Below are 248654 nucleotides of genomic sequence, written 5' to 3'. Positions count from 1 at the left end.
TTAGGTACCAGGTTACAGTTTAAACAGTTAGCTGACAGGCTTTAACCAGACTGACTTTAGTTCACATGATCAGGTAAAGGTTCAGCGTCCTCACTCAAGGACACAAACACGTGGCTCTAAAGAGGACAGAGTGTATTTGTTTTTGAGAGTTTCAAACCTTTCTCTATTCTAAAACCTGAAACAGCAGAGTTAAAGGCTGACGGGCGACACAGACCTGAGCGTGCACGTTAAAAAGGGAGCAGCGAGGTGTTTCGTCACACTTCAAATTCTGCCTCAATTACAGACCAGCTCCACTTTAAAACCTGCTGATGAGATGCCCTGTGATATCATGGAGCCTATTAAGCTGGGTGGTAAAAGCCAAACAGTAGTTTAATCTGTCCTAAGAAGGGGATGTCCCGACTGCACAACATCATCTACACCTTCGAAAGCAGAAGCACAGCCTGAGAGGTACGGATGGGTAAACAAGTCAGAGGTACAAAAACACCTGAGATGTCACCCTGAAGTAGAAAATAATAAAATCCTGCACCTATTCTAGTGCTTCTTTTAGTGAATAAATGTTTTTCTGGCATCCTCACATATAACCACAGAAATTAACAAGTTTCATCGTTTCAGTCAAAGGACACTTCATTGGGTGAATCTCGAACACTACAGGAGTGCGTTATTTTGTTTCTGGACCAGAGAGGGACTCAACAAACACTTTCACCACCCTCTGAGGAGAGCCAGGACATCCTGAAGTTCAAAATTTCTTTGATTCAATCTGCAATTGAACACCGAATGTTTGCTCTGTTGCGATCTCAGTGCCAAGTCGAGAGGCTGAGGTCAGAGTCTGAGGCAAAACTGCTGAAAAGTTTGCAGCCAAAAGCACGACTGAGAAAGAAATTAATGGCGTGAGGAGGAACAGTGGCACATCTACAAAGAGCAGCTGCTGGAGGCCTTGCCAAAAATCATGTGTTTAATGTGTTCTGTGTTTCTTCTAAAAGAAGTGATTTTGGGATCTTTTGCAACTTGATTTAAGTATGTAACGAAGAAAAACAGGATTAACTATTGTAATTTATAATCAGTACAACTAAACCTTATGTGAAGTCATAATATACTATAACACCTGACATGCATACACAAAAACACCAGACTTTTCTCTTGCTTTAGGCAGTGTGTTCACGTTATACAGAACAAATACGTGCTGGTTTTTTGCTCCAACAACACAAAGATGCAAAATAAATATTTAGAGGATCACCTCAGATGACCCAAACGGATTAAAATATAAGAGAAGTAAAAGAAAAACTCTGTATGAAACGTAAAAATGGTTCTCATTCTGTCATTTTCTACTCAACTATGAAGCAGTTTACAGTGTATTGCCTTGAGCCCTCACCCTGATGTAATGATCGTCTACTCTCCAACAAAGCAAGCCGACACTTTGCATTAAAGTCTGTCAAAATGCTGAAGTGCTGAGTAAAAAGAAATAATGTAAGCCAGAGGACTTTTTTCTTTGGGCGTGGTGGTGTAAAGTCTCAGTCTGCCTCAGTGACCAGATCCATCACTGTTGACACTCGAGCCTCCAGGAGGTGAGTCCGTCTCTGTGGGTTAAAATGAGACCTCACCCCTGCCCGTTCTTTTGCTCTTGTCCTGGACGTTCATGCAAAAACATGAAAACAAATTGGTTGTATGACAGCTGGAGTCGGGAGGTGTGAGAAATGTGAGCCACTGCAGAAAGTACTGTATGTAAGAAAGAAGACTAAATTCTAATAAATCTTAAGGTTTCATATAAAACAGGATTTTGCGCAGATTGAAAATAGCTTGTGAGTGATGTTTCACTTCTTTAAAAAGGGAGCTCCCTAAATAAACATCTCACCTGAGGGCAGTGTCTTACACCCTGCATCACAGTGTTATGTGTCTGATGCACGTTTTTCGTCGGCTCGCTTGGCTCGAATCTCGTCACTTTTTGGATAAGACTGCGAAACGTGATCTAAAAAGTTGGTTCCTAATCCTTACTTTAAACCAAAAGGCCTGATTTAAACTTTAAAAAAAGGTATAATTTGGAATTATGAGTTTGGAATTTGTATGCGATTCATTTATTTATTCTAAGATTTTTGTTCCTTGTAGAGTTTCCGCTGGCACGGCTGCTACCGCGACAAGACTTCCTGCAGATTTTCAGAAGACTTTTACCTGACTGTTGATCAGTTTATCAAATTGAGGATGAAAGCGTTATACTTGAAAATATGTTCAACTAAACAGTGCTGTAATATATTGATCTTTAGAGACTAAACTATGTCTATTAACAGAAATCTACTCAGTTGTGGAGAGTTGTTTTCTGATATCAATTTAGTGGGCTTATAGATTATTTCAGCCCAAACCATGATCTTTTTCTAACCCTTACCTTACACTTTCAGTGCCTACATCAAACCAGAAAGCGTCGTAGTATGGTTAGGTCACCATAAATACTTAAGATCATGTTTTCGGCTAATATCTCACAGTTTTATTTTAGCTTTACAGCTCTTTGGCTGAAAAAGAAACAACTCGTCTGTGATGGCTACAGATCTTGCCGAAGCGTGCACTGCTAAGTCCTGCAAAACCCTGCACATCTGGATAAAATACAGCCTTTTAAAGGAAGTCCCCCTATTAAAAAAAATACCCCAACTTGGTCTTACAGTGACAAAATCCCTCTCTGATGGCCGACTGATTGCAACCAGATTTTGTAAGGCAAGAGTTTCAATTTATATTCTAATAATTCTAATGTACAAGCTCTTTTATTCCAACCATATGCAGTAAAAGGGTGTGAGAAGAGGGGTTTAATTATAAGGGCGTGTTAGCTAGTCTAAATGTGTGAGCTCAGGGGAAAGGTGAAAAGCTGCCAACTCCGGTCTGCGTGATGCTACGCTAGCAAGACCTCAGCTTGCAATGCATGATCACTGCTAGTGCCTCCTTTTGTTCTCCTCACCATCAGAGAGGAAGTCAGGAAGAGATCAAAGTGACAACATATGACCTCTTCCTCTCCTTCAGCTGCACACTCATCATCTGTAGTGTTGAAACATTTCAGGTAAGTGTCTTTGTGACACGTGTTGCTGTCCTGACTGTCAAGAAGCACAAATATAAAAGGTTATTCTGTAATCCACACAAAGCACGACATTTGGTAGAGAAGCAGGGTTATGTAAATCTAATCAAAGCTGGGTGTTTATTGTTATAATGAAATGATATTTGCAGGATGAACGAGCCCAGCTTATTTCCAAACAAAGAGCATTTCGTGTTTCTTTCTCTGATCATCACTTCCAGCTATTGACAGATGGAGAGAAAACGCTGGTTCACTGTGTCCTGGCTCTTGTGCTCAGATTACAAATGCAGCTCATCACTTCCTCACGGTGCGAAGCTGATGAGAAGACAGTCACAGAGAGCTAATTTTCTGTGTCAAATGATGCCTGTTCAGCCCTGATAAGGCAGACGCAGTGATGTGAACCCAGACCTGTGCTTCTAAGATTCCTCATATAGCACCGGAACATTCAGGCCTAATCACATATTTAAATCTAGCCTCAATATTGGCAGTGCATCCGGGGTTATCCAACAGCTTCTTACCTCCAATTGGAAAAATACAGCCTCTTTGTCGGTGGCCCTACTCTTAAAAATATAATGCTCTAGGTACCCCTCTAATTTGCAGGTGCAGGGCTCAGTCAACTATGCAATAATAAATAAAGAACGTCTAGTTAGACTTCAAAATGAAGCAGTGAAGTGAGCGATAATAAAAAGGCGAAGGCTGAACGGACTCTGAAAACAAAGCTGTCGAGTAAGCAATTACACGTACCAGTATGAATCATCAGGTTGGACTTTAAAATACATACTCAATGCACTTTTAGATTACAAAAATAAAGCAATCCAGTGAGCAAAAATAAACATGCAAGGTCTAGTTAGACCATCGAAATACAGCAATTCATTAGCAATTACAATAAGCAACGCCTGGACAGACCTTCAACATGGAGCAATCAATTAGAAATATTAAATATGCAAAGCTCAATTAGACTTTCAAAATAAAGCACCGGAATAACAACTACAAAAAACTAGCAAAAATACTATTCGATATTCACGAGGAACTATTCGACCATTATTATTATAGCTGGACGGGTTTTCAGCTGTGGAATAAAAGGTCCAAATAAGAGTGGCCACATCTGCAGGAGCATCCTGAGCCAGGGACCACAGTCAACGTTCAGCTTCCTGTCCAACACGCAGAGCGGCCTCATAAATGTTCCTGCATTACAACATGCTGGAGTAACACCCAGAGGACAGGATGTGGGACACATGCTCACTTCTCTGCATGGGAATTGAACACATTGCAAAACACAGAAAATTCAATGTGGGCTAGAGCAAGTGGAACTCAGCGGGTTTGTACGGCTACGTTACACAAAAACAGACCTTTTAACAACATCGTCATGTGGGAACAGAATAGCTGAGACACAAGAGAAAATAAGCAAAAATAGATGTGGGACAAACTAACACATTCCTTTGACACCTTCAGGTTTCCTCGCGCCGCACTCGGCCATAAAAAGCCTGCATGTGAGCACGTGTGTGGGAAAGGCTGACGGGATGACAGACTGTCTTATGAAGAGGTGAGACACCGATGAAGCTTTTTATGTGCGTGTGCGAGCAGAAGGTCATGGGGTCACATTCTTGTACCAACACGGGTTAACGAAAGGCAGAAACTGACGTGGTCAACTTGTGAGGTTTTGTCGACCGCAGGACAAGCACAGACAACTATTAAGCCAAACTCCAAGACTAATTCAAAGCACGTGCAGTCCATAAAAAATAACATCATGCATAATAAAAGGAGGGGTGGAATAATACAGGGTGTTGGCCCTTACAGCAGCTATCTAATTTCTTGCAAATGCCTGCTGCTTTATTGACCCAGAGGGATTTTGCATGGAACTGCATGAAGGTTTTATTTCATGTAACACACAGAAAGGACAGTAAACTCCTTATTTATGTGAAAAACAAACTGTAACAAGAAAGATGTTGACCTGATTTATCACGGTCCTTTGGAGAGTTGGAGAGCGTTCTGGTGTCACTCCTGGGTTAGACCACAGAGCCACATGACGGGCCAAAGAATGATACTCATCCTCGCCACGCTGTCAGGCGGCTAAAAATACAAAGCAACCACAGCAGCAGTACTGGGGCACACGTTACATAAGGATTACATATATATATTCTGTATGTGTGGGACTGCATTTGTTGTCTTCGGCCTGCTCTTTCTGGCTGCCCTACATTTTCAAGAATAGAAGAAATCGACGAAGGAGACACAGGCCACAGAAGAAGAATGATTGTAGATGTCATCATTCTACTTTCACTAAGGCCAGCTTCACACAACAACTATTAAAGACTGTTGAACAGAACATGCACAATTGCAAAAGACTGCCGAAAATGCAGTATAAAAACTAAAAATATTCTATATACACTTCCATGCATTCACACACAGTGGAAAACTTGATGTCTCATAAGGAGCCCTGGATTAATGGGCCATGCATTCACACAATTTGTTCCAGTTAGATAAAGTTCAAGCTAACCTCTGACTAGCTGTTCAATTCAGTCAATTTTGTTGTGAAGGTTAGCTAGCAAGGTAGCTGAGGATGAGCAAGGAAAATGTGATCGACGAAGGCCTTGTGGTGAAAAGAAAAGCACTTGGAAGCATTTCGGATTCAAGAGAACAGACGTGTAACAAACACAGGTATTGTCTAAAGCCATGGTTCTCAACTGGTGGATGGGGACCCAAAAGTGGGTCGCGTAGCTGTTTTGGGTCGCAGATGTGTGTTTTGGAAAAAAAAAAAAAAAAGTTGATGCTACGCTTTTATTTTGAAGGACATGGGTTGCCTATGACTTGCGTGCAGTAGTAGTGTAGGTTAGCCACCCTCCATGTTTTCACTGAGGGTAATCCCAGCTACAGTTAGCTTCCTGAAGCCTGATGAGCCCTACAGAAGTTGCATTCATGTTGCAGTTTTGAGCATATTTCTGTAGAGGGAATATCTTCCCCTTAGGCACTGCCACCAATTTGGTTGACTATCATACTGATGTATTTTGTGATGTTGACACACAGTGATGTTTTGCTCCGTCTCAGGTCCAAACTGCCATTTTTCAATAAATGAATTTGAGTGGTTGAAAAGAAATCAGAAATTTGCGTCGCAGTTTGTCATTAAGGAGGTGGTGGTGGGTCCTGAGGGTGGATCAGAGAACCTCTGGTCTAAAGCAAGAAAGACACAGGCACTGCAAGTCATAGCTAATATGCATGCCTGAATAAATGTGTATTTATAGAGCGCCATATTGTCACACATTGCAGATTGTTCCTCATATCCTGCAGGCTTAGTTTGCACATTACACGAGGGATCATCAACACATTACAAGACATTCCAACAGGAGTAATCCCTGACAAGTCTGACTGGTGAAAAATGAAATGGAAAAAGTTGCAAAACCACATGCAGACAGGAGTTCTTTCAGACTAAAAACGTCTGCAAGAAGCGAGCTATCAAGGCAACCGAATCCAAGGAAGACGCTGTTGCAGAAGCTACAACCTTCCCCCTGATGTTTCCTTATATCTTGCTCAGATTTGCTTTAGGCCATTGCTGTTGTCGTTGCGGGGGGTCACAGCAGATTTCCCACTGCAGGGTTAAGACTCGCAGACAGATCCAGATATTCAACCTGATAAATATCTGCAACACTCAGTGCGCCTTTCAGCTCCTCTTTCAAAATGTACACAAAGCAACAAATCTGTTACATGGACAAGCACTGCTTCTGATCTGGGACTCCAGATAAATAAAAACTGTTGGCGGGTGTCAAATCACAATAAACTTCAAGAGCCACTTCAACACTATGCACCCTTAAAACCCAGAAAACAAAACTTTCTGTTACCAAATAGTTTTCAAGTTGTTAGAGATGTTCGGTCTGCACAGCTAACTAACACATTTATACATTTATCCAGGAGAATCAAAGTGCTGAGAAGGCAGAACAGTGTAAAAAACCCAACCATTGCATGTTAAGTCCTTCCTGCGCAGATCATCACTGGATTCCCTCCCAGGAGCTGCATCCAAAAGATGCAGAGCTGTGACTCACACTGTGCCTGACACATACGCATAAAAATCAGCTTCAAGGCTTAAGTGGTCTAATCCAAACATCTTAATTTGCTGGCTGCCCTACTTCTCCCCTGGCAGTCCGACCTGGAAGAGAAAACTGGACTTGGTCAGGAGGAAAACGCCCAGAAAGTAATCACAACCGATTCCTCCCCGCAGAAAAAAGAAAGCTGTGAACATTTAAGACAGGATGTGCTCAGGCTGCAAGCATCTTTAAGAGGTCACTGGAGTCCTTCACAGTGGTCCTGAAGCACTATGGATAATATGTACGCGTTTCTGAATGATTTATGACCTGGGTGGATTCAGCAGAAATGCTTTAAGACACAGTTTTCCCCAAGACTTTGCAGACTATTTGTCTTTGTAAAGCTAAGGTCAGCATTTGACTGCAGAGTACCTTAAATGATGTAGTTAACTTGCTTTAAAAGGTACTTTATGACATGACACAGCTGGGTGCCCAGATTATCTGGGCTCTGTGTAATGATCTTCTGATATCCCACAGTGTAAAGAGAAGTGTGGGAGCCAGAGAAGCAAAAGAAACAGAGAAACTTTAAACTTGGCCACATGAAGAGCCAAAGACAAAGCTTCCCAGCCTAAACTCGCTGACTTATAACCACAGTGGGACGTCAGGGAGGAGTTCGATAAGATGTCCAGACCCAACAGGACTTCAGTCTCCTCCACAAGGGTTTCATTTAAGCAAACGTGACAAGGGAAAGATTTCCAGCTGTGTGGAGTTCACAAGAACCGGAGCCAATGAAACTCACCAAAGGGACTCTCGTTTGAGGCGCTAACGGCCCCAGTCGCTGCTCTGGGCTCCAGCTGTAAAGACATCCAGCACTGAGACAGCCACAGCAGGGCAGACACGTGGAGGAGGTGAAAAGGAATGTGCTCGAGAACATAAACACAAGCCAGTAGGAAGCTTCACTAGCCAAGCATCTGCTTCCAGTTAGCCCAGAGCGGTGGGCGTTTGGCTCTGGTGCCTTCTAGCAGCATCAGGTCATGTTTTATTTTGGAGGGAAGATGACCTCTGTGAGAATTAAGTTTGTTTTTCATGCAAAACTGCAATGTCAACATATAACAAACGTTTCTGCAGCCAAACATCTTTGAAACACCTGATGATATGATGGAGCTACTGCAGCTCCTGACTTAGCAGCACAATAATGTAATCATACAAATTAAAAACTGGGAGTGGGCAACATATAGACTTTGCCAGCTTTGTGTTAAGAAACTTTTGCATATTTAATGTTGTGGAATAAGAAATCTACTACCAGCTCCTTCGGCAGATTAACCACACTCTTCTTGATATCATTGCTGATTTAATTGCACAACAATTAGCACTAAACATGCACTTTAATTGCTCAAAGATGGAAGTAATGCATGCATGGGAGAGTGCACATAAGAGATCATTAGGATGCATTAACCTTAGTCAACAAACAGTTGTGTTTTTAATTTGGTCTGTGCGTATTTGTAGCTGTCAGTTAGTTTATGTGTTTGTTTTCCTAAGCAGCAGCGCTTTTTTATAGTCTGAAACAAATCATCCCCCAGGAACTATTAAAATCTAATTTACCTTCCTTTACCCACCCATCATGTAGACAGAGTTCTGCAAGATGTAATGTAACAATAAACACGGCGTTCCCAACAAATTATGCATTCATCCTCTGAGCCAGTAACAAATATGCACCATGTTTTAACCCGTAACTGTGGCACTGTGTCAGCAATGGAAAGACGCAAAGTGAAATATGACAGAACACAGAACTGAGTGCTGAGTTTTTTGTCCAAATTTAGTTAGATGGCTAAAATAAATTGACAAAACTAAATAAATTCCTTTCCCAAACAGTGGAGATGTATGATTATGAACAGCTTAAGGAAACATTGTCAAACTGTAACAAACACCACATTTACTACACTAACATGTTAGATGTCGTGTTATCTTAAAACCCCAATAATTATACACAAATGATCGTGTATTTAAAATAAATGACTTTGCTATGCAGTAGATACAAATCTGTGCCAAAGGTCAAAATACACCTATGGGTTCTCCTAGTTGAGTGCAATGGCCCCAGACCATTGACTGTACAGTCTATGGTCGAGACTACAGGCCAGAGTTTATTATGAAGACAAGAAATAGGTTATGCAAGTAGTTTTTTAGTTAGATATTAATATTTTTGTACCATAAACAACACCAAACTAAAGCTGTGAATTAAACAACAGACACACTAAATGTACAATGGTCATGTTGGCTCTAGATCTAGATACACAGCCTTTGATTAACTGTAGAAAATAACAGCAAAACACTTGACAAAGAGGTAAATTATGCTATCAGTGCAATAATTTCATACATCCTGCAACACAGAGTAAACTATAAGATGTATTCTGTAATCAATATAATGGACAAAGGACATTTTAAAAATCTATGGGCCAACTTGTTCTGCAAGATAAAGGTCTTACTTCACGATCTGGAAATCCTTTTAATTATCAGCAACACCTCAATGCGTGTTGACACCGACATTTACAGATAACGTCAAGTGCAGTCTGTGCGGTCTGCAGTCTATATGCAGTGGTCTGCTGGGGAGGAGGGAGCACAGAGAGGGACAGAAGGAGACTGAACAAACTGGTCAGGAGGGCCGGTTCTGTCCTGGACTGTCCTCAGGACTCCATAGAGGACATATATCATGGACAACCCCTCTCACCCCTTGCATGAGACTGTGGGGGCCTTACGCAGCTCCTTCAGCAGCAGACTGGGACACCCAACTTACAAGAAGGAGCGCTACCGCAGGTCCTTCATACCCACTGATGTCAGACTCTATAACATCAGCATCACTGTCTGATCACAATACTCTGTAACGCATCCACCAGTCACTGCATGGCAGCTACTTTACACTGTTGTTCTACATATCTACTGTAACATATTATTATAATATAATATCACACTTTGGTATATATACTTCTGCATTTTTATTACCTCATCCATATTGTGCAATTAAGTCTGTGCAATTACTTCTCATGTGCAATAGTTATTTATTCTGCAATACTGTACGTCACTTTACTTATCATCAACCACATCACCATGATACACACCGTGTGTGTTTTTGACTTGGTGCCATTTTTTGGGTACCAAAACGTTACAATAAGTGAAAGGTGTACATGGTGATTATATGTATTATTATTAATATCATTATATTTTATTGTCTTTTTGTCTTGCCTTTTTTTATCCATCACTTGTTTGACCCTGTCCTTTACTTTGATCTGTTGTAACAAGGGAATTTCCCCCAATGGGCGATCAATAAAGTCTCTCTTATCCTATCTTAAGAAAAAGCCTTTGGGGAACAAATACATGAAGTCACAGAAGCTTTAAATTTGTATTTCTCTCGATTCTTTTTCTACTAACAGAAAACATGTTCCTGAATAACCGAGGAGATGGACTTTCTTCCTGTTATTAAAAGCTCTCTGAAATGTCTCAGCTTTGTAAAAACAAACAACAACAGCTACGTTCAAACAAACATCAAGGTTACAGGATGAGAAAACGAGCTGCTTTGTTAAATGAAGGCAGCAAAGGTTTAGCTGCAGCTGGGGCTCTTAGTTCTGCCTGCAGATAAACTCTCCTTGACTTCATATTGAAGCTTCAAAGTTAAGCACCTTTCAGAGAAGGAGGAGGATGCTCGGGGTCAGGTCACTGATGTTTTATCCATTCACTATGCTTGCCTTTTAATGAGCAACGTGAGGAATATAACAGATGATCACGAGGTTATTAACTATGTAAAGAGGATGACGATGGAAATAACAATGTCAGGGTGTGCAATTTGTGCCCTTCTGCTACTAACCTAAACCAAACATGCTCATAGTACGTGGAGGTGCTTCAGTGCAAAAGCATGGGCGAGCATGCAAAGTGTCTTAAAAACTTCCTGCAAGGTCTTGACCTAATTTTCAGAAGCTGTTTTGAAATTCGACTCAGGTTTAGGGCAATCTGTCTCTCTTGGTGGGAGTTAATGACTGATGTGTTTGTTATGGATAATTAAACACAAACTGTGATAGATGACGATGCAGCAGCAGGAGACGCAGCAGTGACTGACTTTATCCGGCAGCTACTGATCCCATTAATGTCCCCATCTGATTGCAACAGTAATAAAATCAATAAACTTATAAATTCACTCCTACATTTGTGCTACCTTCATTATTTGACTTGTTTCTTGTCTTTTACATGAGAAAGAAATGCTTTTATTTGTACAATAAATTCCAATCAACATGATCTAGGAAGAACAACATGTCACATGTCAGTACAATAGCTGGAGAAGTAATAACAGTTGCATTACTGCTGTAATTAAAGTGCTCTGTTTTCCTTTCTTGGCTCTGTGGTGGTCAAAGTAAGAAGGTGATAAATCGGATATTCATGTAGGAAAAATGTACAAATCCAGCATTTGCAGGAACCCACATTGCAAAGCAACCCAAAAATGGAAGCAAAAAGGTCTTGTGAAAAAGAGAGTCTGAAAATAAGGGCAATAAAACTGAATACATCACACTCAGGAGTTGCTGTTGTTCTCCAGGGCGTGTAAGATGCTAACTGATTTTTCCTGTTAAATCAAAATGTGTTGTAGAGGCTGGTTAGGTAATGCAGGGAGATTTAGCATTAATGCAGTGTGTGAATTTGTGCATAGTGTGCGTAGTTGTGTGTATGAAGAACATGCATGCTCGTGTGCTCGTCTTGTGTGATGTACTCACTGAGAGGGGAGAGCTGCAGGAGGAGGGGCTGTATCCTTTCAATTCTGACTTTTTCTTAAAGTGCATTTCATGGTCAAAATTCCCAGGCTTCAACCCTGTACAAGAATTCACCATCCTGGCTCCCTGTACAGTATTAGCACATAGAGGTGCTAAGCCCTGTGGAAATGAATACCATGTCTCCAGGGAACCCGATCTCAGCCTGCGTCCTCTTCCAGCCTGATCTTTTAATTCTCTAAACTGCTCCTCAGGCTGGGGTCGGATCAACAGACACATTTGTTTCCCAGACGTCTTTTGATTTGCAGCACGTAAACTTTTGAGGCACGCAGTTCTGATTTAGTGACGTCTTTCGTCTCTCCTGATAAATGCCCACTTCTGTCTGAATGATGACAAGAAAGGGAAGACAGTGGGGGAGTAATCCTTCACCCCTGTGAACCCGGGAGACCACACGCAGCAGCAGAATAATGTGAGAATCAGACAGTTACATCCTTCACCGGTGGAGCTGTGACTGTGTCACGCCCACAGCCCAAGAAAGTTTGAGTCAAATCTATCAAACTCAAAAAGTTTCCCAAAAGGTGAACAGACCAGAAAATCTGAATTTAATGTCATTTAGACGAGAAGAAATGCGTCTAAACTTCAGTGTATATGAAGTGATCAATGTGGGTTTCTTTATATTTTAAATTGACAAATATCCATATATATTTCTCATAATTTAAATCTATTTCACTTCCAACTAAAAGGTGGTGTCCTCTAACTGAACTTTATGTATGCAGTTTTACACAAACCGCATACTGCTTTATCATTTCCCACAGAGAAACTCAAAGATGTGAATGTTTCTGTTCTGACAGCTGACTTTGCTGCTAGCTGTGAATCTCACTTTAGATGATGAGATCAGTGCAGAACGCCCAAACTCATCTCGCCTAGCACCAGATGCCACCCACCAACAGAGGACACATCCTGCCTTTCTCCCCGCAGACAATACTCCGAGCTTACAGCTAATTAGTGTTTGTGGATGGTATTCCCTGGGAACATGTAATCCTGTTGTCACTCTTTCTCTGTGCAAATCTATGGCAGCTTTCTTTGCCAGAACAGAGACTTCTTTTGGCTACATTGCAGAAAAATGGCGACCACACTGTGCTGTGACCTTCAGACTGACACAATGACCTACTTTTATAAAAGATACTTTCCATCACTGAAACGTAAGTTCAGATTCCAGCAAGTCTTAGTCCTATAAAATTAGGTTTGTGGCATCATCTGCAGTGACAAAGAAGCCTCAATGCTTTTGTGTACACGAACAATCATGTCTGTAGCAGCACGCAATCAAAAACCTCAAAACACGGCACCAAATTCTTGATTATTATTTTTTGATCAGTTATTTCCTACCTTCATAAGTTTCCTGTGAGGCCGACATTAAACAGGAGCATTTGAGAAGTTTGTTTTGTTTTCCAAAGGAAAAGTGTTTAAAGTTAATTTATAATAGCAGAGGTCGACTATGATCTTAATCCTGTGTGAATCTAAAATGTCCAAACTTTGTAAAGTTAACAATTTGCTGCAAATAATCTACCATATTTTGCTAAACAAAGAGATCCAGGGTTTTTTTGGTTTGTTTTGCAGTTCTCTTGTTTTCTGTGTATTTTTCTGCCTCTTTCTCTGTAGAGAATTACAGAGGCTGAAGAAACTTTTGACAGCTTTTTCCAGTAAAAATTGGGGCTCATCTCGCTACACAGCATGGAGACAGGTAAACAGAACAAGCAAGATGGAACCCATCATGCAAGGAAGGTTTCCATCTTCAATGGGCTCCACAGTTATTTTCTGGTAGCTCATTAATAGAAAGAAAGTGTTTGTGAACCTTTGACATAATTTCTGTTATCAGTAAATTCAATTAAATTGCAGCACATCCCGTGTGAATGAGCTGCTCAAGAACACAAACATGGGATATCAATTTCTAAATCACATGAGGCCCCTCAGTAATACTAGTGCTGGGTAAACAAGACTTATGGGAACAAATCTCAACTAAAGATTGAAAGGAAGCAGACTTGTTGTAAAAACAAAAAACAAGTGATGCATTGGGCATGTTTTGTTGCACGTCGGCCACATGTAAACACTGTCAGATTAGTTTGAATTATCCTTCAGAACCAAAGAGCTTCTTTCCAGACTCCTCATGCTGCATCAGTCAAAATTCAAAGGTAAATCATCAGAGACACGTAGAGCAATTTTGACACTCACACAAGCAGGAAATACACCAGAATACAAAAAGCATGACTATCACTCATTTTCGGCTGTTATATCTCTCATTCTGTATTTTTCTATGCTGCCACCATCGCTACTAAAACCTGCTTCTAAAACTACAGCTGAACAAAACAACTTGGCATTGAATGGAATCTCTGGAAACCGGAATCATTATTTACCCTTTTACTCTGACGCAACTGACAAAAAGTAAAGCACCAGTGTGAAATTGTTGGGGGAAAAAAAGACGTCCATCAGAAACTATTTCAGATTGGGTGAAAACATCCATTTGCGTTTTTAACAGTGTGACCTTATCATTATGACAGCTCAAATAGGCTAAAAGCTCCTGTAGCCCTCAGCTTCAGATCAAAACACATCAACCACCTGTGTGCATCACTGCTGGAAACCATTCATAGTGTCTTTACATCTCTGCTACAGCTTCACCACACAATAACTCAAAAAAGAAATGAGCTTATTCGTATTCTTAATTTACAATGTGTGGATAAAGATGGGCTAGTTTTACTGTGAGAGAGCCCACAGAGGATTTCTCCAGGCGCCTTAGTGTAGTGGCTGTTTTACTATGTTCCTAGTTCATCTGACACTCAGCTGCTGCCTTCTGGGAGATTTTTTTATGCACAAATCACACTAATAATGTGGCTTGCTGTTTGATTTATGGAATTATATGGCCAACCAAGATGTCTGTGCTCCAGCTTTTTTGGTGAGTTAAATTCTAATATTATTGTATTGATATATTTGCACTTAGCACTTAGTAGCATGTGTACCACGCAGGCCATACCTGGCTTGTTAGCTCAGTGTTTATCATACATTTATTCATTCATTGTCCAGTGCATGAGTCAGGATTGTTGTTGGCTTTTCCTTAGAGAGATTACAGCAGAACGTAGTGATGAGAAGAACGCTTATTTTAAATTTCCCAATACGTGTCGTTCTCCCGCTGCTCTCTCACCAGGCGACAAGCAGTGAGTCCGCTACTTCTTTAGACTGACAAATTAACAACTGCAGATCGTCACCAACATAAAGAACCTCGTCTCTGGGAAACGTGAGGATAAACTAGCTCATTCGCCAGCTAATGAATCAGCCACAGGTGTAGACTGTTCAGGTTTGATAACTTGGCATTTGCCAACCCCTCGCTCCTCTCCAGCACCACCCTCTCATCCAAACATGGTCACTTCCGGCTCCAGATAACAAACATGGCAGCGACCAAATCCCGAACTCGAGGCATCATTTACACAGCCGAGAAACCAGTGGGTGACATCACTAACCCTTTGCATTAACTATATGTTGTTACACATTCTCATACAGCATTACACATTAAAAATATGATTTATTCCCAATTTGTGCTGGCTTCTCCACCTTTACTAGCACCACAGTGTTCCTAAAATCTTACCCATACGAAGTAAAAAGCTGCCATCATCCATCGTAAATAAAGGAATAAATATCAATCTACTGTGTATTCTTACACTTACATTTCGGGTATGCAACATTGGGAAACCAGCGAGACAAAGCTAGATTTGCAATATTGTGCTGGTAGGTTTCACACTACATAAAGCAGCTCATGGTACAACGTATTAAAAACAAATATTATTTTGAGTTAATGACCTTTAAAGGAATGTAAACAGAAGGGTTTTCTGGGTTAAACAAACACATTATAATAATTTCACTAAACAACAAGTCCTTATGTCAACGCTATGTCCTATTTGGTAATTAGACAATCCAAACTTCCAAACTACACACACACAGTCTTGGTATTATCTCCTGTTCTGCATTTAGCATGTGCTGTTGTACAGGAAAAGTTAAAGTGAATGCTAAGGAGAATTACATGAATATTCCTGACGCATGACAGAGGTGAGCATCCACATTCTGTAGCTAACACCTCTATGAAGTGGAATTGCTGCTGACTTTGTTCGTACTCACTGGATTACGCAAGAAGGGAATAACATACAGCCTTTCTTTGCCTGAGGTATTAAACTGCCTCTGCCACAGGAGGTGACATGTGGTGTCAATTACAGGTGGACAGCAGGCATTAACCCTGAGGCGGGTGTCAGGGTGAGAGGAACCACGGTTACTGAGTGTACATGAGGTCTTCAATCAGACGAGCAGACACGTCTAACTGTCTGTCCTTTGATCTTTTACTCACTGCCGTAAATCCTCCTCTTGGATCTGCACGAGACTACACAGCCAAGTCAACCTATGAAGCCTGTCCTTGCCATTTGGCTCTCGTTTGCCAAATGACAGTGGCTTCCTTCATTCAAAGTATTTCTCTTTTTCCTCTCTGGCATTCCATTAAGGCGCCCTTCTGCCCTCTGAACATGAACAGACAAGGCAAAAAGACAGAAGACAAACACCCTGTCCATCATGAGCACAACAACACAACCTAGTCATGAGATTCAATGATATGAGAAGAGGCAAACACTTGAATGAAATGCCAAAAAGTGGGAAAAGCCACGCAGGCAGAGGATTTATGGGATCAGTGTGGGTTACCTTTCTGGAATGTGGAGCTGAGGTTTTTAAATCACAGTCTTTCAGAGTATTTCTGTCACATGTGATTTGACCAGGCTTGCCTGTCCCGTGCGACACCACTAAACGATGCGGAGGGGAATTTTTGGGGAAGTAAACCCTCAGGATGTCAACCCCGATGGCAGCCGCCACCACTTTTCGTGTCTGAGGTCTGATGTCAGAAAGGAGCAGTGACTCCCAATGTGTTTTCCTTCTGCAGCTCTGTTGCCTGAAATTTCTCAGACAGAAATATTTGCAGTGATGTGCCACGATATCAGTAAGCACATTCCCCAAGACAGATTCTAGATTTTTGCGGCCAATTTAGGGATTTTCTTTTTAATAAAAGAGATGTCTTGAATGTGAATTGTGCACCATTTTTTGCACCAATGTGACTAGGCAAGGGTAGTCAGACGGCTGCTTCCTTTAATAAGTTGAAAACATCATCTGTTTCACTGTGACGCTTTGCTACATGTTCTGCAGACAGTGCTTAGAGTATCATAAACTATGGAGTTAGAGTGCAACCTGCTGGACAACTACATGTTGACACCATTTCTTTAACACAACTGGAATTATTTTCTGCATTATAAAACTGTTTTAATATCTGTACATATATATGAAATAAATATATTATAGCGCTACAGCCGTGACAAAACCAGATCAGCCCAATGGGGAGTTTATTAAGATGGAATAAGAATATAGAGCTTTTGCACGTGGATTGTGCTAGATATCAATACATTTTTTAGATGACACTGATAGAAGAATGAACTGCTTTTCATGGCCAATACCAAAAAGATAAACAATACTCTTAATAACCTGTAGTTCATGCACACTTGGGGATAAGAAAATCTCACATGTAGAGCAGATAAGAGCACGGTAGCAAGATAGATGATACAATATTCCATAGCTCTCATCAAGTAAGACAAGTTGTCAAAGTTATATAGGTGCATGTCGAAAAAAAAATATGAGCAGAAACAAATATGGAGAGGTATCATTTTGATCCCTGAATTTCTCAGCCTCCTAACCCTAATAGTCTACTAGCTGTGCTGCAGACAGTGCTGACAGCACAGAGCATACACCCTGCCCGCAGTGATAAACTCTCTGCTTTTTGCATTGACACACTACCAGTGACTGCCTTTTAATCTGGACTTTAAATGCTTTACAACACAAGAATCACGATCACAAAATGACTCTACTTGCACATTTTGTACCACTGCCAATAACAAGGTGAGGAGAGAGGCATTTTGTGAGACAAAAGTAAAAACTGAACAACCTAAAATACCCTTGGGCAAAAGGGGTGCGCAGGGAGGTTAGTGTTTGGGGTTATTTTTAGTCTTTAACGACCTCACGCTAGTGGCTAAAACAGTCATATATCACCTGATGAAAAGGGGTTTAATGTGGTGTGACCGGTGCTTCGTTTACATCACGCTCACAGCACAGGTGATTACACGATTTAAGCGTTGATTACAACAACCTGTGGCACAGCAGTACACTTAGCTACGGGAATGTACCAGCGAGGAAAAGCATGGAAGATATCGGGTCAAATACAATGACGGAAGATTTGTCATTGGCGACAGTTGGAAACGGTTAAAACACAAAACAAATAGACAACAGAAGTGAGGTGACAGTGCTGGCAAACGGGATTTCTAGCTTGTTAATTTAGCACGTTAGTAGCAGCTGTTGGGTAAATCCCCCTGTCACTGTAACGGTTCATCATTTACTTACCCCGTTTGTGGACGTCAAATTAGTCCTCGCGCACAACTTCAGCCGTTGACGTCTAACGGTTTTGGTTCATTTCAGCACAGTCGGTACCGGAAAGGTGAAATGAACTGTTCGGGTGATTGTATTGCTTTTTTTTCTGTGAGAGTGTACCCGTTAGCTGTCCAACCCGAGCGAGGCTTCTTCTGTCTGTCAGTCACTGTGCGGAGCCGGCTGTCCGCTCCGCCGCCATCTTGGTTGTGATGGGAATCCGCCGTTCAACCGGCCGCGCGCGCACACAAACGCACACACACCCTCGTGTCTCCTGGGTGGCAGTTTTACATCACAGCCAGCCTCTCCCAGCAGGAAGGATCACATAATCTACTTGATGCTGACAGAGCTCGCAATTATGTTACTAAATGTTATCAACTAATTAATACGTGATAATTTATTTATGAAACTGACCTAATTCTGATCTTGATTAAACCAAAGTCATTTCATAGTAGCCTACTGTATTTTTATAATATAGACTTCTGACTGCTGCTGTTTCACACAAATGTATATATTTTAAGTTTGTCCCATAATCCTATAAAGATGAACTGGCTCCTTGGTTGTCTTGTACGGAGTTCCAACAGTGTCAAAACCACGTAATTTTTTAAAAGGGAAGGAAAAATATTAATGCCATCTCTTCCACGTTCCACTGAAACATCACAACATACATTATATTTCTGAGGGTACATGTTTATTGGACAAACATGGGTTGTGAAATGGTTGCTGTTTGTTTAGGAAATCAAGGCCTTACTTTAAGCCTAAATTACTAGCTCAACTTCAGTTACGTTAAGTAGGGTAAATGATGTGAGTTAAGTAAGTTGTGCATCATATGTAACGTTACTTATGTAGGCTATATTAATAAGGCTAAATAAGTTTAAGTTACAAATGAGTAGCCCAGTAGTAAAATGACTTAAGTAATGGGTTGTATGAGTGACACAAGTTATGTAGGTAACGTAGCATATTTAAGGTTACTTAAACATTGTGTAGGCTAAATAACCCAAAGATGACAGTGTTTGTTAGGACAGTCTGACAAATGCACTTGTATTCTACCACTCAAGGGTGTAAACAATGCCAAAAAGTGTCCTCTTGGTTGACACAATAGCTGTGTCTCAATTCAGTGGCTGCATCCTTCGAAGGACTACAAAGGATGAGTCATCCATAGCCTGCGTAGACCACGATGACCGAACTGAAATGAGGCAGTCTGGTCTACAGAGGATTTCCTGCTTGCATCACCAGCTTGTCCCTCCCTTAACCTTGTGTCACATTGCGCCAGTCCTGTCGCCTAGCAACAGGTAGCAGCTAGCTGGCTAACTTGCTATTATAACTAATGTCACGTAACCCAACCTATAATTTTAAAGATAATTTGAAGTTTCAACGCACCATTCGTTTATAAGCATCTGTATTGCTAGCTATTCGATTGCATTGTAAGTGTACTCCTCAACCACTTGAGAGTCCGCCATCCCATTTGAATTGGCGCGTGATGAATCTAGGGATACGTCCACCCGATGGCTCCTTTGTGGCCCAGGAAAAGGAGAAATAATTTTGATGGAGGAGGAATCTGAAGGAGCTGTTGAAATGGGAAGCGCAGCTGTGACGCAGTCGGCCTTGAAATACAGCCTCGAAGGATGCAACCCTTGAATTAGGACGCAGCTTATAAGGTGGCTAAAACGTGACGAAGTGGCTTCTACAGTGGCCTTGTGTGCAAGACAATGTGATTAGATTTTGTCTGACAGCATCCCTGTGCAGTGCCAAACAGTTTGCCCCAGGAAAGTCGTTTATGTGTTTCTAGATCAGTTAGTAGTTCATATTGTCTTGGGTTAAAATCTATCTTGAAGTGTTCTGTTTTTCATAAGTGAAATTGATATTTACATATTTCAAACTGTCCAATTTCATTGTAACACTGGGTGTGCTCCAAAATCTGACCAGCACAGTGCCACGGCCTGTTTGAATTCCATTTCTATTCAGCACACAAAGCAGCACATGCAGCCCGTGCCAGCTCTGACAGCTCGGACTGACGAGTAAACAAAATACCATGTGTACCAACAGCATCGCAACACAATACGGAACAAACCAACACATATTTCACATGGCGTGTAGATGATGTATTTTCTCTGCCAACACTTTAAAGCTGTGAAAAGATTATATTAGGGTTTGACTCAGTATCTCCACCACCTGCTCCATCAGATATTCAACAATATACATATCTGCCGCCTGTACTCGATTAGAGCAGGTGTCCCCGCCCGGCCTGCTATGTAACACGCAGCACCCCGGCATAGCAGAATGGAGCACAGACTGTGCCTCTGAAGATGTGTTCTGTTTGCATGCAAAACACATTTTACCTTGTGTTATTTATGTGAATGGGACCACTGGGGTTTTGCACTTCATCCACAGCCAATGTGGCACCTTGGTCAGCAACATGTGCACCGAACGTGTGTTTACAGTGTTGTGACGACAAACCTCTTTACTTTTTTTTCCTTTTGTTATTGTTGCTCTGGCCAGAACATTTTTATAAGGTGATAATGTGTCAGATGTTGTGGATTTTTCTGCCCCCATGTGACCAAACTCTGCAGCCTTAAGATGCTAAACTTCCATTCTGACTTTAAAAATGAAACATACTTTTAACACAATTGTTAACAGACGCAGCACAGTGAAAATGTGCATCCACTCAGGTCTTTGCGTTAACATCAAATGCATTTGCACCTCATCTTTAATTCAATTGCTGTTCAGTCCTTTTTACACTCAACACACCTTTAGACACCTTGGGCATCTGCTACCAAATCCAGGCTAAGCTTCTGTTCAGGATCAGCACATTATTATTCGTTGTATTTCTTTGAATGTGAAGTGTTAGCAGTTATTTTTATGCATCAGCCTGGACTCCTGACATGGGGCTGACAAGGTCTGCATTTAGATTTCTTAAATGCAAATTTTCATAAAGAATTTGTGTGCAAAGCTTCTATTTATTTTCGGAATTATTTGTTACTGATTAAAAAATGCATTTGAAGTATTCAGGCTTGTGTGTAATGTCTTTAAAGATGAATCTTAAAGGGTAAGTACATGTAAACTTGATTACCAAACATGCAGACATATTAGATGTGTATTCACAGTAATGTATTTATTTGTTGTTATTTTGTTTTAAGAAGCTATGTGATCAGGTTTGGTAGAAGAAGACTTTATTCTTCACCGAGGGGAAATACAATGTTTTCACTGTTATTATTACAAACATGCACATAGGCCCGAAATACACACATGCAGCACCCAATGGACATGGAGAGATGTCGGAGTGAGGGAGCTGCACAGGGGTTTCGGTGCCTTGCTCAAGGGCACCTCAACAGTGCCCAGGACATGACACGGCTCCTCTTCAGCTACCAGTCCCAATCTTCATGTTTGGTCCGTAGAGAACTTGAACCAGCCACCCTCCGGTCTGAGTCTTTATTTATGCTTTTATCTTGAAAGTACTGGGTGACGTATAAAAATGGGTAGGTTGAGATGGTGGCCACCATGATGGTGAATGTTGTTTTACCAGGGTAAGGAAAGAGGATGATGCCACACATCTTTGGACCCTGGGAGCATTTTAACCTCAAACTGAGACAGTTTTTGGAGAGGGCTCGGTCTTGTAGTCATGTATGATTTTGTGCTTCTTGTTTTACAGTAGGCTTTATTGTGGGACATTTTGTATCCTGTATTGTTATGGTTGAGTCTGTTTTGTCTTTTGTGCATTTGTTATTGATTTTATGTATTTTTAAAGGCCCATCTCGGGACGGGCATTGCAAATTTGCCATGGCTATAAATGCTTTTGTGTTTGGCATCAGTTTACTTGCTTTATACTTGTCCCTATACAAATAAACATTAAATAAATACATAAATGTTTGTTAAACGCCAGAAAACTGAATAATTGATTGGACATTGACATTTTTTGATCATGCGTACGATCCACTTCCTGTCAGTAATAACTTCTAATTCCAAGTAAGAACAACTGTATAAAGGTGTCTGCAAAGTGTTTGCCCCCTCGGAGAAATCAAAATTAATGGAGGCCAAAAAGTAGAAATTAGCATGAAATATTTTTCAACCTGACAATCAATGTCAAAGAGTTTGTTTCTGAAGAGCTCCAGTGAGCAAAAGTATGGTTTTGGATCGCACCCAAAATCTCCCACTCCAAAAAATAGGAGCCGTAGGACTTTTGAGGCTGTGCCACGGTGGAAACATATTTGTGCACCAATTCTTGTTCGCCCCTTTCAGCTACACTGCAGAATGAGATCAGTGTTACAACATCGTAACGAGCTGCCTGCTCTGGTTTACATCAATAAAGGGAGTACAGGAAAGGAACATGTTCAAAACATGATGCATACACGCTCGAAGTGCTCAGTTCACATGTGTTTCAAATAAAGGTTTGATCAGTTTTAACAAGAAGGAAAATACAAAAATAGTCTCTCTAATTAGTGATGTCATGAGAGGCTTTTTCATGTCTAAATATTAATGCTTTAATTTAAACACAATCCTATCCGATAGAAACAACAACAAAACTTTTTGAAGGACATAAAATAAGAGGGATTATTTTTCCTCAAATCATTTCACAAAGGACAAAACAAAGAAACATCGGGAACCACAAAAGAGAAGCTGTGAAATCCCATCTCTGCTTGAGAACCCCACGGGGCTTAATAAAATACTCTTGCTATCATTTTGATGTTTTCACTTCTATCGTCTGGCAGGATTGAAGTAAAACCATCAAAATGACAGTATAACAAAGACGGAGCCAGAAAAACAGAAGTATGAGTCACAAAACAGGCAGAGTGCAGAAATGACGATAATCATGGTGGTGATGATGGTGACATCGGAGGCAAAGTGAAGGTGTGGCTGCAAGTGTTTGTGTGCTGAGAGGGAAACAAAGAGGAAGCTCGAAGGTTTTAATTTTCTCTGCAGATTTAATTTCATTTTTGAGCATGCAGATAATCATTCTATATTATTGCTGTTCATCACCAACTCCAGAGAAACCTACCGATCTTTATGGTGTTAAATGCTCTCTGTGTTCACCAGCAAGTCTCTTACTCTGCCTCTCTGTGGGGCCGGGCAGCCGCAAGAGCACTCAGTGGGTTAATGAGAGCTCAGTTGTTGCTTTTAATGTTCAAAAGGCTGAGGAGTCTTTGTTAATTCTCATTTAGTTCGGAATATTTTTAATGCAACCTGTATAGAAGACCGAGTGTAAACAAGGTGGCTAAATATTTTGGAGCATTGTAGTAAGCCAAATGATTGGTGTATATATATGACGCGTCTCCATCTCCTCTTTTTGTATGAAAGAGAAGCCAGAATATCCCCGGAGCGGGCGCTGCCAGCTTGCATGTTTGTATCCAGAGTCAATTGAGCCGTGGTATTAACGTCCCGCCCCTTCCTCTACCTAAAACACACCTTTACCTTGTGGCCTTGCCGTGTTGGAGCCCTCAGGTGGGCTCAGCCTGCAGCAGAACAGCTTCTTGTGTCGGTCTGAAGCAGATATTCACGCTTATGTAAAGTTCAATGACTGTAGTGTTAGTGTTAGTTATGTCTCCTCTCGCCGTTCCTCCTCTACTCTGCTACTCGGGAACAGAACACTGCAGGAGCCCCATTTGTCAACAGAGCTGTCAATCATGAGGCCACATCCCCTTTTTATAGCATCAAATAACTAATTTAAAGTAAAACGTGTCAGAAAAATGAACACTTGGATGTAAATCAGCATGATTTACAAGAACTAACTATAATAACTATAATATAATGACAGAGACGTGTATTTTGATTTTATAGTTTGACTCATGTCCCATCTGTTAACATGGAGGAGGCGGGCTTTATGAGCTATACTGCAGCCAGTCAGCACGGGGCGATAGAGAGGGTTTGGCTTCACTTTTATTATTAAATATATTTCTATATATTAAATCATCCAGGCAAAGAAGTAAGAAGTTGATAGTTGAATGGTAAATGAATAAATAATAATAAATAAGTTGATATATTCGCCAAAGGATTATTATTTTTCCATCCTTCAGACGAATGACTGACCTGACCGGTTGATAAACTGTAGTGGTCATGAATAAAGAGGCCCTCTGTGAGGCTGATTTGAAGTAAGTGCCTGGTGCCCTCTGCTTGCTGTTTGTGGACGTGAGCTGAAAGGAAATAACAGAAGTAATCTCAAACAGCACCCGGACTGCCCACAGAAGAATGTGTTTATAAATGTCAAAGAGAGACGTCGCCAACAATACCTGAAGACCAGTTCACCTGCAGACTCACAAAGTATTCTTCAATGCGACTTCTGCTGCAGAGGAAACACTTTCAACACTAACTGTCGCATCAGGTCGGATAAATTACATAAAATACAGGAATTTAAAGTCTGCTGGAGCCAGAATTCAAAACATGCTTCATCAGAATGTCTCTTTAAAAATCGAAACACGTCTTGAAGCTGTCTGTCGAGTTTTCAGACAAATATCTTGACTCGAGACCATAAAGATGTTGGTGTGAAATGCATTCGCCCTCTGTTGACCTGGTCAGCGAGTGTTTCCTGCCTCACCTCTCCTGGTGCATGCTGGGATTGGCTTTTCCTTCTGGACAACAAAATGAATGAACGATGCAAACTGACACATTTCTCCAAACACCATCCATCCTCATCCGAAGTGAATTATTTCCCTGATTAAAAGTGACACATCACTTATGGCTTGTTTGCTCACTTTTCAGGATGAATAAATCTGTCTCACTTTGCGTTAACGTGCAGAAGATATGATGAAACCGGCTGAAACAGCTCGGTGGCTGTGTGGAGGTGTGAGGTGCGAGGGCGGAGAGTCTGCAGAGCATTCCCACACAGTCATGCAGAGACTCCACTAAAAATGTATGTTTTCTCTTTTGTTCTCTGAAGTTAGATGCACCAAAAACAGACAAACAGCTCTCATTAGGTCCTTAAAATGTGCATACGTTACTTGTTTTCCTGTTGTAAACGTATAAATAAGAGTAACCGGCCTCAGTGTGAATAGTTTGAGGTTGTTTTTTGGAGGCAGGTTTCCTACACAACATCTGATGCCTCCTTCCAGACTCTCACTCTCTGAACTACATTTTTAAAGTTGTTTTGTACAGACAGAATAAACTTGCAGCTGCTTCCTGGAGCTGCATGATGATCATTTCAGTGTTTACAGACGGGCTTTTCCTTCCTGCAGGTTGCTTTAATGGGCTTTAAATTTGATATTTTAGACTAAAACAATAATGTAAGAGAATAAACGACTTTTAGGGTTTCACATTGACCATTTAAGGATTAAATAGAGTTGTTTAATATCTTTAAAAAGATAATACTATCCGCTTCTAACCTTGTTTACATTAATATAATAATAGTTGCACTACATTTGAACCATAAAGCTCTTTTTAGGAGACTTTACAAGGTTGGAAAGCGCTGAACGGTCAAGGGCCAAATTACATTTGTGATCTACTGACACAGTGCAAACCATCCAGACCCCTCAGGTCGTCAGGGACAGGTCTGCTTTCTGTCCCCAGAGTCAGAAACAAACATGGAGAAGCAGCGTTCAGTTTTTATGCTCCGTATATCTGGAACAAACTCCCAGAAACATGCAGGTCTGCTGAAACACTTCTTAAAGCCTGAAGACTCACCTGTTCACAGCTGCTTTTTATTAAACTTTTTAATACTTTTATTTTAATAACTGTTCTAATTATTTATATCTGCACTGTAGCTTTAACTCTTATCTTTTTATATTTTGGCTTCTGTTTTAGCTGTTTTTAGTTTATCTTCACTTTGCTTTTTAATGTCCTGTTTTATGATGTGTTTCTTTGCTTTGTTGTTCTGTGTAAAGCACTTTGAATTGTCTTGTTGCTGAAAATGTGCTATATAAATAAACTTGCCTTGCCTTAAAAAGGTCATAGAAACAACACACTACATACTAAACACACAACAATTAATCATTAAATACAAAAGCCCCAGTGTGAATGCAAAGAAACATTTTATTGTGTGATTATTAATATCACACATGACATTATGAGATTATTTCTAATGTTGTTCATAATGTTAAACTGGGAGCGAGATGTCGTCTATGTGAGAGTCTATGTGAGAGATTTTAAGCTTCTCCGCTGTCTCACTTGTCCTGCAGTTGCAATGAAACAAAACATTTTCAACAGGAAATATTTAAATAAATGATACATATGCACACCTCTCCTCACACATGTAACTGTCAGCAGGTAAAACATTTGGCATCATCGTTTTCCAGTCAGTGTAAAAACCTGAGTCATGTCTCACTGCTGCCCTCTGCTGGTTTCTGCAGGTAAACACAGCTTCTGCAAATCCGGCTCGCTGCAGTCAACGGTCCCTGTGGGAAAACAGCTGAAATATATTCAGTAATAATAACTAGTTCATTATAAAGTAGATTCGGAGCTTACATAAAACATAATTGAAAAGCTAACATTATGTAGCCCCTCAGTATAACTTTATAGACTCCAGCCTGCTGATTACAGAGAGCCTTCAGATAACAGATGGGAGATAATAAACACCTGCTGCTTCAACACAACACAGCTAATAGTTTTAGTGGAGATTAACAGCCTGAGATCTCAGTGCATATAAACAATGATGACTGCTGTGTGTTCCACCTGCACGGCAGAGCTTCAGGTGCCAGCCTGCGTCCCCTCGAGAGGGTTTCATTACACCAAATACCATAACATCATCAAGAAATCGGTACCCATCTGTAGGAGAATATATTAAATGATATGTTCTTTATTTAGAGAAAGAAAATGTGAAATCCAAAGTTAACAACTGAAATTGATTCAGACATCAGTTCAAGTCATGTTGCTGGTGTAGTTCACGTCTCTGTGTGTAAATTAAGGCTCCATAAATCATTCATTCATACAGATTATCATGAAGCCCTTTAAAAGAACCTCTTCTTGGTTTTGGTCTTTCAAGCTCTTTATCAGTCGATCACTAACATGTAGAACTGCTGAGTTTACTTGGCTATAATATCACTACTATTAGGGTCTGTGGTGCAGTGGTTAAGGCTTTGCCTCACAGCAAGAAGGTTCCGGGTTTCAATCAGACGAAACCTTTCTGTATGGAGTTTGCATGTTCTCCCCGTGCATGCGTGGGTTCCCTCCAGGTACTCCGGCTTCCTCCCTCAGTCCATAGACATGCTCATTAGGTTCATTGCTGACTCTAAATTGCCCGTAGGTGTGAATGTGAGCGTGAAAGGTTGTCTGTCTCTGTGTGTCAGCCCTGTGATTGACTGGCGATCAGTCCAGGGTGTGCCCAATGACAGCTGGGATATGGTCCAGCCCCCCCCCCCCCCCCCCCCCAGCGACCCTGAACAGGATAAGCGATTGGATGGATGGATATCTACCTAGCTACCTTGCAATAGCAATCTAAACACTATGTAGATCTTTAAACTGAACAATAAATGGTAAATGGAATGCATTTATGAGGCGCCTTTCTAGTCTTGCAACCACCCAAAGCTGCTTTTACACTACATGTCACATTCACCCATTCACACACTGCTGACAGAGGCTGCTACGTAAAGTGCCCAACTGTCAATCAGTCATCACATTCATACCTGTTGGCTGTGCCGCCAGGAGCAGTTTGGGGTTCAGTGTCTGTATGTAGCCTGAGGGAGCTGGGGATTGAACCTTTCTGATTGAAAGGCGACCGACTCTACCACTGAGCGACAGCTTCCCAAATAAACTATTCATCCATAATTTTCAAAGCCTAATCAGAATAATAACTGATATTACTCTCCTTTTTACCCGTTTTGTCCTCAACAGTTCCCTAGTAATATAGCTGGCCCTTCTGCTGCTCAATTCTCCACTTTCATCTTCATCAGGGGCGACCCTGGTTTGTTATTTTTCATTGGCAGGTAGTGTACGGTCAATCTACGAGGGTCGTTCGATTAAAACTGCTGCCTTGTGCTGCTGAAAACCAGGTTTACAGGCGCACCGGAGCCTAAACCAAGCAACCAAAACAGAGAGCTGATAGAGGCTAAAAGGCTCTGTAGAAACGGCTGAATCACTACTTGCCATAACATTTATGTAGGGATTCAATAAATGATGAATAACATGTCAGAGATTCTTTATCCTCCAGGCCATCACTTGAGTATCAGACAGACGCCTTAAACTAATTTGTTTTACACCGTACCTTTAACACAAGTGAAATATATTTTTGTCCCGTTCAATTAATCACAGAAAACTTTAAGAACTTCCCGTTCAAAGTTTCTTTATCTTCTTTCTGAATGTATAATACCTGTCCTGTCCTTTCTGTGATGCTGTAAAGCTGCAGACAAGGTGAAACAGCTATATTAAGGCCCACATAAGACTATTGGTCAAACCCTTGACTTCATCCAGATCCTGCGTGTTTCACGTCTCTGTATGTTACCTTGTGTGTTACCGTGTGTGTCACCGCGGCCCACGCTTCCTCTGTAAGACAAGCCGCCTGCACAGACACACAGTTACTGGAATTTCTCCTCTCTGATATTGATTTTTCGGTGGGGGTATGCAAATGTTTACATGACGAGCAAGAGACATACAAGCTTTTTCAAATGATCCCTCTCTCTCTCCTGCGTGCATTAGAGGCGAGCAGACAGGCAGGAAGTGAGCCGGCCGATAAGCTGCAGAGAGACAGAGAGGCTGCCGGAGACTCTGTGATGCTGCGTCTGTCACTGTCTAATAACCTGCACACACACACACACACACACACACACACACACACACACACACACACGCACAGAAAAAAGCTTCTGTTTCATGCTGTTTCACACAGTTTGAGATGATGTGAAAACTGTTGCAGCTGAAATCTCTCTTCTTTCATGACAGGATATGATGTCATGCTTCAAGTAAGAGCTCCCAACTGAACTCAATTAAATCCTCAGTTAATCAATACGCAGCCTGCGGTTTTCATCGCAGCACAACAAACCAGCAGCTGCTCTTTGGTTTGAACTTCTAATGGCAGCCGGATAAAGTATAATTAACAAAGAACTGCAGGGTCAGACCACCTCACCACCTCCCCTCGATGTGCTGTCGGGTGCTTTTATTGGTGACTAATGAGCTGCTCCGTGCGGTGGCTGCTGACACTGAGAGAGATTACATCCTGTATCAGGTTACTGGTGTGTTTATTGGGGCCATTTGTTGTGGTTCACACTGCTTTGGGGAACTGTGCACTTGTTTGGCAATGCAGAAAACCAGATACTGCAGGATTCTCTTTCTTTTTTTTCCCATTATTAGAGAGGACACTGGAGAGTGGCAGGAAGTGGGCTTTTGGGAAGAGAGAGTCGGGACGACGTGCACCAGAGGGCAGAGGGTCGGAGTCGAACCAGTGGCTGATACGACTTTACTACTGTTCCTGGGGCGCCTGCTCTACCGACTGAGCTCAACCTGCACCCCAGGATGTCTTTCTCAACCGTCTTCATGTTGTCCAGCCATGTTAGGAGAATGACCCATCACGCCAGTTGTTGAAGGAACATTATTTTGTTTAAGTTTACAATAATTAAAGAAACAGTGACATTACAGAACAAAGTTTTAGAAATTGTATAAAACACTCTCATTTGCACAGACACAGACAGAATGTTGTTACTGAGGAAAGTGGTATATTCTATGGCTGCACAGTGCTGCAAGTGGTTAGCGTTATCGCCTCACAGCTAGAAGGTTCCTAGTTTGAATCTCAGTTCGGATGTAGTGGGCCCTTTTGTGTGGAGTTTGCATGTTCTCCCCGTGCAGGCGTGGGTTCCCTCCGGGTAGACATGCTCATTGGTGACTCTAAAATTGACCGTAGGTGTGAATGTGAGCGTGAAAGGTTGTCTGTCTCTGTGTGTCAGCCCTGTGATCGACTGGAGATCAGTCCAGGGTGTACCTAATGACAGCTGGGACCGGCTTCAGCCTCCCAGACCCTGAACAGGATAAGTGTTAGGCTACTATAGATAATGGATGGATGGATGGATGGTAAAGTCTGCTGTTACTAAAAGTCAAAACAAGCTTGCAGCTTATGAAGAAGGAGGATTATTTTCATCCTTATGTGATAAAAGTGACACAATACAAATAGCAGAATGGGACAAATTCAAACACAGAGAATGAAAGAAATTAGTTAAGACTTATTTTTCACAAGAACATGAAGCAATAATACTTAATTAACTATCAATACATACAGTACACAGGGCTATAGGTGGTTCCTCCTCCACCCCCTACAACAGAACAACTGTAAGCCTTCCATCCTCGGGTAATTTCCCCCCTTTTTTGGTGAAAATGTAAAAAAAAGGCTGATTCTTTGTGCTTTTCCCAACAAAATGTGATTTATGTTAGCTATAGCCGCTTTCCCACTGGTCAAAAAACCCGCTAACACCCGGCTTCTTTGCTCAATGGGAAAGGTTACAATCGGCATTCAGACCCGGGTCAAATGACTCTGCAGTAGACCGGGTAATTATCGCCTCAGCTACGATCGGCATTGATGGGAACACAAAACCTGCGCTGACATGCTGGTCACCATGCTGCTACGCTCCGTTGGTAACTTCTGCGACTCCTCGTCATCTCAGCTACAAATTCCGCCCGTCTCCGTCCGAGCAGCGCTCCAACATCGTTTCAAATTTGTCTGTGCCGAGTTTGATAAACAGACTGAATGAGTAATAGATACAATAAAGACCTAACCACCGTAACATCTTCTCTGTTTACTAACCCTGTCTCCGGCGTGTTTGTGACGTCAGACGGTGACGCAGCAGAAAAGAGGCCAAAAGGAGGATACTTCACTGGCAATGGGAAAAGAGACAATTGACATCTATAAACAGGTCTTCCCGGGTCTGAAAAACCAGCGTCAACACGTTAAATTTAGGTTAGAAAGATGTTTAAGTAGATGTTTCAAACACAATTTCACTCATTGCATTCAAACTGCAATCACCTGCTTCACGTTAAGTTATTAAGCAGGCAACACAGGGATGAGGTCGTCTTCTTCATTTCTGCTATACTTCAGTCTTTCATGGCCGTCACTGGCAGCAAAGTTTAGTGAGGCTTTAGCTGTACTCCCCCCCTTACAGGACTTCACAATGGTTACACCTGTACGTCTGCAAGCCAATACAGAGTATGTTTCTATCCTTCCTCTAAGTGTCAGTGCAAATGGAGCGTGACAATTCAGCACTGAAACTCCCCCGACATGCTAAAATAACCTTCCTCTGATTTGCCAAGGCACCCACCTCATGCACGTACATTAATAATTTGTTGGAGCCATTTCTGTAGCAAATTAGCGTTAGAGAATGATAGAGAATATTTTCACAGTGCATATTGCAAAAGGATAACTTTTATTGAACATTAAACCCACAAAAAACATTGCTGGAGACATAAAACTCTTTAATTGTCTCCTTTATGTGTCATATAAAGTGAATATCAGGTCAGGGAACGAACACACTCCTACTTTAAGAGCCAGCTTTCTATCCTAGAAATCCCAAACATTAACAGTGAATCCTTACCGGATACAATCTGTTTTTTAGCTGACCTCGACCTCTGACCTCTGACACCCTTGAGGGTTGACAGGAAAAGGAACTTCCTTTTTTGAATCAATACAGTCTCACATAATTAAGCTGTCACTCAGAATTAAAGGATTTATGTGGAAGATGGTGGAAGGCCTCACAAGGAAACAGATCAGGACTCAGCTGAAATGTTGCGGAAAAGTTGCAGCAACTGGTTGAATTAGTTTGAATTCGTCGGAACGCAACATTGCAACCTCCTGGAGGGATTGATAAGGCTATAAAAGACACATTTACAGGTAAAATAAGTAGAATTTTCCTAGAAATATAAAATACAGACTTTTATAAATGTAAATAATCACTTATGGGCCACACGTGTGTTGGTGAGTGTGTGAGCAGACGCTCATGAGACCCTTCCCTCTGCATCGGTTCTGTTGTTTTGCTTTGCACGGGACGTTTTCAGGAGAGCGCTATTGTGGTTCCCTGAGCCAATCACAGCGTACAGGTGAGTGTGGGAGTGGTTCAAATTAACAACTGGGCCCCATTCAGACCGACGGACATGGGGAGAGAGCGACGCAGAGTTGGCCTTCTTTCTGTTGGACAGGTAGGTGCCTCAAACCGGGTGGGAAGAGCTAACCGGTGGTTAGCATGCTAGCAAAAAAGGTAACTGGTGGTTAGCATGCTAGCGCAAAGGTAACCAGTGGTAACTAGTGGTTTGCATGCTAGCACAAAGGTAACTGGTGGTTAGCATGCTAGAGCAATGGTAACCGGCGGTTAGCATGCTAGCGCAAAGGTAACTGTGATGCTGTCGGTGTTAGCTCGGCGGGGTGGGCGTGTTCTCGCACTAGAGAGTGAGAGTGAGCTTCTGGCGAGGGAGGAGGGGCCCAGTTTGAATGTGTTGTTGACAAAAGGCAAGGAAAAAAACCTTATTATATATACCTATTATACCGATACAGGAGGTTAAAGGTCAAGAAAACATTACCTCAAACATCAGTCTAAAATAAAGTCTAAAATAAAATGTCTAAACTGAAGGCGAGGCTGCTTATTTAATATGAAGGGAGTGTGACGCTAAAAGGGTGTAACATGATTTCTTCTTGTGTATTTGTGAGTCAGTGACACGCGGCGGTAATAAGAGGTAATCATGTTATCTGTTAGGAGTTTCATCCTCTATGTATTGATTCAGATGAACTGCTGTGACCTCCTGTCAGGACGTCTTTACGTGATGAGCTGAAGGAGGATAAAACAGCTGACTCACATCCTGCTCTTCTGAGGAAACAAACACACGATGATAAAAAGGGGAAAAGATTCAGCTGCAGCGGTTCAGTCTCAGTTTATGATTTCACAGTGACAAACAGCACAAGGACATCACAGCTCTGTGCATGTGTTCCTCCATCTGCTGCTGTAGAAACTGTTTCCAGAAAGACGAGCTCGCAGGGAAATTCAGTGTAAACAATTTCTTCATTATTAAATTTTCACAGCATTGTGGACCGTGTTGTCTGTAAACAGAAGTGACGTTCATTAAAGTAATTGCATCTTAAGTGATGGTTTTTGATACTTTTTTTTGATTAACTAATCCCCATCTCGTTTGTGTCTTGCACATAAATTCATGTCGCTGCAGACATTTCTGCACGTTTCCACTGACTTCTGACCACTGACAGGTGAAGTAAAACACAGAGAGTATCTCTCTACAATGGCTCCTGTCAGTGGGTGGGACATGTTAGGCAGCAAGTGAACATTTTGTCCTCAAAGTTGATGTCTTGGAAGCAGGAAAAATTGGCAAGCGTAAGGATGTGAGCTGGGTCAGAGCATCTCCAAACCTGCAGCTCTTGTGGGGTGTTCCCGGTCTGCAGAGGTCAGTACCGACCAAAAGTGGTCCAAGGAAGGAAAACCAGTGAACCTGCGACATGGTCATGGGCGGCCAAGGCTCATTGATGCACATGGGGAGTGAAGGCTGGCCTGTGTGGTCTGATCCAACAGACGAGCTACTGTAGCTCAAACTGCTTAAAAAGTTCTAGCTGGATCTGATAGAAAAGTGTCAGAACACACAGAGCACCACAGTTCGTTGTGTATCTGGCTGCCCATGCTGACCCGTCTACCCCTGAAAGCGCCTACAATCGGCACGTGAGCATCAGAACTGGACCACGGAGCGATGGAAGAAGGCTCCCTGATACGCTGACGCACTTTTTCTTTTACATCATGTTGATGGCCGGGTGTGTCCCTTAGCCTGGGGAAGTCATGGCACCAGGATGCACTGTGGGAAGAAGGCGAGCCCGCGGAGGCAGTGTGAAGCTTTGGGCGATGTTCTGCTGGGAAACGTTGGGACCTGCCGTTCATGTGGATGCTACTTTGACACGTACCACCTACCTGAACATTGCTGCAGACCAAGTAAACTCCTTCATGGAAACAGTATTCCCTAATGGCAGTGGCCTCTTTCAGCAGGATAATGCGCCCTGCCACACTGCAAACATGGTTCAGGAATGGTTTGAGGAACACGACGACGAGTTCAAGGTGTTGACTCGGCCTCCACATTCCCCAGATCTCAATCTAATCGAGTGTCTGTGGGATGTGCTGGGCAAACAAGTCCGATCCATGGAGGCCCCACCTCGCAACTTACAGGACTTAAAGGATCTGCTGCTAATGTCTTGGTGCCAGATACCTCGTCACACCTTCAGAGGTCTAGTCCATGCCTCGAGGTGTCAGGGCTGTTCGATCGGTGTATATCTCAGGCAGCATGTTTTGTTTGTTCATGTGTATACATTTATCCCAAAAGGAGAATCAAATATTTGGCACATTTTCTAAAAGGTAACTCTGGTTTTAAACTGAGCTTTTACACAACATATGAGTTTGTGCTAATGGACCTTTTCAGTGTGACATGTCCAACAGCACAAAACACAGAAAACATTACAAACACGTACAAACATACTGTACATGAAGGGGATGAACTTGTGCATGTATATCCATATACCAATATGTGTGTGTGTTTGTGTGTGTGTGTGTGTGTGTGTGTGTGTGTGTGTGTGTTGAGTCCAGTGACCGGCCCGGCTCTGGTTACTCTCTCTCTCACATGACGGACAGGAGAAACCGCTCTGGGTGCACCTTGCTTGCGGGAAGCAGAGCGGCTGCAGGCAGAAATAAATCTCCCCTGAGGAAAGTCGATACAGCGGCTCACATGTCCGCAGAAAATGAATACTCGAGCCCGCCTGTGTCTTAATGGATACAAAACAATGTGCATATGATACACACAAATATGCTGCCTCAGTATTAAGAGAGGGTACTTGAAAACCTCAAGTTCAGCTGAAGTGGCAGAACCACAGGGAAAAGGTCGCACTGCAACTTTGTTCCATGATCTCAAAAGGAGCTCATAATATCTAAATTATCAACCAACTATAAAAGTACATTTCTTAAAGTAGTAATAAGAACATTATTTTATAAAAAAACCCAACAAATTTCACAAGAAAGACTAAATGTCCTCTTCACTTTGAGACAGCTGTTTGACAGCTCAGGCTCACGCACAAAAAAGGTGTACTGTCTCTTTAAGAGAGATGAAACGAGACCCTGTGGTGTCTAAAGTGAGAGGAGCAGCACGGCTGCTGGTCAGAGAGTCTTCTGATACAGATCAATGGAAACAACTGAGACCAGCGGAGCCAGAGACTCCCTGCTGATTCAATTTACCATCTCTGTAATTCACATGATCATACACACACACACACACACACACACGCACACACACTCACGCAAACACGCACACACACAAAGCCACGGTTGGATGTTTCAAGGACAAAAAGATTTTAAAATCGATCAAATTTCTGTCCTGATAACACGACTTAACACGACATGACATATATAACTTAACCAGAATATGATTATTTATTAATAAGTGACTTCCTGCACAAAGTGCTTTTTAAACAGAAAAAAAACAGTACGAATAAAACAGGAAGACAAACAGAATAAAAGAGGAACAAATTGGTGACTAAAAAACAATAACTAAATAAAACACCATGGATAAAATAAGCAAACTACAAGAAAACTTTTCAAATAAAATATTCCTTCAATCCATTATCTATACCACTCAGGGTCTTGGGGGGGGCTGGAGTCTATCCCAGCTGTCATTGGGCAAGAGGCGGGGTTACACCCTGGACTGATCGTCAGTCAATCACAGGGCTGACACACAGAGGAAGCTGGAGTACCTGGAGGTAACCCACATGTGCACAGGAGAACATGCAAACTCCACACAGAAAGGCCCACTTCCAAACCAAGCCGGGATTCTAACTAGGAACCTTCCAGCTGTGAGGCGACAGCGCTAACCACAGCACCACCGAGCAGCCTCTTCAAATTCGATTTTAAAAAAGATGTGTGTTTCTGCATGGATTTAGTTGACCCTGTCTAAGTCCTGGACATCCCTGACCTTGAGGAAGGCGTTTCATGTTAAAACCCCCCAAAACAGAAACTCAGCATCGCTGGATTCCTTAAGCAAAATGCAGCATGGTGATTTAGTTAGCTTTTAAGAGGCCAAAGATACCCGCCTCTTTAGTTACTAAATGCTAGTTGCTAACTTTGTGTACTGTTTGGCACTGGGTGGGCAGGGCGCAGTAGATTTTAGAGCTTCCTGCCGACGCTTAAAACTACATGAAGTGAGCGATGACAGTGAACAGTTTGACACTAAAAGTGTGTGTTGAGCAGAGGGGAGCTGAAAGTTCAATGCTAATTCACTACGATTGATGCACAGTCATATTGTACATTTAATCCACTTTAACATAAAAATATTGATTAAAGGAACTTAAAGTTTCATCTGTAAAAGATGCAGATGTGTGTTTCTATGACCCCGGTCCAGTTAACTGTGTCTGTGAGACATTATGCACCCAAAGTGTGCAGATTAAGATAATATTAACCAACCAAATCTAAATGATCTGATTGCCCCATCGATGTGAGTGCTTTTGTGAAACAAATGCAGAGTGCAAACAATCTGAACCTGCAACACATGCAGTTTGTAGTTTCACGTCTCCTGGCTGCATAAATGTCAATAAAAGGCTGTAATAGACTTCATATAAAAATACAAGCAGAGCAGAGTCTCCATTCAATCAGAGCAGCATCAATTATTCATGAACGCTCCTGCTGGCCGCGCTGCTCCGGGGATCGATGCCTCTGTAATGTGGACTGATACGAGCCCCCGGTCGAGTCCTGGCTGCAGCAGGTTAATGGGCCGACTGGATTTCACCCACTGCAGGAGGAGTTCCTGCACAAAACTCTGCACCACACCCCACCGACACACTTTAAGATCACTGTTAGTTGTGCGAATGTTGGTACAGCAGACTTGGGCAGCCCTCATATGTGTCAGTACAGAAAAGGGACTCTATCTCACACCCACACAGCACTGCCAAAGTCTTTGATAGTTTAGTCTTTGACCTACGCTGTTGTCATTTCACTATTAGGCGTCCATATTGAGCTGGAAGCAAACATTTCTGCACACGTCTGTTCACCACATTATGTGTTGGTTTTAAATTATTTGATGTCAGGTTTATTCATGATGAAATTGTTATCTTAAGGCACCAGAACACGGTGGAGGACAAGGGCAATTGCTGCAAAAAATGTGCTGCAAATGAAACGAAACAAATACATTAACATCAAACACCCAGAAAACACATGCACAAGAAAAACGCTGAAGTGTCTGTCCATTCCTGTCTGTGTTTGTCTGTGTGGCAGGCGTGGCTCATCACTCTCCACCTCCTCCTCCTTGCCGCACACCTGCTTCCCATCTACAATCAAGCCTGCAGCTTCAAAACCCTTTCTTCCGCTCTTCTCCAGATCGTCTGCTCACCTACAGTGGTGGTTAGAGTCGACCACTTGGATAGTGAATTCAAGTTTTGCTTATTCTGTGAAATGTCTAATTTGAAAGTCTGACACTTTTTTACTCTAGTGTTTTTCCCCTGCGCGCCTGCCACCACCTTTTCAGCTGGATTATCCACCTCTGCTATTGTGTTTGGTGTGTTGCACTTGGGTCCAGCCTTCAGTTAATTGTAACAGCTGATACAGATTTGCGTAAGGGCCTTGAAACTCAAGTAGAACAAGTTAGTAACAACCCCACGAGCTCAGCGTGGTTCCTGTCAATCAAGTTAACATCACAACATGTACACAGTCGTTTTAAAGGTTTGATTTCTTACTAATCGACCAATATTAACAACAAACAATGGCACGAAATCAGGCAGTTTTAGCCGCAACAATCACGGGAAAAGCCTGGGAAATCCTGGAGGGACTGAACACAACACAAAGTTAAAATCTTCTAAAAAATTGATGATTGTCTTTGGTAATTCTACAATCTTTTTTTAACCCAGTGGTTTGATATCTTGTCACCTTTTGCTACCAAATTCAAGAGATCGGATTATTTAAGACAATAAAATGACAGAAAGAGGTGTTTTATTACTCAAATTTTTCAATTTACATTCCGACACTTTGAAGGAGCCAAAGGGAGGAGAGAGGGGTCAAGAAACACGTTAAAGTCGAGATGAAACGGCATTTGGAGAGTATCTAGCTTCCGTATCGTGACGTATTTCCGAGTGCAACAGGACGTGCAGGCGGGACATATCATTAGAGGGGTTTGATTTGATCGTTGAGAAGTGGGCGTAGACAGACGTTCTCCACAGCGCAGTAGCTAGCTAACTGACCGAGCGTTCTTGGTGCTCTGCGGCTAAATGTTGCAGATTGATTGGTTGAAATTGTTTGGTGCTAGCTTACGTAAGCACGCGTGAAATTTAGTTTTACCGGAAGAAAAAATTATCTGATTTTGATATAAGAATACAAAGAAATTTATTTTCTGTATTTTTTTTAGCCTATATTGTCCAATAGATGCACAATATTACCGGGGATGTGATCTAAAAGGATTAAATGAAATTTTTCCTTGACTTTAACATTATTTTACTCATCTTAAATTCGTTTCGTTTGTTCTTCAGCCAAAGTTCAGCAGGTTTAGTTTCTTTACGACTTCATTTGAACTCAGATAAATTGATCTGGTTGTTTGCCAGAACATGTGGCGTTATCATCCTGCCGGGCGGCGTGATGATGCGAAGGGCATTAAATATTCAGTTAAGAGGAAGCTGAGTGTCACTACATTATCTGAGATGTCAGGCATTTATTGATGACTTTCCTTTATCCGTTAGAGCTGAAAGGACACACACACACACACACACACACGTAGACACACACACACTAAACCACTGGGAGTAATATTATTTGTCTGATAGATGTAGTCTATTTGTTTCATGAATTATAGATCATCTCCCAAAATGTCATCCAGAGTGAGTATCCCGCTCCGACTGGACACTGTGTGCATGACATCACCTTGACAGATGAGTCCTTTTAGAAGCACTTGCTGGAAGTTTTAACTGGGAAACTTAAAGGTTATTTAATCAATACGTAAAGCTTTTTAGGACGCGTGGTTGTTTCCTCTACTGAGCTATATTGTTAATTAGACAGAGTCTGACATGTCAAAGCCAGAAGAGTCCACACAGGCTGCTTGTAAACCTGAGGAACAATCTGTTTGTAGTTTAGCATCCTCCGCAGACGGACTTAAAGAGATTTAAAGCTTCCTATGAAATGTGCTTTGATGCTTGAAGTTAAGCTTTGGGCCTCTGATGAAATTAAATCAAATCAGCTTGCAGAAATGGAATTACCATCAGAAATAATTCACTTTGTGAATGACAAAGCACTCTGCTGCTGCTCTGGGTATCGGGATCCATCAATGAATGTGTAAAGGAGATGTAAGAGAGAGAAGAGGAAGTCTCACTGCCATTAACCTGAGACTACCCTCCCCTTATGCACCACCCGTCCCTCCCTCTACCGACTCGACCCCGCTCCACCTCCCTTCATTCATTCAGACTGAAGGTGGAGAGGAAGCTGCTGCCCCCTCTGGGATTTGGCATCATAATTATATAGGAAGCAGAACAGTCTGCCGTCTGTTAGAGCTGGAGAGGCTGCAGGCTGGTCACAGCTGTCCGCTAATGTGCAGAGAACTACTGGTCGTAACATGGAAATGGAGCGGTCGTTCTGACACTGGAAGGTAAGATGATCTCTAGTATAAATCTGCAAAGAGTTGATAACAACAGAGAGTAATGGTGCCTTTGTTGTTAAACCTGCTGGTGCTCACATTCTGTTAAGACTCTGCAAACAGACTATAAGCGTAAAACTAAGTGTTTGAACAACAACTTTGGAAGTAGTTTAGCAACACTTCTCTGTTTTTGAACGAAGCATGAAAAGTCTGTTTCATTGATACATGTAAACCTGATTTCTTCTATTATACGGACATTGATTCGTCTTTATCTGCAGGCTGCATCTGAATCTGATTTCTTGCCCCTGAGAATGATCGGAAGAAATTAGTAGGACTGCACGTCAGCCTATTAGTCTCTTAACAAATGATTAGACAGCAGTTGTGTAAACATAGATTGAAGAAGTTCTCGAGTATCCAGTGTGGCTCTTAGAAACTTTTAGATAGGCTTGATTTGAAGAGCTTTAGAAGTCCCAAGCAGTCGTTTGTGGCTTTATTAAAGTTCCAATAAAAAAGATGTATCCATCTGGAACAACTTTTCAATGATGCAAGTCCTGAATTATATTTTCTGCTACTACAAAGCTCTTTGTTTAAAGGTAAAAAGGTAAAAGGTGTCCGTTTTAAGTTTTCTCTTACCTTCCCTTTGCCTTATGCACATGTCACAGATTCAGAAGAGGAAGCAGCCATGTCAGAGAAGAAACCACGAGGCTCGGACACTCGTCCCAAGTGTGGACTCCGCAGTTGGAGTGCAGACAGCTACGTTTGGCGGGGGAAGAAACGCTCCCGAAGCTCTCGTAACGGGTCAAGCCCTGGAGGTTTGGAGGCAGAGGGGACGGAGGATCTTGGTGTGCGATCAGGATCGTGTCCGAGGCGGCGCAGGGAGAGAAAGTGCAGCTGTAGCGCTCTCGGGGATGCACTGACGTCCGGAGACATTGATGTAGTGTGTCGCAAGGCTTTGTCTCGACGTTCTCTGAGGCAGAAGTTTCAGGATGCTGTGGGCCAGTGTTTGCCTCTGCGCTCTCACCATCACCACCATCATCATCATCACCACCATCCATCAGGCTCCTCACGACCCTTCTCAGTGCTCTTCTGGTCCAAACGCAAGATCCATGTCTCAGAGCTCATGCAGGACAAGTGTCCCTTCTCTCCGAAATCTGAACTGGCACGATGTTGGCACCTTATTAAAAACAATGCAACCCATTCAAATGCCCTCAAGGATATGGAGGCTCCCCTCAAACCCCATGTCTCATCTTCCTCTACGTCCCCACCACAGACCCCCCTCTCATGGGACGACATCTGCTGCTCTCCTGGGCCTGGAAGCACCAGCCTGGAGGACTGGAACCCTTCTTGTCCACACGGGGGTGCTGAAGGCAGCTGTAGCCACACCGACTACATCCTGGTCCCAGATCTCTTGCAAATCAACAACAGCTCTTGTTACTGGGGTGTGCTGAATCGCTTCGAGGCCGAGGAACTACTGGAAGGCAAACCGGAGGGAACGTTTTTGCTCCGAGACTCTGCACAGGACGAGTTCCTCTTCTCTGTCAGCTTTCGTCGATACAGCCGCTCCCTGCATGCACGCATTGAGCAGAACGACAAACGCTTCAGCTTTGATGTCCGGGACCCGTGCATGTACCGGGATCCCAGTGTGACAGGACTACTGAGACACTACAGCGACCCCGCCACCTGCCTGTTCTTTGAGCCACTCCTTTCCCGGCCGCTACCAAGGACATTCCCTTTCACCCTCCAGCACCTGTCCAGGGCTGTGATCTGTAGCTGCACCACCTACCAGGGCATAGACTGCCTACCGTTGCCCCCTCAGCTCAGGGACTACCTGCGACAGTACCACATTAAGTGTGATGGGGCCTGTGCTATATGACAGTCCAAAACAGCCGCCATAGAGTCTAAGGCAAAGACAGGACAAGTAAAGGAAGTTTTTCTTGGCAAAGAGGCAAGGATGTTGCCAATGAATTCCAAGTAGCTTCACTTTTGCAGATCTTTGAGGTTTGAAAGGTGCAAATATGAGCGATCTTTATGAGGTTTATTTGTCTCTATGCATCAAGAGTTAGAACAACCAAACTTACAGAGGATCATCAGCCTTCTGTAAAGGTCTGAATCCAAATACTTTAGGAACACATGACACAAAGTAATGTCTCTTGAGTCATGCGTCTATCCTAAAGGATCCTCTGTAGCCTGGATTAAGGCTTTCTGTTTCGAGCAAACTTGATCGTTGTCGGAGTCAGGATCAAGCTCATGGGACAAGGAAGCAACCTTGAAGCTGACACCTACACTTAAGCAAACAATCCTCAAAACATTTACCTCACTATCTACAAAATCACCAAGACCTTGAACTTTTAACCACATTTTTTGTGGAATACTGGCTCCAGAGAGTCTTGAAACTGGAGACTTTTACCCTTAACTTCAGTGCATCAGTGTTCATTGAGCAAGGACACACAAGAGGAACTGCACCTTTTACAGGACCTGCTGGGACCAAACCTTTCATGTACTTTTACATAATAAAGATGTAGCCTAATGCTTCGCCACAGCCTTGGTCAAAGGTTAGACGTATAGAGACTCTCATTGCATCTACAAATATCAAAACTATTCATTCTTCGTTCACTTTCCAACTTAACTCTTTAGGCCTGTTCCCTTGTTTTGGGCAGAGTGGTCCTACATATCGCTGAAATACAACACACTTTTGTAGTCTTAACTAATCACCAAATTCAAACTCTCCAGAAAGACTTTCTGTAAAGAGTGTGGTTGTGAACCAAGCCTGGAGGATCACTCAACACATTCGCCTCCTCGTGGGAGAGCTAAAGTGTCGGCACTGAAGATGAGAGGACTGTTTTCCAGCTTGAATTTTTGGCGCAAAAGCTCCTCTGTTGGCGCTGATTGATATGGGTGACATATGGTGATAGAAAATGAGACTGTGTTGATAACTTTTCCAAACCTTTAAAAGTGACCACTGGTTGCCTTTCAGTCGCTCATCTTACAGACACAAAGATCAAGCACTTGAACTATGGGATGCATTCTTCTCTGCAGCCACAAGATGGAGGCACAACTGCACTGAGTGGTGCTTCAGTAAAGACTTCATCTTCTCTTGACTGTCTTTACACCACTCAGCTGCTATTTTACCACCCAATCTTGACTCAAAGGTCCTCTCTAAACTGGTACCCTAGCATCAATTGTGCCTCTTCAGCTTTCACGAGAATTGTTGAAAAACTCTTGACATGATGGAGAGGTAAACAGCACACTCGTTGTTATTTCCTATCAAGGAATATATTGTATACAAAGCATTGATACACAAACCAATAAATGCCGTTAACACCGACTTTGTTTCTCAGGTTTTTATATCAGATCTTTTGGCTTATTTTAATGTTGCATCTGAAGTCATGTTTATCCACGCCTGTTCATGCTGCAGCTCATAGTTAGACAGGCTAATGGTATGGAAAATGCTGCTTTTGAAGTATCGCTCTGAAAACAATTCACCCCGCTCTCTGCAAAGGACACCTCTAAATGCCAGCGCTCCAGTAGAGCAAATGGGACGATAAGGACATGAAACAGACGATTTCCCACCCGTAGCTTGGGTGAAATTCAGATTTTTTCAATTGATTCATGTGTCATTCAGTCTCCGTGTTAGGAATATGCCCGGGGCGGCTTCTTTGAATACAAAACAGTGCATGAAATATTCATCAAACGGCCATTAGGTTTGCCACACAGGCACTTGTTACACAGATATCAGAATTGTATGTCAATGTTTGAGTAAATTGGTTGTCCTGTTGTTAGACGGTTTTCTTTTTTCCATTTTGTGATGTCCTAAAATGTCCTTATGATTTTTCCAGTCACAGGGAATATGAGCTGTTCAGGTCTATAGAGATAGGCTGTTAGCTCCTCTCTTTACAATGTTACAGTGTTACAATTTCATTTAGCAGTAGCTTTTGTCCAAAGCGAAGTACATCTGAGAGTTTATACAACACAAGCAACGATCAAGATGGGCGGGAACGAAGTCAGTAAGTGCCAAAAAAAACAGCTTCAAGTGCGATTGGACACTGGTGCCAACAGGGAGTGTATAGGGCGTTTTTGTTTGTTTTTTTAGATAATAACCATCATCATCGGCAACATCAACAAGATCAGTATCGTCACCATCATCATGAAAATCCTAGTCAGCATAAACTACATCCTCGATGTCATCATCATCAATAGCATCAGTCTCATTAAGGTCTGAGGTGTTCACAAAGAGCTGGGTCTTTAGCTTCTTCTTAAAGGTGAAAGGGACTCTGCGGACCGAGTGGAGTTTGGTAGCTCGTTCCACCACCTGGGGACGACTCTTTAAGACTAATGTAATGGTCAGAAAAAAAGGAGACTTACCTAATAGGGATGGGATTTGCAGGGTAACTCACGATACAATACGTGTTATAAGAACCACGATAACGATAATATAACGATTCTGTGATAATATTTATTTATGTATTTATTGACTGCAATTTGGTGTTTCACTGAATTTGACTCAAACTGAGATGAAACATTGTTTCAGTCTGAACTTTGGATTTGAAAGTGGCTGGCCATCTCTGAACTTCTATTCACCGCTGACTGACATTATCCCGCTGTCTTCTTCTTTTATCCTACTGTCAACTCTTCTTCGGCTCATTAATCTCCGTTCACGTTACCCTCATTCATGTCATGAGCGCCACTGCGAAGAGTCGTGAAGTAGTGACGCGATGAGTCAAATTCAGAGGGAACTCTGTTTTGAGCGCTTATTATTTGTAAATTAAAATTTCGATATGTAGCGCCAGCCTATTAATAATTGTATTGCACGTGTCAGGGCTACAATATATTGCTAATCTTAATCTAGTAGAAAATTCGTCACAAATACCCTGAAACTATGTCACAGCTGGGCTTCCATTGACCATATTCACACAGTGGCGATTTTCTTCCAATGTTACGCTCAGAATGAGAAGCTCAAATACTGTTAAAAATGTTAAACTGCTCCTGGTTTCTGACCAGATAGCTGACAAATCAGAATCATATGACTGCTTCCAGATTGATCAGCAACTTAGAGGACTATGGAGGGTGATAATCTTGAGGAACATCGATCCATATTTGGGATAAAATCAACAAACATGGTAACTCATTAGCTACCGTTAGCCGTTAGCTAAAACATTCTGACTCGTGTGGACACACATTTGCATGCATTTTGTTGCCCAGTGTGAATTTTAATTTGCTTAAGATTTTGCATTGACTTTGTATTGACTTCAAGTTTAACCTGAACACTATAATTGCCAACAGTTGCATTAATGGAAATGTAGGATTCAGCAGTTTTAAAAATGTCCTGTGAGTCCCCCAACTATATATTGAAAAGGCTATAATACATGACTGGAAGTTAGGCCAAAGACCAAGTCTGTCTTTCTCTTTAATCTCTGTGATGGTCTGTATGTCAACGTTCAGTCAATGGACAGAGTCAGGAGCCACATCTATCGATTGTCTTGAACCACATACATGAAATATTAATGTTGTCTTGTATGATCCAGTTATTGAGAATCATTTTTCAGCAGCTTAAAGCCAATATCTGGTGTTACATCTTCATGATACATTTGATATCTAAATCACTAGACACTGAACATTACATGCTTAGGTTTTAGAGTTCATCCAGGTGCATGTAGCCTAAAACACACATGTACATGTTATACTCAGTGTTCTATTATACATGTTCAATATATTCAGTGATGTCATATTTAGACACTCAGCAGTCTGCCAACAGAGCACTTCCTGTTGCACTAATCAAATTCTCCCCTGAGATGCGGCTCTACCAGGCGAGTGGTGGGTTGTCTTTTGCAGCCTTGGAACTAAAAAGCCTGTATACTGACTAGCTACTTGAATCCATGAGTAATCAATTAATCTTAAGCATTAGGATAAACATTTGTTTCTGGGCCCGGGTTCGACCTTTAAACCTCACTTCGGTCTCTTTTTCAAGCAGTATAAGTAAAAGTCAGAGGTTGATAACCTCCAATGCAAATTTAAATATGAATGAAATCTAATTATTCCAATATAAATAAGTGCATAAAAAAATAGATGCTTAAGAGTCTAATTTTTATTACTATATTTGTATTACTTGTTTAGAGGTAAAGATAATTGTACACAATAAGACAATTTACTTGTGAAGTTAAAATAGACTCAATAGAACGATCTTAAAGTGGTGCATCTTGCATGGGGACTAGTGACTAAGGATATGTTCTTACTCTGTATGATGTATCTATATTAAAAATCTCGAAATATGTCACAGATTATTTTTCATAAAAACCAGGGCAAACACAGTAGTTCCAGGTGTATAAGGAATGATGGTATGTTGATGTTTGGTTCCTGATCTATTAATACATTGTCCAATAAAGAGCACCTGTAGTGTTATGTAAGGAATATAAACATTTGGGAAGTGGTCTTCCACGAAATTTGGGGAAAATTATTTTTTACTGGTCAGGAATGTAGCCGATAGGTTTAGGCCTATCTGAAAACTAGCAAACCTGTCAAACAAATGTAGTGCAGTAAAATATGTAGTAGAAAAGAAGTATAGTTAAAGTTCTGTACTTGAAAAAATGTATTTAGTTACCTCCTAAATCCTCAAATGTTCCTAAATCGGCCCAGAATCGTGCAGAAACCTCAGATACATGAAGTAAATCATAATTCTGACTAGGCGGGGTTTCGACGTCTACGTCATGACGTAGCTGGCGGGAGTAGTGACGCTGCGTTTCCTTGTTTTCAACGCAGCGCGGGAGATTCAGGAGAAGAAGAGGACCGAGTTTGTGGAGAAAACCGGGGAAGTTGTAAGTTGTCATAGTTTGTTCTTTTTAACGATCGGTAAAAGTAGTTAGATAACATCTTCGTTAGTGTAATGTAACGTGTCGGGTGGTTAACATCGTTTATTTATCCTACCATTAAGTTTAACAGCATAACCAGCTAACTATATTGACTGTATTGTTAGCACAACTATTCAGCTAGCTAGAGCCAGAGTCACTGAAAGGACTGAGGATAACTGTGCTGTGTCAAAACTGTGTAATATTCACCTGTGAGCCCGCAGCTTCACGTGCTTCTTACTGTTTTTCTGCTCGTCAGTTTGCTGGTTTGTAAAAATGCCGTGTGAGAGGAAGCAGCTTCGCTACGGCCACTCAGAGGGACACACCGAGGTCTGCTTCGATGACACTGGGAAGTATGTCAAATATAATAATAGTTTTTAATTGTCACGTTTCCTCTTGTTACACATTCTTCACTCTATCTGTGGATGCTGACAGTGATTTATTTTTGTTAAACAGTATTACTTACATCATGTAAAATCATATATTCACAATATGTGTAAATTAAAACGATAGAAGATACAAACTTTATTTGTTAATTATGGTTAGAATCAATACATAGGAAATGCATTAATGCTGGCCTTCACAGGAAGTGATTGAGTGACACAGCCTATTTGGTAAAAGTATTGTTTTGTTGTGTCTTTAAAAAATACTGAAGAATGCTGAATAAAAACAACTCTTTATGTTGCACAGAAGATAACAGACTAAAACTCCTAAACATTTACTTTATTAGAAGGCAAATAATCAGTTGGAGACTTTTCCTCCTGCTGCACAGTTTTTCTCAATTCTGACCATAACAAAACTTCCTCAGGTACATTGTCACCTGTGGAAATGATGGAGATGTTCGCATATGGGAGGGTATGGATGATGATGATCCAAAGTTTATCACTGTTGGGGAAAAGGCTTATTCCCTCGCACTCAAGGTTGGTCACCAGCTCCTTTCTGGCAGATTTTGGTTTATTTTGAAATCTGTGACACATGAACTCATGATGTGTTTTTAAATCAGCTATCAGTGGTGGATTAAGAGGTCAACTTTCCTCCACAGAAAGGGAAGCTGGTGACAGCGAGCTCCAACAACACGGTGCAAATCCACACGTTTCCTGATGGCGATCCAGACGGCATCCTGACCCGGTTCACCACCAACGCCACACATGTCACCTTCAACAGCAGCGGCTCAAGAGTTGCTGCAGGATCCAGGTACTGGAGATAGTAGAATGACCTGAAAAACCACTATAGCTATTGATATCATTTCAAGATAGTCTTACTCAAGTGGATGGCGGGTCTACACCACAGCTACAATGATGACTAATATTCTTGGGATTCATTTCATTTTGACGAACAATCAAAACACTGACAGCCAATCGAAATCAGCAAACCTCTTCTGTGTAAGCTAAATGATGGCGTTAAAAAGAGCATCACTATAATCACTCAGTCGTGGCTATTGCACAACTTATTAAATCCATAAATAATATAATATTAGTGTGATAATTACACATAAGAGAGCCTGAATTTTCACCTGAAGGCATACTCTTAATGCTCTTTGCTCTGATAGGGTCTCTGAAGTTTGTTTTGTCTAAGATGGTTTCCTCAAAACAAACATGTCTTTTAATAACCCGATTCACACCTGATTTTTGTTAGATAAATTTAGTGCACTTTTTTAAAAGACTAACAGGGACGCCAGTTTCACTCAGCTGTTAAATCGTGCGTCCCATGTGCAGAGGCTCAGCCCTTGACGCGGCAGCCCTGGGTTTAACTCCCACTCTTGGCCACCTGCCGTGTGCCATCCCCCACTCTCTCCTCCCCTGTTCCTGACACTTTCCACTGTCCTCTCTCTTTAATTAAAGTCCAAAAAAATAATCTTTAAAAAAGAGTTTTAACGAATGCAACTTTTGCTATGCTTTAGTTTAAGGGCCTGTGTCCACTTTTGTGCTGGCAGCTCCTATTTTCTATATGAAACCAGTACAGTTCAGCGTTTTCAGTGCTCAGTGTCCTACGTGCAAAAACGCCCTCGGCTTCAACTGTTTTTTGTCGCTGCGCTCTCAGTTGAAAATTCTTCAACTTTTAGAACACTGCTGCACTCGTCAATGTCACTTCTCCCTCATTGACCAATCAAAATCAAGGAGGTGCGGGACTTACAATATTAATTTTGTCAACAAAAATGGTGGAGGAGAAACTAATCCTTTCCTTTTTTGGAGGGTGCAATTTACAGGTGTAGTGCTGCTGCTAACGGCAGGACACGATTCCTTTCATTGTTTCTGTTTTCTTTGTAACATTTCCGTGAATAAAAGCAAATATTAAGCATACAGAGTGATTTAAAACAGACTTAACCGTCAATAATGGAAGCGGTAGTGCTGCCAGACAACTTTTGTAACCTAGCAACAGTAAGCCCCGGTGAGAAGCGCTCTGAAATTGAGGTGATGGGTGCTGCCAGTGCAAAGAACGCCGTTAGTGGACACAGGCCCTAAATGTGATCACTGGCAGACTGTATCTGTCAATGGAAGGTGCAGAAAGGGACTGAAAATGTTTAAATACACACCAACAAATTCACAGCCTGGTTGTTTGCAGAAAATAGGACAAGATCCCCATGTGGACCATGAATATTGCAGCACACAAACGATATATTTACGAATATGTTCAGCTATGAGGATGTCCAGCTGATCAGCAGTTAAAAACTGAGGCTTTTCTCACTCGTGACGTGTTCCAGGAGAAGAACCGGAGCTGAGAGACGAGGAAATGTCACTTTTACTCTGTCAAGCCGTGTGCACTCGCTCAGCTCGACTTGTCCTGTGGCTGCTGGCGAAGAAGCCGTCGTGCGTAACGTTTCTGTTGTGTTCAGTGTCGTGTAAACTCTGACTAAACCTCACTAGGATCTCATTAGGTCCGCTGATGTTGTTGTAGTTAGGAATCAGCTGCACCTGAATGATGTTTCCCCCCCTCGCAGACAGAGCAGCTCTCTGCATCGGTTTACGATCAGTCTTCACTGAAGGTAAACGTCTGTTTCCGGCCAGGATTGATTTGCTCTAAACAGGTTTATCACAGCAATAAAAGCACGGAGCATGGCGCCGTATTGATGCTTCTATTTTTACACCGATAATAACTGTTGTGATATTGATTGTAAAAATTCAGGCGTCTGAGGGTGTTAGGGCAGATTTGGCATCAGGATTATTTGCTCCTCTCTTTCATTGATTTGACAATTTGCACTCGTGTTCCTTCACAGCTGATGTACCCTTCTTCTCCACACCGTCACATGTGAACACAAACATCTTGAAGATGCCAGTTTGCACTTATTTATTCTTGTTTTTTCTCAGCGACTTCATGGTGAAGGTGGTGGAGGTGTCGGACAGCAGCAAACAGAAAACACTCAGAGGCCATGAAGCGCCTGTCCTCAGTGTCACCTTTGACCCCAAAGATGAATTCCTGGTGCGTAAGACGAAAGATGAGATGAAAGATATTTAATTGTTCCAGTATATGTTAAAATATCAGCAGTTGTTTCCTACAGATGTGAAAGGAAATGATGAGCTAGAATATTTATAATCATCATGAATATCTGCCCTGCTCCTTTCTAAAGTTACAGCGGTAAATCTGTCAATAATTTACCATTAAAAAAAACTCTGCATCCTCTGTCAGGCGTCTGCAAGCTGTGACGGCTCCGTCGTGGTGTGGAATATCGAGGAGCAGGTACGTCACAACACAAATCTTTCCATTCCTTTGTTTTAACGTGCACTCCATCCAGGCAGTTTGTCTGACGTCGATCTGCTTTGTGTCCATCCAGACTCAGCTGATCAGCTGGCCTCTGCTGCAGAAAACCAACGACGTCAGTAATGCAAAGTCTCTGTGTCGGCTGGCCTGGCAGCCCAGGACGGGAAAGGTTGGTAACACGACTAATGAGCGACTCGAGCCTCGTTTTCGACCTTTAAAATATCATCTGTGTGTATTCTCAGTTTATAGCCGTTCCTGTGGAGACGAAGGTGCAGCTGTACGAGCGAGGGACGTGGGACCATGTGAGCACCCTGTCCGATGATCTGCTGACGCAGGTGAGAGGACGGGGGGTCCAAGTGTTCATGTGCAGTGATGTGTGTGTGGTCAACTTATCTTCAGTGTGTGGCGCCAGTTTAGCTCACACGTCCCATGTACAGAGGCTCAGTCCTCAATGTGGCGGCCCCGGGCTCGAGTCCCATCTTCGGCCCCTTTCCGCATGTCGTCCCCACTCTCCTTTCCCCTGATTCCAACACTATTCACTGTCCTCTCTCTCAATAAAGGCATAAAAGGCCAAAAATAATCTTTAGAACAAAGTTATCTTCAGTTAAAAATTGTAAAAACCAAAGACAGGCTGCCTGAAAAATGTAATGTAGCGTGCCACTGACCGTGTGGGACGTGAACGTTGGTCAGGGCTTCCCCCGTACATTACCGATGCAGAGAGCTAGCTAACATTAACAGCTCTACTGATTAGCCAGGACCGACACTGGAACTGTACACAACAGAGGCTGCCAAACAATTCATGCAGCGGGTTTGTTGTGCGCAAACTGGCTGATGTTGAACATTTAGTACAGGGGTGGCCAACCCTGCTCCTGGAGAGCTACCTTCCTGCATGGTTTAGGTTTCTCCGCACTCTAACACACCTGATTCGTTATCAACCAACTGAAGCTTCTCAGGGGATTGGTAACGAGAGAAACATTCGAATCAGGTGTGTTACAGTGCGGAGGAACTTAAAACATGCAGGGAGGTAGCTCTCCAGGAGCGGGTTGGAGACCCCTGACTTAGGACAAATGTTCCTAGGTCCTTGTTGGACTTGAATGGAGGGATGAAAGTGCATAATGTGAAATTAATTTTGTTATTTTGATAATCTTGTTTTTTCATAGTTTTTGGAAGTCAAAATCCTGACATAAAATAACATGTTATTAGTCCCTCAGTCCTCACTTTGTGCACTTTCAATCAGAATTTCGTTAACGCTCTCTATTTTATGATGCACAGAGGTGATATTACAGTGGGCCAGAGCGTTTATTATTTAATACATTTTGAAACATAAAAGAGATTTACAGAGAAGGGCACAGATTTACAAACCCAACTGTTTCATAAAGATCTGTTTATAGCCTTTATCTGTGATGTTTGGATATGATTTAAAAACACAATTAACTGCACAAGTTACTTCAACCCAAGTCTAGAATCAATCTAGTGATACTGTGGCAACAGTACAGGAACAAGTCACAGGAAGTTGTTTACGTGAACATTTTGACAGCCTCTCTGCACTGCTGTTAGCTCGTCTTACTCTAAGCACTGAGGTGTTTATCCGCTGATCCAAAACTTACTGTAGCTGCCGTATTAAAAGAATTAAGCGCATTAAGTGTTGAGCCTGCTCAGTGCGGAGCAGCACTTCCCACCTAAATCATTGTGTTATTGTTACCTCCTGTGTTTCTCTTCGTCCCCTCTTCTACCTTTACTTAATGCGCAAACCTGAGACACATGAATTTCTCTGCACGTTTGTCAGCTGAAACTTTAATTTTCAGACCAAATATCTGACCCTGATTCAGCCTCGAGCTCTGTGAAGGACTGTTGAATCCATTGCTTTGTTAATGTGATTGTGTTTTTTTTTTTCTTCTCTGCAGCCCATCAACGTGGTGGCCTGGTCTCCATGTGGGCAGTTCCTGGCAGCGGGCAGCGTGGGGGGTTCACTGACCGTGTGGGACGTGAACAGCAAGCTGTGTGTGGAAAGGTACGCAACAAGGAAGTGTGTGTGTGTGTGTGTGTGTGTGTGTGTGTGTGTGTGTGTGTGTGTGTGTGTGTGTGTGTGTGTGTGTGTGTGTGTGTGTGTGTGTGTGTGTGTGTGTGTGTGTGTGTGTGTGTGTGTGTGTGTGTGTGTGTGTGTGTGTGTGTGTGTGTGTGTGTGTGTGTGTGTGTGTGTTCGGCTGTAGGAATGGGAGGTGCTTAAAAGGTTTAAAGTCAAAGTGAAATGAAAAATGTCATTTTAATCCTTTCAGATCACATCCCCGGTAATATTGTGATATATGTAATATCTATTTGACAATATAGGCCAAAAAAATACAGAAAATCAATTTCTTCGTATTCTTATATCAAAATCTGATCATTTTTTTCTTCCTGTTAAACAAAATATCACGTGTGCTTACGTAAGCAAGTACCAACCAATTTCAACCAATAATATCAGGACATCCACCTGTCAATCAATCTGCAACATTTAGCCGTAGAGCAGCAAGAACGCTCGGTCAGTTAGCTAGCTGCTGCGCTGTGGAGAACGTCTGTCTACGCCCACTTCTCAGCGATCAAATCAAATCCCTCTAATGATATGTCCCGCCTGCACGTCCTGTTTCACTCGGAAATACGTCAAGCTAGTTACTCTTGAAATGCCGTTTCATCTCAACTTTAAGTTTGAATTGAATTGTTATATTTTCTTGACACGTCTTCATCATGTCTTTCTGAAGCTTTGATGATTTTGCCTCCATTTTCACAGTTCTCTGTAACACAAAATATCAGCAGGTTTTTACCTTTTAAAGTTGGGAGCTGCTGCTTCGCTGATAAGATTTAAATAAAAATCAGTTTGAACTTATCCTCTCAGTAAATGACTGACGGTGTGTCTGCATCCGTCACTGGAGAGGAAACTTCTTCCTTATCTCATTCCGTGATGACAACATATTAGTGATTTGTTCTTGCAGGGATCAATAATGACTTTTGAAGTGGTTGCAATAAGTCAACATGGTTGTCAGATTTCCTTCCTTTTTATTTTGAGTGAATTAAATACTCTGCAGTTTTATGTCAGCTTAATGATATTTAAAAGCTTAATTGCAGCAACTGAACGAAATTCGACGGGTTAGAAAAACATTTTACCCCGACTGTTAAACAACTGACTGCAAAATCTGGTAGTTGCACCGGGATATGCTGTCCGTGATGCAGTCTGTTTTTCTTGCTATTTATTAATAAAAACGTATATGAACGTTATTTCAACACTATTTCAATTAATTTTCATTTGCAACACATATAAAATACACAGATTACAGCCTACTGTCTGTTTCCACTGTGTCGAGTTTGCACCCTGCTAGCAACCGGTGCGGTAGTTCAGCTTGTTGTGAGGGCGACGGCTGCACTGGCGATCATGACGACACACGTAATGAAGCTTTAGCTAGATTAAAGCACCATCGTCTGGGTAACAGTAAAATACCTCTCTGCATTTTATATACAGGTATATTGGTCGCACCGATAAAGGACGCAGCCCACTTTTTAGATGAAGAAAAATGTATTTAGTAGCGCTGTTTAGCTCAGTCGGTAGAGCAGGCGCCCCGTGTACAGAGGCTACAGTCCTCGTCGCACTGTTCGCAGGTTCGACTCCCGGTCTGCCGATCATTTGGTGCTTGTCATCCCCCACTCTCTACTCCCAACATTTCCTGTCTCTCTTCAGCTGTCCTATAAATAAAGCCAAAGGCCAAAAAAAAAAATTTATTTAAAGTGCGTCTTGTACACTAAATTTGATGGTAATTTGCTTCGCCATTGTCTCTGAGAGGATGTGCATGTGAGTAAATTCCTCAACGCAGGTGCGGTGTTGTTTCAACAGTGTGGTTTCGACTGTCAGTAATATTTAAAGCCATCCATAAGTTTCTGGAATTCAGGCGTCGCAGATCAAATATTTTTTATTTAAAAAAGTTTGATAACTTCCTGGTTCGGCACTCGGCAACAGCCCATGTGAGATCAGTTTAATGCAGCTCTGTATGTTTGAGCCGTCTCAGCCTCGTGCGTTGTTGCAGTTGCACTCACCCAGTTAAGTTCCTGTCGAGCTGTTTGTATTCAGACGTCTGAAAATGAAGCTCTTTTACGTCTTTTCTTTTGTAACAAAGGATTTTGTTGAAAAGTTATGGGGTGGAGAAAAGTATTGTTTGATATTAGTGTCCACAACAAAAGGGCAGACATAAAGGCAGCCATTAGGAGGAGCAGAAGATATTCAAGATCGCTACAGTCGTCTTTTCTTGCTGCAGGCAGAAGCATGAGAAAGGCTTCACAGTGTGCGGTTTGGCCTGGCATCCGTCAGGCAGCCAGATCGTCTTCACAGACACAGAGGGCTGCCTGAGCCTGCTGGATGGACTCAACACGTCTTCATCCAACGCCGAACCCACCAAGGTACCGCTCAGATTACACAGGAAATACATGTTGTACGAGTTATACGATAGAAACTAAGCAACGCTTGTGTCGACTCTGTCTCAGCAGGCAGCAGCGAAAAAGCCAGCCAGAGAATACGACGACCTGTTCGACGATGATGACGACAGACTCATGGATGAAGGCCTGAGCGACACAAACTCGCCTGTTAAGAAACCTGTCGCTGGTGATGACGACGACGACGACGACTTCCTCATGCCTTCGACGGGGCGGGTGAGGAACAGAGGGGCGATCCTGGATGACGAGAACTCGCTGGGTGAGTTAGAGAAGAGTGAGAGTGGGAGACGGGCGGGAGTGTGAACAGTTTGCGTACATGAATGAAGAGCTTCATTCATTATTCATTCTTAACTTGCTGGCTGCCACTCTTGAGCCAAGAACAGTGTTGGGTAATATAACTTGTAAAATACGTTACCGCGTTACCTCCTGAGAAAAGTAACGCGTTAGATTACTTTTACCAAAAATGAAACCTCCTCGTTACACATGGATTTTATTGTGAGGACGGCGTGTCGCCTGCTGTACGTCTACCTTTGAATGTATCGACTCTACCGTCGTTGCATCGCCTCGTTTACGGCCCATAATCTGTAACTCTGCAGCCTAAATACAGAAATGACAGACGCAGTATAACCTTTACAGCTCTTTATGATGCTAACAGTCTGAGTGAAGTGGGCAGAGACACACAGGATTAGGCACAGCTGTTTCCATGACAACAATACAACACAGGCCCTTAGTCCCACCAGTGTCTGTGTTTAGCTGCAGATGCTTCTTCACATTTGAAGTCGAGCTCTTCACAGCTGACGAGCGCTTATCCTCCAGACACAGCTTACATTTCACCGTCATGTTGTTCTCGTCCCGTTCACCCAAACATTCAGAATAATGTGAATATTTCCACAAAGTAAACGCTGTCCTCTCTGACATCTCGCTAGCTGAATTAGCGAGCTGCGCATGCGCACTGACACAGCTGTGTTTACCTTCTGCTGGTTCGCAGCTACCTGCCAAGAAGGAGGAGAGAAACAGAGACGGAGCTTTGAGGATAAAAGGAAAAGAGAAACGCAGAAATGTATTTTCCACCAAGAGATTACTTTATATGAAAAAGTAACCAAATAACAGATTACTTGATTTGTAGAACTAACACGTTACGTTACTCATAAGAGCAAAAGTAAGTCAGTAATCTGAGTACTTTAAAGGATTACTTTGTAACACGTTACACCCGACACTGGCTGAGAGTATTACTAGCTATCAGCACCATATTCAGCTGATTTGGACGTCTTTGAAATAAATCTTAAGCAGCCTTTTCTCACATTTAATTGGCTGGTACTTTGTTTTACTTTGCTTTATAAACAACTTTAATCATTAACAGATTCTCAGAAGTTAATTTTCTGTTGCTCTTTTAACTGTTTCAGGTTCAGTTTTTCTCATAAATCTCATGAGGAATAATTAAATCCGACTCCCAGGTGCCCAATCAGCTGCGCAGGAAACAAACATGAACTCCTGCTGACTTGTGGAGTGTGTTACAGGTGTATTACACAGTTCAGGTGAAGAATAAGACGTCCTAACATCTTTCTATGTCTCTTCATTCAGACACCGGGTCCCTGAGGCTCGGTCAGGACAAATTCGGGGACGACGACGACACAGGCAGCGCTGTGATGCCTCCGGCCGCCCCGCTCGTGCCCCTTCGTCCCGTCTACGAGGGACCCATGCCGACGCCTCCTCAGAAGGCCTTTCAGCCAGGCTCCACTCCTGCACACCTCACACACCGCTTCATGGTAGGACAAATGTTTTAAAGGGTGCTGTTAGAATCATTACATCCTTTTCTGACCTCTGATGTATTAATGGCCAAATGCTCTCTCAGATGTGGAACTCGGTGGGGATCGTGCGAGGCTACAATGACGAGCAGGACAACGCCATCGACGTGGAGTTTCACGACACAGCCGTTCACCACGCCATGCACCTCACCAACTCTCTGGGTCACACCATATCCGATCTGTCCCAGGAGGCCGTGCTGCTGGCCTGCCCCAGCACGGACGAGCTCGCCAGGTAAACCTACTGTACTTGAAGCCCATTTGTTTTTTATTTTTCCGTTAGATCTTTCTGTGAGTCTTTCAACCTCCTTATCTTCTTTCAGTAAGCTTCAGTGCCTCCACTTCTCGTCCTGGGACACCAACAAGGAGTGGATGGTGGACCTGCCGCAGGGCGAGGACGTGCGGGCGCTGTGTCTGGGTCAGGGCTGGGCGGCTGTCGCCACCAACGCGTTGATGCTCAGACTCTTCTCCATCGGAGGAGTCCAGAGAGAAATCTTCAGCCTACTGGGACCTGTCGTCTGCATGGTCGGGCACGGAGAGCAGCTGCTCATCGTCTACCATCGGGGTAAGACACACACACACACACGAAGACACTGAAATGTTCTTTTGTACTAAAGGCAGATACTTCAACTTCAACGATGCAGTTTCAACTAAAGCTGATGCATGTGTCTCATTTTACGTCATCAGCTACTGGATTTGATGGTGAGCAGGCTCTGGGTGTTCAGCTGCTGCAGTTTGGTCGGAGGAAGAGGCAGCTCATCAGCGGTGAACCCCTCCCCCTGTCTCACAGATCCTACCTGTCCTGGCTCGGATTCACTGCTGAGGGTCAGTCTGTCAGAATATAGTGTTTAATTCTTCAGGAGACATTTCTCTGATCTTGCTGATGCATAATAATTAATTTTGTGACGACAACATTGCTTTTGCATCTCCAAGTTGACACCTTGGTCACGTTGTGGTTTTTCAGGTACCCCCTGTTATGTGGATTCAGAGGGGGTGGTCCGGATGTTGAACCGCTCCCTGGGAAACACGTGGACGCCAGTGTGTAACACCAGAGAGACGTGCAAGAGCAAATCGGATCACTTCTGGGTGGTGGGAGTTCACGAGAACCCGCAGCAGCTCAGGTGAACTTTCTCGTCTCCACCAACCTGTTTCTGTCGTCTGAGACGTTTCTAAACTTGTCTTTATATTTGGGCGCTGTAGGAGAGATGTTTTAAGTTTTGTTGTTCTCTCTTTAATCCAGTCTGTTCTTATCCTGTCAGGTGTATTCCATGTAAAGGCTCCAGGTACCCCCCCACCTTGCCCAGACCTGCTGTAGGCATCCTGCCCTTCAAGCTGCCGCTGTGTCAGACCGGCACAGAGAAAGGACAGATGGAGGTAAACGCACTAAACACACCGAGCACTGAATTTGTGTTATTCCTCACCTGTGTTGGTGTTCTCCGTAATCGATAGAAGCAATAATATTTGAAATTGGCGCCATAGCTGTGGAGAAAGTTGTACAAACAGCTCGTGGTTTCCCCATTCTACATTCCTACAACACCCAGCATGCATTGCGCCCCTCCCTCTGAAAGGAACGGCCCAGCGAGAGACGCTGGAGTGAAATACTACCGTTTCACTGCAGGCAATGAGAGCGGTACAGAATCTGAAATATGACGAGAATATACTGGTGGATCGTCTAAAAACTATTCAGGTCTGCAGTCTACATTTTAAACCTGACGATTCTGAACGAGACATGACATAAGAGGCGGCGTCCTAGATTGAGGAAGTGTAGTTTAGCGAGCTCCCTGACCTCCACCAGATGACGCAATTTAAGTAGCTGGCGGAGGTTTTCCAGGGCCCGTTGGAGAAGAGGATAGCATCCTCCAAAGACACAGAGGGACCATACTGGCATTACCCCGTGATAGCATGATAGGACTGAGGTTGAAAATTGGCGAACTGGTCCTTTAAGTTTGCTGAAATAACAACATCATGATGCAGATTAGTAACAAGTCAACGTGAAGCTTTGTCAGGTCTGTCCTCAAGAGGAGAAGAAAACTACTTTAACATGAGACGTTTGTTGAACCGAGGGCGGAGCAATCGTTTCTGATGCATTCAAGGAAGTCGGGAAATCTGAACACTGAACGGCTTTTGTGACAAAGCGTCAAGTGAATTAATCTCAAGTTGAATTTTAGATCTAGAACAGATTGTTTGCTGAACTTGCTGCAGATGTTTGTTTATAGAGATTAATAAGAAGCTAAGTTATCGTCGGATAGCCGCTGATGGGAGCCGGGATGTCATAACGGCGCGTTACCTTCCGCCTGCTTTTGCTCTCCACACCTGTTTTTCCTGCATACGCCGCAGCCTGCTGATACGTGATTGATCAATACTACTCGGACATCAAGCGTACTGAAACGAAAATGAAAACACTTCCCGTACTAAAATACAGTCGTGCACCTTCGGATTCTACGTTTTTACGTCATATATACCAACATCTGTGAAATTCTAGTAATTGAAAGACTCCCTGTTTACATTAGCCATTGTTTTTGAGACCAGCATGCCTGGAAGGGCAGATGAACACAAACACTTGTAATATAAAGTGGATGTACTCATCGTTCTCTGTCCGTCTCCAGGAGCAGTTCCTGCGTTCAGTCCTCTTCCACAACCACTACAGCTTCCTGTCGTCCAGCGGCTACGAGATCGACGAGGACGGACAGACTCAGTCGCAGAAGGAGCAGCAGGAGCTTCTCATGAAGATGTTTGCAGTGAGTATGACAACTCTACACCTCAGCGGCTGAATCACATGTAGTTTAAGATGTTTTCAGACTCCGCTGGTGAACAAACTAACGCGGAGTCCATGTCTCCCTCCAGTTGTCCTGTAAGCTGGACAGAGAGTTTCGCTGTGTGGAGCTGGCGGAGATGATGACTCAGAACGTGGTGACTCTGGCCATCAGATACGCGTCCCGGTCCAGACGCATGGCTCTCGCCCAGCGGCTCAGTGAGATCGCGCTGGAGAAAGCCAACCAGATCCAGGAGGAGGAGCAGGAGGAGCAGGAAGAGGAGCCGCAATACTCCAGACGGACCTCCGGGTAACACTAACATCCATCTGCCCCTTTAACAGTCGCAGTAAATGATTCTACAGCAGACCCACATTAACTTTAGTTCACTCTGTTCTTCAGTGAGCAGTTCAGGTTACATTTTATGGGTTAGCAGGGATAATAAATTACTTTTTATTTGGCCATGACGCAAATAAACCAATAAAAAACATTTTAGACAAATGTGTCAGCATCGACTAAAAGCTGATTTAAATTCAGTTTTGATTCTGCCGTCGACTCGAAGTCGTGCTGGTCATTCTACACTTCCTCAATCTAGAACGCCCGCCTTCGATGTCACGTCTCGTTTGAAATGTAGACTGCAGACCTGAAGATTTTTTAGACGATCCACCGGTATATTCTCGTTGTATTTCTTTATCGCTCTGAGCTGTTGCCTTGATGCGAGTTGCTACTGTAACAATACGAGGAGACTAAACAGGCTGCCCTCGGGGTGTCAAATCCTGAGACTTCCGCCTGTGACACTCATAGATCGACGGGACTATGCCAGCGGGCCCTTAGCCCTCGAGGAATGATTGACTTAAGATTCCAATTTTGGTCAATAATAAATATTAAATAACATAAATTTAAATCTTAAAAGATTAAATTTTAACTTATGGCAATCAAAAGATTCATAAGATTTTTACTTTAAATCTTAAGTTTAATCTCTAACTTTAAAGACTCATTTTAACTTTACCTCTATCAGATAATCAATAACAATATATTACTTTAATATATAATGCGAGGCGCACAGAGCGGATAAGCAGCGCGCAAAAGTCTCCCACTGGCTTCCGTAGGTCTCCTGACTCCCTGACAAACTTTTTACTCCTGACTTAGTTTTTGTTGTCTAGTCCTTACCCCCTGTAGGAGTCTCTCTTTCTACCTCCCCAGCTAAAGAGGGTCACTGAAGAGAACTCTGAAACCTACGGCTATCTCTTCTCTCCGTCTGAAGAACCTATAACGGTCCCTAACCTCAACAAGCCTAACAGTTATAAGCCCTTAACCAGGCCTAAGACGTGGGGAGGGGCCCCGACCGATTCTCTACCTGATGTGACCGTATGTGTGTGTATATGTGCCCTAAGGTCATCAGTCTTGTAGCCGTAGTGTGGATGCGCTTAAGCTTACCTTCGGGGGTGCCACGAAGATCTTTGAAGATCTTTGAAGAAAACTCTTCTATGTCTGCTTGTGTGAGCAACTCTCAGAAACAGATAACCAGAAACTCCCTTAAAAGTTTTAAAGGGTTTTTATTAAGTCAAATGTGTCCTGCCAATTTAGACTCAAAGATAAAAAAGATTAAACTAAAGGGGCACCAAAGCTGAACAGCCCGTTCTTGCGCATACGCACGTAACAAGCATGCGTCAAGACCTTGTTACCTGCACTCTAGCTGGAAAGTCCCTGGGGTATACACCTGCTATGTCTGGGTCACACAAGTTTAACACTTTAACACGCTGGCATGTTTTTTTGTAACTTCCTGTGCACCTACTGCTGCTTTCACTTTCTTACAGCAGTTACAGAGGCCTTTAAAGCTGCAGTAGGTAACATTATTAAAACTCACTTTTTGTCATGTTTGCTCAAACTGTCACTTTAAACATGCAGCAGTACATGAGAGAGATCCAACGCTCCCGAACCACAACAACCAATCAGAGCCGAGCAGTCTCTCAGGCTGCTGTCAATCGCACGCTGCGCAGCATCACTCCTCCGCACATGCTCACACGGTCAAGCTCAGTTTCTTCAGTGTGCGCAGCGTCAGCCGGTTTCTGTCCACAAAGGCTTAAAGACAACCACCAGGAATGAACACTGCCCATCCCTCTTTTGCCAACTACGCTTACACTACAAAGACCGTTAAACCAAAGAAGAGAAATGAGGAAAAGCAAGCTAAAAAGAAAGAGTTGGACCGAGACAGAAACAAAACGAGAGTAAACATTGGAGCGGCATGTCCGAGGCGGAGAGAGCTACGGGACCTGAGAGGATTAAAAAGCGATGCTGAGTTAGTCTGCGGTTACTGTGACGTTGTTACGTTTGTGTTGCGGTCAGGCTAACGTTAGCTTGTTTCGGCTGCTGCTTGTTCAGCGTTGTTTCATGGCGGAGCGGCTGAAAATATCTCTGTGAAGTGTCCAGGCAGTGTGACCGTTTCTGACTTTCTCCTGATAGTTCAGTGTGCCTGTAATTGATCACATCAGTGTGTTACTGCTTAGTTGGCGCTGTTTTTTCCACAGTCTCTGTTGGCAAACTAAGTGCTGGTGGTTTTGCACTGGTTTGATGTGCAACCTCCCTCTGGGCCGTTCCTTTCAGAGGGAGGGGCGCAATGCATGCTGGGTGTTGTAGGAATGTAGAATGAAGCTGTTTGTACATCTCTCTCCACAGCTTTGGCGCCAGTTTCAAATATCATTGCTTCTGTCGATCACAGAGAACACCAGCTTTGACTGATAGAGGCTTTTTCCAGTGGTGAACTGCTACTACGAGTAACTTAATAACAGAGTAAAGTTAAACTAGTCTGTTGTCTGGTTTCTGGTGTACTGGAGAGTGTACAAAGTGTCTCTGTAGTCTCGTTCTTCGGCGTCATGAACCAGGACCTTCAGTGTTTAGATCCAGCTGCTTTTGAAAATCACGTGTTTCATCTCCATTTATGTAAAAACAAAAAACAAATCAGTCTCCAGATATTTAAGAGGCAGGACTGAGATATTGATTGGAGACAAATAACTCGACCTGGACAGCCCTGATTGTAGAACGTGTATGTCTCAGATTTCATCATTTTTGAGAGGCACTGCTCTGTTGAAGAGGTTGTGCTCCAGGAGAGAATGTGTAATTCATGATCATATTTTGCGGACAGGTACGGACAGAGTGAATCCGCAGGAGGACGGTACAGCAGCAGGTGTAATCAGGAGGAGGAAGAGGAGCAAGGAGAGGAGCTCAGGGAGGAAGAGGAAGCACAGGAGATGGAGACAGAAGAGGCGGAAACCAGAAGACGTCAGTTCCAGCTCTTTGTTCCGCACGTTTCTGTTCTCAGTGTAAGAATGAAAGTAGCTAACATGTCTGACGTCTCTCTTGCTGAAGGTGTGAATCCGTTTGCTAAAGAAGCTGGCTCGCTGGTGGAACCTTCTCTGACACCAAGTGAGTAAACACTCAGTCAACAATCCATGTATTTAAATCTAGTTTTCTTCACTCTATCATCCTGTTCACATGCTGGTTATTGTATCACAGTTAACAGCTAAAGATGAAGAATCCTTGCTGACGCACCATCAGGCTAATAACGCTTTGCAGCATAAGTTTGGTCTCCAGAGGATTTTTTTAACACTCAGACCCTCAAATTTTCTCCCAGCTCAGTTTTGGCCTTTTTTAAAAGTTGATACAAGTAACCCTTCGATTCCACAGGATCCGTCTCCGGCACGTTCCGTGTGCGCCGCGACCCCCGGAGTCGATCGCGCCAATTCAAGTCGATGCTCTTGATTCCACTGCACACGCCGCGGTCCGTCTCCGGCGCGTCCCAGAAACGTCTCTCCGCTCTGCTTCACTAAAGATACACGCCGGGTCTATTTTTGACGGAGGCCGCTTCAAGCACGCGTCAAGCTCAACAGAGCAGATCGTTCCAAACAGGAAGTCACACACGAAAGCAGCATACAGCATCCGGTCATTTCAAAATAAAACACCATGTTCAGACCGGGACAGACTCACGTTTTTTTCTGTTTATTTTAAGATCAACACTGAAGTCTCAAAAAAAGAACACTTTTGATTAAGTAGTGTACTCCTCCATGGTAGAAGCACAAAAATCTCGGAATGATTTCCATATGAGCAGATAAACAACCTCGGATGTACAAACTGAACTGTAGTTTGTGTGTTGCTCTGCTAACATTGATGTTACCGCGTGATTTCTCAATTCTCGCGCGATTATGTAGTTCTCCCGCGATGTTGTGATCTCGCAAATCCAGCTGCTTGGGCCAGCGCTCTGTTGCGCTGCGGACCAGACGCCTCCTGTGGGCGAGGGCTCGCGCCGCTGACAGACCAGAAACGCGGCACAGACGGATCCTGTGGGATGGAGGGGTCACAGCTGAGAGCCAAAGCGTCCACCAAACATTGATCTTTCAGGGACAAACTGACACAATCACACACGCTGTCAGAATGTTGTCACTGTTTGGTAAAGTAGATGTAGCTGAAATACCTCAGTGAAGTAATGGTTGACTCTACTCCCTTATTCCCCTTGAAGAGCAGCGTCCTCGGCTGGTTGATGACCTTACGATTAATGTTCAGACGGCTGCACGACTATGGCCAAAATGATAATCACTATTATTCTCATCAATATTGAGATCACGATTATTTAGTTATTTAAGGGACCCTTTTTTTTATCGTAGTTTCACATTAAAATAAACAGAGCAGAGTGTTTTTTCAGTGTGTCTTTGGGAGTTGGGTGGACAGGGTGCTGCGCTGTACAGTGTCTCTGTTACGGACGTCTGACCTGATGCTGGACGAGGAGTAGCGTTGTTATCCCTCTTGGCCTTCACACACTCATCATGATGCACTTTGTTGTGTTGCTTTGCGGTGCAGACGCAGGTTTCATGATGTCTTCGCATATTATATTTCCTTTGTTTAACATCACTTCCCCTAAACCTGAGAATCCCCCAAACAACAACACGTCAAAGACGTCACAGATTTGAGGTCGTAATGCAAAACAACAGAGGTGTTCACAAGGACGGCTACGTATACTTCCCTTTTTCAACAGCTGCTGTAACCGCGACAACCACAGGCTTTTTGAAGCGAAAGACTGGCAGGCGCTCATGAAATGCCAGTCAGCTCCCTCAAAAGAGAAACCAAAACCTCCCCATCGCTTCCTGGGGGAGTGGCTGTTAGTCTAAGGAGCGCTTGATTTGATATGCAGCTGAGGTTTCTGCGGGCGGAGCATTTTAAACGTCAATATCGCCATCAATCAAATATTTAATTGTGAGCAGCAAAAATGGTTATCGAGATTAATATTCGATGAATTGTGCAGCCCTCGTTTAGACACCAGCCTGCACCATTTATACTTATGTCATTGTAGATTTCTCATATGACTTTACATAAGGATATTTTACATTTGAAAAGGAATCTGATATTATTTGTTTATTCTTTTATTTTACAGTTGGTAAAGTAGGACGCGCAAATCCTTTCAAGGTAAGAATTATAAATATTTTAACTGTTTCTGTAATTATTTAGAAGTAAGTTCATGAGAGAGAGACATGTTAAGTGTATGAATGACAAATGTTTGGGTGGGACACACGCAGGTGAGCACAGGGAAACCCTCGGCTCCGTCCGGTCAGCCTCGAGCGACAAACATCCTCGACAGCATGACGTCCAGCAGGAAGTCTGCTCCGCTCAGTGGGTCTACAGGGAAACCAAGCAAAGGGCCCGTCCTCAAACCGCTGGCCCCCAGACCCAAGACAAAGGTACTGTCATCTCTCACCTGTCTGTCAACTTTAATGTCTCGTAACTACAGACAACAGATCTCAAAGGCATCTGTGTTTAAAGTGATAAAACCAGCAGACAATATCAAACATATCCTGCGGCCATATTTACTCATCAAGATTCCTAGTTTATAATTCCCCTCTTGATCTCCAGACTCAGTCCACTCTGCTGCAGATGACAAACACAAAGTCGGCCAATAAGAAGGCTCAGGAGAACACGGAGCCGGCTGCAGAGAAACAGAAACAACCTGAAGCCCCGCCTCCAGCCTCACCTGCAGAAAACACTGAAAATAAAAGGTAACAATTCTTTAACCCCTTCCCTTTGAGATGACTCGACTGGGAGCTACAAGGTAGACTGACCTGGTGTGTGTTGTGATCCGTTCAGGCCGAAGACGGGCTTCCAGCTCTGGTTGGAGGAGAACAGGAAGACCATCGTAGCGGACCAGCCCGACCTGGAGGAGACCGACGTCATCAAAGAGGCGATGGGACGATTCAGGACGCTGTCAGCGGAGGAGAGACTGGTACGAAACGCAGAGGAGGGAGGGGGTGATGTTAAGAGACTGCCTCCTGTTAAACACTGAATGATAGAATTAAGCAATATCACATGAGAGCGTGTGATGTTTTCCTGAACGTCATCACGGCTGTGGTTCGGTTGTAGGCATGAGGCGGCAGCTGTGACGATCTTCAGTAAAACAACACGACCTCTCATGTGATGTCGCTTTTATACAACGGTTATACAAGAAGCAAATAGAAGCAAACAGAAGCAAACAATAACAACAACAGATTACTTTTTGCTCCACCGACTCAACCAGTTCTACAACTTAACTGAAACTGGACTGTTGTTGCCGAGCAACCCAAACATTCTCCTGCACTCTGTCGACAGGTCACCACAGATCAGCTGTTTTCTATCATGTACATTCATCTGTTTGTTTTAATGCATCATCAACCAGTGAAATTCAGAGGCACCAGCCTGATTAATGTAGACATACACGGTCTGCTGTGGTGTTTATTAACACCTGGCTGAGGCGGAGTGATACGCAGAGTGAAAAGTCCCCTTAATGTTGTTCTCCATATCATGGAATGCCTCTCGTCCAATCAGATGTCTTGGTTGGAACTAACTGTTAAAGTGACATTTACAAACACCACAAATTGACAAAAAAACAACTTACTAAAATATGATATTGTAGCGTCCTGTATCTTCTCCTTCTGCAGGCACACTGTGGGTGTTCACAGTGAGCTGCTTTCAGTTCATCCTGCCCGCGTCTAGTTTGCCCTGAAGAGCAAATTGACCAGTGAAACCATCAATTAGAGTCTGTAGACGGCAGTGATTATCAGCTGCAGATCCATTAGCCCCTTCTCCTCCGTGCAGCCGGAGGACGCTCCGCACTCGTCTCTGCAGCCAAATATCGGAGTGAAATCTTATTATATCTTGATTTAAAAAAAGTCACTATGACTTAAACTGAATACTGAATAACCCTAACAAAAAATAGCCGATTAAGGGGCAGAGTGCTCTCACATTTTCAGACCCTAATAAAGCCCTTTTCATGAACTGTGACCATCATTGTTTAACTCACTAACGAGCACAAGCCTTAAGAACGCCCACACAATAGGCAAGAATGTAAAAAACCTCTAATTAACCCGGTTTGGTTTTTGTTTTTGGCAATCCTTTAATGCAGGCAAACTGGCCACAGTTTTGGTGCGATTTGTTCCTTGCAACAATCGCAGGGGTTGTTCCTGAATCAAGGTTGATCTGAACAGATTATTAGCCCAAATTATCCTAAAAACTGACGGTTTAGGGACCTAATTTCAGTGTTAGCGACTTTATCTGAGTCTACTTTATTTAAAATCCTAAATATCCGATACGTTTTTTAGATACAACATCAAGTCTAGAGGATGTTAACCTGTTGAGTGAAAGAAACAAAAACGTTTTATACTTTATTAAATCATCTCCACTTTTGCTGCCAGGTTTATAAGCAATGCTGGTTCCGTGTTAGTTAAAACGTCATCTGCTTTTTTCTCTTTGTCGATGCAAAAAATAGCGCTCACAAGTGCAAACAGCTGACGGTGACATCCCACCATATTTCTGGAGTCACATTTGATCAAGTTTTTGTGCGACTTAGAGTCTCTAAAGTTTGAGTGCTGAGAGTGCAGTTAGTCCTGTGCGCACTGAATCGCCTGGTGTCTGCGTTTTTTAATATGAAAGTAAAACACATCTGATAAACAGTTTGTTAAAGGAGGTTAACGGTTTGTTCAGTTTTGTACTGAGCTACTGAAGCGCCTTGACCCGGATTGACGCGCCTGTATTTGCAGTTAACCAGATGATTTGTTGTTTTTAGAATCGGTAGCCAGACTTAATTGCAGAAGAAAAATCCAGCGTGCGTTCAAATGAACAGGCCGTGCATTTCAACCCAAACCACACCACGTTGACGGACAGACTTGCGTTTCGGCGGTCAAAAACCGCGTGCCCTTCCGAGATCAAACACCTGAACGAGACAGTGAACTTACTACCTTTTAAACCTGAGCTGCAGTAGGACAGCGACACGACGGTTCAAACCAAAATTCACAATTAAATGTATCCCACTTTTGGCTCCTACACCATTGTTTCCAGGAAAGTCCTCTTGTGTGCGCCCGGCATAACCAGCACACTGTTAATACCTACACCTGGACAAGGGACCAAATGTAACAAGTCTTTTACAGGTTAAGGAATTGCTTTGACTCTATTTTAGTTTAGTTGTTTCAAACGTTTGTGGGTGTGGTAGAAACCTGTTAATGGCTCATATGAGAAACCACACCCAAAAGACAAACAAAAGGTAACACAGACCAAATTCACCCAAACAATCTAAAGTGTAAAAGGAAGAATAAGGAGGAGTTTTCCTGCATTCTGTCAACAACACATTCAAACTGGGCCCCTCCTCCTGGGCTCATCGACGCCAGAAGCTCACTCTCTCGTGCAAGAACACGGCCACCCTGCCGAGCTAACACCGACAGCACCGTGGTTACGTTTGAGCTAGCATGCTAACCGCTGATTACTGCTGTGCTAGAATACTAGAAAGAAGGCCAACTCTGCATCGCTCCTTCTCCATGTCCACCGGTGTGAATGGGGCCCAGCTGCTAATCTGAACCACTCCCACGCTCTCATATACGCTGTGATTGGCTCAGGGAACCACAACCGCGCCCCTCCTGGAAACGTCCTGTGCAAAGCAAAACAACAGCACACACACTCACCGACACACATGCACAGAGACCCATAAGTGATGATTTATATTAAAGTCTACATTTGATTTTTCTAGGAAAATCCTACTTATTACATCTTTTAAACAAAACCAACATGTGAAAAAGTGCTGAGTTTAGTTAAAAGAAAAACACTCCTTCAAACAAGTGTACTAAGCTTTAGCTAATGTTACTTTTCATTTACAGAATAAAGGCTGCCTGTCTGCTGTGGCTGCAGCGTCTGCTGCAGGTCTGATGGATGAACACCCTCCTGTAGTGTTTGTCTGCCTAAAAAAACTGATGCTCAACACTGAAATGCTTCTTTGTGATGAGAAATCAAATTAAATGTTCAAATATTTGTCCAAGAAATGCTGATTTTAGGAGGAGGAGGGTTAGAAGAAGCCACAGCCTCCAGTTCTTTCTCTACATTTTGAGGGTTTTACCAGTTTTCAGTGATATGTGACGTCCTCAGCTGTGTTCAGTCAATGGGTGGATAAAAGAAGGTGGCTGGTTATAACAGACCTCATCCTTTCATCCACCTGACGGCTAATAGACATCAATCCGAGCGCCTGTATAGTAACCAGGTCCTGACCCTGCATTCATCAAGACTCTCAGCAGAGCACCGGATGACACTCGACTGAAACAAAGGAGAAAGTGGATGTGAGGCGGGGGAGGGAGGGGAAGAGGGAGGGACGCCTGTTGCCTGGGAACCCTGTCGAGTGTGTTATAGCAGCGAGGGCACAAAAGCATTGATCTTATGATAATACTGTGAGCGACAGGGAGCTGGTCAATCTGCAGGGGGAGAAGTGTTATGATAGCGTTGTTTTTAAAGGACAACTCGAGCTTGATTTTTCACCACTTTAATTTGAAATCAGATTTTGTATCAAAGCACTTTTAAAAGTTGCTTAAGTCCTCAGCGGACTGACCACAAAGGAGTTGGTAATTTGGGGAAATACGAAGCTCAGAATCAAACTGAAGGACATTTCATGTGGCCAGTTCTCTGAATTTTTAAAGCTGCTGTGAGGAACTTTTATTTTGTGTCCATCCTCGCGACCCCTTGGACAAAGCAGTATGTCTCACTTACTGTGAAAGACAGCGGTACCAGGCCTTTCGGCCCTTTGCCACGTGTCATCCCCACTCTCCATCCCCCTATTTCCGACACTGTCCTCTCTCGCTCTCAACGAAGGCGTAGAAAGCCAAAAAAATAAATTGAAAACAAACAAACAAAAACTCCTCACAGGAGCTTAAAGACGTTTGGTTTTCTTATTGGCTAGAATTGTTTATTTTTCTTGATTAATATCTGATACTTAAAACTAAACCTCATTTAAAATGTCATCTTCTAATTGTTACTTGTAGCAACACTAACAGAAAACATATAGTTCATTAATGGGCTGCACGGTGCTGCAGTGGTTAGAGCTAGAAGGTTCCTGTTTTGGATCTTGGTTCGGACAAAGGGGGCCTTTCTGTGTCGATGTTCTCCCTGTGCATACATGGGTACTCCGGCTTCCTCCCACAGTCTAAAGACATGCTCGATAGGTGACTCAAAATTGCCCGTAGGTGCGAGTGTGACTGGGAATCTACACCGACACTGTAGCGTCAGACAAAGTGCACGACATGTAAGCATCACGGCGGCATCTATTCTGCAATCTACACCGGCTGCGACTACAGATGAGTCTCAAAGTTAGCCAATGGTAGTTGCGATTCAAGTGTGAGTGTGTATTTATTAATTGTGCATAAACGCTGTATTTATGTAGGATGTAGAAGTCAAATGCGAATGAATTAATAGGATTGGTTTCCCCACGTGTTGAGGAGATGTAAATATTTATTGCTGACGTGCAGCAACGGGTAAAACAAATCGGAGCAGTAGGAAATGACTCGCGCACTATTCCCCCCCGTCTCGCGCAGCATACGCGGCTGGTGGAGATCGCAGCATTCGATAACTTTGGGGCGGTTCTGTCCTGGCACACGCGTGTCAGAATTACGCTTCAAATACGTTGCCTGTGTAGATTCCCCTTGAGGGTGTAAGGTCGTCTGTCTCTATGTGTCAGCCCTGTGATTGACTGGCGATCAGTCCAGGTGTTACCCCGCCTCTTGCCCAATGACAGCTGGAATAGCCCCCCCCCCCCCAGCGACCCTGAACAGGATAAGGGATATAGATAATGGATGAATGGATAGGTAATTAATTGCGTTAGAGCTCCCATGTTTGTCAGACAAAAAGCCTCAAACTACTTGGTGTCTTATCAACAAGTTCTGTGCGACAGTTACAAACTGAAAGTGTCTCGTCTGTTCGGCAGCAGGAATCACATTTCATCTAACGAGAGAGATAACCGACTTCCTTTTCTGCGTGCTGCATTGTTACAGAAAGAGAAACCGTTTTCTTGTGGTTTACTTGTTTTTAACGGGCCCAACATTTGCCGACATTTCAACATCATGATGCAGACTGGTAAGAAGTAAACATTCAAGCTTTGTCAGGTCTGTCCTCAAGAGGAGAAGGAAACTTTTTAAATGCTCATTTGTTGAACGGAGGTCGGATCGATCTGACGCATTCGAGGAAGTTGGCATCTGAGCGCTGATGGGTTTGGTGACACAGCGTCAAGGGGATTCATCTCAAGTTAAATTTTAGATCTAGAGTGGATTGTTAGCTGTTAGCATGCACATGTCTGTTTATAGAGATTAATAAGAAGCTAAAGCATCGTCAGATCACGCTGATGGGAGCCGGGATGGCATTAAGGTGGGTTACGTTCCGCCAGCTTTTGCTCTCCTCACAGACGGTTTCCCTCCTGCTGATACCTGATGAGTCAGTATTACTCGGACTACAAGCATAGTTCAAACAGAACACTTGCTTTCCCGGAAATCCACGCCCCTGCCTACAGATTCTACATTTCTATGTAGATGTAAATAGAGATCAAGAGTTTATTAACCTGTGGAAATATTTCCCCACTGTGGCATCCCTCTCCCAAGAAAGAGAGGCCTCCTGCAAATCTTTTTATAACTGAAATGAGACAAAGTATATTTTTAAAAAGCTAGTTTTAAAAACCTGGAAAAAACCTTGTTAAAGTCTGACCCTAGAAGACGCCTTCTGTGACATGCTCCTAATGACATTACTCTGTCCAGAAACGATCAAATCACAATTGAATTCAATTGTAAAATCACAATTGAATTGTGAGACGTCACAGCTCGTAATGTCTACCAGCTCTTCACTGGTGGGTGGTGTGTGTGTCTGAATATTAATGGGGTCAATGGCAGTGCTTATACAGGTGCTGGAGGTGAAGAGTGTGTGTGTTTGTGTGTGTGTATCCTGTGATACTGCCAGTCCACTCTCGCACCAGGCCTGATGATTCATCCATCCATCCAGCACCATTACGTCCAGGAAAGCGCTTCCTTTTGTCTCGACTGGGAGGGAAAAAAACAAAAGCGCGAGGAGGAAAAAGAGGCCAAAGAGATGCAGCCTGTCAATAGTGATTATACACGACAGGATGCAATTTCAAACTGCACGCCTGAGTGTCCGTGTTTGTGTGTTTTGTCATCATCATGTAGGTGTCTAACGCCTGGACGGAAACAGAAGAACAATACAATTTAATTTGTCCTTTTCAGTAATTAACATGTGCGTTTCATGTCCTTTTTATTTTATCTTTTTCAGTCATGGACGGAAAGAGCAAAAGGCCAAAGTGGAGAAGCAGCAGATCTGAAGAAGAGGAAGAGAGCCGAAGGAGGAGGAGGAGGAGGAGGAGGGGTGGAAAACGAAAATGAAAATGGACAGGCAGAAGCAGATGAAACTAGTGCCAAGAGGAAAAAATCATTGGATCCCTCCTCCAAGCTTTCGGCATTTGCTTTCAACAAAAACTAAATGTTTGAATAGTTTTTTGTTTTGGTGCTGAAATGTGAGAACTGTTGATCCTGTTAAATCTGTCGTGTGTTGATAAATATGTCAGTTAAGGCACTTAATCAGAACATTTAAAGCCCTTTATCCTTTAAGCTTCCTGTTTTTACATGCGTCACATTTCTATGAACCTTTAACTGTATTTTACAATTCAATAAATGTAAATGTAAGCCAACATTTTCGTCTTTTGATTTCCTTCTTCTGGCGTCAACTTTATTCACACAAAGCTGGGAAAAGGGAGAGTTGTGAGAAGATTAGACGGGTGTTTTGTTATACTTTTATTGTCCGCAAATCCCACAAAAAGACCAAAATTCACAAATCTGTTAGTCCGTCTCTCAATTCTTCCCATCTGTGGCTTTCAGCAGGTCACAAATGTAAAGTTTAATTTATACAAAGGCGCCAACATTTCCTGAAACTTCTGGTTGCTGTTGTGTTTTCAAACAATTCTCAAACAGGAGGAAATGGGGCATTTATTTGGGACTATTTTAAGTGGCGGATAATCCTTTGAAAGTATTTGGGGCAGCAGGACGGTGTAAGTGTGACAATCAAAATAAACTACTGTGTAAAGAAATACTCAGGTAGGCTATAGGCCTGAGTGAGTACCTGAAGTAAATCGTAATTTTGGTGCCTTGTAGCTTCTGAAATCCCCCGCCCCCTGGCCCCGCCCAGCCAATAGAAGCCGTCCTCGGATTATCTGCTGTTATAAATGCTGCAGCTAGCGAACAAAAAGTAAAACCATCCGTTAAAGGGAATCTGTGAGGAGGAGAAACTGATCAACAAGTGCCCAGCAGACAGGAAAGAGAAGGAAAGGGTAGCAAAAGAAGTGATGGAGCACTCCAAACAGCCACAGTACACTTCAAACGAGATAAAAGACACCGGGGACAGCAGCTCCGTACCTAACGGACACTTTGACGGGCTGGTGAAGAGGCCGGCCGGCACCGTGCGCACACCCGTCCCCCAGCCTCCGGCCGCGGAGTGCGTCTCGCACCGACCGGTCAACGCGGTGATGGAGAGCTGGAGAGAGGAGCGCACCAGGAGCGTGGAAGACAACGAGATGAGCCTGCCGTCCCTGGCTGCTGCTTATACCACCATCCTGCGGGGGCTCGGGGAGGACCCGCAGCGGCAGGGACTCCTCAAGACCCCCTGGCGAGCAGCCACCGCCATGCAGTTCTTCACCAAGGGCTACCAGGAGAAAATCATCGGTGAGTTTCTAAATCCACAAAGCCGCTCAGAGGCGCTAGGGAATTGTGCTGCGGTTCAACAGGTGTCAGGACCGCAAGCAAACGCATCACCTTTTAGTCAGATTTTAGGGTGGATTATATGAAATTAAGACTTAAACTGATCAGAGATAAGTGTTAATAATCTAAAAAGTACATTTAAACATTTGCTGACGCAGTCTCACGGAGTATTTCCCTTGTTTTTCCTTTAAGGGAGAAATAAGGTGCTTTTTTTCTCCGCTATTCATTTGGTACTATCAGTTTCTTTATGACTGCTGAGGGGCACGTCTTTATTCTTGAACAAAAGCAAAAATGAAAGCAAATTAAAGTTCTACATTTCAGATTTTAGATAAGTAAAATGAAACCAAGAAGATGTAAAAATAGGGAGATAAACATTTATGTATATATATATATATATATATATATATATTGTATTACTTGTACAAAAGCAGTTGATGTTAATTTTGAACCGTTTTGAGGCAGCTGATTATTTTCTCCATCACTCGATTGATTGATTGATTGTAACAATACTGAAAATGAGATGTTGCTGTCAGAGGGTTAATTCAAACTGTTTTATACATGAAAATGACCCATTCCTTGTTGCTAACTTTCAATCATGACATGTCTCATGATTAGATGAGATGCTGTTAATGATTCAGTCAGAGGTTGAAATATAATCCTGTTTAACATTTAAACACAAGTCATAAACCTTAATATAGAGATGAACAGATAAGGTCAGAGGATGTCATGGTTTGAGGTATTTGTTCTTAAAGCTCCTGTGAGGAGGAATTTTTTGGTGGTTATAAAACAGACTGAAATTAATTCTGATGACTCTATAAGACCTGCAAAAGCAAACCAGACCATCAGCGACAAGATTGATTGTTTCTATATAGTTCTTTTTAATGCCTGAAACTGCTGGCGGGGGGGTAGGTGTCACGAAGCGGTTGACTGCATGCTGGCTTTGTTTATATTTTCCAGAAATGTAAAGTGAGTGATACATATGACAAGTGAATTTGAACTCTGTGATCTTTTTTTCTCCTTAACTTTTATTATCATTAAAACACGAAGAGAAGTCTGGTAGTTTGTTTATTTTTCTGTTTTGTTTGTGAACTTTACAAAATTGGTGTTTTAATTTTTAACTGTTTTTCGTTTAAAACAAGCTATTTGTAGACATCACCCTCAGATCTAGACATTTGAGACACTTTCAGACGTTTAAAAGGCTAATATAATTAGAATCTGATGAATAAATAGTGCTAGGTAATGAAAATAATCTAAATAATTAAGAACCTCCTTCAAGAGATAATCATTAGTTGCAGCCCTAAACTTGTGCATCATTTTATCAGCGACTTCAGATGTTATCAGACCATAAAACGTCCTGTTATCAGTTGTTATCACGACCAATACTATGCTTCAGACGGGGCCAAATGAAGCTTTACAACTTGTGTGTTTGACCCATTGATCCACTGCAATCCACCTGCTACGTTCTCGCTCTTGTCTTGCTCCTGTCACAATGACCAGGTGTCATGAGCGTAAAACACTCGAATTGACAGATTATATTCACATTTCTCCAGTGTCCTGCCGGACTTGGGTTAATGCTTTAGCTGCTTCAGCTCTCTTATTTGAAGAAAAACTCGAAACATTCAAAGTATGTGTCTGATGGTTTGTTTTTTTACTGGTGATTGTGTAGAAGAAGTGGACGTTGCCCATTGGTGTCCTTCTCAAGGCCTGGTGTTTGGCATTGTGGATGTGGCCATATTGTCTTTTGAGAGCTAGAGGGAACTTTATTAGGGCCAGATGCTGGAGGACTGAGGGGTTAGCAAAAATTAGCGCTAGCCTGGTTAGCAAGATGTATCCATTATTGAAGATAAGTGTGATTAATTTGGTTGTTACTTTTGGCACTTACACCTAAATGCTGAACAAGACATTTTTCTGCTGCTCTGGTCGCGATTTTTCAGTCTCAGGTAGCTACACACCCCTCTCGATCTTGTATATATCTATTTTTTTAAGATTATATTTAGCCCTTTTTGCCTTTATTGACGGTAGATAAAGTCTGAAATGTGGGGAGAGAGAGTGGGAATGAATTGCATCGAGGGGCCGAGGGTCGGAGTCCAACCCAGCGCTGCTGCATTGAGGACTGTGCTGAGCTAAACCTGCACCCCACTTTACCGTCTATTTGACTCTAAATGGGACCATAGCTTACAAAATGGTCATCATGTTGAACTGAAGAAGACTTGAAACTAAAGATTGAGACCATAAAAAGTTTACTGAGGTAATGAATCCGGTCAGAAGACAAATTGAACCAGTGGAGTCGCCCGCTGCTGGCCGTTAGAAAGGAGGCAGGTTCATGCCTTCACGTCTTACAGACAGTCTTTGGTTTTCATGTGTTTAGACTATTTCAGTTTTGATGATTTGATCTTGCAAGGCTTGTATCTGTGAAACACATTTTAATAGAATCTTTTCTTTAGTAAACTAAGCTCATTGAGACGTGGATTCTCATTATTAATAGAGATCTAGTCAAGACACAATGAGGCCGGAGAAACTGATATTAAACCAAGAGAGAAAACCTGTCCTTGATTTGCATATCATATTTATAGTCTGTCCTCTTTGCAATAGTCGATCCGGTGAAACCAGTCCGGCCTGCTGCTCCGGAATCGTTTCAGAAGCCGGTTTGCTGAGTCATGATCCGGTCGGGGTTAGGGGGGTTAAAGCACCAGGAAAGGGGGATGATATGCGGCGTTGGGTCCACATTGGCCAGCTTCTCCACGCTACGGCACGTTGGAGTGGCTGGAATCGGGGATCTGCCCCCTCGTTTCCATCCCAGCCTCCATCTGGAGCCAGTTTGTCTGTTTGTGGGGGTCGTTATGTGACGCTGTAATTGTGAAGGAAAGAATGCAGAGCGAGAGAAAACGTGAGGGCGCCATGTGAAAGAGGTGAAGAGGATTCATGCCTGGTCCTGAGACAACACAGGTACGATCACATAACCTCCTCTTACATCTGAGCAAGAGGAGGGTGGTGCTGTGAGATAGTGATGACACACATGTGTGTTGTTGTTCAGGCGCCGTGGTCCGTCTGTGTGCTGATTGGCTGTTTCCGGAGACTCCCCTTTGAACACATAAACACGTGTTTTAGTTTTCAGACTGCTGCATGTTTGTGGAGAGTTACAACATCTTTTTACTGAGTTTCACACTGTTTGATCACTGTGATTGAACGTGTGTGTGTGTGTGTGTGTGCGGGTCATGGGTTCAGCTTTCATCACAACATGAGCTAGAAATCCTCTTGTTGTCGAGCACATGACCAACACAACTGTAATGAGGAAGAGTTATGTCGAGATTAAGCAGGAATTTTGAGCTTGTGATGTCACAGGAGCCAGATTACAGAAATTTACTGCACATGGTTTCGGTGTTAATTAACAAACTAATAATCTGAATTAGGCTTACAATTTCTTTTAATGTATTTCTTGATTAATCATTCAGTCCATAATTATCGGAAAATAGTGAATAATGCTGATAATAATTCCCCAGAGTACAAGACACAGATACAAACAAAGAAAAGCTGCAAATCTTTGTAGTTTAGAAGCTTGAAAGTCTAAATATTTTATAATTTCTGTCACATTCACATTTACAGAGATTCATTGTCAGTTAATGGACTGATGGGTTAAGTGACAAATTGTCACATTTTCACATTTAACTTTTTTTCCTGTCCTGAAAAAATGGTCCTGATTTGTGTTTTATGACTTCAACATATATATGTATTAAATCCTTATTATTTACTGTTGCTGTGATTATTATTGCACACTAGTCTTTTCCTTTAGATTAGGGATGCACGATATTATCGGCACGTTGTCGGTATCGGCGGATATTGGCGCAGCTTGATGACCTCACGTGTGTCTACCTGCAGCATGAGAGAGTTAGAAGCCAAAATGTCCGTGGTGTGGAAGTTTTTCAAAGTGTCTGAAATAGATAGCAAAGCTGCTCTTTGCAATGACTGCTCAGCTTCAGTGATGCGAGGAGGAGCCAAGGCAAAGTCTTTCAACACTACAAACCTGATTAACCATCTCAAGACCTGTCACCCCGACCGCTGTAACACATGTGATAAGAGTATCACCATTATACTGTACGCTAATTCCAATACAGAAGAGAGTTGATGATCTCTGCAATTAGGTGTGCGGGAAAAAAATATCGGTATAGGTAATCGGCTAAATGAGTTGTAAAATATCGGCATATCAGATATCGGCAAAAAATCCAATAACGTGCATCCCTACTTTAGATGCCCCTCTTGCATTTCACTGCACATAAACATAAACACTGTGAGTGTGTCACAAATAAATCCTTCAATCTTTAAATTAAAACACAGGTGTAAATCTTTACATTTATTACACCTGAAACCCTTTTTTAGGGTCAATTTTGCTTAAAAGTTTAACTGATAAAGAGCAGCAATAATGAGTCAATAATTAGATTGTAATGAACTGATTTTGGCTATAAAGCTTACATTTATTTGGCTACACGGACACTCAAAATCTTAACACGACATTCACACATTCATTCTCAAAGGAATGGAGTGCCATGCACGGCCTCGTGAAACTGTACATTTAAACCCAGTCACACAGCCTTCATCGCCGCCTCTCCGTGCATACATTGCTCATGTGCTCAAATCTGTCTGATCTACACTCAGTCTGCAGTCAGTGGAGCTTTGAAGGATTATTAGGGTTTATCACCACTTAGATATTATTTTCATTAGCTCGAGCGCGGCTCTGAGGACACAACCTTAGTGTGCATGTTGGGTTTTGATCCACAGCTCTGCAAAATGTAGAGATGAATCAACATTAGAACTCATTCACAAGATGTAAGCATGCTAACATGCTAAACTAAGATGGCAACAGTATTAAAAAAATGTGTACAAGCATGCTAACGTAAAAATGTACATTTCTCTTCTTCAGTTTAACGGTCTTTGTAGTGTAAGCTGTAGTTGGTAGTGGAGGGATGGGCAGTTTGTTCATTCCTGGTGGTTGTCTTTAAGCCTTCGTGGACACGAACCGGCTGACGCTGCGCACACTGAAGAAATTGAGCTCGACCGTGTGAGCATGCGCGGAGGAGTGATGCTGCGCAGCATGCGATTGACAGCAGCCTGAGAGCCTGCTCGACTCTGATTGGCTGTTGTGGTTCGGGAGCGTTGGATTCTTGCAAATGCCAATCGGAGCAGGAGCCAGAGGAACAGATTATCTCTCATGTACAACTGCATGTTTAAAGTGACAGTTTGAGCAAGTATGACAAAAAGTCAGTTTTAATAAAGCTACCTACTAAAGCTTTAATTAAATGAAGCTAAAATATGATGTATATTTCTTAGACATGATTTGCAGCATGATTCATAAATATATGCCCAGGGTTATTACAATGCACAGGAAATGTGTGTGTGTGTGTACTGTCACACAAACACACACATCTGGCTGTCGGAACATTACATAAAGACCTCGTTTACTAAGGCTTATGAGAGGCTGATGATAAGTGACACATGTAATTACCTGATGCGCGCCTCCTGTTTCTGTCACCCGGAGCGTCTGAACCGGCAGTCCTCACCAGCTGCCCTTTATTTACTTCAGGTTGACTTGACGTATTTTTCCTGTAACTGAAGCTGTGGGGGGGAGGGGCTCACTGTTACACTCACTGGGTCTCATTCATGAAACGTTAGTAAATGTGTGCGTAGATTTGCACATAAAAGCCTACGCTACTAAAAACCTACTCCGGATATAGAACACCGCGGGAAACTCAGATCTGATCGTAAACACGTGCGTATGATTATGAATGCCAATCCATCGTGACAAGTGACAGCGCGCTCCCGGTAATCAGCTATTAGCATAAATCCACGCCCATGAATTGCCAATGACCACCATATAAGGAGGTGTAGATGCATCCAGTTGACCTGTCAGTCATGGCGCAAACAAAGAAAGAGAGAGAAAGAAAAAAGAATTTTTACAAAGCGGAGATAGAGATCATTTTGGGTGAAGTGGAGTTAAGAAAACACATTTTATTTTCATCTGTTAGCAGTGGTGTGACAGGGACAGGCAGAGCGAAGGCCTGGAGGGAGGTGACAGATGCCGTTAATGTTGTCTCTGTAGTCCAAAGAACCGTGTCCGAGGTGAAGCGTAAATGGTTTGACATGAAACTGGAGGCAAAGAAACGCATAAGCGCCCACAAAAAAAATACATCAGCCACAGGAGGAGGAGGCTCACAGTCACATCGCTGGCATAATTTGGGAGACCTCTCTGTCAGGAATTATACCTGACGGAGACAGCGACATGCCTCCGCTGGAGTCAACATCAAACCCAGATGGTAAGGTGATAAGTGTTGTATCATAATACATTAAACCATCACTGATAGCTTAGTGGTCAGTGTAGTTTAACCTAGGTCGTACAGTCCCACCAAACAAACAGAAGATTCATTTGTGGGGTTTTCTCTCCGGATTGAATGAAGTGGAAACGGGAAACCAGAAATGTTATATTGTGCATAATGGATCAAATCTAAATCAGTGATGGCTGTCGAGTGTGGAGCTATTTAACATTTATTTTAACAAAGGATACGGATAACATATAGCTCACAGCAGTTTTTTATGCATCGTCTTCAAATGATTTGAATCTTAATAGCCTAAAGCTCTGTTTTATACAGCTCCAAATAAGTCCGTCTGCAGCCAACGTAAATTAAACATTTTTCAAATCAGATTTATTAAAGGTTTCTTTCAAATTATCAAAGAGCCACAAAAAAAAAAAAAAAAAATCAAACGTGTTGTCTCAAATAATTTTCTAAATGTGTTATATTTTAATCGTTTCTCATGTTTAGGCTATATTACGTGTTTCAAAGGCATCTGCGTATTGTGTACATAACAGAGCGCAATATGAATTAAAATTGTAATTTCCAATAGTGACCGGCATTATTTATGTGCATTCTTAAATTTACACAAGCACTACGTGTGGTAAGCAGCATGTGTGGATTTTGTTAGAAGCTACGAAAAGATCGGAGCTACTAAAATATTGATGAATGCGGAGATGCACGTAAATTTCCGTCTGCTCACGTTTCATGAATGAGACCCACTGTCCTTAAAGTGTTTTACATCATCTTGGTTCTTATTTATGTTTCTGACGTTTCTGGTGAGAGAACAAGCGGCAACCCCCTTTGTTGACAAATGAAGCCAATGCAGAAGAGCAAAAACCTGCAGTTCCTCGAGTGTCCACTTGAGGCTGGCTCCAAAAGTGAGTCAATCCCCATAGAGCCCCATGTTAAAATGTCCAACTTGACAGCAGAAGTAAACAGGTTTACAGCCCGGTACAACAAACAGTTTAGGTCTGTGTAGCTCGTTTCTCTCTTCATGACACCTGTACGGGCGTTAATGCTTATATACCTCACCGGTTTGAATTATATTAAGCCTTAAATAAGGGCTGCGGGGTCACTTGAGTGACAGGTGGACACAGTCACTCAACTTTACTTCACCGTGTTTGTGTTGTCGGGTTGTCAAATTTCAGACAAATTTGCTGTGTGATTTATCTGGCTATGCAAGAAGCCTGTGCTCCAGTCTTTCACTGACTTAGATTCTAGTATTATTGTATTTTTAGCACTAAGTAGCAGGTATTAAACTCTGGCCATACCTGGCTTGTTACCTCGTCCATTGTTAATCATACATTTATTTGTCGGCCAGCGCGGGAGTCAGGAGTTGTTGACTTTTCCCTGGAGAGATTACAGCGATGAGAAGACCGGTTATGTTAAGTTTCCCGGTACATGTTGTTTACCTGCTGCTCTCTGACCGAACGAGCGAACGTCGAGTCTGCTACTTCTTTAGTCTAATAAGTGAACAGCTGTGCTCAGTCACCACAAAGAGAATCTCCTCTGTGGGAAACAGGAGGTTTAACTAGTTCATTCACCAGCTCATGGATCGGACACAGACACACACTGTTTAGCTTTGATAGACTTTAGAATTGAACAACCCCTCGCTCTTCTCCAGCAACAAATCCCAAACTCGAGGCTTCATTTACGCACGTCTAGAAACCAATGGGTGACGTCACGGTGGCTACGTCCATTATTGATACCGTCTCTGGGAAGAATATCAGGTTACAGATGTTATTTCTCCTGGTGCGATCTCTTTCTCTTTTTCTAGCTCTCGATTGTTTTTGCGCTTGTAAATGAAGTTTCCTTTTCTAATGCAAATAAGATTGTTTTCTGATTAGTCCAACCTCCGAAACCTGCATAACAAACACCTGAAACCCTGGATATGCCAAACATCCAGGTAACGAGAATGTGATTAAATATGTTTAATTTTTCATTTTCATTTTTATTTTATTATCTTTTCTATATATAATGAACCTAAATGACATTTATAAAGCCAAGGCTTTTAAGTGAAGCTGATGTGTGAATGCGGCAGGAAAAGTCCGGATCATTCACCGTGGATGGGGTGATGACATCGTTCATGTGGAGCTTTGTTTCTCGTCTTTAACCCAGAAACAGCCATTAGTGAAGACTCCTCCGCCTCCTCCTCCTGCACGCTCTTCCCAGGTGCATGAAGCGTGTGACCATGACGTGATAGTTCAAAGGCTAATGTTAGCTGTTCACTTCCTGGTTTTATTTAAAAATGGTCTTCATTTGTGAAGATTATGTTCCTGAACAAAACAAGGACGCTTCACAAACTTTGACGTTAGCATTTAGCTCAAAGTGCCACCGTGTCTGCAGCGTCATGAAACTGTTAGCATGGCTGCTATTTCACAACAAAATCAGACATTTGATGTCACGTACGCAGTGCATTGCTACTGACGAGCTTAAATTGAGGCATGAGTGAGTGTGCTGCAACGAGGACATAGCTTACAATTATTGTTTGAAGGGTAAACAACAGGTGTTTTTCCTGTGATTAGCAACACGACAGACAAGAACAACAGTACATTTAAAAGTAAAGTTAAATGAATACTGAAAAGTCTCTTTAACCTGAGGCATCAGCTGTCATGACTAAGGTTGCTGCAGCATGGTTTCTCCACCTGTGTCATGATCGCACAAACAAAAAATAATGTTGTGTTGATCTTCCCAACCTGCTGCAAGCAAACCTACCTGCCACCTGGTTTAAACACACACAGAAAGAAGCAACAAGTCTGTTTCCCGTAGATTCAGTGACCCCCGCCCGTCCTCGTCCCTTCTCCCTTTAACAGATAGCCAGTCAGGAAATTAAAAAGTGCAGCGGTGAGCGAGAGGCGTCTGCGTCGTCGCAAACAGATAAAGCGGTTTATTGAACCCCCGGCAACTGAAAAATGCAATAAAGCAACAACAGGAAGCGGAGTATGGAAGCAGAGCTATAATTAGACGGTGATGTTTGCCTGAAAGAAACACAGAAAGTCAACGATAAAGAGGGACAGACAGCTGAGCGATGGAGGTGAGCAGGTGCTTTCCATCTGTCTGTCTGCAGAGGGACAGGAAGTGATGTAGGAAGGTTTTTATACACTTTAAAAATCCTGATCAGTAAATCCTGATTAGGATAAACTCAATATTTATTTAAGTGGCTTTATTGTAAATAAACAACATTTAAAATTTGAACTGGATTACAAACCCTGGATAATCTGGATAATCTGTAAACCTGGATAATGTTGTGGTGCACTACAGCCATTATTGTGACTGCAATTCGACATAATAAGATAGAAATCTACAATAAAATACGTCGTTTTAAAGATGCTGCACAGTGTTTAAACTAAAGACGATGGATGGCCAAGTTTATAAATCTGTTAATGTAAAGAGAATCATGTTTAAAAAGCGAACTTTCCAACATTTCTTTCTTGCAGACGTTATGAACGACGCCATCTTTGACGAGGACCACGACGAGATGGTGATCGTCAAAGACATCGACATGTTCTCCATGTGTGAGCATCACCTGGTGCCCATCTTCGGCAGGGTGAGGAAACACACACACACACACACACACACACACACATATAAAGATAGCAGGATAAAACAGAAGACGGTCTCAGTCAAAGGGAAAAGAGGGAAAACGGGGAGAACACATGTTTCTTGAAGGCTGAGTTACTGGAACATGAAGATAGAATCAGCAGACGTGTTCAGTGCAGTGGTTCCAGTCAAAGGCTAACAGGGCGAGGTTGTTAAATGGCAGCAGAGAGTCTAGAAACATATGTGGAGAGTAACTCTGTCAGCACAGACACAGCTCCTCCTCTTTGGTACAAATATCTGTTTTTTTTTCCTCGACGAGGGCAGAGTGAGGGGATGAGGTCGGAGTAAAACCAGCGGTCGAATCTTAAAGGGAATTTTTGGCATATTAAATGTGGATGCTAAAAGCAGTCTAATACCTTTAAGTCCATGGTGCGTGCTGTACTGACTGTTGAGCCATGCTAGCTGTGCCTACATATACCAGGATGCCTCTCCCTCGCTCTGCCGCTTTCTTCTGCAGAATACATGTGATTACAGCTTAATATCCAAGTCAGCCAAAATGCTGTAAAATATATCTTAAATAAAATCTCATATTCACTCATATTTTGGGATGCAACTTTTGCTGTTCTTAGTGTAGTTTTGTATCAGGTTTGTGTTTAAAAAAAACGAGGAGGTAGAGACAAGAGATCGGTGCTAGACGAGCTAGGGCTGGTGCCAGAAGAACAGATTTGGCACACTGTTTACCTAACCTGTATGGATGAAATGAAGCTTAAAGAGCAGCTCGAGTCGCGTTTAAAGACGTATAAAATGCTCTGCTTGAAATAAAAAATTGTGAATGATATGTCTCTGCCTGTAAATAGAGATTTCTCCTTTCATAAACTTGCAGCCGAAAACAAAACACGTCTCTTGTTGAAACTTAGTTAGCTTGAAATGTAGTAGTTAGTAGTAGTAACGTTAACATTAACGTTAAAATTACGATAATGGTTACAGCTGCTCGCGCGTCGCTGAAGTGGTTGCCATAGGTTACACATAATGATACGCATAGCATCACCCCGTCCATTAACGGGATTGGCTCCTTAGGTTTGTGACGTCTCAAACCTGCCAATCTGAAAACGTGTTGTTCAGCCTGTCCTTGGTACACTGCAGTGTAAAAGCAGACAGGCCCAGCCATGGAGATGACTGCTTACGTTGTCCCTGATATGTCTTGTAGCACGTGAAGAACACCACATGGAGATGTTTACAAGGTTAAACACTTGATGTTCACTGAAGGGGGTCTTTAAAAATAGGCAACATTTCCCCTTTAAAAGCAGGACAATGTTGCAGAAGAATTTACACAAAGTGAGTTTTAAGAGGAGATTTAAAAGATGTCACTGATGTTGCGAGCCTTATCTCTTCAGGCAAGTTCTTCCAAAGCCGAGGGGCCCTGATGGCAAAGGCACGATCACCTTTGGTTTTAACCCTCGACTTTGGAACGACCAGAAGGCCCCCACCTGAGGATCTTAGGCTGCGGGCTGGCTCATATAACAGCTCTGTAATGTAGCTTGGAGCCAGACCCAAGCGTGCTTTCAAAGTGATCAGTAAAATCCTAAAGTCAATTCAAAAAGTAACTGGAAGCCAATGTAGAGAAGCCAGGACGGGGGTGATGTGATGTTGTCTCTTTAAACCAGTAAGAAGCCGAGCTGCTGCGTTCTAGGCTCCTATGGTCCCCAGGTGTCAGTGGAAGGTGTATCTGTGTGTCGTCTGCATAGCAATGAAAGGAGACATTGTGGCGCTGGATTTTTTGGCCAAGTTAAAGCATATAGATTGAAAATAAATTGGACCTAAAACTGAACCTTGGGGTACACCACAGATAATTTTAGTGGTAGAGGAGGAGTGGTAACCTATGGTGACCGCAAAGGTTCGTTCTAAAAGGTAAGAATAAAACCACCTAAGTGCAGTGTCCCTGATTCCAACCCAATTTTTAAGGCGATCAAGTAAAATGGCACGATCCACTGGGGTGATGTGATGTCGTCTGTTTAAACCAGTAAGAAGTCTAGCTGCTGCTGGATGGATTATTTTTTAAAGGTCCGGTTGGGTAATTATTTTAATCTTTAGTTTTTGAGATGGTGCGTAACTGGTGGAAGCAGGATTGTACAATTATCTTTGTGTGTTTGTCGAAGGTAAGGTCACAGTCGAATATTACACCAAGGTTTCTGCCAGTAGGTTTTACACTAGAAGACACGACACCAAGGCCGCCATCGATATGGAGGGTGGAGTTATGTGGATTGATTGATGAGTGTGTTTTTGGAAATGAATGTTGACATGTTTTATATGTCAGGTAATGAGTTGGAATAAAGTTGACTAAATCTGTCAACACACCTGATGTTAACTATAGTCAGAATTTATTGATGATTTTATTTATTTTTTACTAAAAGACAAGTTAAAAGTTTCTGTAAATGAGGTGTTATTGGCCTTAAATTCCAAATGGAATAAAGAAATGGTGTTAATGTGTTTGAATGAAGTTGTTATTAAAGATGTTACACAGATTTGGGTGACGTATCCACTTTATATTCTTTAAATAACAGTCAAACCAGACGGGGTCCATTTTGACACCAGAAGACAGCAGGTGTGATTATGTGCTGGCATTAAAAAAATTCAAATGATTTAAAAACAGCATCCTCACTAAACTTTGACGTATACCACTCTGTGATGAGTCAAATTGTCAAAATAATTCATTGTTTCATTTTATTTTAACTCAAAAACAGGGTATACTTTTTTATAAAAAGGTATATTGGCCCTAAATCCCAAAACAAAGGGAACATTTTGTGGTAATGGGTCGGACTGAAGTAAGACTAAAGGTGTAACACAGAATTGATTGACAATTTATTTACTATATGCTTTAAATAAAACCAGGCGGGGTCATTTTTGACCCCAGAGGACAAAAGGTGTGTGGCAATCGGGAGCACATTACGAGGGTTAAATGAACTTTACTCGAAGCTACGCTACCGGTCTAAAGTTTCAGATTTACACGTCAAATTTTGACTGGTAGTGTACATAAGAGCACAAAGTAAATATACACTCTTTAGTTGCAGCAGAGTCACTGTTTTTTAAGTATTCTTTGAAGAAGCTGCAAATATTGACTGTTCAATCCATAAACATGTTAACAGATGAGTATCTGAGAAACCATTCCTCTCTGTGACGTCTCCGTGGAGGCCGCTGGTCTGAGCAGCAGAGACAGAGAACATAAGAAACAATCAGATTAGCTGAGATCTGTTTATCCTGCCTTTCTCCTCTTTTTTTTAAGCCCTCTTCCTGCTCCTTTGACATCATTACTCTCCTCCGAAACCTGATTGGCCTCTTCCCTCATTCGGAGTTGTCCTCCTCTGCTTCCTCTTATCCCTCCATCTTCGCCTGCAGGTGCACGTCGTTTAAGACAATAGAGGCTGGCAGCTGATGCTTTTCCACCGCTGTAAATGGGCTCTGATGACAGCAGTGAATCACACCAACACTTAGCACACCTCCTGTGTTTGTGTGTGTGTGTGTGTGTGTGTGTGTGCGGTGTCCATCAGGTGGCTGTTTGTGTCCCTAAACCTCCTCCCTCCCCCCATCAGCAGTGTCGCCTCTTATCCAGCGTCTCTCATCTGTCTGTCTGTCTGTCTGCTGTGTGTCAGTGACTCACCACACAAAGAGAGAACGCCTCCTCCTCCTCCTCCTCCTCCTCTCTTGTTGGTCAGATAGCGTAAAGAGCTGTTTGTTGCAGGCTGTAACAACTGTTAGAGGTTACATTTTGTCTTTATTTTTGTAGGAGAGGAGGTGGAGACACATCGACCGTGTCGCCGCTGGTCTCCACCAGTCCCTGAGAAAAACTTCTCTTTAGCTGCTGAATGTTTCACCTTCTTCCCAGCTTGTCACGGTCTTGTCTCCTGCAGGGCATTCAGCATACAGTTGGTCTTTCGCAGCTTGTTTGCTGAAAACAGGTTGATGAAAGCTCGGAGACTGAACTAAACATTGAACGTGCTGTAAAGCCAGCGCTCTGCAGGATATAGATAAGATACACCTTTATTGATCCGACATCGGGGACATTTTGGGTGTTCAACAGCAGCAAAGAAGCAGCAAAAAAACCCCCACAAATAATCAGATGGTTAAAAGACAGTTACAAAGATTGATTGCAGCTGTTGCATATGTAGTGTTGCACATATCAGGCTTGATTGAAGAGTCTAACTGCGGCAGGAAGGAAGGAGATGCCATGCACTCTCCATAAGAGATGATAGCTTTGCCTTCATCCTCCTGCCTCCCATCACCTCCACAGGGTCCCAGAACAGAGCTGGCCTTCTTCACCAGTTTAAGTCTCTTCCTGTCTGCAGCCGTGATGCTGCTGCTCCAGCAGACCACTCCATGAAGGATGGCCGATGCCACCACAGAGTCATTAAAGAGATGGAATCTGCTCTGGCCTTTCTTGTGTCGTGCGCTGATTTTATCTGCACAGTCCAGTTTATCATACAAAAGCTGCTTTAACCTTCATGACTCTATGTTCTTCATAGTACGTCGCTCCATCGTCACTCCCTGCGTGTGCCTGTAAATACGAATCTTGCGAGCAGATAGGAGTCGGAGCAGCGTCACGGTCGGCCTGTTTGATGTCGATATGTCAGCCTGCTGCAGCTCAGAGGGAGGGACGGGCAGAAAAAGGAGGAAAATAGATCTTTGCACGCTTGTTGCCGCTGCCCTTTCTCTCGTCTTGTCAACAAATTGCGTCTGACATTTGAGTGGTGTGCACGAGTGCGTGTGTGTGTGTGTGTTTGTGGGGTGTGTAAAAGCCTCCAGGCAGTGATTCTCCAGCTGATGGTCTCCGTCTCTTCCTCCTCATCCACCTGCTCTGCTCTCGTTTCAGCTCCTTCTTGGTTTGTTTCCGCCCGATGGTCGGATTGAAACTGATGTGTGTGGTCGTTAATGCACCGCAGAGATTATTTAACACATCAAGAGCTAATAAATTAATTTTTTTTCAGTAAAAACATTTGCACCTTCAGAAAACCACTAGATGAATTCTAGTGGATTTGCCCTAAAATGAAAAAAACTGGTTCTGTTGAGACATAAGCTGCTTCACAAATGTTTATAATTATTAAAAACAAGTGTCCATATTTCTCTCATAGTTTCAAGAATAAGTCAAATATAGCTACCTAAAAAAGGTGACCATATCCATACATATACTGTATACCATGGGTTAGTTAGTGTCCTTTTTAATAGCTGTCCATTGTCAGGAATTAATGGACACCCTGCAGCCAATCAGAATGGAGTATTCCCCCTGATCATGATATAAATTAGACAGTTCTGGCCTTCACGTCGTGTTTATAAACACCACCTCGCTGGATATAACCCCGTACATAATTGTGTTCTTTTGGAGTGTTTGTTTTGCACCTGGACTTTTGTTAATTATCATAAATATAAAAGAGGAAAACGGGCCTTATTTCATGTTCTGCTTTTCTGCAAGGATTCATTTAATGTTGGTACATTTAACACATTTTTAAACTCAGGACAGGCAGTTTTATTTCAAGCCAGGTCATCCTTGCTAGCTTGTTTTTTAACACTAGCCATGTCCCTTATTCGTGAACATATTTCGCAGCATTTATCGTCACTTTCCTGCAGGGCTCTCTCTTTTCTTATTCACTGCTCGGGCACGTGCACTACGCACACTCGGTGAACATCGTGCATCGTGTTTGATGACAGGTCGAACTCATATCAGGTGGGCAGCAGGAAGGGGAGGTTCACATTTTACAGTTTGGATTGATGGTTGCTGTCCCACTGTTTTTGTTTTGCACTTTGTAAAACTTGTCAAACACTCTGAGCCAATATGCTTTGCAGGCGTCAATAAACTGATCCGGTCAGGGCCTTCAGGTGTTACTCTCTTGTTTTAACATCAGGCAGAGATAGATTCAGACTCGGGGCGTGGTTGTTGTACGTCAAAAGTAGATGTAAGATTTGTCGGTTGGACATGAAATACTGGGACAAAAAGTGCAAAAACAACAACAACAAAAAGACGATAATCATTCGACCACTGAAGTTTGGTATTGCTTAAAGAAAAATTGAAAACAGGCAAAATATCAGAGGAAGTGTCTGACCTGCAGTGGTCCAAATATGTGCTATTTTAAAGGTGTAGCTCCTCAGGCGTTTTAATAGTTCCTTCCTTGTTGCTATATTATTATATCTGGACTCCCTTGATGTCTTTTTGATTGAACCTTTAGAAATGTGCACTTTTATTTGCATGTTTTACAAATATCCCGTAACAACAAACAATAATGATGTAACCTGGGCAACAAAGTAGTAGATACAACGTCATCGGCTCTCTGAAACTTCTGCATCGATGGTCTGAAGATGATTTTAAATTCTTAATTATCCACCGCAGTGAAAACAGGCTGACGTAGATAAATATCTTTCCTTTCGTGCAGGTTCACATCGGTTACCTCCCCAACAAGAGAGTTCTGGGCCTCAGCAAGCTGGCAAGGTGGGTACAGTCACTCTAATTATGTTTGTGTGTGTGTTTTGTTTCAGGGTGTGTTTTTAATTAGACAACTTAAAGCGGGTGTGTTCGTGTGTGTGTTTTGTTTCAGGGTGTGTTTTTAATTAGACAACTTAAAGCGGATGTGTTTGTGTGTGTGTGTGAGAGCTGGTGTGTATTTAAGCTGATTATTAAAAGGTGTCTGATCCCGCTGACCCCAATACCTTCAGGCTTATCGCTCTAACACCTCGTACTAACCCCGGACTGGACACACACTCTCACACAGATAACAAACAGAAAATCCATTCACACCTTAAAGACAATAACAAAACTCTGTGGCTGCAAACTGTAAGGCACTAATTAAAAACCTTTAATAATCGGTTTCTGTCCTGCTCAATCAGAGAAAAAGCAAAGAAATACTTAGGACGGTAAGAGTCTCTGAGTGGAAGTGCTGCTAATCAAGCAACTCTCCTCGTTTCTGCTGAGATCTCGCAGTGTCTCTTTCTGTCATCGTAAAATGTTCTGCATGTGAATCGATCTTAATGTAGCTGTAACATGAATCAACTTCTCTTCTTTCTTTGCACGAAAGTTATTCAGAAAATCTTTTGAAATGCACTCAAAAAACTTTTACCGGAGAAGGCACTTTTTCTGTCGACACCTCACACCTCACACCTCACTCCACACACATCACACCTCACTCCTCACTCCTCACTCCAACCTTTCCTCTAAACTATTTGATCTGTCCAGTTAAACTGTTTACCTGTGTCATCGTCTCACTGCTCATCTGAGAATCTGTTTCTGGTTCTTTCACACCTGAAGTCCGTTTGTCTGATCCGAATGTGACAAAGTTGCTCTTTGCCTCGAGTTTGTGTTCAGACGGCAGCTTTTACCAGCGGACCAAAAGTGTTGATGCGCGGGGAAGCTGCTCTCTGATTGTTTAGAAATTCCACGTGGTAAAACTAAACCGAGAGAGGGAACAAGAAGAGAGAGAATCACAGACTTTAATGTTTCTTTTTTACTTTTAACCGACATTGTGTCAGAGTTTGATCTGTTCCATTCTCCTTCAGTTTTTTACTAAACCTCCGTCTGTCTCTGCAGTTGTTAACACCCATTAACAACCCGCAGTGCAGTTTTTGGTTTACTTCCTATATTAAGTCCTACTACAAGTTTGTTTATGTTGTCACCTGAATCGAACCGGACCTCAAGTCCGAGACCATGGTCCGGTGGTTTGGTCCGCACCGGACTTCAGATGCGTGTTCCCAGCTGTCCAAACAAAGTAGGTCCGGACCAAAGCTGTGAGGTCTGGATGGTAAATGGACTGTACTTATATAGTGCTTTTCTAGTCTTTGCGACCACTCAAAGCTGCTACGTAAAGTTCCCAACTTTCAATCAGTTAGGACATTCATTTGGGGCAATTTGGGGCTCAGTGTCTTGCCCAAGGACACTTCAACATGTAGCCTGAGGGAGCTGGGGATCGAACCGCCAACCTTCCGATTGAAAGACGCCTGACTCTACCACTGAGCCACAGCCGCCCCGCACCCTTAGTATCTCCACGTCATGAAGGACATCATGATCTCTTTTACATCCACCTCATTTCTTAGCAATTATTACAAAAATGACAGAAATAAAATGACAGAAAAAGCTAGAAGGACATTTCTTATGCACCTGCAGGATTTGCTGCTACAGAGACGTTGCTGTTGTGTTTTGTTTGAAGTCGCTTGCTCATGAGTTGGGTCTGGATCCGGTCCAAACTTCTTCCTTGGCTTCACCTTTTCACCAAGTTTCATTCAAATCTTTTTCCTTAATCCTGTTCACAAACAGACAAACAGAAGACACTGAAAACAAAACGCCTCCAGCTCTCTAACCGATCCGACTCTAAGCTGATATTTATATCACACCAACATAAAGCCAGTGGGTTCATTTTGTAGTCGTGGGTTTTGGGTTTGGCGGTTCGTTCAACGTAACTCAGCTGCTTTTTTATTTGTAAACGGGGAGCCAGTGAGGCATCAAATCTTTGTGCAGGGGTGCATTCAAGAGATTTTTTGTTCCACAGACGCGGTGACTTTCCTCTTAAGCCTTTGTGATTTTGATCTTGGAAACAAATCCATAACGCATGTCCAGGTTTTCTTTGTTTTAACGATGGAAAGACTTTTGTAAGGATTCATCAATCGGGGATCTTTGAAGCAGCTTTTGCTCTTTACGGCTTCCTGTCCGTCCTTTATGTGCATATAGTCCTGCCTCTACTTGCCCTGCTTGATCTTTTGACTTTTTCACGGAGGTTTGTGGGGTCAAATTTGTCGAAAGTGGTTTTGCTCACCGTGAAGAGCAACAGGTCGAAGGTGAAGACCAGGTCGATTCTACAGATGTGTTTGTTTTCCTTCTGTCCGCTCGCCACACCAGGAAAGAGTTTTAAAATGAGGTTGTTGTTTGTTGAGGTTTCTCCTCTTTTCTCTCCTCCTCAGGATCGTTGAGATCTACAGCCGTCGGCTACAAGGTACCAAGAACAATTCTGCTGTTCCGTAAACACTGATTCTCAGAGTTTTTATTTCTCTCCGGTCAGCTCGGAGATCAGAGGCGGTGTTTGCTCTGTGGTTGATGTTTGTCCATCCGTCCGTCTGTCCACAGTTCAGGAGAGGTTGACCAAACAGATCGCTGTGGCGATCACCGAGGCGCTGCAGCCCACCGGGGTCGGAGTCGTCATCGAGGCAACGTATGAACGTCCACTGAAATATCTGCTTCCTTTCCTTTACTCCTCTCCTTCACCTCCCGTCCTTTCCTTTAGTTTGACTTCCTTCATCTTCCTTCTCTCTGGAGTTTCCCTCCCTCGCCATCTTTTTTCTCAACCCTCCACCTTGTTTATCTTTTTAGTTGTCTTTCATATTAATCCCTCTCTCTCTCTTCTCCTCTCTCTCTCTTCTTCCCGTCCACAGTCACATGTGCATGGTGATGCGAGGCGTTCAGAAGATGAACAGTAAAACCGTCACCAGCACCATGTTGGGAGTTTTCAGGGAAGATCCAAAAACCCGCGACGAGTTTCTGACGCTGATCCGGAGCTGAGGAGGACCGAGCTCCTCCTCTTCCTCCTCCTGTTGCCTGACGTTACCTCCACCTGCACGGACCAGTTTGAGTGTGTGTGTCTGTGTGTTTGAGGCGTTATCTCAGTGATGTCTGGGTTAGTTTATCAGAGGACGTTTAGAGTTTATTTTTCAGAGAACGGGACTTTAACCCTTTTTTTTTTTCCTGGCGTGTTTTGTGATCATTAATCTAACATCGATCTTTGGCCTCGAAGTTCAACAGAAGGAATCGGGCCTAATAGAAACAACATCTATAAATCCTTTCATTGATAGTTGACATGATTTTTTGACAGCTTACACTTTGTGTGTGTATTTACCGGCGCAGAGCAGTCTGACTTTTTAAATAGTATTGTAAATCCAGGACTCTGAGAAAGGAGCTCATCCACGTCAAAGTTAAGAGAAAGGTCAAATAAAGTTTAAAGTAGGCGACTGCAGGACGACAAATTTGCAACATGATAAGGATGAAACGAGCTCCACATTCTGTGAGAGGTTCGAGGTGTTTTCTGAAAGTTAATGAGCTCAATCTAAATACTCCAAATAACTCCGGATGTGATGGTTTACACATAACTGATTACATGAGCACCAACTAGAACAAATAAATGAATAAATAAAGCTGATTTCGCGGCTCGATTAACAGAACATTTGTTTCTGTATGTGGAGTTATCCGATTAAAGGATAAACATTTGTTTGGTTGGCAGAAACAAAACTCACAGAGCAGCCGACCATCGACCAATCACAGAGGACATAGTGAGTTCATTCACAAAAACATGGTGTCTTCATTCGTAGTGTTTGGTGATTGGAGCAGACATATTGCAGACTGGGAGGTGATTGTTTTATTTTGCTAATTTAATGCTTATTTGAGAATTCAACTCGAACTTAAACTGTAAAATTTAATTTAAATCGAGCGCCGACAGAAACCGACACAGTTGGTCCATATTTGTTCTTGTTGCGGTGATTTTAGACGAGTATTTTTCACCACACAGAGCCGTGACTAAATCACAAGTAAATCTAAATGTTATCAGAGCCTTTTCTCATGTTGTTTGGGACAGCGGTTCAGCCTTTAGCTCCTGCAGCTACATCCAGTTTTACACTGAAAGGGTCCCAAACAGTAAATGTTAGATTCTTTGCACAGTGACATCTTGTGATTGCTGAAACTTGTATTTTAGGAATTTGCCCCCCACGCACGCACATCTGCATGATTACAGACTGTAGGTCATCTCTGTCTGTCGGATGCTGGTGGTTTGACCGACTGTAGTCTGATCTGACAGTGTCAGTAAAAGTTCCCCTCAGCAGCTCTGTGAGAAGCTCTAACAGGTAAACTAACTTTGCAAGATAATATGAGTAATGCAGAAGACTTTAGCTAGTTAACTGGCAAGTTGATTGACTTTATATTATTTATTTATTATAAACATTTATTACACAAATATTTTTGAGTTTTTGCAGACAAAACAACTTAAAAGCCGTCAGTTTAAATCTGCTTACACATCTGATCATGTTTTGTGTCTCTGTCACACCTCGGACACCTTTACTGTCACTTCCTTAAAACAGCTATTTAAATATCAATTATGATGGAGATTTTTGCCTAAAACAACCGGGGCGAAATGAGCAGAACACACCTGTAGTGACACCTGCGTTCTCATTTTAACATGTTTTATCATGGTCCTGTGTAAGGATGCGTTTGTGTGCCAAATCACCTCTCAGTTAAACCCCCGAAAAACACAAAGAAAACTGAGAAATTACTTTTTCCATGAGAGGCAAATGAGCTGTGTGTGTGTGGGTGTTGTTTAGTGACTTTATAGTATACTATAATATATAGTATATTTTAGTGTATTTCCTAGTGTAGCTTATTTTTGCATTCCAACGCATCATAAAGTCCCCAGACTGACGTTTTTAATCGTGTAAAGTGGTGACTGGGTTTGTTTGTGTGTGTGTCGGAGGGAAGTTGTTTTTGTGGCCTTGTTGAGGACGGCCTGTTCTTTGGCCCGTCAATCATTGTAACTTTATGTACTGTGTTCATTTAAGGCACTTTTTAATCAAAATAATAAATATCTATGTGACAACGATGACTCTGTGTTCACGTGTGTTTCCTTTAATAACTCCATGTATGTATGTTCATGTGAGGTCAGCATTAAAAACAGGAAGATGACCTGTTATCATCCTCACAGTCTCTCTATATTATCAGCCTTAGTGAGGTGGTTTTGTTTTAATACACATTTTACAAACTTGCAGTTTTTCTTCTTGTTCTTGCTGATTAACAAGAACCTGATACAGGTAATAATGCAGCACATTTTTAGTCTCCTGACTGAACCAGAGTTAAAATAAGATTTTTTACTTCCATCGTGGCAAAACTATCTCTGCCCGAGGTGGATACCGCACTCAGGTGTTTTCTTTAGGTAAAAGTTTTGAGCCTCTGCCACACTGATTCAAAAATTCAATTTCCACAGAGAGTCATCAATGAGTACGGATCAAAATCTCCCTGCATGATACCACCACTCAAAGCACGTTAACGTGTAATGTTCCAGCATCAATTTCATATAGCTTCTAGCTCAACGTGATACACAGACGTGTGACATGACTTGATTTAGTAGCATGTAACATGTGCGTGGAAACAAAATGCTCCACCATCTTGGTCAATAACACAAACATCTTAATGTCTCTTTACTGTTGCATCTGGTAAATGTGGAGCCAATTGTAACTACTTTATATACTGCTGGGTGTATTTGACCTTAAATAATACATCATGATTTTATATTTTGTTTTAATATTGTGAATCTGAAAAGCTGTTGTGACCAAGTCGTCTTAGCTCGAGTCCCAAGTAAGTCTCAAGTCATTTGGAAGACAGTGAATTGTATCTGTGTTATCTCGGCACAGACGCAGCCATGATGATGGTCTGCTCTGAGACCGTGTTGAGTAGTAACGAGTACGACTGATGAGGATTCTCTTTGGGGGCTTTGATGTTGCGTGTTGCCATAGCGACGAATTTGACTGACAGCCGGTCCTCCAATCACATACAGGGAGCTTTTTGAGTCGTCCGATCATGATTCCCAGACTTGACAACACTGAATTTTATCATTTTATATTTAACAGCTAACATTCAAATTTATGAACACACGTAAGTCATCCGAGTCATCATGCCTCAAGTCCAAGTCGAGTCTCAAGTCATTTATTTTTTGCCAAGTCAAGTCGCAAGTCATCAAAACAGTGAGATGAGTCCAAGTCACCAAGTGTCAAGTCCACATCTCTGTTGTACATTTTTACTCCGCTACATTTGTCTGACAGGTGAAGTTACTTTTCAGCAAACAGGTCACGAGTTAGTGTAATTATCTACTTTGTAATAACACTTTGAATTATACGACATGAACAAGGTATAAGCTAACATTCAGTAAGTGATAGTTCATAAATGCAGGGTCTTTATAAATCAGGATGTTTTGCGACAGGTGACGATGTGTCCTTTACCTGAGAAGGGGACGATGCTACCTTTGTACCTGCTGACCGAAGGCCGATACATGACCCTCCACAGCTGTGTGTAATAGGCTCATCACTCTCCTCCCTCTCTGAAAGGCTCTCTGCAAAATGTGCACAATGATGAACTTAAGTGGAAGCAGACTAAGACGAAGGGGCCCACGGCTCGTTTTAGCCCTGAGGCCAATCAGAGGGCTGATCTGGCCCTGAGCCCAGGACATGATCTGGATTTCTGACAGAGACGTGACTCAGCAGATTCGGCATGAGTTTTATAACATCACATTCATGCATTTTATTTACCGTCAACCCCACAACGTTGAAGGGGCCGGACTGCATGTTGAACTCAGTAAACTAATGTTCAAACACAACCTTGAAAATGTGTTTGTGTCTGCAGTTTGTCCCTGATGTTTGCCAGCAGTCTAACTCCAACACTTCAGATAAACATTTGTACTTATGTTACCTAAGTGGATGATATAAAGTGATGTAACCGAAACGCCTCAGGTCACGCTGTGTCGTCTTTACTGAAGTTTGAACCTGTGTAAAAGTTACAAATGATCAGCTTTAAAAGGTAAAAGCTGTCACAAGAATGAAGGGAGACACTACAAAGCAACGTTAGCACATAATGTAATGTTTTTTTTGTTTGATTTTGACAGAACCGGTTATTTTTCATCATCAAAGAAAGTGTCTATCACTTTGGCGCCCTCTAGTGGTCACTACAATTAAGACTGGCTGAAAATGGTGCTTCCTCATCATCAACACTTTCTTCTCTAATCTTTGGTTTATGGGTGAAGATGTGCCACAAAGCAGATTTTAGAGATGATTGCTGTTTTGGTTTCACAGCCATTTTCACGTTCTGCTAAAACTGTACGGGGTAACATTAGGGTCAAAAAGGTAATTAGCCAGCTAAATGATGATCAGAGATCTTTTCTAAGCTTCTGCTGGTATATTCTTCTTTTTAAACATGTGAAAATATTTTTAAGTGAAGAGAAAAAGGGGACCAATATATATGTTTGTGCACAAACTGAATCAGTGGTGAGGCCCCGCATAGACTCAGGCAGAAAACTAAATGTTACTGTGAACAGTCAAGGTGGGAAATTTCATAAGATGACACATGTAAGTATGCTTTAACATCAGAGCGCATGTGCAACTTTTCTAACACTTTCTCCACAACTATAGATATTTTCTTTAAATTCTTTACATTAACAATATTGAAGAGTTTGATGCACAGGCTTTAAGCTGCACAACAGTTGCTGCTCCTTGGCTCCATCAAGTGGTACACGTCACACTTTTCCACAAAGTTCCTGTATCTACAGAACAACCTGCACTTTTTACTCCGATCAACCAATAATAATGGAAATCCTGTGAGTAAGTGTAGCACTCATTTCATCAATTCGTCAATTTTTTTTATATAGCGACAAATCATGACCGTACTCTTTTTTATATTATTTAGAGAGAGAGCCAACATGAATCACCATGAGCAGCACTTGGCAACAGAAGCAGAAAAACGTCCTTTTAACACCTCGAGCAGAACCAGACTCATGTCGAACAGCCGTCTGCCTCGACTGGATGGGCCGAAAAAGGAGATAGAGGGAGATGCAGGATAGAGACAAACAAACAGAGCAACAGCAACAACATATGTTCTTGTTACATCAACAACAGCAGCAGATGTTAATATTTAAAGACACAAACAGTATTTATAAAGAGAAAGAGAAAAGTAACTAGAGCAGCAAAACCTGAGAGATTTGAGGAAAAAGCCCCAAGACAGTCTGCAGGATAATACTGATTCAGTTGGTGCAGGTCTAAAGGAGGGAATATTTTCCTTGAAGATTCAATCTCGAAGATCTGAGTTTCATTTTCTTCGGCGGCACCTCATGGCAATATACGGCAATTGTGGAAGTACACTTCCCGATTTAACCAGACGTCCACGGTTGGCTCCGGTTGTAACTCTTGATTTTCCTGGCTGACGGTCTCTTTCCTTTTCAGACTGTTTGCTTCATCTGAGCGTCGAGTTTGTTTATTTTTCTTTGGATTTTCACTTCTTGTTGAAGTTGTATCTGTAGTCATCCATCTTTTCTTTGTTTGTTCAGCCATAGTAGATTACTGTTTACTCGCAACACTTGCAGAGACCGGAAAAGCAGCCGCTTAGCTCCGCCTACCCTCTCTGGCAGACCAACCACTGCTGGGTGATGGAAAACACGTCACTAACTGGAGCGCTGCTTGTGATTTTTTTCTGCGAATGTTGCCACAGACACCCAGTCCATAAAAATACTATATACTGCAAATGCAAAGGCTTTCATCAGTGGGCCATAGGCTCAATTGCGACTGTGTTAACTCATTCAGCCATAGATAATCTGCTGTCATTTTCTTGATGAAATGATTGTTTGGTAAATTAGAAATGTGAAAATATGGAGAATATTACAGTCACAAAGAGCCCAAAGTGACATCTTTGCAATTCTTGTTTTGTCGACCAAACCGTCCAAACCTCTAAATTGTAACAAAAACCTTTCAGTAATTAAATAGTTAAATTTCAAACCTTCACGTTTGAGAAGCTTAAACACGAAAATATTCTTGCAGGAAAAATTAAAAAGTATAAAAAGATTATTGATGATCCACTTATTGTTTCAGCTGTACCTGAATAAAAGTAAGTTAATGGAATATTTACCTTTAACCCTGATATCTTACACAATTCTGCACCGAGTGTTGGAAGCTGTTCAAGGACGAATCAATGACTTGCACAGTTTTAGTTTACATTTTTTGTCGTTTGGTAAAAAATACCGAGCTTTAAATTGTGTTCTGAGACGCACAATATTACACGCTGATTTTTTTTACCCCCCAAGGTGCAAAACCATGACATTAACATACCTATTTTACCTATAATAACAGCTTGGAAATAACTTTGCATAGTGCACTGACTTGTAACAGGGTGAGTGGCGCATCTGGGGTCGAGCGGGTTCAATCTCCAGGCTGAATTACAGCACGGCTGTCTGGCAGAAATCCCTGCAGGCAAACATCTCCCTTTACTCAGTCTCAGCTCAGTGTTCTCAGTATGGTCATCGTGGCAGAGGTGAAGAGACGGAAGATGACCTGAGCTGAGAAGAGAGAAAGAGAGTGACCCAGCAAGTGGACAGACGAGAGTTCATCTCGGAAACATAAATCTAAACCTAAAGATCTCCACAAGCCCAGTTTAGGTTCAGGATTAAATAAGATCCACATGCCCTTTGACAAACAAACAAAAGATTTCAGACACACAGGAGGAGTTACAACTTTTTTTATGTATAACGGGGGCATGCCAAGTCACAGCATTCTGGTACGTCGCGACAAAATTACAGCAAGACACTTTGAAAAACACTTTGATGTATTCAAACACACACGCCTTCACTGTCACACACTCATTCACACGTTTGTTTTATACAGACCAGAACGATTCATAACTTCATATCAGCAATAAGAAGTACCTACAGAGCACACACACACACACAACAGACCGAGATCACCTACGATGGCCACGTTCACACTGCTGCAGCGCTGACCAATCCAGATTTCAGTTTGTGAGACAGAAAACTTTTAAACAAAGGTTTGTTTTAGAAATGACTTGGCTGTAAGGTTGCAGATCTTTGGATCACTCGCATCTTGTTGGAATCTGATCCTGACATATTTATCCCGAGAAACGCACTGATCAGACCACAGATGCTTGAAAATGTGCGACACTAGATCTCAGAGATGAATGATCTTCCTGTCAGAATTTGGAGAATTTTGAAGCATCCTACTGCTGCGCAATTTAAATAATAGCAAATATCAAGCAGGAAATGTGCAAAAAAATGTGTCGTTCGAAAATCAATTAATCATTTAAGTTATTTTTCTGGCAAAATTACAAAAGGTTTCATGGTTTAAGCTTCTCAGATGTGAGGATTTGCTTGTAAGAATATTGTAACTTCGTGTTTAATAGGCTGAAGGATTAATCAATTCATCAAGAAAAGAAGCATCAGTGTTTTAGCCATGAAACTAATTGTAACGTGCAGCCTTTTATGTGTCAGGACAAGGATTAATTATCACTGCAGGGAATTTAAGGAGTCCTCAAATAAAAAGTCTATTGTCTTTAATTCTCCTCACAGTGACCATCTCTGTTACATAAACCCAGAATCACTGATATGAACACATGACCAAGGATCTGAATCACATCTATGATCTATAAAACAGATTAATACTTTGTACGTGGATCGCTCCGGGACGGGGAACACTCGGGACACTTTCAGCTGCAGTGTGAACGTGAGCCGACACAGCTGTCGCTAGTTTCATCCTGTGACAGTTTTTTAAAGTCCATATAAAACATTTTACATTTTGGGTGAAATGTCTCGAGTACAAAAAAAGGCACTGCCATTTGTTATTCTAAATATGACTCTCCCAGCCTTGTGCATGCAGGTTTAAAATATAAATTACACTTTTTTTTCTCCGATGTTCTCCTTCTGCTTTTTTCTGCATTTTCCTCAATTTTTTGTCTTTTTTGTGTTTTTTTATTATTAAACATACAATATTCTTTTGTCAAATATATACGTAAGCCTGCAGTCAATACAGGACATCGGCTCTTTGATAAAATAAAACTAAATGAAAGAAAGGAGCACAGTCAAGCGGTAACACTTTGTTACAGAATGGATGCTGCTGAATTTACAAAAACACAAACAAAAAGAGAAGTCTTGGCATCCCATAATGACATGAACGGACTAAACTGCAGAATCTATGACAAAATAAAAGATACAAAACAGCATATATGTCTCAACTTAAAGTACATTAAATGTTTTTTGGAATATCAAGGCGTTATCTAACTGTTAATACTGCAGTGTGCACAGCGTTAGGACTCCCACACAGCTGATATGCATTCAGAAACAATACAAATAAAGCATTTGGTTTGAAGAGATGTGTAATGATCCAGTCCTCAGAGCTGAATGTCCCGTCACAGGCGTGTGCTGTGTTCACACTGTCGTCTCTTTGACCCAGAGCGCTGCAGGAGAACGGGGCTGAGTAGAAACTGGAGGCCTGTGCTGTCGATTTCAACTCTAAGTACAAAAGCATGTCACTTCTGCTCTGTTGTGTCGTCTAGAAAAATCACATGAACTCAGTTTACTGAAACTCTGTCAGTATTTGTATAAAATGTGGCACAGACACATCTCCTGAACACCTTTAGAACTCCAACATGGCAACGTGATATGAAAGTAAATAAAAAATACTGTGAAGATACTACAGTAATCCCTTTGATTACATGACTGACTGCAGGTTTAACACGTGATGTTTAACATGTTTCAGGGAGGAGACTGGAGACATTCTTTAGTTTTCTTAATATCAACAAATCCCATGAAAAATACTGAATGCATCCTAACCCGGCGACATGTTCCTTCATTACCATGAACACAGACACCATGTAGGTCTTCCTGCTGCACCTGATACTTACTAGAGCACTAAATGAGGATTAAATCACCTCTGAAAAATGCAGCATTTCCTCCTGTTAGAATTATGTTTGCTTAAAACTACACTTCCCAAGGTAAGGTGAGGTAAGGTAAGGAAATACCTTACAATATGAATCAAAAAGTGTGTCTTGGTAGCCAAATGGCTACGCCACATTTCATAATGCTGCATGGCCTCCTAAACACCGACGGTTGGAGACACGACCTTTTTAAAAGATTGACCCTTCTCTCTCGCCTGCCTCCTGCTTGCTTCTATCTAATGTCAGTGTGCTCGGGGCTCAGAGCTTCACACGGGGTAAAAGTCAGGACAGTATTGACACCAAAACATCAGATTAATTTTGTAGTTTCATGGGATTTGTTTACAGTAAGAAAAATATAGAACAATACCAGCCGTATCCTTAGAAACAACAAACCTAGAAACCTACAGAATCAGCCTCTCCCACTCAGGACCACAGAGCAAGGTGGTAACACGCCCACAGCACCAAGTTCAGACTCCAGATCAGAATGGACCAGTCTACTTCCTGGCCTGCCGAATGCCACGACACAAACACACTGCTGTTTCCTATGAACCGATGTATCTGTGATGGATCGGCTGCCGCTCTCAGCTGCGCTCCGACCGCGAAGCTTCATATGAAAAATCTCAACATGACGCTGATACAAACAAAGATAATAATTCAACAACAGCAACGAAAAAATAAAAGGAAAAATAGTCAAAGTCAACAATAACTATGTTAATATTTGAGATGTACGTATGGTCACCAGCCATAACATGTTAATACATATGGTACTTTAAATAATAATACACCTAAATGAGTAAAAGTCACCTCTGCAAAAATGATGAAAAAAAAAGAATAAATAATTGTTTCTACTTTAAGTACTGATTCATATGGCAGTGACACTGAAACAGTCTGATAGCGATGATGAGATCCTGAAGCTGCTTCTCAGCGAGGAGTTCAGAAAAAAAAAAGACGTCTAAGGTGTAACATCTAAACCCTCGTTCAGGATTTAAACAGGTTCATGTCACATTCATGCTTTGGTGGAGTCTTCAGCTTTGTTCACAGACGTTCACATGACGTCTGATTGGCTCTCTGAGTACGAGAGCAGAAAACAAACACACTCGACACAATGAAACAAACATTTAAAGAGTGTGCGGAGATAATACGACTCTAAAAACTAACAACATACACACTCTTAACCGTGGTGGTGTGTGTGTGTGTGGACTGCTTGTCTGAGTGTGCACACACCCAGGTACAGTTTCAAGCCACCATCACAGCTTCTGAAGAAACATTATCCGATCAAGAACCAGAAAAGAGTTTCTGCATGTTTCAGTCCCTTAAAAACAGGTCAACACTAAATGCATCACTGCTGGTCGTGTTTTGAGTTTACTTCAGCGTTAAAGGTCGCATTGTGTTTTTAAACGTGTACACAAACATTGGTTTCTTTTACTGTATATACGTACTGTACTTCTTTGTCAATTATTTAGCTTGTGCACATATTTTAAGTCTGCTATGCCCTTTTAAAAAAGAACTTTTTGTGCATCGTATGGAAGTGTGTATATGACTATGTGAGATAATTCTAAAGCTAGAATAAACAGAACTTTGTTTGCATATTAGGTTGGAAAAACCTAAAAACTGTAGTAATGTGACATGTATTTAAATCCGAGTTAAAGGACTAAAATATGCACAAACACGAGTGTGGTCCTTCTACTGTATAAGATGAGTTAGGAGAGTTTTTATCAACTCATCCACCACCAGACAAACAGAAATCCTTTAGTGTCATTGAAAGGCTTCAGGAGCTTTTCGTCTCTGCTGCAGGAGTCAACATCGCCACCTGTTGACGATCTACCATCGACCTTTGTCTGTTCACAGAGAGCTCGGCTCTACAGTCAGCCTGCTCTGTTTGTTCCAAACTGTTGCTTTGAGCCTTGAACATTTGGATTTTAGTGTATCACGTTATATTAAGTGCAGAATACAAAAGAAGTACTACTGAATTGCAACAAACTATAATGAAGAAACTAAACAACAATAATCATTAACCCTCACTGTTGACCGTTCACGGTCAGGACTCTCAGCACGTTTCCTGACCTGTTTTTTAATAGAAATCTTTCCTTATAAAGTCTAGACACGATAAACTGAGGATAAATATTAAGACACAGAATAACCATGAGATTCAGAATTTTAAAAAGAAAATAAATCCCATGTAGGCCTGAAGCCACAGGACAGACAGAAGACCATGTAACTCAGGCAATCTTTTTCCCAAAATGTTGCTCATATTTTTTGAATCATCTGCAGAGTGCCTGTGTGTTCATGGATTTCTCCTGTCATGACTGTGTTTGGCCAGCAGGTGGAGGTACACACTAATGAGACAATCTCTGGGAAAACTACCCTTCATGGATTGATAGTGTAGTGTGTTTCTCCAATGTTGCAATTCTCTCAGCAACACAGTCTAAGCGGAAACCAAACAGCCCACCTGTTTAGTCTGCTGCTCACCATTTCACAATCTTCCTTTTCCACAAGAAAGATATTTTAGTTGTAACATGCAGCTTAAGCACATCACCCTGCTTTAGAAAAATAACTACACTCAACATCTGAACATGCAGACAAATCCCACTGACGATACAGCTGTATGTATCTCCCGTTTACACATATAAAACCTACATTGTGCCTACAAAGGCTCTGAATACAAAGAGTTCATACAGTACATGCTATGGATAAACAATATGTAACTGACCGGTGCCAAATTCCCTTCCTCCTACACTTACTCACATGAACAGACTTACGATATGATTAAACATGACATCATCTTCCTCTGTCCTCTTCAGCCGATCAAAGGTCCTGCCTCTGATCTCTTTCTCCTTTAAACATCCTCTTCCCTTTCCAGAATCACTTCAGCTTCTCTCTTTCGTCTACTACTTCCTGTGTCCCTCTCCTACATCAACTTCTTCCTCCTGTCCCTCCTCATTCTTCTGCTCTTCCTTCTTCTCTCTCCCCCTGCTCTCTCTTTCTCTCTCGTGGTAAATGTTAGAGCAGACACGTCTTTGTTGACCTCTGCTGCTAAAATAAAGAATAAGCACGTTGGTTGTAAACTAGCGTGATGGCTACTCATGGGACGTAAAGCTGGTACATAGCCGAGGCTTTACAGAATATTACACAATTCATACCTGAAATTCATACATGTTTCTGTACCCTTTGAAAGTAGCATCATTATGTAAACAATAAATACATACAATACAAATCAATGTTTTTTTTTGCCACCCAATTCTGAGCAAGAGGCCTTCCTTTGCGCTCTGGACGCTCAGTCCTCACTGAAAAGGAAATAGCAAGCCTCCCTCTGCGTCCGTCTAACTCTTTTCTCGTCTTGTTTCTGGGTCTGAGGTACTGTTACAGATTTTAAAGATGCCACGGGCTGTGGTCGATGTGCGGGGACCAGAAGGTGTCATAGAGGGAAAGGGCCTCAGCCTCGCTGGGCCCTGATCCTCGAGCCAGCATCTCCTTTCTGACTGGAGTGCAGTGCTGCTTCTGGCCTCCCTGGGAGGGGGGCGCTGTTCCACACACTGTCCAGACCGTGATCAATGCTTTTTTTTCTCTCCTCACACAAACGCAGGTGACTGTGTGCATGCTGGCGGAGCAGGAAGTGTGTTTTTCCGCACCGATGTGGTAGCTTTTGTTCGCCGTGTGATGATCGGCTCCCTTGTGGTTCTTGGATCCCGCCCCGGTCCTTTGGTTGAGCTCTGCCATTGGCTACAGGGAGAGGGAACAGGAGGAGCTGGTGACCTCGAGGTGACTTATCGTGAGAGAGCCTCGTGAACCTGCGCTGTCCTACCGCTCTCACTCAGCTCCTCGTTTCATATTGTTGAAGTGCGATCAGCACCGTCTGAAGAGGAAGAGCAGAGAGAAGACAAGGTGTCAAGAGTTTAGGTGAAAACTTCTTCAGCTTCCACAGTTGAAGCACTGTTATCCAAAACATGCTAAAAGTTCTCTTGTTTCTAAGAAACCGTTTCACAGTTCTCCTTCATTTTCCTACTTTGTACATAATGAAATGAAATCTTCCTCACTACTATTGTTGCCTCACTTGGTTGGAGTGGCCTTGTTTCTCTCTTTTTGAGATGACTACATGATTTCTAATCCTCTAGAGTGTTTATTATAAGCATTCTATGAATCAAATGGAATCTGATTTGATATGTAGAAGTGAACTGTGCCATGAACCGTCTGTAAAGAAGGCCTGAAGCTCTTCTGACTTGGTGAACAGTGAGGGGCCAGGGCCCACACTGTCATGGCGAGAGAATAACACATCTGTCAAAATACTGATAGAGGCGTTCAGAGGAAAACAACAGTCTGACAGCTGTTGCCTCTGGTGTGGCTGCAGAGGAAAATGTTATCAGGCTACACACTGGTGGACATTTTTATTCCACACAAATAAAGCCTTCATCATGATACTGGAAGGGCAGACTAATGTTATTTCTGGATTGAATAAAAAAAGTACACAGATCTATCAACGTTGTTGTGCTGTTGGACGTGTCGATATCCTGAGAGTTTTGTGACATTAGCATCAACCTGAAGTTCACTCTCATACATGTGCTATGCAAGATCCACGTTTTCATCAGAGCTTGCACATATCAGCCTGCAGGTGACAAACTCAGAGGTTGTCTTATTGACAGAGATATTCAAAACGTAAACAGATAGCAGAAGGGAGGAGAATTCTGTCTGAAATAAGCGGCCTCAGGAAGGCTAATAAGCACAACCTACGATCTGCAAGTCAGACTAAATCTGATCCAACTCTCAGGATATCTGCCAATACCAAGAACGGATCAGTCATCAGCTCTTTTCAGACATTTTTAATCTGTAATCATATTTATGTAAGGCAACATGAGGCCTGGGTCAATGACAATGATGAAGCGACTGTATTCAGTAATGATCACTCACATCATGTGGAATAGTGGATCCACCTAATGTGTCAATACTGGCACAGATATCAATATTGAAATATAGATGTACATCATATTTTGTTTAGGTTCACCGCTAAATTATAACTACACCACAGCTCGTAAACTAGGACACATGGACTCACATGTAGCTTGTTGGATTCAGTTACCAAGTTATGTTTCTGAAGCTCACCGCAGACAGCTGGATGTTGGGTGTGAGAGACGAAGAAAAGGCAAAGTTTTTTCAGTTGTACGCACTCCTTCCTTCGGCTCTCCATCTAACACACAACCTACTCCTAACGCACACACACAGACACACACAAAGCAGCACTTGTCCACCGTTCTGTGCTGAGCACTGAGGCCCACTGTCCTCACCTCAGTCGAGTTTTGGGAAAAGGGGGGAGTTGGCACTGCCTTTAACCCAGACTAAAATCCACTGTACATTAAAATATTCTGCTTAGGTCACCGACTGACTGACTAGACTGAGGCCACGTCAACAACTGTACAATGCTGACAGATTCAAAAGTGCTTTTTGTTTGCTCAAGGTTTTTTATTCACGTTTGCATTTTCAAGTCATCTTTAGAGAGTTTGCCATTTATAGTAAATGCAGAAACAGGCAAATGTTTGTATCTCTCCAAAGGAACTATTATAAGAGCAAGACAAAGGCCAACTCAGATTTTAGAACAACTATAGATCCCTCAACAAATACACTTAACAAAAGCTACATTTGAGAGCAGTGTTTTATATTTTAAATAAGTTTCAAAAGTCACATTTTTAAAGGTATAAAATGTCTGCTTAGTATTGATGCTACACCAAGAACTAACAGATGCTACTGATAAGGAATCTGACTCAATCTATAAGAATCATGTTCCAGTTGTAATCCCCCAGAAAGGTTTGTATACCAGGTCATATCTGATGGTGTGAAGTAAAATTGTGACTGAGAGTTTTTGCTAAAAACAACATGTCCTCACAGTTTATTTCCCTCTTGATCTGAACACGCCTGGGCTGATGCCAGAATCATTGTCAGATTTCAAACTTGGCGAGTTTTGGACAAACCAAATATAACAGATGTGAGAAAAAACATTTGAAAGGCTCCAACAAGTCTGTTGGACTAGTTATCGAAGGACCAAAATCTCCAGACTTTAAGCTGTTCACACAACAGGATCATTTACTGTGAGTGTTGGATTGGGCCTCTCAGCCTTAAGATCAGTGTTAAGATGAACTAAAATGACCTAGTCTGACCGAGTCACTGACTGCCTGGCTGATAACATTTGGGGCAGTTTTCTTTGAGCTTTGAACACATCACAAAAGTAACTGCCAAGTCAGATCAAACTACTGGCCTTCACAGGATCTTTGATAACTTAGACTGAGGGAATAGTGTCCCCCTCGTATGTTTATATACGGGAGTGTAAATGTTATACTCCTGTTACAGAAATCCAGATAAGCCTGTGAAACAAGCCTGTGCAAGCCACATTAAAACATGATACTGAGGCATATAAATACTGTGCAGGTTTTACTACAGAAAGAGTATGTGAATTAATCTGTATCTTCATTGGCAGTCACCAATATGGGTCGGGAAATATCAGAATACAGGTAAATCCAATGTTGTGCATCCCTACTTTAGTTTGGAAAAAGAAAAAAAGAAAAAACTACAGCAATGTTCCTGAATGTGAATTGTACCTGTTTAATAAACTAATAGATAAATAAGACAGTAGTGAGATGTCAAGGTGTACTTTCTTGTGCACACAAGATTTTGGTGCCGAGTCAAAGATGGCAACTGTTAATGTAAACAGAGCTCAAAGAAATACTGATTCATATCAGCTCAGAACACAGTCTGAGACGACTGAAAGAGCCAACATCAGATTGGACTCTGAAAGCTTTGTGGCCCACAGCTTTTCATGGATGGGAGAAACTTTCAAATTCAGCTAATGTGCCAAAAGATTTCAGGAGACATCTTGAGACAAAACATACAAACAGTATTAAAATCAAACAGTCCCACGGCAGCCAGGGACCACAGTGTCAGAGATAACTCAGTTGGTACAACAAGAATAGAGACTGCTCCCTGTGGCACTGTGTCTAGGACTTTTGTCATCTGAAACCAGGACAATGTGACTATCATGCACACATTACTGTGTGATTCAATTAAACATCGTCCTCAATATGAACAAAGAGAGGATAAGGCTTTATAAATCTTCAACATTTGATCCGTAGATAACATGTATTTTATGTGTCATAATAACATAAAAAAAGGTGTGTTACCTCCCAAGGCGTGCTCTGTCATACTCAGACACAGAGACTCAAGGCGATTGTTGATGTCCGGCTCCGTCACAGGTAACTGAAGATCTGTACGGTCACAAAAACAAGATTTGAAGTAACAGCAGTATCAGTGATCAAATGATATTCATATAAAACAAATGAATTGAACATAACGTCCTGCTGATGGTCACAGCAGTTTCAGCCAATAAATAAAACCTGATTTAATCCCATTACTTTCTAAAGGCCGTGCTCTTTGTGGTGGAAATCATGCACAATATCTGCTCCTCATTAGGTGTTGAAAAGCTGCATTAAACAATGACTTCACACACTCCCGATCCGCCTTTGATCCTAATTAAACGCAAGCATGAAAATCCGAACACTGTTTTCTCCCCCTTTTCAAGAAATCACCATCAGAGGTGTTGGCAAAGGACAAAAGAAATACATTCAGATCAGTGTACTGGAACAATGTGGTCCAGTCAACCAGAGTGTAGCCGCAGTGATCAGATTATAGCACACTGTTAACTCCAGCACTGAGGCACGCGCAACATCAGAACAAAGACTGCACTGCTGAAACAAGGGCACGGTGTCTTTTGTCACAGTGACTGTGTGTGTCTGCGCGTGTGTGAAGCTGTTGACACTATATTTTGGACAAAGTTTACTCAATTAATTTACTCAAATATGGTTATAAAAAGTAAAAATAAGAAGTATCTCAAGTTTACTTTATATTGATTATCTACAGAATAGTTATAAGCCAGAATCATTTTATCATCAACACAGGTGAGCAATTCCAACTAAGTTGCTCTTCCCCAATCCAAAGTAAACATATAGTAACACTCTTGTGCTGCCTTCAGTTCCTCCTGATAGACTCCTTGAAAATTATGAATATTAAAAACACTGAATGATTGTTTCCCTGTAGCACCTTTAAGAAAGAAAACACTGTTCTTCCATTTTATAATACATTTAGTAAAAACCTAATTTCCATACAGAGAATGCACATCTATGTATGGATCTGGTTAGTATATTTGTGAGAAAATGTATTGGCAACTAATTTGATTAGTAATGATTATTCATTTAAAGGAGCAATTTGCTCCTGGAAAAAGCCTCTATCAGTCAAAGCTGGTGTTCTCTGTAATCGATAGAAGCAATAATATTTGAAATTGGCGCCATAGCTGTGAAGAAAGTTGTACAATCAGCTTGTGGTTTCACCCATTCTACATTCCTACAACACCCAGCGTGCATTGCGCTCCTCCCTCTGAAAGGAACGGCCCAGCGAGAGACGCTGGAGTGAAATGCTACCGTTTTCGCAGCAGGCAATGGCTCAGAGCGGGACAGAATCTGAAATACGATGAAAGTATACCGGTGGATCGTCTAAAAAAACTTCAGGACTTCAGTCTAAATTTCAAACCTGATGATTTTGAACGAGACATGACTCAGTTAAAAATATGGAATGTCTGAGGGGGGAAAACCCGAGAGCTGGCAGCGTTTCAAGACACCTCACGGAACAAACGATTACATTTTACGGTTTGTGGTTTTACTAAACTAAACACTGCAGAAATCGGAGGCGGGCGTCCTAGATTGAGAAGGTGTAGTTTAGCGAGCTCCCTGGCCTCCGCCAAATGACGCGTTTTACATAGTCTGGCGGAGGTTTTCCAGGGCCCATTGGAGAAGCGGATAACGTCCTCCTACCATAATGGCTTTAGCTCCCCATAATAGCATGATAGGGCTGAGGTTGAAAATCAGCGAACTGGCCCTTTAAGTATTCAGGATTTAATGTACTATTTAAGTAAAATTCACTTCCATTTTCTCTCATGTGAGGGTTTTATGCTGTTTTCTGTTATATCATAATTACATGATTTCATGTCCTTTAATTTCTATACCATGGTATATCATGAAACGGAAATTCTACTTTATATGTTGCTGTTTGTGTCACCATAGTCTTTGTATGCGGGTGAAACTGTGAGCAGGGTGAAGACTGTTTTGTAGAGGGCTGTGTTGAGGTTGAATGGGGGTGAGTGTGTGTGTGTGTGTGTTGGGGGGTGAAGCCTAGCAACCCTTTCCAGCCGTTTAGTCCTTAGCTGAGTCTTCACACAGGCAGGGCCGTGAAAATCCCTTGCGGCATGAGAGAAAAGCTGAGTTAGGCCCAGTAGTCCACACTGAGCTATTTATAGGCTCCAAATCCGCCCCACACACACCCCTCCACCCCCTGCATACACAGACTATGGCGACACAAACACACACTGAAGAAACTTAACACATAGATGCACACTTGTTCCTTCACCCCGTTTTTCTTTGCTGCGTCTGCCCTCATATTTTTATTTATCCCTCTGTTGAGACAGAGGAGGGCAGGGGGGAGGTCGAGCCTTTCAAATCAGTCACTCTGGCCGAAACCCAGCTATAGCCACCCTCAGGAGTGACTGCTCGGAGTGCATGACTCTGCACAGTTGTCTGAGACGGAAAGATGGAGGCATGAGAAAAAAGTTAAGAAAGAGAGAAACTCAGAGAGAGAAGGAAGGGGAGGAAAGTGGGCCAGGGAGCCCTGTACCCGCTGCACAAAGAGCCTCATTGTGAGACTCTGACTCTTTCCTCCCTCCCTGCCTCTATCTCTTCCTCTCTCACACACAGTCTCCACTCTCCCTCCAACTTCCCTCCTGCTTTTTTTAAATCTGTTTTTCCTCTTCATTCTAAAAAGAGAACATTTCTGGTGTGTTTGTGTGTGTCACAGAGCAGAGGAAGTCCCAGCTTGTCTGATTACCGTCCACTGTTCCTGTGGGATGAAGTCCAGTCAGCAGAGGTTACTACAGGTCACTCTGCCTGGTGCTGCTGGTTACCATGACCCGAGCCTGTGTGGGCACTGAGTGGGGGGCTTTCAGGGTGACTCAAGGTTGGGGGGGGGGGGTTCAGGAGTTTTGATACCTCAACTCAGATCAAAAATTATCCTCAAAGATTAAAACATGTCTGTTAAATAGTTGTTTTATTGTTGAGTTGTCATCTTCTCTTGAATAAAGACCAATATTGTCAGTTTATAAGAGCCATTATTCCAGCAGTCTCTCAGAAACAATATACCATTCTTGTGCTATAACAGCATATGTTCCTCAACTCAAGGGGGAACAAGATGATACGCTTGTCTCAACAGCATGATACAAGCATTAAACATGACAGTTAGACACTGGGTGTTAAAGGAGCACAAAATGTCACTTTGTTCCTTTTCAGACGCTTAAGCTGTAACTTTCTGATTTTCAATACAGAATAAAAAACATCATATTGTCATGTATGGGTTATTTGGTGTATTTCTCAGAGTTTCTTACCGGCTTGTTGAAACATGACCATTGTTTGTGGCGTGGTGTGGACCGGCAGGGAGCGAGTCCTCTGCACCGAGCTGTGGGTCCGGCTGGGCATGCTGTTGCTTCCTCCAGGGTTGGCAAACCACAGACCCTGAGGAGGAGGACAATATAATAGTGAAATAAAGATCATCTATGTATGTGTATTAAGTAAGTACAGTGAAATGTAAAGTTTGTCAGGGATACATGCCAGTTGAATGTTCTTTAAGCTGTAGAAATATATACATATGCACTCCAAGTTACTAGCTACTGTTAAATAATTTGTATTTAATGTGATTATTTGATCCTGACTCTATCCTTTCCCAGCACACATACAAATGGGTATTGGCATTTGCTTGTCTTTTTAATTTGTCTGAATGTTATGAATGAAAGTTCAACTATAGTTGTATCTTTCAAACATCACATTTTATACACTTTTATTAGAAGCTTACAAAACTAGTCCACCAACTTCAGTCTTAAACTGACCTGTGGATAACCTGGTTAAGATTACATTTGGACATTTCTTTGATATAATTTGAGGCGCACATTTCAGGCTCATAGATCCTCTTCCTATTTTAGCTCACTCCTTACGTCACTGCTTTTCCCACATTGCTCAAACTCAAACTTCACTGGTCAAAGAAGTTTATGAAACATGCAAGCTTAAGAGAAATCTTGTGTAAGATCATAACTTCTTGAACCCCCCCCACCCACACACACACACACACACACACACACTCCTGTCTGGATGTCTGGCCCACACCTAATGACAGTCTCAGACACTCGCCACATGAATTCCACACTGTAACCTGCCTATTATATCCCCCAACACCACCACCACATACCCCTCCCCTCACCTCTCCCCCTCTGCCCCCCACCCCACGGGCCTCCAATGCCACGGGCCAGAGAAAAACAGGAAATGCCTGTGCACTGTTCTCACTGCCTCTGACTGGCTCTCTCACTCTTTCTCTCTCATACAAACTCTTCCTCTCTCTCCCACTGCCCCTCCTCCTCCAACACCACAGCTACCTCTCCCAAACTATGACTCACATATTTCCCTCCCACCCTCCTTCTCCCTCTCTCTACACATCCACACTACAGTCCCACACAAGACGGTTCAGGGTGAGGAGGAGGAACGTAGGTATTTCCTCCAATTGTAAGGGATGAGCGAGAGAGAGAGAGAAGGAGAGAGAGTAAGAGAGAGAGGGGTTCCAATGAACTGGGTCAGCCCAGACCAAAGTGTGCCAGGATGGGCCTGAAACAGCTCCACAGCTCCTCCTGTTTCAGTGTTCGGCACTGACGCAGGGCCTCTGGTATGTGGGGTGACCTGCCTACGAGTTCCATCCACCTCGCTTCATTGGCCAAACACCAGCGCTGCTCCTCTTCCTCACCCCGCATTTTTTGGTCATGGAATAAAAAAGTCTATTTCAAGCAGAATACGTGCTGAAGAAGGAATTCTGCTGCCCAGGTTATTGTAAACATCCTGGAATGTATTATTACACATTTCCAAATGTTCCTTTGTACAGTCACGAACACCACTTCTACTCAGCATTCCAGTCACACACGATAATACCATGAATTTAGCTCTAGGTTTCCTGTCTGAGAGAACTTTCATTCGCAGGGCTTTTAAGAACAAATCTGAACTATCCATCCTCAGCTGACCTCTTTGACGAACTAAACTGAAGAAGTAAAAACAGACTAAATATAAAAAAATATCGAGCACTTAAACCAAATCTGCTGAACATGTCCCCAAGATGTTCTGAGCAGAGGAGAGCCAAACCAAACATTTTCAAACTGTTTAGGGCTGAAGCCATTCATCAACTAATTCATTAATTATGTCTTCATCAATTACAAATGCCAATAATACATGATAATAGATTCTGAAGAAACTGCTACTCTTTAATCAAATTGCATGTTTCAGCATCATATAAAATAAAATATCTATAGTGTAAATAGTAACACACTACGGGAACTGAAAGCTCATCATACTCAGGATTTATGGGGAAACTTTGGGTGACCCTTGCTGGTATAACTTCAGCATCTCTCCTTGTTTTTAACCTTGTTGTTGGTTACACTTTTTTTCTGCTCTGACTAACCTGTCTCCCCTGCTTGGGACCAGTGGGTGTGCTGCTGGAGCTACGAGGTGTGGGTCCAAGCAGCCCTCCGCTGCCCAGCAGGCCCAGCCTGGCACCAGGTAAGCTCCTGGAGGGCATCTGGAACTGGCGAAGGCTCCTCCTGGCCGACACGCTGCCCCCGACACAGCTAGCGGTGGGGAGAGAGTTGGACTGGCCAAAACGGCTGAAGTGGGATGAAACAATAAGGGAGATACAGATAAGCACTGACTGTTCCTCATCGCAAGTGTAGGAACTGTACTGTTGAAACTTCTGCTGTACAAACTTTACTACAAATAATGAGCAGAACAGTTAAGAAGGGGCAAGTCAAGATAAGTTAAATGGATGATGGAATCAAAATGAAACAAATAAAAATAAAAACTTCAGACATTTAAATCAGATAATTTCAATTATGTTATGTACCTGTTTGTCTAAAAAATAATAAATAAATCCTTCTCTAAGGCACTGCTTTGTTTGTCTACACTTTGTCTACACTCTTTGGAAGTATATATTTCAAAACAAAAAAGTAAGGGATACCCATCCAGACAATTTCTAATATTTCCCATTTATTTCACCATTTGTAGCCAGAAATCAGAAGTATTTTCTTACAACCTGTTTTTTTCTGGTTCTTTTATTGATTTAAAGTTGACTTGATTTTAAAAGTTTTTAATTACAGATTATAAAAGACAAGACATCAAGGCTACTGTGCGTTTCTGTTTTCACCTCCTCTGCGTTCGGTACCCTGCTATGTCGAGAAGGGTTTTCCGTGGAATGGACCGGAACAGCCTCTGGACCTGTTGTTTCCATGACAACAGCCTCTTCTTCTGCGTCTCAGTGAAGGACTGACAGGGAGGGGGGAGGGGAGAACAGGCGGCATGAATCAGGCATGAAATGAAGCATGACTGGTGAAGAGCACAGCTGAGGATTATTAGATACATCATGACTTCTTTACCCAAAACTCTCCTTTGTGTTAGATTTAATCTAAAGCATGATTCAGCAAAATGAAAGAGAACTTTATTTTGATTATAGACTTAATATTGGCAGACAAGTCGGTTACAGAAAATTGAAATGTTCATCGACTGATATCAATTTTTAAAGCATCAATTCTAGCTTATTCTATTTATACTGTATATGTGTGTGTTCTTAGTGGGTATATATTGTATAGGTACCTCATGGATTAGGCACTTGTCGATGAGCTGTAGGTAGGAGCTGATGTTGTCCTCATCTGACCTCGACACCAGGAGCTGGGTACAAACTGAGGAGGAGAATAAGATAAGAATAAGACCTTTCAGTCAATGAAACAATCCCAGCTGAGCCCTGAGCAGACAGCTCACCTTTGCCCATGACGCGTGTGAACTGGCCGGGTAGATCTCCCTCAGCTATGACGCTTGTGCCTGACTCAGCCTCCCCTCCACTACCCCCACTAAGATGGGCACCAGGCGCAGCACTCTTGCCCTCGGCGCTCAGCAGGGGGCGCTGCAGGGAGGTGTCCTCGCCACCAGTGAAAGCCTTGATAGGCGTCATGATCATCTGGTGCAGCTCCTGCAGCGGGGAGCGCAGATTACTGCCTTCCAACACATCCTGGTGGAGGTAAATGATATGATAGGAGGGAAGAAGAGGGAGGAAGGTGTGGAGAGTAAAGAGATCAGAAAGATTCAAATGAATAAAGAGGTCATAATCATACAAGAAAAATCTGATATTTTTACCTGCATGCTAGATGCTATGAGAAAGCGACTTGTGACGGAACAGAGAGTAAAGCAATCCCAAAATATAAACATGCAGAGTTCCTTCACTACTTTGACGCATCATGTTAGTCTCCCACCCACTCTCCTAAGAGCAGCTCTATACATGAGCCTGTGTAAACCCAAAATACTAAGCCACAGGTGTCTTGTTTCCCCGGCCCTACCAATGCAGTAGGAACAAATTTTAAAATTAAGTGTTGGTGAAAAGGTTAAGTCTGAATTTAGCTGGCCCAAGAAGTCCCTCCTGCGGTGTGCCCTTGAGTGCCATTGTATTACTTTGAAGGCTGAATGGAGGGGCGTGGGGTGGGGGTGGCTGATGGGTTTAAATTCGGAGCCCAAAACTCTCCTTTCTAGATTAGGTCCTCCCTTAGCTGCCTTCTTAGACACATAACACCGTCTGAGAATGGTCACCCTTATCACTTTCTCTCACAAACACAGAAAATGAGAGGTGAGGTCCTGCGTAAGGTTCACTCATCACAAAAACTTAAAAAAACAAGAGAAGAAAACAAAACTTCCGAATTTAAATAATTTCATGTAGAAGATGCATGAGAAGAATACTTTTTTGTTGTGCTATGCAGTGACTCTGACCTTTTCCAGACTGCGAAGTAGATTCTGCCTCTCTTTGAGCTTCAGAATGCTGATAACGATTTTGTGTCTTGCTCCTTTGGTGACTTTCTGTTGGTGGGAAAAGTTTTGTGTTAAACATCACTTTGGCAAAACATTGTTCTAATAGATTGACAACATTTATCTGAGAGACACAGATGTGCAGTGTACAAACTGAGGGTGTGAAGGGCAAAAGGGCTAAAACTCTTTCTCGCAAATTCATTTCAGTTAATGCTAATACAGCCTCCAACATGTCTCAGGAAGAACTGATACTGACAATCCAGATATTTCCAGATCAGGCCAGTATATTATATTGCAGCATATTGCATCCATTGTCTCACAGGACATCTCTTTGTCCTGTTGTAGGAGTTCAGCACGTCTTACTGTAGCTGTGCATTATGTTGGGTCAGACAGAGAAAGGGTTAGCAACACCTGGAGGAAGTGTTCAGCTTCCCGGTGAGCAGTGTTAATTTTAGCTGCATCCTCTCTTTCAGAATAGACTCCTCAACGTCTTTAATTACAAGCACAACACTCGCTAAATTGGTCTTGCACCAATTTATTCCGACTTGAAATCTTTTTAATTTGAGCTGGGAAAAGCTTTTAGTTACATAATTACATTTACTCTCAAACTAAGACTGATTAAAACTGTTGTTAAATACTATTCACAGATATACAGTATATATTTTTTATTTGATACTACTACAAAGTACTGTTTCTGTTCTTACTGATCTCCTGCCCTTTACGTATGTGTGTGTGCATGTATGTATCTATGTACGTATAAGAACTATCTGACCTGTCATCATCACCTAAGTATTATCAAGCATAAAATAAGATATATGCTGTGTGTGTTTAATAATGTTGACTTAATCAGTTTAGTCACTTTTCATCAGTGGATACAATAGAAAGTAACTGTAACAACACTTCCATGTGAAGTTCTTCTACTGTATTAAATCAAAAGTAACTGTCTATAAATGTGTGTGTGTGTTTGTGTATAAACCTGTGCCTCTAGCTGCTCTTCAGTGAGAGACATCATCTCATCGTAGGTCATTGTGGAGAAGAGAGCAGCGTACTTATGGAGGCGGAGACTCTTCAGCCACGCAGGAACATCTGTGGGGCAAGCAACAGGCATATTCAGGATATTTGTTTCAGAACTAAGCAAATTCTTAGTGATCACATGTTTCGTTAGACATAGCTTACTGGAAATACTTCAGTGCTTACTAATGCTCAGCTCATCTGTTCTCCTCATTCAAACTGCTGAGAGTGTTTACTAGTTGCTGAGTCGTCTTTGTTTCAATTTGCATGTAAGAGGAAAGCCTGGTGCTTGCTTAGTTGCTGCCTTGCTTACAAGTTTAAAACTGCAGGAGTCTACATTGTGCAACTCAGGAAGGAGCAAATTAACACAATTAATTTGTTTCTTCTATTTAAATGCTGTTTTACAGACATTTCAAGCATTTATTAATTTGCTGTTCTATATTCATCTGCATATTTTGTGAGGCTTTACTTTGAAACACTTGCAGAAGTTCTGAGAATTAACAGACTTGACTGTGCAACAAGGAAGTAGTTGGAGCACGAAGATCTTCTCTCTCTCTTCCTATTTTTCCTAATTTTTCCTCATTTCAGCTGAGGGCTAGGGATGGTTTCACAAAGATAGACTTTGACTATGGCTTACACATAACAAATAGTCAGACTTCATCCGTTTCACAAAGCAGTTTAGTTCTTGACTATCTTAAGAAGGACTATGATGCATTGAATTGTGGGTAAATTAAGATGTTTTTCAAAACAACAAAAATGGCTGACTGTGTACCCGCATGTAACCGCTCAGGTCCGTTGACCCCAGCAGAAAATGTTTGCCGATTGGGCATTTTACATGGAAAATTCAGCGAAGAGTTTAACAACAAAAAAAACTGATATGGAAAAAAAATGCAGTAATAGTAAACAGTGTTAATCCAACCGTTGGAAGGACCATCAAAGATGTTAAAAAATGTGCTGCTACTAGTCAGCAGGTGTCACTGATTGTTACCATGGTAACATGGGTCTTAGAGCCGAGTTAGCCTGGGGGTAAGGTGTCTAATTCTTTTGGCTTAAAATGAGTCAGTCTTTAATTTAGTGAAACGGTCAAACTTGCACGAGACTAATCTATGAGCAAAATTAGACCCTTGGTCTACAATAAGACCAGAAGTTTTGGTCAGATAATGGACAGCGTTATAAACCTACTACCTACCCTATTCCACCACCTGACACTTAAGAGAAAAATGTTTCCACATTTTTTGTTAAGTTAAGTTCAAAGAATGTTGTCTTCAGGCTGTCCATGAGGAATGTTTGCTTTGCTTTCCTCTTATCTGGATGACAACATGAAAATTCTTTTTAAAAGAGAAGAAAGATGGATTCTACATGAGAGGTTTAACTTCAGTGCAGTCAGTGATAGCCTTAGAGTTAGGTCACTCAGGTCAGTAGTGGCTTCCCCAAACTGCTCTGACTGGATCAACAACTTATAAAAGCCTCTAGCTGAATACGTGTAAGGCACATACAGCAGACACAGCAGGTCACATAAGTCACTCCACTGAAGCGGTCATGTCTCTCTCCCCACTAACAATCAGGTCTCATAGAGATTCCTTTACACACGTGACAGAACATCACCACACAATGTACAATAATAAAACCCTGCAATTCCACTTTACTGCCTATTCAATAGTGTTAACACAATATGTGATACTAAATCTTAAAATATTAACATGAAATAATGTGAACACTGGTCACCTGTAACCTGTCTGCCTTTGTATTGTAATAACTTGGTACAATTACCACTAGATAATGGTTAAGTAGACGACTCGTAGCCTCTACTTTGTAAAAGTTGTAAAGTAGTAAAGGGTAGTCTCTTAAAGCAAAGGGAGCTACACAGTGTCTGGTAAAAAGGCTTGTTAAAAAGGCTTGTTAAAGAGATTTTTAAAAAGTCACCAAATCCAGCGCTCTCTGTTGTGAACACCAGTTTGATTGAACCTGCTGCACTTGCTCATTTCACCAGCAAGTGTCTGTGTCAGTAGAGCTGCACAACTAATTGAATATTAATCCCAATCAAGATTTTGGGTTAGGGTTAGGGTAATCTCTATTTACAGATTCTACATAGAAATGTAGAAATGTAGAATCATAGAACATAGAAATGTAGAATCTGTAGGCAGGGACGTGGATAACCGTGAAGGCAAGTGTTCTGTTAGAACTACGCTTGTAGTCCGAGTAATATTGACCAATCACGTATCAGCAGGCTGCGACGACGATTTAGCTTCTTATGTGTCTGCGCCGCAAAGCAACACAACTAACTTGTTCAAGCAGCTGAAAAAACAGCACAAAGGGCAGCATGATGAGTGTAAGTGTCAAGTCAGACATCCATAACAGTAACGTTGTACAGGAAGAGTAAACCACAGAGACGGTCGTGAAAAACTAAAGTCAAATGTGAACAGAAGACAAAGAGCGGGTCCCCCGAAAAGGATCGTCATCGATTATTTGGAGGTTTGTCGGGTTCAGGCCAAGTAACATTAAAAAAGAAAAAATAATATGCTAAGAGTGAATGAAACCTGTGTCTGCGCCGCAAAGCAACACAAGTAACTTGTTCAAGCAGCTGAAAAAACAGGACAAAGTGCAGCATGATGAGTGTATGAAGGCCAAGAGGGATAACGTCGCTATTCCACATCCAAGTCAGACATCCATAACAGCAACGCTGCACAGGGCGACACCCTATCCATCTAACTCCCAAAGACACACTGACATTTCCAATGCAATCCGTTTTTTGGTACAATTTTATTGATATTTTGCCTCTAGAAGATGCAGCAAATTCAGGCAAAGAACCTAATCTTAAGTCTTAGTTTGATGCAAAATCTGTACATGAGCTGGAATGTAGCACAAAATGGAACTGAAATCGTTGCTCTGTGTATTTAAATGTGAAGTGCAATAAAAAAAAAGTTTACCTTAAAATGAATAAATAATCGTGATCTCAATATTGATTAGAATAATCGTGATTATCAGTGACTTTCACTTTCATAGGGAGAATCACCTACACGAGTGTGAACGTCAACATCTGAATACAAACAGTCCTTGACAATAAGATATTAGGAAGATGTGTTAATACGCAACACTTAACTTGCTTACAAAGCACACACTGTCTTTTTTTTTTACTAACCCCTCATGCCACTGCCGTCCTCATGGAAGGAGCTCCGATGCAGGCCTGAACCTCCTCCTAAAACAGCCTCTTCCAGGTGCTCACTGCCTCCACTACCCGAGGAGGCGATGCTACTCTGGGGCGAGAGAGGTGCGTGGTCTGGGGCTGGGCCTCTAGCGGTCCGTAGGTCCTCCTGGGACAGCCAGACGTGGCCTAAAGGCTGGTTGCTGGGGCCGCTCATGGGAGGCGTGAGGGACACTGAACGCTTGAGGGGACTGTGCTGCTGGCTGCCACCACTCGTCAGGACTGCAAGACAACAGCGAGGCAAAACAAGGAGGTGCAGGTTATTAGATGGGGCATGACCTGGGAGTTTTTAAATGTAATTTTGCCAGTCTGTGTTTAAAAAGAAACAACACAAGTTTATTTTACTGTTTCTTAACACATCATATCAACTGCTTATAGTAACACTAGAACTTTTTACACCGGATTATAACACCTATGTTACATTCCATCTTCTATGTAGAATGCACGGAGGCGTAGTGGTGGGGCGAAGTTGTTCCGCCTCTGAGCGGGCATCGGAGGTTGTAACAGAGACGCAAAACAGAGGCGAAACGGCGTCAGTATAAACTGCAAAGTTGGCAGGGTGGAATAGCGTCGTGTGTGTGTATTTGAAGTACGTGCTGTTTGTTCACACATCGTGCACGTTCTGCTTCCGCAACGCTGAACGCTGTTTAAAAACACACACCGCCCCGGCTTCACGCTTTGTCCATGACGTACATTAGATCTTTGCAGCGATTCTTGTCAAATGTGAAATTGTAACCAAGATTTTGTTTTGCAAGTGAACCAGAAACAGCTGAAAGGAGGAGGCTGAATCTGCAACTGTAGACATCAAACATTTAATAAACTAAACCCCCCTAACGGACAGTGTTTTGATATTCTTAGATATATGGTTACAAAAAAAGCTCAGCAGTCAATTTATTCAGTTTTACCTGCGCAGCCAAGCAAGAAAACAATGAAACTTACATGTTAAATCTTCAGAACTAAGATTTTTACTTTACATACATTTTTATTGTATTTTTCTATTTAGATTCTCTCCTTCCCTTGCTTGGTGGTTAGAGGCTCAACCTTGAAGCTATGTGCCAATAGAAGCCCCCCAAATGAGGTAGAACTGTCATTGATCAAAAAAATGTTTTTACCCTGTAAATATATCAAAGACAGAAGTCCAGTGCCACGCAATCTTTATGATCTTTCATCTTTCTGTCTCCATCCTCTTTTCTCTCCTTATTTCTCTTTAATGTTTAAAAATCTCTGCTTCTCTGGATGAATAAATGATGGAGAACTAGGGGGTCAAACAGAGGTAACTGTTACAACTGAAAATCTACTATGTTGAACCGAATGGAAGCGGTTTTAACAACACAGATTTCTCCTGCTGAAGGAGGTAAACAGAATGAAAAGGTGGAGCGCCAAAGAGCTTTTTGAGTCGCCGCTCTGACGGGGAAAGCTGCCACCAATACTCCAGTCTCTCTCCTCCTCCTCCTATATGCGGTCCTCTTACTGTTGGCGCTATGTATAGGACTTCATGGGCCCCGTTTAAAATAGGTGCCCAGCTAACATTACAAGTTCCAGTCCCTAAATATTAGCCATTTTCCCTAAATACAGTCTCCCACAAAGGCTGCCTTACAAGGGAAAGGACGGGTGGTATGTGCTGCTGCGGCTTGGACCAAGGCTGGGAGTATGGGTGGGGGGGTCAACAGGATGTGGTATCAGTAGCACACAGGTTGATGTGGTCGGACAATTATACTCTTGTTATCATCATCATGACCAGATAAACATAGTGTGTAGGGAGGAGGGGGGGGTGGTGGAAACTAAGCAGTGAGTTATTATTTTAGTAAGTGTTGCATATTCTCTGATCAAAATGTTTACTATACTATATGAATAAAATAAATACCAAGATTTGATGCTAAAGGCAATGGCAAAACATATGTTATCACCTGCCCCTGATTTGCATAGGCCTACTTATAACTGTAAACACCTTTGTTGTTGTGTATGCAACACTTCTACTGAGTTTCACTAGTTAAGAAAAGCATCTGTGCGTGTGTCCACAACCCTGTGCCGGTGTCTGGGGTAACTGTAGTTTATCAGTTGTGAAATCCTGCGGTCTTTTGTGTGGGACTGAAGCTGCTGGAGTCAAAAATACAAGAGGATCTTTCTTGGAGCAGTGAGCAGGGCTTTAAATGTGTCCTTATTTATAAACCCTCAGCTGTTTCTTTCATCTCCTTGAAAAAACACAGGGCCTTTGCATTCTTGTCTGGAAATATCCTGCTCTGACCATAGTTATGTTCAATTTCAACAGCCCTGCCCTCTCTGTGTGTTGTCTTCCACCTCAAACAGCCTCTGTAGCTGCTGTGTGGGTTGTTCAGAGTGCTGTCGGTCTGACCAACGAGTGTTTACTGTGTTGAGTCCATTAAGTTTCTTCTGAGTGTATTTAGTGTGTTTGGTTGGTTGGAGTGTACTTAGAGTGTCTTTAATGAATTACAGATTACCTTTCGTGTGCTGCCAAATGCTATACATGTTTCTGTGCTATGTTTCATTATACAAAAATTATAAGCACAACTTTAACCAAAATAAATTGATCAAGTTTTATCAATAGGGCAAAAAAAGATGTTTATACAGATCTGTATTGTATTTGTTCTGATGACTGAAGCTGTCTGTTTGAGTCGTTTGCCACGTGAGTGAGACCCCTGAGTACCATCTCATCATCTGGCCAGCCCACAGTAAGTGGCTGTAATAACTGAGGTGTTTTCAGGTGCTGGAGAGGTTTTGAACTTTAGTTAAGAATACACGAGCCAGAGTGGGTAAAAATGTTGCACCCACCTCATATCTACATAACAAAGGTAATCAAAGAAATTATTTAAGTAAAATACAAAAATAGTTAAAGGGTTTGTACTATTGGATTCAGGCTTTTGAAAAGACAGACAAAATAATCAGCACTATTTCACGGGAAAAAAAATGTCTGCATACCAATGAAAAATGAAAACAAATAAATAAATGGTGACGATGAAATGTAAAATAATAAAATCACTTTGGCAATAATATGCATGTTGATATTAATGATTGGCTTAAACCTGTAACAAAAGAATCTTAAAGGTGGGAAGATCTAGGGATGCACGATATTATCAGCACGTTATCGGCATCAGCAGATATGTCATTTTTCTGCCAATATTTTCTGCCGATAAAACAATGAATGTGTACATTTTAAAAAGCTCTGTATTATGTTATTTCTGCATCTGTCAGTGGGCTACTACAATAAGAGTAGGCATGATATCAATTCCACTACAGGGGAGGCTTGATGTTCTCTGCAATTAGGTAGAAAAAAAACATGTGCCTAATATATCGGTATCAAAATTAGCACTCCAAAAAGGGTGGGAAAATATCGGCGTATCGGCAAAAAATCTGATATCGTGCATCCCTAGGAAGATCTTATAACACAGCCATAAATCTTCACTAGTTTGAGTTTGAAATTGGAATACTTTCATGTCTCTTGTCATAAACTGATGCAGAGGATCCTCCTCTCTCTGTGTTTATTCTACTGAACTGCAGTATTAAAGAAGATGCCTTCACTTACTAGTGTTTCCAGTTCCAACAGTGTTGATAGTTGCTGGCACAGAGGATGACGGGTAGAGAAGGAGGTGCCCGTTCTCACAGCCCTGCTGCTGCTGATGCCAGCCTCCGCCCAGCCCCGAATCCCTGGAGCTCTGCCACCCGTTTAGGCGGTCATCTGAGCCGTAGCGCTGGTGGTGTAGTGAGTAGAGATTGCCTGATGAAGATGTGTTAGTGGAGGAGGAAGATCCTGATGAGCTGAGGGTGGATGGAGGAGTGGTCTGGTGGTGATGATGGTGGTGCTGCCCGGATGGAGGAGGCCTTTCCAGTGAGTCTCCTCGGGCAGCAGCCCTCTCCTCCAGGTGGTTGAGCCAAAGTGCCAGCGCAGCGCGGTCCTCCAGGGAGGTTGCAGGATGGATGAGGGCATAGGAAAGGAGCTGGCGAGACTCCTCCAGGTGATGACCATGCTCGATGGTGTGGGCCAGGATGCGTGGCAGCAAGCGCATGTACTCGCCCTTGGCTTCAACATTGCCGGGTTTAAGCAGGGGGAGATGGGTAAGGACAAGAGAGATGACCCGCTCCTTGGACTCACCCTGCCACTGGCTGATGACCCCTGTAGGTAGAGACAAAACACCATAGCATTACAAACCAATAACAATGGCTGCCCCCTAAAAATCAGTGTTTCAAAACATCAGTCCATCATCAGTGACATCAGTTTCATTTTACACAGAGCAATGCAGAAGAAACAGCATGGCAGGCTGAAAATGACCCTTTATCATTCACAAGCAGAGGTGTTTATCACCAGATGTCTCCACCTCTTTTAAACAAACAGAACCGGTGATTAAAACCCATAAAAACACAGATAATTGCAGTTTCATGTTAAAAATCAGTGTCTCTTTGATGCTTTTCTACAGGGCTTGGGGGCTGCGAGCCGAGGTGTCTTGAAACTTCAAACCTGACAGCATTCAGTTCCTACTGTTCTCTCCGTGCTGCCACATCGACTTATAAATGTGATATGTGGCGTGTGAGTGAAGGGAAAAACACGGTGCTTCACTGGTAATATTGGACCTTTATTTTATGACGTTTAAACATTTTATTTGAGTTTCAGTGAATTTATCAAACCTGGAATTTTAGGGAGGCAAGCTATAGGTGATGTCACTAGGTCCATCCCGCGGTTGGCATCACATAACCATGGTATTTTGGTCATGCGATTACTGTCACAGCCCTATCGCTTACGTCAGCTCATAAGCTGACTAAAATCCTTCATCCGGTTAAATGGTTTATTTGTTAAAAGATGGTGACATGACTAGACATATTTAAGAAGTATTGGGCTGGAAATTTTTAATGAACAGCTGACAGCAGACACTTATGGAAAACTCTCATAATGTTCACCTTAAAAGGTAAAACAAGAGGCTAATGTAGGCTGATACAGGAGTGGAAAAAAGTAACAAATAGTTGAATAAATGTAAAGACTAGAAAAACAGTTTTGACCGCCAAAATTCTGAGTCAGGTTCAGCCCACCAATAACGTACCATTAAACTCAAGAGTGTATGACTGTATGAATTCAAATGTAAGTGTCTCATTAGGTAAGACAAACAACCTAAAATTTCAGCTCGTGTGAGGATGCTGCTGCGTAATAGTAAGGCTGAAAGCTAAGGAGAGTGTAATTGATAGATGAACAGATGGATTAGTGAACACATGTACAGTTAAAAATAGACGACACAGGGATGATGTCAGGCCTGCTGCCCTGTCATCCTTCTATTTAGCTCTTTGCTCTGATCAGTTCTGCTCTGCTGGCGCTGGCTGTACAGCTCTATACATAACCTGGAGGTCACAGAGCTTTATTGTTGTCAGAGTCAGTAGGCCTTTAGGAGCCCATTCCTATCATCTTGGACTAGCGCTATAGATACCAATGGGTCAGGCCCACAGCATTGGACAGCCACACAAATAGAGACAGGACACAGGCCAGATTCACTTCCTGCTTGCTAGATGGGTCATACTTAACCCTAAAGATCTTGTCTCTAAATCTGACATGAGGTGAAACTAGAAAATACATCTGCTAGCCCTTCTGTCCAAAGATATCCCAATGTCACAGTCTACTTTGTGTTGATGTACAGCTCTTTCTGCCCTGTCGAGTGGGCAGCTGCAGCTCTGAGTGGCCAGATGGAAGACCACAGACCCCTGAAGCCTTCCACACAAGGTTCACATTCATTGCATCCTGTGAAAGATGACAAGGGCTGAAGGATTAAATAATTCAGGCTTGAGCCGACTCACGGCATGAACTGAGAGTATTGCAGACCCATTTATACATACAATCCTGTGCCTTTCTGGTCACAGAATAGTCAGCAGCATGTGCGTATCCTGGTAAGGAAACTTTTTCATATCAATCATATCCCACAAAAACCTATAGTTTCAGGCTTCATACCGGCAACTGAAAACTTTATCAACTCATTTTAAGTTCAGAAGTTTGTAATGAAAATACAAGGGGATTGTTTTTAAAATTAAAGAACTTATCCATGTCAGCTAATGTCAATGGGTGACATGATGGAACAGGACAGAGTGAACAAAAGTTCAGCTGACTGCTTAAACTGACAGACATGCAGCATAAAGACAGAGGAGGGGGGAAACTGAGGTAGAAACAAGTTTAAGGGAGAAGAGGAGAAAATAAATGGAAGGGTGGGAGGGGGTGAGGGATGGGGTGAGGCGTGTGAGTGGAGCCAGAGAGTTACTCCACTCTGCTCCAGAAATGATGTAATCCTTCATTCCTCTGAATGAGGCAAGCCTTGGTCCATCCGAGGACAGGAATTGTTCCGTGATTAACACTTTATGTATTTGTGAATGACTGGAAGATGAGAAAATGTAACACAGAAATCCTTTGAAATAATTTTCAGCAGTCTATGAAAAAGGTTGTTTACAACCACAAGTTGCAGGGAGATCATACGAAGGCCAGACTCATCATTACTGTTGCAACAGATATAATAACCAACTAGAACTACAATATCTTAAGCAATATATGGCAAAACTTTACAGTACTACTTGTTTATAGAAAATGTGTGTGAAGTATTTCTTCATCACAGAACCATTACAAATATTTTAAGTATTAACACATTATTAATCCTGTCTACAACTGATGTAAAGCTTTTTATGTATTAAAAGACATTACATTAAACCAATATGTATTTTGTGTTTTTAATGAATATTCAAAAAATCAACTGTAATGAGATTTTGTCCATTTAAAAATGATTTCTTCTTCTTCTTTTTTTTTTTTTTTAAAGATACCACACTTTAGCCTCTAATTATTACCTCTTATTATTGTAGTTAATTGTATAAGCTGAAGGAAACTTTTCAAGCACAAGGTTAATTTTGGTATATTTAATTTGTAGTTTGCTCACAGCCACCTTTAGCTTGCAAACCAGCGTTGTGACCAAAATATACTTTTAAGAAATGTCTAGAAACAGGACCACTCCTCTCAGCTAATACAGTCAGTGGTGATTTACCTTAAAAATAACATGACACTGGACAAATGAGCCTTTTCGGGACAGCCTCTGTCCTGCAATAAAACTGGTGGTAAGGTTCAATCTCACAGGAGAGCACTGTAACGGTTGGACAGAAACAGCAGAAATACAGTAGTTATTGTGATCAATGGTATTCTGTGTAAGCCAAACGTTAGTACTTTCTTCCCTGATAAATACTTTTAAACTAAATCAGAAGAGAAAGGCTGAAAAAAAGGCCTGAAAACGTAACACCTCGCAGTCAGGAAGCTTCTTCAGGCTTGTTGACCTCTCGCACTAAGCTTAAAAGGTCAAGCCTTGGAGCAGTTCCTCTCTCACTGAACAAACTTGAAACATCTCTCCCAGATCAAAGAGGGGTCACTGTAGAGGCATCCATCATAGGTCAAAGGTCAACTTCTAGGAGAAACACTGGACTTCCTATAACACAAATGTACCACATTCTACCCAGCAAGGCACAGACAGATAGAACTTTGCTATTAAGAAACCGACTAATTCTGGATGAATAAATGGCAAGAAATGTACAATAACAAAACAACACACCAAGTCACAAATGGAGAAGCTATTAAACTCTTCATTGATGATCATATTCACACATTAGAAAAAGCCAGAGAGCGTTTTCCCAGCCTGTGGCTCCCAACCCGGGCCTCAAGGGAAAGTGCTTACCTCATCCAACTGGAGTAAAAGGGAGGGGAGGAGAAATGAGGAAAGGAGAAGTCACTAAAGTAACATATGAGAGAAACACTAGAAACACTGTTTATATTTCTCCGACACTTTCTTTCACTCATTGTTTCATCAGCGTGAGCTTTACAGGAACTAGGTGTTGCTCTGTTGAATTCAGCCACCTCTGCTTCCCATCTGACAGAAAGGATGTGGAGATGGGCCTGGTACTTTAGTCAGCTCCATGATACATCTGAACCTGCCATATTTTAAAAATGTGAATAAAAAAAGAGCTAATACACATGCTAAGTAAAAAAAATGGATGCAAGTGTCTCGTACGCCAGGCAATAAACCATAGAGAGAGAAAGCCATGCGAGGTATTCAATGAGACAGAGCATGTTAGGACGTTCTTTTCTTTCATGCCAGACAGGGGGAAAGGGGCATGCTGGGAAGTGATGAATCACATCAGCATCATTGAGAAGAAATGGTGAAACAGAAAGTCAGACATTTGCAAACGCTAAAACCTCAGACAGAAAGTCATTTGTTTGGGGGCTGACACAGCATTTTGCTGATGCGAACAATGTCTGCTGCTGAACTCTGTGCCACCCTGGCCTGGCTCTGCCCTCTGACACCCGCTCTGGCACCAAGACAAGGGTGCTGCTGTAAATACGGCCCGGCCTCTCAGAGAATAATTCTCCCTCTGTCACTCTTACGTCACACTGCCCACGTTTGCTCCACAACCTGGCTGCTTTGTCTACGTTTTGTTTCTGTTGTACTTTCTTTAACGCAGACAGACGGATGGAGAGGTCAGCAGGTCACTGTGCATTTACACTACAATACACTCTATTGATCTCACCCTGTAATCTAACTGACAGTAGAGGCTACAATGTTATCTATTTAGTCATCTGCAGTTACTCATATCTGGCATTATGTTATTTATTTGGGAAGAACTTCAAAAGAAACTAAATCTAAGCAAAAACAGAGGACGCTCTGACATTTTAAAGTGCTTTGCAGATGACATACAAACTTTCCGGACCTGAAAAGTTTTCTTTGTCTTCCTTTCTTATCCGTCACCATTTTCTGGCTATGAAACACAAATATAACGTCCCCCCAGTCATAAGGTCTTAAGCACAGTTTGACACGTGTGCTCTAGACCTTTGTGACTGAGTTTGATACCACTGGTCTAGAGCCAGGGCACAAGACAAGGCACCATTTGATTATTGAGTCAGGGGTGTGACTCATTCTATTTTTATGTAAAACCTCTTGCTCAGTGATACCTCTTGATACAACACTGTCCACCTACGTGTACAAAACACAGCTGAATGCAACAAGTTCACCCTTGTTCTCTGAGGGTTGGTCAGCCCCATTCTGGGAAGCAGGGTTTTTAATAAGTTCCAGGTAATATGTGTATTAATAGAAGAAAATAAGCCCTCTTGACAAACCAAGATACTACACATTGCATGAACATGTTAACAAAACAGATGTCAGGAATATTGACTAAACAAATGAATTAATTAATACAGAAATAAAACAGGATTCAAATCAATGGCAAACAGTTTCTCCTCATCATCTGCCTAAAAAAGCCAGAAACTGCAACAAAAACTTACTTACTTACTTAATCTTCTTTGTTCCCTGTGGAACATAAGGCTGCCTAACTACTGAAACTCCATAATTTATATAATAATATATTTGTCACATATCCCAATAACATGACCCAGATGCCTCAGAGCAGCAGATGCACTTTAGGTTTAACTTTGACCCTGTGCTGGATACAGCGTGACCTCCTAACATCAGACTGTGATCACAAGACAGGAGGGACAGCGGAGGAAACAATGTGACTGTTGTAGCTCATTTGTTACACATTGGATATGTACAAACACAAGTAGACACAGACACTCCTACAACCCCCCACACACACACACACGTACAGGCTGTTTGTTAGATACTTGATTCCTTTCGTTCTAAATATAGACGGGTCAACAGCACACAAAGCCACAACAAGGCAGCAACACAACACATTAGACCATAGTGTTGGTAAGCAAAAACACACACTAACGCCCAATCACACTGACAATGCCTCACTAGTTCTGTGTGTTTGGGAGAATGAGACAGAAAGAGAGTGAATGTAGGTGTGTGGAGCAACAGTGTGTGGAAAAGTGTGCATCTACACTTGACCCTAACTCACCCCTAAAATAAGTTGCAACCATAAATGTGTGTGAGCGGATTGGATATTCACAAAATAAAGTTTGGAAGTTTGATGATTCGAAGCATGACTTACTGGTTAAAATATCTTGAGACTTTAATTTTGTCTGAATTTTGGCTCCCTGTGGACAGAAACAGTACGCCTGGTGTCATAAAGATCTTGATCTCGTTAGTGTGTGGTTTTAACAAGGTAGTTAACAACTTTGTTTTAACATGATATTTCTTTTTTTTAATACAGCTGTTTGCAGGATGCATAGCGATGAGGTAATGTATCTGTAAGTTGCTATGTAAAGCCGCTTTCCCACTGGTCAAAAAACCCACTAACACCCGCTAACACCCAGCTTTTTTGCTTAATGGGAAAGGTTACAATCGGCATTCGGACTCGGGTCAAATGACTCTGCAGTAGACCCGGGGTTATTGCCTCGGCTCTGTTCAGCAATGATGGGAACACAAAACACAGGTCAACACACTAATCTCCGCCCCCTTTCTGGTGTGATGCTATGCTCCGTCGGTAACTTCTGCAACTCCTCGTCATATCAGCTACAAATTACGCCCGTCTCTGTCCGAGCATCGCTCGAACATGATTTCAAATTTGTCAGCGCCGAGTTTGATAAGAAGAGAAGAAGAGATATTTTTTAATCCCCAAGGGGAAATTCAATTTTTTCACTCTGTACAAACATGGTACACACACAAGGAAGACACACACACACACACACACACCAATAGACTGAATGAGTAATCCCTGTTTACTAACCCTGTTTCGGGCGCGTTTCTGACGTCAGACAGTAATGCAGCAGAAAAGAGACCGAAAGCAGTATACTAGCGGGGCTTCCCAGGTCTGAAAAACCTGCGTCAACATGATAATTTTGGTGGGAAAGTGGTATAAGTAGTATCTGCTACAGTATACCAACACTCTATCATTCATATCAGCTTTTATTCCTTAAACTGGCTGATGTACTGCTCACTGAGAAACTTTGTCTCCAGGAGAGCCTTTGTTTACTTTACCCCACCAGAGAATAAGAATAACTACATAGAAATAGTCAGTCAATCTTCTCACTGATGGTCGCATTTGCTTGTCTAAGTCATATAAATGCATCAGTATTCAGTTTAGAATGTTTCACAACGTTTCAGAAACTCCACATAGTAGGTTTCAGGTTAAAATTAAGCTTTAGCTGAGGTGTAACCCTGGAGGGCTAATCTAGTCCATGGTATGTGTGTGTGTGTGTGTGTGTGTGTGTGTGTGTGTGTGTGTGTGTGTGTGTGTGTGTGTGTGAAAGAGAGAGTCCTCTAAACCTCTGTCCCGTGCTTCTCCTGTTAGCAAAACAAACATGAAGCTGGCTCACTTTGTCTCACTGCCGGCAACTTGCTATAGCTTTTGTTGTTTCAACACCACATCCGACACAGCGTGTTCCCTTTACCAACCTGAGAGCGAAAGAGAGCTGACTAACAATACACAGTGAAGAGGGCTTCATTTAGGAAAGGACCTGACAAGAAGGCTAATATGAGCTAGTTGAAACACAACGGAAGAGAGAAGGAGACATACTGGCAGGGGGGAAATGTCTGGAGGTGAATTAAAGGTCTGTGTGAAAGGTCCTGGGATTGATTTTTAAACCAGGGATATACAGTACTTTAACACATAACACTGAGTCAATGGGAAGACATTTGGATTAATTGTTCAGACAACTTAAAAAAAGTTGTGGAAGGAGAAAAAGAAGACTGGTGAGGAGAAGAGAGTTAAGACAGACGGAGTAGAAATGGGTGGAGTAAGGGGTGGGAGGGCGTAGAAAGGAAAAGTTCCCGCTCCTGCTTTCCGAGTGGATTCTCCAGCTCAGCAGTGGGGAATGTGCTGGCATACCACAGAGCCTGCTGCTGAAGAATGCAGTGATTCCTAACGGATACATAACCGCAGCTCACACACACACACACACACACACACACAAAGACCAAATCCCGGTCCTATCCCTACGCTACTCAATCTCTATTCAACGCTTAGTAAGACTGGTCTTTTTCACACAACACGTAATGAGCCACAACATCATGACCAGTGGTTTACACAAAACACTGGCATGAAATGCTGGTCTAGCAATATGTCATACGGTTGACGACGACATTACATCAGTGACATTTGGACCATTAGTGGCTTTTCCACAGGCATATTTTTTATCCTGTGTAACTATAAATGGGAAGAAGGACTAAGGACAAGGAAAACGGATTAAGATAAACTGCCTTTATTATTATAATATAACAATACAAAAACTAGGGAGTAATCATGGTAGAGACGTCTCTGAGAAAGTTACAAAACTTTCAAGCAATTCTCACCAACTTAGTTATACACAGAAAAAACTACTTACGCAGGACTTTGTGAAAGTTCATTTCAAAAGAAAACAAAAGCCTTACTCTTTGATTTCTTCTACAATTTCTTGAAAAAGTGTGATAAACCCTTCATAGCAGCTGCTGGGATTAATCCCAGCCCTGCAGCTCTCAGTTTTAACCTCTTTTTCACTCAACACAGAGTCCCACCCAAACACATCATCTTTAGGCATCAGTGGTTGGGCTCAGAATGGGACGACTGGACTACACTTAAGAGTTAACACTAAAACAAGAAAAGAGGAAGTTACACTCTTCATGTGGTCAGGTTTAATTACTTTTTGCTGGTATACACTGCACGCCAAAAATAAAGTAGCCACACTTCTGGGAGCATCATCGCTTAATCTAAAGGTGATTAAATATCTGTATATCTGTCCTACAGCAGTGAGAGGTGGTAAGAGGACGAGATGAAAAGAGTGAGATAAAGAAAAAGTGAGAAAACATTAGAATAAAGGTTGACCAAAAAAAATTCAACGAATAAAATACATCAGTCAAATTAATTTAAAGAGAAATAAGTTACAAGACAAAACCCATTAAAGCGAAACAGTAAAGGACACCAAGAACAAGTCTGCATTGAGATTGAGAAAGAGTCAATACTAAGAAACAAGACAATAAAATGTGTAGAGAAGCGACCACAAAAACAAAAGAAAAACAAGCAACAAATTATGGCTAAAAAGAAATGCAAAAATAAAGAAAGCAGAAAGAAACAAAAAACAGGAGACAGGATAAAAAAATCTTAAAGAGTGATGTAAGAAAAGAAGAAAAGTGAGGAGCTGGTCGGACAGTGTATATACAGTGAAAGAGGTGTGGTACTCTAAATATATGATCTAATGCTACACAACTTCACCCCACCCTGAGAGAGAGAGGGAGAGAGAGAAGGGGATAAACTGAGTCCATGTCCTGACAAGAAGTGCAGGCAGGCTCCCACAGGCCTAAACATAAGCTCTGCGGCCCTGTGCGTACTCACACACACATTCACACATATATGTGTATGTGGGAAGAGTGGGGCAGGAAAGGAAGGGGGAGGATACGAGATACAAAGAGGCAGACTGGAAAGTTCACCCATGTCAACAGGTTTCGACATAAAGGGGGAGAAAAGAGAGAGATGGCAAAGATTGCAAAATAAACAAGACATGTGGATCAAACATGCAATAAACAAAAGAGGAGGAAATAAACCAAAGAACCAAGAGAGGAGAAGAGGATGAAGACGAAAGAGAAACAGAAAGAAGGACAAGAAAGACGGCTTGAGAGAGAGAGAGAGTGATGTGGGATCAGTCTGACCTTGGCCTCATCCTGACCTACTGACACATAACTGACTGAGGGGCGAGAAGAAGGTGCAGGAGGAGGAGCAGTATAGTTTACTCCTGTCTAGTCTAGTTTGTTTTTTAATCCTTAAGTAAAGTTTAGCTCTTTCCCAGAGTGTCCCTCAACAATACAAAGGGAAGTCACTTTTCCATATTCACGTCCTATCAGACAAGTAGGAAAAAAAACACTGATGTTTGCCTTGCAGCTGTTAAATCATGAATGAGATATGGCACATTTTTCTACTGGAGATTGTCATGCCAGCCGGTTAACACAGTCAATAAAGAATTTCATATTACTGTTCCCCTAACTTTGTCAAATGTATAAATCGTTGTAGTGTGGATTATTCTCTTAAGGTCAGCTTCAGCTTCTGAAGTGCATATAAGATTAAGTTAAACTGTGGTGTGTCTGCTAACAGCAGAGGGGAGCAAAGTTATCCCTGTCCATCTAAATAATCAATAGTCAGTCATCATATCAGACAGGTGGAGTTGAGTGAGAAGAGACAGAAGGTCAAACTGGCTAAGTCAGCAGATATTTTACACTGGCTAATTCTCTCTTGCACACATGCTGCTGCTCCAGATATATGGACAATAGACAGTTTCACATAAAAATGACTGACATACATCCATTCTGTGTTAAGATGCACGGCATACACTTACTGACAGACAGAATCTGCTTTCAGTTTAGAGCATGGTCAGACAAATGTGCATGCAGGACCTGAAACAACCTTGTATCACACCTCACACCTCATCTGTGATGTAAAAACATCACATTAACAAACAGTCAACAAATGTAAAGTGTGCATCCAGCACTGGAGAAGCCACCTGTTACAGGGGACAAACACTATACTGTGCATCAGTCTGTCCCGTTTCCATCAACAGCTTCTCTTTCCATTACAGTCAGGTGGTGACTGTGGCAGAGGATACTCCTGTAACGGTTCAAAGCCTAACATGTCCTGTGTGTGGTTCATATCCTGTGTACGTTTGAGTAGAATAACAGAAAAAACAAAAACCTTATGGTTCGACTGACACATGAGTTATGAACTGGGGGCGCCTAAACTTAAATTTCAATTGGGGAATTGATTGAGGATCAATAAAGATTATAAAGATAAAGATAAACTTATCATTCAAATCATGGAGTGTGTATCTGGGGCACTTTAACAGAGAGGGATTCCTGTGACCAGTAATAGAACAGGAAATCAAAAGTCAAAGTGATACTAGACTGCTCAATTTATAGAACATTTTATAAAGCACAGCTCTCATCTCGTTTTCACATTGTGTGCAAGTCTTCTGTGTGTGTGTGTGTGTGTGTGTGTGTGTGTGTGTGTGTGCAGCAGTGCTGCTGTACAGTAGGTGTAAAGAAGGTCTTTTCCTCTTGCATGCTTATTTATTTATACTGTGTAATGTTTTAAACAGTGGCAAAGATGAGTGTGTGTATTCTTCTAAAGAGGGAAGCACCTGCCTGTGTGCGTGTCTCCCTTCCACAGGAAAAGGAAAAGCATCATCACAGCTACTGTACACGCCAGCAGGCAGCTCTTTTGGCTTCATCAGGGTAGAGTCCTCTTCAACATGTCTGACATCATCCCACATCCACTCTGAGCCTCATTCAAACCTGGTCTGCCAAGTCCAGAAACCCAGGTGGAGCCATTACTATAAAACTTGCTGCTCGTTCAGAAAAGAAAAAACCATTACAGGTTTTCTCCAGCACCTAGAAAGTGTTCATCCACATTTAACCTGCCATTAATCTAAACATGTCTATTAACTATATTTTTCAAAATCATCGACTGATATAAACAATTGTTTCAGCCCGTGTGCTACATTTCAAACACTTTGTCATAATGGATGCAAACCCTTCACCTAGACATCCCCCAAACATTAGTAGCAGTAAATAATGTACAAGTACAAAAACAAACTTCTTGTCTTTTGTAAAAAATCTGATTATCAATAAGATTTCCTGTTGAACAGAAAGAGAAGCAGACGGTCACACTTATTCATGGGTAGAATTCCTCTCCGTTCTAAGAATGAATACGGGGGAACATTTTTTATCTATGATATTAAAAGGTGAGATAAGATTAATAAGAGTGGTTTTTAGTTTAACCCAAATAATTTGGTCTCCTGTGGTAAATCCACAGCACAAATATTAATGTCCTTCTGTCCTGCGAGTCTACTTGTAGTAGGTTATTAGACATATCTTGTTTCTGTGTTTTTGTGAATGAAGAGGCTACATGGTTTTTTATTGTCTGGTATTTTTCCCAGGAGTGGGGGAGGTTTCCTAGTAAAGGACACGACTGCTGTTTGAATGGAGAACAATTCTTTGCTATCCTTTACTCCAACCCCCCTCCGTTCCCACTTCCTCTTGAGTCTTTCAGCAACATCCCCTCTTCTCCCTTGCTGCAGTAGTAACTGGTGGTTGGAGGTCTGGAGGAAGCGAGTGGGGGCTGAAAGCAGGGCAAATGATTTGCAGTCTACCTGTGGAAGCGTACGTAGCGCTCCAGTGTTCAGAAAGCTTTGAATGTGGCAGTCACAGCTATGCTGGGAATGTGAACCTCCACTCTGCCAGGGCTGGACCAGAGAAGCCCACAACTCTATTTAAGGAAATGGCAGTCAGGAGCCCATCAGCCACTCTCTCTGCTGCTCCATTTCTCTGTCTGTCTCTCACTCTGCTCAAAGCCCCTCTGCTTCCTTTCTTGTACAAGAATGATAATTATTTTCCTTTGTGCAGGAAAGGTTTATTTCTGTACCTGCTGGGAAGAAAGACAACACACAACCAAAGTGAAAAGGTTGGGCACTGACACACACACACACACATACATACACACATACACAGCAGTGGTTTGGGTAATTGTTTCCTGTACATTTGTGAGCTTAATAGGGATGTGTTATTGTAAACCGCTTTAGTCCTGTGGTCTGCCACATAACAACAAAAACAAAAACAAGCTAGTCAAAGAGAGAAGTTTGAAAGAAGGGGAAAGTTTGAGTCTACTTAAAGAAGGTTTCCTTTACTGCTTAATTTCAATGGTTGCTTTTAAGTATGCAGCACTGACATTCATAGCAAAAATGACATAATAAAGATTGTAACAATAGAGTTAGACATCTGGCTTGCACTAAATATCTGCTATCCATATTGTCCACTTCTCAAATTAAAATAACGTTTGTCACTATCACAACAAGTATTTCATTCATTCATTCATACCAGATGTTAACCCTGTGTTTAAAAGACCGTTAAATGCTATAGATATATTTCACTGAACAAGCTGAATATTGGTGCTGAATGTGTCTGTAATATCAGCATACCTGATACAAACAACAATTAACTAACATGGTGACCACGCCAGAACTCCTGCACTATTGCTCAAGTGTGTGTTTGTGTGTAGGGGTCACTGATGCAATAAAGCAAATGCTTGTGATGTACATTCGACTGTCAGGTGGAATGTGGAGTCTGGGTCTGTGAGTGAGAGACCGACTGGTTTACCCAGCATCCTCAGCTGTCCACAGCCTGGGAGATACGGCCTCAGCATCTGGCTGTAACACCATGTGAGTAGATACAGCACAAATACACACACAGAAGCCCATTCAGAAAAATACAGCCAGAGTCGACGAGAGCCCTATTCTATGTGGTATATCAAGAGCCAGTTTCATGGAGAACAATGCTAACTGGCTCACTATGAAGCAAAAAGCAATTCTGTTTACTATCGAGACATTTAAAAAGTAATTGTTGCTGCTCCAACCTGTCATGAACAATCTTCATCTGGGGCACCTTGAATCTGAAAACCGTTTGCACTGATCTGCTCTGTTTTCCCACTTGAACGACACAGTTTCCCAGAACTGCGTGAAACGGTGTGTAATATGCTTAAGGTGTCTTTTCTCTTGTTTGGGGGCAGTGTCAGAGGTTTAATCCAATCCACATGTATATAAACCCCACCATATTCAAAAAGGCAGTGTGCTTGCTTAGCACAAAATACACAACCAATACTAACATAAAAATGTTGCTAGGTTTTGTATTGGCTGGTTTTTGCCTTGAAGTAAGCGACTTGGTTAGTCATGAAGCAGGCAATAAACACAGCTTCCTGAAGGACTCTGCTTTTGATGAGGTCATTTCCACCCGCCAGTGGATTCAAAGACCACTGTTGTATGGTTGTCTCTGCAACCGTTACCATGGGGCTCTCTCACTGGCTGGTTCTGCTGATGTCACTCTGTGTGTCGTGGCCAACACTGTGTCAACCGATCAGAAGTAGTGAGAGTGTGGTCGGCGGCGCCATGCTGTGTCTCCACTGTCAGGGTCCATTGATGTGAGGACAGAGAGGACAGTCAGAGACACAGCTGAGGCTGCAGCGGAGCTCCACATTAAGGTTTTGGCTCAGCTGCCGAGGGCTGGCAAACTAAAAACGCCTCTGCCTAATTGTTGTGTCAGCAACCCTTCCTGTATTTAGACGTCTTTTGCCTTTTTTCAAAAATATTTTATTAATAAGAAGAGTTCCTGTGAGAGCAGTGAGGGCTGCACGATATTGGAAAAAATTTACATCGCCAAAACTTTTTGTTCTGTAATATTTATTGCGAAACTATACCAGATAAACGCAGTGTGTTTTTATGTACATACATTTATCGATCATACTTTTTATTATTGGGGCTTTAAAGTCTATTTTCTTCTAACAAAACAAAACCCCCCTCCTACTTTTACCACTCTTGGTTCAGTGACTCTGACAGCCTTATGAAAAAGTAGAGAGTTCAGGTGGAGCGACACGTTTCTTAATAAAGTAAATTCACACAGACTTGCCGGATGCAGTGGTGTGACTTATACATGATGTCATCCACCATCTCTAACGGTGTTCAAATGTACAGTATGTGCTGAAGGTGTAGTCGGTAAAAGTAAACACTCCACGGCACGTCCTCTCCGTGAACGGTCTGTTTATGTAGCCACAGAATTAACCAGCACAGGGATGAGGTGCTGCTGATAACAGGAATACACTCACTTATAAGCCACCTTGCGTAACGGAGCGCCTGCCTCGATCGTCCCGCCAACATTATCTGTGACAGTGGCAGCATCGTGTGCCCTGTTTACAGTTTACAGGCAGGTGGCACACAGACTGCAGCTCACTCTACTTTTGTTGTAGATCAGTCATGGAAAACAAGAAAACGGCAGGTTTTCCTTTTGCACCAAGCAACAACAAAGTAGTAGCTTGACATGTTTCACTTAATTTGCTTCACTATTGAACGTCCTGCAATGTGACTATTGCACATGCGCACATCGCAATTGTTAAACGATAAATCATGCAGCCCTAGTAGACACGTCTTAGGAGCGATATCATGTGCTCATATTCGATCATCAAAGATGTATCTGCATCTTTTTAAAATAGGCTACAAAATATACTCATTATGCACCATTATGCACATCTGTAAAATCTAATGGTATCTTATTTAATTAATATGATACAACAACTCTGCTGTTGATTCTACCTTTACAAAGAATACACTGAGGTTAGAGTTCAGTTGGACCCCTCGATCAGTGATCAGAGATTATGATCTGTTGAGCTGCAACAATGGAAAATTAATGCCCACTATTTTATCATTTCAGTCCATGTAAAACATTTGCTGGTTGCTTCTTAAACTATAACTGGGTGACAGTGTGCAGACCAAGGACCATCGTTTTCCTTGGTCCAAGTCAAACTTATGTTATTTTGTGTGCAGCCTTGTTGTTTGTACAGACCTTCTTGTCTGTGAAGCTAAGACTGGATGGCTCCTGAGCTTAAACAGCCTCTTACACAAGAAGTGCACTGTATAGCACAGCCAGCTGCCTGGGTGTGGGGTGGGGATGGGGAAGGGCTAGGCTGAGGGTCTGGATGGCTATGTGGGGAAACATTATACGCCTGTATGTCTGGTCTGGTCAGGACGAGACTGACTGGTCATCTTTGAGACATACTGGTATCCCTCACCTGTTCTCACCCTCTCTCGTTCTCTCTTGCACACTCTCACTCTCCTTTACACACACACACACACACACACACACACACACACGGTTCCAATTTCCTTGTTTCTAATAGGGGACGCAAATTAAGACAACGTTTTCAATGACACATTATATTTGTGGTTTGGTTTACACTGAATTATGCTACTATCCATAATAGATTCTATCTAGATTTAGGCACTTGTCTTCTGATTAAATTCACTAAGGTTGTCAGTCACTGTACATAATATAAGACATTTCGCTTATATGCACCTTGATATGTTTTGATGCATCCCAAGAACTAAATAATACCACTATTCCATTATTAACTTAATAGTCTAATTTCAGTGAGTGTCTCTAAACATGCAGAGTTCCAAGTGGAAAGCATTAAAAGTGTGTTGATATCTGTTAGCTAAACTGTGGTGGTCAGATTAACCCAGCCTGTATGGGACTATTAAAAGCTACACTTTCTAAGGTAAATATAGGTAAGAAGTCAAATTTAAAAACCCTAACAAATAATTTAGATCCTTTGAGAACAATAAACAATAAACAATATAGCTTCCCTGTAAAATGTAGAATAGTAGATAAAGAAAGAGCAACAATGTTCTCCCCACAACGTCCAACTAAACTTTCATTTGACATTCAGACTGAGCCAAACCAGCAGCCTACTCTGTAGGAGTGTTTATTGCTGCAGATATGCTTCTTTACTCGGATTAGATTGGCTGAGACCTACTATAATGTCCCTTCATGTGTGCATAGCAATGAAGGTCAAGGCATCAGTAACACACAACTTTTGTTTTCTATTTTACTTACTGACCATTTGCGAATGTTTGAGTGACTAAGCGAGAACTGTGGCCTCTGAGCAACCGTTCAAATGTTTGTCTTCATTTTCCTGCTGTACCAAAAACATACAAAACCCTTTTCACACCCAAAAGCCACAATGTGCGACAAACTGTTCATTTTGTGTACCCTAAAACCCTATCATTGTGTATTCACTGTGTATTCTTCCTTAACGCCAGTCGTCTGACTTCTCAATCATGACTGATGATAGTGTATCTGTTAGGTTGAGGTTTGGTGTAAACATACACAGAGCATGGTGCAGTAATCCAACATGCTGGTGGAAAGTAAAGCTGGGATCAAAGTTATAAAGAAACACAGACGGGTTTCAGTGACAAACTAAACCTCACAGATTTATGAAGCGCTTGATTGCATAATCCACACTATCAGTGGAATCTTGTACGTCTCTCTCACAGATAAATATTAAGAGCCTGACATGTCTGAGGCGTCCAGTAGCTTCCAACAGCAACAAAGTCCTATTGGCAGCTCTTCATTAGTCCAAGTTTGTGTCTATCCTCTTGTTTTTAAACACACACACACACGCACGCACGCACACGCACACACACCTGGAATGGAGAACTGAAAAGAAAAAGCCTTTGCTGTAGAGGCTGAAGGGAAAAGACGAGCGTTATTTCTTTTTCCCCTCTGCTCGTTTTGGCAGGTCGTCTGTCCCCATTCCTGAGGTTCAGTACGAGTTCACAGAACACGCCGTCAACTTCCAGAAATAAACTGTTTGCTCATGCGTGGGTGCGATGAAATAGTTTGGACAGAGACAAGAGTTTTCTCTCTCTCTTTGACAGAACTGCCAATGACACGTTTAGGAAGGATGTTGACAAATACAGCTTGAATGGGTGTTAGTCTAATGTAGTCCTAGTGAGCTTGAGAGACTAAAGTTAAAGGGTTATACCTGTGTTTATCTAATCACAAGTTATTATTCATTATTTGGTTTGTATGACTCTGTTTTATCATTTAATGGTTGTTGTGGCTGCTTTCTGCCAATCATCCCTGGGAAGGAAACAAAAACTAAAGCAATTGACAAATTTAATTTTCTTTTAATGGCTGTTTTTCAGTGAAACTGCTGTTTGACACTATGAAATCTCGGGGAAAGTCAGTCCAGGCGGAGAAAGTGTTGAATTAATTTCAGCTGTAAAAGGTTCCACTATTCTCTGAGTCTCCATTTTTTCCCTTCTACTCCCCACCCATCCCTCCTCCTCCCCGCCTCACCCTCCCCTCTTCCATACCGCGGTGTACTCAGGAGACCTTAGCTCCACTGAAGGTGGAATCAGTTTTCCTTTTCCACCGTGTCTTTTTCCCCCACACTGGAAAAGCCCTCGTCCAACCTCGCTGAGTGCCTTATTCAAGTGTGCTACGACGTGCCCACATTCCTAGACAGTATCCCCAACACCGGAACCGTTTACCGCCTCAGCCGGGAATGCTGATTTCCAGCCCAGGTTTTCATCAGACCTAGTTTAGGCAGAGAACAACTCAACAGGAATTCACTGAGTAATACTAGCCATTATACAACGCAGACTTTCCCTCCATGTCAGTCATCTTACACACAGACAAATGCAGAGGTGTGCTTTCTCTCTTTCTCTCTCTCTCTCTCTCTCTACAATATTAGAAGCAAAGCTAGTGCCTGCAGCTCAAATGAAAAGTAATAATTTAGCTGGAAGTCATATTTTGACCTAGATTCAAAATGCATTTCAAATTTAGATTCACTACTGAACTTTTTTGGTTTAAACTACGTTAGCTAACTATGCTCAGATGACTAGCGACTAACTCAAGAGAATTTCATCGTAATAACACTGAAATGGATAAATTCTCCATTGAACACACAATGACAGCAACTGCTGCCACATCTCTGCCCTTCAGCTCTTAACACAGCTGCTCGTACATATTGAATCTCTGCCTGCCTCCTTCCAGCTCAAACAGGCGTGCAGGCCAGGTCAGCAGTATACCACACCACTAGAAAATGAAGTTAGTCATTCAGAACACCAGGCCCACTGTCCTATCCTAACCCCACCCCTTACACTAACTCTACTACACTCTGTGTCAGTCTTGTGTTAGGTGTATATGTGTGTGTGTGTGTGTGTGTGTGTGTGTGTGTGTGTGTGCGTGTGTGTCATCCTTCAGACGGCACTCTTCTGCCTATTCATGTCCTCTCAAGTTGATCGGATATTGTCCCTCTTGGGATTGTCTCAAAAGAAGTTTTGTTCTGCTCAGAGGGAGAAAAAACAGGAAGCTACATTCCTTAATAACCACGACTGAAATGCTGCAGGCTATCAGTCAAAAATCACTGAACAAAACCAGGATTTAAACCCTCTCTCTGTGGTTTCTCACATGAAAAACAGTCAAACCTGTGAGGTGATTTTGTTGGGATGATTATGGCTGAGCTGTTCATTCTGATATGCTGAGGCTTTAAAGCACACACTTAAAAGCAACCAAACAACTCACAGGATTGAGTTAAAAATAACATAAAAAACAACAATAAAAGTAAATCCTGTGTGATGAAACTCTGCCTGTCTTTCAGTCAGATAGTGACCCCACATTGATTGCAATTGCTTCTCAAGTCCCAAATAAAGTCGCATCACTCGCTGGGTCCTAAAACAAGGCAGCCTCTCAGCCGCTCGGAGAAGTAGGTCACTGAGGATTCCATTCATTTGTACAGCGCTTTCCAAATAGTTGCGCTTTTCCACTCAGCCCAAGACTTCCAGCTGCATGTTAACCCTTTAACAGCCTGCAGCTCTCATTTCTGCAACAGCACCAACACCATACTGCAGTTATTACAGACCAGTTAATAAAATAACAACAGTGTATAAAGGGCACATGGTCTTAGAAAGACAGTTTAAACCATGAATGATTAGTGGTTTTGTTTCTAAACTGACCCAGCCAGTAGCGATTACCAACTACAAGCAGATACTAAAAGGCTCTACTCCCATGTGTTTTTAATGGGCTATTTTTAGATTTTCATGATCAATGTTGTAAAATTGATCAAAATGCAGGTATTCACTGTTTTATTTATATTGTCACAAATAAGGCAATAAAAATAACTTACATGATACGTTTCCTACCAAGCTTGTAAGAATTATTCAAGGAAGTCTAACAAAACATTTCAAGTACCGAGCTTTACATGCTCCTTGTATAGCTGTGGAAACTGGAAAATCATAACCAAAGCAAGATCTTTACTGGCCCAGTAAAACAGCAAACTGGTGAATCTGCCTTACTCTGGCACATACGCTCTCAAACAAGCTAATGCAACATACCACAGGGATCATGTAACCAGACAACCTTGTCAATCTCACTCTTTTCAGCAGCATGTGTCCTGACAGTAAGTCTTTACTAAACTGAATCAGGGGGCGGGAAGTGACCACACACTGACAGAGGTGGGAGAAAGCACAGGTGTACAGCCCAAAAACTTTTTTAACTGTGAACACCAAATTAGCAATATTTGAAAGTTTATGAAAGACTGATGTCCATGTCTGGAGAATTAGCAAAAAGCAAACCAGCGCATGGTGAAAGTGAAACCACTGTACTATATGGAACGGCTACATTTACATGAACATAATAATGGCAACTAATGAAAGAACTGAGAAACAGTAAATAAAACTTTTTAATTTACAAACTCACTGCACTGTTTTGTTTGCTTGGTGACTTCGTCTTGACCTTTGACATCTGTACATTGGAATAATTATAACAAACAAATGGAAAGATTGAAGTGAAATCCTGGAGTGTTGACATGAGTGTGCTTACTGTGACATTATCTGCATGGGTCTGATCATGGCATACATTTAGAAAAGGGAATTTTCTTAGACTTTACAATGTGATTTCAAACCACATGGTTACCACACATTGTAAATCCCTGACCTGATGACACAGAGCAGGCAGTCATCAGTCTGCTCAGAGGCAAAAACCTCAACAGGGAATTTCTCAAGGATCCAAACTTTCTCACTATGTTAGGTGGAATCCTTCTGCCTCCGTTTTTGACTGTACAAAGTAAAAAATAGCATAAGCCCTGTAGCTCATCCAGAATGACCTATGAAACTAAATCTTTTTTTGATTCAGTTTGTTTGTGTTGGAATAATCTGTTTTCAGTAAACAAGAGTTGTAATAAAGCGAGCTAGGTATAAACAGTTAGAAACATGAAATTATGAAAGAGAATTTGGTTCATCATTTGAAATACAATTAGGTCACAGAATGTGCTGAGTGAGCAAAAACCAAAAGCACTAGCATGTTTCAGATGTAACATCATTTCCAAATTTTTGCTAATTGATATATTTTTCTTGTACTGTCTGCAATATATTTAACTTTCAGACAGCCACGATGTCAGCTTTAAATGAAGTATTTGTAGGTTTGTCAGGTTTAATTAAAATTGAATGACAATCATAATCAAGGCACATGTGACAAAATACTGGGATGTGGGGTTCAGGTCACAGCCCCTAACTGCACATGATTTTAGTATACAGTGACTATTCGAATCACAAACCAATCACAGCAACAAATGAAATTATACTTTAACTCACAGACCTTTTCATTGTGTCATTTATACAGACACTGACCAAAAACTGGACTCTTTCCATAAACAGTCACCTTTTTTCATGTAGTTTTTCCACCAAAACTATAAATCAGAGTCTTCCTAGTTAAATATAAATTCAAAAAGAGTTTGAGATTGAAATATAACTGTGACCCCATCATCACCATAAAGATCAGAAGACAGGGTCTATTTGACTCACACATGATGCACTGTACTCTGAAACTCTAACAAAAGAGAAAAAAAACTGTTGTTGAGTTGTAAGAAGACGTCATCCCTCCCTCCACCACCTCCCAGTGTCATCAATCTGCTTTGATCTCTGACAGTATGAACCACCCTGACGTTGGGAGGGGTCGGCTGAGGAAACTTCATATAGTGTGCTTTGATGTCTCCTGCTTTATATTAAACAATAACAAGGAGCAGCCAGCATTAACTGCAGCCACTACCCATTGTAAACCCTGATGGAAACTCCATGTAATGGGTGTGAGTGTCACTGCAGGGCAGGGCCATTATGTCAGCCCGGTGTAAGCCATCAGATGTGTTTTTGCGTGCAGATGTTGCCATAGGTACACACAGACGCCTGCTCTTCAGCAGCAGCAGCAGTGCTCCTTTCTATTTTTCATGAGCCCAGTTGGTTGCCAGGGTTTTTGTTTCCATGGCCACGCTGCAGTCTGATGCAACAAAACCCAGCCAGAACCCCCCTTGGGTGCCTTGGCGCGATACCAACCCAGGGAGCGATACAGCACTATAGGCTGGCACACAGATTAACTGACTGACTGACTGATGTCTCCAGCCAGCCCCAGTGCCAGCTGAGCTAACACTATACACAATCTCAGCATCCTTCCACATTCACTTACTGACTGGCTACAGTTCAGCGCAACACTTTGCACAGTTTCATAACAGCAGTGATTCAGCTATTTATTACTCTTGATGGATCTGCAGGAATGTTTGGGACAGGAAATGTATTCTAATGCTAGCGAGGAGCCTACATGTGTGTGCTTTCCTGTGTGTTTGTTCCAGGGAAAGAGCTACAGTTCCTTTGGGAAAACATGCCCTTGAAAGCTAAAAATCGACAACTTTGAATTATAAAATGAGGGGTAAAATGAGGCAACTGCCTCTCTCTTTCTGATCAGAAAACAAACGAGTGTTCAACCAGAGGAACACCTAGTGACACTGCCTACTGCATGAACAATGACTATCACAAAAACTCAAATATTAAAGTGTAGAGCATGTAACAACTAGAGCCTGACAGAAATATCTCTCAGAGGATATCATGCAGCTGATATTGGCCTAGCGTTATTCTATATGCTCCTTTATGAACACATTTTGACATAACATATAATTAAAATGCTTGATCATTTTGTAGTTTGATGCTTGAGCAAATTTGTTCCTGAAATATTCATGCCAATAAAGCCTTTAAATGTGAATTGGATTATTGTTAAAAACAATGTTTGGGGTGATTTAGGAATTGTGTCATCCCATAGTTGGTCCAGCAGAGCACACTACAACTTGAAAGTTTAATACCTTTAGTACTGTCTGCCTTTCTTCTAGAAGAGCCTCACAGATAAGCAGACAATGATCCATTCTAGAACTGGTTGGCAATGTTTAGTAAAGTTTTTTTTCCATATCATATCAATGCACAATCTGAGTGAAAAATGTCTTTTCATTCCAGCTCAAAACTACTATATTTGCTGCCACATAGATAGGTAAGGGGGGGTTGTCCTTATTAAAATGGAATCAGTATCAGACAAAAATATCTGTAACAGTCTGGCAACAACTGCTGCTGAATGACTCCTGTTAGTGCCTGTAAATGCATCTTTATCATACCTAAGAGTTTGTAGTAGCAGTCGACAGTGTCTGAGAAGCTTGCCATCTTACCTGGGTTGTTGGCCTCTCCCTCCAGGACCTGCAGTTCGGTGCACTCGGCGAGGGAGTGCTCCAGACAGAGCTGCAGGAACCGTGCCTGGGTCCGGCTCACCCTCTTCAGCAGGGACAGCAGAGCCACCGTCTGCTCGCACTCGTTCCATCCCTTGAACCAGCTGGCTAGCACGCCCACCTGATCGCGAAACATCATGGTCTGTGAGCCGGGACTGTAGGCGGGCTGATTGTTGTGTGCCGGGCTTGGCTTAGAGGTGTGGGGAGTGACTCCAAGAGACTTGACACAGATGGTTTGGATAAAACTAATGGGAGGATAGCGGTGTTCTTATCTGCTTATTGTTGACGTTACAATGCACAGGGCAAGGGGGGTTGGGGGGTCACGCAATTGTTGAAGTTTCAGCTGATGCACTGTGATGCCATTCTTAGCTTTCTTTGCGACAGCAGGTCAGCAGTCTCAAAATGTGATTCGCCCACAGCTGGTACTGGATATATTCCTGCTGCCGAGGTTTCTGCACCGTCTTCTTCTTCTGTCTGATAATCTCCGTTGTTGAGGGTATAGGGGGTTTGCTACTCTTCTAGCTCGGCATTAGTTGATATGAGCTGCTCTTGGCTGCTTAGTCCCAAAGGGGATTGATATTTGATGAGTCAGCCTTCTTCCAGCACACTCTGTGTCACATCAGCTTCAGCCTCACTGGCATTTTTCTTCAGGGAATCCCTCTTAAGCCTGCAGGAGGATGTTAGAAGTTAGGGGAGGGAGGAAAAACACATACTTAACAGACAATGCTCTCAGTGCTTATATTTTTACACGTCTCTTCCTCTCTTTCAGACTTTCACAGTGCAGTGGATAAGACAGCCTCAGTGGAAATGCGACAGTCTCCCTGTTGCTTCAGCTCTGCAGACTTTTTGCTGCTGCAATGGAGGGGAAAACAGCCTTCAAAAACTCATACATGCATTTATAGCTCGACTCCTCGCTGCTGCCTATGCGCATAGGCTTGTGGCATTCACCACCGGGACAAAAATAAATAAATTTCGTTTTTGGTATCCACCCATTACTAAAAATATAGCTGTCGGTACTACTGGCGCTGCATCCCGGAATTTTCCAAAGAAAGGACGCCGGGTTATCGACGGCGGCGGCCGTTGGCAGGGCTGTGTGCCATAGAGACTTCAGTCCGTTAATTTAATGACAGGTTATTCTCATAAAGCTATATTTTAAACCGAGGATAGGCTGTAGCAGTGAGTTTTAGCCGAAGAAGAGTAAGCTAGGAGCAGACTCCAGGTTTCAGGGCTGAGCGTTAGCCGCTGTCTAAAACTGTCACTTTGCTTCATCAGCACACAGGGAATGACCGTTGGCGGATGTGTGAGGGTATGTGTGTATGTGTATGTGTGTGTGTGTGAGAGAGAGAGAGCAGTTAGTAAAAATAAAAACGAATTTGTTTAATCGTGTCTGTCCATATTTCTACCTACAACCGTGTAAGAGTTCAACTTTAACGTAGTAAGTAGACGTTAGCAAAGTTGCCATTCCCAACAAACGTTAGCACCACAACTAACTGACATTAACGGCTGTGAATTCCCAGTAACCGTTACCATTAACTCAATTGAAAAAGCGTTAGCTAGCAGTGAAATTGAAACAGTAAGGCATTTTTTGGATTAAAAACTGAAACCGAAAACGAGAGTGGACAAAATAACGACAAATACACATTTAGAAACTTTAGTTTAACATTTTTTAACTGTCAGAGAAATATGTGGGTGGACGAACTTAGTGGTTCTTACCTCCTGGCGCACTTTGCATCGTTGGGTTTGTCTCAGGACGGGCGAGAGGCTCAGCTTTTTCGGGGAGCGGTGCCCCTTCACTCCGGGTCTGTGTGATTTGCCATCTTGACTAACTTTTCCTCTGTCTCTCTCCAGCAGACGGGTTGCTCGGCTGCTCTGGTCTAAAGCAACGCGGTCAAGCTGGATTGCATATAGAGCGTAACTTCCTGTTTCAAATATTTCAAAATAAAGCCGTGCATTCAGTGCGGCGTGGCCAGACAATTGCGTTTAGTGGGCCTCGCTTGAAAAGTGCTTTACAAATAAAAATATATATACAATTATTCTTTATTAATTTATATAAATATTTGTGTAAATAAATGTATATTTAAAATATATAGATATATATATTTCAAAACAACAAATCAAAGGCTTTATGAAACATACTGCGAATGACACAGATAATAATAACAATGATAACTTTATTTATATAGCACCTTTGAAAACAAGAGTTTACAAAGTGCTATGAGATATTCTATCTCCGTACAAATAAGTTTATTTTTCACAGTGTACCAAGCATTCAAAGTTATATCTAAAATAAAATAAATATACACACTTGTTAATGTTTATATTTTGCTGTTTATAGTTGTATAAAACCGCTGAAAACTGTTGATCGATAATGTGCATGCTTTTAATTTGAAGATAGGACCAGTCAAGTTCCGTCAGCGTTTCGGCCGATTTGACATAGGGAGGCTCGCGCTGCCCGTTTCCACATGCTAATCATTAACAGCGGAGCATTACGTCAGGGGCTTGGCAGCGCGAGGAAGCACCAAAATAGAGAGAGAGAGAGAGGAGGGGGCGACAAGCGACGAAACTGCAAGGAAATTTAAGAAAATAAGACGTTTCCACAGATAACTAAGTCCACATCCATGCAGGGGTGAAGCTGGATGGTTAAATAGCAAATACAAGCAGACTTGAAAAAAATATATAGCTACACTTCGAAAGTTTAGTTTTACTGTATTATTTCCATTTTCTGACATTTTATACTTCCACTTTGCCACATTTCAAAGAAACTTTTACTTCTTACTCCAGTTCAGTTATTTCCGGACATAGTTTTTAGATTTTTGTAGATTATGATGAACATGTTCTCGTATTTATTTATTATTATTATTATTTCAGTTTAGGTTTAAATTGTTTAGAGTGGAAATATTTAGTTTTACATTTTTATACACTATTTCAAACAAAAGTGCAGATATACAATAAAGAAAAGAAATTCGTTAATAAGAATGAGAATTTCTTCACTCTTAGGTTTTGACAGTTGCAGATAATATTACTGTTTTAGTGATATACTATACATTCGCATTTCCTCCCCATTTCTTTTAGCGAATTCCCCTTTAAGAGGAAAAGGGAAATAAATAAGTGTCCTTTAGCGCCCCCGTGTGGCTGACCTGTGGTGTTACAATATAAAGACTTTAATACAACCTTTAACACGGAAACATTTTAATGTCGTAAAAAAGGAGAAAACTTATATTAGGTTTGGTGAGAAACACGTTTATAGACTTCAAAGCTTTGTGAAAATATCTAACGCTAATCTGCCTCGAAGTCCGGTTTGGAAATATTTGTATGTTTCAAGATATGAGAAAATAAAATATTACATTTAAAATACACTTGTGGATAGTGTATGTTTTTGTTTTTTTTAAATAAAGGCTATTAAAGTCTATCATAGTCTACTTAAAGGTGAAATAAGGCTATAATTTTTACATACTTAATGTTTCAGTCAGATTAGACATTTAAGTTTAAACGAGAACTGGAGGAATACGCTCATACTGTTAATAATGATTAAAAAATAAATAAATTATAGATTACTGGGCACTACCAGTTTCAGTCCAAATTATTGTCTCGATTTAAGTAGGCTATGTTTGACAGCATGTCATCAAAGCTTCAGATCAACAAGTCACGTATTCCACGTAGCGGACTGCAGCTGAGGAAATACCAGGAAGCAAAACGTCACCTATGATCAACGCTTCCTCTGAACTCCGCCTGATTCTAAAGAAGTGAAGCGTCTCCTAAATACACTGGATATACAGAGGGTGGTAATCAAACGGAGGTCAGTGGAAAGAGGATAGGTCGTTATGAAGCCGGTGGTCACCCTGCTCCTCCTCCTCCTCGTATCCGGATCTGCAAAAGGCAGGTGCTTCTGTCAGGTGAGCGACTGTCACTCATTGTAAACAACAATTTTATTCAGCATCAAATGCTCTGCAGCGGTGGAAGAAGTGCTTACTAATACCAAACTGTGAAAATATTAAACAACAAATGAATTACTAACCGTAAAAGTGGAAGTATTATCAGCAACGTTTTCTTAAAGTAACTTGAAGTATTGTCCTCGCTGAACAGTGAAAATGTTTCCTGTCAGTGTTTTACAATAATACATGATAGTTACGGATATAAAACATCTGCTTCTTAAATGTATATGTTGCATTTTACTGCTGTACATGTTTTAAGTGGTGCTACTTTATTCTACCTCAAGTACTGTTGCGTATTTTAGTCTGTATCACATTCTATATGATCACCATACTGTGTATTCTAGTGTTCTTGTCCCGTGAGAACTACGTATCTCTCAAAAGGCACGGAAGCTTTATTTATATAACACAATTCAAACACAGCAGCAACTCAAACTGCTTTAGACATCAGGCAAATAAAAGCAGTAGACATTAAAAAACAATTAAACAGCAAGCCAAAAGATACACAGAAGAATTAATTATGATGTTACCAAAATAAATACTAAAAAACTAAACATTGAATTAGATAAGTATTTTAAAAATGTGTTACAAAGGTGTTAGGTGTAACTATTAAACCAGCCACCATTAAAACTGTCCAGCTACAGAAGACTGACTCGTGGGAGCCAAGAACAGTCCTGCTTTTTTTCATTGCATTTTTTTTATTGCTGTTATCTCGTGATCACAAGTTAATTATTTCATTGTCTCAAGAAAACAACCCCGCTCTCTATGACAACATGTTATCATCGGAAACAGGCTTTGTTATCTCATGGAAACCTTTATATAGTGCTTTATTTGAGACCTGGAGTTATTAGTTCCCTCAAATCATAGATATGAAACATCAGGAGAAATGTAATTAAAAACTGTTGGACTTACATATATAGTAGGTAATGAGAGGCAAACATTAGAGGTGACATGAAACATGTAATATACCAGAAATAAATGAGAAATAATTACTATAATTTGTCACTTCACCTTTCAAAAATCCATCCATTATCATCATAGTTATCATTCGAGCTATAAGTCTCTCTACACAGAAAGAAATTTTACTTTAATTCTTCTCTGATTCACCTTCTAGCAGTTTTGCAATAGACAGCAGTCAAGTCAACAGTTCTTCTGAAAAAATGCTCAGAAGATGAACCAGCTGTTTGTGTTTTCACCTGTCACAGGTCACAGGTGACCTGGACGACTGTACCTGTGATGTGGAGACCATCGATGGCTTCAACAACAAGCAGCTTTTCCCCGAACTTCAAACTCTGCTGGAGTCTGACTATTTCAGGTTCTACAAGGTAAAGTGTACTGGTGGACACACACACACACACACACACACACACTAACAGTCCTGTTACTGAGGTCTTTACGTTGGATTTGACTCTCTGCAGGTGAACCTGGACAAGCCGTGTCCGTTCTGGACGGTCAGCAGTCACTGTGGTCTGAGGGACTGTGCTGTGAAGCCTTGCAAGCCTGTGAGTCATCCTCATTACATCATGTTTACAAAGTAGCAGAAAAATGGAAGTAGTCGCGTAAAACACCTCAGTTACTTAAATAAATATACGTAATAAATATAAGTTACTTTCCAGCACTGCCACTCACCTTCATTCACATCAGACTGATTTAATCTGTCTGTTCACAGAACGAGGTGCCAGAGGGGATCCGATCGGCCTCCCACAACAAGGTCAGTCGTTCAGGATCAGCTGTTTCAAACTCGCTTTGATTAGGCAAATGTATTTGAAGGAAGTTTTTTTGTGAGGCTCAATTTGTTAGCTATAAATTAAAGCATTGATTGACTGACACATTTTTGAGGGTGCTTTAACAAAGGATGGATTATAAAAGCTAATATTGTGTTTACTATGTAAACTTTAGAAAATTATAGAAAAAGGTACTAAAAAACCAATTCTTGCTATTATTAAATTGGCATATGATTTAGTGCACTATAGCTCATTATAGTATAGTAAAAAAAATGTCAAACTTAACTAATGCAGCGAGACTTCTAGGATTGCAAACGTGCCCGAGCCTGTATTGTTGACTGTTTACAGGCCCGTGTAGCTTCTGGTTTGATGGTTTTGCTTAAATTATAGTTAACAAGGGTAAATAATGACTTTACTCTTTCAGTAATTAATGTAGGAATTAATTTAAGAATGTGTGTTTGTGTGTGTTCAGTATTCAGCAGAAGCAAACGAGCAGCAGGTTGAGTGTGAGCAGGCGGGCCGTCTCGGAGCTGTAGATGTCTCTTTAAGGTGAGTCTGTCAATCAAGATCATATAAGATCATTTAAGATAATACAAAGCTGGTGGAAGACGAACTCCAATCTTGTTCTTAATAATAGCAATGCCTAAAGGTTTGAATATTCTTACAACTTAAAGTTTAGCAGTATAAAAAAAGTAAAAATATAGACGTGTGGAAAATGTTCTATTATATTGTATGTGTACGTCACAGATAGAGAAACAGAAACCTGATAGTTTAAAGTTTAAATCTCCAGTGTGACCTTTGACCTATGGATATATAAAGTGAGGATGAGCTGTTAACTATGTTTTCATTTCCAGTGACGAGACCAGAAAGGCTCTGCTCAACTGGAGCAGACACGATGACGAGGCTGAGCGCTTCTGCGTGCTGGAAGGTAAAATAAATCCATCAGTTTAGGAAACGATTGAACAACAAAACAAACTTTAATGCAGTTTGATATGACCACTTCAGTACACTTTCACCTAATGAAGATATAAAATACAGGTGAGAACAAATGGATTGACACCTGGCATCCTCCTCTTAAATCTTTTAAAGCCACCTGTCAGTCCCCGATCTTAGTGAAGTATCACAAAGCTACAATGACAGATATGCCGGCCACATTTTCATCCGCCTTTTACTGTTTATTGTTTCTGGTTCAGATCACACTCTGCTGACAAAAAGGTTTATAGTGATTTACAACTGACTTTAGTGTTGCTTGCTTTCAGACGAGGAGTCGCCGGACTCACAGTATGTCGACCTGCTGCTGAACCCGGAGCGCTTCACCGGGTACAAAGGACCAGAGGCCTGGAGGATCTGGAACAGCATCTATGAGGAGAACTGCTTCAAGTAAAAACCTACAATAGATCACTCTTATACCTCTAATCAGTGGGTAACACTGTATTTAGTTGACTTTTTGTAATATACATGAAGTACACAAATACTCAAAGATCTGTGGTGCTGTAGGAGCAGCTGTTCTGTTGGGTCCTTAAGACGAGCATTGTGTAAGATTAAGCAGCGGATGCATTAAGCAGCGGATGCATGCAGTGCATTTAAATGTTATTTATTTCATAGTCATTGCCTGTTTTAAAACTCACCATGACTCACCATGAGAAAAAGTCTAATGCAACTGCATTTCTGCAGAACATAAAATAATATTTGGCAAACATAAAATAAAATATGAAGTGAATACCCCTGTTATGGTCAAATCTTGATAATTCTGTCAGGAGGCAGAGAGATAGCAGCTTAAGTGAAGAGGTAAAGCTGTCTCTCTCTTTCATTTGATTTCTGCATGGACAACATTATACTACCAGTAGTACCAGACATTATATTATTTGTTTTTATTTACAAATAAAGACACCTCCATCACAAACTGGGGCATAAAATAAACCAAAAGTACAGGAAATAAAGGTTTTGACACTCAAAATTTCCTGGGGGAGACCCCCCAGACCCCAGAATTATTTAAGTGATAATCCCAGAGATCTCAGTTTCGTTCTCTTTGGCGGCACCTATGGTGATAAACGGTAACTGCGGGAGCACACTTCCCAGACAGTGTAGCATGTGTGACGTCCACGGTTGGCTCCGGTTGTAACTCTTGCTTTTCCTGGCTGACGTTTGCTTTCCTTTCTAGAATTTTAGACTTTTCCTGGATTTTCACTTCTTGTTGAAGTTGTATCTGTAGTCATCGATCTTTACTTTGTTTGTTCAGCCAGAGTAGATTACTGTTTACTCGCAACACTTGCAGAGAGCGGAAAAGCAGCCGCTTAGCTCCGCCTACCCTCTCTGGCAGACCAACCACTGCTGGCTGATGGAAAACGCGTCACTAACTGGGCGCCGCTTGGGATTTTTTCCATGAATTTTGCCACAGACAACCAGTCCATACTACTGCAGATGCAAAGGCTTTCATCAGTGGGCCATAAGCTCAATCACCATTGTGTTGCCTCACTCTGCGATAGATAGTAACTCAGCAGACATTTATTTAAATGAAAATCTTTGAGATTATTACTTGAGTAAATATACGTCTTTATTTTGTGCTTGTGTGAGTCCATCACTCCAATAAAGCTCTTTCAAAAATTCCCCTCACAGACCTTTTACTGTCAGGAGACCACTAGTTCCCAACTTGTACCACAGCAGCTCAGGAGGTGAAGGTAAGAGGTCTTTACTGAAGCACCATATCATAACTCACTTCATTTGTACTAGTTTTTTACTATCAACAAAAACACTGCTTTATTTTTTACAGCAAAGACCTTCTACAGCTGGCTGCAAGGTAAGCTGACATTTCACCTGCAGATGATTGACAGAGAGAAATACACTGTTCTGACTCTCCCTGTTTGTGTCCGTCAGGTCAGTGTGTGGAGAAGAGGGCTTTCTACCGGCTCATCTCCGGCCTCCACGCCAGCATCAACATACACCTGAGCGCCAGATACCTCTTGGATGGTAAAACAAACACTTTCACAAACTGTTTCAGTTATATAAACATCACCCCCTGCTGGCCGTTAGAAGGACTGCAGGTTTATGGTTAGTTGTTTTACACAGCCTATGTTGGACCCCAGCAACTTCCTGCTGTTTGCTCTGCTTGTTTCTTGGGGAAAAAAACTCATAAAATGGCAATTTTTTAACTTTATTTTTGTACATTTTGAACAATTAACACATACAGTAACCCAGGAATTGGTGAGCTCTTGAGATGGCAGAATGTATTGCCTTTGGGAAGAGCCAGGCTAGCTGTTTCAGACTGTTTCCAGTCCAAGCTAAGCTAGCAGGTGTAGCTCAAAAAGGTGTGAGAGACCCCTTATCTAACTCTTAGCAAAAATACAAAACTTTTCTTTTTAGTAGGTGTCTTGATTAAGCACAAACAAAGTCATCAGCTTGGTTATAATTTATTCCTTACCTCCTCTTCTCTTTTGCCTCTTTCGTTCCCTCAGACAGCTGGTTTAATAAGAAGTGGGGCCACAACGTTACAGAGTTCGGGCGACGTTTTGATTCGGAGCTGACGGCCGGCGAGGGGCCAAAGAGGCTCCGTAACCTGTACTTCCTGTACCTGATAGAGCTGCGAGCGCTGGCCAAAGCTCTGCCGTTCTTCCAGCAGCCGTCCTTCCAGCTGTACACGGGCAGAGCTGAGGAGGACCAGAGACACAAAGAGCTGCTGCTGAACATCCTGCAGCAGGCCAAGTCAGTCTGATACTAACACCAGAACAGGATACATATCAGCTTCTCACAAGATCTGGATTTAAAGAACTCACTATACTCAGTTTAAGTTGACTTTAGTCATTGTTCTTCATTTAGTATCATTTTTATGCCTGCACGTCTCAGAGAACAGTAGCCTCAGGCATTGTATTTCCTGGTTGTCTTCATTTTTGTGAACACAATATCTTAGGAATGCCTTAAAGAAACATCTTCAATATGTGGCACAAAGTTCCACTTTAACGATGAACTGACTAGATTTTGGTCATCAAAGGTCAAGGGTCAATGTCACTGTGACCTCTCAAAGACTGCTGTGTGATTATCTTTAAATTGAACATCCAGTTGACTTTAATCTTAACTCATTTCAAACTTCTTCATGTCTCGTGTGTGTCGTTTCTTGTGCTGGTGTTGCATCTTCATCATCATGCATCTCCACACTCTCTCTTCAGATCTTTCCCGCTGCACTTTGATGAGGCGTCTCTGTTTGCTGGAAATGAAAAGGAAGCAGCCAAACTGAAGGTCAGAAACCATGAAAAACTAAAACTGTAACGGGGTGTGTTTGGACCACGTTGGTAATAATCTTTACTTGTGGCTATAGTAACAAACAGGCAGGAATAAACACAGTACAGATAATATAAAGGCTAAGAGCCGTAAGAGTCCTTATATTTCATGACTTGAACAGCTAGGCAAGAATTCTGACTCAACAAAATAAGACTCCTCTTGTACGTGACAACTTTTTAAACTGAAACCTAAACAGTTAAAGTTCCATGCTTATCCAAGTAACACAGTTTAAACTCCTCCTGTTTAAATTTAATCTACATGAGACCACTTATAGTTGCTTCTCAAGTGACTTTGATTCCTTTTTTGATTGTTTCAATAAATATTAATGAGTTTTTCAAGGCCCTTGTTGCAGAAATTAGTCTTGGTTGTGTAAATGATTTTGAACTGAAACCTTTTTAAATGAGTTCACAGGTCACAAGATTTCAATTTTTAACACAGGGAGATGAATTTGTTTCTTTGTCCTCTAAAGTGACATATTTGTGTTTTCTGTGTCGTGTTTTCGTCAGGAGGACATCAGACTGGCCTTCCTCAACATCTCCAGGATCATGGACTGTGTGGGCTGCTTCAAGTGTCGACTGTGGGGGAAACTGCAGGCAAGAACATCTTCACACACAACAGTTACAGTCATTACATTCAGAATAGGAAAAGTGAGAGGTAATTAAGATAATTTACATAATTTGAATATTTACATGATAATTTGTTCCTTTTTTAAGGTAACTATTTGACAGGGTGCACGATGCCTTTAATGATATAATAATTAAGATTGGCTGAGTGTGTTTTACGACAGTGAAGGGATGTATCACAGCGGTCAGTGTTCAGTTGTCCTACAGTTCAGACGGACATTAAAGGTGTACCAAGACACACAGAAGAGGTTTTCCCTGTGCTCTTGATTTACCCACACCCTGAAGGTATATTTAGTTAAGTACATCAAGTTTATAGTTAACGCTAAGACAACCCAGTTATATTATCTACCAGTGTAACACTTAGATGCCTAATATGCTTAGCTTTTACCCGTAACAGGGCCTACTTCTCCCAGAAATCTTGCAGATATTAAAAATGGCGACCAAACAAAAGCTGTGGTTTCAGCAGGTTTATGGATTTGTTATAATTTAAAGGTTTTGACTGTTGGTCGAACAAAAGAAGCGCTGTGAAGGAGTCACTTCTTTGTTCCTCTCTATTTTCAGACTTTCAACAAACCAAACAATCATATCGATTAATAGAGAAAATAGATTTATTATCCATAATCAAAATAATCTTAAACTGCAGTCCAAACAAAAAAGTATAAAATGAGCTCATCCAACTACAACACCACTGATGATAGAAATTATTAAATGATGCAAGCAAACCATCATATGTGTTGTATAGTACAACAGCATTGTTATTTGCTGCTGTGTTTTCATCTCTCTCTCTCTCTCTCTGTCTCTCTCTCTCTCTCCCTCTGTCTGTCTGTCTCTCGCCCTCAGACTCAGGGATTAGGAACAGCGCTGAAGATTTTGTTTTCAGAGCGACAGATTGAAGCTCTGCCCTCGTCCAGCGCACAGCGACCCAGTTTCCAGCTCAGCCGACAGGAGATCGTCTCTCTGCTCAACGCCTTCGGACGGTAAGAGAGTCTGTCAGCAGATTGTGATCGTATCTGTAAAACACGCATCTGTTAAATAACATTTTTCATTTCAAAGATGGGCTCAGAGTTCTCTCTTACAACGGAGAAAACATAGAAAGCTTTGCATTTGTTTCACTAGCAAAGGATTAAATCAGGGAGGAGTTTTATATAAAATTGTTTATTTAAGTAAAAACAGTGATTCAGTTTAAATACACTGTTTTTACAGGTAGTACAGGTACAGGTCCTGCATTTACACTTTTGTCTCCAAAAGTACTGGCATGAAACAAACTTAAGGAACTTAAAGTAAAATAATTCATTATAAAGACTGGCACTTTTTAGAGTAATGCATATTATATTTATGAATTATAACAACTGATGCCCTAATATGTTCATTAATATAATGTTGCAGCTGGTAAAGGTGGAGTTAAATTTAAATTAATAAGAAAACTGCAGGTTTAGGTAACCCATAAATGTAATGTCCCCATATGAGGACACAGGATTGTTGGGGGATTAAATGAAAACTGCAGTTCTTTCTGTGATATCCTCAGAGAAAGTGGAGTTAATGAAACATTTCTGTGTCTGTTATATTTGTACAAAACATGTGCTTACTCCTCCAGAGATAACTGCCTCTTAATGAAATGTCTCACAGGATTTCAACGAGCATCAGAGAGCTGAAAAACTTCAGGTCGCTGCTGGCAGAGGAGCGATGACAGTGTCGACGAGGGTCTGACTTCACACATCGACTCTCCTACCGTCATCCGGCTGAAGTTCCACATCACAGACTATCAAAGAGTTTAACATGAAGAAAGACAAGGCCCTGTTCTTTGAATGTCAATGCTTATTTTCATAGCAATTTGTTATCAGTTCCTGCTTTGTCATTGGTGTTTTTTGTTAGTTTTACTTTTTCTGCATGATTGATGAATAAGATCAAGTCTAGTGGTGAAGGTTGAAATGATTAAGTCACACATATAATTTAACTTTCTTTTTCACAACAGTGCCTCTTGTTGCTAATGGTGCTCTTAAGGATTTCCTTAAGTGAAACTATAATCAACCCAAATAATAGAGGAAACTTAAGAGTGTAAAGTGTGCAATATTTAATTGACATAAAACGTTTAATTTTAAATTGCTTATAATGTGGCTGTTATATGTGCTGTAATATGGCTGTAACCAGACTTGTTACAGTACAGTGCTCAGTGTCAAGGTGTTTGTGATTTTGTCCTGAAGATGGCGCTGTTTGCAAAGTTTACTGACATTTACTGAGAATTGCTTTGGAGCATTTTCTTTTACTGTTAAAATGAAACGTGCAATCTGTTGATATGAAAAATTATTTGCTAATTAAATTAATATGTTCTATTTTATTTTCATGCTGACTTTCTTTCCTTTTCCATAACCTATGTGTGCAGTGGGTCTGGGTTAATGATGCCTTCAGGTAAACTACAATAATTTCCATTAAAGTAAAAAACAAAAACAAAAAAACAACAACTCAATAATACACTTTCAACACATTGCAAAAAAAAAAAAGTTTGCTTTTGAATAAATAATGTCCACTCATAACAACAACTGAATACTTGTTTGGGGGAAGGGAAAGACGACCATGCTGTTTGTATTCTCCCTTACAAGCCTGTCTAAAAGAAATAATATATTGATCTCAATGAATGTTTATTTTTATATATCAAATATCACCAAACTTTTAGCTATACTACTTTTTGTAAGAAGGTAAAAGAACATATTAAGTAAGTTTTGCAGTTTGCAAGCCAATGGATTTTGAATAACCATAGTTATTTATTTATTTAATTTGACTAGTCTGTTCTATGATTAATTGTAAAGGGTATTAATGACAAACATTTCCGTTTGTTTGTTTTTTATATCAAGAAGGCCTCATAATACTACGGTTAATTACAGACTACTATTTCTATTAAAAGGTAAAGGAACAAAAGTTACATTTTACAATAATTCTAAATCCAATTTATCCTTTCAAGATGACTGTAGTTTATATATTCACCATATAAACATGACTATTTGCCACCTAACACATTATTCTTTTCTATTGGCTTTGTAAACAAACTTATTTAAAGTATCCACTAAATGTTTTTTGTTGTTTATTTTTTCAATTTGCGAGCCATTTTTCCTCACAATAGTAGCCTATTCTCTTGACTAATTCACAATAATGCTCATGATGTTTATCTGTAGTAGTCTGGGTTTGTCCGACAGTCCTGGAAGGCATCATAAAGCCGTGCCGCAGACAGTGAAGGGTTAACTCTGTAATAGGATGAATGGATATTGTGGTGAGCAGCATCTGATTACACGCAGACGCCAGTAGGCATCGGAGGGGGGACAACACACATTATCTGCCAGCCAAAACTGCTTTTTATTCCCCTTTGAAGAAGTCAAACACTTTATTTTTTATTTTCTATCTTACTCTGGAAATACAACTCAACTTTTTAACCGGGGAGAACCGGAAAAATACAGAAGCGACGGTTATCTTGTGGGGAATTTGTTGCCTTCAGGTCGGATGTTCTCATCGTATAAATGGCTGAGGGGGACCGACAGATGACTGCGGAGTAAACTTGCAAGATGTCGCAGTTTGTGGAGGCTTAAACGACGGATTTACCGCTTTATTTTACTTGAAACGAAGATAAACATCTGAGTTTTTACCTGTTAGAGAGGAGAGGCGGTCAGAAAGGAGCTCCTGGAGGAGTTTGGGTTTGGTTTGTTCCTCCAGGTCGGAGCGAAACAGGTAAGACACCTCACCTGTCTGCAGCCAGCACATGCTGTCTCTCTGAAAGCTTGTAATCCCTATTTAGACCTATTTTTATGTACGTCTTCTTTTGCAACATAACTGAAGTATTTCTTCGGCAACGGCTATCAAAAACTGTCAAAGACCGACAGTTGGTAGCTAAGCTAATTCACAGCTAGCTTAAACGTAATAATGCTATTCCAGGTACTTTTTAAATCAATTTATATCACCATGTTGATAACACCTTTTGGTACTTTTATAAAGAAAATAGTTAAAAAATAATAAGAAGAAGAAAAGTAGCCCTCAATACAATAACATCTTTAAGTATAGAGTGGGAAGTTTGAATTGATGCGCTAGACTAACGGTTAAACCCACCAGCACCTAAAGTTAGCTAGCTAGCTTTAAATAGCTGCTGCTAACTTGTTTTATTTCACCTGAGTGTAAATTACCTGGTCATTTATTATCAAGATGCGTTACAGGTGTCATTTGATTTTACCAAACAGTTTAATCTCATATTTTAAAGCTGCATTTAGCAATTTTTGACCACTAGGGGACCAGCAAATAAGCACAGACCCCACATACCACACATACTTGAACGAACAGCTAACCTTTTCTGGCTTCAGGTATGCTATCGCTAACTAAGGTTGCTATTGCAAACAGTGCAAAATATTTCTATTATCAAAATATTTATAATCTCGACACCTCAATACAAGCATTAAATGTACAAAATAAAATAAATTAACATATTTTAAAGCTGTCATAAGTGATTTTTCACCAATAGGGGGCAGAAAATCCCCAAAACAATCTCACAGAAGCACAGTTCCTTGATATTGTTAGCTTATCCAGTTCATATGGCTAATATTTTAGCGAACGATAGGTTGATGATAATGGGTAGCAGAACCCTGGTCATCAACTCTCTTTATGAAGACAGGTTTTCTTTAGCCAGGCTTATAGCGCGTTCTAATAAAAGTTGATTTTTGAGGTGGAGTACTCATTTCTTGGTAGCATAAAACTCTCACTTCTTGGATGAATAGAGAATATATTATAACAGTTTAAAACCAAATAAAGGCATTATACACTAAGAGATGTTGTGGCATATCTTAGAAACAAAGAAAATAAGCACATGGGCCCCTTTTGAGAGATGCACAGAAAATTTCTCATTTACTTTCATGCAATTTTCTGTGACAGTTTCTAAAAATGAAGGTCAAAGCTGATGACTCTTGATGTTTATGTAGGTAAAAATGATAAAAAATAGGTGGACACAATTCCACTGAATCATTTCTAACCACTAAAGGTTTCATGAGAAGATGGGAAATGGTCTGTTGGATAATAGAAAAACTATGTGTGGGAGTCTGGGAGTTCCTGACAAGCAGCCGTATTACAGTAGAATTCATGGAGGGGCGGGGCAGACAGGCAGAAACTTTCCCCCAGCTCCAGGCTTCAAATCCTCCCAGGCAGGTGGAATGTCTGACACTTGAAATGTGTCAACGCTGAACGTTTATTTCCACCCTAAATGCAGCTGTCCTCTGGTTGCCTACCTGTCTGCTCCTGCTTTTTTAAATCAAAACGAAAGAAAGTCACACCAGATGTCAAAAACTGAAGTGTGGAGGTCATCTTGGGAGAGTAAGAGAATTCTTTAACAACGCTGCGTTTTATTGATCTCCTATTCAAACAGTTCTAAAAACCCAGGCCATGTCAGTTTTGTTACTTTATTTAGTGACTTTTTACTTGTAGTTTCCCATTAGATAGGTAGGATTGAATAAGGAATAAGGACTAGTTTATCTTCAATCCCAGATGATATTTTCAAATAGCTCTGTTTAGCTATTGCTAGCTGATAGTCCAATAGACTTTAATTGTAGTACAACATGAAGGAAAACAACAAATTAGAGAAGCTGTAACCATCAGTTGTTGGTCACTTTGACTCGAAAGTTGACTATAAAAAATGTAAATAGTTGTAGATGAATCTGAAGATCATATATGTAATGGTTTCAGACCTTTTCCTAATAAACCTTCAGTCAGGAACATTTGTCAAAGCTGTATTTTGTCAGTGAACATAAGTCCTGGTTGTCCTATGTTGCATTTCTAGACAGCGAGGCTTATTTCAGTCGTTATGGAGGCAAATACAGACAGCAGGCAAAGCAGGTTCTGGGTTAATCTCCGCCAGCGTTGCTCTTCAGTGTACAACAGATTGTGCCAAGCTGGTCCATGCCAGAGCCCTGCTCGCAGGCTGCAGAGTTAAAGGAGCTGGCATCGAGGCTAAACATGGACTCACTGATGTGGTTTCGGTCAGAGATGAACTCTGAGAGCAGCTGTGTGTATGTGTGTGGGAACAAGGCTGAGTTGTCCTTTTCTTTCAGTCTCTGGTCTTCTGCTGTACTCCGCCCCGCTGTGATCTACTTTCGTTTTGCTTTCTGTCCTCGCCCGGGCTTTTTCCAGAGGTTATCTGTTAGACACAGAGCCCCGAGATGTCAGACTGTACAGGAGAAAGATCGTCACATAAAAGTATAACATGTGGCCGTAATGCTTATAAGACCAGAAATTATTCATGCTTTTGTTCGAACAGTCTTTGTACCACTCTTCATCTGCCCTCTCACTCACATGTAATGTCATGTCATGAAGCAGCTTGTGTTGGTTTGCATGGTTTGTTAACAGATTCTCTAACAAATAACATCCACTGTGTTTGTCCTGAGGCTACAAAATATTTCACTGATATGTCTTTGAACATGGTCAGACGTAATGTTAAAGGGATTTACAGTAAGTCGCATTGTACAAAGTCACTTGTGTGGTCTTTTAAACCCCTCAAAAACTCCCTCGGGCGGTTTATGTTTTTTTTTCAATATCCCGCTTAAATTAATCTCAAATAAAAACGATAAAAGCTACAGCATTAAGTCTCTGCAGAAGAAACCGTCCACGTGAACACTTTTAAAGTTTGTTGTTGACATCAAAATGTTATGTATGTGTTAAACATGGTGATAACGTGCGAGTGGCTGAGGGAGATCCTTTTTGCATTGTATAATTAGGGTTCATCTAAAACCAAAATTATGATCGCGACAGTGGTCATACTTTTTGCACCAGAAAGCTCAGACATCATGTCATCATTTTGTTATGCTATATTATAATCTTTTCTGTTTTATTCTATATTATTCATCTCTTACATGGCCTTAAGGTTACACAGATTTAAATGATATGAAGTATTTGAAGACAAATAAATAAAGTCCATAAAATGATTGTATTGTAAGCACGGAAACTTCTGCTGCAGAGCTGTAAGGGTTAACACCTGCCACTCCCTTCCCACCTCGTTGCCCAGGCAGGTAATTTTAGAGGTGTGAGCTAACTGCTCTGACCTTCTCTAATAGAGGCCGCTGGTCTCTGGCTGTTTCATTAGCCGTCCACTCCAGGCTCCATGTGTGGCATTTCACCACGACTCCCAGAATGTGCCACCTTCCAGCCTGCACAGAGCCTTATAACGGACAGCTCGTCCTGCCCTGCCTGAACACTGCAGGTCTGCACAGGGAATCTAACCGCATGCTGCCCTGCTGTCTAACAAACCTCTCTGTGTTTCTGTTTGCTGTCGCTTCTGCTGCTGAGGGATCTTCCTCTCCCTCCGTCTGTCCATCTGTGTCTCTCAGGCCCGCGGAGACAAAGGCTGTCTTCTGTTTGGACATCTGTCCATCTCTGTTTTCGTCTCTGATAAGGTAAGTGCTGCTGTCACTGTGGTGTGCAACATGTGGTTTTGTGTGCTCTCCCTGTGGTATATTTACTTGTCGTAACCATGCTTGATTTGCTCCTGTCATCTTACATCCTTACTGTAACATTTAAAACGCTGCCTTTGTGATTCATGGACTGGCTTTTTGTGTTTTGCACCAAACATTTTGGCTCACAGCAGGGCAGGGTGATGAAACGATCTCGTTTAGGGATCAGGATTTATGTGCGTAACTAAAATAATGTTTGGACACTTTTTTTCTCTGTACACATCGATCTTACACAGAAGAAACAAAGACAACAGCCTGTCAGCCTGCACTTTCAGCTTGCATCAAACTGACTACTTTCTGACTGTTTCAGTCCATAACTTCCACACTTCAGATGTGTGGAAGTTATGGGGAAAACAAGCTGATTTAAAGTTAGCAGCAGCTTTGCTCACAGACCACAAAGCCTCTCCAAAGAGCTTTTTGTTACATGTTAAGTGTTTGTCTGTTTGTTTTGAAGAGGAGAAGATATTTGCTGATAATTGAGCTCCCTCTAGAAACCTCAAAAACAATGAATAATGAACCTAAGCTAACGCTGTTAGCAGCAGCTCAGCTGGCAGCCCTTCCCGATGTCCTCTCCGCAGAAGGTTATCTAAGAAACCCTTGTTTTGACATGAAACTTATTTATTTGCTGTTTTTTCCCAGTTTTAGTTATAGTAATTTAAAAAGTGCATCGCCTTACAAATATTTAAATATGCTGACTTTAAAACAAGTACTTCTCCCTGCTACATACAGTATAATCCTCTCAGTATCTTGATTTCTTGAGTTAGTTGATGGTATCTCTTTTTAAGCCTTCCTAGGCCAGATAATATCTTTTAAAGTCTAACAACATTCTTTGAAATGTGATGAAGCCTGACCAGATACGTATCAAACCAATCCATGAAGTAAGAGGATTTATTATACGACCTGCCAGCTATCCAAACATCTCAAAAACAATTTAGCATTAAAGAACAGCTGCAGTGTTTATCGAGTTTGGAAATCAGAAATGAAAGCAATGACACTTTGGGGAGTTGTTCAAGCAGATGTAGGGTGGGTTCTTGCTGTCAGAGTGAAGACGAGTCAGTCCTCTATTCTCCAATGTGAAAACACCTGCAGTTGTTGCTTATGTTCTCTGTGTCTCATAGCTGTTGGCCCAGAGGAGCTACAGGCTCCTCAGCTTCGGTTTCTAGTCTCCACCTTCACTTGCATTGCAAACTATGTTACAAAGAGCACAAATGGCATTCCAGTGTATGAGTGGAGAGGAGAGTATGAATGAGGATACCATTTATAGTGGTTTAAGCTAAGCGAACTTGCTGCTTTGATAGCATCATATTTACTGTTCAGACATGAGCTGGTATTTTATCTGCATGTGCAACCAAAAGTATTTCTACACCCAAGTCTCTGCAGGATTTCTGCTTTCAGATCGCAAGTTTGTAAACATTTCCATGCAGCAGTTTGGACCTCTGAAACCTTAAAGTAAATCCCACCATCAGGCACAATGAGCCTTTATGGTAACATACCAATCAGGTTAAGTTGTAATCCGTTTTCAGCTCCTTAAATGATACACTTACATTGTAATATTACTTAAACCTTACTCGATATAGTGTTACCACCCCTGAGTGAGTAGTTTCCTATTGTTTGGTTGCATTGGTATATTCAACATTAGCCTCCTTTCATTACATAATGTCAGTTTAGTCTGGAGTATTTTAATGACCTATGATTTGAAGTTGCTGGCAGTGACGCTGAGGAGAGGCTTTTTCCTTCTTACAATATCATTGTCTTTATTCACCATGCGTGTGCTCACAAGTCTGGGAGTTGTGATGACACTGGGGCGGAGGAGCACTGAGAATTAAGTCCTCCTGTTGGCTTTTTAGTGAAGCTACAGCTAAAGCTAAGCCACACACTGCAGCGGGTTTGTAAAATGGAAAGAAGGTTATTAAAACAGCTTGTGGTCGAGCTCATCCAAGACGTGATTCACTCCAAAACCCTACAGTCTCTAAGATAACTTTTGCTCCAGCCTCACCTCAGTTGCCTATTCAAGCTACAGATATGGAGACAAAGAATGATGGCTTTCAAAGTAAACCATAACGTGGTTTATTTTTGTCAATAGCAATCATGTTTTTGAGCATGGTTATCATTTTCTGTCTTTAAACTTGGAGTCTCTCATTTCAGAAGACTCACAGCAGCGCTCTGCCTCGCTGCTGTTTCTCAGTGCTCGGACACACAGGCAGCTGTTGGCAGAATAACAGAAGCTGGAGCCAGAAAAGTATCTCTGAACGCTTCTGTTTATAGATGTTTGCAGCCTCCAGGCCCTGTTGTGTACATTCTCCCTGAACTTCTGCTGGCATGCAGACGTACTGTAGCAGAGGAGCTTATAGACTAATACCCCTGTGGGTCTCCACGTGTTTCATATGTAGAAGCATGTAGACGGAGCCTGGCGGCAGGGAAACTGTTGCTGTACATTAATCAGATTAATGGCCGTGAGTTTTCCAGTGGAGCTTATGAGGTCTGGACCTGCTTCTCTATCTGTCACTCCCTCAGCTGGTCTCTCCCCTCCTCCTCCTTCTCCTCCTCCTCCTCCTCCTCTTCACTGGCCTGACCCATTTTCTCGAAACCAACAACCAGGATCTCTTCTGTCTCTCTCTCTGTACCATCACTCACCTCTTTAGCAGGCCTGTATTACAAGCACATATCTCAGTATTGTGTATTAAATTGTATTATACTTCTGAACTAAGATGTTTGGTTGTTAAAAAAACACAGTAAAGTAAATCAAAATGTGCTATAATTGGGAAATGCCTGATTTGGCTCATGTTTTCTACATGTATTTTGACAGGATGCACTTTTTGTTTAGCTATTGTTAGCTATTACATGAAACTAAGCTGGTAACAATGAGAAACATTACAGCTATTTAGTATTAGCATGTTAACTTTGTTAATTTAAGCATGTTAGCCGACGTTAGCATTTCGCTCAAAGCAACATTTTGCCTAAGTAAAGCCTCACAGAGCAGCTAGCATGGCTGTAGACTCTTAAGCCCTTTTCACCAATGCACTCCTGACAATTTCCAGAAAATTTCAAGACTGTCGGCCCCTGAAGTTTTCCAGAGTGTCTCATGATGCAGGACATGACGTAAAAAGTACGCTCTCGGCCCTCACAGCCGAAATGAATGAATCTCTTCATCTTTCAAGTCTACAGGCATCTTTGCTGTCGTCGTCTTTTAAATGATCCTTCTTCTTCAACCTCAGATGTTTTTATTCATCCTGTTATGTGTCGCTCTTCTGGTTTTGCACTGGTCCCATGATGTAAACGCCATCACCTCGCCCACTCGTTCATGGTGAATGTTCCTGACTAATACCTGCTGCGTTCACACATCAGCTCACCCGGGCTTCTTGCAGACATTTTACTAAAGCCCCTTTCCCACCGGTCAAAAAGCCCGCTAACACCCGGCTTTTTTAGGGAAAGGTTACGATCGCCATTCAGACCCGGGTCAAATGACTCTAGAGTAGACCCGGATAATTATCAGAAAAGAGGCCGAAAGGAGCATACTTCACTTGCAATGGGAAAAGAGACAATCAGCATTTATTAGCGGGTCTTCCCGGGTCTGAAAAACCTGTGTCAACGTGCTAATTTAGGTGGGTAAGGGGTATAAGAGACTGGCAGGAGTGCAGTGCATGTGTGAAAGGGGCTTTAGTCTTGAAGGACTACCTTTTTAAATGTGTATCTAGAGTGATAATGTCAGACAGCATTGTTTATTCTTTAAATCTCCTTATATAACTGCTTGGCCATTGTGATAGCACTAAAGATTATGTTCCCAATTTTAATCCTGCCTACAAGCGCTGATTGGCTCAGTTTTTTAGGACCCATGAGGGAAGCAGCATGCAAATCACATGATCTATTTGATTCACTGGAAATATTGCAGATGGGAGCAGCAACAAGAGGTCTGGAACATAGGCTGTGTTTGATCCTTTAAACTACAGGAGCACAAGATAAATAGGTGGGGTTTAACTCTTTGTGGTGAGACAGCAACACCTCAGTGCACAAGCAAAAAGAGAAGTAGAGACGTGTAATTCTTTCATCGATGTAATATGATATCAGATTTATTTCTATGGCTGCATATTTTGTGCACTAACACACTTCTTAGTTTATTGAAACCTGAAAAACCAGCTCCTTGTTCCCTTTAGGTGGTGTTCAGTTGCTGTGTTACCGAAACCGCTTCAGACCTCCTTCTCACCTTTCTCACTTTCCTTCTGTGTCTATTTATTTGAAACACTTCTGTCTCTAGTTTATTTTCCACACAGAGGTGGAGAGCAGCACCTCCTCTCATGGCGTATCCGTCACAAGCTTCACTTTCTCGTTCCTCTTGTCTTTCAGTCCTTCATGGCTTCATTCCTTCCATCACTTCTCCCCTCTTTCAACGCTCCTTCTGTTTTTTCTCGGTCAAGCCTGACAGTCTCCTGCCCAGTTTTGGATCAAGGACAGACCTGTAGCTTTTTGGATGCCTCAGGATGCTTAACAGACGAAGCGAAAATGAAACCAGCCACATATTGACGAAGTTCTTAAGACAAAACTGAACTGTGATGGAAGACATTTCTGTAACAGTTTTTAATGATTCTTGAGTATTTTCTTTTGTAAGGAGCGTCTTTGAAATGAAAACAGAGCTCGTAGTCGTTCCCTGATCTCCAGGCTTGTTTGACGTCCTCGGTGGTGTGTGTTTGTTGAGGGTGTGTGTGTGGTTAAACTAAGGGGACTGAACCCAAGTTCATGATCAGTGATCAAGGAATGTAAACATCCTCAAAGCACTCAGACACAGAGCCATGAGAGGGATGATGGGAGTCTCATGGACTGACACAAAACAAAAAACAGCACTTAAACCGACTCTCTTATGGTGAAACTCCTCAAGCTAGTGATCCGAGCCCCAGCTAAGGTCTCATGGAGGGATTAGGTACCAAGATATGGAATTTGGATTGCATAATAGTGTTTCACCAGCATCTTAAGAAGATGTATTCAAATTTAAAGATGTAGTTTACTCTGTGAATACATCGAAATCATGTTAATCACAGTAAACAGAACGAAGACATGGCTAGAAATTCAGCATAGCATATATACAGCATATTCTGTATGCATATCTTGAATAAAGCCTGATAAATGTAGCAAGATATAGGAGCATTGTTTGGACATGTATACATGCATTCAACATATGTGTCTTAGTTGGGTTTTTAAGGCAGTTTGTGACGGCCTCTTCCCTTTTTACAGCCATCCCTGCTGGTTGTTAGCTAACCAACTAGCCAACAGTTGGCTAATCTGTGTTTAATCGCTGTCTGTACAACTGCATTTTAGCTGGATGTTAGTGGAATATTCATTTCCATTCCCATGTAAACAACTGCTTGGTAAAATGATCTTATCTTTTTTGGACTGATGGCCAGAACACTTTGATCATGGAAAGTCTTTATAACATTACTGTTGATCTATCGAGTCACATGGGGAGGACAAAGTGTTACCACATCAATGACTTCAGGGAACAGGAGAATTTTCAGTTTTGTTGAACTGGTTTCTTATGTTTCTCTTACATCTCTGATTCCATTCGTGGCTTCGGCAGCGTGCAGCTGCAGGCTACCAGTTAGCTGCGCTGTGACATCTATCAAGTGTTTTTACATAAACAAAACACAGATCAGTGTGCTGTTGTTTTGTTACTGTTTCGTGCCAGTCCAGTAAAATGTGGTGGCTAAACAAACTATAACTCTACATATGACAGTATTTTGGACTGCCGTGACTAAGGACAATTTTATCTACATTTCGTTATTGTTTGAAAATAATTTTCCAGTGTACAATGTTTTTACTCAATTTAAATAATGTTCACATTCTACTTTTTAACAGGCTAAAACAAGACCAGACCTAGCCCCTCTATACACTTGATTTTTGTACCAGGTAAATATGTGGGTCAGTACCAGGATAGTTTGAGCTTAATACTGTATGACTGCAGTGATCTTAAGCTATCAGTCTACTCTATCCTAATGAGGTCTGTCTCAGACAGCACAGAGTCTAATCCCTTTACTGCTGGCTGTAGTTACCGTGTGACCGCTGATTACAAACACGCAAACACACTCCTTGGGCAATCTTAGTGTGACGTTTAGCAAAAAGAACCACAACCTGGCAACTACAATGCAAACAAACATAGAAGTATCAACACAAAGGTCTTTTAACCTCTGTGTTGATAGGTGAAATATTAGTTATTGTTCTTCAGTGACCTTTGACGAGAATACAGCACCATCAGCACTATCATAATAAGATCTCTGTCTTGTTTTGGAAACCACTTGATACTTTAAAATACTTGGAGGTGACAATTTACTGCATCTGCATTTCAAAAGACAGCTATTTATTTTTGCTTGTATAGAAATATAGTCATGTATCATCTGCATATCATTTGACCTAAATACCATTTTTTGCAGATGATTTGCAAAAAGGAAAATTGAGTGGGCCGGGAGGTGAACCTTGGGGCACACCCTAAAAAAAAACAACCTTCTTTTGTAAAATAAGTTGTTTAAGTGCATTAAGTGCTTTGTTTGTTAAAAGTTTCTCAATGGGTTAGTTTAATTGCCTTTATTTATTAGTTGTTGAACTTTATAAATGAAAAAAGCAGTAAGGTTTTTTTCTAAAGGACAAAAATGAAAGCAATATATTATATGTTATTAGCAATACAATATATTTATTTATCATAGAATATATAAAATAAATACGTTCATTCAACAGAAATTAGATCAATTGCCATGAAATGTTATGTAGACATTTTTTTTCCATTTAGGATGACATTTTCTCTAGCGCCATCATCAGGTCAAAATTGTAATTTGTTACGCCCTCCGCACTTCCTGTCAGCACCAGTGTCCGGTCGCACTTGAAGCTGTTTGTTGCCACTTACTGACTTTGTTCCTTCCTGTCTTGATCCTTGCTTGTGTTGAATTAACTCTCAGATGTACGTCGCTTTGGACAAAAGCATCTGCTAAATGAAATTGTAACAGTGTTTATAACTTTACAATAAAATCCCTGCAAAACTGATGGCATGCCATCTGCCTTGACTGTACTGTGTGTTTAATGCTAAGTGCCAAATGTTATGCATACAAATTAACATTATTCCTACTAAACATCAGCGAGTTAGCATTCATATTTTAGCACTTAGCTCAAAGCCTTACGTCCCACAGAGTGGAAGACAGCCAATTGCAGAACCCTTTGGCTACTATTAGACGACTGTAAGCCTTTGAGAGCTACAGCCAGAATTTCTTCCACTAATAACTCATCTAGTTATCTAGTTATCTAGTCCAAGACTTCTTTTTTTCATGGGCTGGTCATTATACATTGTCTGAGCTTCGTTCCACCTCTTCCACGCTCTCCGCAAACATGATTAATCAATACAACCAGCACTACAAATGAAAACAGAGTGTCCTTTTGTCAAGACTGCATGCACACGCTATCTTGCGTAGTTTTTGTTTTATTTACAGAAAGTTTTGAGGATCAGGCTTTGTATTTGACTGCCGCGGACCATGACAGTGGTTTGTTGTAAAATCGTGGTTCAGTGGCTGATCACTATGAGGGAACATGTTACATGTAGCACTTTGTGCTTGAACTGTAGCTCTATGTTGACTTAAATTGTCAGCGCTTGCGCACCACCAGCAGGTAGAGAAGATTATACACAGCCAAACCTATGTGCTGTCAATGAGCCGCACCCAGAAACTCACACACACACGCTAACACAATGCTGTCCTGTAGGATTTAGGAGCAGTAATTAGCGATCCATGGAGAAGTCAGTTTTCTCATTCTCACTCATGTTCCAGCATGCCGGTGGCAGATACCACCGCTGCCAACATACTTTCCATCCACCTGTGACACACATACACACTCTGTGATCCTTATCTTGCCCTCCTCTGTGCTGCACTGTCCATGCAGTAAGGGAAAATTATAGCGCAGCTGTTTGAATGAGTTTAGTGTCTGAGACAGACACACCTACAGTTACGTATTTAATCTGATCTGTGTTATTCAAGGCTCAGGCTAGAGTTAGCATGTAGCACAAGTAGGTGCAAGTACTCGCAATCTCGTAGTCTGGGTTTACTGAAGTGTTTATTTAGAATCACTCCCACATTGTTCCTTGCAGGGCTCACCAAACCTACTGTTGTACTCTGCGTCTAATGTGGCACCAGCATGCTCACATTGCAGAGATATATAGCTATTATTTTGGGAGTCACCTTGTTATTTACAGTGAGAGAACATTGTGTAACTTTGGGAGGAGGTAGAAACTTTTCAGTCGTGTCAAGTCGAGCCTTGTTAGATCTCCAACAGAAGCAAATCCATAAAAATAGGTTAAGAAATAGGAAAAATCTAATCTACAACATTTATTTTGTCTCTTAACTGGTTTGACATTAATAACTTCATTTCTCTTGTGCAGAAGTGTTTAGATGCAGACAAATTACAACATTGACAGTAAAGCCTGTGAAGCTGAGGCTGCATGTAGCTAGTTTGACAGAGACAGCGTGCAGCCACTGCAGACAGAGAGGATCACTGCACACAGCCACGACTGGAGCGGTTGCATGTTTTCCTCTCAGGTTGTTGTGTCTGCTACAGGAAGTTGTCCGGCCTTGAAACAGGGTTTTATCCAATGGGAGGGCAGCGCGGAGGAAGTCGATGTATAGAGAAGGCAGGTCACAGTGAACTGTTCACAGGGTTCATCAGCAGATTCCCTGCAGAGCTGAGGAGGTCCCTTCAGGTCGTGTTGAAGTGTAATTGAATTTAAATGTTTAAATGACCGCCTGTGTTTTTTTTAGAGAAAATATCCGCACATACAAAAAGGAATAGTTTATTTTGCAGGTATAAATGTTTTAGTTTAATGGCTGTGTCCTTTTGCTGTCAGTCAGTATGCTGATGTTGGCTAGTGTCTGTATACATAGAGAATAGTTTATGTAAGGGATAATGTATAGTGGGCAGGTTGTTATAGCAGAATGGAACGGGTCTATTGACATTTTCTTTTCCATTCACCATCTATAAACACCGGCGTATCCCGTACTGTGTTCTGTTTAATGTTTACTTCATGAGTTTTGTAGATCTCTCAGTCGCAGTCTACAGTTTGTGTCTTTTAACCTTTATAGCTTTTTCTCCACTGTTTTGTCTCTTTTCTTTTTTCCCTCTGTAAAGACTGACGTCAAATTTACTGGACTTCTTTTGACAGACTGATATGATTTCAGTTATTCCTCCGGATTATGTGATTAGAGTTGCATCCCTAGCAACGGTCTATTCTTCATAGCAAGGGTCTGCTATTGAGAAATAACAGACCTCAGAATGCCATAATTAACCAATCACAATCAAGTATTTAACACAGCTATCTAAGAAAAAAATCTCATAAATGGTTTATAACATGTAATTATTCTGAGCTAGACTCGTTGACAGAATCTATTACACAAGAAAAAAAGTAAAAGTGTGGGATGTTGCAGCTGGTCAATATAATTTCTTTGTTATTTTTATCCCTTTAATCCACATTTGATCCCTCAGATTTATCTTGGGTTTATAGCCCCTGCTTTAGCCAATATCAAACTGTAAATCTGAAAATCAATTGTTGCCTTCAGTTATTGCTACGAAAAGGATTTAATAGTAGTTTCACTTTGACTTGAAACTTAAAGGGTTTTTTTGTCTTATGTGTTTGCTCTACACCTTTTGTTGAATGGTTTTAAAGTTTTCCACTCATCTAAAGGATCCAGTACCGCGCCAAGATCACTGGCTGGTGATGGACAAGGCATCTCCATGTACTCTCATTGTACAAAAGTGAAGCCAAAATACCCCCGTGACAGGCGCTGCCATCTTGTGCTGGTGACGTTTTTTGGAGCCAGAGCTGTGCAGTAGAGATCAGCGGGTGGAGCCGCTGTAGCCACTTCCGCTAACCAAAACACACACTTAACTTACTGAAAAAATACAGCAAGAATCCCGCACTTCGTCGTCTGAAGCAGATATTCACGTTTATGGAAAGTTCAATGACTGTAGTGTTAGTGTTAGTTACGTCTCCTCTCGCCGTTCCTCCTCTACTCTGCTACTCGGGAACAGAACGCTGCAGGAGCCGTATTTATCAACAGAGCTGTCGATCATGAGGCCACACCCCCTTTTTTAGCATCAAATAACTAATTAAAAATAAACTAGTCAGAAAAATGAACACTTGGACATAAATCAGCATAATAAGAACTAACTATCGTGACATAAACCATGTTTGAGAAAAATTTATTTGACGTGTATTTTGATTTTATCGTTTGACTCATGTCCCATCTGTTAACATGGAGGAGGCGGGCTTTATGAGCTATACTGCCACCAGTCAGCAGGGGGCGATAGAGAGGGTTTGGCTTCACTTTTAGGGAGCTAGATACAGATATAAGATAGATACAGTCTATGGCCAAGATACACAACAGTGCCCCAACAAAGTCAGGGAGGAAGACTGTAAGCTGGTAGACATGGATATAAACAATACAGGACTTGATACTGTCAAGGTTCTCGGAGGTTGCACTTGCACTCTGCACATTTACTCAAGCTCAAGAATTTACTAGATGAGTTCCGGTGAGAAACACTGGCTATAGATATAAGATAGAAATGATATAATAAGTATGGAAAAACTCCACAGGGCACCTTTAAAGGTGAAGTACAAGTGTTGTGTTCAGGCTTTATTTTTCCTGTAGTCTCAGTTTTGGTTGGTCATGAAGAGGCAGAGACATTACACAGTTAATAATTCCTTGTGTCTGTGAGTTATTGTCGGGGATGATTGTCTACAAATGTTTGCACATCTCTCCTCCCCGATGAATGAGATCCATTGTGGAAGAGCAGGCCGCGCTGACACAGATTCCTGCCTCAGTAATGGAGCGGATGCGTGAGACAAGGATCAGTGTTTGTGGGACACACACAGTCCAGTTGTGTTCAGAAGGAAAATTGGGCAGCGATGTGGAGAAAACAGTCCTGTGGGCAGAGAGCGGTAAAGTCTCTGTGTGGACTGACGTGGAGCTGCAGTTTGCCAGAGGCTGAAACTGTAGAGCTGCGTACAGTTGAGCATTGAGACTGGAAGGTCACGAGTTTGTGCACATTTTCTTTCACAAATGTCTTTAGTGTGATCCCCTGATCTCTCTTCATACGATGCATGTATTTATATGTTATTAATAGGATTTATTTCCTTCTTAGTAATTGAATTATTATTTTTGGATTGCTCTCTGTGCGCCGATCAACTTCTAGAAAGTAACTGATCCCATAGAAAGATGTTGTAAGGTTTCTATGACATCCATGGCTTTCATCAGCAGACAGAGTTTGCCCTACTTTTCCTATGACTGTTTTTTTTTTTAGCTTCTCTTTCATTTTGGAGTTTCAGAAGTTTATTCTTGATCTCTGAGATGACAACTCTTTGTGAACTGCTTATACCCAACTCTACTTCTGTTTTAGCTGAAAGATTTGAGTGTGTAACAGTTATGAAGAGGCATATATCCTTGAATCTGTGTGTGCATTAGATTGTGTTATTTCACTGTTCTTATTTATGCTGGTATTTTGTTAATCAGTCTGACATACTGTGGCATAGTTTGGGATAAATCTAGGACTGTGTCAATACAAAATGTAATGATTGTAATCTAGTAATGATGCTGATTCTGTAGCTTGTGAAAAGCTGATGTGTTAAATGATTTATAATTGAAGGTATTTCTCTCCCTCTTTCTCTCTCTGCAGTCTTTTTTCTAGCCGCCATCATTCTGTGCTGCAAGTCCGACCCCAAAATGTCTTCCAATGGGGACCTCAGCGAGCTGGGCAGCTCTGACAGCTTCTGGGAGGTACAGTAGCCACACAAACCACACTTATATCCCTTTCCCACCAAAATGAGTGTGTTGACGCAGATATTCAGACCCGGGAAGACCCGCTAATAACTGCTGATTGTCTGTTTTCCCATTGCCAGTGGAGTATACTCTCTATATTTTGGTTTCTCTGCTGCGACACCGACTGATGTCACAAACGCGGTGGAAACCTGTCGCCTTATTTCTTCTTCCCCTCGGATCAGAATAAGCTCTCTCACTTCGCTCTCTTGTCAGTGTTGCTGCGTCTTGCACGAAACAAAGAACAAATTCGCCGCTGTATGTTGGTCATCTGTATTAATGCGACAGCGGCCGGAACTTCAATGTGCATCATAGCATCACAGAAAGGAGGCGGAGATTAGCGTGTCGACCCAGTTTTTGTGTTCCCAGCAATGCCGATCAGAACCAAGGAGATAATTACCCGGGTCTACTGCAGTCATTTGACCCGGGTCTGAATGCCGATTGTAACCTTTCCCACTACGCAAAAAAGCCGGATGTTTTTTGACCAGTGGGACACACACACACACATACTGATCTGATCTCAACCACACTGACTTGTATCATGCAAAGTTTATCAATAGAGAGGCTTTTTCCACATTACTCTACTTACTAAGGGTGGGATGCCTGTTCATGTTCCTAAAATCTGGACCTAAAGACGAGTGGGAATTTGTCTGCAACAAATCCAAAATGACAACACCAGCAAAAAAACCTGAAACCACAAGCGCAGATAAAAACAGACTTCATGTGACTGAGAGATAGTTAGCATTAGCATTGTAAAGGTTTTAGAAGCATGGCAGAGTAAGTGTTCAGATTTTTGTCCAAAACTACCAAACACTGTATTGTTTAAGCAGAATCAGATGTTTTATAACCACTAACACAGCGTCAGCCTCTTCCAGTTGAAAGCTAACAAGCTAACAAACAACATAAACAAAGATGCAGACTACACTAACCTATTTTGGTGCACAACAGACTCCTCATCTGAGTCAGGGTGTAATTAAGGCTCAAATACTACTCATCTAAATCCCTCCATGTTTCCTCTAACACTAACGATCTTGATGCTCCGTGCTCTTTCACAATCATTCTAGCAGAAGCAGCGATGGTGGTGCCTGATCTAGAATTTGTCAGTGATTTAAAAATACTAATATATGTGCTTCCAGTCCCTTTTTTTACATTCTATGTTGGAAAATGTCATCAAAGTTAAGATGTTTGACATACTTTTAAATGCAGGAGAACTTCGATTTATCAAGCAATTTGGATTTTAAGCAAAGTTATTTAGGATCTGCCTCTTGTACAAGCACACTGGAGGGAGCAGCTAATATGCTGCTAACTTGCTAGCTTGTCGGTTTGACCATCTGGAGCAATTAAGGGTTTAGTGTTTTGCCCAAGGACACTTCAACGTGGACAGAATCACCAACCCTGTGATTATTGGACTCTAAATACTGATCACCACCTGCCTGGGCTAGTGTTACAACATCAGTTTCTGAACCAGCAACAAAAAGCCAACATTTCCATATCTCTCAGATAAATGTGTACGTCACTCAAACCCTTATTATATCTGTACCTGACTATCAGACTAGCTGAGAGGAGCAGCCGGATGTCAAAGCACTCGGTGTGTTGGTGTGTGGTGTTTAAATAGAGACAGAGGCACATAATGAGGCCCTGCTGACTGACTGCTGGCTTCACAGCCCTCCATCTGGAAAAACTACATACCTTCAACTCCACTCACTCTCTGCGCTGTCTGCCCTCTTTCACTCCTACCTCTATTTTATTGTACTCCACATCATCACTAGTCCACCTAACATCCTGCTGTGTTGACATGCTAACATTTGCAGCACTAATATTAGCAATGGTAGGGATATGCATTGAACTGACAGACCAGCTGATATAAAAGAGAAGAAGCATGCAGCGTGTGTTTGTGTGTTAACTCGATCTGTATCTGTGTGGTCCTCTGCAGCCTGGGAACTACAAGAGGACGGTGAAGCGGATAGACGATGGCCACCGGCTGTGTAACGAGCTGGTCAGCTGCTTCCAGGAGAGAGCGAAGATAGAAAAGAGTTACGCTCTGCAGCTCAGTGACTGGGCCAAGAGGTGGAGGGGAGTCGTGGAGAAAGGTGAGTTTATTAAATGGATCATATGGGATAGAAGCTGCAGCAGCTGTTTGTAACATCCACTGTTACCTTTGTTGTGTTTGGGGATTAAATCTCACTGTAAAGCTTCAGGTTCTGGTTTTAGCTACATTAAAATAATTTAAGGAGAGACTGACACTCTCCTCACACTCCCCTCTTAGGTCCTCAATATGGTACCCTAGAGAAAGCATGGCACGCCTTTATGCAGGCGGCTGATCGTCTCAGTGAGCTGCATCTTGATCTGCGGCAGCGGCTGGCAGGAGAGGACAGCGAGAAGATGCGAAACTGGCAGAAGGACGCGTTTCACAAGCAGATGATGGGAGGCTTCAGGGAGACCAAAGATGCAGACGACGGCTTCCGCAAAGCACAGAAACCCTGGGTCCGCAAACTGAAAGAGGTGAGGGCTGCAGGAGAGGTTTCAGTAGCATGTCAGTGAAGCAGAAATAGATTTATAACGAACGCATGGGTGTACAGGTGTCTACCCTTGAAGTACGTTTATTGTTGATAATCAGATGTTGATTCCTCCTTTGCAGTGGCTGGCTAATTTGTTGTAAATGAGGGCATGCTGAACTTTTTATTCCCAACACTAACTGTGTTTACATTCTTACATTTTCTTTGTGATAAAAGCAACATAAGACAAACAGCTAATATTTAACTCCAGGTATCTTTGATAGCAGGTTACTACAATACAATCACTGTGTTTAAAGTCGAGCTGAAACGGCATTTCGAGAGTTTCTAGCTTCCATATCGTGACGTATTTCCAAGTGAAACAGGACGTGCAGGCGGGACATATCATTAGAGGGATTTGATTTGATCGTTGAGAAGTGGGCGTAGACAGACGTTCTCCACAGCGCAGTAGCTAGCTAACTGACCGAGCGTTCTTGGTGCTCTGCGGCTAAATGTTGCAGATTGATTGGTTGAAATTGTTTGGTGCTAACTTACGTAAGCACACGTGAAATTTAGTTTTACCGGAAGAAAAAATTATCGGATTTTGATACAAGAATACGAAGAAATTGATTTTCTGTATTTTTTTTGGCCTATATTGTCAAATAGATGCACAATATTACCGGGGATGTGATCTAAAAGGATTAAAATGACATTTTTCATTTCACCTCGACTTTAAGTGGATTCATTCATATAGAGGGATGATTACATTGAGCAGATCTGCAGGTGTTTGTGGCTGAAAAGGAGAAGAGTACTGACTACTTCTTTATCTTCATTAATGCTGTCCTCTATCTTAAACTCCACCGGCATCAGAGGCATGTAGGGAAAATAATCTTGCTCTGTCGACGGCCTTGCCCCTACAAGTGTTAGCATTTTTGAGAAGGTGCACACCAGCTATGCTGTGGCCTAAAGGCAACCTCAGCGCTAGGGTGTGTAGCTGTTAGTGTTAGTGTAGCTAACCCTTTTAAGAGAACGAGAAATAGAGAGCAGCTTTTTTACTTTACTTTTTATTCAAGACATTTTTAAGAAAAGACAAAAAGACCAAGTGTGAGGACACATCAGCTTCAAAAGAATCGTGATATATAGTGTTTCATTTTTATCCAAAGAAAGTCACCAGGAAGTAGCGTCTTAATCCACTGTGATAAAGGTGTATTTCTCCCATTTTTTTGGAAACTTTTACTCATGAAAAAGTTCATTTTAACCTCTTCAAAACTGTTGGAGGATAGACCAGGACACAAACTTTAAACTTTTAGATAACAACAACGTGCCTGAGTTATACCTGAGTTTGTTTATTATTTCCATTTGTCTTTTTGCATCCTTCTTTGATTGATTAAGTCACAGTGCCAAGCTTAGGTGATAGTATTAATTGTATGTTGTTAAAGAATTATGTTTCTATAAGAGACAATTTCATGTGTGTTAATAAGGAAACCAGACTGCATTAATGAAAGATGAAGAGGTTTGGTGTCTGTAATCGGATGCTCAGTGTTTCTTTGTGTGTGTGTGTCTCAAGGTGGAGTCCAGTAAGAAGACCTACCACCAGGCCAGGAAGGAGGAGTGGACGGCCTCTACCAGGGAAACGCACGCCAAGGCCGACCCGACCAAGTCACAGGAGGAAGTCCGCAAATACACAACCCGGGTGGAGCGCTGCAACCAGGAGGCCGACAAAGTACAAAGCTCACACAAACACACACACACACACACACACACACGTACACACACATGCACACACAGCCCCTCGTGTAGCTCCACTTGCACCGGTCTGGGTGTGTCAGTGAGTCCAGAAAAACATACCTGTGTGTGTTTTTGCCTTTCGAAGCATGACCGGGCTTGTCTCCTCTGTGCTCTGCTCTGCACAAACCCAAAACTCTCCCGGCCCTGCAGAGGGAAATGATCGACCAAACACGGGGAAATCCTGAGGCAGACTCAGGATCAGTTGGTACACAGAGCTGTGTCGGTAACAAAGGACTTTTTAACAAAGCAATTAATGAAGAGGAAATGAAATCCAGCATCGTGACTCATTGTACAGTTTGGGTAAAAAAGAACACACACTAAGCTGCTCATCTATTGATCCTTGCTTCTTTCTGGGCAAATACGAATTTTCAGGTTTTCATTCTCACTTGATTAGTTTAAAATATCTTGAAATAGTACAAAGATAAGCAGCCAAAGCAAGCAGGTAGCCAAAGGAAAGGCTCCACCACATCATCAAGATAAATGGCATTCAGTCTGCAAATTCTCTATGATACAAAACCTTACACTTGCCACAGATGTCTCGACTCTTAAGATCACTGTTATAACCGCATGCCTCTTAAATACGTGACAGCAAGAATTATTTTTGGAAGCACACGAGTTAAGAACATGAGGAATGAGGAACAGGAGGTTAAGAGGAATTTCTGGTTAGAGGTTGGGTTGGGCAGGAATTATTTGGTATTAAAGTTGAGATTAAACAGCATTTGAAGAGTATTTAGTTACCGGGCTGTTGGATAATTCAAAGGGAAACAAGATAAACTGGTATGACAAATATAAGGAGGATTTAAATGTTGAGAAGAAGTGGCAAATACCAACGTTCCCTGCTGTTGCTAGTTAAGTAAGTAATGGATGCAAGTCTGTGCAAGTCAAAGTGTAATATTGGCTGATGGATGAGTTTCATGATATTATTGGTTAAATTGTTTGGTTCAAACTTATGCAAACACGTGTCTATTGTGTTTTTTACAGGAAGAAAATCTGACATGAAGTAATATGGGTATTTTTTGTTCCAAAAATGTACAGGGACACAGTGTCACATGGGGGATGTGATCTTGAGTGTTAAAAAGGCTTAAAAGCCAAGAAACGTATTCAAAAGTCTAAAACAAATGCAACAACAGAAAAGTGCTGCAAATGAATTAAATGTGCTGCAAAAAGCTGAAACAAATGCATTAAGATGAAACACGCTGTGAAAACAAAAACACACAAATACAGAAAACGCATGCAGAAGAAAAACACTGCAAATCCAGTCAATGCAATGGAAGTGCTCCAGACCTGTAGAGGTGCTCAGAGGAACAGCTAAGAGCAATAGCTAAGAGTTGCTTCCATTAGCTACGGATCTAAGCTGTGGTGTCGGGCTCTGAGCACAGGGGTGTGTTAGCGTTCACTCGTCAAACTCCTCTGAACTGCTGAAGCCCCTGTGCTAGTTAGAGGAGTTAACACCATCACTTCACTGTGCTCACTGTCTTTTAGAGTCATGAATGCCAGGTAGCTAACAGAAGCTACATTAAAGCAGTGATTACTTTAGCAAAGCTAAAGTGTTGTGTTGACTGGATTTGTCGTGTTTTTCTTTAACATGTGTTTTCTGAGTTTGTGTGTTTTTGACTTTGCATCGTTTCTTTATTTGCAGAGCGTTTGATGTTAACGCATTTGTTCCAGCTTTGTGAAGCAAGTTTTGTTCATTCACAGGACGTTCTGTCGTTTTGGGCTTTTGCATGTGTTTTTGAATTGGCAGCCTGTTTCTTCTAATGGAAACCACCACGATTGCCCTCGTCGGCCACCGTATAAAAGGGCACACTTTCTTAAAAAAGCATGTGTTCACATATATATATTTTTATTATGAAACAGTAGATTTAGCAAAAAAAACACAAGACACATTATACTAAGATATTCATTTCTTCAACACCTTTTAACACCTTTAAGCTAAAACAGTCGCAGCCTCTCACCAGCAGCTGTAATAGAGCGACGTTTGAATGAAGTCCCTCACAGTGTGTATAATGCACACTAACAGAGCAGCCTTCAATCCTCAAGTTTAAAGGTAGAATAAGAAGGATTTTTCCTGCATTTTGTCAACAACACATTCAAACTGGGCTCTTCATCATCAGAAGCTCCCTCTCACTCTTTCATGCGAGAACACGCCCACCCCGCGGAGCTAACACCGACAGCATCACAGTGACCTTTACGCTAGCATGCTAACCGCCGCTTACAGTTGCAGTTATCTTGTCCTACCCGGTTTGAGGCACCTACCTGTCCAACAGAAAGAAGGCCAACTCTGCATCGCTCTTTCACCATGTCCGCCGGTCTGAATGGGGCCCAGTTGCTAATTTGAACCACTCCCACTCTCACCTATACGCTGCATACCACAACAGCGCCCCTCCTGAAAACGTCCAAAGCAAAACAACATAACAGATGCAGAGGGAAGTGTCTCACAAGGGTCTGCATACACACTCACCAACACACATCTGCGGCCCATAAGTGATGATTTATATTATATTTGTAAAAGTCTATATTTTATTTTTCTATCCTACTTATTATACCTTTAACGCTTGAAGACTCAAACAGCTTCCTAACATCTGCCACATTTTCCTCTCTTTATCCTCCTAATGTTACAGTGACAAAGAACTGTTGCTCAGCATGTGCTTTGTGTGTTGCAGGCGAAGGAGCGCTACTCAAAGGCCCTAGAGGAGCTGAACCGCTGTAACCCTCGATACATGGAGGACATGGAGCAGGTGTTCGACCTCACACAGGAGGCCGAGCGCAAGAGGCTGCGCTTCTTCAAAGAGGTCCTGCTGGACATCCATACACACCTCGACCTGTCCAGCAAGGAAGGGTAGGACTCACGCAGACGCACATTTGCACAACATCAGAGAAAAGAGGGTGATTAGTTGATTACTGATGCGTGACTCAGAATGAAGGCATGCAGAAATGTCGGGGTTTAGATGTGTGTGAATGTTTGGGTATGTATACAGGAGTTAATAGAAAACTCACACTGTTGTTCATTAACTATTGACCCTTTTATTCTGTTTAAACAAGCTGCTGTTCAAATATTGGGAAAAAATGGACATCATGTTGTCCATCGATGAGATTTGTTGGGAAATACTCGTTCTGTTCTCTTTGTTTTAGATTGAATTGTTTGTCTTCTGTTTCTTAAAGTCCTGCTTTAAAGTAAAATGGTTTAGCCTCCAGCATAAAAGCCAGCAGAAGGACTGTTAAGCGTCCTGGCCTGGCCCCACTAATGAAAGATCACCAGTCCTTTTACAGTGACATCGGCCCAGAGCTCTCACAAAGTTGAGTTTATGGAGGCTCTCATTACCTGAAGTGAATTACCATGCACATGAGGGCAGTCATAAGAAACGTTTCCGACCCTTAAAGCAGGGGTTCACATTCTTTCAAGTCTGTGTCTAAACAGTTCTTACATTCCTCTGTGTACATCAAACTTTGGTCTGCGATAATCCCCCTTATAGTGTGATTTAATGTCACCGAAGGGCAACAATGACTGTTGGTTTTATCTCCAATCACTTACTTTGCTAAGAAGGGAATTACATGGCTGTATGATATGAGCAGGTACACTCTCACCTGACTCAGGCCATGTCCACACGTACACGAGTATTTTCAAAACGCAGCTTCTTCTGTGTTTTGTCCTTTCGTCCACATAAACGCCGTTTTAGGTCACTGAAAACGGATCTTCTGTAAAACTCCGGTCAGGGTGAAGACTTGTCGAAACTCTGTTTCCATGGAGACGTGTAGAAGAGGTAAATGGTGTCTTCGGCTCGTGACGTCAGGCCGTGCGCCGTTATCTCCTTTGTGAGGCGTCACTAATGAGGCGACGTGACATAAACACTGATGCCTAACAGGACTTTTACATGTTTACACATATATGTGCAGTTACTCGTCTACTATTGATGAACAAAGGCGTCGGGATAGATTTTTTTTTAGACTTGATTGGCCTCGATTCTTCTTCTACTTTGCATGACCGCCGCCTGTTGGTGTTGCATTCTCATGATAGTGTTTCTGTTGTGTTTTTGCGTTTTCGTTTGGACCGAGATTTTTTATAACTGTGCTTGTGTGGACGGGTTTTTTTTTTTTTTAAACTAAGGAGGGAAAAACTCAGCTTTCAATAATACCCGTGTACGTGTAGACATGGCCTCAGTTCAACTCAACGCTACGGAGCTTTGTAACATCTTTCGGGTCATCGTTTTGGTTTTACAGTCTCTTTAACTTATTAGCTCTTACTGGTCTTATCAGATCTCTTTCAAAATCAGGCAGCTTTTATTTGCAAAAAAAGTTCAAATAACGATGCAGTTAGAAACCAGCTGGTGAGCATACTGGAGACCAAAATAAGAGCTTAAAGACAGAGAGTGTTAGGCTTTCATTCATCAAATGCAACACGACTTCCAAAGCTAATCTTGGTCTGTGTCAGTCTAATTTGTATACGATCATTTGCTTTCCAACATCATGAACATAAATAAAGAGATAAAATATCAATGTTGTGTTTACAGCTTCCTCTGCTGCCCTAAAGTGACTAAAAATGAATGAATGCAGCTTAAATCTAATAACACAGAGGTCATGTTGATAAGATAAGCCAGGCCTGACCTGATATCTGTTCTCTTTGGCTTTGTCATTTATTTTTAGATGCACCACCATCTGTGTTGCTTTAAACCGTCAATCACTTTTTTAAAGGGAAGGTGCAAACACATTATTGACATATCATCATCTTATAACGTGATGTGTAAGCAAACTATCCAGCAGTCTCAGAGCAACACTAAGAGGAGTGTTTCTGGTTTGAAGTCCAATATTTACCTACAATGTTACAGTGGTGGATAAAGTACCTGAAAGGCATACTTGAGTAAAAGTACAGATATCAAACCTGAAAATGACTTTGGTGGAAGTAAAAGTCAGCTGTTCTGAGTCTGAAAGCATCTGATCTTTTTTGTACTTAAGTATCAAAAGTTTTTTTCGTATAATTGTACTTAAGTATTGAGATTAAAAGTACAAGTAAAATTAAAGGGGTCAGAATTTCGAGCGTTACTAACTTTATCCTTTACTGTAAACCTTCAAAAATGGATTCACTTGAAGAAAAGTGCTTTTAATGCACTCTGGGCCTTTTATGTCTTCATCATGCAAAATAATTTGAGGCGTGTACCTCACATTTGATGCACAGATGCTGTTATTAAACATTTAATTTAATGGTAACTCATTCCACCACCTGGAGACTACAGAGGAGAAGAGTCTAGTTAGCAACTTAGGGCCCTGTGGTGATGGGAGTACCAGGCGCCTTTTGTTGGCAGAGCGTAGTGGGCGGGACGGAGTGTAGACCCATATATAATAGTAGATATAAAGTTAAACATTGAAGGAAACAAAGTTGGGCTGCACGGTGGGCTTTTCTGTGTGGAGTTTGCATGTTCTCCCTATGCATGCGTGGGTTCCCTCAGGGGTCTCCGGCTTCCTCCCACAGTCCAAAGACATGCTTGTAATTGATGACTCTCAATTGCCCATAGGTGTGGGTGTGAGTGCGAAAGGTTGTCTGTCTCTATGTGTCAGCCCTGTGATTGACTGGCGACCAGTCCAGGGTGTACCCCGCCCTTCCAATGACAGCTGGGATAGGCTCCAGCCCCCCGCGACCCTGAACAGGATAAGCGGTGTAGATAATGGATGGATGGAAACAAAGTTGGGGAAAAAAGGACTTTAAAATTGAAATGTTATAAATACTTACTATAATGCTGGACTGTATAGGAGAAGGAGGAGGGTGCAGGTGTGTAGATGTGATGACTGACAGTCACTTTGTCCAACAGGTTCAAAAATCTGTACCGGGATCTGGGTCAGACCATCCAAGCAGCCAACGACACTGAAGATCTCCGATGGTGGAGGAACACCCACGGACCCGGCATGAGCATGAACTGGCCCCAGTTAGAGGTGAGAACGGACACACACACACACACACACACACACACACACACACACGGTTCACCCTATGCAGACTTTGGGATACATTTAGATAACTTCATTCATTCATGATTTTTCTTCAAACATGATGAAAACAAGCGTTCTGTGCAGGACGGCTGAAGTTGCTCTGTGTGTGTTTCAGACGGGCTGAATTTTAAACAGGCTTCTAGTGAAAGACGTGTTGTGTGACTGAGAGCTCTGAGTGGGGTCAGGAATGTCTGAACACACACACACACACACACACACACACACACACGCACACACACACACACACGCACACACACACACACACTCAGACATACACATGCAGGTTTTATTTAGTTGCTGGTGGAAATCTACAAACTTCACCTGAGCTTTGCAGACCGGGCCACTGTGGACTAACAAATATTTACAGATATAAAAAACAAACAAGTGCTGCTTTACAGAGTTAAAATAAATTATAATCTTTTTTTGCTTTCTTGCTGAGAATCATGTTGATAAGAGGGGCTGCACAATTAATCCGTTATTAATCCCGATCACGATTTTGTCTACCGCGATTAATAAACAGGATTGATGTCGGTATTGACGTTTAAAATGCTCCACCTGTTGAAAACACTGCTGCATATCAAATCAAACGCTTTCGAAACTAACACCGACTTTCAGCTGACTGCGCCCGTGGTTGTCGTGGTTACAGCAGCCGTTGAAAGAGAATATGTAGCTCATGAATGACGAGGACAGCTCAAAATATACTTACCTGTTATGTCTTTGAAGTGTTGTTCGTGCAAACGTGTCATGTATGCTACTAACGCTCAGTCGCGTTTTGAATGCTGCTTGTTGTTACGCTAAGAAAGCAAGAGAGCAAGTCACTCAAACCGAAACACTGGCCCCCCTCACAACAGCAAGTCATCGGTTGTTTGGAGGTATTTCAGGTTTAGAGCAAAAATAGTCTGTAAAGAGTCCATGAAATCTGTGTCTGCGCCGTAAAGCAACACGAGTGTATGAAGGCCAAGAGGAATAACGCCGCTACTCCTCTCCTTATCCACCTTCAAGTGAGACATCCATAACAGAGGCACTGTGCAGCGCAGCATCCTATCCACCCAACTCCCAAACACAGACTGAAATGACCCACGATGCACCAAATTCATGTACAGAGCAAATCATAAGTCTCAGTTTGCTGCTTAATTTGTACATGAGCTGGAATGTAGCACAAAATGAAACTGAAAGCGTTGCTCTGTTTATTTCAATGTGAAAGAACGATAAAAAAAATGTTAAAAAATAATCGTGATTATAATTTTGGCCATAATCGTGCAGCCTTAATAAAAAGGACTGATGCCTCATTAATTTATATATTTCTGTGTGTGAATAGAGACAGGGTATGTTGGTAAACATTAAAGCAGATTTAAATGCACCAGTTTAAGCAGAACTAGTTTTCACCAGCAGCCCCTTTTCCTGGTGTTTTTGGGCATCCTGTAATAATGAAAACAGATAAATATGCACAATGATTAAAAACACACTTTGCTTGAAACAGTAAGTCGGTGATGTCAATTTTAAATAAGGCAGCGATGCTTTTAATAAACTCTCTCATCCCAAAGTAAAAATAGAAGAACAGTAAGACATTTATTTAGACGAGCGTCAGTTCCTCCTTAAACCGAGCTGTTTGTGAATGCAGCCTGAGGATGATATAACTGATTGTGATCAGTTACACACAGGAATGTCCACACCCTCCTCTCTGTCTGCTCCTGATTCACAAAAAGGAACCGTTGTGTTGTCCTATTTTCTGTCTGTGAAAAGATCTGCAGGCCCACTTTCAATTCATGATAGAGATACAATCATCTGGATTCCTGCCGTCCTCCCGCCGTCTACTTTTATATTTGGCAGCTACACACTGACTGTGTGTGTGTGTGTGTGTGTGTGTGTGTGTGTGTGTGTGTGTGTGTGTGTGTGTGTGTGTGTGTGTGTGTGTGTACTGTTCTATACTTGGATCCTCAAATGTCTAATCATACAGAAGAGTCGATACATTATCCTCAAAAATGCAGCAGCTGGAGCGAAGAAAGTCTGCTTGAAGATTTTATGCGTCTGTTCTTTGCATTTGCTCGATAACAATCCCTCTCCAGATGACTAAAGGCGTGTTCATATTAAACAAGCAGCAGCTCATTCAAACCGAGGACTGTTTGCTCATTTGTAAGGATTATTTTTGCTATGCTCCAACAAAGCCTGGCAAGTAGTAACGCATCAGTTCAGAGCTGCGAAGTTGTTCATTTCATGTTAACCGACTGCATTAAAAGAGCCAAAAATACCAGTAAACCATTGCTGCCATATATGTTATTTCTTTCTTCCTTTTTATGTATGACGGTAAAATCAGTCGCTATCTATAGTTTGAAAATGTGCTGTTTAATGCGCCTCTATACTTGAGTTGGACATCCTATCACTAGCCAATTCACAGGTATTTTTACTACATGTTTAATCCATATTTACAGGCAGGGATGTGGATTTTTTAGTACGGGAAGTGTTCTGGTTTCCGTTTGTAGTACATTTGTATTCAGAGTAGTATTGGCCAATCACGTATCAGCAGGCTGCAGGGTATGCAGGAAAAACAGTCAATTTATTAATCTCTATCAACAGACATCTGCAGGCTAACAGCTAACAATCTGCTCTACATCAAAACTTCAACTTGAGACAAATCTGCATCACGCTGTGTCGCGAAGGCCAGAGCATGTTAAAGTAGTTTTCTTCTCCTCTTGAGGACAGACCTGACAAAGCTTCATGTTGTCACTAATCTGCATCATGATGTTGTTATTTCAGCAAACTGAAGAGCCGTTAATTAAAGTCAACAAGAAAATCAGTTTGTTTTTCGGCTTCATCCCGCTGCAGTAAGCCAGAGTAGTGCAGCCTCTGTGTAACTTACTGTTTACAGTGAAACTGAGACTCAGCACAGACAGATGAACGGGCGCTCCTCCGGGGGATGGAATGAACCAAGAAGTGACAGCGTTAATTTTGCAGACGCATCTGGAGGGAGAATTTCACTTCACTTCGATCTGAACACACAGTCGCTTCTCAAGCTACTGACTGGACTATAAACAATGCAGCGCACGGAGAAGGAAGTCTTGGCTGGAAGTCGTTAATCGCTAAACGCTGGCTAAACTGGACATGCCCGCAAAATTCAACATCACTTCCAGAGGCTATATTGTCGTCAGACGGTAGCTGATGGGTTCCAAGATTGCTACATTTTGCAACAGCAATAAAAACCTCTCCTATACTTGCTACAGGAAATGCTTTGTTATGTAAGGAGAACATTTTACCGTATTATGACGGTCTTAAGCCTGTTAGCACACATGTACAGTGACCCATGTGTCTGTGGTCTAATCTGTGCCTTCAGGAATCTCTAAGCTGATTGAAAAAACACGTTTCTTAAGAAGTGGTTGTTTTACGACCAGAGAGGCTTTTTAAATACATAAAGCGACCTTGGGTCCCATGAAAGGCGCTATAAAGTTATTATTATTATTATTATTATTATTATTATTATTATAAAACTCGACAACAAACACACAAGGGAAAGTACAACACTCACACACATTAAATGTGTAAATTATAAGAGAAATTCATGAAACGATACAAGATACAAACTATAAGAAATAAAGAAGAACCATAGTGTTGAATTAAAAACCATTTGTCAGGATCCAGTTTGAGTTCTGCTGGTAAAATACTACATTATAGTGTGTTATAGATCATTTTTAATGTTATATATACTGCTAAATGAGGAGAATTAAAGTACTGTTTTAGTATTCTTCAATATAGCGCACACAGCTTTACCCTATGAAAGCAGACCTGCAGGCTGCTGTAAACTGGCAGCAGGAGATCCTTGTTTAGATACATTTGGAAATGTATTTATATTTTGTCAGTGTAGCAAAGCGTGTGAATCCTTCCTCTGATGACAAAGTGAACTTTTTTTTTTAGCCTCACAGTTAAACAGTTGAAAAATAAGAGAGAGAGCTTGTTAGCTGATGTTGGCAGAAAGAAATGAATCTCTTCTGTCCTCTGAGGAATCTCCTGGTGTTCCCACAGCGCTGCTGACACGCAAACAGAGAACCATTGTCCCACACACAAACACATTCTGTACTTGTGAGGACTCTCGGTCCACTTCATTCATTCAAAACTTTAACTTGTCTGCTTCATGCTAAAACCTGTGTGAGTGTAAGAGTTTAAAGAGTGGAGAGCTCCTCGGAAATGTACGTGTGTTGTGTAAATGGTTGTTCTTTGCCCCACTGCGACTGTAAATACCTGTAACTGAATCCCCAGCCACCTACTCCTGTCAGCACCCTGTTATTATGGCCAAAGTGCATGTGTGTGTGTGATTATGTGTGTGTGTGTGTGTTTTTGTCTGGGTGTGATCCGATCAGACTCCGTTGATTATCCACCACCAGAGGAGAATCCACATCCAAACTTGATATGACATTGAGCATGCAGTTTGCGTACTTTACTCAAGTCTCCACTGGACATCGTTTGAGGTTTGATTTAATATTTTCCAATAGTAAACTTTCACTTTAGGTTATTTAATAGATTATAAAATGCTGCAGGTTAGCATAGAATTATACGTCCTCTGAGTACAGCATAAATAAAAGAGAGCGCTCCTTTAATTTGAAAGCTTTGGTTTCTGCAGTCTGTGTTTATTCGCCATAACCAGCCAAAGTACTGTTACGACGCTGCTCGTGAGGGGGAAAGGGAAGCAACATAAAACGAGTTGTTCTTGGTTAAAACACGGTTATTTATTGACAATTTTAACTTATGGGTAACAGTAACAAAAACAGTGAGGCGAAAGGCCCTGTGGGTGCTCCTCAAATCAACAAACAATTAGAACACAAAGAGGAGTCTAACCGAGAGCTCATAACACTCTTCTTTTCCTAAACTAGACTGATGGAACCAAACAACAACTGAAACAGCACCCCTGCACCTGGTGTATCTAACAAATTAAATTCTGTACTAAAACTAAACTAAGCAAATCCCTGGCCCAAATGCGAGCGCCCCAGAAAAACACAACTAGCTCTGCTTAGAACGTACACAATTTCTAACAAAAGTGCAGTGAAGCGAACGAGAGGCACAGCGGCGAGCTGAACTCGATCAAGCTTTTTTTCCCGTTTCAGTCATACAGGTTATTATGAATGAAATCTTTTCCTGAGTTTTGATTTCTTTTTTTGTTTCTTGTGACCAACCGACCATCAGAAAGAGACATTTCCAATCGACTAACTTTTGGTTCACTATTACCTCGTTATTTCGACTCGTCTGAAATGTCTGTGGTCTTGCTTTAATTTTAAACTTTGCTACGTTTGTTTGTGTGTGCAGGAGTGGTCTCCTGAGGCGAGTCGCTCCATCAGCAGGAAGGAGCGAGGTGGACACTCGGAGGACAACGTGGTCACGCTCACCAACATCGTCTCCTCAGGTGGAGGCGACGTCCCGCCGAGTCCCATCACCGTGGACACCGGCAGGTAGGAGGACACTTCCCTGTCTGATGCAGGCAGATTACAACAATCATTTTTTATTACAAGACTGAATCCAACGCCAGTGTAAATAAAAGAGCTGCATCACCTCTCAAAGCCAGATTTTTTCCTTTTTACAATCATTAGCATGTCTTCTCTGTGTGCAGAGCTTCACGTGTGTGTTTGTGTCTTTGAGGATAAAGAGACACCATGTAGTTTAGTTTGTTGCCTTGTAGTCACCCTGAGGAGTTCACATCCTGTACACAACACGCTTTAATTAGTAGCTAGAAAGCTGCCTCTGTATGTGTGTGATTCAGCTACTGTCCTCACTCCTCCAGCAGCAAGTTTCCTCAAAAGAAACAGATATTTGGCAGGAAGTCACTTGCTCCAATTCTTTATCTAATCCCCTCTTCTCAACATCCCTCCCTCGACTGAAGCACATCTGTCTCTGAAAACCTCCACATGGTGTTTTTTAGGAAATGGAGGGATGAGAGCCGGGGTTCAAGATTAACATTAGATAACATACAGCATGATGTAAGGGAAATTGTTTTGCTGCATTTGCAGGACAAAGTAGGAAAGAATACAAACGAAAGAAAGCCGTCACATTAAACTTAGGAGTGAGTACATTTGAAGTGCCAACTTTTTGCAGTTCAGACACTCATGAAACATATTTGACAGGACAGCTCAAGTGACTTTCTGCTCGTTTCCCTCTGAGCTCACTGCTCTCCCGTAAACTAGCTCTGCGGTCTGCTCCTCACAGCATGAAGTCCACCACTCAGATATCTTTACACACTCCTTTTTCCACTTGATATCCTCGAAGATGCCGGCTGTGGTTGCCTGGAGAGGTGTGAAGTAGCTACAGATCCTCTCTTGTTTATTTACAACACCTCAGTTGGTGCATATTAAGTTTAAAGAGATTCTTGAGATGTAAAGTAACCCAGCGAGATCGAGATCAAGATAAACTTAAGAGAAGCTTAAAACTGAGTAAAACTGAGAAAAACAGGCTGCAGAAACAAAAAGTTGAGGAAATATTAAATTGTTGCTGCAACTTTATTCACGTTTTAAAAGTATTAAGTGCTTTAAAAGAATAAATGTAGATTTTAAAGCATAGGATTCAAAGTATCAACACCTTAACTGATAAGGTATCAGTGGGATTCTTCCTGATGTGACTGTTAGTATGATTTTCTATAACGGTGATGCTGAAATCAGACTCTGTATATGTGTGTCTCCCCTCTCCTCTCTCAGGGTTAAAGATTACTCATCGGACTGGTCAGACGAGGAGAGTCCTAAGAAGGTGCTGGCGGTGAACGGCGTGGGGGAGGCGGGGGACGAGGAGGAGGAGGAGGAGGAGGATCAGGTAGAGGGGGTGCGAGTCCGAGCGCTGTATGATTACGCGGGCCAGGAGGCCGATGAGCTCAGCTTTAAAGCAGGTATTAACACTTACTAATGCTTACAGGTGGGAGGCATCACAAGGGAGTGTTGATGTTGTTAATGCATTAAAATATGTAAAAACTGTAAGAGAAAGTTTTTATTTCAGAGCCTGAAAATGCAACAGATGTCCCCCTGTGATGCCTCGTCCTATCTTAACACATTTACACACACTCTCATGTTGAACACACCGTTTCACACATGAGTACTGATGATTAAATGCAGCAAGACTGTGATGTTGTAAAACACACCTATTACATCTAAGCTCAGTGTTCATTGTACACTGTGATGAATGTTCATGACCCATCTGAGTCACAGAAACATTTCAGCCTTTGTTAAACTAATCAAAAACTCACATTTAATTCATAGTTTATTTATTATTATCTAAATGCTTCAGTGGGTTAATACGACTGGAAATAAACGCTGCTCCCTGATTTGGTTTCTGTCCGTGTTTGAGAAAGAATCGGACAACATGAACCAACTTTACTGTACACTGAAAGGAAATGTTGTTTTCCTTCTCTGAAAATAATACTTCTTTTTGTCTGTAAAGATATTAAATGTTTTAATTCTGTGACATGAATCATGACATTGAATCAAAATGTGTTTGACACAAAGGGAAATGACTTGAAAGCTGTTTCTGCTGCACCTCAGTGCATGACGTGTGCAGCTCTGGCTTCTGAATAAAAGCATTTAGAGTTCAGCTCCATATTAAACAGTCATCTGAGGCTTTTGATGCTTTTATTTAAATTTAATAACAATGTAGTTTCATCTTGATCCGCTGGATGTTTTGACATCTGATCAAGAATGCTAATTCTGTATTGCATCCTAACTTGCTTGGTTTTTAAATAATCTGACACTTGTATGATTCACTTCTATGTTGGCCGAGTCGAGTTAAATCACCTCAAAGTCACACCTGTCCACAGGGGTCGCCAAGAAGGACAGCTTAGAATTATGTTTGAAAAATCACACGTATTAACATCATATTCCAACAAGAGTGCATGTGAGTATTGGAATTTAGAGTTTTATTCCACTTTGTTTGGAGCAGTGGCAGAAACGACACACTGAAAGCAATGCTTCTCCAAGTGATGAAACGGTCACCTTTTTCATCCCGCTGCAGTTTGCAGACTGACAGTAAAGCCGCTTTTCCACACAGCAGGGTTTTGGCTCTGCTCGCTTTAAACCTCGGCTGAGGTGATGCCAACAAAAGTCCCAGGTACAGGGCCATCCACAACTTTTGCCTATAAAAAAAACCAAAAAAGAACCGTCCCAAGCGAGTTCAGAAGGCTCCAACGTGCAATGAAATTTGTCTATACAGCTCCGGGGAAAAAAAAAAAGAGAGAGACCACTGCAAATATGTTTTTCTCCTTATCTACTGTTTATAGGTTTGTGTTTGCATAAATTTCTCCTACTTCCAAATGAGGTCTTTTACTCAGAAAATGAGGACAAGTTCAAAGAAAGCAAGTTCATGTTTAAACAACAGAATACTAATGATATGTGAACGCTTCCTGAGTTAAAACAATGTTTGGTGGAATAACCTGGTTTTTAATCACAGCTCTCATGCGTCTCTGCATGCTCTCCTCCAGTCTGTCACAGTGCTGTTGGGTGACGTTAGGCCGCTCTTGGAGCAGCTCCGCTTTGTTCGATGGCTTGTGACCGTCCATCTTCTTCCATCTTGGTCACATTCACAAGGTTTTCAAAGGGGTTCACATCTGGACTGTTCTGACCATGACTTGTAGAGAGAGATGGTGACCTAAGGAACATTTGGAGTGATCCCTTATTTTTTCGAGAGCTGAATATGGGTGTTGCAAAGCTCAGTCTGTATCGGCTCTGGTGTCATGTTGATCCTGAAATCACAACCAAGGTGGCTGTGGTCGTCCTTCAATCCCCAGCTCCCTTAGTCTACACATTGAGGCGTCCTTGGGCAAGACTCTGAACCCCACATTGCTCCCATCGGTGTGTGAATGTGATGACTGATTGATAGTTGGGCACTTAACGTAGCAGTGTGTGAATGTGTGTGTGAATGTGACATGTAGTGTAAAAGCAGCTTTGAGTGGTCGCAAGCCTAGAAAAGCACAGTACAGTCCATTTACCATTTTACCAGATGATGGTGCAGGGAAATTGGCTTACTGTCTTACGCTTTTAAATTTCATTTTGAAACATTCCTTATATTTTTTTTTACAATTCTAACAAACATTATATTTAAATAAAGGTTCAGTCTGGTGAATAAAAACATAATAAATAAAGCAGAGGTGAATATAAAGACGCTTCAGTGATTACAGAAATCTTGAAAATCCTTCTTAACTGTTGATAATCGTTCATCGTCTCTGCAATCAGATTATAATGCTCTGTCTGTTTTATATTTCTTGACAGACTTTTATCCTTTTATAAAGACTGATCCTTTTATTTTATTTAGTTGTTTATCAGTGTACTAAATATAAGCATACATTTTATATTTCAGCTCTTATGTATGATATAGTGTTGTCTGTACCTCGTTGTTTTTTATGTTTTTAAAGTACAAGCTCTTCCAACCAATTGCCCCTAGTGGGAATAATTAAGCAGTTTGAATTGAATTAATGTACAATCCTATCCCGGTTAATAGATCCTTAATATATTGATTCATTCTCCTTTTGCGTGCAAGAGACACTAGTCTATTAGTGCACCGGCCCCATTCTTATAATAAAATCGCTTGGATAAATACCCAGAATGCACAACTTTATCAAACAGGGGCTCTTCAGTTTTGTTATCTGGGGCATTTATGGTAATGTTAAGTAATGGGGGTGGTCCTTATAACGAAGAATAAGACCCAATGATGTGCCCTTAAAACGGAACATTGAGCTAAAAGAGGCTAAAAGTTGAATATATTCTGTTTGGTCTGTTTGGTGACTCCAGTTTCAGCAGGTGGTAAAGTTGCTCTTGACTGTTTGAAGCTTTAGCCCGTCCTCTGTGTGCCTCACAGAAGTCACAGGCAGGCAGAGTTTGAGAGTTAATTTGACCTGATGGAACCACAGAGGGAGAGACTTTAGTTTGGAAAAGCTTAGCCAAGCTCAGCTCTACTTAGCCTAGCTCAGCTCTACTTAGCCTGAACCAGGAACGGTTGACTAATAAACCGGGACAGGTGACCTCTTCTCCTCCAGCGTTGTTTGCTTTTATTTTATATGATTGCTTCACCCAACTTTCGGGATGTGTTGAACTGATTTTCCCTCCTCCTCCCTGCAGGCGAGGAGCTGCTGAAGATGGGCGAGGAGGACGAGCAGGGCTGGTGTAAAGGACAACTGAGCAGCGGGCAGGTCGGCCTCTACCCGGCCAACTACGTCCAGGTGGCTTCCTCCTGATGTCCCGCCCCCTCAGCTCAACCAGCCAGTGGTACAGTCAAGATGCCAGGACCAATCAGAAGCTGTTAGTGCCGACACTTAGACACGCCCTCTGTGAAACCAGACTTTTTTTTTTTCTTGTTTGAGCTACATTTGAAACTCAACAGTGGGGAAGTCCACTTGTTGTGGGAGGCTGTTTACTCAGTCTGAGGTCAATGACATTGATGTTTGAAAGAAGCTTTCCAGGCAGAGAAAAGTATCCGGACTCCTGCCAACGTGGACTGACATCACCCTTTGATTTCTGACTCTGGATTTTTGTTTATCTGCTCACAGATTACATTTTCTTTTCACTAGAGTCAGAAAATCAGAATTTAATTGAAGAAGTCGAAGTGTGGGTGGAGCTAAGAGATCGGAAGCAACAGAATTCCAACATGGCCGACTGTGAAACATCAGTCAATAAATCAGACATGCTTCTTTTTTAGTAAAACTTTGATATTTCTTAAGTTGTGCATATTCACTTAAAAGACACACTCTCAAAGCCAGCAGCTGGTTAGCTTAGCAACGTTGGGATAAACATTACAACTTCTAAATTTCCGGCTAAGCATTCGTTCAGCAGGAAACATATCTGGTTTCATTGATAAAAAGTCAACGTTACTGCTCTATGCCTGAAGCATTTGCAGTATTCTTTTTTTATTATAAACTAGGGTTCAAGTTGACATTTAACTGGAAAAATCACATGTCCATCACCCAGCACTGTTTATTTTTATTTCAGAGAGAGTAGGCGGAAGAGGTGTACTGATTTCCCCCGTCGCTGATTTGCGAGTTCATGGTTACTTTAGCTGAACAAACGAAGAGCGATGACAATAAGTCTTCAAAAACAAGTACATTTCCAAATAAAAAAACACAAATTTCAAATTGAGATGAAGATAAACTTTCGAAACAGTCAGTGAGGATGCTGTTTGGATCTCTATGTCCAAAAAAATATGTGCAATTACTACTTTTAAGATGTCTCCCAGGGTGCATCTTGGCAAACACTCAATCACAGGCTTAAAACTCTGACTGTGATCGACGGGGGAAAGCTAAATATTAGAGCCTTTGGAAAGTAATGCTCAAAAAAGAGGCTAGGCTAGGCTAGTTTTTTGGTAAAGTGTTTGTTAAACTAAGCTAGCTAAGCTAATCTGCTGCTGGATTAAGTCTTGAATGAGATGTGAGAGAGGTGCCAATATCTCAGAAAGAAGGTGAATAAGCATATTTTCCAGAATGTCTGTCTATGTCAGAATATTTTTAAGCTTTGCCACTGTCATCAATGATTAAATCAACTCATCGAGTCTAAATGTCTTAAATTTAGAATCTTTATTTCAACTTTTCAGCACCAGTATCAGTTTTTGTGTTTAATCCAGCATCTAGTGGCCGATAGAGGAACTGCACCCTCCTCTGTAAGACTGAACATAGTGCCTTTGTCAATGAGGCCAGAAATGTTACAGCACAGCACTGCTGTCAGACCGTCGAATTACAGCTGTCTGCTGGGTGACGACCTTCAGACGACCTCCAGTCTGATCCCAGTAGAATCTTCTTTTACCTGGACTTTAACATATGTTAACTTTGATTGCGCATGCAGCACCTGATTGGCTGTAAACCTCTCATGCCCCTCCCCCTCCACATTTAGCTTGTTGACAGTATGCTTTGGTTACTTGTAGATTTTTAGGTGTGACACTGAACTCATTCTCTTCCCTTTTTTGACTTTTTTTTATGTTGTAGCTGTAAGTTTATATTAAGTCAACTGATTTTTCATTATGGACGGTGTCAACTGTTTCTACCTGTATCTTTTTTAAGGTAGCGTTTTTACAGTCTACTTATTGGCGTTGTAATTTATTTTCCTGTTTAATTTAGCAATCATTCTTCACTTTAGACTGACTGGGGCAGGGAGAGAAAAATGTAAGCTTTGTATCATTTAACCTGTGGAAGGTGGTTTGTCGCTGGTCTAAATTAAGAGATCATATTTTGTCCGGTTTGGGTTTTTCATGTTTAAGTTTGTGGTTTTGTAAGGGAGCCTCCTCTGTCCTGCTGATCTGAGCATCGCTAACAGCTAAGCTAACCCATGTACTGTAGATGTGCAAATAATGAGAGATTATTAACGCTACTGTGCTGCTTCCTTTGATTATCTCCTCTTTCTTTAACAGAACTGTAACATGTCGAAACATAAAGTGGGAAGCAATAATAAAGGACTTTCTGCAGCTGGATGTTTTACAGACTTAATTTTGTTGTTTTATTTGTTTTAGAGAATTGTTATTAATGTAGTGTTGTGTGTGTACATGCTAATGACTGTATATATAGATATATATATATATATATCTATATATACATATACATATATAGATAGATGGACAACGCTACTCAGGGAAAGAGCGCTGCAGGAACCGGATTTGTCAGCAGTGCCGGCAATCATCCTTATTACAGCATCATATAACTAATTAAAAGTAAACTGTTTAACGACCCTGCCTGATCTGTTCCATGCATGCGTCGCTCGACTCGAGAATTGTGTCAGTGTGTTGGCGGTCAAATTGGCGTATTACATTAGATAAGAGACTTAGTATTGTAGGTTTTATATGTTAATAAATAGTAAATCTGGCGAAATGAATCTTGATTGTCTGTGAAGGTTCTCAGTCATCCAGGTCATGGTTATTTAAGCTTAATCCAAAATGCAACTGGACTTGATTCAACCACGTCCAGTTGCCATTTGGAGTCTTGATTGCTTTCATTAAATGTGAACCACCTACCATACACTGAAAATACACCATGGAATATTGCTTGGCAAGAAAATGTCATGGTTGTGTATAAAGTATCATTTCATTGTGGGTTTTCAGATCTAGATTCACTCCTCTCTCACCACTGGAACTGTCCCTACATCCTTCAAAACTGCTGCCATCACCCCAATTCTGAAAAAACCTGGCGCCGACCCCTCCAACTTCAACAACTTCCGTCCTATCTCCAATCTACCCTTCATCTCCAAAATCCTTGAAAAAACAGTTGCCTCCCAACTCCATTCTCACCTATCCCACAATAACCTGTATTAACAGTTCCAGTCTGGTTTCCGCCCACTCCATAGCATGGAAACAGCACTCATCAAAATCACCAATGACCTCCTTATGGCAGCTGATTCTGGACTCCTCACCATCCTCATCCTCCTCGACCTTAGTGCAGCCTTCGATACCATCTGTCACACCACCCTCCTCAACAGGCTATCTTCCATTGGCATCACCCACACTCCATTAGACTGGTTCACATCTTACCTCTCTGGCCGCACTCAGTTCATTCAACTCAAGTCCTTTAAATCCACTCCTTCCTCCGTCACTACAGGTGTGCCCCAGGGCTCTGTCCTGGGGCCCCTCCTCTTCATCATCTACCTCCTTCCCCTCGGCAATATCTTCCGCAAATTTAATATTCAGTTCCACTGTTATGCAGATGACACCCAGCTCTACCTCACCACTTCACCCTCGTCCACTCTCCCGCCGACCTCCCTCACTGACTGCATCTCTGAAATAAAAACCTGGTTCACCATAAACTTTCTTAAATTAAACAGTGACAAAACTGAGGTTCTCCTCATTGGCACCAAATCCACTTTATCCAAAACCAACAGCTTCTCCCTCACTATTGATAACTCCTCCGTTTCACCCTCCACCCAGGTTAAGAGTCTGGGTGTCATCCTCGACAGCACACTATCCTTTCAATCCCACATCAATAACATTACCCGGTCTGCCTACTTCCACCTACGAAACATCAATCGTCTCCGCGCCTCCCTCAACCCCCACACTGCCGCCATCCTTGTCCACAGTCTCGTCATTTCCCGTCTGGATTACTGCAACTCCCTCCTCTTCGGCCTCCCTCACAAATCCATCCATAAACTTCAACTGGTCCAGAATTCAGCTGCCCGTATCATTACTCGAACCCCCTCCGTCCACCACATCACTCCTGTCCTCCAACAGCTCCACTGGCTCCCGGTTCAGTTCCGTATTCAATTCAAAGTCCTCCTGTTAACATCCAAGGTCATCCACAACCTCGCCCCCCCATATCTGTCCGACCTCCTCCATGTTCCCACTCCCTCCCGCTCCCTCAGATCCTCTTCCTCCTCACACCTGTCTGTCCCCTCCGCCCGACTCACAACGATGGGGAGCAGAGCTTTCAGCCGCTCTGCTCCCCATCTCTGGAATTCATTACCACCCCAACTCAGAAACATCGATTCATTCCCCGATTTTTAAATCAAAACACATGTTTAAATCTGCCTATTCCACATGACGCTAATTGCTTTGTCACTTTTGTTTTTCTTGTTTTGTTTGTTTTTTCTCTCTCTTTTAATGTGTATTTTGTGTATATATATATATCTATGTACGGTGTCCTTGAGTGCCGAGAAAGGCGCCTTCAAATAAAATGTATTATTATTATTATTATTATTATTAGATACACACACAGCTCCAGAGCCGTGTATTTATATCAGATGACAGCTTACTTACTTATCAAGTATATGATCTATGGATGACAGGGCACCGTGACAGAGTGATCGTCGGGCCCCAGACCAGTAAAGTCCCTCACAAAGGGGAGTAGGGAGAGCAAGGTACGAGGCCCTTGGAGAATGGGATGCCAGGAGATGCTCACGGTAAGACTGAGAGAGGCTAGACTCCATTGTCCATGGTATATTCACCAAAGGTAAAGGCAGGGGGTAGCCTAAATGGCAGTGTGTGACAAACAAAGAAACCCGATACTTTCAGCGGCCTTCTATCATTCAGTCTGTATTGATCACCACGTAATTTTAGTAAAACATCTTTTAACAATCAATGTTAATAAAACAAGAACAGTCATGCAACGTTTCTGTGCTTTTATGTTGGCTAATAATGGACACGTACTGTTATTTGTACTGTAGTGTATTCGTCCAATATTGTGTTGCTAATAAAGTTAGAAAATAACAATAATAATAATAATAAAAATAAAAACTTGCTGCTGTCAAATGTTAAATCGGGTAGGAATGTGCAGAACGGATCGGGGGTCCGTTTCATAAAGCGGGTTTAGTGATAACCCCGGGTTTGTTAACCCTGAAATGAGGGAAACCTCGGGTTTGCCGTTTCAGAAAGAGAGGTAACTTTAACTCTGAGTTGGTTACTATGGTAACTGTGTCTGTGAACCTAACCTGGTCGGGAGCAGGTTTTCTTCAGGAAACTCAGAGTTTCGCTCTGTCTCCTCCCTCTAGAATATAAAACTGAGGGTTCGACTTCCTCATTCATTCAGCCCGTCTCACGCGTGTGTTTAAGCGGTTACCGAATTAAAAGAAGAAACTTTGCGTCTCTGTGCTGCTCTGACCCCTTTGCAAAAGTCTTTTATAATTATGATTTAAAAATATCAAAAGACAAATCTGTTTCAAAGTCATCATTTTTAGATTTTCCACCACCACTACCGAAAGCACTCAAATAAGACGTAAGTTATTGGATTTTTTTTTTTAAACTAACACAATTCAGTTCAATCAACATGAATTATAATGTATGTGAAGTCAGCATCATGTTAGAGATAAAGCTAATGCACATTAAAACAGCCACTGAATGATATTTCATTAGTTTAATATTTAATATATGATTGACGTGAGGTTCAGCCATGAGCCTGTTCTGCCTTAGCCTTACCTTTGAATGATGTTCTGGTATTTTATTTTTAACTGCTTCTTTTTCTCCCGCTGGATTGCTCCTAAATTAATATAAATTTTAGCTTCCGGTCGTGATTAAGTATTAAATAAATAGACCAGTTCAAACTTGCGAATTTACTCGAGCAGCAGTTTCTTCCCACGCCGCTTCTCTCTCTTTTGCAGCTGCAGCCGTGTTACTTTATTTTTCTAAAAACATGCTCGTATTCGCTGAACGTCCGCATGAGGATTTCGAGCTCCACTGGTGTGACGTAGGAGGACCTCTTTTTGTGTACCGTTGCCATGGTGAATCGTGGTATCGGGGCTCCATTTATGCTGGCTTTTTAACTCCGGCTGAACCTACTCAAAGTTGATTGAACTAACTCTGATCAGCTGTCCTAAAACCAAAAAGCCATCGAATTTTAACTCGGAGTAAGTCAAACCACTGAGACTGAGGGTTTGTTGAACAAACTTTCGGAAACGGATCCTGGGAAGCGGGCTCTACAAAAAAACAACTATTGTTTATGACGTCATGACATTCCAACCCAATTAGAATTACATGCCAGCAATTTGCTCTATGACGTCATCCAATGAAAGACATCAAAGGACAGCCTTTGCAGTGAAATGTTATAAATAGAACCGGAGAACAAAGGCAATTTTCCTTATTACTACACAGCAGCTGAATCACAACAGACAACAGAACCTACGAAACCTACGTTAGATTGGTTCGAGCCTGTCAGAAAATATATCGTTTTAAAGACACGAACTCAGCTAAAACAAACAATGCAGAGCATAAACACACAAGAGAAGATGGAACTCAACATTCCACTCACAAAAACACTTCATCCGATTGTCTTCAAGTTTCTGCACAAGCTGACGCGGGAACAGTGGATCCTTCTGCAGAACGGGCATCCCGACACAATCACAAAAGAGATTGTTACCGAAATGTGTGTGTATAAGATTAACATCTTAACCAAATACATGTATGCGACAGTGGAGAAGAGAGACTCGCAGCAGAGTCGGCCTGAAAATTCAAAAGGCTCTGTTGGATCCAATAAATCCCAAAAGACCGTCACGCAGGACCAGGTCCACGAATGTCTGGGTGACTGTATTTCACAGACTCTCGCGCATGCGTTGCATTTTAAAGGGGACATCATCCGCTGCAGCAGCACGGAAGAGGTGACGGGGCTCGTGGTCAAAGAAGTGACGGAGAGGGTGAACTCTGAGCGGGGCAGCTTGGGACACGAACCACTGGCCTCCAAGTCCTTCACCATTAGACTTCAGATAATAGTAAATAATGTGTTGAAATTACTGACACTTGTTTCGAAATATGACTATGTCCCGCCTCGAAATCAAGCTATCGAAAGCTTTAAGTCGATCCTGGAGGAACAGTCAAAAGGTATCGCTGGTGTTAATGAGATTTCAGAGGAAGAGTTAGACCTGCATGTGTCCAGCTCTAACAAAGAGTCAGATCAGGCAGCTTCTGATATTGTGAAAATCATGGACAAGAATCTCGAATCTAATTACGCCCCTTACACGAGATGTGACCCAGTGTTGAGAAGAATAAAGGCCTTTTTCATCAGAAAGTTTGCCAAGGACTCAATCCTGAACTTTGTGGCAAAGCTTCAGAGACTTTTCAAGGACAACATACCAAAGAAAGACAAAACATCGACAAAGCTGCTAATCGACAGCCTGGAGTCCCTGGTGGAGGACATGATCCCACCAGAAGAAGAACAGGAGGGGAGAGCGGGCACAGATGAGACGTGTCTGTACAGTAGAATGGCCAGAAACATCACCAACGGTCAGCATGAATACACAGAGAAGATGCTGGCTGAAGTAATACTCAATCACCTGAACCCTGAGAAAAAATCAAAGGTGCACTTTATGTGTTTCATTGACACAGAAGTGGACATGTTTATGAAGCTGATGTGTAACTGGCTCAACCAGCAGGCACAGGAGCATGAGATCAGGATAGACCCGGCGACTGTGGCTCTGAGGCAGATTGAGGAGGTGGCCCTTGACCTCTATGAGAAATCACTCACAACACTCAAAGAGCGGTTCTGGGCAGAGATTGAAAGCTCCAAGATAAACCCTAACTGTAGTCGAGACGAGATTAATAACTTTATAAAGACAGTGCACAAGTCAGTGTATTACGGTAAGAATGCAGAGTTGCTACAGAAACCGTCAATGCTGCAATACATTGTGGAATTATCAAAACCATATCTAGAGGCTTCAAAGGACAAACCCGGCAGTAAAGATTTCTTCCACTCCCTTTTCGTGAACGTGGCCAAACCGTTTACTGCCATGTTCCAATGGCCACCATTTGTTTTGTTATGCATGGCAGGAGTCTTTGCATGCTGGTTTGTGCACGGACCAACATTCTGAGAAGAAGGTGCACTGGGGCCTGAAGATCTGCATCATGTCCAGTTTATTCTCTGTGCTACCAGCCTTGCTTTGGCTAGTAGCACAGAGAGCCCCTATAGAGCCACACAGGGGTCTCAGTGTTTAACTCACAGCAAGGAGGTGAATGTTCACATCAGAGCCTTGACCCCATTGCTGTGAGGAGGCTCCCTGTGTATGCATGGGTTTACTCCGAGTGCTTCGGTTTCTTCCCACAGTTAAAATAATTTGGCAAAAAAATCTTAAAAAATAAAATTTTCTCTTAAAATATCTTTCTTTTCTTTTAATTTGTTGCATTAAAAATGTAGAGTCGTCAGTGATTTGCAATCTGTATTATACAACAGTTAGTTCCAACCAAGTAATCTGATTTGATAAGAGGCATTCCATGAGTGGCGATGTAGAGTACATCATCAGTCCACCTCAGCCAGGTGTGATCACAGCAGACTGTTTATGTCTTGTTGAATGAACAGGAGAAGTTACGCAATTATAGTGTTCTGTTTCATACGTCCTTTGGACAGGCTGTCTTTAGGATGGGATGGCATATAAAACTTGATTATTGAATCTTCATCAATAGTTGATTACAAAAACAAATTGAAGAAACTAAAATACCAAAAACAACATAATGTAAGGAGGAAATCTCCAGGAGTTTAGTACTGATGTTTAAGTCATTTGACAGGTTGAAGTTATCTATATGCTTAAAAGATTATTTGCTCATATTACTTTTTAAAATGATTGCATTTGCTCGACAACATAATCTGCTTGGTGTGATATTAGACAAAGATAAGTTTTTACTTTTTTAGGGTTTAAGCATTTTATACTGGCAATATTATTTGGTTTGTTATCGTGTTACAAAAAAAAAGGAAAAGGAAAATGCATATAATACGTAAACACGTTTTTTTATAAGTTTTGCATTTGTTATAATCAACATATGCTTTGTTAAAAGCCTCTGTAACTGCTGTAAGAAAGTGCGTGTGTGTGTGAGAGCAGGAAGCAACTGTAGCTGCACAGGAAGTCACACAGAAACATGCCAGTTGTGACGTAGACAGAGCAAGTGTTGTAACCCAGAGATGGAAAGTGTTAAACTTTCTGTGACCCAGATATAGCAGGTGTTTAAATATATTTTTTTAAACTCTTTTTATTTTTTTTAATATTATTATTATAATTTTTTTTTGAGCCAGCAGGTGTTCACCCCTGTTTGAGTGCAGGTGCACGGTCCTGACACGTTCTTGATACGTGAGTGTGCGCAAGAATGGACTGTTCAACATTTTGAGTTTCTTAAACAAACTCAAAATGTTGATATTATGACTGCAATTTTATCAGCTATAGGGATAAATAAATCACATGGTACGAGAGCCTCTTGGACAAGTGTTATTTATATGGTGTACAGCACACTGAGATCTTTTAAACAGATCAAGGTGTTGGTATAGAAGTGTTTAGGTGTTATATGTCAGGGAATGTGTGACTCACTGATAGAAGTGTGGAGCACAGTTGTGAATCTTCTTGTAAGATGACAGCAATGTTTTTAATCTGCTGTATAAAAAACACAGTAGGCCATAAAAAACTCAGGTTGAGCCAAATATATGAAAATCTGCAGACAGTTTTATTAAATTGACAAATTTTACCTGTACAGCAAAATCAAATCTCACATGATAAATCTGTTATGTCTCCATATTACATGGCATAATCTGACAAAAAAAACTGCACACTGATAAAGTTTGTACACAGAGAGACTTGACGTACAAAACTGGTTATGATAGCCGGTTTACTTCCTCCTTGATCGCTCCGATTCGACTCCTGACATCAGCAGGAACATAAAGGTCATTAGAAAAACTCAAAGCAGTGAGCAGTGGATTTGTAACTTAAGCTTGATTGGCTCGGCTTTATAAGGTAGAGCATGTGTCTATTTTCGAGCCCCAAATCCTTCAAGAATGTGTTTACAAATTATCTGCGACTTCATCTTATTCACTTCATATTAATAAATAACCAAAAGCTGCAAATGAATGAGATGATCGAGGATTTTTGTCCAATAAGTTAACGTCAGCGAACAAACAAGCACCTTAATGTACTGTGGGTTTAACGTACATCAAGCTAAAGTGCAAAATTAAATATTCATAACAATAAAAAATTTAATTAAATACAAAATAAGGTTCCAACTCTTTAGTTACAATTAAAACAAATTGACTTGAAAAGCAATGAAACCTCTATGGCTCAAATGTCTGTAAAATATTGATTGATTTTCCATCCGGGTTTTGTTATGTCAACATTTAGCATCAAATAGTAATATTTTTGATGGGAAAAGCCACACACAGTATGCTTAGCATGTATGTGAAAATAAAAATACCTGATATGATAAAGGACAAGCTTCAGGCTCCAGTTACATGTAGAAATAAATCAGAATGATCTGCATCAGATCCTCAATCAGTCAAATGTAACTGATCTAAAAACAGATTATTAAAGTCATTTCAAGATGCTGTTATTGGGTTGTTTTGACCACTAGGGGGCAGTGGAGAAAGCTGCTTGGTGCTGGCTAGCTGGTTACAGATGGTTTATAAGTGCTGGAGCCAGGAGGCTATTAGCTTAGCTTAGCATAAAGACTGTACGCAGGGGAAAATAGCTTGCCTTAAAGTTAAATACAGTTCCTCTAAAAATAACAGATTACAACGTTATATCTCATTTATTTAATCTGAACTTTTGACAATCAGGACTCACATTTTTCCCGTGTGACGACCCGTTAAGACTCCAGGAAGTCACTGCTCGCAGCAGAAGTTAGCAAAGAAATAATTGTAGTCATAACTCTGATAACAAAATTGTTTTCACATACACCGATCAGCCACAACATTATGACCACTGACAGGTGAAGTGAAACACATTGATTATCTTGTAACAATGGCACCTGTCAGTGGGTGGGATATGTTCGGCAGCAAGTGAACATTTTGTCCGGGAACTTGATGTTGGAAGCAGGAAAAATGGACATGCGTAAGGATGTGAGCGACTCTGACAAGGGCCAAATTGTGATGGCCAGACGACTGGGTCAGAGCATCTCCAACACTGCAGCTCTTGTGGGGTGTTCCCGGTCTGCAGAGGCCAGTGCCGACCAGAAGTGGTCCAAGGAAGGAAAACCAGTGAACAAGGGACAGGGGCAAATGTTTGCAGACCAAGTACACCCCTTCATGGAAACAGTATTCCCTAATGGCAGTGGCCTCTTTCAGAAGGGTAATGCGCCCTGCCACACTGCACACATGGTTCAGGAATGGTTTGAGGAACACGACGACGGGTTCAAGGTGTTGACTTGGCCTCCAAATTCCCCAGATCTCCATCCAATGGAGCATCTGTGGGATGTGCTGGACAAACAAGTCCGATCCATGGAGGCCCCACCTCGCAACTCACAGGACTTAGAGGATCTGCTGCTAACGTCTTGCTGCCAGATACCTCAGCACACCTTCAGAGGTCTAGTGGAGTCCATGCCTCGACGTGTCAGGGCTGTTTTGGCGGCAAAATTTTTTTGGGACAGAGCCAGGCTAGCTTTTTGCCCTGCCTCCAGTCTTTGTGCTAAGCTAGGCTAATCACCTCAACAGTTATTGTCATGTTTGTATTTTACCAGCAGTTTGTAGACATGCGGGCTTTTTTTTTTTTTTTAGAGTAAATGCACTTTTAAAATAGTTGGAAAAACACATTAAATAAATAACATCATAGCAAAAGATTTAGGCCTAAGGCAAAGCATTTCAATGGTTTAGCCACTCAGGTCGGGTTCACCTCTTGGATGCTATCGATACATGAATTAAAAAACAGCTGTTTTTAACATGAGTGTCACGTTTAAATGCTATATCCGTGTTAAAACTAACTTACACCATTAAAACGCAAAGAAAACTGCTCATGTTTGTGCACTGGTTGTTCAGATACAAAACGAAGCACGTGTATGTGTGTTATGTGACAGAGCGTCAGTTCTTTAAAGGCAACAGAGAACAGGAATAGAGGACGGCACAGGACGTGGTGAAACTACCCAGAAGATGCTTTGCAATCCAAAACCTCGAGGTTGCTGATCTGCTCCAAACTTAGAGCTCTGTACGTGGCAATTTGGACGTGATCCTGTACACGAGGACGGGACTTCATGGTTGATGAGAAAATATAAAAAATCGGAAGGAACACCACAGAATTTAACTTAAAAGTTCTTCTCAAGACTTAAATTTGCTCTGTGTGCGATTCAGGCAGCCGCAGTCACTTAGAAAGCTGCTCTACATGCTCCAGTCTCCATTAAATATCACAAAAAGCATCAGGACTCTACGAGGGGAAAGCAATCCTAACCTCAGAAGCTGCAGCCCTCAGTCACATCATCAACAGCGCTTATTTAAAAACTTAGAAGATGCCGACATCCTCACATCCGACCCCAAACAAAGTCCTCGGCAAAAGCAGATTTTTTTAGGGGAAAAAGATAACGATCGAGGAAAAAAGGCTCCAATTAGACCGTCAGTGCTCACTTGAAGGTTGGAGTATTTGTGGGATTTGGGGTCGTCTTGCATTTGATGCAAATATTCAGCAGCAGCCAATAAACAGGGGAGCTCCAGATGTGGGCGCTGGCGTTGGCACTGTGCAGTTTGGCTGGTTACAGACCGGACATCTGAGAGAGGAGGAGGAAGAGGAGGGAAGGAGGAGTCCAAAGTGTCTGAGCGTTCGTCCTCTATCGGTCCTTTAATTCTCTCGTCACTCGCTTTGTGATCCGACCGCACAGCAGCCCCACCAGGAAGAGGACGCACACGCTCAGTGCGATCATGAGCAGGATGTAGTTCTTGGAGGGTGAAGTCATCACCTGCACAGCCAGGTCTGAGAAGCCCTCTGCTGGCGCCACCTGCAGGCCAGAGGGAAAGGTGACTGATGCAGAAGAGTAAAAGAGCTTTTTAGCTAAGCTAGCAGTTTGGCACAAACGACGTTTGTCCGTCAGCTTGTCAACACTTTGATTCAAACTTACAGCTCAGAGACCGTGAGCCCATGACTTTTTGCTAGTTCCACCAGCAGGTTTCTGTGGACTGTTTACCTTTGCAGCGTAGCTCCACATGTCGATGCGGTCTTGAAGTCTTTTCTTACACTCGGGCTGCAGACGGACTCTCTTGTCCTGTAACGCCTCCATCAGACACGACATCTCTGCACGGTGAGAGGGAGCAACAGCAAAATAAGACACACGCATACAGACACACATCCATCTTTAGAAGCCTTGGACGTTGTGCAGAAATCTAAATATGTAGTGATAAAGCACCCACGTCGTCCTCTGCCGGGTGTGATGGCGGCACAGTGGTGTTTGAGGTCCAGAGCGCAGGCTGTGTGGAGGACCGGGTCCACAAAGATGTCCGCTTTACTCTCCTTCAGCATGTTCAGGACTTCCTGCAAACAAAAGGAATATTTACATATCAAGGTCACAATCAGAGATACATTTGAGCTAAATCATCTTGAAATTATGCCAATTATATCAAATAAAATGTACCTTTTTACAAGCCTCCTGTTTGATTTTCAGTAAGTTGACTTTCAGACACTCTTCCACCTGACCGGTCTGCTCCTGAGCTGCTGCCTCCTCCGCACACAACCTGGAGATCTGAGGGAGAGGAGGAGAGGAGAGGAAACAGGGGAGGAAGACAGGAAACAAAGGAGAAGAGGAGCGAAAGAAGAGATGAGAAAATAATGACAGTGAGGGAAGAGAAAATTTTTTAATTCTTTAGAGTTGTTAAATGCAGAGGCAACCACATATCCCAAAAAGCCTGAAGCAAACAGGTAAGAACGAGAAGAGGGAGACTGGAGGGGAATCATATTCTCTCAAGATAGAAACGTTTTGACTAAAAGTAACGACTAAAGTGTGATGACTTTTTATTGACTAAAACTAGACTGAAACTATAGAGGGTAAAAAAGACTAAAATGTGACTAAAAATAATTTTCCTCTAAAGAATAATAAAACAGAACAGCTGTCAAAATGAACACCATTGAGTACCTCATCTGTGCAGTGCCTCTGCAGCTGCGGGTCCAGTCTGTAGTCGAGCGCCGACTCCTGCAGAATCACTCTGATCTGGTCCTCACAGTCTGGAGACAACCTCTGAACCAAACCCCAGCCAGAAAACAGACAATTTAAGAAAATAACAACCAATCTTTCTGCATTCATTCATTATTTTAGCGACTTATAGATTGCTAATAGTAGAAGCCATTTACCTGAATTACAGAAACTAACAGAACTTTTTACGACTAAAGGATTACTCACTATCTGTACCTGCATGGTTAGGCGTAGATGGAGGTTAACTCTGCCTTTGCTTTCACCACTTTACCCTTATCTTCTAATTTCAAAAGTTTCATTGCATCTAAATGTTTTTGTTTTCAGGCTGATCACAATGTCGTCCAGTTCTGACCTGGTCTGCGTATTTGAGTTTGAGGCAGGCGATGACCTGACCCTCCAGCTCGCTGTCCTCGCTCGCCTTGTTCAGGATCGGCTGACAGAACTTTGGGATGTCGGCTCGACAAGCTTTTCTCAACACCGGGTTCAACCTGTAGTCTGGAGGAGGAGGAAGGTTTGTCAGTGAGGTGAACGTGTTAAAACCCGATCAGGTTCATGTCAGTAAACGTGTAACTGACCTGTGTTCTGTGTGATCTGTCTCTTGGTGATCATCTGTTTGCACTTGGGATCCATCAGCTCGCTGTTCTTGTTCTGTTTCAGACACTGAAGGACGTTTCTGGTGTCTGCGTCAGTACAGAACCGCTGCAGGAGAGAGTTTGTTATTTATATTTATGAGTTGTTTACATCATCAAACAACTTAAAGGATCAGTTTTACTTATTACAACTGCTGAGATCTGGGAACGTGTTGATGATGCTGCATAAAGTACAGCTGTGAGAACAAACCGCAGAGATAAGACCTAAGTTGTGTGGATGTTTAATGATTTCCTGTACGCTCCCTGTAATTCCATCGCTTCCTCCCTCTCTCCTCCCCTTGGTCACCTTGATCATCTGCTTGCAGACTCTCATCAGCTGGTAGTCGAGCTCGGGGTCGGTCATCTCCACCTCCTGCAGCCTGAAGATCCGCTGGTGGCAGCGCTGACTGAGCTGCTTCTTCTGCTCCTTCAGACACTCGATCATCTGAGGAGGGGGGAGAAGACGAGGAGGAGGAGGAGGAGGAGGAGGAGCAGAGGGCGGCGAGTGAGAAAAATATGTCTGATGGTTACATAATGTTTTGTCATGTATGTGACTGTCCTGCTGTCTCACCTGAGCGTTTCCAAAGGCCACGTTGGGACACAGGCGGCTGATGTCGGACTTACAGGGATCGTACAGCTCCGGCTCCAACCGAATATCCTCCGACTGAGAGAAACAAGAGCAGAGTTTTACTTTTCATGTGAAAACTACATCAGCAAAGTTTCACGTTCATAGTTACATAGATCACCAGCAAATGTGTTAAATGTTAATCTTGCTTTCACATGTGTTAGATATATTCTTTATAATCTCTGTTTACAGATTCCTCATAGAACTGTAGAAAGTAGGGACGGGGATTTTAGTACGGGCAGTGTTCTGGTTTCCGTTTGTAGTACGCTTGTAGTCCGAGAAGTATTGACCATCGACCAACCATGTCAGCAGGCAGCAGGAAAAACAGTCCGCGTGGAGAGCAAAAGCAGGCGGCACGTAATCCACCGTAATGACATCCCGGCTCCCATCATTAGCTTCTTATTAATCTCGATAAACAGACAAGTTCAGCTAACAATCTGTTCTAGATCCAAAATTCTACTTGAGACAAATTCGTTTGATGCTGTGTCATGAAAGCCGTTCAGCATTTAGATTTCCCGACTTCCTTGAATGCATCAGAAATGATCGATCCGACCTCCGTTCAGCAAACCTGTCAGTTTAAAGTAGTTTTCTTCTCCTCTTGAGGACAGACCTGACAAAGCTTCATGCTGACTAATCTGCATCATGATGATCATGATGTGACTTCATTAAATCACAAGAAAAATCTGTTTCTGTTTGGGCTTCATCCCGCTGCAGTAAGCCAGAGTGCAGCCTCTGTGATTTACTGTTTACAGTGAAACTGAGACTCAGCACAGACAGATGAACGGGCGCTCCTCCGGGGGATGGGATGAACCAAGAAGTGACAGCGTTTATTTAGCAGACACATCTGGAGGGGAGAATTTCACTTCACTTTGATCTGAACACATGGTCGCTGCTCGAGCTGCTGACTGGACTGTAAACAATGCAGCGCACGGAGAAGGAAGTCTGGGCTGGAAGTCGTTTATCGCATAATCTGGAGGTTGAACAATCGGATTAGCCTGGAAGGCACATTAGCGGCTTGTCAGCTATCACCTTTAGTGTGAGTTCAAATAAGTGACTGTGGTTTTGTGTGTGTGTGTGTGTGTGTGTGCGTGTGCGTTACCATCTCCAGCTCCTCCACCCGCAGCTGTTTACGACATTTCAGTGAGACTCTCTGCTCCTTGGCCTCCTGCAGCGTGTCGTTCCTCACAGTGGTGCTCAGACAGATCACCACATCCACCCTGCAGCGTGACGGAGACGGACAGTGTGAGATTACGGTCACTTAAAACTATTTGAACCCACTGGCTGCCTACAAGAACAAAACTAAAGATAAAAAGAAAAAGAAGAAGAGGTCCCAGTTTTTTGGATGTTTTGTAACTTACTTTTTCTTGATGTTTGGACACAAGCGCAGAACGTCCTCCTTACAGGCCATCTTGAACTTATAGGAAAACCGGAAATCCTTCATTTGGATCTAATAGTCGAGCACGGGGAGGGAGGAACAGACATTTATTGATTTTGCTCATATAAAACTGAAGTGGAGGAAGAACTTAAACTCAGATCTTTTTCTCAAGTAATAGCAGCAACTGTGTGTAAAAATATTGCTCCCAAAGTCTAAAAGGTTTAAAGATAAAAGCATCAATATATATGCAAAAAATATCCTTTTGCAGTACAGCCCACAGACACATCTCGAACAACTGTAACACTATTAACCTAACACAGATAGAGACAAGCTTCACTTTAAGAGAGCATGAAAACTGCTGAGCGAGACAGAAGGGCAGACACAGACGATAACTGACCAGCTGGAAGTGTGTGACGCCGACCGCACACTTGTCGTTCATCTCCTTCTGGTGTTTATTCTGAACTAAACACTCCATGAGATCACCTGTATCGATCTGGTTATCTGCTACATCCTGCACACACACACAAAAGTACAAACCACAGTTTGGATTGGTATTATATTATGGATTGTTTTATAGATTAACAGATGTTTATTTATTCTGCGCCCTCCCTGTGCGTGTTTGTGATGCTGTACTCACATGGCAGTGGGCCTGTGTGACGGGTTCACAGGCTCTGATGAGCAGAGCGTCGATCTGGATGTCCTGCAGGAAGCAGTGATACAGAGACAGGGAGTTCAGAATGAACGGGTGAGACTAGGGCTGTGCCATATCATATTGTTCAGATTATACCGGTATAATTTTTCTACGTGGTAAGAAAGTGTCATATCGCGATATCAAAGAAAAGTGTTACGGCTGACAAGCTGCATGCTGCTTTTCCTTTTCATTTTAGAAGCACTCGCCTCCGCTTGAAATCAATACGAGCATGAGCGACGCCTGTCTGTCCGTGTAAGCCCCGCCCCTGCATGCTCGGGGTGTGTGAGTGTGGAGAGGCTGAGAGCAGAGAGCTCATTTGGCGGAGAGCAGACTTCAGCGTCTGATAGATATTAGCAAAAGAATTGAAGACAACAAGAACAGTTGCATTTTAATGCACAGAGAGCGGCCGTCGTCTTAACATGCTGCTTCAGAAAACACGGGAAAACACCGACGTGACGCGCGCACAGTCAGCATTAAAACGTCTTCCCAATACGCCATGCAGACGTTTATGGCCTTAATGAATGAACAAATCAATGAACTATCTTTACATAGCCTACATTTCGCTTTTCTTCTTTATTTCTCTTCAGATTAACATCTAATTGACATTTGGAGCATGCCATATGTAGAGTAATAAAGCGGGCAGCTTCGCTATCTACTGATTTAAAGATAAACAACATACAGGGACGGTTGTGTCAGATCAAAAACCTCTTATTAACTTCTTCTAAGTAAGAAGAGAGTCTAAGCATATCACAGCTTGTAGTTGGAGCTTTCTATGTTTTCATGTAGATCCAAACGTGAACACTGACTGGACTGAAAGCACTTGATTTTACTTGCACAAATAAATGCTGCTGCCTGAAATCACAAACAAAACATCATTCAGTTTTCTCTTCTCATATCGTCATAAATATCGTTATCGCAAAATTTTAGTGATAGAATTTTCAGGCCATATCGCCCACGCCTAGGTGAGACAAAGAAACACTTATATTAACACCTTTTCTACTCAGGTGATCGTAAATTCTGGTTTCTGATTAGCATGAATGACCTCTGACCTCTGATTCCAGCTCGGTCAGGTTGCCCACGACTTCCCTGCAGGCCGACACCAGGTCCTCCAGATGATCCTGCAGACACTCCAGCTCCTGAGGACATATAGAGGTGTGCAATGTTTTTCAATGGCTGGCTATAACATGCAACCCCCCTGTAAGATTTCCACTGTACGCAGAATTTGGTTTAGAAAGAGCGGTTATGATGGACCGAACGACCGAAAGAAAGCGCTCGAACATTCATCAGCGGGTCGAATTACAAACTTTATATACATATGTCAACTGTACAAACAGTATTTGTCCGTCTCACCTGTCCGGCGTCCGTCTTCTCGCTGCACCACTTGCCGAGGTCGGTCATGCAGCGTTTCTGCAGCTCGGGGTCCAACTTCACATCCAGCGCCCTCTGGTGGAGAATCCTCTGAACCTCCACCTTACAGTCCCGGGATAACTGCAAACACACACACACACACACACACACACACACACGCAGACACATACATTAGCTTGTGTTAAAGACTGATGATACTGAACTGTGATCATGTAACAACATAAAATCTGCTACTGAATTCAGCCAGAAGTTATTGTGCTCGGCCCCAAACACCTCAGAGACTCTTTCTCTAATGACAGCTGCTCTTGATGGCATCAGCCTGGCATCCAGCACGACTGTTAGGACTCTGGGAGTTCTGTTTGATCAGGATATGTCCTTCATCTCCCACAAAAAACACATTTAAAGGAGCCTCCTTTCAGCTTCGCAAAATAACAAAAATCAGACAAAGCTCGTCTTAAAACGATGCAGGAAACTAGTCCATGCCTTCGTTACTTCTTCTCTCTCTAAATAATATCACAAAGAATACGGTCCAGACCCCCTCTTTGTGTAAAGTGTCTTGAGATAACTTTGGTTATGATTTTTTGCTGTACAAATAAAATTTGATTTGATTAAATCGAGGTGTCGAGGTTCTCCTCACTGATGAGTGCAATCACCAAAATCAGGGCCAGAGACACTGGTGACACGGACACCAGGGCCAGTCAGGCTTCATCATTACAATCAGGTGGCAGCTGCTTTTGTAAAAAGTGCACCACTTTGAAATAAACAATAAAAATGATGTGCTCCAGAACAAGAACATTATTCTTCTTTTAACAATACGGTACCGGCCAGTGCTCGCAAGCTGTCTCAATTGGTTTGCTGATTGTCGTGAGGCAGAAAAGTACAGTTTTTTTGCAGTTGTGTGTGCTGTAGGGTTTGGCAACCTAATCAGGAACTAGATGCTAATTTCAGCAGGGAATCGGTGAAGTGAAAGAAGCAGACGTCGAGTGCTGTGGGAAACTTTGGGAGAGTTTGAACATGAGTTGTTCAGATATCATTACCAGTATTGGAAATTCTTCCAATACAGCCTAAAATCTGGCATCGGTTTCAGCGAGTACACCAGTGTAAGCAACAATTACCATAATGTTTTAACATTCACAAAAAGTTTTTTTTTTTTTTGTGTAGAGCTGACCCTGCACACAGGTCTGTATGTGACTGAGTAACTAACTGACTGACTGGCTGAGTGATGGTACTTTCACAGCCGTAGAGAGAGAGAGTTGCAACTTCGCAATGGTGGATCATGGAGCATATTGGACCTCCACTGACGCGACTCTCTGTCTATATGGCTCTGGATACTTTGTTCGGGTAGTAGGCGGGCCTGCTCCTCCGCTGTCCTCACCTACGTCTGCAGCGCTCACCTGCTTTCAAACACGCTGTCATCGGCCTCATAAGGACAGTCCTTGTAACACGTTGCCCACAGAAGCGCGCACTGACCTGATGCGGTCAGCCACACACTAGGTTTTGACCTAGTCTTGTTTGACAGGAAACTGCTTCAGTTTAAATGACATAAAACAATCGAATAAAGTACGGGATGGGAAAACAGTGATCGCTGACATTTTGCTGGCTTTAACCAACGTTACACCCTCCGCTAGCAGCACACTGTTCCTCTCTGCTGCTCTAACAGTAGTTGTTAGAAGCAGCCATAATACACAGTACATTGCTGCTGTGCAGGTTAATGTTTTTGAGAAGAAGAAACAGATGGAAAACAGATGGGGATAAATAACAGTAAAAAAGAGGCATGTTCATTTTTACGTTACTATTTAGTTAGGAGCACCACAGCCTGACAGAGCTGCTAGCATGACTGACAACAATCCAGCATGCTCGTATTTGATTGGCTAAAACATGCAATTACATTTCCACCAAAATTGAATGTCAGATTTGAGTTGCTATTGTTTGCAGGCTGCTGTGTGTTTGACTTCCTGTTTCACAACAAGGCCGAGAGGAGCCAGTTTGTAACTCAGTCTCAGTCAGATCTCCCCAGCCTATCAGGGGCTGACACCGCTTTAATCACTGACATAATCACCATCATCATCATCGTCGTCTTCGTCAATTTAAACCCTTCACCAGCTTCTGTAACGATTGATTTAGGTGAACCATCGACCACTTACCCACTCGTCTGGATTAACCTGGTAAATGTAAGAACATAACAGTTACACCAGCTGATCCTGCTGTTAATCAAACATCACCCAGGTGAACTTAACACCAAAATCAGCCTGAGCGTGTGTGTGTGTGACGCCATCGTACCCGTCGTCCCTGCTCCTCGGTGCGGTAGGCGTGGCGGTACAGGCAGGAGAAGACGGCGCCCGGAGGCATCAGCTCACTCGTCTCGTTCCAGCCGTGCGTGTGACAGAGTCGAGCCGCGTCGCCCTGACACTTCTTGTAGAGGATGGGGTCCAGCCTGGGACAGAAAGGTGAGACCGTGAGAAGACCTCTTTCCACCGTTTTTAGGTTTGTGAAGAAGAAGTTCAGACTCACTTCCAGTCTCTGGATATGAAATACTGCAGCTCCAACAGTCGGTGCTCACAGTCCTCCACCATCTTCTCTGTGTACAGGTGCTCCATCAGGCAGGACAGGATCCTACACACACAGCAAACCAGGTGAAGTGAGGATAAGGCCTATTTACAGTTTGTTTGAGTGTGTCGGTGTGTGTTTGTGTGCTCACATCGGGTCTCCGTTGCGGATGTGTTTGCAGGCGGTCTGGATGACGGACTCGCAGGCCTCGTTGAGCGCTCGGTCAATCCGGTAGTCGGCTCCGGGGTCTGCAGACTGGATCAAAGTCTGAAGCTGCAGCGGAAATAAGATCATAAAAACACAACATGTCAGCAGCTTGATCTTATCTACATTTCCATGCAGTGCATTTTATATATATCGTGATAATTACCGCGCTCTGGCAGACGCTGTCGACGGTGGTGCGGTCTCCACGTCCGATCCTCATCAGGCAGTGCAGCGTGCGGCCTTTGCGGTGCAGGCCGGAGCAGTGAGCCTCGATCTCTGTCCGACAGTGCAGCACGATCTCCGGACTCAGAGAGAAATCCTCCATCAGCATCCGCCTGTAGTCCAGCATCTCGCCCTGACACTCCCCGCTGACCGGACGACCTGCCGAGCACGAGAGCAGATTGTAAATGAGGCAGTTACAGAATTTGTAGTCTCCACCTCTGATGTCCTAAATACAAATCTCTGAGTCGCATGAATCAGTAAGAAAGTAGATACGGAGATGTGGATGCATCATCCAGCTCACTCACCGCGGTGCACAGCAGCTTCCAAGCACAGCAGCAGGTAGGACAGCCGGGCCTCGCGGGCTCGAGGCAGGTTGGTGTCCAGGCTGCAGCGCTGCTTCCTCAGGTCCAGCTTACAGGCTTTAGCCAGAGAGTAACTGACTCTGTAGTCCTGAGAGATCAGCTTCTGACGGGTGGTCAGAGCGTCTCGGCACTGTGGAGGGGAGGAAGAGAAGAAAGAGAGGAGCGTTAGTGAAAAACGAGGTGAATTTACTCCCATCTAGCCCGTCTCAGGGGTGAGATATTGAGTTGGTCGTACCTTTTCTGACATGGCTTCTTCAAACTTGTGATTGAACAGACACTTGTAGACTTTCCCCTCCCCTGCCTGAGTCTGTGGAGGAACAAAAGACACTTAAACATATTTGTAAAAAGGTTTGTAAGTCCTCATAATCATTCAATATCAGTTTATTAAGTTTTTGAAGGTCCTGCAGGAATCCGGGGAGTCTTCTTACGTTCTGACAGAATCTCTCGCGGTCGTCTCGGCAGGAGAAGTAAAGGTGTCGGTCGAGGTGAAAGTCGTCTGATGACAGCTCGGCCACCCGCAGGATTGCCCTCTGACACTCCTCTTTGATTGGACGAAGGTTGTCCTTTTGCTCCGCCTCCCTCACCAACTCCTTCTCCAGACAGGAGATCACTTCGCCCTGCGAGTGGACGTCCTGAAGAAACATGGCAGATAAGAGAAGGAGGGGACGAAGAGGAGGGAGGGCATGAGGAGAGAAAGAGATGCGACATGAATGAACAGGAGACGTCATCTGTCCTTGAACGCCACACCAGAACTGGGTCATGACTTCAAAAGGAAGAGGTCAAAGGTGATTGACCAAGAGTTAGTGGACAACTAGAGAAAGGTCGAGGGCTTTCTTATCGGAAAACAGGCGTTGAAATTCTTGATTGATTAATTCAGTCTTAGATTCAGGCTTAGAATAAGTAAATCCACAGCTTGGTTGCACAATTAAGAATTAAGTATTTACAATTTTCTTTTTAAATTTTAACCAAACTTAATTTGAGTTGAATCAACTTGGAGATCATTAAATCCTTAAGGAAAAACATTTTCCTGCTGTCTGGACCAACTTAGTACCAAAGAGTAAATATTTGACTTTTCCTCACCCAGAATGTTTGAGGTCTACAAATATAAACTGCCTGAATCAGAGTCCAGAGTGCAGCTCACACAGACACACACTCACCTTGTGTCCCACGCTGATGCTGCCGCAGCGCAGGTAGTTGATGTCGTCTTTGCACTTGTCCATGAAGCCGCAGATCAGCCTGTAGTCGCTGAAGACGATGCCGGTCATCTTGGTGATGTACTGGTTACACTGGTACTCGCTGATGTTGCCGCGGTGATCCACCAGACAGGAGACCAGGTAGCCCCTCCCCCGCTCCTCCTCGTTACACTCCTTTATCTGCAGGTATCGAACATGTGGGACGTCAGTTAATTGAAGTATAATAACTAACTCTCTCTCTTAGTGATAATTTGTATTGAAGAGATTGAAGTTTGAAGAGATTGAAACATGATGAAGTAGTGAGGAAAGACTTACTAATATCTTTTAAAGAGGGGGTATTATGCTATTTCACATTTTAAGACATATATATCATGTTACAATGCTGGACGTTCAGACTAAACGTGGGTGAAGTTTGAAATCTGCAGGTAAAAGTATGTTGCAGTAATCCCCAGGCTTCTCAGCTCAGTCTGCTGTGAACGGCAGGTTTCACACGTTTTTCTTTGTCATGTCACAAAGTGCAGCCTCAGCAGGCTTCAGAGAGCTGGCCAATCAGAAGAAAGCAGGCTTTTAAGGGTGGGGTTTCTTAAAGGGACAGAGCAGAGGCTGTATGAGGGAGTTTTTTTTAATTGTAAACTTTGCTATTCCACAGGTATCACAGAGTGAAATATGATGCTTAAATTAGGATAATACCCCACCTTTAAAGTCTCTACACTACAGTGCAGAAAGATTCTGTTACTTGTAAAAGTCTTGCATACAAATTACTAGTTACTAGTTTATAGTTCCTTACAGTTTGAATTCTTTGGCCAACTATTGTTGATTAAACTTAAAACTTCTTGTACAGATTTTCACAATAAAAGTCTTCAAGTGGCTCAAAGTGGGAATTGTCCTTTCTGTTCCTTGTAGGCTTTTAATTTGAAACACGTAAAGGATTTGTTTTACTCATTAACAGCTGTTCATGAGTTTATCTTTCTGGGCCCTTCTCACATAAGGAACCTGTGTACTTAGTCCCCCTCCCCCCTTCCCAGCCGGCGTTCCAGAGTGAACCACTTTAAAGTGCGTACTCAAAAAATGTGTTTAAATTGTTTAAAAGAGACTCAAAGTTTGAATTGAATCATTAAGGACTGATGTGAGGAGTTTCCTGTCAATATATATATATCAAATATTCTTATTAAGATATAACTAAAAGCCTTTCTCTTCTATAAACCTGTTTATCCAGATTATCAGCAGGTCCTCTCTGCAGTCAGGTAAAAACAGGCCATATTAAAATGTTCTTTATAAACTGTTTGCAGTATGAGCGTCCTGAGATTACAAGTAACTTAACTTACATCAGACCCATCATTTATTAAGTCAGTCCTGTAGCCAAAACAAACAGTTGCTGCTGGACTATGAGTCACTCACTATGTTGAATTTGAATGTAGACCCTTATGTAAATGAGAGCTGAAAATACGTCTGTGATTTTCATTAGGGCGTGTGGCGGCCCTTTCAGAATTCATTTCTGTCGACAGGAAGCTGGACACTGAGCCTCCCGCCGTGCACACTGACCTCAGCGATGGTGCTCTTGCAGACCTCCGTGGCCACCGACTCAAACTTTGGGTCTGTGGTCAGGTTGAGTTTATAATTCCACAGGAGCTGAGGGAGAGGAAATATACATGTTTAGGTATCAGAATCAGCTAAACTGGCTGAGTATGTGAACCAAATAATGCACTGACTTTGCTTTTGATGAAAGTTTCTATAAATGTAACACACAGGACAGTTTACGAGAAAGAAACAGACAGCTAAAAACAAGGAGCATAAAGCAGAACACAGACAGGTAAAATAAATATTAAATTATTACATACGTACAAGAAAGTGACATAAATACCTGTATATACAGTCTATAAAAGCATCAACGACCAACAAAATAAAATGTCTACATTCATTTAAGAGCAAATACGCTTGTGATTTTCAGGTCACAACAGACAGCCAGTCTGCAAATGCAAAGGCTGTTGGAGTAATCCCCGGGCTTCCATCCCCAGTTCCCTTTTCATGTTACTTTTAAATAATAAACAGAGTTAAAGGGCCTATTTGGAGACTAAAATCTGGTCTCAACAATGTGAATCTTTAAATGTTTGTCTGTGTGTCTCAGGATACGTTGTGCCATGATGGATGCGTCCCATGGATCAATCTTGGCCCGGGAAAAGGAGGACGCATTTGTCAGACGCATCTGAAGGACCTTCGAAATTGGGACAGCCTTCGACGCGCCGCTCTGACGCAATAGGCCTTCAAATACATCCTTCAACACAGCTAGTATCTGTAGCGTGACAAAGTTCAGTCGCCAAAGAGCTTTTCTTCCTTACTCCGTGGATGTTTAAAGACACTAGTGCTGTCAAAATTGGCCAAAAATGACGTTCGATTATTCCTTCAAAAAACCCACAAATCTTCGAACTATTCGAATATCTATTTTTGCACAATATGTCCACAAGAGGACATACCAACACAACGAGAGACAAACGTACTTGCAAAGATATATTGATTTAAACAGAAATGTACCTTTTAAAAGATCCTACACCGTGCAAATAAACAAATTAAGTAATTAGGTTACGGTAAAACGGACAAACGGTTGTTGTTTTAGCTCGTTTCAGCGACACTAAAGTTAATTATTAATGTATCATAGTGACGTTGTGATGCATTCACGGATGCTCCGTAACCAAGAGCGCGCGTGATTACGTACGAGAACTTGCGAGCTCGCAAACAGCCGCGGTAGTGCTGATTTATTTGTCACAACGAATATTAATTTTAATATCCGAATATCTGTTTTTTATATACAATTCGGTTATATATTCGAATTTATTCGCTGACAGCCCTAAAAGACACTGCAACAGAAGCAGAGACTGGAAAAAACACTAAACTGCTTCACAAACATTCAGTTGTGGAGTTAGCCTGTTTGTTTTCACTTTTCAATCAAACCAGCCTTAAAGAGAGCCTGTATTTAAAACTTTTGAAAGCAGTTGGCATTTAGAAAGCAGACGAGGAGTCTCATGAATACGTTGCATTTATGAACCCTGACCTTTAAGAAGGACTACAGGTCAGCATATCTCTGCCTCTGCTGCAGTGCTTTTAAAATCTGTCTCTCAAAAGTCCCCCAACGCTAAGTGGCTGCCGTGTCCCTCTAGCCCCACACTGACCGTGCAGATCAGCTCAGAGCATCCCGAAAACCGACAACAAGTCATTTTGTATTTCTGTAATGATGTAAAGAAGTTTCTAAACGTCTCTTTTGTCTTTAAATTCTCTTCTTCTGTCTGTTTCTACTTATTGTCTTCCTACCAGCGAGGCAGCAGCTGCAGCAGCAACAGATAAGAGCTTCTGACAGTCTGACCACCCAGGAAATAATAGTGTGCGTGTGTGTGTGCGTGTGTGTGACATGGTAATTGTAGTCAGTGCTTTCCAGCGCTGTAATAAAGACTGTCCAAGGGGTCGATTAACCTTGAGGCGTTTCATAAAGCTGTCTGCCGTTAACTGCTGTGAACTCTGAACACTGAAGGTTAATCATCCAGCAGGCAGAGAGACGAGCTGCAGGAGCCACGGACTGAATGTTAGAGGGAGGTTCGGTGTGTGAAGGTTGTCAGGTCCGGTTGAACTTAAGCTGATGATTCTTCAAAGATCTTTTTAATCTTAGTATAAAGAGCATCAGGTGAACAGTTTTATGTCCTAAAATTTGAATTTAAAATGCAAGGAAAGGGTTTACTAAAGCTTTAACAATTCATCCTTAGGAGAACATGAATGTGTGAACCACATTACATTATATTCAATAGTTGCTCTGGTTTAACCTTTAACCTTTGAGCCAACTTGACCCAGTAAACTTTTAGGGCCTTTCTCAAACCACTCCCTACGCACTTCCCCTCCGTGTGCGCGCTTGCGTGGAGGCTCCACCACATTGAGTGCCGTCCAAAACCTCTGAGTGTGGCGTGGGTTATTAAACCCTCCACCAGAGAGCCTGCACCGATGCTGACTGACTGACCAGGTGCGACGCCGTGTTATGTCCGTCATGAGAAGAGAGACGTAAATTAAAACTCTGTTATCACCCGTCCAAACGAGTACTGCTTTAATTAAGATAAACATGAAACAATTAACTGACGTCAGCGTCTTAAAGTGAACGTTATGTTCAGGCGTTTTCTTGTCTGGAAACGATACGTGAAAAAACTCAGCAGGTCATTAACATGAGTTTAAAAATATATTTAGGCTACATAACAAATAAGAAAAGCCACCGAGGAAGCTCGGGATGAAATTTATGATCCTCATGATGTGGAGTGATTTGAATGACTCTGTCTCACTGGTATTATACGTAGCTTTTGTTATGATGGTTACACACATTTCCTGTCTCTGCTGAAGTGAGGGGAGTCCGTCTCAAAGCTCAGCGCTGTATTTAATCCCTTCACCTAAACGAAGGCGTTCAGCTGCAAGTGTGTGTGTATGTGTGTGTGTGTGTGTGTGTGTGTGTGTGTGTGTGTGTGTGTGTGTGTGTGTGTTGGAGGAAAAACTTACATGGTTACAATCAGGAGCGATCTCCGTTTCCTGCAGGAAGACACAAAAAGAAACAAGTCAAATGTGTTTCTTTGTCAGGTGAACAATTCTGAAGAAATCGACACAAAAGTTAAACAAAAAAAACCTTTTTCTCCTGAGGGAATTGTTTGCGATTAGCTTTCCAGCTTCCTGACTTTTAACTATTTGCTGATATTTGTTGTCATTAAGAAAAGTAGATAAGAGGGTTTTGTTTTCGGACTGTTCCGACCCAACTCGTGTTGGGAGAGGGACGCAACATAAAAAGTTGTTTTTGGTTAAAGCAAAAGTTAGTTATTTAACAAAGAAGTAAAATTGGTTGATAATAACAAAAGGTGAAACTGTAACTGAAGGGCCTGTGGATGCTGCTCAAGTCAATAAATAAGGAGGAGTCTAAACTACGGATACATGTATGCCCATCGGCAAATAAGGTGACATGCGCCGATGGCAGAAGCCAATGTTTTTATTATTTAACTGCTTTAATGGTGGAGTAAATTTAATTGTAACATAAAAGTATTTATGTTTTCAGAAAGATCTTTGTTAGGCCATGTGAGCACCTAAAAGTTTGCACTCTGACCGGGTGATTCTAAAAGAGGCTCAAGAGATTATTTTTATGTGAAAGCAGTTTAAAGAAAAAGATGTATTTTTTTTATAATCTAAGTTAATTGTGGCCCCTGATCCAGACGGGGGCATTCATAATTACAAAAATACAGTTATTGAAAAAAATCATCAACATCAGCCATCGGCAAAATTGTTGTTTTAAACATCGGTATCGGTATCGGCCCTGATTTTCTAAATCGAGCATCCCTACTCCAAACTAGAGTTTAAAAAACATCTCTCTATTAAGTGACGTGACTATTGAGAAATGAAACCTAACTACCCTTAACTAACAAAACTAAACAAGTGAACCAGCATCCCCAAACCTAGTGTGTATGAGTGTGTCCTCTCGTGACTGGTGGATCGTTTAGGTTGCGCACCAATCGAGCTGCTTCAGCCGGCAGCACAGGAGGACGCAGGGTTCTGAGCTAACTTTATTTCCCAAGGAGTGCATGTGAAGAATGTGAAGAACGTTCAAGTAAGAGCGAGTTTATTTACTATTTACTATATACATTTAGAAGGCACATGTATATAGATGTATACCGCCACCTACTGTACCGGAGTGTAACATCAGGGCTTTACAGACTTCAGGTTAAAGAAACAGACAAAAAACAATCTTACAAAGAGAGCAGTGCAGCATTCCCTCATTATCATACTGACTTTTTGCAGCGTTCACCTTTCTCTCACTTGACTCGGCTGCGTCATCACAGATAACTCTCCTATGATTGGCCTATTGTGGCTTTTGGGATGTGGGACTTGTAGTTTTTGAACGCAGGCGGGAAAAGATTATGGCAGGTGGTTATCTTTACTCGCACACTGTGCTCGTAAATTATTTTTCCAGTTCGCACACGCCTACTTTACGGGGTAAATGTGAGAAATGCTCGCACTGTTGAGCCCTGGGATGATATATCCTGCCAAGAGGACACACACACACACATGCACGCACACTCAATGGTCCCCTGACAAAAACAGAGATAAAAGGGATGTTGTGTAATTGTGTGAGACAGTGATAGCAGAGTGCATTTCCTGAACTGTCCCTTTAGCTTCCACTAAAAAGACCATCCAGCCTCTGATTCAAGGGGGGGAAATAGAACCAATATCCTCCCAAAGTGACATTTTAACTGTAGTTTAAAAAGAACAAAGCAGCAGAAGATCTGCTCCGACTCTCCCACAACATCCTCGACAATCAGAGGAGACACAGCGGGAGCGGCTCTTCACATCACTCTGCAGAGAAAAGACATGAAAGCGCCTCGTGTTAACTCTGCTCTGCCCACGGGAACAAAGACAAGAAAAGACTCCTCCTGACTTTAAACTGTCATTTCCACTAACTGTTTCAGAGACAGAGGAACAAGTGTAATGAGGAAACAAAGCCTCCGCGGCCTCTTTGATAAAAACTACCAATTAGTAAGACGATGAGTCGTTAATTAATGAGGAATTGTTCACATGATCAAAGCTGTTAGAAACAAGTCAGATCAGACTGAAGTGATAACAGAGGCGCTGTGTCGGGCTGAGGGGAAGGCTAATGTGACAATAAACCTCGGGGATAATGTGATACACACAAGACCAAACGTCAGCCTCTGTACGCTGAAGCTAACAAAAGCTTTATTGTGTTTTACAGTTGTTGCTTCTACAGAAGTTCTTGGTGGTCTGCAGCACCAGACCGTACCAACGTCCTTTAATCTATGATTACAGTCACATGACTGCGTGTGCCATGTGAAGGACAAATCTGCAGCACAAAGAGAGTTCGAGCCTCTTCAAGAGATAGATTATGATTTACTGTAAAGGTTCGATCTTATTAACGAGGAAACAAACGGCTCTAATGAATCAAACTCAGCTGGTGAGAATGTGGAGCATTGAGCAGAGAAGAGGAGATATTTCCCTCAAGAGTTGGTGGAGCCCAAAGCAGAGCTAAAAGAGAGATTATCGGATCAGGAGGACAGAAACACGACTTTAAACTTGTTTTTGAGTGAGACGTAACCATTACAGGAGACTACATTACTCTCATTACATGAGAGCGTTGATAGTCCTAGCTTATCCTCCTGAATGACAGGTCACTGACTTGTCAATCACAATGTAGCCGCCCCCTAAAGCTTTCCCTAAATAAAGTAATATTTTCATTTATATAAATGTCTGTTCAGTCACTATCTATCACCGAATGATTTAAGACAATGGTGATTGAGCCTATGGCCCACTGATGAAAGCCTTTGCATTTGCATTATATAGTATTATTACAAACTGGGTGTCTGTGGAGACTTCACAAACAGCGCCAAGTTAGTGACGCGTTTTCCATCAGCCAGCAGTGGTTGGTCTGCCAGAGAGGGTAGGCGGAGCTAAGCGGCTGCTTTTCCGCTCTCTGCAAGTGTTGCGAGTAAACAGTAATCTACTATGGCTGAACAAACACAGAAAAGATGGATGACTACAGATACAACTTCAACAAGAAGTGAAAATCCAAAGAACAAGAAACAAACTCGACGCTCAGATGAAGCAAACAGTCTGAAAAGGAAAGCGACCGTCAGCCAGGACCCAAGTCTTAATCTGCTCTGATAAATGAACCCCCTGCTTGTCAAATGTGGTCACTTGTGGCTGAAAAACCAACAGAGTGAGCTAAAATGCTAAAGTCAAGGTTTCAGAACAGCAGTCCACAAACAAACAGGTGACTTCATGTCAGCTTCGTCGTACAACGCTGTACAAACAAAGTGACAGTCAGCATCCTTATGAAGTGAAAGCAACCGAGTCAGTCAAAGAGGAACTGTGTGCTGCACAGACAGAAATAAACTCTGCAGACTGAAGCTGCTCTTCAGTCGATGGCAGTGTTACCAAACACTGTCAGTCAGCAGCCAGAAGGTGACAAACCGACTAATGACCAGCTGGAAACGTCCTCAGGCGCGTTTGTCTGTGCACGGCGACTTCCTGTGCAGCAGTTAGTTTGTCACTGCGGCGCTGGCTCTCCAACGTCTATCAAGTGTCAGATATCAGAGCTCAGACCACCACATATAAATACTGAAACACTGCACGGTAACCACACGCTGCTGGGTAACAGTGGCTGTGTGTGTGTGTGTGTGTGTGTGTGTGTGTGTGTGTGTGTGCGTGTCGGGGGGGTGTCTTCATCCAGAGAATAGGCAGATTTATAAGAGTCATTTAACTCTTCAGGAGGCCACAGCTGTTATAGAGTCGAAGCGATGTAATTATCTCAGTGTAGAGGACATCGCTCAGGGTTGGTAGAGGAGTGTGTGTGTGTGTGTGTGTGTGTGTGTGTGTGTGATTGACGTCAGCATGGTGGAAGGGAAGGAGGCTGACGTCAGTATGGTGCTCAGGTACCAGGGTAAGACTCAGGTTGTTCACAGACATGTCAATCCTTTTTTCACACACACACGTTATATTTTATTTTATGTGTTTTTATGAATACATAAGATTTGTCAACGTTTACCACCTCTTCAATGAGGACAGATTTATTATTCAGTCTCTCCGGGATTTCACAGCAGTTTCTGTGACTGTTGCAGCCAACAAAGCCAGTGACACATCCACTGTGAGCAACTGGGACCAACGCTACAATACAGCCATCTATTGGCTGAGTGAGATGACATCACTTCCTGTTGATTTCAGTGTCAGGACTCCAAATGAAATGTGTAAAAACTGAATGACACTGAAGTCAGTAGCCGTGAAATGAATATTTTGAACATCAAAGAAGTGACGGACATGACTTCACGCTTGAGTGCAAAGAGGACATTTGTGGAAAGTTGAGGCAGTTGGTTGAATTTGCGTGACTTCCTGGAGGGACTGATTATTGTAACTGTTTCCGATACTGTCATTTATTTTCGACTGGTGCGTCACTGGAGTTATTTTACATTTATATCTCTAAAGGGAAACATCATTGTAACCTGTCACAAACCAAAGATGAATAAGGGCCCGATCAGACAGAGCACGTTTTGCACCGCACTACCTTTTTTGTTGAAGCCTACGGTTAAAGAAAGAGCAGCTCGCTGCGCCTTTTTTTCCTACTGTTGTTAAGGCAACCACCGAATCACAGCTGTCATTAACCTGACTGTTGTATTGTAAACTGACAGAAGGCCCGCCTCTCCTTTCATCCGATTGGACAATCAGAAAAACCGGCCATGACGTTGGTGCTTTTTTTTGCTTTGAGTTGAAGTTTTTTCAACGTGAGGCGCTCAGAGCGGAAAAAACGCGAGGCGCTCTGCAACGCAAAAGCAGCGAGCAAAAAGCGTCTCATTGCAAACAATGACAAAAAGCCCCCAGCTGCTAAAACGTGTTCTGTCTGATCGGACCCTGAATCACCTCACTCTCTACCAACTGTTACCATTGAATATCTATTGCTTTAATTACTTCTAAAGTATTTTATTTTGAAAACCATGTAACTCTGACTACACATGTTTTTTTAATCTGTTTAAGTCACATAAAATTAAAGATTCATAATTTACCTGAACGATGAAACTTCTTCCTCTTGTTTATTTAAACATTTGGATGATACGAATGTCTGACAAAACGTTAATTTACTAAACATTGATTTTTGGTTTCTGAATTTTAATCACATTTGAGCGGCTCGATTTTTATCACAACTCTTCTTTCTAATTATACATTTAACGAGCTGCATTTTCTATAAGAGTTTATAAACCCTACAAAAACAAACAAGTACAGGTTTTAAAATTGCAGCATTTTAAATGACCTGTTAAAAGTAAAATCAATTTCACAAAATATTAACAATATTTCAGTGCTGAGTTCACAGATAATAACTGCTTCCGTACATTTTCACAATTCTGATGACGCAGACTGATTCTAATGACAGTAATGACTCTGCTAGTAACTCTGCTAGTGACTTTGAAGTGTGTGTGTGTGTGTGTGTGTGTGTGTGTGTGTGTGTGTGTGTGTGTGAGTTAAACTGGGTCACCAGACTTGTCCTAAACACATCTGAGGTCCTTTTCTAACAGATCAGAGTCCAAACTCTGACAGGAGGAGAAAACAGACATTAACCAAAACATAACTGCTCTGTAAGTATGTTGGATTTATTATTTTCACAAGTTAGAAATATGAGTATATTCTGAGAAATAACAGCTCAGTTTTTTGGCTTTAAAATGTCATAAAATATATTAAATGGATTCGTTAGTTCCCAAAGCTCATCAAACTGCATGTTTTTTTCAGACCAACAGTCCAAAGACTCAAATATATTCACTTAAAGATCTTATGGGACAAAGAAAAGCCCCAAACCACCCACATGTGAGACGCTGGAGCAGGAGACAGGTCGGCATTTTTGCTTCAAAAATAACTTAAAAATAATTCATCACTTATCAAAATACTCAAACATCACAAACAACACTTCACTAAAGGGGCTTTGCATTGTTGTAAGCTCACGACGCTCTCTGTAATCAGGCCTTCGACTCACATCAGAATAAAACTAAATAACGGGGGAATACAGAGGACGAAAGACCCAGGAGGAGCACCAGAGGAGGGATCCTCTTCCAGACCAACAGACACACAATAGATGAGTCCTGACAGGCATGTAATTTGTTTGCTTGTTCGTGTTTCTACCAGCTGAGGAACACTGCTAAACTGCGGCTCAGTGAGTCCCCAGCTGAGAGGGAGATGATTATTCATGAGCTTGTTTGCTTTTATTTATAAGTGATGAAAAGTGCCGCTGCCAAGCCGCTGATCAGGTCCTGCAAAAAGTCTCATGGAACAATGATTTTTGATTTCTTTTCACTGACTTGTAATCAAATCTGATCTTATATAGAGCCATGCATGGTGCCTAAACATCTAGAGATGCTTGGAAGGAGACTTTTGTGGTTGCAACACTTTTTGATTTTCATGAAAGGTAAAAGTTAAAAGGCATTATTTGTGAACTTACAATTTATTTAAGGTTATTTCTGTATTTGAAATGTGTACATATTTACGTGTAAACAAAGTGCTTTTAGATTTACACACGTGTATGTTCGGTATTTCCTTTTAAATACAAAATAAATGCACATGATGATGATACTTCAGTAAGACCAATCCATGTTTTGAGGGATGCAGGATAATATAATTACATCATCAGTTTTTGCAAATGCAGAATCAGATACTGACGATGCTCTTATGATGTTTACGTGATGCGAGCCTGCGGCCAATCAGAATATCTATTTAAGCAATATCACATGAGAGGGAGTGACGTTGCACTGAATAACAGCACGGCTGTGATTCGGTCGTAGGCTCGAGGCAGCGGACAATCGCTTTTATGCAACAGTTATACATGCGGCAAATAGCAGTAAACAGTATCAATCAACAACAGATTACTTTTTGCTCCTCCGACTCACCTAGTTCCACAACTTAACCAAAACTGGACTGTTGTTGCCAAGCAACCCAAACATCCTCTGTGACGACAGGTTACCACAGATCAGCTGTTTTTTATCCTGTACATTTTTCTTTTTTTTGTTTTAATGTATCATCAACCAGTGAAATAAGAGTCTGCTGTGTGATTCAGAGGTACCAGCTTGATTAAAGAAGCAGTTCGTCCTTGGAAAAGTCAGTCAGTCAAAGCTGGTGTTCTCTGTAATCGATAGAAGCAATAAAATTTGAAATTGACGCCATAGCTGTGGAGAAAGTTGTACAAACAGCTCGTGGTTTCACCCATTCTACATTCCTACAACACCCTCAAGAATATACCGGTGGATCGTCTAAAAAATCTTCAGGTCTGCAGTCTACATTTCAAACCTGACGATTCTGAATGAGACATGACATGAAAGGCGGGCGTCCAGGATTGAGGAAGTGTTTAGCGAGCTCCCTGGCCTCCGCCAGATGACGCGCTTTACGCAGTCTGGTGGAGGTTTTCCAGGGCCCATTGGAGAAGCGGATAGCGTCCTCCAAAGGCACAAAGCAAAGTTGCATTATTTTCCTACCATAATCGTATTAGCTCCACGTAACAGCATGATAGGACTGAGGTTGAAAATCGGCGAACTGGCCCTTTAATGTAGACATACACGGTCTGCTGTGATGTTAATTAACAGTATTCAGAACACCTGGCTGAGGCGGAGTGATACGCAGAGTGAAAAGTCCCAGTGATGTTGTTCTCTATATCATGGAATGCCTCTTATTCAATCAGATTACTGATTCAGAACTAACTGTTGTATAATGCACATTTACGTACACACTCTAATACAGCAGGTAGCAGCATGCACCATTAGATATGCTACACAGAAATAGATGCATGGCATGTTTTCTTATGTTATCCAGTGAATGTGTTTAGGCATTGTTTTTATCTGCCAGTGGACCATCACAACAAGAGCCTGCATAATAACATGCTGACATCTCTTCAGGAGAGACTTTATAGTGTGAGGAATTAGGCTGGAATAATGATGTGCATTTATAATTTGGCATCAGCAATCAGCAGAAAGTAGTTGGAAAATATTGGCAGCAAAAATCCAAAATTGTGCATTGGAAATTTTGACAAAGAAGCCAGTCTTAGAGATATATTTGGACATATTTGCATCCTAAATCTGGACTATCTGACGATAGCTTTTTTCAATGCTTTCACCTTGGTGTCTGCATTTCCTGTCTGCTGCTCTTGCTTTTATTGTGAAGCATTGTGGGACACCGCCTCTTAAAAGGTGCTACGAACTTGATCACTAGATCTTGTGTTAAAATAACAGACCCAAAACTGTGAAATTACAATGTGGAAAATCACATGGGTCAGTGTTATAAGCTTTCTGTCTGACAGTCTGCACTGTGAGATTTTCTCCGTCTGCACTCCAAAACTGCACGATTTAATTAGATGTAAATTAGTTCTCTGTTGATCGATTGATGAACAAATTAACTGTGTGATTTATGTGAGGTCTAATTTAGCAGCAGAAAACAACCTACTCACATTCACTACCAAACTAAGAGTCAGAAATTAATCTGTGCATGTAGGCGGCAAATCTGAGAACAGACTGCGAGGAGAGGGAAAAAAGGTTTGATTGATTTTTACAACACGAAGACACAAAAGCAGGAAGTGTTTTTAGGTTTAAACTTCACCCTGCAGGTCATGTGAGAGCCAGATGACTGCGCACGCACACACACACTGACTTCACACCTCACTCAGGTTGATAATTACTTCACTGAGGTGGCAGTGAGCAGTTCTTCAGTGCAGAAGTGCAAAACACTAACAAAGACATAGAAAACAAGAGGATCCAAAAACGTGAGAAGCTGGAACAGGAGAATGTTGAACCGCTTTGCTTCTTTAAACACTTAAACGATTGATTGATAGTCAGAATAGGTGCCAATTAATGCCATTGACTCTTATTTAGGTGTTAACTAGTTAATAAAACATCAGCTGAATCTGCTTCTAAAAGCTGTTTTTATTTCACTGCAAGGCGGGTTATTTTTACAAGCTCTCAGGGGATTTTGTTATATTTATTTTCCTTTGTTTAATTTTTAATCTTGCACAAACACAGAACTAAAACGATAAATAAACATAAAAAAACCAGAATATTTTAATAAAACCTTTCAGGAGTAATTTGGAACAACTCTGACTGATGTTGCTTGTTGATAGATCTTTTAATACACCAGACAAATTCTAAATTAAAGACATTAATTTACTTTTATTCTAGTTTATAAATAACGTGAGAATAAATTTGTAATTCTTATCTTGCTTTGTCCTCAAATTTGTTTGGCATCTAAAACCATAATGTGCAAACTTATTACAGCTGTGATTTAAATATGGTGAAGTAAAAGTACAGTAGCCTCGAATCTGTAATAATATAGCTACCAGTGAAAGTGAGTCCGTAAAATAAACACGTTCTAACTCATAATTTCCTCCTATGTTTTTGGTGTTTAAAATATTTGTACTTTATATCGGACAGGTATGAAATCAGGAGGAACATGTGGACTTCTGGTGTATTAAATAGACGTGGTGTGTGTGGAGGCTGCTGCAGGTGAAGCAGCCGTCCATCAGCTGTTCACCTCTGCATCAGTGTCACACAGACAGCCGATGAGGATCTAAAACCACCGGCGCGACACACCCAGCAGACTCCCATCACCTCCAGGGACCGCTGTGAACCCTGCCAGAACGTCCGATTTCCCCTTACCTCTCTGCGGTCCTGCAGGCACTCCAGCACGGCCAGGTTGTTGGTCCAGGTGTGTTTGGGGCAGAGGCGGGTCAGGTCCTCCCGGCAGGCCTCCTCCTCAGACAGCTTCCAACCGGTCGCCCTTCGAGGCTGTGAGGCCCCAGCGGCGGCAGCGGCAGCAGCCGCGGCAGGTGCATCTTTGACCGGGGGATCGGCGACTCTGAGGACGGGCGGGTTGGGCGGCTCGGCCGGGCCGCTTGCTGCCTTCGAGCCGAGGACGGAGCCGAAGCCGCAGAGACACACGGACGATATCAGCAGAAGCAGCAGCTGAGTGCGACTGTACGCCGCCATCTTCACACCACTGTCAAGCTAGTTCTAACAACACTACATCACTTCCGGTCAACGAGTTCATAATAAAATACTTTTTATACCAGACGAAGCACACCACTTCCGGTCATTTTATGAAACATAATATATTATATATATATAATAAGGCACAATGTTACGTTATGTTTTAAAAAAACCGCCCTAGCTTTAAATTTTAACTATGATGGGTTGTGATTTAACATAGATATGTGTATTATGTTTGTTGTTTTTCTTTAATAATTTATTATATTAATGGTAAATGGAGTGTGCTTATATAGCGCTTTTCTAGTCTTTGCGACCACTCAAAGCTGCTCAAAGCTTATATATATATATATGTATATATATAACAACTCAAGTCACTGCTGACTTTTTCTTTATTATAGCAAATTTGAATAATGCTGTTTTTACTAGGAATGGATCGTGTATTTTTTTATGTTCTGTTTCAATACTTTTGCAAATTGCCAAACATTTTTACAAACATTTATTATTATGTTAATATAAAACGTACTGACACAAGTGTTAAAAATAAACAGAAGAGGATCTGTCTTTGACTGTAGGGGGCAAAGGTAGTTTTAAACTGTCTTAACTGCTGTTCCTTTCCTTTCCTGTAGGTGGTGCTGCTTTGCAAGTGTAGAGCTGGACTGAGGATGACTGAACAGCTCCACTGCTCCACCTGTTAAACAAGAGTGCAGGTTGCAGTGTCACTACAGATGTCAACAGTACAGTAGAGTTTAATTACATTAATCCACACTTTAATTTATGTGTGTTCTGGTAAACATATTTATAATTTTCCAGTATTTTCTTTTCACTGTTTACCATTAAATGTTATTTTGGTTTAGTTTTTATTTTGTTTACTGTGTGTGTGTGTGTGTGTGTGTGTGTGTGTGTGTCTCCCACAGTGTTTTGAGCAGCTGATGGGAACCAGTAGGAGCAATAAATCCTCCCAGTTTAGAGCTGACAGTTGCTGGGAGGCTTTTTCAAGTTCACCTCCACCAACACATCCATCTCTCTGTCCGCTCTCCCAGTTAGTTACAACTTCCATGGTATCTTTATTTTATTTTACCGTGATTCAAACACCTCTTTTGATAAGATACATTTGTATTTTATTTGTTCTGAAAGATCCATTTAATTCACCTACTTCTTCTTTTTCTCAAGGTACAGTGCAGTGTGAAATCTAATTTTGACAAAATATAAAAAATGTGTCTGTTATATTTCTTTACATAAATCTTCTTAAACTTCCAATGTCATCAAATTCTTTAAAGGTCGAGCAGCAGTCTTATGGTCGACTTTTACTTTTATTTGTACGTGGTGTATCATTAACCAACATATCTTTCTGTTTCTCTTCTGTGACTGGCTCTCTGCCGAGTTCTCATTACAGTCTGTGAAGGATGAAACGGACAGATGAGCGGAGCAGTCAGCTGTTACAGACTGCAGCTGAGCTGAGTCAGAGGGCAGAAAAATCCCTCCACAGTTCTGGAAACTTAGACTTCACTGTCTTTACATACGGATCTGGCAAATGCTGGTTTTATTATCTGTTAAAAAAGCACACATGGATCTCTGTGAATATCTTACTTTGTTTACTTATAGCAGAGTTTATTGATGAATTACCCTTTTGCTAGATTATTACCAACTTCAACCTCCTTTTAGCCACGTCTACCTCTCATTTATTTCTGAATACAGTATGATGATAATGTAAAGTTCCTTCCTGAGACTTTACTCAGACTTTTATACAAGACAATTAGAAATAAACAAACCTTGAGATACTTCTACATTAGAATATTGATGTTTTTGTCATTGCAGAAAGGCTCTGTAATTCCACCATAATTTTTTATCAAACATTTTTCAAGCAGGAGGAGAGTTGTTGGGGACTATTTTCAGCGGCGGATTAATGGATGATCATGTCAACCCAGTGTGGCTCATTGATGTGTGTTTCTGGACAACAACTGAGCTCTATGACACAGAGGAAGAAGATATGACAAGCAGGGAGCACAAACAATACAACATGTTTAACTATCTGGACTGTAACCACGCAGAGTCCTCGTCACGGTCCCACTTTGTCTAAAGATGCTTCTAGAAGAAAATTCCTGAAGCGTTTGTTTCAGGCTCAGCTGCCGCCATCGACTCCTCTGCCTGGAATTCAACCAACAGCTTCTGGAGACAACTGCTGCTGGTCCACACACACACACACACACACACACACACACACTGAACAAACACCTATAAAGAGACCAGGACGCTGTGGTATTCACATTCATCTCTGTTCTGCATGCAGGAATCAGCTGCTGGTCAGGATGGCGGAGTAAGTTCTGCTCTGAGCTGAGGACGCTTTCTGAATCAAGAAAACTTTGAGACTTAATAATGTTCTTTTCTCTGTTTCTCTAAAAGGAAAAAGATGTCGTTGAGCCGGAGGAATCAGCTCAAGGTAGAGGAAGATGGTGTTGATGGAGGCCTGAAGTTTTTTCATTCGCATATTTAAGATAATGTTTAAAAACTAAAATATAAAGATCACATATTTACTTGTTGCCAGTTGCTTCAGTGGTTCACAACATTTTCTTTTACTTGTGGCCCCTCAAAACAAAGCAATGCCAACTTTTGACCCACTGTCAGTTGTTTTATGTCTTAAAAATTAAAAAATAACTTTTCTTCTGCTAATTTACTTGAAATGGATGGTATTATCGGCTACACGGTGGTGCAGTGGTTAGCGCTGTCGCTTCATAGCTAGAAGGTTCCCAGTTCGAATCCTGGTTTGGATGTAAGGGGCCTTTCTGTGTGGAGTTTGCATGTTCTCCATGTGCATGCGTGGGTTCCCTCTCTACTCCGGCTTCCTCCCACAATCCAAAGACATGCTCGTTAGGTTCATCTAAATTGGCCGTATGTGTGAATGTGAGTGATACAGATAATGGATGGATGGATGGTTATAACAAGTGGACAGCCACCATGATGCTTGTCTGGTCTCCTTAAAAGTTAATCCATCAAGATATCTAAAAAAAAGTAGGATGTTCATGAAACTGGATATTTCCTGTGACCAACAAGTTATGCAGAAATCTCTCTCAGATGTATTTTATATAAACGTCGCCGCCCTTTCCTCTATAAATAAGAGAAATCGATGGCTCCTCCACAGATGACTTCATGAGTTTCCCTCTAGTTTCGCCCTCAGGTTAAAATGTCATTGTGTAAACATTACAATATAAGAGCTGAATCATCCTCCTCCTGCCACCTCCAGCTTCTCCGCAGGAGATGCATTCTCTGTATTATATTATGTAAAACTTAATATTTCTAATATCTTTTTAGACATTTGGGGACATCATCATGTTCTCCGGGTAATTGTGATGTTTTAATATTTTCTTACAAAACAATGAAAAATTAATCATAATATTTCAACAGTTGCAGCAGTAAACAGACTAAAAAACATCCAGATATTATAACAGTTCTTATTAAAAAAGATTAATAAAATATGAATCAGAAGTGGGGTATTTACATGAAGACAGAAAACATGAGGATAAATCTCCCTCCTCCTCCTCTTCCTCTCAGAGCTTGCTGCTGCAGATCGGGGAGGCGATGCTGGAGGAGGAAGCGCAGGAGGCTGAGAAGGAGAAGATGAAGTACATGGAGGAGAGCTGCCCCTCTCTCTCCGTCCCAGGCTGCATGCAGGACCTGCAGGTAAACCCACAACCTGATGGCTGTTTAGTATGGAAGCCCAATTCTGCCAGTAAAGAAATACTAAGATAAAACTTACAGTGATATTAAAGATATCCCCATGGTTAGTCAAAATTATGAGATAAAGAGTCCAAATAATGAGATAAAAGGCAAAATTATGAGGTAAAAAATTACTATTATGAGAAAAAAAATTGAATTCCTAACATTTAAAAGTCAAGATTGTGAGTTACAGGAGCAGTTTGTCTGTCGGAGGCGGGCGTCCAGGATTGAGGAAGTGTAGTTTAGCGAGCTCCCTGGCCTCCGCCAGATGGCGCGTTTTACGTAGTCTGGTGGAGATTTTCCAGGGCCCATTGGAGAAGAGGATAGCGTCCTCCAAAGGCACAAAGCAAAGTTGCATTATTTTCCTACCATAATCGTATTAGCTCCACATAACAGCATGATAGGACTGAGGTTGAAAATCGGCGAACTTTAATATGTTAATTCTATGGGATAAAATGTTGAAATGATGACATGAAGTCATGATGTCGAGGGTTACCAAAAGCTTTGTTAGATTATTTGAGATAGATAGATTAATTTGTATGCTTAGCGGTACCACCAAGTGGCCAAAAGAAGAGAGAAAAAAATAAAGAAAAAATTATCAATAAATGCATCTTTAATTATATACTTAAAATATTGAAAGAATGGATCCTTACTTACTGAGTTACTCATGTTTGTTATTAAAGTTTCTAACAGCATTATAAAAACTCATCTCGCTCTGTTATAACTCCAGGAGCTGTGCCGGAAAGTTCACAAGCAGATTGATCTGGTGGACGAGGAGAGATACGACATGGAGAACAAAGTGACAAAGTCCAACAAGGAGGTGAGTCTTTGAAGGTTTCTTTGTATCATCCTGTGGCATGTTTCATACAAGCAAAACGGTGTATTCTTGGCAGTCAGGTTTTTTTCTGTTTTAATACTTAAAATATATTTAGGCTGCAAAGTTTTACAAAGCTACTAATCATTTTTAAGGTTGGGATACACTCTGAAGACATCTCATGGGATTTAAGCAGACTTAAGATTTTTATAAACACACACAAACACCTGTCAGTAACTGTGATCTCCGTCAGATCGACGACCTGAAGTTGATGGTTCAGGATCTGAAGGGGAAGTTTAAAAAGCCGGCTCTGAAGAAGGTGCGGATGTCTGCAGACGCCATGCTGGCCGCTCTGCTGGGCTCCAAACACAAAGTGTCCATGGACCTAAGAGCCAACCTGAAGCAGGTCAAGAAGGAGGTGAAAGAGGAGGTGCGTGCTTCAGGTTTTACATTAGACACAGACTGATAATTACAGCGTGATTTCATTTTTATTTTGATTTAATTGATGATTCTAGTTCTTCTGAATTCTGTGGTTTCATCTCTCACAAAACATACTTCTTCAAGAGAAGTATTATAAAAGGTCTTACCATGTGTTATTAGTAAATTGCATCTATAGCTTCACTCTGCATGTGCTTCTGTAACAGGAGATGGGAACAGGCGACTGGAGGAAGAACATCGAAGACAAAGCCGGCATGGACGGCAGGAAGAAGATGTTTCAGACAGATGCTTAAACATCTGTATTACTGTGCTGTTGATCGGCATCGTTCATTTCTGTGTATTATGTGAGTCGTCTGTGTTGGAAATTTGTATAAATGATGAAAAGAATAAATCATGTGATGTTTTTGTGTGTTTGTTTCGATAAATAATGAAATAGAAATAGGGCTCTACAGAACACAGACTGCAAGTGCTGCACAGTACATGGTTAAATAAAGATGGACACATTTTAGGACTACTAATCTTAAACAGTATAACAGACAAATATTTAAGAAGTACTGGGCTTCATTAAAAACCGACTTTTATTGATTTAAATGCATAAGCTTGATATTGACAGTAGTAATAGTAGATTTTTAAAGGGCCGAACAGATTTACACTTTAATCCTTTACTTTCAGAGCTTGTCAAATGCTGTTCTGTCAGTGGACCTTTGGAGCTGCAGAACTCCAGGCTTTTAATGTGTCAATCAGTTTGCTACATAATTTAGACACAGATGTGTTTGGGAATATGCATCTCTTAAGCATGACTTAAAAGCTTGAAGATGAGTCCAACATTAGAGTGGTAAGAATCTTATTTTTAAAACATTAATTAGGCTATTTCAAGAATATCACAAAAAGTTTTCCCAAATGATCTGTGTACTAAGAAATGTACTTATGAAAAGGTGAAAACTGGTTTATAATTAGGACTTTTGTTAACTCTGCACGGAACTGAACCTCATACCATATACAAATATGCTAGCTAGATAGTAGCCTAAAACTTCTCTTATATCTGTATACGAAATAGCTCATATACTGTATTTCTACACTCTAAAAAGTGTCGAATAAAAAAATAAAATAAACAATTTAAATGTACATACAGGTAAGTAATACAATAGAGTTCTGTTATATACTGTTTCTCCGATTTTAAGAAGATTTCATGATTTATATCATGTTAACGTACTTACTTCCTTTTTCAATAAAGTTTTTAAGGGAAACGTTTTTTTCTCTCGGGTCACGTGAGAGCATGTGACGTCACGAGAAGCTAGGATACACTGGTGGAAGTAGAGGGAACTCGCCCATCAGACACAATAGCTAGGCTAGGATTTAAAAAAATAATCTCAAACATAGGAAAATTACCTTTTACGGAACAAGACAAGGCGCTTTAGGTCGCGCTACTGGCTGCTGATTCCCCCACAAAGAGCCAAAATGACGGCGGCGGTGTTTTTCGGCTGCACCTTCATCGCTTTCGGCCCAGCCATCGCTCTGTTCCTGTTTACTATCGCCCGGGAGCCGCTGAGGGTCATTTTCCTCATTGCAGGGTAAGAATGTAATTCTATAAATAAAAACAGGGTGATAATAAACACATCTTTAACCAAGCTAAGTGAAAATTACGCTACTGTCGTGTTTAATTAGATAAAACAACCTTTATGAGGGCTAGTTGCTAGCTTACAAACCGCTTCCATTAGTTAGCTAGCTAACTGTTAGTGCTAGTTTCCATTTTCGGACAACCTTTTAAATGAGCTAAGTTAGTTTCTTTCTTATCCCTCGTATAACCCAATTGTCCACATTCCAGGCTTGTCCTTACACTTGAACACTAACTACAGAAACACCACAAAATCATACTGAAGAAGTCTTTTCCAACTTCATCAATTGCCAGTCCTTTATAATATGTAGTGCCTATTTATTCACTGTTTAAGAAAATAAATCAAAAATCTGTAATATAATAATATAGTGTCTGTGTGTGTATATATATATATATATATGTATATGTGTGTGTGTGTGTTTTGGGAGTGGTGGCATCGTTAAGTCTTTGTTTCCCATCTCTCAAACATGAATAGTTATTGTGTTTTATCTATTGGTTATTCGACTGTTGTTCTGACAAAACCACCTGAGGATGTCACACTGGCAAATTGAGACGAACATCACACAGTTTATGGATAATCATCAATTCATTGGCATATTAGTTACGTTTTAAATGACCAGGGCCTACAAAGGCCTCATGTACTCCTACGAGAGTATCTGTCTTTTTGGTCAAAAAGTGAATACGGTGAATACCCTATTGCCAACTGTTGAACATTTTTTAACATTATAAGGCCGCATATACATTCAGTGGCACATTCAATAGGGCATGCTTAATAATCACATAGAAACAAGTCAACAGTGACATCAGGGAACATCTGAAAATATACATGCACTTGACAAAATGCAAAATCAGGAGTTGCCAGGCCAAACAACAATGAAAGCATTCTTATCACATTCATACAGGGTTAGAAGTATACTGCTGTTTCTAATAATAATATATATTTATTTCCCACACTGGTATCAGAGATGTAATTGATATCAGCCAATACTCAGGTCTTGGTATTAATATCTTAAAGCAAAAAAGGTATCAGAATGTCTCTACAACTAATTGTGTACTTGTTTTTTTCCCCCCACACAGGGCGTTTTTCTGGCTGGTGTCTCTGCTGCTGTCGTCTCTGGTCTGGTTCATCTCGGTACAGATCAGTAATAAGGAGAGCGCCGCGCAGCAGAAAGGTCTCCTAATCTTCGGTGTGGTGCTGTCCGTCCTGCTGCAGGAAACCTTCCGCTTCGCCTACTACAAGCTGCTGAAGTAAGTCGCCGCCACACATTCTTCCATCACATTCTTCATTGTACAGTTTTATGTTATGTTATTATGACAGAAATTAACCTTCAGATTTTGAGTGTCTTCAGACAGCAATGTTATTGCCAGTGTCGAGATAACTGTGAGACGTTTAACATGACTGAGGGAGAGCTGTAAATGTAAACATAAGTAAACATAATCATGACCTGATGGCAGAAACACTTGATCAGCTCAGAGCAAATATTTGGACTGCTTTAGATTAATTGCACACAGTTCATTCTCTAAGCGAAGTATTACAACAAATGCATATTAACAAGTTTTTAATAACTGAAAATGATGCAATACGTGCTCAATTGAAAGCCATTAGAAGTACAACTGTAGAATAAACCTTGTTTCTTTGTTTTCGAAGATCTCTCTGCAGCTGTACACACGGACTTCTATGATTTTTACTTACTCCCTTTCTTTTCACAACATACATATTAAAACCCTGCTTTAAAGGAGCTTGTAGTCTGGATTTAGGACACTGCACCGTTATTGAACACCAGCAGCCACCAGAGGCCACTGAGGTTTAATAATCTTATCCTGCAGTGAAATGAAAGGCCTGTGCTGCACATCAAGACTCCTAAAAAAATTTAACATAAGGTCAAAAAACGAACCTCTGCACTCTCTCCTCATTGTTTTCACACCTTGAGCAGTTGTTTCCCAGCGTGTTTGTCTGCTCTGGCTAAGTTTGTTCCAGTTTCCCACCTTTTTTGTCGTTTTCTGTTAAGGTTCATTCGTATCATCTTCGACTAACTGACACACATATTTTCTTTTGATGGGTTTTGTTAACAGCGTACAGTGAAACCAGTGAATAGATGTTGATGTGTGTGTGTTTTTGTGTTTTGCTGCAGGAAAGCAAATGAAGGCCTCCTCACTCTCAGTCAGGAGGAAACCATGCCGATCTCCATACGGCAGCTGGCCTACGGTACAAACACACAGTTGACACTTCACACCTTTACCTGTTGAACTTTTTACACAACACTGACGAACACTGACTTTTGAACGTTCTTTAAAAGAGGCACTTAGTTTGCTTCTCATGGTAGTACTCAGCCTGTAAATACAGTTGTGGTTCAGAATTGTTCAATGGAAAGCATACATAGTAAACCTTGGTTAACTTTCTGAGTAAGGTCCGGACCAAAGCTGTCAGGTGTGAAAGCACCCTAAATTACTGCACTTTCCTCTCACTCCAGTGCTGATTTATCTGTGATAGAATGAAATCTGCTGATTTTATTGGCCATGGCGATGCATTAGTCACATTCTGGTGTATAATGTAGCGGTTGGATAAAACACTCCTCTGGTATTGTCTTAGTGTCCGGCCTCGGCTTCGGCTTCATGAGTGGAGCTTTCTCGGTGGTGAACATCCTGGCTGACTCTGTGGGGCCGGGAACTGTCGGGATCCATGGAGACTCACAGCACTACTTCCTGTCCTCAGGTACCAATGCCCTCAGAGAGTTTTAACAGCATTTAAAAAAGACAAATGAAACCGCTGTTAGCTACTTTGCTTTTAGGATGGATGTGTCTTTGTCCTCCCCAAACATAAATATGACAAAACAGGCATATACTGTCTAAGTCTGTAAATTCTTAGGGCCTTCTGTACTCCATGTAACACTTTTCCATTTCCAGCCTTCATGACCATGGCCATCATCCTGCTCCACATGTTCTGGGGCGTCGTCTTCTTTGACGCCTGTGAGAAGCAGCGCTGGTGGGCGGTGGCTGCCGTCGTCATCAGTCACCTCATCGTTGCCTGTCTGGTGAGTGTTGCTGCAGGTGGAGGTACAGGACGATGATGCCTGTTGCTTTAGCCAAATTAAACAAAATAAATTGCACTACTTCAAACAAATGAAAAGTTCACATTCATTCCGAGTGGAGTGCTTCCTGGTTCTGCATATTTACATTTAAAATCAGGAAGCGAGTGAGCGACTTGTGGATATTGATTGACTATTTTTAGCAGGGAAAAAACTACCAATTTGACGGCTAATATTTGTTTTTGCAAAGTCTTTATGCACGAAAATGACATTGCAAAATCTGCTTTTCTGAACAATAAGTCTCTTTAAATGATATGAAACACTTCAGGCATAAAAGTTTCAAAAAGCTTCTTGATTTGTGCTGATATCCGTTTCTCCTCTACGTCATACAGACCTTCCAGAACCCCCAGTACGTTGCCAGTCTGGTTCCCACCTACGTCATCTTGTTCCTGATGGGCGTCTGGGCCTTTTACTCGGCCGGCGGTTCCCTAAGGAACCTCAAACTCTGTCTCACCTGCAAAGACAAGGACTTCCTGCTGGCCAACCACCGGCCCAGATAACGTAGCACGCCAGGCAGTGTGCAGGACTCTCTATCCAAAGATCACTGAGTTCACACACACACACATACACACACATAACACACACACTGATCACAGCAAAAAGGGAGTGTCAAATCTCTGTTAATCTGCTGTTTCACTGAAGTCTCAAATCTTAGAAGTAAAAAAAGTGGAAAGTTCTTGATGGAAAGCTACAAAGATGGGAGATCATTTTGATTTCTGTGCAGCTCAGAAGATCAGTTTGTTAGATATCTTTAGCACCTCATCAGGCTGAAAAAAATCATCCTATGTGTGGCTGACAGCGCCCCCTTCTGTTGCCTGATGCTCTTAAAGAAACAACAGACGAACAAACCCTTAAACATGTTTTCAGCTGGCGACACTGCTCACATTCTGTACATACTCTGATGTTTTCAGCTTTTCTGTGTCAAATGTGTTCAATCTTTCAAAGAGTGGACTTTTCATTCATAAACAAAACTCTTTGTGTACATATTTATGCATTTTTAATTCCCTGATGTGTAGATAGTGACAAGTTTTAACCTTTTTTCCAGGTGTGATACTCCGTCTTTAGTCTTTATAAATTTGCCTTTGATTTACAGAAGCCGTGAGGGGACATGACTGGTATTTTTTATTTTGAGCTCACATCTTCATTTTCTCTGTAGGGTTAGCCGACTATACCTTAATCAAAGTTAACACACAGCTATATAGGTAACTTTCATACATTTTCATTTGAGGTCTTTAGTATTTTCTATCTTAGAATAGTGAGTAGAGTTGCAATGATTAGTCACTTAATGAAAATGTAAACTATACAGTAATTTTATCACGCTAAAATGTCAGTAGTTGCTGGCTTGTTCTTGGGATTTACGATCACAGGAAATGGAAAGTCTTTGGTTTTTTTCAGCAGTTGGTTTGACAAAAGATGCAATTAGAAAACATCCATTTGCTCTCTGGGAAATGTGTTGAGCATTTTTCACAATTGCATCAAACGAGTTGTAATAATCATCATAATTGTTTCTTGTAGCCCAAATAAGGCGAAGAAAAATTTTCATATAACCAAACAACAAGATACTGAACTAAGTACTGTAAGATATAGAAAGTTAAAGAAAATCCAGCTTGGCAGACTGTTCAAATAGTTAATTTCTCCCCCCTCTGTGAACATAAACAAATGCGTATCAATTCATTAATAAGACGGCGAAGAGGTGGAGGTTTTTGGCTTAGTGATCTTTGAATGTTTAATTTCTTTGTTGCCTTTTTAAAGTCATTTTGTGAGCGTGTACAGTTCATGAGAACAATATCAGATATTTTAAAAAATTCCAAACAATGAATGTTTAATTTTGCACCTGACTTTTTTTGTTGTTGTTGTTGCTGTTGATCAACATGTACAGTTTGTAAAATGATTTAGATTATGGTCTTCTGTATTTCATGAGGATGGCATGGATGGATTTCAGAAAGTAGATAAAGTTGTAAATTAAAACCTAGAGAGAGCAGTGCACTCATTTTCAACCTTATTAGATCGTCCTCCCTTAAGCTAATGCAGACTTAAACAACAGCTCTGCAGTAAAACCTTCCTTTATGAATGGTATAATCTCCATTTACAGGGACGTGGATTTCCGGGAAGGCAAGCGTTCTGTCTAAACTACGGTTGTAGTTCGAGTAATATTGACCAATCACGTATCAGCAGGCTGCGGCGTATGCAGGAAAAACGGAGGAGCGCAACAGCAGACGGAACGTAATCCGCCACAATGACATCCCGGCTCCCATCAGCTTCATCTGACGGCGATTTAGCTTCTTATCAATCTCTATAAACAGACATCTGCAAGCTAACAGCTAAAAATCTGTTCTAGATCTAAAATTTAACTTGAGATGAATTCCCTTGACGCTGTGTCACAAAAGCCGTTCAGATTTCCCGACCTCCTCGAATGCATCAGATTGATCCGACCTCCGTTCAACAAACGTTAACTTAAAAGTTTTCTTCTCCTCTTGAGGACAGACCTGACAAAGCTTGAAATTTCACTTCTTACAAATCTGCATCATGATGTTGAAATTTCGGCAAAGGTAGGACCCGTTAAAAACAAGTAAATCACAAGAAAACGGTTTCTCTTTCTGTAACAATGCAGCACGCAGAAAAGGAATGTCTTAAATGGAAGTCGATCAACGCTTACCGCCCGGCACGTTCACAGGTGTTCCCAGGAGCTATATCGTCTCAGACTATAGTCGATGGGATCCGAGATTGATAATATCGTAAACAACCCGCCACCAAAATATAAACCATACACACCTTTACCTTAAATGTCCACCAAATATTCTTTCTTAATTAATTTGTGGCTCCTCCAGATATCTGCGAAACTAGTGACATCCCCCAAAGCTTCAGCTGTACTTTGTCTTTACTGCTAAATAGAAAAAGGTAGTAAACATCAGCATGTTAGAGCAGTTGGCTTGTCTGTTCACTGTCACAGATTAATTCACTTAAGGGCGGCCATTTTTCTCTGATGTCCCGCTCAAGGTTTTAAGCGCAAAAGCTGTTTTAATGTTGAGCTGCTATATTGCAGGTTTGTAAATTGTATAAATGAAGGGTATCTGACAAATCGTTGTAAGTACGTAAAAGTAATTGACCCCTTCCTAACTGATCAGCAGCTATGTAATAGTTTGTAACGTAGTAGTTAATTTGAAGAAAAGGTACAATACATAAATCGTTCAAACAAAATGTAAAACCGAGTTAGCTGAAAGGCTAGTTT

General features: G+C 41.7%; 9 protein-coding genes across 10 annotated transcripts; 7 read left to right on the top strand and 2 right to left on the bottom strand.

Annotated features, from left to right (window-relative positions):
- The first annotated feature begins 40437 nt into the window (after nt 1–40437).
- Nucleotides 40438–41628, top strand: socs4 (suppressor of cytokine signaling 4). The gene has a single exon (XM_069663459.1). It carries the CDS (start codon nt 40438–40440, stop codon nt 41626–41628), a length of 1191 nt encoding a protein of 396 aa, XP_069519560.1.
- A 4891-nt stretch (nt 41629–46519) lies between these two features.
- wdhd1 (WD repeat and HMG-box DNA binding protein 1) lies at nt 46520–72257 on the top strand. Its single transcript, XM_069661090.1, has 26 exons — nt 46520–46564; nt 46854–46947; nt 47403–47514; nt 47637–47788; nt 49900–50011; nt 50219–50269; nt 50364–50459; nt 50533–50625; nt 52195–52301; nt 54568–54709; nt 54797–55001; nt 56324–56508; nt 56595–56779; nt 56868–57109; nt 57232–57369; nt 57509–57665; nt 57804–57918; nt 59151–59282; nt 59389–59606; nt 62437–62573; nt 62661–62717; nt 64717–64748; nt 64859–65020; nt 65193–65335; nt 65424–65559; nt 71889–72257. The coding sequence occupies exons 2-26, from the start codon at nt 46871–46873 to the stop codon at nt 72093–72095; spliced, it is 3393 nt and encodes a 1130-aa protein (XP_069517191.1). The 5' UTR covers nt 46520–46564; nt 46854–46870; the 3' UTR covers nt 72096–72257.
- Nucleotides 72258–72875: 618 nt separating this feature from the next.
- gch1 (GTP cyclohydrolase 1) lies at nt 72876–94846 on the top strand. The gene is made up of 6 exons (XM_069657852.1): nt 72876–73330; nt 83145–83254; nt 89664–89719; nt 92176–92207; nt 92339–92423; nt 92644–94846. The coding sequence occupies exons 1-6, from the start codon at nt 72955–72957 to the stop codon at nt 92768–92770; spliced, it is 786 nt and encodes a 261-aa protein (XP_069513953.1). The 5' UTR covers nt 72876–72954; the 3' UTR covers nt 92771–94846.
- Nucleotides 94847–99508: 4662 nt separating this feature from the next.
- On the bottom strand, nt 99509–149512 carry samd4a (sterile alpha motif domain containing 4A). Its single transcript, XM_069655527.1, has 13 exons — nt 149396–149512; nt 147626–148349; nt 124428–125015; nt 120824–121108; nt 117650–117759; nt 116638–116724; nt 115642–115888; nt 115477–115562; nt 115031–115149; nt 114293–114494; nt 112188–112314; nt 108886–108969; nt 99509–105578 (listed from the first exon to the last, which is right to left on the bottom strand). The coding sequence occupies exons 2-13, from the start codon at nt 147819–147821 to the stop codon at nt 105550–105552; spliced, it is 2160 nt and encodes a 719-aa protein (XP_069511628.1). The 5' UTR covers nt 147822–148349; nt 149396–149512; the 3' UTR covers nt 99509–105549.
- A 1893-nt stretch (nt 149513–151405) lies between these two features.
- ero1a (endoplasmic reticulum oxidoreductase 1 alpha) lies at nt 151406–160507 on the top strand. Its single transcript, XM_069657393.1, has 15 exons — nt 151406–151575; nt 152817–152936; nt 153030–153113; nt 153281–153322; nt 153808–153884; nt 154190–154263; nt 154595–154715; nt 155952–156013; nt 156106–156132; nt 156210–156302; nt 156788–157034; nt 157496–157565; nt 158114–158200; nt 159071–159207; nt 159857–160507. The coding sequence occupies exons 1-15, from the start codon at nt 151504–151506 to the stop codon at nt 159915–159917; spliced, it is 1374 nt and encodes a 457-aa protein (XP_069513494.1). The 5' UTR covers nt 151406–151503; the 3' UTR covers nt 159918–160507.
- Nucleotides 160508–161535: 1028 nt separating this feature from the next.
- On the top strand, nt 161536–200187 carry pacsin3 (protein kinase C and casein kinase substrate in neurons 3). The gene is made up of 10 exons (XM_069683339.1): nt 161536–161944; nt 177385–177485; nt 179458–179614; nt 179791–180026; nt 181584–181739; nt 184468–184643; nt 187606–187726; nt 193073–193215; nt 194452–194636; nt 197851–200187. Exons 2-10 carry the CDS (start codon nt 177432–177434, stop codon nt 197964–197966), a joined length of 1344 nt encoding a protein of 447 aa, XP_069539440.1. The 5' UTR covers nt 161536–161944; nt 177385–177431; the 3' UTR covers nt 197967–200187.
- Nucleotides 200188–207583: 7396 nt separating this feature from the next.
- LOC138597182 (Golgi apparatus protein 1-like) lies at nt 207584–235761 on the bottom strand. Its single transcript, XM_069668784.1, has 26 exons — nt 235432–235761; nt 225770–225799; nt 222791–222877; nt 221213–221428; nt 220484–220687; nt 220291–220362; nt 219999–220185; nt 219638–219852; nt 219419–219540; nt 219232–219333; nt 219001–219154; nt 216703–216840; nt 216402–216488; nt 215299–215361; nt 215059–215172; nt 214645–214733; nt 214386–214503; nt 213233–213325; nt 212969–213106; nt 212608–212731; nt 212385–212527; nt 211976–212077; nt 211478–211585; nt 211257–211377; nt 211034–211140; nt 207584–210847 (listed from the first exon to the last, which is right to left on the bottom strand). The coding sequence occupies exons 1-26, from the start codon at nt 235759–235761 to the stop codon at nt 210680–210682; spliced, it is 3432 nt and encodes a 1143-aa protein (XP_069524885.1). The 3' UTR covers nt 207584–210679.
- A 929-nt stretch (nt 235762–236690) lies between these two features.
- On the top strand, nt 236691–241017 carry LOC138597279 (troponin I, fast skeletal muscle-like). Of its 2 annotated transcripts, XM_069668899.1 has the most exons (7): nt 236691–236800; nt 238049–238075; nt 238162–238198; nt 239308–239436; nt 240203–240292; nt 240540–240716; nt 240931–241017. In XM_069668899.1, exons 1-7 carry the CDS (start codon nt 236691–236693, stop codon nt 241015–241017), a joined length of 657 nt encoding a protein of 218 aa, XP_069525000.1. The 2 variants fall into 2 exon arrangements, with proteins under 2 accessions (XP_069525000.1, XP_069525076.1); XM_069668975.1 differs by lacking the exon at nt 236691–236800 and having other exon boundaries at nt 238001–238075.
- A 995-nt stretch (nt 241018–242012) lies between these two features.
- Nucleotides 242013–247393, top strand: aph1b (APH1B gamma secretase subunit). The gene is made up of 6 exons (XM_069658010.1): nt 242013–242295; nt 243417–243587; nt 244472–244545; nt 244930–245052; nt 245244–245371; nt 245758–247393. The coding sequence occupies exons 1-6, from the start codon at nt 242183–242185 to the stop codon at nt 245923–245925; spliced, it is 777 nt and encodes a 258-aa protein (XP_069514111.1). The 5' UTR covers nt 242013–242182; the 3' UTR covers nt 245926–247393.
- The last annotated feature ends 1261 nt before the right edge of the window (nt 247394–248654 follow it).

Source organism: Semicossyphus pulcher, unplaced genomic scaffold, assembly GCF_022749685.1.
Source record: "Semicossyphus pulcher isolate SPU_LCO1_2020_fin unplaced genomic scaffold, fSemPul1.0.p SCAF_1, whole genome shotgun sequence".
NCBI classification, from domain to species: domain Eukaryota; kingdom Metazoa; phylum Chordata; class Actinopteri; order Labriformes; family Labridae; genus Semicossyphus; species Semicossyphus pulcher.
Note: the sequence above shows the minus strand (reverse complement) of the source record. Positions and strands in the feature narration are given on the sequence as shown.

Bases quoted from the DNA above. Each gene is read 5' to 3' on its own strand.
- socs4 (XM_069663459.1), top strand. From the start codon at position 40,438: ATGTCAGAGAAGAAACCACGAGGCTCGGACACTCGTCCCAAGTGTGGA.
- wdhd1 (XM_069661090.1), top strand. From the start codon at position 46,871: ATGCCGTGTGAGAGGAAGCAGCTTCGCTACGGCCACTCAGAGGGACAC. The intron at 57,370-57,508 runs GTCAGTCTGTCA...GTGGTTTTTCAG, and splicing joins GCTCGGATTCACTGCTGAGG to GTACCCCCTGTTATGTGGAT. The intron at 62,718-64,716 runs GTGAGTAAACAC...TTTATTTTACAG, and splicing joins GGAACCTTCTCTGACACCAA to TTGGTAAAGTAGGACGCGCA.
- gch1 (XM_069657852.1), top strand. From the start codon at position 72,955: ATGGAGCACTCCAAACAGCCACAGTACACTTCAAACGAGATAAAAGAC. The intron at 89,720-92,175 runs GTGGGTACAGTC...TCTCCTCCTCAG, and splicing joins GGCCTCAGCAAGCTGGCAAG to GATCGTTGAGATCTACAGCC. The intron at 92,208-92,338 runs GTACCAAGAACA...GTCTGTCCACAG, and splicing joins CTACAGCCGTCGGCTACAAG to TTCAGGAGAGGTTGACCAAA.
- samd4a (XM_069655527.1), bottom strand. From the start codon at position 147,821: ATGATGTTTCGCGATCAGGTGGGCGTGCTAGCCAGCTGGTTCAAGGGA. The intron at 117,760-120,823 runs GTTAGTAAAAAA...CTTGCCCCACAG, and splicing joins GGACGGCAGTGGCATGAGGG to ATGTTCCTGCGTGGCTGAAG. The intron at 114,495-115,030 runs GTGAAAACAGAA...ATCCCACTTCAG, and splicing joins GGGTACCGAACGCAGAGGAG to CCGTTTTGGCCAGTCCAACT.
- ero1a (XM_069657393.1), top strand. From the start codon at position 151,504: ATGAAGCCGGTGGTCACCCTGCTCCTCCTCCTCCTCGTATCCGGATCT. The intron at 156,133-156,209 runs GTAAGCTGACAT...TGTGTCCGTCAG, and splicing joins CTTCTACAGCTGGCTGCAAG to GTCAGTGTGTGGAGAAGAGG. The intron at 158,201-159,070 runs GCAAGAACATCT...TCTCGCCCTCAG, and splicing joins GACTGTGGGGGAAACTGCAG to ACTCAGGGATTAGGAACAGC.
- pacsin3 (XM_069683339.1), top strand. From the start codon at position 177,432: ATGTCTTCCAATGGGGACCTCAGCGAGCTGGGCAGCTCTGACAGCTTC. The intron at 179,615-179,790 runs GTGAGTTTATTA...CTCCCCTCTTAG, and splicing joins GAGGGGAGTCGTGGAGAAAG to GTCCTCAATATGGTACCCTA. The intron at 180,027-181,583 runs GTGAGGGCTGCA...GTGTGTCTCAAG, and splicing joins GGGTCCGCAAACTGAAAGAG to GTGGAGTCCAGTAAGAAGAC.
- LOC138597182 (XM_069668784.1), bottom strand. From the start codon at position 235,761: ATGGCGGCGTACAGTCGCACTCAGCTGCTGCTTCTGCTGATATCGTCC. The intron at 220,363-220,483 runs GTAAGAAGACTC...GTTCCTCCACAG, and splicing joins GCGAGAGATTCTGTCAGAAC to ACTCAGGCAGGGGAGGGGAA. The intron at 219,155-219,231 runs GTGAGTCTGAAC...TTTCTGTCCCAG, and splicing joins TTCATATCCAGAGACTGGAA to GCTGGACCCCATCCTCTACA.
- LOC138597279 (XM_069668899.1), top strand. From the start codon at position 236,691: ATGGGAACCAGTAGGAGCAATAAATCCTCCCAGTTTAGAGCTGACAGT. The intron at 238,076-238,161 runs GTAAGTTCTGCT...TTTCTCTAAAAG, and splicing joins CTGCTGGTCAGGATGGCGGA to GAAAAAGATGTCGTTGAGCC. The intron at 240,717-240,930 runs GTGCGTGCTTCA...CTTCTGTAACAG, and splicing joins AGAAGGAGGTGAAAGAGGAG to GAGATGGGAACAGGCGACTG.
- aph1b (XM_069658010.1), top strand. From the start codon at position 242,183: ATGACGGCGGCGGTGTTTTTCGGCTGCACCTTCATCGCTTTCGGCCCA. The intron at 244,546-244,929 runs GTACAAACACAC...GTATTGTCTTAG, and splicing joins CATACGGCAGCTGGCCTACG to TGTCCGGCCTCGGCTTCGGC. The intron at 245,053-245,243 runs GTACCAATGCCC...TTCCATTTCCAG, and splicing joins GCACTACTTCCTGTCCTCAG to CCTTCATGACCATGGCCATC.